Raw genomic sequence first — 274,873 nt, forward strand, 5'->3', positions numbered from 1 at the left:
TGTGGATAATTTGTAAGATACTATTAGAAACTGTTTCTGAACATATAACAATCCTGTCTTTCTGTACTGAACTTATCATTCACTTTGAAATTGTCATTCAAGTCAGAGAAGAGAAGCGCAAATAGTAGAAGCATTGACTTTTGTGAGTAATATTGCACTCGTTCGACACTGAGAAGTGTTTCAGAATTGTTAGACACACACGTACGCAAGATTTTAGATTTAGCCACAGGCTTTCCAGAAATGTATATCAGCCATTGTGTGCTTCTTACAGTTACAAAATTCAAGTGCTGAATTTGCTAGTTTATGTCCACTATGATAGAGTTTTCTAATGAGTCCCAAAAATTGCTTGTGATACATGGCTCCTTAATGACACAATAGACAGTAATTGATCACATTGACTGTCACTAAGTGTTGTTTCTATGATACTGTAGAATGGAAACTAACCATTTATTCATAGAAAGACCAGCAATCCACCACCTAAAAATTGATTCTGACCTTATAATCCTACCTGCTGACAAAGGCTCCACCACTGTGGTTTCGAACTGCAGGGATAGTGTGGTGGAAGGACTCCACCAGCTGTCAGATTTGTCTACTTACAAACCCTAACACACTGACCCCACCCCAATAATCCAACAGGAGCACAAGTCTCTCCTTAAATCCTTAGGCCCATTCCAGAACCTCTCCCCCAAGTCTCTCTCCTCACCCCTATCACTCCCCATACTACCACCTTCTACATGCTTCCTATGTCCATCAACACAGCTAACCACAATGCCCCACTGTGGCTGCTTACTGCGTCCCTATTGAGAGGTTCTCTGGTCTTGTGAACCAATACTTTCAGCCTATTACCTGCAACCCACCCTCCAATATAAAAGACACCAATGATTTCCTCCACTGACTCGCCACAGTTTCTGTTCCTTAACCACACAATCTCCTGCTCATCAGTAATGATGCCACCTCCCTCTACACGAACATCCCCAATGCCCATGGCCATTCTGCTATTGAACATTACCTTTCCTAATGCCTGTCTGACTTCAAAATTACAACCTCCTTCCTGGTCACATGACCAACTATATCCTTACCCACAATTACCTCATCATTGAAGGCATCACCAACAAAAAAAAATTCATGATACAGCAATGGGCACCTGCATGGCACTGCAAAGAAATGTCTCCTCTATGTGGTGAGGAACATTGTTTTTATTCCTTCCTGGACTTTCCTTTGTGATTTTAAGGAAACATTTGTATTTATTTACCACCTTCATTTTCTTTATAAAATATTTATGTTCTATTACTATATCTTGTCACACATACCGAATGACAAGGAACACAAGTGGTAATTATAATAGAATGGTGACTACCAGGAATTTTGGGAAGGAACGGACCAGAGGTTTACAAACCTTCAGTCACCTTTTTATTACACAGTTCTATTGACAGTTAAATTTAATAATTTACTCAGAGATTAAATATCTGTGGAAAAATGGTAAAAAAATAGTTTTACAATATTAATAGATAAGAACAGACATCTTGCATGCTGCAAGTTAAAAAACAATCAGTCAACATGGAATGCACCTAAATCCCAATGAAAACAAACCCAGTTAGTTAACTATAATTATAACATTAATATGAAACTTCCTGGCAGATTAAAACTGTGTGCCTGACCGAGACTCGAACTCGGGACCTTTGCCTTTCGCGGGCAAGTGCTCTACCATCTGAGCTACCGAAGCACGACTCACGCCCGGTACTCACAGCTTTACTTCTGCCAGTACCTCGTCTCCTACCTTCCAAACTTTACAGAAGCTCTCCTGCGAACCTTGCAGAACTAACACTCCTGAAAGAAAGGATACTGCGGGGACACGGCTTAGCCACAGCCTGGGGGATGTTTCCAGAATGAGATTTTCACTCTGCAGCGGAGTGTGCGCTGATATGAAACTTCCTGGCAGATTAAAACTGTGTGCCCGACCGAGACTCGAACTCGGGACCTTTGCCTTTCGTGGGCAAGTGCTCTACCATCTGAGCTACCGAAGCACGACTCACGCCCGGTACTCACAGCTTTACTTCTGCCAGTACCTCGTCTCCTACCTTCCAAACTTTACAGAAGCTCTCCTGCGAACCTTGCAGAACTAACACTCCTGAAAGAAAGGATACTGCAGGGACACGGCTTAGCCACAGCCTGGGGGATGTTTCCAGAATGAGATTTTCACTCTGCAGCAGAGTGTGCGCTGATATGAAACTTCCTGGCGGATTAAAACTGTGTGCCCGACCGAGACTCGAACTCGGGACCTTTGCCTTTTGCGGGCAAGTGCTCTACCATCTGAGCTACCAAAGCATGACTCACGCCCGGTACCCACAGCTTTACTTCTGCCAGTACCTCGTCTCCTACCTTCCAAACTTTACAGAAGCTCTCCTGCAAACCTTGCAGAACTAGCACTCCTGAAAGAAAGGATACTGCAGAGACACAGCTTAGCCACAGCCTGGGGGATGTTTCCAGAATGAGATTTTCACTCTGCAGCGGAGTGTGCGCTGATATGAAACTTCCTGGCAGATTAAAACTGTGTGTCCGACCGAGACTCGAACTCGGGACCTTTGCCTTTCGCAGGCAAGTGCTCTACCCGCTGGGGCGGGGAGGGGGAGGGATAATATAGTGGCGATGGTGGACAGTGAAGTGCTGCTGGTTAGAAAGAGGGTAGCAGACAGGTGGGGAGGGGAGGGGGAGGAGTAATAGTGGAAAAGGGGAGAAATAAAAAAGACTGGGTGTAGTGGTGGAATGGCGGCTGTGTAGTACTGGAATGGGAACAGGGAAGGGGCTGGATGGGTGAGGACAGTGTCTAACGAAGACTGAAGCCAGGAGGGTTATGGAAATGTAGGTTGTATTGCAGGGAAAGTTCCCACCTGCACAATTCAGAAAAGCTAGTTTTGGTGGGAAGGATCCATATGGCACAGGCTGTGAAGCAGTCATTGAAATGAAGGATACCATATTTGGCAGCCTGTTCAGCAACAGTGTGGTCCACTTATTTCTTGTCCCCCCCTTCCCCGCACCAGCCTCCTCCTTACCGCCAACCATTCGCCACTCCCATCATCCACTGGTGCTGTTACTCACAGTGTAGTTTCAGTTGCCTGAGACTGCAGTAGTGCGTGTGAGTTGCATTTGCATGACTGTGTGTCTATTTTTGATGAAAGCCTTAATGGCAAAAGGCTATAATTGTGAGAGTCTTTTTGTTGTTCCTATCTGCAACTCAGCATCTCCGCTGTATGGTGAATAGCAACTTTCCTTCTCATAGTATTGTTACATTCCATCCTGGATTTTCCATTGTTTGATTCATACTTCTTAAAGTAAATATTAAGAACAATCCACTCACCAAAGTCACATAAACATTTTGTTTTTATTTGACAGATTTTCTGCAGATTCTCTCCTTGTGTGACGTATTGTGTGGAATGATATCCAGCTCTTATCCACTGTGCTGCAAGCTGTTCAGAAGGAAAATCATCTAAACAAGGTCCATTAATAATCGCAAACTTAATAGAAGCTATCTGTTTCTGTTTACACTTGATTCCAGAGCTTAGTAAGAGTATTCTTCAAAATACTAAACCCCCTTCCACACTCTGTGGAAAATACTGGTATTATTTGTAAAATTTGCTTCAGCTCCCATAAATCTTCACCAACAAAATTTTTCTTTTTCCCTTGCTCGAACTGACAAAATTCCTTAATAGCTGCAGGATGAATTTTTCACTCTGCAGTGGACTGTGCACCAATACAAAATTTCCTGGCAGATTAAAAGTGTTTGCTGGACCAAGACTCCTTTCTTCCAGGGGTACTGGTCTCACTGGAGTACTTCTGTGAATTTTTGAAGGTAGGAAGTAAGGTACTGATGGAAGTGAAGCTGTTGTGAGTAGTGCTTGGGTAGCTCAGTTGGTAGAGTAGAGTACTTGTCCATGAAAGGCAAACGTTCCAGTTTCAAGTCTCGGTCTGGTACATAATTTTAATATACCAGGAAGTTTCATATCAGTGCACACTTTGTTACAGAGTGAAAAATTCATTGTGGAAATATTCTCCACACTGTGGCTAAGCTGTATCACCAAAGTGTTTCTTCTGCAACTTTAGCAGAAGAACTTGTGTGAAATTTGGTGGGTTGGAAATGAGGTAATGGCAGAAGTAAATCTGTGAGGACAGTGTATAAGTTGTTTTTGGGTAGCTCAGTTGACAGAGCATTTTTCCACGAAAAGCAAAGGTCCCCAGTTTGAGTCTCAGTCCTGCACACAGTGCAGATACAATTCACACCCACATGACCACTGTCTCTGCCTGTATTTTCCATTGTTTGATTTTGCCATTAACTTGTTTGCTTCCAGTGACCACCACATTTTATTTAAAACATCACACTCTTTCAAGAATAAATCTTGCATTATGTTGTCCACAACTCCTTGAAGAAGTTGCTGCTTGAAATTTGTGAATGATTCAATAACTCTGTCTGAAGGTTCAAATACAGCATGACCCTTGAATGTTTTTGTAGCTGAATATTCGACTTGAACAGCCTACAGTTTGACGTGAAGCATGTACACTGACAGAAAGAAAATCACAAAAAAATAATTAATGTGGAGTAATGAAATTTGGGAATATATCTGACTGGGCAACGTATTTAAGTGAATTACATGTAAAAGTGAAATGCTGGTCCATTAACAACCATTGTAACTGAGAGAATGTTGAATGTTGAATGCAAGCATGCAAACATGCATGTGTTGTGTTGTACAGGCACCAGGTCTTAGTTTCTGAGATCGAGTTCCATGCCTGTTGCACTTGGTCAGTCGATACAATGATGGTTAATGATGTTCGTTGATGATGCTGGAGTTGTCATCCGATGATGCCCATGTGTGCTCAATTGGAGAGAGATCTAGTGGTCGAGAAAGCTGAGGCAACATATCGACAATTTGCAGAGCATGTTGGGTTACAAAAGTGGTATGTGGGTGAGCATTACCCTGTTGGAAAACACCCCCTGGAATCTTGTTCATGAATGAGGTACAAATTTACAGTCAGGGCATGTGGGATAACCACAAGAGTGCTCCCACTGTTGAAGAAAATCATACACCAGACTATAACTCATGGTGTAGGCCCAGAGTGTCTAGGCTGCAGATAGGTTGGTTGCAGTCACTCAACTGGTTTCCTCCTAGCCAACACACGGCCATCACTGGCACTGAGGCAGGATTGGCTTTCATCAGAGAACACAACACACCTCCACTCTGCCTTCCAATGAGCTCTTGCCTGACACCGTTGAAGTTGCAAACAGTAGTAGTTTGGGGTCAGTAAAATGCACCCTAAAAGGTGTCTGGCTCGGAGATGTCCTTGAAGTAACCGATTGGTAACAGTTCTTTGTGTCACCGTGGTGCCAACTCCTGCTTGAATTGCTGCTGCAGATGCAGTACAATGCACCAGAGCCATATGCTGAACACGATGGTTTTCCCTCTCGGTAGAGCCATGTGTCTGTCCAGTGCCTGGTCTTCTTGCAGCCATACATTATCATGAATACCACAGCTAGCACCTACAGTGGCTACATTCCTACCAAGTCTTTCTGCAAAATCACAGGAGGTACTTCCAACTTCTCACAGGCCTATTACATGACCTGATTCAAACTCAGTGAGGTGTTGACAATGGTGCCTTTGATGCCTTAATGGCATTCTTGACTAACATCAACTCACCATGTCCAATCTCAAAGTAACTAACACGACCGTTACAGCATCTATTTAAAGCAAACCTGATTTGTATCCTCATAGTGGTGCTACTAGCACCACTCTTATGTGACTGACATGAAATTTGAATACACACCATCTTTCAGATGTAGAAACATGCCTACCAGTTTTCGTTTATGTTGCACAACTATTTGGTGCTGTAATTTTTTTCCATAAATGTATTTCATTGGGGCTAATTTGTCAATACACAATTTTACTTCCAAGTAACATTTACAGCATTGATTTTCTAGACTGCATGTATGAGAAAAATAATTTTATTATTTTTATAAACAGTACTAACTCAATGGCAAAATTCTATGTATTCATTTTCTGGAGGAAGGCACTGTTCTGCCTCATGCTGGCACTGAGGGGTGAGTTTTATCGGTTTGTGAAATACTGGATAAAAGAACCGTAACGTAACATTACAGCTGTCATGGTTTTGCATTAGGGTGCTACCCAGTGACTAGCAAATATTCTTCCTATGCAATGGCAATTTCTGTCAGTTCACTTGGTTTTTGGGGCTTTGAGAAAAACTGAGAATATAGTTAGTTCATGAAAGACTTGAAATGTAGTGGAACAGACATTGTATTTATTACATCATGACCTGCAAGCTCCAGTTTATGATTCAAAGAATGAATAATTACTATAGTAGGGTTGCAATTACCACAAATGTATGTAGCTGGTCCTCTGTAAATTCCTTGCAGATTTGCAGCCACATCTGAAGCAAACCCTATTGACTGAATAGAAAAAATTTCTTCTTCAGAAATTCCACTACTAATGTCTGCTTGTGTCTGTGTATGTGCAGATGGATATGTGTGTGTGTGCGCGAGTGATACCTGTCCTTTTTTCCCCTTAAGGTAAGTCTTTCTGCTCCCGGGATTGGAATGACTCCTTACCTTCTCCCTTAAAACCCACATCCTTTCGTCTTTCCCTCTCCTTCCCTCTTTCCTGACGAAGCAACCATTGGTTGTGAATTTTGTGTGTATGTTTGTGTTTGTTTGTGTGTCTATCGACCTGCCAGCAATTTCGTTCGGTAAGTCACATCATCTTTGTTTTTAGATATATATCATAAAATTAGTTGCATGGCACGTGCCACTGCAGATGAAATGAAAGTAAACAATTAAACATGACTTGTTTGCTTAGTTAGTGCTTTCGTCTACTAAAATCCTGAAAACTCAATCACAATCAGTTATGTGTTTTGGCAGGAGAGATGACATATTGTTGCTAATGAACTGTATTATATTTGCACATGTATGATCTGAGAAAGCATGTACCCTACATTGAGCCCATTCAATGTTTGCAATTCATATTAAGTTTTAAAGTATTAAGTTTTAAAAAGGAAGACTGACTTATTTTGTTTACATACTTATTTTGTTTACATAATGTCTCTAGATTCTCTCCTTCCCACTTTTAGAAACCTTCAGAGATGGATTTGCAGTTACTTCCATTTTCTTTTCATTGTGATTCTGTATTCTGAACAGTACAGGCATATAACTCTTCTGGAGTAATGTGATAAAAGTCAGAGGCAATTTGTTTTCCATTGTTCAAATATAGTTTTGTCTATAGATTGCCTGATTAATGAAATGAACTTTGTCTCACTATTTTCACTAACACAACATTTCCAATCCAGTAGTTTTAAACTGAGAAGCTGTAACAATATTACTGGATGTGAAGCCTGAGATTCGATCTGGAATACATCGCTGTCATTGCTTTCTGTAACTTTCTTGTCACAAATTTATCCATGCTGACCAACAATAGAACACACACTGCAGCAAGAAATTGAACTGAATACCATAAGCTACAATTGTCACTGCTGGTGCAGAACTGCTGGAATTGTGAGCCTGAATTTCACCCCTGCTAATGACCATGAATATGTTTATTGTTTAGCTTACTTGGTATTAACAGTATGACACCTTTGCTTGCTTACAACTTGCACTTATACCATCTACAGTCTGCATTGAAAGTGTCCCATGTCTTCTTGTATTTTCAAAAAGCAATAATAGTACTTACAATAAAAAGAAAAATTACTTTACTGGCAGGGAGGAGTTCTTCTTTGACATGCCAGGGAAATTGTTTAATGAGAGGGAAATCCCATCACCCTCCCTCTCATTCAAAGACTGTATATGATACCGTTAGAGATTATGCCATTTTTTTAAATTCTGTAAATGCCATTTTACCTAGCATACAATTAATACATTGTAAAATTTCACAGTATCCTCCTAGAAACTGTATGCTATTGTATCTGTTGACAGTTCAGATCTACATGATCTTCAACTGCAGTTTATGAGCCTCATTCTTAGGGACTACAGCATTAATACTAGGTTGGAACTTAAATAGTGTCAACACTGCTTGGAGATACTATACAATGGAATCTACTATTGTCGCTAATAGCACACGTTGTTGACATACCTACCTTACCTCCAAGCAAATGGACTCACCCATCCCATGTCACCGGCATGTGCACAACTGAGGGAAACACAGTCACCTGTGATTGAGCGGTCTAATGTAACGGTGTCACTATGTTTTCAAAACAGGAACAATGGAGTTGGATCAAGATTGAATGTGCCAGAGGTCATACAGCACGACAGTGTCTTCTAGGTCTTCAAGAGACATGCAGGGAATCGGCATTGCCGTACAGAACAGTGGCATGTCAGGTAAAAGCCTTCAACGAAGGTTAGCAAACTATGGCAGACATGCATCGGGCAGGTCATCCTAGCGTCTCTGAAGAAAAAGTGCATGCTGTTGCCATGTTGGTGGACAGTGACCGTTGCCATACGATTTATGAGCTCACCCATGAAACCAGATCACCACATTCGACTGTGTTTCGCATCCTGAAGGAACACCTGCGCATGTGAAAAACTGCATCATGATGGGCTCCACATGACTTGATGGAAATGGGTGCATTATGATGCTGCTCAGATGCTCTTGGAGCACTATGAGTGTGAAGGAGAGGCATTCTTATACCATATCATAACACTGGGCCACATTGTAAGAGCCAAAACTGAAATGCCAATCCAACAAATGATGTGATTATGGGTCGCTGTGAAAGTCGAAAGTGCATCAGAGCCCCAGTATGGTGAAAGTTATGGCAATTCTTGTCTACGACTGTGATGGTGTTATCCTAATGCATTATGTTCCTCCATGGCAGACCGTCAATGCACAGTATTACTGTTCATTTTTGGAGCATCACCTGTGACCAGCTTTGTGAAAGAAGCGGTGACACTTTCTGTGCAACCCACCCATCATTTTGCACAACAATGCGCTGGTGCATACAACACAAGCTAAGGCTGCTCTGCTCAGTCAATGGGTCTGGGAAGTACTGTACCATCCACCATACATCCCGCACTTAAGTCCTTGTGACTCTAATTTGATTATGAAGGTGAAGGAACCACTTTGTGGCATTCGCTTCAGAACTGTTCCAGAGATTTGACAGGCAGTAGACCGCTCCATTCGCACCATCAACAGAACAGGCTCTGCTAATGGTATACTACGCCTTCCACTGGTAACGGGTTCTACACAAAGCTGGTGACTACTTTGAAGGACAGTAACAGGTGCAAACATGTAACTCTTTTGTATCGGTTGCGAACAAATTGTTGCCACTATTTAAGTTACAACCCTCATATTTTTATAGCTACAGAGTTGGATTGTTCCAATCCACTAATCAGAACACCACATAAAGGAGAAAACTTCAAAAGATTATTTAAAATTATAGTTCTTTTGAAAAAAAAATTAAATAAATTATCAATGGCTTCAAACTTGCACAATTTGTTTACATAAGTTATTAAATAATAATAAATGTTACACTAAAATTTCATAAAATTAAAGAGACCTCTCACATAAATGTTGGATACCCTGAAAAGTACAGTGTAGCATTTTATTAGGAGCACAATTTTAATCCTGTATGCATACTAGATTGCTGGTAAGAAAATAACCATATTAAACTTAATACATTAAATTTTAGGTATTATCACTCATTCACATGTAGTTCTGGACAGCATAACATAAACAACAACATTTAAGTATATGTAGAAGCTTAAGACACATTAGCATAGAGAAATTGACCTTGTATTACAAATAAGCAACTTCCATTACTGTTAACCACTACACATGTATGGGTATTTCTCATGGCTTTAACTGAACAGTCCAAATTCTTTTAGTGTATTGCTCAGCCTTTGGCCACATAAATAATATGATTATTAGTTTTGACTTCTCAGTAAGTTATCATCAGATGATCTGTTTAAAAAGAAAGAAAACAGGGCTAGTAAAATCTAGGAAAGTAAATTGCAGATCAAACTAATTTCCGTACTCGTAAGCACTTGAATATGATTAACTCAACTGAAGAGACCATGAAATGTGCTCACAAAGTGAATATATTTTTGCTCTCATTGTTGGAATGGAATGCTAAATTTAACTACATAATAACATAAAGTTGGTAACCCTTAAACCACAAATATAAAACAAACACCATCCGAACCGGCGTCGAAGGCCCAATGGTGGCCGCTGTTTCATTCTCAGCACTTAGGCATCCACAGATGCGGATACGGAGGGGCATATGGTCAGCACACTGCTCTTCCAGCTGTTGTAAGGTTTCGTTACCAGTGTCACTACTTCCTATCAAGTAGCTCCTCAATTGGACTCACAGGGGCTGAGTGTGCCTCGCTCGCCAACAGCACTTGGCAGACCTGGTGGTGACCCATCCAAGTGCGAGAAGCCCAACAGTGCTTAACTTTGATGATCTGACAAGAACTGTGCTACCACGCCAGTAAAGCTGTTGGCCAAACCACAAATATAAGGTTTAAAATATGAAAAATGTAATTTTTGGTGAGAAAAAGCCTTCTTAAAGTTAATAAAAGTAAAAAATTATGGTACATACTGGAGTAGGTAATCTAGACATATACTAGTTGCAGATAAATATCTGCAGACATGATCTGCAAGTAGCAAACTGGCATGTTCAATTGATTTGTTACTATTAACACATTCAAGTACATGAAGGTGGGTGTAGAAGTCAACATCAGCCATGATATTATTTATGTGCCCTAAGGCTAAGAAAACCAATGAAATAATTTTATTACAAGATGGTCACAGTGCCCTCATTCAACAGTATGCAAGTCTGTGTGAACAGTATAAATCTTGGGGAATTATTCATTGTCTGTGTGGAAGCAATACCTGCGAGCACAGTTTGATCAGAGGATGGGAAAGGAGAGAGAAAAGAAGAACAAGACTACCACTGGGTGTACCCAGGCTTCATTCAGCCTTAAGGTTTTATTTCAGGCAAATTCATGTTTTTCTTTTGCCAGTGAATTTTATATGTCCCAAAGATTCACAGAAGAATTCACAAAAAATTTGAAAGCAAGCCTTGCCTTTGACTGATATGGAATACAAAATATCACAATAGGAACAGAGAAATATACCGGATTGTTAAGAAAACTGAGATAAATGTGATGGAAGATGATACATTCAAGAAGATTAATATCAGAACATACACCAAAAGCAAGAAAAAGACAGGAGAACTAATTCAAAAGAGGCACATCTACTAACAGCATACACCAGCCAAAGTTGTAGTACATTAAGTCATTACCAGATGCAATAATTGTTTCCATTGATACTCAACTAATTCTAATATACTTTTAGAGAAAAGTTAACGCTTAAAGTTATTTGAAGTAACAGGATGATTCAGCAGCAGTTTTCTTCAAATGAAAACAAAAAATTAATGATCATACATGTCATACATGTCTGACACTAGCTGATGACACAACAAAATGGCGCAGTGTCAAATCTTCATAGCACTAACTGCATTGATGTGACATCTGTTGTCTGAAATCCATATTTCATAATTGTACACCTGGTAAACAGCACAATGGTATCAGATCCCAGCCAACCGCTTATTTGATTACTAATTATCTTGTAGACAACTGCCTCATTGTGGGACTACGCCACTAGCTTGTATTCTGGGTTATTTTCTTGCACAGATCATAAATTTTTTCTCACCTTGCTCACTCTCTTTTATATCACCATTGCTAACTTGGGCGTACGACAGTACAAATTATCACTGCATTTTCTGAAGCAATAACGAAGGAATAGGTTTGGGTGCGCAATTCTAAAACAATAATGGAATGGTGCAAAACAATTTTATTGGTGGCTGGCGCACTTTATACCTAGGTGCATACGCTTGAGGGTTACAGGAAAATCAATAAAATCTGGGCTGGAGTTTCAAGGACTGGATATGTTGTATGGACAGATCGTTATCAAGGTTCGTGCACTACTGCTACCAAAAAAACTGCAAGCACTTTCACTTGCGAGCCATTGTCATTCTTCAGTATGTTAGTGTGTTATTGATTTTGGGGAAGTACTCTTATCAACTGCTTTTTAATAGTTACTTCACAACATTTCTTCTCCTTACTGAAATACATGATAAAAGAATACAAGGTATAGGGATAATAATGCAAAACTGGATCTCAAAATGCCCCCTACTGGGCAGTAAGAAGATGAAAAAAAACTTTGGGGAATCACTGATTTTAGAAATAACAAGTCTAGCATTATAGTACTTGTAAAATTGAATGAAAGTACTGTGGTCACAATAGTGTCCAACTTTGCAACTATAAAGCCACTACACACAGTAAAATGATTTTCACAGAAAGAAAAGGAAAGCGTAGCTCTCAATCAGCCACAAATTATTCATCTTTACAGTGAAACCATGGGTGGAGCCTATCAGGCTAATCAGAAAATAAACCTATACAAAACATCCATTAGAGGGGAAAGAATGGTACTTCAGTTTGATAACGCATTGTGTTGATGCAGCTAAACAAAATGCAAGCAATTACATACGCTAGAATGTAATGAGACACTGGATCGTCAAATTTTTTTGCTATATTGTAACTTCCATCCTGGAAACAAAAGTCTAAAGGAAGGCCATCAAAGACAGGTTAAGACTCAAGATGTGGCAGGACAGAGCACTTAGTGATTGCCTTTGACAAAACTCACTGCAGCCTCTGCCACACAAAAACAATGACAAGGTGTGTAAAATGAGATGTTTGTTTACACGCAAAGTGTTTCACAATGTACCATACAAATTGATTGTTTGAACATGTGTTTGACCCATTGTTAATTGCAATTAACTTTTAAATGTCATAAATTACACTGTGTGTCTCATGAATAACACAATTATATTGTGTTTTAAAATTACTACTTGCAAGACTGATGTCCTAAGTGTAGAATGCCCTATTAACCACATAGTAGTTAGCTTTCAAGCATGAAACAAGTTTTTACAAGTTATATGATGCCTATGTAGCACATTTTAGTGAGAAATACACAAAACTTTACAAAAAATTAATTCATTCTTATATGAGTTAAATGTCTTGGGTAGCTCGTATAAAATACTGACTGATGCTATTCTGTTATTTAATCCCTGTCTGTTATATTATGTATATGTGCAATATTGCATGAATATTTTTGAAGTACAAATAATACTATACAACAATAATGGGAAGTCTTGAATGGAACAATATATAAAATAAGGGAAAGGCAACCATCACCTATAGCAGACTGATGTCTGAAATATAAAAACACATAAGAGGAAATGCTATTCACACAATCTTTCGAATTCTTGTTCAATTTCTAGCAAAAGTACTCCAATGCATACTCCTGTGGCCACAGAAAGACTGATTATTGATTATCAATTATTGAAAGCAGTTGCCTCTGCTGAAAGAGGAAGAGAGGGAATAAGGAAGGACGCAAGGAGGGGTTTGTGGGAAAGAGGCAGGTCTCAGTGGCTGCACAACAAGCCAAGAGGAGTGAGGGGTTTATGGGAAAGAGGCAGGTCTCAGTGGCTGCACAAAAGCCAAAAGGAGTACAAGAGGTAGAGCATAAAAGAGATAAAGGAAGAGAGAGTGTGTAGGAAATGGGAAGGGGAGGAGAGGAAGGTGTTGATGAAGAGGGAGGCATGGAGAGGAGAAAGAAAGGCAGAGGGGTGGAAAAGAAAGAGAGGAAGAGGGAGAATACCTGTGTGGGGTGAAACAGAGTAGCAGTAAAAGGCAATATGTGATCTGGACAGGGAAGGAGTGGTGTAAACAGAATAGAGAAGGGAAAAGGTGAGGCAGTGAGAAACAGGTTAGTAGAGGTTTAGGTTAGTGGAACTGAGAGACTGCAAGATATGCTGAAGAACAATTCCCATCACTAACTGTCATTTTTTTGCGGTCAACTCACTAACCACAACCTGCCCTAATCTAGCACACAACCTTAAATTTCCAGCAATGTGACACCTCTGAGAAAGCAGCCATTCACAGCTTGAAAACCAATCACAGCTCCACATTCTTCCTGCAGACAAAAACTATACCACAGCAATAATGTACTATAGTGGTTACCTCATGCCAGGTTTACCCGCTTCTAGTCTCTAGCTACAAAGATTGTGCACAGCAATCCAAACCAAAATTGTATTGTGATCTACAATATATTCTTAAAACACTTAGACCCATCGCAGTGACACTCTTCACCTATACCAGCCTGGAAGACACTCATATTGTATCCTCAAAATTCACAAAACCAATGGCCAAGAACACGCCACTGTTTACATTTACTTGATTTTTATCACAACAGATCAGCTCCTTCAGCTAATTTCCGACAGCCTAGTCTTTGACATATAAGACAAATAGGAGATGTGTTCAAAAAGAAAGTGAACTTTTGCTATAACTCCTTTATTGACTAATGCACAATTTATTAGGCATTAGCCCCCTCAAAATAGTCCACACTACTGCCAGTACACCATTCCCATCATTTCCTCCACTTTTGGAAAGCCTCCTGGAATGCATTTTCTAGGATGGCACACTGGTCTCACATCACATTTGTCCTGAATCTCCTCTATGTTTTAGAAATGACATCCTTTCAATGCATTTTAAATTTGGGAAGCAGGAAAGACTCTGCTGGGGCTAGTTCTTGAAAATACAGTGGATGTGGCCCAAAAGAAATGTAATTTTGCTAGATAGCTGCAGACATGGAGTGATGCATGAGCCGGTGTATTGTTATGATGCAGCATCCAAGTCTGGTTTTTCTACAATTCAGGTCTCTTCCTGTGCACAGCACCACTCAGGCACACTACAATTCATCAGCAACTTCTCAAACAGTTAAATGATAATTTCTGTGAATCATGATTTCTGCGAATCACAGCATGAACTCTCTCGACATGGTCACCATCTCATGATGTGAAAGATTGTCCACGATTGGGATCATCAGTGACTCACATTCGACCATACTTAAACCATTTATAGCACTGTGTGTGACTCATATGGTCCTCTCCATGTGATTGGCTAAGCAAGTTTGGCCAATTCTGTAGCAAAATTTTACACACACACATGTTGTTCTTCAAGCTCTTTCGTTGTCACTTTGGCACTAATCTGACAAGCAGCTTGTGCATGTGATTAACTCAGCAGCTGCAGTTCATTTCCAAACTGTCAGAGAGTGATGCGGCAAACAGCAGCTTGTTGTCTAAACCTGCCACTATGTGTGCTCAATAGACACAGTGTGTTCCACCTGCTGATTCATGCACTATTTGAAAAGTTCAGTTTGTTTTTGAACACAGCTCATAATTCCATCAATAGCTCTTCAATGTTCTCATTCCGTTACTACCTATCTCCCTGCTTACTGGTTGACACTGTAGAATACACTTTCCTGTCCACCATTGTCCTTTATGCATGGACCTTCTACATTCATGAAATGATATTTTTAAACAATGTGACTTCCCCTATGGATGTCGGGCAAACAAATAAATCTGTGACAGGTATGAAAGCCAGTGTGGTATCTTCCTATGTGAACATATTTATTGGCCATCTAGCAATTATCCACACAAAATTTCAGAACTTCTCCAATTCTGATCCACTGATAACATCTCTATGACATGGGGCTATGGTGCAGATATATTCTTTTCATTCCTACAAAATGTCAACATCTTCTCCAAGCACAACTTCTAGACCTCCTCTTCCAGACCTGAAGAGAGGTAAAATAACAGACTTCAGACTCAATGTGAAGACAACCAGCAAATGACAGCACCAACAGAGCCGTTGAACTTTCAACTTTTTGGAAAAATAGCAGTCATTATTTCAGTAGCTCCTCATAACAAAAAATCATTAGGTTAAAGTAAATATACACTGAAACAACAGTCCAGACAATAGAAACACAGATATGACAACTTAATCTTCTGTTATTCAGCAAAAAGCTGTTTAATCATGAGGCAAAGAGTGATGAAAGCCACTAACTATCTAACTATAATAACAAAACAAAATCGCAGAATTGGCCAATAGCAATACAAAAAGGTTACAAAATCTTCAGGTTTCACAAAGAAAAGTTTTTTAGTACGAGTTACGAGAGAAACTAAATAAAAGGTGCTACAAAAAGCAAACTAAAGTATCTGGCATTTAGGATACTGACATGGGAGCAACACTGTAATATGAAAGACAGAAATATTTAGCTTCGTATAAGTCACCACAACACGAAGTTGTCACTATTTCTTCTGTTTACACTCTATAATATAAAAAAGGCAGTGTTAATACTAGCACTAAATTACAAATATTACACAAATTTTGATCGCAACATATGTTTCACTGCTATACTTCCATTAGCTTCTATGCAAGTTACAGGCCGTCTTTTAGAAGAGATTTTGTCATATCCTTTCATCAGTGTAATGTGCTTTCTTATAGCACGTGTTGTACTTGGACGTGCCCCCATTAAACGTATTTTCACATTTTCAGGATCATTCCCCCTGGACATTACTGACAAATAATGGCGTAATGTTGTTTTAAGCTGTTGATTCTCAATCGTCAAGGCTTCATGATGTAGCTTCAGAGCAGCAGATTCAAGGAAAACATTATTGTACTTCCTCCAAAAGTTTTCAAGCTTCTGGTATGTAAGTATCTCCTGTATAAATGTAAAGCAAATAATATATCAGTAAAGATTTGTTTAAGGCAAGTGCACATACAATGTACAGTATTTTTTCACAGGAAAAGAAACAAAGTAGTAGTAAAATGAACTTGTATGAAGTAACTGTGTGAGAAATAAAACAGAGCTGACAAACACACAAAATTAAAGACAACTGCTGGTTTTTTAAAAAAATATTTATGATTCAGTTAAATGTGGCAGAAAGGAAAACGATAAGTGTAGGTACTGAAAGGAAGGAAAAGCCATGCCAAATTCTGAATCAGGAGAGACCCACACTTCAGTGAATGATTACAAAGTAATAATGGATTTACAGCCATAAATCAAATTACTGAGTAGTCCTAACAAATTAGCTGTTGTGAGATTATGAGTCAAAAATGAGAGCTAAATATAATGGAATAAAAATATAGAAACTAAGAAGACAGAATTGGAAATGGAAAAAGTAAATTGCACAAGAATGAAAAGATTGAGAGACTCTAACAAAAAGGAATAATATTTAAGAAAAGACAAAAAGAAGATATGAAGAAGGGCAACACAATTCAGTAGCCATTTTCAAAATTTGTGAGCATTGGTAGTGAAAGGAAGGATAAAGAAGACACAAAAAATAAAAAAAATTATTGAAGTGCCTGTCATCATGTTCTGCAGTTTCTTGGCAATAGAATGTTGGAAGCTGCCTATTCATTCTGGTATAATTTGTTCATCATAAGAATAAACCCGATGAAAACAAACACAAACGTGATCATTGGTCAGAAGCCATAGCACATGTACATTGGTGTTGTTATGCTCTTAGAAGTAGGTCCTACCTATGTATTAGATATATTATTACTAAGCTACGTTAAATGAAACTTTAAGAAAAATTTTGATGGCTATTAATACATTTGAATATCTTAAAGTTTTAGCTTTAGCGATGCAGTTTTTATTCCAAAAATCGTGCACAGTCACAGCCTCTGCAGCATTGTGCTCTTATTGTTGCACTGTTAATGTACAGTATGAAAATGGCTGAGGCTGCTTTCTGTTCTGTAGTGAAACAAGCATGTGGAATGTGTTTAAAAAGTGCCAAGAAACAGGCTGTTCTTATTGTTTTTCATAAATTTATGGAGATAAGTGGCTTTGGAGTTTTCCAAGAGACTGTATGTAACACAGTTGATTTACAAACCCACATCATATGTGTAGCGCAGTTGGTAGCATAAAGAAATGTTAAACACACACAGATAATGGTTCATCAGTTCAAATCTCCCTGGTATCATTTTTTCTCTCATTCAATTTGAAATACCTACATCTCATAATTACAAAACTCCTCATCATTTTTTATGAATAATGCACATTTTCTTGTTTCTAATTACCCATTGGACGTGAAATTCCTGTTTTCATTTCAAATACAAATTCTTAATTATTGATGTTTTATGAAATACTGTTCATAAAAGTTGCTTAAATTAAGAAAACATAACAATTTAATTTTTAAGGCAAAAATAAAAAACCAAATCCTCTTTTATATCATAGAGGTAGATAAGTATCGTAGTAACATGAAAAACAATTATTTTCACAGCATTGAGCACATTATAGAAATGCTGCATTTTTACATTTGCTACTGTACCATTACAATATGAACCCAACAGAACTGATCTAGAGCCAAGTTGTGGGATTTGGCCCAAGAAGTAACAAGACTGTTAAGCTGCCAGACATACTGGAACTAACGCATGCAGCTTTTTCACATATCACTGCCGAATGCTAATGGGATATAGAACGGCTCATCATAAAAGAAGAAGAGAAAATGCAGTGCCTGGTTGGCTTCAGTGAGTCTGTTGTTGATAAGCTCATTATCGATGTAGCAGGTGACACTTCCAGAACTGAAATGTATTTCTCAGATTCAGATAAGGAAGGAGCTAAGAGATTACCAGACGACTGACTGTAACTAATACCTTCAGTAGCTTCAGTATTCAACAGTAGGGTGAAATCCCTGCAGTATGCTTTTGCATTTTGCATTACACACACTCAGACAAATTACCCTACATTTGAGTTAGAAATTGTCATCACTCTTGTTTGTAATTAGAATACTAATGTCAGGTGAAAACGAGTGCATTTCATGGTTTCCGTCTGGTGCCTAAGAAGCACATGGTAGTGGTGGAGTTCCTTTGAATATTATTTCATTCTCTTTAAAAATTGAATGACATTCCAAGCTATATTGTTTCTTTGCTTGTTTCTTTTTATGCCTGAACTGAAGCTGCTCACATCATTGCAGGTTAGTTGGCCCACTGGCTTGCCAGAGCTGTCCAAGTTTAATGCGCTGGTAAAGCTGTTGTCCCACATTGTCACTCAGTCTATGTGCATGTAATACAGCATAAAACATATCCTTATGATCGTACTTGATTGTACTGGTCACAGTTTGGTTTCCACTCCACATGAAATGAAATCCAATGAGATTCAAGCAAACGCGGAAGAATACATGGTGTAATGTTTGCATCAGGTTTTCTTCTTATAATGAACACAGATAGTCACTAAATTCCAATTTCCAGCTAGTAGTTGTTATGTCAGTATAACATAATGGGGAAAAACTGACAGATCAGTTCATGTATCACATATATGTATATGCTTTTATGAGTTTAGCTTGCCTCGAGAAAGTATGTTTTGCCTGTGGTAGAGTGATGTGCTGCAACATGTGGTGCTTACAAGGTGCTTCAGGCACATCTGAAACTGATACTGCTCAAATAAGTTAAAATCATGGTGTGAAGTCGTGGGCTAATTTTACTAGAGAAGAATTTTAGTTGTTATATTGTCTATGACAGGTTATTTTCATGATGGAAAATTACTTTTGGTAACATTAACATTGTTTCTGGACACAGCTTTAGAATGCCATACACTTGGTGCACCAGCTGATAAACAGATACCATCCATCACAACATTAGGACATAATGGGAATGTTTTCCCTTGTTTTGAAGTGCTACTAGTTTATGTTGATCCAAAATAGCCTGAAAGAAATGCTTGATTTCTGTTTCATCAATGAAATTTCATTATTGAAAAGCATTCTAAATAGCCTACTGCTCATTTTCTTACTGAGAATCTCTGCAGCAGATTAGATCCCTTTCCCACAAAATCCAGAAGTCCATGGCTTTAAGAGAGAAGAATCTTAGCATGTATGTGATCCCAGTTGTTGAAGAGGGGTCACCACTGCTTGAGGGGTTACCATTGTTTGCATATTCACTCACACATTGTGTCCCAAAAATCACATCATGAAGTACAGCCTTAAGAAATGTGGCATGAGTCCAGTTATACAAAAACAGACAACAGTGGGCTTAATGTGGTCAGAAGCATCGTAGCAGCCGTGAGGTAACTGACTGTTAAAATCTAAAAAAGCAGTTTCGAATTTGGAAGATGGAAGGAAAAAGAAAGGAGTGAAGGATGTCAACCATTAATATTTTGTCACTATTGGGACTTAAGGTCCTCCAGACAATAACCATGAAGAGATTTACAATGGTTGCATTGCAGAAGATAGTTTCATCTTCAAAATCAAACAAACAGTTGTTCAAATATCTAAGAATGATAATAAATAATTTTGTGGGCTAGGAAGTCAAGGAAGCGTTCAATAAAATATAGACCATGTAATTTGAAATGCAAATATTGATTGAGATACAATACCTGTTACAAGAAGCAAGTAAAGTGGCCATAAGACAGCCAATAGGTTATTGACAATGGACTATGAATGTTGGTTAACCAGGACAGAATTGTGTTCTGAAAGGAACTTGATACTAAAAACAATAGAATGACTACAATGATCAATCTGTATATCTTAGGAGACATGAAAAGATAATGGTGCAAGATTACATCGGTGACATGTTTAATAAATTCATAATGGTAGACTCACAATGAGCCCAAATGCTTCAGTAGGCCTTAAGAGTTCAGTTCCTGTTGTTAATATATGACTATGGGGTATACTTGTATTTTAAATGTGATACCTCTGAAAAGCTGACAGAAGCTTTTTGATAAATACTCTGTATTATGCCACGCAACTGCAGTAAAGCCATGTCCATTACAAGGTTCAGAATAATATTGCATTTCTGAGGCAGTCAACAGAACAAGATCCACTTGTACATAGATCAGATATGCTGGTTAATGATGTTCAAGTGGTGCATTACTGTCACACTGGGGCATACAACTATTTGAAACAAACACCTTTTAAACACTAATATTCTTAAATTACACTTGGAGACATACAACATAGGGCAAAAACAAGGCAGTAATAACAATTGTATCTCATCTGTGAAACTGCTTACTGGAGACAGGAGGGTTCCTTAGTAGTAGGTAAAGTGAAGGAGTGCAGATTATAATGATGTGCCTACTCAGAGCTAGTTGTGTGATATTTATGTCACAAGAAAATTATATCGAAGCAGAAAACTGAAGAAAATGGCAGGTCTAGTACACATATAGACAATTAATGGGGAGTTACTAAATAGATTAAATTCAACATAGGAGAAATGTACTTAAATGGTTATATCATCCCCCCCCCCCCCCCCCCCCCCCCGGATGCTAAAATGCAACACATCGTTCCAGGAACATTAATAGAGTTATTACTGACAAACATTTGGTTTAAAGATCATGAATTTATTCAATACCTCTAGTAATGGATCACTGATATCTTGTTTCTCCAGTGTCTTGAGATCATCGCCTTCACTAGGTGGTAATAAATCAAACCCAAAGGGAATAACTTTCTCTCTTTCAGTCTCATATTTACTACAGATTCCAAACAAATGAAAGATCTGTTCTGCTTTTTTGATGATTACATTTAGTTCCTGGAAGTAAATAGGCAGCAAGTCAGATGTGAGACATACAATTGCTTTCTACAAAATAAAAAAATTTCTGTATAAACATGTATACAAAACACACACACACACACACACACACACCAGATTCTTCCTCAGTGATAAAGAATATGGCCCAATACAGTGTAAGCCAAAAAGTCTTCACTGAACCAATTACCATATCTTCATTTATACACTGAATGAGCCTCATTAACATCAATAATAACTTTATCTCTAGAGTAACAATGAAGCTTTTCCATTTTATGCTTTAATACAGCAGTTAATCTGCATCTTATCCTATACTCATAAAAGTTCTCTCCCCCCCCCCCCCCCCCTCCCTCACCCCTTTTAAATAAAATAAAAAACAGCAGTTACTTTCCAATTAAACTGTACAAGTTCTATATAAAAGTGAGCTTCTTGACAGCAGAAATAAACATTGACTAAATTTCAGGGTATTTTTCTGCACTGTATTGCAGCATGGAGGTGTTAATGTAGTGTACACACTGCAGTCTCCAACCTTTAGTGCATACGGTAGGCTAAGTCACATGAATTGCGGTAGAAGAATACAGCTAAACATGCCATCACTTCTCTCAGTCTGACTTTTATTGTTTCTAGCAGGATCCTCTCATAAGAACCTTTGGCACTGGATACAGTTTCTATTCAACCGCATTATGTATGTGATTCTGCTGAATTCTGTCCCTGTCTCTGTGAGTTCCAATTGTGTAGTGCTTTATTCACAGTTCTTATGCTTAACAAAACTCTTCCTACTGGAGACATGACAGGGTATGACATGAGTGGGGTGGTATTTATTTATTTATGTTTTTTTTGCATATAGCCATGAAGCTGATGACGTTTGCACACTTCATACTGAGAATAATTCAATAATGTGACTTCAATAAATGAAATAATATGTACTACATACCGTAGTGGTACATACATTTATCTTAATATTCTTAATATGTTACCTGTTGCAACAGAACTCCTTCAGCTTTGAATTCACTGATTGTATACAAACACTTATTGACTAGGAAAGCTTTGCTTCACAAGTTTTCAAAGTATGTGGCAGCTTGTTGATCCATATCTGCCAATTAATGTATGGACTATGGTCAGTTATATTTAATTTTGTCCTCAGCCTGAAACAGTTATCCTTACTTCTGGTGTCATAATTATGACTATCTCTGCGCCTGCATACTTTATTTTGGCTACGCACACAAAATATTAGAGTTTATACAGATATGAGGAAAATATTATCAAATAAATATGTAGGCCAAAGAATTCATGGTAGGATTCATTGGATCTTAGTCCATGAATTAAGCTAACTGCTCTTCTATTCAGGTGTGTGTCTGCAGCACAGCACCACAGTTCAATCCCATAATTAAGTAATGGGTAAATTGTTCTGTAACACACAGCATCTACACAGAGAAACAGTGAGAGCAATAAACACACACATATCTCAGCAAGACCACAATGTGTAACTTATGCCTGGCAGAAAATGGTAGCTTAGAACCAGATGGAAAAGCCAGACACGAATCTACCCATAGAAACAAGTAATGATGAATTAACTGTTTTTCACAATTCTGGAGGAAAGCAGCAATATACTATTCTTGCTGGCTAGTAGCTATTCCCTGGTAGCTGTTTTAGTGTCCAAAGAACTACGTGACATCACAATTTTTGTCAGCTGAATAATGTTATGAGTAAAGAACATTCAAGAAAATTTGTGGGCATAAGGAAAAGCACACAGTGTCACAAATTAACTTCTTCATTCATGGAAATTTGTATAATTAATGAAATTTTAATTGCTGTCCTTGCAGGTGATGTGAGAACACAAAGGCAACACCTTGATATCTGTGCAAGCTAAGCTGAGCTAGCCATTACACATATTTTTTATTTTTATATCTCCTGCAGCTATAGACAAGAAAATGAATATGCTGATGGTCAGACAAACTACACCAGACTCAATTAGTGCCAACAGCAGTGTGAACTATTCTCAATGAGATTACTGTATGCCAATTCCAGTGGATGTGAGGCTGGCAGTACCTCTCACTATTTAAGTACACAACTAGCCACACCAAGGCCACTTCACTGCAAGTTCATCAATGAGTTTACTGTATGCTGTATTGACAACACTACTGTTATCTGGATTTCTCTCTTTCTTGTTGTTTTGGATTGTTTTCAGTAACTCATAATGTCTTGGCTAGTCTCACACTTTGTTGAACCATGAGAGTCATAGTTTGGTTTTCTCACACTTTTTGTGAAAATATGAAAGTGTGAACTTAGTGGCAGCACTTCTGTGCGAAGGACAGTTACCAAGCATGTGAAGACAGAAGCCCCTTTTCCAAGGTGTTATGGGCATATTATTAATAACAGCTGTAAATGTGTACACATATTTTTAGTAAAATTTACCAATGTAAAAAATTATGGTTATTGTTAGCCAGTGCTGGTGTGTTTATGTCTGCAGCAATATTACATGTGTATCATCTGTGAGCAAGTTACTGTGTTAGTGCATTAATCAGTATTAACTGTGAGTTTTTGTTGCTTAATTCCTTAAGTGGGTATTACACATGCATGCAACTCTGTCAGTGGCTAATAGTCCTTAGTGCAGGCTGGCACAGTCACACCACATGCCTTGTTCAATTATGGAAACATTTCTTTGCAGAAGCAAGTAATATCTTATTTTCATAGACCTAAAAAACTGTTAACTGTGTAAAATATTTTAAAACAAGGTGCTTCATACAAATGAACTTCACAATTCTATACACCAATTAAAATGTCTCTTCCAATACTTCCTTTCATATTCCATATGACCTCGTTGGTCTTTTCTTCACTGTGCTTGGCAAAAAAAGTCTAGAAAGTGCCTGGCTTTGAAACAAATTGCTTCTGGTGTTTGAGGTACGTGTTCAACTGATGATCATTGTAATAAAGCTGACATAGCCAACAGTTCACTAAGACTAATCAAGAGTTCCATTCCGAGTTTTCCACCGCCATCTGTTTTTACTCAGAACATGTGCACTGAAACATACAATGTCTGATAAATGATGAAAAGCTTCTAATACAGTATTTCAGTCTGCTCCATGCGATATCTTTGCAACTGGGATTAACTCCTATCCATACTTCCCATATTCTTGATGTAACCCATGACAACACATGGCTTTTGCGTAACTTTATTCTTTAAATGCACCAGCTAAGAATGTGGTGGCCATTAGGCCATTAAAAAGTCTCTCTCATCCTTCCATTTCTTCAAAATCTGCTTGGTGCTGTATGCCATAAGACATTCTCCCCTCTTCAGTCTTTCATTTTTCGTGAAGTCAAGCAAGACCTGTCTGTATTGTTGTATTATGCCAACAACATCAGTATTCTCACTTCCAAGTTTGACAACCAAGCGTTAACTATTATGCTAGTAATTGAAGTAAATACAGTAACACTTTCCAAGCAAGCTCCAAAACAATTTGAGTAATTGTTTTCTCTCCATGATAATGACTAGCATAGTTTGTGTCCTTTCCAGTATACATGTACATGCAGCAGACAGTATCAGACTGCCTTAACACTGTGTAATGGTACTTGAATTATGTAACCATTACGGCACCTCAACTCAACCTCTCGATACCAGCTATATTCTACTGTGTTTCTGTAAAGTAGTTGACATATTTCTGAGACAACATTCAGATTTGATTTCATTAATGTAGAGGCACTTTGATACATCGATATGTTTATGTTGCAATGATATTATTCTTATGTGTATTCTTTCTTTTGTCACAATCTTTGACTTACTTGTAACTCTTGATTTTTGGGCGCGTAAGCGATTATTAGTTACCGTATTTACTCGAATCTAAGCAGCACTTTTTTTCCGGTTTTTGTAATGCAAAAAGCCGCCTGCGGCTTAGAATCGAGTGCAAGGCAAGTGGAAGTTCTGAAAAATGTTGGTAGGTGCCGCCACAACTAACTTCTGCCATCGTAAAGGCACAAAGATAAATACTGGCGCCAAAACCTCCGCGTCAGTAAATAAATTAAAAAAAAAAGGTGGAAGACGAGCTTTTTTTCTCCGCCCCGAGTTTCGACCACTGCATTTTCATACATTATCCAACAAAGTAAATACAAATTCCGTATTGTTGATCTTCGAATGTAGCAGAATTTCAATGTACTAAGAAAATCTGACATGCAAGACTGTTTGGAATGTTTGTCTATATGGCCAACTCTACTTTCTGAATTTTTTCCTACCCGTGAGAAGAGATGGTTGCTAATAGGAACCTGATGAAATGTGAATCACATATGCAGTATTCTCTTCACCATAAGAATAATACGAATATCAACATTTTGTCATGTATTCTTTTGTGTTTGCTGCTATCTCATTTAAATCCTGCCTGCCTAATAAACTACGAAACTAGAGTGAAACAGCAAACGCGGAAGAATATACGTATCGTGTCATGTTTATATTCGTATTATTCTTATGCCTAATAGTGATACAGTGAGAAATGAAGCACGGCAACTGACTAGCTTTGTAATTCTAAGATGACTCTAATTTCTGTGCAGAATTTGATGTACCAAAGAAGCGGCCGCAAAGATTTTCAAACGGAGAAACATTTTCGCCTAACTCTCGTTCAGAACATGTTCTATCATACGCAGTCTATTATTTGGTTCTTGTTGATCATTATCAAAGAAAGCAACAGTGTAAGTAACAACAAATAGCAGTCTCTTGCCATTGTTTCGCTAATGAGACGATTACTCTCTCTTTTTTTTAAATTGTAAGCGGCAGTAGCGCGCACAAAAGCAAGCCATGCCGCGAGCGGCGACAGGCCGTAAACACGCACTATCAATGCGACAAACAATGCGTGACACAGTACAGTAATACATTTTCAGCTTAGAGTGCTGCAAACACCTATAACAAAGAAAACAGCACTTATCTGATCAAAGCAAAATGAGCAATCGATTCAAACCAGATGAAGCACGTGAAAAAGTAAGGGTACCCGTATAAATACGGACGGAGCGCCTGACGCATAGCAATGGCTACCTGGTAAAGCTTAACTGCTAAGCTTACGACTCGAACCAAACTACTGTAGCTGTATCGTCATTCATTCGACCTAAATTGTGTCTCATATTACAATGGACCAAATTTGTTTCGATTTGGAGGTGCGGCCTAAAACTACTCTCCCCTTGAATTTCGAGTCTCAAATTTCCGGTGCGGCTTAGATTCGGGAATTTTTTTTTCCTTTATTTCGAGTCTCATTTTTCAGGTGCGGCTTAGATTCAAGTGTGGCTTAGATTCGAGTAAATACGGTAGTTAGAGTCGGACCTTGAAAAAGTCAAGTCATGTTGGAAAGATGCATATAGTAGCCACTTTATAAAATGTGAACTTTAACAGTGAGGAAGATGTTTTCAAGTATGTTTTGTATTGTGAAGTGATGTTTTGTGTGTTACGTAATATTGGAGCAAAAGTAATAAAAAAGAAGTGTAACTTAAATTCGGAGTGCTGATTACCTTTTTACATCACCATTGTCCTGCAAAAGTGTAATCTTCAAGAATGGTTTCTGAAGCGCATCTATAAAACTTTTGAATATAGCAGAATAAAACCTAGGCCTCTTTGCATCCGAGCTTGGAATCATCACCACCTAGATTTTCGACGACTGAGCCATGATTTTACTACGAGACCAGCATGGGAAACTCGAAAAGATGAGTGTCTAGTTTATTCATTATTACATGAAATGACTTTATTAACTGTGCTCTAATGACACCTGCCACATAATAACTATGTTGTTGCCCGATAATGCAGTATTTAGCAGCGTGAGCAACACCACAATCATTATTAAATTTTCACCTTTGTTGTGGTAGGGTTGTTAGAACTGCCAATACTAAGTGTGAAAAACCTAACAGTCATATGCCTTCCCTAATCATATGCCTTCCCTAACAATAGCTTTTGACAATAGGTTTCTAATCTTCCACCTAAATGTGCTGTCAATCAGAAACAAATTAAATGAAATAGACATCTTCTTAAACACAAACCAGTCACTTATCTCCTGTATAAACGGGCACTGGCTCACACAAGCTATATCTGCCTTGTACATTCCTGAAGGATACAAGCTAGCAAGTACTTTCTGTAGGACTAAAATTAGACATGGAAGAGTGTCTATGTTTGTAAATAAAATGTTTAATATTAGCTAATACATACTGAACACTGAAATGTTATCATAAGTGGAAGTTTTTGAAATTACAGCTGTATCTTTTTCTAGTTTGGAGCTTACACTTGTCTCTGTCTACCGTAACCAGCACCCTGACGTTACTGCATTCATTGAAAATGTATAGAATCTCACAAATTACCTGGAGACGAAAAATGGCAACTTCAAGCCTGTGTTTATTGGAATGTTAATCTTGACATTAGGTGTAAAACTCAAACTATGGTCTGCTTTTTAATCTATTTATAAGCTGCCAATTTTTACTGTGTACATGCAGCAAGATAAGATGCATGCTTGGACAATAGAATTACCAAAATAACCTTGAATTAGATTATGGTGTGATAGGTCCAACGTTATCAAATCACTGGGCCTACAGACGCCTACTGACATTGTTAGTAAAATGTACAGCAACCCTCTTATGTCGAGAAATTGAAAATGTTAAAAGCAGATCACATTATTTACTTGAGGAACAAGTTAGCCAAAGTCAAGTGGCTGTCCACAACCAAGTAAAAGAGTCAAAACTGATTATGCACCAAACAAACAAAATACATCAGACTGGTACACACCTTACATAAAAGAACCCGAGAGATATACTTTTTGCCATGTACACTGAAACAAAAGCTGGCAATCCTGTTATGAGGCAGGTAAAGGGCACAAATATAAATTTACAGGAAGGAAATGCAGGTACCAAAGAAGCCAATAAATGCAAGGCAGCATGGAAGGCAGTAAACTCTGTAGCAGGGAAACACTAAGCAAATGGCTACAGTCTCACCCGAGGTGCTAAAGAACTTCTTCATAAATTGTGCAACACAGGGAAAATCTGCTACCTCAGACACAGATGAAAATAATTCTGATGATATGAGAACACAGTCTTTCGCGACAGCACTGATATGTAAAACATTCTTGGTTTTTTTGCTCGTCAATTTGAGATAAAGTCGTGAGCTTTTGATGATAGCCTCCATTGGCATCGTCATGAGCAACTGACAGTCTTCACTGCTTCTGTGGTAGCCTTATATAGCCCATTGACAGCTTCTGATTGGTCAGCTTCTGGTAGGACGGCGATTACGTACTTCTGTCTGCACTGGTGGTGCTACCGCTACCATGGGAGCGTAAGTACTGCAAGGAATGTCTCCACTGCTTCTCTGCATTGAGCGCTCATTTCCATGCACCGCTCAGATAATATCTGCTATCACAGTTACTGTTCTTCTCGCTCATTCTTATTTCAACAGCCTCCTTAACAACACAATCCCAGTTTGTGGAATCATGGGACAAATTTTTTGTTTTGTCAAACACTATTTTATGTTTCTTTGTGAGGCTGTGCTCCACAATTGCCAATTTCTCTAGTTCTCTATTTTTAATATGCCATTGGTGTTCTGCACAGTGGTCGGAAATTGTACAAATGGTCTGACCTACATAATAGCTTCCACACTCACATGGGATATTATAAATTCCGGGGACTCTGAGACCGAAACTGTCCTCAGCAGGGCTCATCATCTCCTTAATTTTCTTAGGAGGACAAAAAATCGGTCTTATATCCTGCCTACCCAGGACTCTTCCTATTTTACTGGATATAGTGCCACAAAAAGGAAGAACCACAATCTGTGATCATCCTGTGAGTGTGCAGCATTTTCACATTTCCTTTTCTTGGAGAGTGCTGCCTTTATATCTCATGCACCATAGCCATTCTCTTGAAATAGGTACTTCAGATGGTTAATTTTGGACTTCAAGTGCTCCTCATCAGAAACAGTTTATGCTCTATATAGCAATAAACAGGATGATGGAAACACTGTGCATTAAGATATAAATCAGTATGCATTGGCTTGTGGTAAAACAGAGTGGCCGAGACACCTGTCCGTCTGTCATTGTACTAAAATGTCTAAAAATGGCAATCTTCCTTCCTTCTCTGTCCCGACAGTGAACCAGATGTTCAGATGTATGCTGTTCATGCATTCCATGTATTTTTCAAGAGCTTTTGCGCTGTGTGGCTAGACAATAAATGTATCATCAACATAATGATAAAATAATGATGGCTGGAGGGAAGCTGAATTTAATGCACATTCCTCAAAGTTCTCCATAAAAAAATAGCCAGTGATAGAGAAAATGGAGAGCCCATTGCCATACCATCCGTCATTTCATAAAATTTACTGCCATACAAGAAGTAGGTGGTCATCATCACATGACAGAACAACTTCATAGTATCAGGAGGAAAAAGATCTGCCAGCATTTTCAAAGTGTCCTCCACAGGAACTTTTGTGAACAGTGATACCACATCAAGGCTGACTAAAATGTCATTTGGACCAACTCTAATCTGTTTGATTTTCTCAATCAACATATGGGAGTATTTGATGAGATGTTCACAACGGCCGACTATAGGAGTCATCAACTTTGTTAGGTATTTGGCCAGCTTGTAGATGGGAGAACCAATTGCACTGACAATAGGTCTCAAGGGAACATTATCCTTGTGGATCTTTGGTAGTCAGTACAACCTTGGAGGTCCAAGAGCTCAGCCTCTGAGATTTTTCGTAACATCATCTGGTAGACCAGAACTCTTCAGTTGCTTTTTCGCCTCAACTAAGCCTCCCAAATCTAATATCAGTAGAGAAAAGAGAGAGGGGTTCCATTTACTTCAGAGAGATGAAAATTTTGTCATATTACCAGCTGACCAAGGAAATGCCACTGTCATTCTTAATACTACCAAATATCATAACAAAATGGCATCGCTATTGGAGGACAATACATACAAATGTATTAAATGGGACCCAACTTTGATGTACAGCAGAAAAAATATGGAGCTACTGAGGAATTCTGGTCTACCACATGATGTTACAAAAAATCACAGAGTCCAAGCTCCTAGACCTCCCAGGTTGTACGGACTACTGAAGATCCATAAGGATATTGTTCCCTTGAGGCCTATTGTCAGTGCAATTGGTTCTCCTACCTACAAGCTGGCCAAATACCTAACAAAGTTGATGACTCCTATAGTCAGCGGTTGTGAATATCTCATCAAAAACTTCCAGACGTTCATGGAGAAAATCAAACAGATTAGATTTGGTCCAAATGACATTTTAGTCAGCCTGGATGTGATATCGTTGTTCACAAAAGTTCCTGTGGAGGTCACTTTGAAAATGCTGGCAGATCTTCCTCCTCCTGAAACTATCCAGCACTTGATGCGACCACCTTCTTCTTGTATGGTAGCAAATTTTATGAAATGATGGATGGTATGGCAATGGGTTCTCCATTATCTCCATTATTGGCAATTTTTTTTTAAGTATTTTGAAGAAAGTCCGTTAAATTTGGCTCCCCTCTGTCCATCTTTATTTCATCATTATGTTGATGATACATTTATGGTCTGACTACATGGCGCAGAAGCTCTCGAACAATTCATGCAACACATGAACAGCATATAACCAGTTCACTGTCAAGATGGAGAAGGTAGGAAGGTTGACATTCTTAGACATTTTAGTACAATGTCAGGCAGACAGGCATCTCAGCCACTCTGTGTACTGCATTATATCTTAATGCACAGACTTTCCATCATCCTACACAGAAGAGAGCCGTTTTGAGCATGTTGGTATAAAGAGAAAAAACTGTTTCTGACGAAGAGCTTTTGCAGTCCGATGTTAACCATCTGAAGTACATGTTCCGAAAGAATGGCTATGGTGCACAAGATACAAAGGCGGCATTCTCCAAGTAAAGGAAATGTGAAAATGCTGCACACTCACAGGATGAACCAACGATTGTGGTTCTTCCTTTTCGTGGAGCTATATCCAGTTAAATAGGAAGAGTCCTGGGTAGGGGGGATATAAGACCAATTTTTTGTTCTCCTAGGAAATTAAGGAGATGATGCTCCATATTAAGAACCATTTCGGTCTCAGGGTCCCTGGAATTTATAATATCCCCTGTGAGTGTGGAAGCTGTTACATAGGTCAGACCATTCGTACCATTTTCAACCACTGTGCACAACACCAACGCCATATTGAAAATAGAGAACTAGAGAAATCGGCAACAATAGAGCACAGTCTCACTAACAGACATAAAATACTGCTTGACAAAACAAAATTTTTGTCCCATGACTCCACATACTGTGATTGTATTGTTAAGGAGGCTGTTGAAATAAAAATGGGCGAGAACTTTAACCGTGATAGCAGATACTATCTGAGCAGTGCATGGAAATGAGCGCTCAATGCAGAGAAGCAGTGGAAACATTCCTTGAAGTGTTTACATTCCCAAAGAAGCACTGGCACCACCAGCACAGACGGACACTGACACCATCTGTGACAGCAGTACGTAATCGCTGACCAACCACAAGCCAACTAATCAGAAGCTGTCTATGTGCTATATAAGGCCACCACACCAACAGTGAAGACAGTCCTGACAATGGCAATGAAGGCTATCATCGAAAGCTCAAGATTTTATCCCGAATTGATGCAGCAAGAAAACCTAGAATGTTTTACATAATTCTGAAGGTACTTTGAACAATAAAGGCCTATCTGATATGAGATACATTACTTTTAAGTGGATTGAAGTCAGTTGAAAGATTGTACACCAAACTGTATCTAATCCACGTACCGTATTTACTCGAATTTAAGCCGCACTCGAATCTAAGCCACACCTGAAAAATGAGACTCGAAATCGAGGAAAAAAAAAAATTTCCCGAATCTAAGCCGCACTTGAAATCTGAGACTCGAAATTCAAGGGGAGAGAAAAGTTTTAGGCCGCACCTCCAAATCGAAACAAAGTAGGTCCATTATAATATGAGACACAATTTACGCCAAATGAATGACGATACAGCTATAGTAGTTTGGTTCGAGTCGTAAGCTTAGCAGTTAAGCTTTACCAGGTAGCCGTTGCTATGGGTCAGGCGCTCCGACCGTATTTATACGGGTACCCTTCCTTTTTCACGTGCTTCGTCTGGTTTGAATTGATTGCTTATTTATCTTTGATCTGATAAGTGCCGTTCTCTTTGTTATAGGTGTTTACGTCACTCAAAGCTGAAAATGCATTACTGTACTGTGTCATGCATTGTTTGTCGCATTCTGATAATGAGTGTTTACTACCTGTCGCCGCTCGCGGCATGGCTTGCTTTTGTGCGCGCTACCGCCACTTACAATTTTAAGAAAAAGAGAGGAATTGTCTCATTAGCGAAACAATGGAAAGAGACTGCTATTTGTTGTTACTTACACTGCTGCTTTCTTTGATAGTGATCAACAAGAACCAAATAACAGACTGCGTGTGATAGAAGATGTTCTTAACAAGAGTTCAACGAAAATTTTTTTCCGTTTGAAAATCTTTGCAGACGCCTCTTTAGTACATAACTTTCTGCACAGAAATTACAGTCATCTTAGATTTAAAAATCTAATCAATTGCCGTGCTTCATTTCTGACTGTATTACTATTCGGCATAAGAATAATAGGAATATAAACATGACATGATATGTATATTCTTCCGCATTAGCTGTTGTCTCACTCTAGTTTCGTAGTTTATTAGGCAGACAGGATTTAAATGAGATAGCAGCAAACACGAAAGAATACATGGCAAAATGTTTATTATTATGGTGAAAAGAATGCTGCATGTGATTCACAAAAGTTCCTATTCATAAAAGTTCCTATTAGTAACAATCTCTCCTCACAGGTAGGAAAAAATTCAGAACGCAGAGTTGGCCATATTGACAAACATCCCAAACAGTCTTGCCAGTCGGATTTTCGTAGTGCATTGAAATGCTGCTACATTCGAAGTTCAACAATATGGAATTTGTATTTACTTCGTTTGGTAATGTATGAAAATGCAGTGGTCGAAACTCAGGGCAGAGAAAAAAAGCTCATCTTCCACCATTTTTTAAATTTATTTACTGGGGCAGAGGTTTTGGTGCCAGTATTTATCTTTGTGCCTGCGAAGCGCTACATATATTCAACGACAGAAGTTAGTTGTGGCGGCACCTACCAACATTTTTCAGAACTTCCGCTTTGCACTCGATTCTAAGCCGCAGGCGGTTTTTTGGATTACAAAAACCGGAAAAAAAGTGCGGCTTAGATTCGAGTAAATACGGTAACTCACATATTGTATATATTTATGGCTTTTCAAATTACATCCTAAAATACATCTCTGATATTATAGTGTTTTCTCTGATTTTCTTTATAAACTACATGTTTCCAGTTGGAAAATTCCTTAATGCCTTGAAATCCAAAACTGTTGTCCTAGTTTAGAAGAAGGAAGATAAAAACAATCCTGACAGTTACAGGTCAATATTCCTCATTTCCGTAATGTCTAAGTGTCGTAGAACACTGCACAAATGACCAATTATGCAGCTACTATGAGAACAATGAGCTTGTAGCGACGCTGCTGCACGCTAATTCAACCTTACCGGTGTGTGTGTGTGCTGTGCGCATGTGTCAGTGCAGTGGTGTGCGGTCGTAATTACTTTACGCGACGTTTGTGTAGTTCCACGCCCAGCCTCTAGAGGCGCTGTGTTTTCTAGCTTTTATATGCGTTCTGTTTATTATTATTATTATTCCTTGGTTTTTGAGTTAGTGAGTACTTCCGTGCCTCCTGACTTGTGTGGACGAGTACTGTTTTCTCTTCTAACTACGGAAGTTTTCCGAGGATTAAGGATCCTCTGTATAGGCCGGAAGCAAATTTTATAGCTGCGATCTGTCCATGCATGCCGGGTGTCGTCAGATACGCGCTCGCAACAAAGTTATTGTTGCTCAACTGAAGGTCTTCATTCTTCTGAATCACGTTAAGCAAAGGTCGGACAGCCACCAGTTTAGATGAACCCGACAAGTGGTGACCCCGACATGATTCAAGCCGAGACCGACGTGATTAAGAAGAAGCAGCCATGAGCTACGTAAGTAACGAGCACATAATGACCGAACAGCAGGCCGTCTCCAGGATTGCAGTCCATTTGCCGCCGTTCTGGCCTGACAACCCGGTACTCTGGTTCGCGCAGGCAGAGGCAAGTTTTAGCTGCGCTGGAATAACGGTCGAAGCAACTAAATTTGCGCTGATTGTGAGCCAACTCGACCAACATTATGCAGCCGAGGTGCAGGACATAATCACAGCACCGCCTGAGGCTGGAGCTTATGCCAGGCTAAAATCAGAGTTGATTCGACGGGTGGCCGCATCACAAGAGGACCGGATACATCAGGTTCTGACACAGGAAGAAATTGGCGACAGGAAGCCTTCTCAATACCTGCAACATCTATGCAGCAAAGTTGACACCGTTACTGTGCCAGACATTCTGCTCAGAACGCTGTAGAGCAGTAGGTTGCCGCCGCAAATAAAAGCCATAATCGCCTCACAAACGGATATGCCGCTGGATGACGTGGCGCAGCTAGCAGACCAGATTCAGGACGCGATCACACCAGCTCCGGTCAGCGCAGTCGCGGCGTTGGACAACAGTGCAAACAGTACCGCATCTGTAGCACGCTGCCAAGGTTGAGCTTTTGTGCGCCCAGGTCAGTGCGCTGCTGGCACGTGACGATGACAATAATAGAAGAAGCCGATACAGACGGCGGCGTTCGAGAAGCACATCTTCCAGCGGTACTACCACTCCACAAGGCGAGGTACCATTGTGCTGGTACCACCGACGATTCGGCGATCAGGCAAGGAAGTGCACATCACCATGCTCGCACCCAAACGCCACCAGCGGTCGACAATAGGCGCAACCGACTGCCAGTTATCCTCCAAGCGCCTGTTCATTGCCGATAGGAGTTCCGGCGTAAAGTTTTTAATTGACACTGGGTCGGACTTGAATATCATACCACGAACAGCCGTACATCGTTGCCGGCCGCCAACTGCCTTCCGTTTGACGGCTGCCAACAATTCTTCCATCGCAACATATGGCACACAGAGGATGGAGCTTAATCTCGGCCTATGTCGCGCGTACGAGTGGAATTTTACAGTGGCTGACGTCATGGAGGCGATCGTCGGGGCTGATCTCCTCGCGCAGTACCACCTGCTGCCAGACGTCGCGAACGCACGCTTGGTAGACAGCGTCACTGGCTTAGCAGTCATGGGTTTCTGTCACAACACCGCAATGCACAGTGCCAAGTTGGTCCATGCTATGGAGGGTGAGTACACTGAATTACTGCTTAACTATCCGAACTTGACCAGGCCGCCCGGCGCTCCCAGGTGTATACCACATGACACGGTGCATCACATTCAAATGACTGATAGTCCCCCCAGTAGCATGCCGACCTAGGCATCTCGCTCCGGACCGATTGAAGATAGCGAAGGAAGAATTTGATGCCATGATTCGCGAGGGCATACTGCGGCCATCTAAGAGCCCGTGGTCCTCTGCATTACATCTTGTTCCGAAGAAGGGTGGAGCTTGGCGCCCATGCGGTGACTACCGTGCGCTTAACGCGCAAACAGTGCCGGACAGATATCCCGTTCCATTACTGAGGGATTATAATCACGCTTTACATGGTGCCATGGTGTTCACAGTTCTGGACTGCGCTAAAGCGTATACACAGATTCCGGTGGCCAATGAAAACATTCCAAAGACTGCAATAATAACGCCTTTCGGTTTATTTGAAAGCAAATTTATGACTTTCAGTTTACGCAATGCCGCTCAGACCTGGCAAAGGTTTATAGACTCGGTTCTGCAGGGGCTGCCATTCTGTTTCGCCTACCTGGGCGATGTGTTAGTGTTCTCTGCTGACCACGAACAACACCGACAACATCTGCGAGAGATTTTCAGCGATTGGAGTGTTACGGTGTCGTCTTGAACGTGGACAAGTGTGTTTTTGGGCAGTCAGAGGTGACATTTCTTGGCCATAAGATTTCTGCTGAAGGCTCTCTTCCTCTGTCCGAGAAGGTGGACGCTATCTTGCAGCTATCCCGACCAACTACGATCAAAGAGTTACATCGTTTTTTGGGGATGCTCAATTTTTATCGACGACACCTTCCTCACGCTGCGGAGCTGCAGGAACCTTTGACGGCGGCATTATCAGGCCCTAAAGTAAATAGCAAGTCTCTGATACAGTGGACAGAGGACATGTGTTCTGCATTCGAGGCAACAAAGAGGAGCATGGCCGACGCGGCGCTTATCACACACCCACAGCTCGACGCGCCATTAGCAATTATCGTAGATGCGAGCCAGATGGCGATCGGTGCTGCGTTAACACAATGGTCCGACAATGCATGGCAGCCACTGGCGTATTATTCCCACAAGCTTTCGCCTGCACAGAGAAAATGGAGCACATATGACCGTGAGCTCCTGGCAGTATACCAGGCAGTGAAATATTTTCGCCCCCAAGTGGAAGCGTGAACTTTCACGATATATACAGACCACAAGCCACTCACATTCGCCTTCCATCGGAATAGTGTCAACTGCTCTCCCCGTCAATTTCATCACTTTGAGTTCGTGGCCCAGTTTACTACTGACATTAGACATATTTCTGGGATCGACAACATTGTTGTGGATTGCCTTTCACGGATCAGCAGTGTTTCCAGTACCATAGACTTTCCTGCACTGGCACAGGCACAGAGAGACGATGAAGAACTCCTTGCCTATGTTAAAGACACGGCTTCCGCATTGCAACTGAAACACGTTGATGTTCCGGGGGAAGATACACAGCTATACTGCGACGTTTCTCGCGGCCGACCTTGTCCCTTTCTGACACCGGCTTTTAGTACGCCCAACATTCCGCCTAGTATCGCAACGTTTCGTGTGGCCAGGCATGCAAAAAGACTGCCGCGAGTGGGTCCGATCTTGTCTTCAGTGCCAACGCTGCAAGATTAACCGCCATGTACACGCACTGATCAGCGATTTCCCGGATACCACCGCCCACTTTGCCCACGTTCATTTAGATGTAGTCAGACCACTTCCACCTTCGAACGGGCAAAGATATCTGTTTACAATGATTGACTGTTTTACACGTTGGCTGAAGGCAGTACCGGTGGATAATATCACAGCAGACACATTAGCTTCCGCTTTTGCAATGACTTGGTTGGCAAGATTTGGATGCCCACTACATATTACCACTGACCGCGGACGGCAATTTGAATCAGACCTGTTCTCACAGCTGGCCAAGTTTTGTGGTTACACCCACCATAAGACCACAAGTTATCACCCAGCAAGCAACGGAATGATCGAATGCTGGCACCATTGTTTGAAGGCTGCGCAGATGTGCCACGAGAAACCTGGACAACCGCACTACCAGTGGTCTTGTTAGGCTTACGGACTACTTTCAAACGAGACCTGGGGTCGTCAGCGGCAGAACTGGTTTATGGAGAAACACTGCACCTTCCTGGGGTCTTTGTAGGCGCCGATGCCACAGAGACAGTTGCTACTAGCCAGCCGGATTTCTTGCAATTGAGGGACCATGTATCAAAGATTCGCCCTCCGAAAGCCACACGTCATGGCAAGCCGCCCACTTTCATGCACCAGGACCTGGAACAATGTCGTCACGTCATGCTCCGCACTGAGGGCATTAAACCGCCTCTACAAGCTCCTTATTCTGGTCCATATGAAGTGCTACGGCGCAGTGCCCACACCATGGATATCCAAGTGAACGGCAAAACCACGACTGTTGCGTTGAATCGGGTTAAACCTGTGTATGTTTTTCCTGACACCCCACTAGCGGCACCTTGTCATAGGCATCCACCTACCACTGTTCCAGACACTGATGCCACATCTCCGGTGCCGGCTCTTCAACATCCGCCGCCCAACGCAGCACAACATCCGCCTCCTGACGTTGTTCCTCCTCCTCCGACAAGGACGACCCGTTCTGGACGTCAGGTGCACTTTCCGGTGCGGTATCTCGACGCCGACGCTCCACTTCTGCCTGGGGGGCTCATGTAGCGACGCTGCCGCACGCTAATTCAAGCTTGCCGGTGAGTGTGTGTGCTGTGCGCGTGTGTCAGTGCAGTGGTGTGCCGTTGTAATTACTTTACGCGACGTTTGTGTAGTTCCGCGCCCAGCCTCTAGAGGCGCTGTGTTTTCTAGCTTTTATATACGTTCTGTTTATTATTATTATTATTCCTTGTTTTTTGAGTTAGTGAGTAGTTCCGTGCCTCCTGACTTGTGTGGACGAATACTGTTTTCTCTCCTAACTACGGAAGTTTTCCGAGGATTAAGGATCCTCTGTATAGGCCGGAAGCAAATTTTATAGCTCCGATCTGTCCATGCATGCCGGGTGTCGTCAGATATGCGCTCGCAATAAAGTTATTGTTGCTCAACTGAAGGTCTTCATTCTTCTGAATCACGTTAAGCAAAGGTCGGACAGCCACCAGTGTAGCTGAACCCGACAAGCTAATCTGTTCCTTGCTACATGTAGTAAAATCTCTGGTAACAAATGTTCTGGAATGTTTTGAAAGCCATTCTTTGGCCTGTGCTAGGCTTCTCAATCTGAGTAAAGTATCTAACACCATATCATATGATATTCTAATATCTAAATTTGGAAAAATATGAACTTGAGGGTAATGAATTACCACTAATTAATTTATATCTCTCAAATAGGAAACAAGCTGTCAACACAAATAATTGTACATCAAATGCCCTGCCTGTTACTACAGGAGTACTACAAGATTTTGTCCTGGGCCCTTTTCTCCTTGTAATGTATGTGAATGATCAATCTAGTTCTTCGTCCTACAAGATGTAATATATGCTGATGATACAACCCTCATACTGACCAATCCTAATACAGCCAAAGTGAAAAGGTAAACACAGACGATGGTGGATATTTCAATACAGTACCTAAAAAATGAATTAGTAATAAATAAAAACAAAACTGAAATAATATTTGGTACTTCTATCTCCACAAAGCAAGTGAGCACATAGCAGGGACAACAATTAACAGCCTGTTAAGTGAACACAGCAGAATAAGGAGGACACATGCTATCATTATGAACTAAGCTTCATGTCATAGCCTCACATTAGCTCCTTGTAAATACTACAGTATTACAGCTCTCGTCAGCTGATCACTGGGATCGTTGGTATTCACAGTAATAGCACTTGATTCTATGATAACAATACTGTAGTGAGTCTATGGCCTTGATGCTCGAGTCCATGAACCAGCTGAAGATGTGCTTGAGATGAAGGTCTTCATCTGATGTACTCCACACTGTTTGCCACCTACCATCTACTGATGGAGAATCTGACTGTCTTCCAACAACACCGTCGCAGAGTGCTGCCTGCACTGAACTTCAATGCAGAAGCCAGTAATAGGGCCTCTTGGGGTCTATTGCCTGTTCAGCACCCACGTGCCTCCAGGTAAACCCACCAGGCAATAGGGAAGTGATCGACCAAGTACACAGCTACAAACACCAGACACATTGCTAATGGGCCATAGTAGAATTTGGCATAGAACCAAAAACATTCCAACAGCTAATGAGAGATCATATTTTTGTGCTGAGCATGACCACCACTGGCCAGCCAGGAATTCGCTGTGGCGCCGAGCTCACTAGCACTATCGCCTGGGCATGCAGATGCTGAGCTAACTAAACAGACATTAGCTAGAATCTAAATGCAGCAGAATGAAGCATCAGTCAAGGCTGGTGTGGGAGAGTAACTAATTGTAAATACACTCCTGGAAATGGAAAAAAGAACACATTGACACCGGTGTGTCAGACCCACCATACTTGCTCCGGACACTGCGAGAGGGCTGTACAAGCAATGATCACACGCACGGCACAGTGGGCACACCAGGAACCGCGGTGTTGGCCGTCGAATGGCGCTAGCTGCGCAGCATTTGTGCACCGCCGCCGTCAGTGTCAGCCAGTTTGCCGTGGCATACGGAGCTCAATCGCAGTCTTTAACACTGGTAGCATGCCGCGACAGCGTGGACGTGAACCGTATGTGCAGTTGACGGACTTTGAGCGAGGGCATATAGTGGGCATGCGGGAGGCCGGGTGGACATACCGCCGAATTGCTCAACACGTGGGGCGTGAGGTCTCCACAGTACATCGATGTTGTCGCCAGTGGTCGGCGGAAGGTGCACGTGCCCGTCGACCTGGGACCGGACCGCAGCGACGCACGGATGCACGCCAAGACTGTAGGATCCTACGCAGTGCCGTAGGGGACCGCACCGCCACTTCCCAGCAAATTAGGGACACTGTTGCTCCTGGGGTATCGGCGAGGACCATTCGCAACCGTCTCCATGAAGCTGGGCTACGGTCCCGCACACTGTTAGGCCGTCTTCCGCTCACGCCCCAACATCGTGCAGCCCGCCTCCAGTGGTGTCGCGACAGGCGTGAATGGAGGGACGAATGGAGACGTGTCGTCTTCAGTGATGAGAGTCGCTTCTGCCTTGGTGCCAATGATGGTTGTATGCGTGTTTGGCGCCGTGAAGGTGAGCGCCACAATCAGGACTGCATACGACCGAGGCACACAGGGCCAACACCCGGCATCATGGTGTGGGGAGCGATCTCCTACACTGGCCGTACACCACTGGTGATCGTCGAGGGGACACTGAATAGTGCACGGTACATCCAAACCGTCATCGAACCCATCGTTCTACCATTCCTAGACCGGCAAGGGAACTTGCTGTTCCAACAGGACAATGCACGTCCGCATGTATCCCGTGCCACCCAACGTGCTCTAGAAGGTGTAAGTCAACTACCCTGGCCAGCAAGATCTCCGGATCTGTCCCCCATTGAGCATGTTTGGGACTGGGTGAAGCGTCGTCTCACGCGGTCTGCACGTCCAGCACGAACGCTGGTCCAACTGAGGCGCCAGGTGGAAATGGCATGGCAAGCCGTTCCACAGGACTACATCCAGCATCTCTACGATTGTCTCCATGGGAGAATAGCAGCCTGCATTGCTGCGAAAGGTGGATATACACTGTACTAGTGCCGACATTGTGCATGCTCTGTTGCCTGTGTCTATGTGCCTGTGGTTCTGTCAGTGTGATCATGTGACGTATCTGACCCCAGGAATGTGTCAATAAAGTTTCCCCTTCCTGGGACAATGAATTCACGGTGTTCTTATTTCAATTTCCAGGAGTGTATTTTGAGTATATGATTGAACTCTAGTAACATTTTATTGTCATCAAAGGCACTTCATAGTTTCTCAGCTGCCGTCCAGACCTCACAGAGGAGAGTCTCCACTTGGACCCCCTGAACAGCATTCACACTGGATTATGAGTAACAGCTCTTTTTCTAGTGCAAAGTCCACCTGCTTAGCTGAGTGGTAACATGCTTGCCTCCCATGCAGTGGGCCGGGGTTCGATTCCCGGCTGGGTTGGAGATTTCTCCGCTCGTGGACTGGGTCTTGTGTTGTCCTCATCATCATTTCATCCTCATCACCAGCTTGCAAGTCACCCAATGTGGCATTGACTGAAATAAGACTTGTCCTCAGCAGACGAACTTCTCTGGATGGGGCCTCCCAGTCTACAACGCCACACACTGACTTCATTTCTAGTGCAAATATACACATTCCCACAAACAACCACACAGGCACCCAAATACTCACTTTTGTGGTCATTGTAGGACTGATTACTGATACATGTTTATTGAAAGCAATTGCCTGAACTGATGGAGGTGGGAAGAGTATAGGAAAGGACACAAGGAGATGCAATTCACAGTCACATAAGCAACTATCATAATAATAGGGATCGGCTTATATTACATAAGCTTCACATGACTGCATGCAACTCAGTTTTTCAAGGCTGCAATTCATCTCTGCAACTGGGTGATCAGAGTAAAAAATGTAACAAGTTGATTTTGTTGTACTATAGCGCAGTGGGTAGTGTAATTATTAACCTGTCACTGAAGGTCTTAGGTCCGAATCTCAGCAAATGTCATGACCTTTTTTTATTTCTAAATCTAATCCAAAAAGTTTATCATCATTTTTATTCAAGTAATTGGTTTAATTGTATTTTTTATTCCTAATTCTTTGCTTCATCATTTGCATCTTCATACTGACTTTTTTTATATGCTCTTATTTTTCTATCAATCATTCTTTTTCATTTGGAATCTGCCTTTGTCATCTATAATCTGCAACCAAGTGCCAATAAGGACTACTCCTTGGTTTTGACATGATAGCTCATGTAGCCAGTGAGGGGATGGTTTCAGATAACCAATGCTAGCAAGAATTTACAGTTTGCTTTCAATGCTGAAACTGAACTTTTTTCCGCCTCGAGTTTGCTTGTAGAGGTTAGCTTTAATCATGATTTTAGTTCTGTCACAGATTGTTGGCCATGGCTGTCTCCAATACATTACATATCATGATGTTGTTGTTAGCTTGGAACATGAGTTTAAATTTTGGGTTACAAAACACATTTCCTGCCGCAGTTCATTGGTTTCATTGGTTTCTTAAAATCAACTGTCGACAGAGCATCCATTTCCAACATACCTTGCAGCAGCCGCTACAAACATTGCTCCACTTTGCACATTAATAGCTTTTGCGAAGTGACTTGCCATGTTTGTGTGTCGCCTGTAACTGACCGGTAGCTGGCAGCTGATGTGGCAACACAGTGGTGGCAAATGACAGACATCAACTATCAAGTAATTTTAAACTGATTGTAGCACTGCTTTTTCCTATTGCGTATTTCTGTGCACCACACATTCATCCATTATAGGAGAGTCATTGACTTTCCCTTATTTTACGTCTTGCTCCATCCAGGAATTTCCACTGTTGTTAAAGACTGCCGATTCGCCTTTTTCCTCCCATTTCCTTCTATCTTTGTTACTGTCTCTCTTTATGTTTCCTTCCCACAACCTTTTACCTTTGTTACATCTTTCTTTACACATACAGCTCATTGTCCATTCTTTATTCCTTAATATTTCTGTACTCTCCTCTACAGTACCTTCCTTCAGAACACACTCCAGCCACCCTCTGTAGCACAATTTGAATATCCACTGCTGTAATGGCAAACCACACTAAATAGTGCAGTGCTATAGCTCTGCGCTCATGTGGCAATCGAATATTTAATTCCACTGTGGTTTTTCACATAGTCTCCTCTACCGAATCGTGCTACCCACCTTAACCATTAGCCAATTGTGCATGTATATTTACAATCTCATTGTACAATAGCAAAAGTTTATTTACAAATTCATGTGTTTCTTACTCTCATGCATTGCAATTTGTAATCAAATTTATTTATTTATGAGTATGCCCAGTACTTACTGCTCCTTTAAAACATTTTCTGAGCTTTCTGTGTAGCTCTCTATACCTTAAAACACATCGAAAACAAGTTTTTATCTTATTATTTTCAACGATTTTTAATAAATTTTTAATTATTCGTTTTGTTTCCCGACCATCCTACTGTAAATCCTTTCTCATTCTACCTTTACCAATTTCAAAAACCCTCTTTTGCCCTCACAAAACTCCAACAATTACACATCCTCTTTCTAGAATCCTGTCTGGCACATGGTATCCCACCTAATGAGCTTACCCTTAAAATTGGCATCCCAGGCTGTCACCCATCCTACAGCAAGAATCTTCACCTTTTCCAATTCCATGAGTCCTTCACCCTCACCAATCTGGTCCTTTATGATCACACAATCCAGGCTCAAACCATACTTGACAGCCTCAACACTTATTGTAAAATCCTTTTACCCTGTCACCCCAACCACATGAACATGATCGCTGCAACAGAAACTCCTGTCCTTCAACAGCTGGAACAACATTCCCAGCACTATCAGAGGAAGCTGTCCCAGTTACAGCTGTCTCATGCCCACATGGGACTATCTATAGTCAATCTGCATTGCCAAACCTAATTTCCACCATGGCAGGCTTGTAGAGGACCTTCTTTTCTTTACCCCATATAGAACTTTGTTCAAAACAGTTCCAACAGCACTCCACCCATGATCCTCCTCCCCTTTTACCCAGTCATCCCCAGATAGTCTTCAGAAACTCCTCACGTCTAAGCTGCCCTCACCTTTCTTTCATAAATCCCTCCCCATTGAGTCCAATATCACTCCTATGAAGCACTCTGCTATCTGAAACCTGGAAAACAATAAGACCTTATCATCCTTCCTGAGTCATTGTGATAAATGGCTTAGTGTCTCTGCCAACATTCTGACACTTCTCTATACAAACCTTACAACCCTGATCCCCTCCCAGAAGTCCAACATCACCTCAAGCAGCTCCACAAGGCCATAGGTATATCCCAAAACCGACACCTGAGTCCATCTCCCTCCTCATTACAGCAACAATCCCCACCACTCTTGTACATTTTATCTACTCTCCAAACTCCACAAACCCAATGACAGGTCTCCCTAATTGTTGTCCCATTGTGGCTGGGTACAATTATCCCACAGAAAGAACCTCAGCCTTCGTTGACCAACACCTTGAAACTACAGTCTGTAACACCCCATCTATAATCTAGACACTGTTCACTTTCTTCACAACCTCTCCACAGTTCCTGGCCCATTACCACTTGACCCCTTTTTGGTCACTTTGGATCCAACATCCTTGTACACCAACATCGCCCATGCCCATGGCCTTACAGCCATAGAACGCTACCTTTTCCAACATCCTACACTACCAAAACCACTACATCTTCCATGATCCTCCTAACCAACCACATCCTGATGCACAATTATTTCAGTTTTGAAGGCCAAGTCTACAAACAAATATGTGGCATTGCCATTTGTACTTGTATGGTACCATCCTGTGCCAACCTTTTTATGAATGATCTGGATGAATGCTTCCTATCCAGTCAATGTCTAAAACCTCTTGTCTAGTTTACATGCACTGATGAAATTTTCAAGATCTGAACTCACAGCTTTTTCCTCCATAACCTCACATCTCTGGCTCTGTAAATATGTCTGTCCATAACAAGCATACCAACTACCAACAGTACCTCCACTTTGACAGCTGTCATGTGTTCCATGTCAAAAATCTCTTCCTCACATTCTTGCCATCCATGGATGCTGCATCTGCAGTGAAAAGCAGGAGTTGTCGAAATTTACTGATAAGCTAACCAGAGCCTACACACAATATTCTATTTAGCTCATCCATAAACAAATTTCCCACACCATCTACTCCTCTGACACCAGTAAAACTGTTAACCAGCACTCCTCTGATACCCAGTATCATTCTTGCCTTGAAAGCCTCAACCACATCCTCCACCAGGGCTTTGACTAACTCTCATTACATCCTCAGATATGGGATATCCTACCCAAAATCCTATCCACGTTCCACAAAGTAGTGTCCTGCTGCCTACCAAACCTACAGAATATACTTGTGCATCACTCTTCCAAACCTGCTCCCAATCCTGCACCCATGGGTTATTTCCAGGGATCGGCCCAGGTGCAAGACTCACCCCACACATCTGCGATGCACCTCCTGCCACAGCCCAGTCACAGGTGTTTCTTACTCAATTAAAGACGGGGTCACATGTAAAAGCAACCATGTTATATATCAGCTACAATGCAATTACTGTACAGCATTCTATGTGGGCATGATAAGTAACCAACTGTCTATCTGCATAAATACCACCACCAAATTGCAGCAAATGTGACACCACAATATAAATGACTTCAACAGTTGCTTCAGTATGTGACTTTTTGGATACCCCCTTCCAGCACAAGTTCCTCTTAAGCATGCAGATGGAAACTGTCTCTCCATCTCTGTACTCTTTTCCTGCTTTCTCCTCATTACATTCTTTTCTATTCCCTCCCCATCTCCATCAGCTCAGGCAAATGCTTTCTACACTTGTGTATAAATAATCAGTTTAATGGACACTTACACTGAATGGATGATAACAGATTAACTGAGTAGATCTTCACCTTACTTAACAGCTACAAACCCACATGGTTCACTGAAATTAACAAAGATGTGAAAAACACTGGAATTTGAATGGATAAATAGACAACAAAACTTTTCAGAGAAGCAACACAAAAGAAAAGAAAGAGGCCAGTCAATGGAAGGAAGTTGACTCATGAAGAGAAAGAACACCCTCAAAGGATACAGAAAGCCTGAGAGCAAAGAAAATTAAACAAAAAAAGCAAAGCCAAAGTTGTTTTACCATACTTTCCAAAATGGTTATTTGAGTAAATAAATAGATAATGCATGAACAGCATTTTGAAGTATAGTGAAAATTTATTACTAATACAGTGTACTGATTAAGTTTGTGGTTTGATTGTCTTTTGTTAATGTTGATCCTGACTTGTTTCATACCCCTGGAGGTCCTCCTTTTTAATAGGATCTACAGAATGCTATCAACAAATGTACAAATGGACTCAGTGGAAGTTAACATCAAACTTGTCAGTTAGATGCCAAACAAGTACTGTTTGATTCATTTATTTATTCTGCATTAATTCTTGATGTCTGAGTTATGAAGGTGCAAGTAAAAGACATAAAATTGCAAGTAAAAATACGTGAAATTCCATGTTAAACCATTTGTTTGCCTTGTGTAGCTTACACAACAAACCAACAATCACAGTTATGCATAATAAATGAAAGTATTGTACTATTTGATATGTAAGACAGCTGTATTTGAAACACAATAGTACTATTTGGTGAAAATGATGACCAACTTACATTGATGGTATTGTTACTGCAAGTAACCATGAGCAACATTTGTTTTTCATCTAGCTTCTTTTCGTTACTTAATTTAACTCTCATATCCCAAAAAGATTTTTGCCAATGTTCTTGCTCCTCTATTAGATCAGCCTTTTTCTTATTCTGTTCACTTTTTAATGTAGTCAGCTGAAGCTTCAATGCAGCAACTTGTTCCTACATGGAATGTAAACATAGCAACATGAAAGTTTTTAGCCAAATGGTAATATACCTTTGTTTATTAGACAAATGAGAAAGCTATGTACTTATTAAACTTACTGTCAGCAAATTAATCTTCATGTTGCAATCATTAATTGTTTTAGTACTTTCACTGTCTTGGGATTTCAGCATATGGTAATGTGAACGTCTGTTTTCAGTTTCTGAAAAATAATTTCGGAGAACTTGTTGAAAGTCTCTCCATATGTTCTCAATCACAGAGCGCTTTTCATCCTGCATTTGTTCAAAATCGCTCAGCAGCTGGAAGTGAAACATGAACAAATATCATACAACAAACATCAACAAATATGACCTACATCTGTATAAGTGGAAGATACATGGAGATACCAGAATGTTTCAGGCAGATTACATAAAGGTAATGCAGAGATTTTGAATCAGATTTAAAACTACACAACATTTCCCAGTGCAGATGTGGATCCTGTTCATAATCTATTAGTTATGAATTGCAGATTAAAACTGAAGAAATTGCCATAAGGTACAATATTAAGTGAGATTGGAGCTGGATAACGTAAAAGAACCAGAGTTTGCCAAGAGGTTCAAAGGGAGCTTTAGGCAGTTGTCAAATTAAACAGGAAAGGATTACAATAGAAAACAATGAATAGTTTTGAGAGACGAAACTGTGAAGGCAGTAGAGGTCATTCCATGATTTTACCTTGTGAAAACAATCAGTCTGATATTGGACGGGGAAGCTTTCATCATGACAGCACTGGTGCAGCGCATTCACTGATTTGCAGCAGAAGCACATGTGCTCTAACAATGCTTGCATAGTGCCAACTGGGCACACCATATACACTATGTGATCAAAAGTATCCGGACACCTGGCTGAAAATGACACAAGTTCGTGGCGGCTGCCATCGGTAATGCTGGAATTAAATATGGCGTTGGCCCAGCCTTAGCCATGATGACAGCGTCCATTCTCACAGGAATATGTTCAATCAGGTGCTGGAAGGTTTCTTGGGGAATGGCAGCCCATTCTTCATGGAGTGCTGCACTGAGCAGAGCTATCGATGTTGGACAGTGAGGCCTGGCACAAAGTCAGCATTCCAAAACATCCCAAAGGTGTTCTATAGCATTCAGGTCAGGACTCTGTGCAGGCCAGTCCATTACAGGGATGTTATTGTCATGTAACCACTCTGCCACAGGCTGTGCATTATGAACAGTTGTTCAATCATGTTGGAAGATGCAATCGCCATACCCAAATTGTTATTCAACAGTGGGAAGCAAGAAGGTACTTAAAATGTCAATGTAGGCCTGTGCTGTGATAGTGCCACACAAAACAACAAGGGGTGCAAGCCTCCTCCATGAAAAACACGACCACACCATAACACCACCACCTCCGAATTTTACTGTTGGCAATACACATGCTGGTAGATGATGTTCACAGGGCATTTGCCATACCAACACCCTGCCATCGGATAGCCACATTGTGTACTGTGATTTATCACTCCACACAACGGTTTTCCACTGTTAAATCATCCAATGGTTATGCTCCCTGCACCAAACTAGGCCGTGTTTGGCATTTACTGGCGTGATGCGTGGCTCATGAGCAGCTGCTCGACCATGAAATCCAAGTTTTCTCACCTCCCACCTAACTGTCATAGTACTTGCAGTGGATCCTGATGCAGTTTGGAATTCCTGTGTGATGGTCTGCCTATTACACTACAACCCTCTTCAACTGTCGGCAGTCTCTGTCAGTCAACAGACGAGGTCGGTCTGTATGCTTTTGCATTTTACGTGTCCCTTCATGTTTCCACTTTACTATCTCATCAGAAATAGTGGACCATGGGATGTTTAGGAGTGTGGAAATCTCGCATACAGACGTATGACTCAATGGATGCCCAATCACCTGTCCATGCTCGAAGTCCGTGAGTTCTGCAGAGTGCCTCCTTCTGTTCTCTCACAATGTCTAATGACTACTGAGGTCATTGATATGGAGTACCTGGCAGTAGGTGGCAGCACAATGCACCTAAAATGGAAAAAGTATGTTTTTGCGGGTGTCCGGATACTTTTGATCACATAGTATATGTGCCGGCAGGGTCTTCAATAGGGGAACTCAGTATATTTTCGACAATATTCACCTGAAGAAGGCACACTATGGACATCCAGCAGTTCATCCAAAATTTCATGGAGCAATCTGTATGCCAGAAAAGTTTTAACGTTTCACACCAAGCGACAAGAAGACTAGATGACTTGCATGAAATACGAATGAAGTTTTTGAGCTCACTGATATTTTTATTAAGTCATAAGGACATGGGCATTATTCCACATTTTTTGAAAATAGTACATTTCATTAATATAACTGCTGCAAATATCATCAGATACAAAGCGAGCATGCCAGTGATATGAGAAAGGATTCATCTTAGTTAGTGTGAACTGGATTGTGTGTCCAAAGATATGTATCCGTGTTTAGAAGTCACAGCAAAATTATTTTCATTGTCTTGGACTGAGTGGATGGTATGACAGTTTCCAAGGCAACTGGATGCACAATAAGGCTATGACAAGGCATATTGCAAAGATAAGCCACTTGCATCATGGGTGATGCAGTAGGTTCCTGCTCGATGATATGTTATCAACTTGGTGGTGGAAATCTATGAATGATATGACTGTGTCTGTGCTGGCAATAAGTCCTAACTTACATGTTTCACTACCTCTAGTGAAGAACTTCATCAGGCCCACTGTAGGGGCTGTGTGCCATCTTGTAGCTGATGCAGCAAAGGAATGCCATGTGTTGACGAGAGCCACGCCACCAAAGAGCAGATATGATACAGTAGTACTCAAAGACGGTAAGGGTAACACAGCTGTGCTAATGCCACTGGAGGATTAATTAATAAGATCAATGCTTTATTATGTGACTTAACATATCACAAGATTGATAAGTGTCCTACTAACCATGTGAAAATTTTGACCTCCAGTTTCCTATCAAAAGGTGTCATTAAGAGGCTGAGACCACATAGTTCTTTTCCATCTAGGGTGGACAGACCAAGTAAGATCCACAACGAAGGTGCACATCTACAACTTACTGTAAGCAATAATGATTTGGCCAACTGTTTAGCACCTTTACTCAAACCTATTGTAGGCAAATGTCTACATCATATTCTACTGATTTTTATCAGCAGACTTAAACCGCTTAAGCTTGGAAATAATGACTTGTTGGTAACTTTTGATGTCTTTTCACTTTTACCATAAAGGCCTCTGGGAGACTTACTGTAACTCATGTGCAAAAGGTTTAGGATTGAAATTACTGCATTATTCAAGCACAAATTCTCTTTGACATACTCCTTATTTAACGATGACATTTTAGAACAATTTGAGTGTTGCCATTGGCAGTCCATTGTCTCCCCTTTTTTTGGAAGATTTTGAGAAGCAGGCAATCAACTCAAGTGTTGTAAGATGAAGAGTATTTTGGCAATACATTAATGATTATTTTATAGTTCGGCCTCATGGTTAGGACTGTCTCTGTTCCTTCACCATATGACTTCAGACATATAAACATAAAATTCACTATGGAGATGGATCAAAAAGGTTGTTCATTGTTTTTAGATGTCTTGGTACAATGTGAGAGTGATGGCATATTAGGACATTCAGTATTTTGAAAGCTCGATCATACAGAGTTGTATTTCCATGCTACTTTTTGCCAGCATCCAGTACAAACATTGGGCATTCTAAATACCTTGATTTACCGAGTTCATACTATCTCACCTGCCAATAACCTACAAGCAAAACTGGAACAACATCAAACTGTGTTCCTGAACAATGGATATTTGTATAAGTACACAAAGCACTACAGACGTACAAATGTCAGAAGAAGGAAAAGGGCGAGGTCTTCAAGACAACAGCTCACTCCCCAGATAGTGGAAATGTTACTCTGCAAACAGGCAGAATATTAAGAAAACATATGTTGAAGTGATCTTTTTTTCTTTTATCAAAAACCTTCTTGCTTCTAGGAACTATCAAAGATGACTTACAGCTGTGCAACTCTGGAGTCTGTAAGATTCCATGTAACTGTATAGGGTAAATGCTACACACTGTCACAAGTGCATCATGGAACACCAGAGGCATACTTGCCTCCTCCAAAACAGCAAGTCCGCTGTCGCCAAACACTGTATTTCTACTGATCATTTGAGAAAATTCAAAGAAACAAAAGTTGTGGCCCATACATCAAACTTTTAGAAAGCCATCATCAATGAACCACTGAAAAAACAAGTCGGAAGTCCTTATTAGTAGTGGAAATTGTTCTCCAATTTTATTGTTTGAAGATAATCAACCTGATGTTGATGAAATGAGCTTTCACAACGGAGGGCACTCAGCATGAAGCACTGCCTTGCACCAGAAGCAGATGAGCTCTAGCACCATGCACATGTCGGTGGGTCTTAAATTGGGAGTGTATTTTTACCAGTATTTGTCTGAAGATGGGCAGAGGATATTGCACCTAAATATTATAATAGCGAGTTCCAGACATCCAGCAGTTTGCCTGAAATTTCAAGGAACAATCTATGCACTGGGAAAGTTTTAACTTTCACATTATCCGTTTCACTTATGTGCCTACTGATGAGTCACTTCCTATATACTGATTGGTTACCTCTATGCCTTTCATTACACAGCAATTGTAAACTTGGCAGCTGCAAAAAAAGAAACTAGTTGAGTCCATCCAAATTTAAAAACATGGCTGAAATTCTGTTCTCATGAATCAGTTTAAGAAAATGTCCAATTCTCAAGATTCAACTTCACTTTTAAAATAGCATGTCTGTCAATTCGCCACCAGTTGTTTCTTTTTCGGTGGGTGATGTAATGGTGCACATACCTAGGAAAAAAAAAAAAAGTTATTGGTATCCATATATTTTTTACTAGCATTTCATATTCTTTTTTAATTAGAGCCAGCTTGATTGGTGACACTGATTGCTTATGAATGGTTGTTGCCCACAGGGTGGGCAAGGAGAGGAAACAATTGTGGCAACTGGTTAGAAACAATATATGGAGCAAGGAAAAAGTTGAAAAGTGTAGTGAGGCAGGAGATAAGCACTTCTGCTCAGTTCAAAGGATTTTGTTCTTGCTGGAGAACTCAAATAGCACAGGGATTGAAGCGATGTTGAAATCATAAATGTTGTGGTATGTAGCATTGTCAGCATTCTGGAGCAGATTTGTGGATAGACAGCTCATTAGCTGCCATATCTACACAGAACAACGCACATTATGTAAATGAGAAAGCGCAGGTATGTTGATAGACACAATAAAAACACACACACACACACACAACTTTCAAGCTTTTGCAACCCAAGGTTGCTTCATCAGGAAAGAGGGGAGAGGGAAAGACCAAAGGATGTGGGTTTTAAGGGAGAGGGTAAGGAGTCATTCCAATCCCGGGAGCAGAAAGACTTACTTTAGGGGGGAAAAAGGACAGGTATACACTCACACACACACACACACACACACACACACACACATATACACATATCCATCCGCACACATACAGACACAGGCAGACATATGTAAATGCAAAGAGGTTGGGCAGAGATGTCAGTCGAGGCGGAAGCACAGAGGCAAAGATGTTGTTGAATGACAGATGAGGTACGAGGGGCGGCAACTTGAAATTAGCAGAGGTTGAGGCCTGGTGGGTAACAGGAAGAGAGAATATATTGAAGGGCAAGTTCCCATCTCCAGAGTTCTGATAGGTTGGTGTCAGTGGGAAGTATCCAGATAACCCGGACGGTGTAACACTGTGCCAAGATGTGCTGGCCGTGCACATACAATGAATATTTCTGGATTAAGTGCTACACTGAAATTATTAGTGATGACAACCAATGCAAAGAAGCATAAAACATTGTGTCAGAAGCATCAATCCTGGATGGCTGATCAGTGGAAACACGTCATATAGTCATACGAATCAACATTTTCGTTGTTCCCAACATTGGACTTGGTTTACGTCTGGAGAATGCTAAAAGAAGCCTACAATCCTGATTGCTTCATTCAGATGGTTAAGCATGGAGGTGGAAGTGTGATGGTGTGGGCAGCTATATCATGGTGTTCTGCTGATCCCATCATTACTCTCAAAAGTCGTGTTACAGCCAACAATTATGTGAACATTTTAGGTGTTCAGGTGCACCCCATGATTCAAATCTTTCTCCCCAACAATGATGCCATATTTCAGGATGATAATGCACCAATCCACACAGCCAGGACAGAACAGTTGCGGTGTGCAACTGGACTGCAGTATCTTCCCTGGCCACCACAATCCCCGGACTTGAACATTATCGAACCCTTGTGGGGGGTATTGGAGCACAGATTCCGGAGTTGTTTTCTGCCTCCCTCATCACTACAGGAGGTAGAAGAGATTCTGATTGAAGAGTGGCATAACATTCCACTGGAGACTATACAATCATTATATGTCATTATTCCAAGAAGAAGTGCAGCTGTATTACAGGCAAATGGGGGTCCAACCCCTTATTAATAAACCAATCCCACCTAAGTACAGGTTTCACATTATATTGCCATCCCCTGTAAGTCTGTTGCAGAGATATGAGCGATGAGGTAAGAGTAATAACGCTTTTGTGACATAACTGGCATCTATCTACAAGTGTCTGCCAGTTCCAGCTTCTCAGCATTTCTATAACACTCTCCCATGGATCAAACAAAACATCTGATCTTTTGGGCTGCCCTTCTTTGTATACAAGGATCATTTAGTAAGCAATGCAACACATTTTTCTTCTCAAATCTCATTGTTTAACTACACCATATTTTGCCCTGGTTGTTTGGCTATAAAACCCTATTTCCCAACAGAATCTCCCTTCAATTCTGTGGCTTTATGCCACCTCATTGTGAGAGCCTATATGCTGTCATGGAACCACTCTACTTTGCTGCATCTCAGCGTAGTTCTTGCCACATCAATAAATTCCCCATCACTGCCATAGTCCTTCATAGAGAGACCATCCTTTAGTAGGTCAAAGACAAGAAAGACAGAAGGTGTGATAGCCAGGCTGTAGCACAGATGACGAAGAACTGTCCACTGAAGCTTTTTTTATCTTATCTTGGGTGTGCAGACCTGCATGTGGACTTGATTAGATTAGATTAATACTTGTTCCATAGATCATGAATACGACACTTCATAATGATTTGGAACGTGTCAGGTTCATAAAAGATGTCTGTACAAGATATTACATTGCACAAAATATTGCATGACACTAATGTTTAAGTTGGTTTTTTTTCCCTTAATTTATATCTAAAAATTCAGCCAATGATTAGAAGGAGTTGTCATCTAGAAATTCTTTTAATTTATTTTTAAATGCTGGTTGGCTATCTGTCAGGCTTTTGATGCTGTTTGGTAGGTGACCAAAGACTTTTGTGGCAGCATAATTTACCCTTTTCTGTGCCAAAGTCTGATTTAACCCTGCATAGTGAAGATCATCCTTTCTCCTGGTGTTATAGCTATGCACACTGCTATTACTTTTGAACTGGGTTGGATTATTAACAACAAATTTCCTAAGTGAATATATATACTGTGAGGTTACTGTGAGGATCCCTAGATCCTTAAATAGATGTCTCCAGGATGACCGTGGGTGGGCTCCAGCAATTATTCTGATTACACATTTTTGAGCAATGAATACTTTTCTACTCAACGATGAATTACCCCAGAATATGATGCCATACAAAAGCAGTGAATGAAAGTAGGCATAGTAAGCTAATTTACTGAGATTATTATCATCAAAATTTGCAATAACCCTGATAGCATACGTAGATGAACTCAGACGTTTCAGCAGACCATCAATGTGTTGCTTCCAGTTTAATCTCTTATCAATGGACACACCTAAAAATTTTGAAAATTCTACCTTAGCTACAGACTTCTGTTCAAAGTCTATATTTATTACTGGAGTTGTGCCATTTACTCTACGGAACTGTATATACTGTGTTTTATCAAAATTTATAGAGAGTCCGCTTGCTGAGAACCACTTAATAATTTTGTGAAAAACATCATTTACAATTACATCACTTAGTTCCCTATATTGTGTTATCATGGAGCGGGAGAAGTGTGTTCATATTCTTATGGCCATGAACTCTCTGTAATCATTTTTTTCTTTTTTTTCTCCTAAGAATCTCAAATAGTTTTCACTGAACACTTTTTGCCAATGGGGGAAGACAGAGAACAGAATAACCACTTCAGAGACCCAGAAGACTGTAACCATGACTTCACCAGCTAAGAATAATATTTTGAGCTTCTTTTTCAAAGGAGATGTTGCAATTTTGTTTCAGGCTCAAAATAGTGAATCCATGTTTCATTGCCTGTTACAATGTTTGACAAAAATCATCATCATCTGCCCCACAATGAGCAAGCAATGCAGCACAAATGTTCTTTCTTCCCCTGCACTCTCTTCAGTTAGGATTCTTGAATATGCTAAGGTGTACAAGTAGGTCACCACTACCAACAAGGTCAAGTTAAGCACTGAGTTGCTTGATTGTTATTTGTCAATCATTTCAATTTAAATTGTCTACATGTTGTAACATGACAGATGACACAGCTGTGTTCCACTGACCTGCATGTAAGAGGTTAGACAGATTTCCTTCTCCTCGTTTTGTTGGTGGCAGACACTTCAACCAGTAATTTATCATGCTTTTATCCATTGACCGGTGTCCATTGACATTTTACAAATTCCTGTGAATATTTGTGACGGTTCGGTTTTCCATCAAAAGAAATTCAATATCTACTCTTTGCTAAGAACATATCTAGTTGCAGCTGCCATTTTGAAGACTTACAGTGCTGCCATCACCAGGAGTTACTGGAAATATATGCTGCTGGAATGTTTAATGATGGCAAGAAACAAAATTACAATTTTTTTAAACTCAAACTGGCCAAGAGAAAAGGAATTTTTATGCTGTTTACTGAATGCCCTGATACATTCAATACCCTCTATGTGGTAACTTGGTATGTGCTCCACACACTTCAGCAATATTATAAAATGGGATGCATGAGTATTTTGTAAGTAACGGAGTGTTTTGTAAGTAATGGACTGAGGCCTCAGTTAATTGCAATCTGTGCCTGTACAGGTATAAGCAGCCCATAGTGGCTCACCTTCATGCATCCTTTAAAAAAAATTGTGACTAAAGCCCTTCCGGCCTGTTAATCATTTTTTACGTGACATGTAAGTACTGTCTCTGTCTTGCATTGTTAGTCAGTACTTACACTTTTATATAAAAAATTTCTTTTCCCATAAATTTGTAATTATGTTATAGGCCACTTTAAAAATTTAAATTCTGATGAAGGCACTCTTAGAAGTGTTGAAACCTGGTTAATAAGACTAAAAATTGTGACCAAGGGCTCATTTCTTTCAATTTTGGAAGAGAGAGTTCACTACAACCACTCAAAACCTATGGCAGAGAACTGTAGAAGCCTCCCTTCCCAATCATACTTTTTCCCATATCCTCCACTAACATTATTTTTCATTCTTTCTCCTATAAATGATGTTCCAATCACTTAGGACTATCATATTTTCATCTCCTTCACATATTTTATCACTCCTTTATTTCATTATGCATTCTATTTCCTCATCATCAGCCTTAGCTAACTTAGCCTGTTAGGTCTTGTTTCAGTCTTGTTTCCATTTCACTTCACTAATCCCTACAAAATTTAACTTTCTACATCTAAATCTAAATATATAGTCCACAAAGCACCGTATGTTGCATGGTGGAGGGTACCTTGTACCGATACTAGTCATTTACCTTCCTGTTCCACTTGCAAATAAAGTGAAGGGAAAGGCTATCTAAAAGCCTCTGTACGAACCCTAATTTCTTGCATCTTACCTTCATGGTCCTCATGCAAAATGTATGTTTACAGCAGTAGAATAATTCTACAGTTGGCCACAAATGCCAGCTCTCTAAATCTGTGCAACAATTCCCTGTAGAAAGAACATCATCTTACCTCCAGGGATTCCCATTAGAGTTTACGAAGCATATCTGTAATATCTGTGTGCTGATGGAACCTACTGGTAACGAATCTAGCAGCATGCCTGTGAATTGCTTTGACGTCTTCCTTTAATATGACCTGGTGGGGATCACAAACACTCAAACAGTACTCAATAACGGGTCACACTAGCACTCTATATGCCATCTCCTTTATGGATGAGCTACTCTTTCCCAAAATTTTCCCATTAAAATTAAGTCGAGCATTTGCCTTCCCTACTACCAACCTGACATACTCACTCCATTTCGTACTGCTTTGCAACATTATGTCTAGATATTTAATTGAAGAGACTGTGTATAGCTGCAGCCTACTAATTCTGTTTCCAAACATTACAAGACTGTGCTTTCTACTCATCCGCATTAACTTACATATTTCTACATTTGGAGCAAGCTGTTGTTCAACACACCAATTAGGAATCATCTTGTATATTCCTACAGTCACTCAATGATGACACCTTCCCACATACCACACCACTATCAGCAAACAGTTGTAAATTGCTGCTCATCCTGTGTATCGGGTTATTTATGTATAAAGAGAAAAAAGCGGTCCTATCACACTTTCCTGGGACACTCCAAACAATACTCTCGTCTCTGATGAACACTCGTACTAGGTTCTATCACTTAAAAAGTCTTCAAGACACTCACATATTTTGGAATCTAAACTGTATGCTCAGACCTTCATCAACAATCTGTAGTGGGTCATCCAGGTCAAATGCTTTCTGGAAAGCTAGGGATATGGAATCTGCCTGTTGCCTTCTGTCCATGTTTTCTAGGATATCATATGAGAAAAGGGTGAGTTTCTAAATCTGTGCACAGAAGCTTTTCTGTCTCGATGAAATTTATTATATTCGAGCTGAGAATGTGCTCAAGGATTCTGCAGTAAACCGATGTTAAGGATATTGGTGTGTAATTACACAAGTCAGTTCTTTTCCTTTCTTATATACAAATGTCACCTGCACTTTTTTCCATTTGCTTGGAAGTTTTAGCTCAGCAAGAGTTTCTCAATAAATACGGGCCAAGTAAGGGGGCATACCACATAGTACTCTTTGTATAACTGAACTGCGATTCCATCTGGACCATGCAATTTATTTGTTTTCAGCTTTTTCAGTTGCCCTATGTTCTCCATGAAAAGGCTACAGGAGACCAAAACGGTGGTATGTTTGTGTCATCCTCTCATGTGAATGATTTCTGCTGTCTCCTATAGCCACCTCAGACCATAAAAAAAGCGAGGAAGATAGAGTTGAACATCCCATCAACAACAAGGTAATTTGAAATGTAGTACAAGCCCAGATAAGGGAAGGATGGAGAAGGAAATCGGCAATGCCTCTTTGAAGGGAACTATCCTGACGTTCGCCTTCAGTGATCTAGGTAACTCGCAGAAAATGAATGTGGATGGCACGATGGGGATTTGAACCACTGACCTCCTGATTGTGAGTCCAGTTTGCTAATTATTAAGCTCCCCTACAAAACTCAGAATCCTAGCAGTTTATAAATTGTTCATTTCTGGAATACTGCAGATCTTGTACATACATTTTATGTCTTTAATGTGATGCCTTCCTAATGCTGTTGTTTATTCTTGATCCTTCTACCCATAAAGACAGTTTTCCATTACAAGGCCACTGTTAGAAAGAAGATGACCCCTTATATTGACAGTTTTTGGCTGTCAAAGATGATGGTTTTTATTTGGAATCGAAGCACTGGCTGGAATTTGGAGCCCAAGACCTCTGGATCAGTTGTTAAAGACACTATCCTCAGACCGTAGCCTCGCTTTCAACCAAGCTTATCTGTACTATGCCTGACACTCCACATCATACAACTCCCAACATAGTATATTGCTGCATGTGCAATATTAAAAACTGGCTAGGACACATCACTTTCTTCATTCTTATAGCTTCTTCACAACCATCAAATCTAACACTTACTGCACATAAAAGTCCACAAATTAATTTATATATTAATATTTAAATTGATATTCTGTAATGCTACAGGAATTGTCACTTTAATATATGTTTAATAAAAGCATGCAATTCCAATAATCAAGCATACATTATTTTATTAATGTCTTACATTATTCCTGCGTTCATCAACTTTTGCCATCTGGTTAGCTATCCCCTCTTTACTGAATTTATCCATTGATGCTTGTAATCCATAAAGTAGAACACGTAAATATTCTTCTTCAGCATTAGCTGTTTCTTGAATTTTACACCTCTCTTTTTCGGCTGCATGTAGCAGTGACTTACGTTCCTCCAAATAAATGTTATGCAAATGAGATAGCCGTGCTTCATGAATCTCTAAAATATGAAAGAACAAATTATTCAGAAATAATTTAATAATACAAGTATAACTAAAAGCTTTGGTGTCAGACTAAAATATGTAATACAATGGCTGGTAATAAAGACAAAATTGACGATATGACAATAGCTCTGATGTACGATCACAAAGAATACTATTCTCAGCCCTTAATGCACTGTTAAAGGTTAACTTTTTAAAAAAGAACCTCATGGTATATACAGGGAGACAATTATTGAACCATACACAAAAAACATACATTAGTTACGAACTATGGCATGCACATGCTTTATTCAACATGAAAACATCTCTACAGATATTCGGATTTGGGTGATGACATGTTCAATCTGGATGCCATCATTGGCAATGATGTGGCGCAGACAAATAGCAAAATTCTGCATGACTCACTGAAGTGTCAGACCACTGATGCTGTTGATGACCTCCTGAATGGCTGTTTTCAGCTCAGCAATGTTTTCGGGTTTATTGCTGTACACCTTGTCTTTAATACAGCCCCAGAAAAAAGAGCTGCATGTGCTCAGGTCTGGAGAATATGGCAGCCAATCTAGGTGTATGGCAGTGGCCTGTGCATACCCCAGAGCCAGAACGCAGTCCCCAAAGTGCTTCTCCAGGACATCAATCACTCTCCTGCTTCAATAGGGTCAAACTCCGTCTTGTGTGGACCTCATCTTGTTGAAATCAGGGTCACTTTGGATAATGGGGATGACGTCATCTTGCAAAATCTTTATGTACTGTTCGATAATCACCATGCCATCAAGGAATATCTCACCGATTATTCCATGACTGGACATTGTGCACCACACAGTTGCCTGTTGAGGGTGAAGAGACTTCTCGATCACAAAATGAAGATTCTCAGTCCCCCAAATGTGCCAATTTTGCTTATTGACAAACCCATCCAAATGAAAGTGAGCTTCATCGCTAAACCAAACTGTATTCACATCAAATTAATTTCCACCATGCTTTGTGGCCAATCGTGCAGTTTGAACATCCTAATGCAAACCATTCAGAGGTTATGACAATTTTATTTCATACAGTTCAGTAATTACCACCCTGTTTGTCAAGTCTTAGCAGTTTTGAAGACATAAGTTGTTGATAACTATGTGTATTAATGGTTTTGTATTAATGTAGACTGTTTTAGAGTTGCAAACACACAAAAATGCTTGCATAGTTAAAAAGTAGTAAAATTCAAATAAAAACAAAATATTTTGTGAGACTTACGGAGCAATCTGTCTGTTGCTTCTGTATGGCATTGTAATATTCTATTATATTGGTCAGCTGCATCTTCCATATCTTTTAAAAGATTTTCCATAACTTGTGTCTTGTAGCTGGTGACATGTTGAAAAGACTCCCAAAGGGCCTGTAAAATTATTCTGAAAATTATGAAACTTGCTTTTGATTCCACATTACCTGTAATGTGTAGATGGTATACTAAAGTAACCTGCCACAGTATAATAAACATAAATGATGATTAACAACCTGTCATCAATGGCTCCTGTCCAATAACATTGGTTGTGGAGCATCTCTGAGATGCATTTTTTAAAAATTTTTACTTAAACAACAGCTTGTAAATGAAGGTAGTCTGGGATGAGATAAAGCCATGCCTTTATGTATACAAAACTTAATTAATTATTTCCTCTGTGAAACACACAGCAAGGTATACAGCAAATAGGAATTCACAGTAGCACACAGAGTTTCTGCTTATGTAGGTTATTCAAAGAGTCTCTTCCAAGCTTCTCTTTTCTCTCACAGCAAATTGTTCAGCATTTCCTCTCATTGCAGTCACCTTTGGTTCACACCCTCCTCCAGCTAATCTCTCCCTCTTGTTCATGGTCTTCTAATTGGTTTTCTTCCAGGTTCTGTCCATTCTAGAGCCCTCCTTGGAAGTCTTTCTTGTCTCATTCCTTTAATGTGGCCAAACCATTCAAGTCTATTTCTCTCCATAATTTCTTTTAGGGCACTGATCTGAAGGATGTTTCAAATTGTTTCACTTCTTATGCTTTCCCTTCTCATATTATACACGAGCCCTCGTTGAAAGCAAAGCTTTGTCCTTTATATTCTGCTCAGATTTTTCTTTGTCAAAATCCAATAGTCCGATCCATAGGTCAAAATTTGCACATAATATGATTTTTATTTCATGATCTTTGCTTTGGCAGGTATTTTCCATTTTCCAAATTTGTCTCATACACAAGAATAAAATTCTGAACAATTTTCCATTACTACTAGTGTATTCATTTGTATTGTCAGTGCACTTCACAGAAGTAGCCTGCAGTATCCACTTCTGCTTGTTAATTTATAACTCTACTAGTTTTATACCCCTGATGCCTTTCCTTGATGATAGAATTTTCTGGAGAAATTCTGCTCATGCTAGACATATTGTCACTGCTTTGGCAAAACAGTAAGATTCCTATTCTATTCTCCACTCATGGACTGTGAATGAATGGGTGAGCAATTACAGTTGGACATAACACAAGATCTTTTATCTAAGCAGATGATGCTGCCGTAGCTACCCAAGCTTAAACATTTGAACAGTGAAATGAAGCTGTCGATAACACTTGAAAATTCATGTATTATTATGAAGAAAACCATTTAAATCCCCTACTGTGGCTAAATACACAAGTACTTAACAAAATAGACATGTACCCACTACTGGAGAAATAAAAAAGCCAACAAAACATTAAATAAAGCTGAAGTGGATAGCTGTTGTCCCTTTATTACATAGCCAATTACTTCAGAGTAAACTTGAGCATACCCACATATTCAAAGTTCACTGCATGGGTATTTACCCTAAAAGTGAGCAACCTAGATGCATACACCAGCTCTCTTTTGTATTCTTCCTTGAGCAATTGCAGCACTTGTCTGGAAAACTTTTGCCCATGCTAAACATATTGCCACTACTTCGGCAAGACTACCATTCCCAACTCATAAACTGATATACTTTCTAATGGTAAAAGCAACTGCACATATCAGATTACAGACAGCTGCACCATTTGAGAAGATGAAGCAGGAATACGACACCTTGCTTGGCTGTGGATCTTAAATATACTAGCTTCAGATAAAGAAATAGGTTCTTGCAGACAATAATTCATATGCCATTTACTCTTTTCAAAGTCCTACTGAGTACAGCTCTGACAATGTATTATGTAAATCTGAGAATATAAATGGGGAACTGGCTACCAACCACAACACCTTCTTTGTTATGAAAGACACCAAATAGACTGGAACTGAAGTGAAAAAAAGTTCTGATAATCTCTTAGTGGAAAGATGACCAGAGACTATGGTGATCCACAAGACACACACCACCTTTTTGCCTGCAGCCTCAGTATGACCCAGTAAATTGGATAAACTATTCACAGCAAATGGAGCAGTCAATTTGACTTCTTTTGATAGTATATGTGTCCTTGTCTGTAACTGCAAGACATAGTAACATGATTTAATCTCCTGTCAATGACAACTTCATTAGAGGAGATAATAATAGCTTGTGTTGGTATTGGTATTCAAACATTCATATGGGCAAAATCAGTACCCAGATTCTTGCTACTATGTTCAAAGGCTTTATCAGTAACAAAATACTCAATTTAACTGGCGCAGACATATGATGGAGCAGCTATTGTACTTCTTATATATGTCACATTGTTTGCTGTAATTCCTTTATTTATTCAGCATATACTGTAGAGATCATCACATGTCACCAATATTAGTCTGCTCTCCACTTAAAGCTAATGGTTTACTTTCTTTACATGTAAAATTTCTTTGAATGAAGTTGTTACACAGCTGTGATAACTGTTACTTTAAAAAGCTACACCTTCTCTAAGTAAATTGTTTGCCTACTGGGATGTGCATGATATTTATATTAATTTAGGGAACAAATAAAGCAAGACATATTAATACACACTGCCGGAAAAGTGGCTTATTTTTTCTGGAAACAGTGTTGCTTAGAACACTAAAAAAGATCTAAATTATTTTCCGTTCATGCAGGGAACACATAAAGTAAAAACAAATACATATACATGCTGGAAATGTGGCTTTTTTCTACAAATACTGTTCCTCACTACTAAAAGAAATCTAAAATCATAGAATTCACATAGCTGTATAATTTATATGAGGACTGCCTAATAAGACACTATTATATACTTTTTTTGAGCTTCCCAGGATCTAAATTGTCTTCATGGAAGATGTGGACAACTTTTTCATCTGTTATATTCCAAACATCAAATCTCAGATAGAACCTTCAGAGATGTAAATTGAGTATAAATATACGGTAATTAAGTGAAACAACTGCTAGAAACTATATTAATAAATAACTACAAATAAACTATTACAAACTATTTGTTGTTTTTCAGGAAAAAAATAACATACTGAAATTAACAGGGAAGTGTTTATTTGTAAAAATATGTTGTTTCTTCATTTATATTTTCATAGGTGTTGTTTACCTCAAGAAAGGTTTTTCATTTGGTTATTAATGGTATAATAAACACAAAATTTTTACTAACACACCTACTGATTTGAAGATGAACATAAACGATTGAAACTAGTAATCAAATTTTAAAAATCTGTGCCATCAAAGGCTGGTATATATTCTCTACACATAATCACAGGATTGCTGTAACTTTCATTTTTGACCTTTACTCATATTAGTACTAAGCGTAGAACAAAATTTAACTATGCACCATTAGAACAGAATCTCGTTTACGATGAACACTGTTACTTGTCATACAGCAAACAGGAATCTAATAATGATAATTTTTTGAGCTTCCCAGGATCTAAATTGTCTTCATGGAAGATGTGGACAACTTTTTCATCTGTTATATTCCAAACATCAAATCTCAGATAGAACCTTCAGAGATGTAAATTGAGTATAAATATACGGTAATTAAGTGAAACAACTGCTAGAAACTATATTAATAAATAACTACAAATAAACTATTACAAACTATTTGTTGTTTTTCAGGAAAAAAATAACATACTGAAATTAACAGGGAAGTGTTTATTTGTAAAAATATGTTGTTTCTTCATTTATATTTTCATAGGTGTTGTTTACCTCAAGAAAGGTTTTTCATTTGGTTATTAATGGTATAAAAAACACAAAATTTTTACTAACACATCTACTGATTTGAAGATGAACATAAACGATTGAAACTAGTAATCAAATTTTAAAAATCTGTGACATCAAAGGCTGGTATATATTCTCTACACATAATCACAGGATTGCTGTAACTTTCATTTTTGACCTTTACTCATATTAGTACTAAGCGTAGAACAAAATTTAACTATGCGCCATTAGAACAGAATCTTGTTTACGATGAACACTGTTACTTGTCATACAGCAAACAGGAATCTAATAATGATAATTTTTTATTTTAACAATATAAGGAAAAGATATATTGCTATTCACCATAAAAATGGCATGGTGAGTTGCAGACAGGCACAATGAAAAGACAGTTACATACAAGCTTTCAGCCAGCTTTCTTCGGAAAAGCAAACACACACACACACACACACACACACACACACACACACACACACACTCTCTCTCTCTCTCTCTCTCTCTCTTTTTCTCTCTCTCTCTCTCTCTCTTTCATTCACACACATAAGGACACCTCACGCACACATGAGCACCACCTCTGGCAGCTCGTACCAGAATGCAACTGTCATGTAGAATGAAGGCAGCAATCTGGAGGGGGCGAGGAAGAGTAAAGGATGGCAGGGTTGGGGTGTGGAATAGAAGAGTGCTGTCTGGTGGAGCATGCACAAACTGGACTGCCAACAAGCATAGTGTTGAGAGGCTGTGGGGCAGGGAGGTGGGAAGGGGAGGGAGCGTGATGGATGAGAAGCAAAAAAGGAGAGTAGAGGGGAAGGAGAAAGAACAACAGGATAACACACATAGAGGGTGAGGAGATGAGAACAGGGAGGAGGCGATAGGACAGAGAGGGTGGAAACTTTGGATGGAGGGTGTGGGGACAGTAAGTTTCCACAGGCTGAGACCAGGATACTATTGGGAGCGGAAAATGTGTTGTAAGGATAACTCACAGCTGAGCAGTTCAGAAGACCTGGTGGTGGAGTGGAGGATTCGGATGGCTCAAGCAGTGATGCAGCCATTGAAATCAAGCGTGTCATGCTCAGCTGCATGCTGTGCTACAGGGTAGTCCACTTTATTCTGTGCAACAGTTTGGCAGTGGCCATTAATCTTGGTAGACTGCTGGTTGGTAGTCATACTACTATAAAAAGCAGCAGAGCTGGTACATGACATGGCTGCTGTGGCCCAGACTCTGGTGGGATATGGTAAGCCTGTGACAAGACTTAAATAGGAAGTGCTAGGTGGGTGGATTGGGCAGGTTTTGCACCTGGGTCTTCCAGAGGAATATGATCCTTGTGGCAAGGGGTTGCAATTGGGGGCAGCATAGGGATGGACTACGATGTGTGGAGGTTAGGCAGGGGACAGAACACCGCTTTCAGAGGAGTGGAAAGGATCTTGACATAGGATGTCCTTCATTTCAGGGCATTATGATAGGCAATCAATGCATTTGTATCCTGCCCTCCACCACCACCTTTTCTGAACTGCGGTAGGTGGGAGTTATCCTTGCAACACGTTCTCTGATCCCGAAATTATCCTGGCCTCAACCTACAGTACATCCCCATACCCTCCATTCAATAGCTTCTGCCCCCTGTCCTACCACCTTTACCCTATTCACACCCCCTCACCCAATTTTTTTGCTGCCTGTCTTTTCTCCTCTCATCTTGTTTTTTGCTCCCCACTTCCACCCCCTTCCCACTTGCCCATCAGCCTCCCAATGCTGCACCTGATGGCTGTCTAGTCCCTGCATGCTCCACCAGACAGTGTTCTTCTTGTTTCTCACCAATACCTTACTATCCCTTTCCCTTCCCCACCCCCTCCAGATTACTGCTTCCAGTTTACATGACAGTTGCATTCCAGTATGATCTCCCCAGATAGCAGTCGTGTGTGTGTGTGTGTGTGTGTGTGTGTGTGTGTGTGTGTGTGTGTGTGTCTGTGTCTGAGTCTCCTTTTCTGAAGAAGGCTTTGGCCAAAAGCTAATGTGTACACATCGTCTCATTATGTCTGTTTGCAACTCAATGTACTATCTTTACGGTGAGTTGCAATCTATCTTTCCTTTACATTATTTATATTACAACGTGGAATTTCCGTAGCTTTATTTTTAAATTTAATTTGAATTTAAAGGGATTTCCAATATCTTGTTATATGCTGGATGCAATATTGTTCAAAACTTGCACTAAATAATTCAAGAACTCATTCTTAACACTACGTAATGAGACAATGTTTAAAACGAAATTATTTTTGTCATGTACTGCTGTTGTGTAAATCACAGTTCAACTGAAAATGACTCTTATTACTAGTGAAAATTACCATAATTGCAAAAATATGTTGGGAAGTCAGTGGAATAGTTTGCAGATCTATGAAGAGATATCTTAAAGGTTTGCTCTTAACAACTAGTATTCTCACTGTTCTCTTTCACTGAATGAATATTTTCTTTGCCTTACTGCATTGTATCAGGAAACAATCCCACAAAATAACAGGAAATGTAAGTATGCTAAATACAGTAGCGCTCTGGCCTTCCATTCACAACACTGACAGACATCTATAACTGTAAAACATGTCAGAACCTTTTTCTTTTTTTTTTCTTACCTTCAATTTAGATTGTTATCCAGCACGATCCCAACGAAATTTTCACATCATGATCATTTAATACACAACCATTGAAGTGTGTTTCTGATTCTATCATATGATTTTTATGTGTATGACATTGCTCACTAACAATCTTTGTGATATTAAGACCTAGACTATTCACTCTGAACCAGTTGCAGGTCTGTTTAGCTATTGTCAGCAATGTGCCTGGTGTGGTTGAGTTTAGGACCTGATTGATAAGCTTGTGACATGAGCAGACATTAAAGTTTTTGAACAGTACTTCACTGAGCTATTGAACAGTAATTTATACAGATTAGCAACAGGGATGGACCTCTGAACCCTCTGAGAGCCCAGTTTTAATCTCATCCAGTTTAATATTATGACTGCACATTATATGATACCCAGTTTAATAGTATTCCTGTGGTGCACTTTTTCAAATTGACTATCTCCTATTTGCTAAGAAGGCAACACTCCATTCATGCAGGAGGGATTATAGATGTCATAAAAGGTGTCTCTCATATGAGTTATCATGCACATTTCCTCTGATGTTTCCGCAGATATTTGCAATTTTGTTTTTGCACCAAGTATACTGAATTAGTCCAAATATATACAACATTTCATGTGACACCCAGAGCAGCTGACCATGCCTTGATGGCTTGACATGGCATATCTTGTATACTGAACCATTTTGTGTTTTCTGTCTGCCACAGTCTTCAGCAGCCGTACTCATTCACTGCTGAAGTACTGATTATTCATTGTGTTTAGCTGTCCTTTTAAATACATTTCACTAAACTGCATATCCCACTAGAGTAATTTGAGACTGTTCTATTTAATGTTCACTTAAAATTCCACTTATAAAAAGAGTTTGTAATGAGGAAAAAAACCAACATTTCTTGTGGAAAAAACATGATTAATAGTATTTGTTTAGACTCATTCAATCTCCATTATAAGCTGTGTAGTTGTTGTGTACTTGAAACCAAGACCTTTCAGTGCAGGGCTTCCAAAACTGTCACGACACCACAAAGTGTCAAGTAGTAGCATCAAGAGTGTTTTGACACTAGGAAATTCAGATTTTTAACGGTCATCAATTCCACATGAGTAATTTGCTCATAATAGTACTGAAAAGTTTTGTATCGGTGAAAAGTTGTTTGATTCAATTATACTGTACTTGGAAATGAAATGTTGTTGTTGTGGTCTTCAGTCCGGAGACCGGTTTGATGCAGCTCTCCATGCTACTCTATCCCAGTACCTACTGCAGCCTACATCCTTCTGAATCTGCTTGGCGTATTCATCTCTTGGTCTCCCTCTATGATTTTTACGCTCCACGCTGCCCTCCAATATTAAATTGGTGAGCCCTTGATGCCTCAGAACATGTCCTACCAACCGATCCCTTCTTCTAGTCAAGTTGTGCCACAAGCTTCTGTTCTCCCCAATCCTATTCAACACCTCCTCGTTAGTTATGTGATCTACCCATCTAATCTTCAGCATTCTTCTGTAGCACCACATTTCAAAAGCTTCTATTCTCTTCTTGTCTAAACTATTTATCATCCATGTTTCACTTCCATACATGGCTACACTCCATACAAATACTTTCAGAAAACCGAGCGAGGTGGCGCAGTGGTTAGGCACTGGACTCGCATTCGGGAGGACGACGGTTCAATCCCGCGTCCGGCCATCCTGATTTAGGTTTTCCGTGATTTCCCTAAATCGCTCCAGGCAAATGCCGGGATGGTTCCTTTCAAAGGGCACGGCCGACTTCCTTCCCCGTCCTTCCCTAATCCGATGAGACCGATGACCTCGCTGTTTGGTCTCCTTCCCCGAAACAACCAACCAACCAACTTTCAGAAACGACTTCCTGACACTTAAATCTATCCTCGATGTTAACAAATTTCTCTTTTTCAGAAACGCTTTCCTTCCCATTGCTAGTCTACATTTTATATCCTCTCTACTTTGATCATCATCAGTTATTTTGCTCCCCAAATAGCAAAACTCCGTAACTACTTTAAGTGTCTCATTTCCTAATCTAATTCCCTCAACATCACCCGACTTAATTCGACTACATTCCATTATCCTCGTTTTGCTCTTGTTGATGTTCATCTTATATCCTCCCTTCAAGACACTGTCCATTCCGTTCAACTGCTCTTCCAAGTCCTTTGCTGTCTCTGACAGAATTACAATGTCATCAGCGAACCTCAACGTTTTTATTTCCTCTCCATGCATTTTAATACCTACTCCGAATTTTTCTTTTGTTTCCTTCACTGCTTGCTCAATATACAGATTGAATAACATCGGGGATAGGCTACAACCCTGTCTCACTCCCTTCCCAACCACTGCTTCCCTTTCATGCCCCTCAACTCCTATAACTGCCATTTGGTTTCTATACAAATTGTAAATAGCCTTTCGCTCCCTATATTTGACCCCTGCCACCTTCAGAATTTGAAAGAGAGTATTCCAGTCAACATTGTCAAAAGCTTTTTCTAAGTCTACAAATGCTAGAAACGTAGGTTTGCCTTTCCTTAATCTAGCTTCTAAGATAAGCCGTAAGGTCAGTATTGCCTCACATGTTCCAATATTTCTACGGAATCCAAACTGATCATCCCCGAAGTCGGCTTCTACTAGTTTTTCCATTCGTCTGTAAAGAATTCGTGTTAGGGAAATGAAATATAAAAATTAATATTTATTTAACATATTAATTTTTTTCAAATTATGTTCCAAAAACAATTTTTATTAATAAAAAATATCATACAATGAATTACATTTAGACATATAACGTGCATTGGACTTTGACTAAAATAGCCTATGCTGAAACTTAAAGTCACTTTTTAGTTTCTGTGCAGCTATGAAGCCTAACCATGTATTTCGGAACTGTTTCCTGTGAACACAAAGTTTGGAGGAGCTGGCTGGAGCACATTGGATCTATTTATCTCATACCACCGATGAGCAGTTGTCACTCAACTGATGAACTGTCATCACTTTCAATCTCTAATGAAATAACATCACATTCTTCTTCACTTTTTGCGCCACTAAATTCACTGTCAAACCCAGGATCACTATAGTCATCCTTTTTTGAAAGCACTTTGAATAATACAGGAGAGAGGCTGAAAGCATGTGTTTTATTGTCGTGCATCCAAAATTGCACACAGTGGTAGCCACCTCAACCAAAACACAAATGCCAGGCTACAAATGTAAGGCCAGATGCTCTCTACTGGTCGAACACTTCAACATCAGTGTTGAAATGAATATAAGCAGGGTTTTATATTTTTGAATCTCTCTTCTTAAGCTGGTCGAGTATACTCATGATTTTAAGTTTCTGTCAAAATAATAAAAACAAAATAACTTGCAGTATTAACTTAAGGAGTTAAAATCTTATTTGTTGCAATAATATCTCCTTTATTAATATTAGAGAAATAGAGCCTTGTGAATTTTTACGTATTATAAGGATGTCACCATGAGTAAAAGTTTGGAAAGCTCTATTTTCGTGAAATATCCAGAAAAAATTAAAGTACAGTTCAAACCTATAAGTGTGATTACTTGCTATTAGACCCAATTATTTCTGCCAGTGCTAAGAACACTATAAATTTAGTATTTAATTATCTCAGTTATCTTCAAATGCCTTGCATCTACAACCAGGGAAATGAATTTCATTTGCATTATATATAATACTCCAGATTGCTAGTGCTGCATACGTGGAGTTAATATTCTAATGTTTTGATGTGGAAATTATTTAGCTTAGAATAATGTTTGCAACACAATTCCAGTTCATCAGTACAGATTACTGTCAGATTCTTATTCTCTATGAGTTCTCAATCATCATCTTGATATTTTTTATGAGCAATCAAATAAAAAAATCTAACATCTGCAGTGCTGTTGATGCAATAAATCCATAAGCAACTATCACGACAGTAAAATAATAAATAATAAAGAAGTTTGCTTACAGTCAAATTCTGCTTCAGCTCTTTGGTTTTTATGTTACGCAATATCTGACGCCACTCTTGATTGATTTTTGCCATATTAAGTCGTGTGAATGCTTCTTCATGCTTAAGCTTGTTCTGGAAAGATAATAACCCACAACCATGGATTTTTCAAAAATTTACATCACTGAACTGTTGCTTATTACAGAACAAATGCAAATGTACAATGCATTCAGAGGAAGCTGAGAGATTAAAGTAAATCAGAAAAAGAAATTTAAATTTATTAATGAAAATATTCCCCAGAAAAAGATGAATAATCTCAAACTCAAACTCTGAATACTTCAAAATAAGACAAGGACTTAAGCAAGGAAGTATTCTATCTCCTGCACTTTTTAATGTTGTGATGGAGGGAATGACTAGAGCAGTTAAAGATATAGTAAAAGAAAAAGGCAAAAAGATGATTTTTGCAGATGATATGGTAATATGGGGTGATAAAGAGGTAGATGTACAGTTACAGCTTGATGCGTGGAAGGAAATAATGAAAAGGTATGGATTAAAAATAAATAAAGATAAGAGTGAAGTAATGGTATTTGGAAGAGAGAAAGGAATCAACGGAAATATTACCTTGAATGGAGAACCCCTCAAAGTGGTAGAAAGTTTCACTTATTTAGGGAGTGAAATATCTAGGGATGGAAGAATAACTAATTAAATTAATAGGAGGTTACAGAAGGGAGGCAATTTCTACCAAACAATAAAACACCTGATTTGGAATAATGAAGTTTCAGAAAGAGCAAAACTCCTTATGTATAAGAATTATTACATCCCTATTGTCACCTATGGTGGAGAAACATGGATAATGACAGAAAGGGACTGGAGCAGACTGCAAGCAGCAGAAATGAAATTTCTCAGAGCAGTTAAGGGAAAAACAAGAATGGACAGAGTAAGGAATGTAGAGATTAGAAAGGAACTCCAACAAGAAAGTATGAGAGAAGAAATTGAAAGAAAGAGACTAAGATCGTATGGGCATGTTAAGAGGATGCATGGGTAGAGACTCCCCAAAATTATGGAAGAACTAAAGATGGATGGGAAAAGACCTAGAGGGCGCCCAAGAACATGATGGAAAATGGGAGTGAGAATATCTGCAGAAAGGAGAGGTGTGACCTGGCAGCAAGTGGAGGAAGAAAAGTGGTGGGAGGACCGAGCCAAATGGAGAGGACTCATCAGCACCCAGACCTGGCAGTAGCTGGAGCGGGATTCGGATATAGATAGATAAAGAATCTCAAACAGTAGTTAACGAGATCCACAATATTGGCATGTATAGATCCTACGCTCTAGTGATAAGACTCCTTGTCCTAAAGTCTCCACTTAAATAAAAGAGAGAGAGAGAGAGAGAGAGAGAGAGAGAGAGAGAGAGAACCTTTAGCTGAATTCTGATATAATGTAATCATCCACAGTTAACAAATCTATAGCTGTTGGCAAAACACAACTTTCAGAAAATAATAAACAATATGAAATTACCCTGAATATGTTAGGAAATATTATTAATTGTAATATTTTGAGTGCAACAATTTTAAAGTACATGAGAGACTTGCAAAATATCTGGATATGCACCTTCATAAATGTGGCAATAAGTTGTTGTTTACGCCTCCTGGCTTCTTCCTCAATTGCAGCTCTATGCTGTAGATATCGAGCTCTCTCTTCTTCACTCATACGAGACAGTTTATTTCCTTTACCTTTCTTCTTTGGACCCATTTTGCTACTATAACATAAAAGTACAGAAATTAGAAAAGTTGAGCTACAATCTTGAGGGCACAAAAATAAAAAAGTTACTAAAAAGTATGTCATGGTGATTATACGATCAATTACAAAAAATGGAATAGTATATAAGGCGCATTGAGTAATTAAGCACAAACATTTTTCAACATAAAAACAAATCCCTAGGGAAAAAATAAGACATAAGACTGAACACTGCCAAGTTAATGGTATTAATTTGGCAAAACATGTACAAACCAAAATAACAGAAAAGGGAGAAAAATATTAGAGTCCCAATTTAAGAGACACTTAATAATAATCTTCTGGAAGTCTGTATAATTTCATGAAATGGCACCCAACCAGGTGCTCATTTAATGGTCCCAAAGAAATGAAACTCACTTGGTGTGAGAACTGTCCTGTATAGAGTGTGTTCCAAAATAAACCATTGGAAATACTGGACTGAAAAATCAATGCCATATGTGGTCATCACTGTTCTGCAATAATAAGGCATCTTTCAAAAGCAAATCAAGTTGTTTCCTCTGAATCACCTCCTGCAATCATCCCAGCAAGAACTATAACTGGCAGTATTCACAGTCTCTCAAACACCAGCACACCCTTTAAGTCCCAAAAGACGGGAGCCACAATTTTTTTTAGCTGGTACTGTTGTTTTAATGTATTATGCGGGGGAGGCGATATGTATTCCATGATATTGATGCTTTTTTGTCTGAGGTGCCAAATGATGCACCCACAGTGTGTCCTTTTAGACAACATAGTGCAGGAGTGAAACACTATCCACCTGATACTGCATTAAACATTGGAGAGGCAACACAATTCTATTGGCACTGATCTGTCTGAGAGTTACTATGATACTCAGGAAGGGGAAGTCTTCTGATAGTCCAATGTGTTGCACACAACATTCACTACATTGACACCGGAGATGTTGAATTTCCATGTAATCTGCATCACACAAATGCGATGCTTGAGGCAAGGCAACCATTCGACATGAAACATATAGTTGTTGGAGGTGGATGTCCTTGGTCACCTTGACCTTTGTTCACCTCGCACATTGTCTCTGCCTTTATAAAAATCATGACACCAAAACCAACCTGCTTTATCGATATTACACTTGTTCCATAAACTTCCACTAATTCACAATTAATAGAAAATGAAACCATTTTTATCAACCATGAAAACCTTATCAAACTTGGCACTTCAGTCACCAAGTACAATTCCACCAACACCTCTCTATCTCTAAACTGTGTTTCAAAATGCAACAGCACAGCTACCAGTGCCTACAAGTGGCCTTTGAAAACCTTGACTGTCCCTTCAATCTAGATATGGAATTTAATTCATATGGGGTATTTACACACTACTTGGGTATTTATACATTACTGAGAATTCTTTTTATCTCTCCCAATGTCATACTGATTTCAAATCCACTGCATTCTGTAGACAATTGTAATTTTCCTCATAACTCCTCCTCTTTCATGAGAAAGATATACAAAAGAATCCATGGCATATCTTTGGACATTTACAAAGCACTCTCCTATGTATGTAAATATATGCCTGTCTTCCAAGATGCCCAAAATATAACATTTATTGTCTGCTTCAAGCTGACTGATAATATATTTATGATGTGGTTCCAGGGCCAAAATATTCTATTTTCATTCCTCCACACTATCAACACCTTCTCTCCTACATATTTCACTTGATCCTCATCAGGCCAGTGTGTCTCCTTTCTGGGAGTTGACCTCTACCACTGAGATGGCATTCAACTTTCTATCATAATGTCAAGAAATGAGGAAAATCCTTCCTTTGGTCCTTCCTTCCAATCTCATACCAATTTACAATTATCCTGGTACATCCTAACACCAAACCTTCTTCCAATCCTCTGCCACTAGATGACAGAACACACTACTAGACACAACATGCTCAACTTCAATGACTGCTTCACAACCCACGTTTCTTGGATCTCCCTGCCCCCTCCGTCATGACATCTCCCCGAAGATCATCATCTCTGAATTACACAGATGTGAATTATTGTCCTTACAACATATCCCTTGGTCTTGCAATCCTCATGGCCTCAGTTTCCAATAATGTTTGTCCCTTGTTGTTGTTGGTGGTGGTGGTGTGTGTGTGTGTGTGTGTCTGTGTGCATATGTATGCATATGTGTGTGTGTGTGTGTGTGTGTGTGTGTGTGTGTGTGTGTGTGCGTGCATGCGTGCAGGAGTGTGTGCGTGTGTGTTTGTGTGTGTGCGCACGCATTACAGGTCCAGCAACCATACAATGCCCCTCCTCTGCTATACAGCGATGTGCAACCATTACTCCCTCCATTTTTCTATACCACCCAGGGCTTATCATATTACTTTACTTTTCATCTAGGTTTCTGCCCACATTATGCCCTCATAACAGATGCAACTTAGTCTAATTTCAACCAATCCTGTAGTGCTCATTAAATAATGTACAGAAAACATCGTCTTTTGCTTACAACTATTTAGTACTAGTAACCTAATACTTATTTTCCTAAGTAATGTCTACTAAACACATAGTTATGTTTCCTTATGAAATAAGTATCACAAGACATTAATTTATTGAAATGCCATTCTAATGAGTTAGGTTTCCCATTGTTCAGATGTCATCACAGTCTTGCCAATTTCTGGACTAACTACTGTATTGATCACAAACAATGCACATTATAGAATGCTCAGACAAAGATTGTTGTGTATGTGCACCTTTTCAGAGAACACGTTCGTGTTCTCAAAATGAGAATATTTGTTGTTTTTACAGCTGATATTTCATTAGACAGTGCATTAGTAAGTTCTGCTACAGATGAATTAACCAATCAGACATGGTTTTCAAGCATAATCCAACATGACAGAAGTCTGAAGTGAAAGAGAGAGACCATAGAAAACCCAAATAATGAACACTGCACCAGGATATGAACTCCACCAGTCCCACATACAGAAAATGAGTGGTGAGAGTAAACATGGGTCACCCAAATGGCTGCACTGAGCAATGTCGTAATGGAGATGGTTTGTGGCCTATCCTATCAAGTAGCACCAAAATGGCCACCAACTTTAACATTATTATCGGAAGGACAATTCACCATCAACAGTATCACATGTCCTCACTCCATGAGACACAAAAGTGAGAGAGAGTTGGACTTTAATTCAATACTCTGGTGCAAAGTCACCATTTGATAAAATACTGGAGGGAAACTTTGTTCCAGAGACTGGATTTGAAACAGCTGCCTTCAAGTTGAGTGACACCCCACAATCACAAGTTAACAACATTGACTATCAATTTGCTTTCTTTTGAAATGAACTTATCTCAAATATATCACTATGTTAACTGAATATTAACTCACAGATTTTATTCTAGCAATACCATTATAAAAGACTTTCAGAAATGTGAAATGAGTCAAGATATATGTCCTCTGAGTCTTTTGTGGCGACCATGCTTCAATAAAATCTTCTTGGTTTAAAAGACGCATCTTGCAAATGTGAAGATTTTATTGACGTTCACAAATGCATTAGCATACAGAATTAACTATTGCAACAGTGTACGCATGCTATTCCAATACAACCATTGATGGTACTCTACTCATTAATGAAAAAAATCAGTTGTACTGCTTGAAATAACTGTGAATGAATATGTTCATGTTTAGAAAAAGCTACTGTTTTATCATTTTGCCAATTTTATATTCTACACATCATTAGCAATGATTACTAACAAAATGATATCAAACAAGTTCGTTTACAGACTATTTATAATTGAGTGATTTGTATGTCTGTACATGTGGCAACCTACTGATGCCATGCACAGAAGTTAAATAATCACAAGGATGTGTGCATATGTTTACCAAAATGGCCATATTAATCTACTATCCTACAGATGCTACTGGTCAACCATATTTGAATTTCACAGTAAAAGTAAATTTTTTAGTCTTATGGACATTTCCACCAGCTAAGGCACCATCAAAAGTAACAATTTCAGATCAGCACAAAAGTTTCTGTTTTTCTATTGCAAGACATGTTATTTTTCTGCACAAATGAGCAAAGATTTTTGTGGCTGAATACTGAAACAGGCAGTTTCAGCAAAATGTCTACTGCTGTGAACTTAAACTGAAGTAGTATTAATATCTAGCCTTAAATGAAGGTCCTCATTTGCAAATTGAAGTCAACACTGGCAGCAAGTGTGACTAACCAATGCAAGTCGCTATTACAACATGTTTATCATGACTGTAATAAAGCCAACTTAGCACATAAATTAGATGCCCTACTTCCTGGTGATTTTTTGCTACCTACATGTTTGGACTACATGCAATCACTTAGTCAGTCAGCTTCACAGCTAAGATACAAAATGGGAGATCTGTCTTACACTTGCACCACTGCTCACATACTGTCGTTGTTATTGAGGCAGTACTATGTATGAGCAACTTGCCCAACATGCAATTGCTGAACACTTCACACAAAATACCTGTAGCCACAGCTATCATCAATAGGTAAGGATACAGAGAGATTCAAAGGCTGATGCAATTGCTGAACACTTCACACAAAATACCTGTAGCCACAGCTATCATCAATAGGTAAGGATACAGAGAGATTCAAAGGCTGCTCCTTCTGAAAATTCTCCCAAGGGGTCCATCACAAAATGTGCTTTCACTGTCCTTCCACGTTCATTGCTCCCTCCAATGTCAGTTTTAGTCATAAATCTACCTTAACATGTGTCAAACTTTCTTTTCTTTTTCCTGATAAGGGCTTCGTACAGAGCAATATAATATCATTCTCCCTCCCCCTTCCAAAAAAAAATGTATCTTTAAACTTTTCTTATGGCCTACATTTCACTTCCTCACAATGGTCTTCACCAGAAAACCCTTTCTCAGTCCAGTTAACCACTGAAAAATCTCTAACTAAAACAAGCTTTCTGTGGGTGCTCCAATTTGTTCCCAATGTCTTACTTGCTCCAGTCAAATTTCAAATGTTCACTTGCCACATTTTCATATGCCTCAGTTTCTAGTCACCTGTAATTAAGTGTTTCAAATCTGTGTTAAATCTACTGATGTTTATTGATGGAGAATGGTTTTAGACATGCTGTGAGAAAGGACCTTGTTTTACTATGAACTCAGCAATCCATTTTTAAAAGGAAATGTCCTGATTGACACATCATTGCCCAGCTCAAACCACTAAGAACAGAAACTTGGAATTCGAAGAGGGTGTTGGTCTTATGCTGTAGGAATTGTTTAAAAAAATAAGATTTCACCCCTAAGGGGGTGAAATAGGAGATGAACGGTTTTAACGAAAAAGTCACTATTAAGGCAATTTTGAAACTAGAGCTACAAAAATTGGTACTTGGTTTCTCAGAAACAAAGAAATACACGTTTCAACACCATTTTTGGAAATTTTATCCCTATGAGAGTGAAACAGTAGATTAAAGTGGTTTTCTGAAAATACGCGCTTATTAAAGAACTATTAAAGCATTTTTACAGCTACATCAACAAAAATTGGTATGTGACTTCTCAGGTAGAAATTAAAAAATACACATTCCAACTTTTTTTAAATTCCACGCTCAAGGGGATGAATGAAGGGATGTAATGTTTTTAGAAAATATTTCATTATGAAAGCATTTTTAAAGCTATATCTAAGAAATTTTGAATCTGGCCTCTTGGTTGGCAATAAAAAATTACATGCTTCAGTGTTTTTGGAAATTCAACGCCTAAAGGGGTGAAACAGGGCATAAGTGATTCACTGACTCATCATTGCCAATCCAAACCTGTAATTTGAAGAGGGTGTTGATCAGTCATCATTTAGTATAGGACTGTTCGAAATTCCATCTTAAGGAGGTGAAGTACAGGATGAGAGGTTTTTGAAAATATGGTGCTATTAAGGCAATTTTAAAGCTAGAACTATGAAAATTGGTATTTATGAGGGTGAAATAATGGGTGAAAGTGTTTTCTTGAAAATACACCATTATTAAAGAACTGCTAAAGTATTTTTAAATCTTTGTCTTAGCTATAAATAAAAACTTACATGTGCCAGTGTTTTTGGAAATTCAGTCCCAAGGGGGTGAAAGAGGGGATACTGCAGACATCATTTAGTAAGTCATTGCTCGAAATTTCACCTTTAAGGGGATGAAGTAGAGGACAAGAGGTTTTTTGAAAATATGATGCTATTAGAGAAATTTTGAGACTATAACTACGAAAACTGGTATCTAGTTTGTCGGCCAGAAAGACTGAAACACAATGTTCCAGCATTTTTGAAAATTTAACCCTCATGACGGTGAGTGCAACTGTTTCATTATTAGAACAACTGACCTGTGCTTTGTAAATTTAAGTAATTCACAACTAAGTATTTTTCTGTGTGCTAAACATCTATATATGCGTTGAAACTTCCCAGCAGATTAAAACTGTGTGCCAGACCGAGACTCGAATTCGGGACCTTTGCCTTTCGCAGGCAAGTGCTCTACCAACTGAGCTACCCACACACGACTCAGGCCCCGTCCTCACAGCTTTACTTCCGCCAGTACCTCGTCTCCTACCTTCCAAACTTTACAGAAGCTCTTCTGTGAACCTTGCAGAACTAGCACTCCCGAAAGAAAGGATATTGCGGAGACATGGCTTAGCCACAGCCTGGCGGATGTTTCCAGAATGAGATTTTCACTCTGCAGCGGAGTGTGCGCTGATGTGAAACTTCCTGGCAGATTAAAACTGTGTGCCGGACTGAGACTCGAACTCAGGACCTTTGCCTTTCGCGGGCAAGTGCTCTTCCAACTGAGCTACCCAAGCACGACTCACGCCCCGTCCTCACAGCTGTACTTCCGCCAGCATATGCGTTGTTTAAGAAAACAAAGTTTTCTTGTATGATGTGAAACTAACCACACACTAAATAAAAGATGATAATAAAATTCTGACAATTGGTTTTGGGGCTATAAACGTACAGTATTGTCACATAAATTTGTGAACTTCTAAAATTAATCATAGATTTAACGCAGACTTTTGGATTACCATAGTACTGAACTAATACCTAATTTATAAAACAAACAATGAAGACTAACCTCCTTAACAGAGAATCAGTATTTGTTCATGTAAAAGAATGGACTGAAAGTAGAATTTGTATTTAAAAATCCCGTTTTCACCTGAAAACTCGTTTATTACTGCATAAAAGCTACTAAAATTGTGAACTCAAAAATACATAGCAACAGAGTTATTAGATCACTCATTCAGATCATGGTACTGAACACCATTGCTTGTGTTCACAAGGTAGTCTCCATTATTAATTTACCGCAGGTAATGTTGTCAGCACAATCATCATTGTTCGTTTGGTTCATTATACAGCTTAGGAGTATGGTACATTGGAAACATGTACGTCGTCGAATGTTGCAAATTGAAGAATTAGGAAATCAACAATAATCAACGGTTGCACACCTGATAATACAGGATGAAAGAAATTTCGACTACGGTGCTTTTTACATAAGAATATATTCTTATGGAATAGAATAAAGCAGGTGGAAGCGATTTCACAATAAGGTACTACAATTCTCGCTTCATACATTATTTGGCTTTTCATTTGGCAATATAGCTTAGCAGTATGGTACATTGGAAACATGTACGTCGTCGAATGCTGGAACTTGAAGAATGAGGAAATCAACAATAACCTACAAGAGGATGACCGTTCGGTTGCACACCTGGGAGTGCTGATAATACACGATGAAAGAAATTTCGACTACGGTGCTTTTTACATAAGAATATATTCTTATGGAATAGAATTAAGCAGGTGGAAGCGATTTCACAATATGGTACTATAATTCTCGATTCATACATTATTTCGCTTTTCATTTGGCAATTGTGAATCACATGGATGTGCGGTACGAATTTACAACTTTTCTGTTTCGTATGTTGCGTGATATTCATGCCTTACCTTTATTAGTTTCACTGTTATATTGTAGTCCAAACGCTTGCTGCTGTGACGACGGAGGACAGTAAGTTTGATCGAATTCGCCGATTTGAGAGAGGAGCCAAACTTATAGTTGTTGCCTAAGGCTACGCGCCTTAATTGATAAACTCCCTTACGGACTTATAACTTGACGTAAATTAAAAGCGCGGACTGAAAATTAAGTTTGCGTAGACAAGAAAAGAGGCAACGTCGAAAGTATATGAAACCAGTTCATCACTTGAGTAATAGTAAATAAAAGATCTACTGTGAAATTCACAACCACAATACTAGATATGAAAACAGTTTATGTGTGGACTGTGTATCCCCGTTAAGACATCATAAGGAGATTTCTATCTCCAGTTACTGAAATCTCAATTCAAATTTTCTGCGTTGTAGACCACGAGAAATTGTGATGCGAATAGAATCGATGGACAGTTCAAGCTATTTAGGCTAACAGTATACGTAACTGGTCCATAATTTTAGTAACGCGTGCAGCATTTCATGTATCACCTTCAACTTGAGTATCGGTGATCCACGAAAACTGTAGATTTATTAGACAAACTGCTACAAATTCTAGTGAACGGTTTCTCCTAAGCAGAAATGGAATATTACTTCTGCAGAATAAAGTGCACACACTACAAACTGTACAGTGCCTTAAAGATGAAAACGCAGCTTGAAAATGTCAAGCATTTGTACGGTTGCATTTGGCCGAAAAATGTATTAGGTGTTCCAGTTGTATTCTATTTCTAACTGATTCTATTGCTGTCTTTCTCTTTTACAAATAAAATAAATGAATAATACATATTTCATTGGCAATCATTTGCAGAGGTTAAACACTCATGTTGCTGTGTTAATTACAGTAACCGAGAATACTTTATACGGATACACACTACGAAACAAGAAATCAGCATTGCGTTCTGGATAGTCTCGTTTCCTGGGAAGAGAGCAAGGACGTCGCCAAACGAAGGGGACCAAGACGGCAGCTGACCCAGCCCCCATAGCAATTTGAAAATATGTTGGTAAAAAGAACGAAAATGAAATACTACTTTCCGTATCTCAAATCCGAGTGTTGGGACACAACCCATGGCAATGGGTCCATTCGAAAATGACGCTACAAGCTTAGCGCACTGTAAGATTGAGTTGTTCCCTTTATCTTGATTCTTGTGACCATGATTCGGAACCCGCCTACAGAATTCGTACATTTTTGTGCCGCTTGCAACTACTGCCAACGTATGCGATTTAAAACTGCGTAGAATTGTGTCAGTCAGTAGTACGGAGCGCGAATCGTATGTGTTGCCAGCACTGTGGAATAGATTCCCTCCGAGTCATTCCTCACCTGACGTCAAAAATAGCGAACTAGCTTTTTATAATAGAATTAATTTCGCTAAATGAACTTACAGATGTCAACATCTGCATTTCACCAAAAGTAATGGAATAAAGTAAACGATTTATAGCTGGCCTGGGTGGCCGAACGGTTCTAGGCGCTACATTCTGGAACCGCGCGACCGCTACGGTCGCGGGTTCGAATCTTGCCTCGGGCATGGATGTGTGTGATGTCTTTAGGTTTGTTAGGTTTAAGTAGTTCTAAGTTCTAGGAGACTGATGACCTCAGAAGTTAAGTCCCATAGTGCTCAGAGCCATTTGAACCATTTTTTTTTTTTTGTAAACGATTTATGTAATCGTGACTCACGTGATTCATTCCGTCTGAAATTGCAATACAAACGATTTTAAAGTTAAGTAATAGCTATATATAATAGCTTAATAAAGCTTAATACTTCCTGTTTAGAAATTAGGAAGCTCATCAGCAGAGCAAATCATTATGCGAGATAATAATATCGCGGTATTGCGATGAATAATACGTCGTAAGACAAAAGTAATAATTACAATATTAAGAAGTGTAGCTCACTAGAGTTAAAATGTATGACAAGATAGAATCTGATAGTTCTAAAGGCTAACAAAAGCGTTAGAACAATGGAGAGCGTAAAATCGGTCACGCGTCGTAAATTTTAGTAGTAACAGAGATGTTAATGCCGCGCCGATCACAGTAAGCTTGTCATTAACACTCAGTCAGCGCAACATGATCGCTGCAGTTAACGCAAAATATATTTTTCCTTTGACATAAATAATTATTCCTACCGAGTCACGGGAGGCGTTATTTCACAAAAGGCATCCTAGTTTGTAATGTCTCGCTGCAATGGAGTACACTAGAAGAGCTGTCCTCCATGTGGTTCGCTTTCGGGGATGGGAGGCGGGATGGTGGCGCAGAGAGTAATAGAGGGGGCGCACTGCCTCTCTTTGAAATATTTATATTTCATACTATCTAAGAAAAAAAAATCCGATGAATTAATATTCCTAACGTCAGATTCTAATTTCAGTTAACCAAATTAGGAAGCTTCGCCATCGTTAACTGGCTGTCTTATTTCACAGGAACTGACCAGCAGAGCCCAGCTACATACCAAACATTTAACGGCCACTAACGACAATAAGCCGTTTGACAACGTGAGACTATGACTACCACTTCCTTGCAACTCTAACGACAAGAACAGCCTGTTAATAATCACAGCCATTGTCACTGTCCGCTCGATTTCAGCGATGCTTCCGGAGTCAGTTCAGAGGTAGTGAGTTAGCTAGAAGTTGAATTATAGTGCGAGTTTAGTAGAAGTAGTTAACCGGAGTTACAAGTTGCGCTATTCCCACAGATCAGTGGCTGATTCGTAATCGTAACAAGAGATCCCATGAAAGTTCAAATGGCTCTGAGCACTATGGGACTTAACTTCTGAGGTCATCAGTCCCCTAGAACTTAGAACTACTTCAACCTAACTAACCTAAGGACATCACACACATCCAAGCCCGAGGCAGGATTCGAACCTGCCACCGTAGCGGTCGCGCACTTACAGACTGTAGCGCCTAGAAACGCTCGGCCACCCCGGCCAGCCCCATGAAAGTGATTCACGGTATGCGTAAATATCAAGTTGATTATCTGACATTAGGATTTACTTCCATTCACTTGGACAATGGGGAACGACCACAAAGTATTCTTTGTTTGGAGATTTTAGCCAACGATAACTTGATGCATATACAATTAAAGAGACACCTGTAGACAAAACGTCCAAACCATGTAAGTAAACTCGTCGATTTTTTTAAGTGCCGTGACTAACAACAAAAAATTAGTGTCAGATTCCTCAAAAAAAAAAAAATCAGTTCTCAAAAAAGCCCGAAGAGCATCCTTAGAGGCATCCCACATAAATGCAAACACAAATCAGCACACATTATTGAGGAGAAATTACTTCTTCCCACAGCCGTCAAAATGTGCGAAATCATGCATGGAGAGGATTCATGCATGAAGTCGATCGTACTCTCAGATGATAGCGTGGCTCCTCATGTTGATACAACAGCCACTGGCAAGAAAAAACAATTGTTGCAACGTCTTCATGATAGCCCAGGATTCACACTGACTTGATGCCAGTACTGGTATCGGAAATCTTTTCCAGTTCTTGTTTTTGTAAGTCTGTGGAAGAGATGACTTCAGGCGAAGATATTTTCTTTCTTGCGAATTCCTTTATCGTTGACAACAATCTGTTATGAGCAAATTGTGTTGACATTCTGTATGTACCGATGGGTCTGCAGCATTTACTGTAACAAAAAGAGGCATTCATGGGAAAAGCGTGTACTGTTTCTCCTTCTGCAAAATTCATTCATTGCGTGATACACAGGACGGCTTTGGCTTCTAAAGTAGTACAATCGGAAGTCAGTAAAGTGTTGAACGATGCAATCAGTGTTGTAGAATTTGTGAAAGCGTGAGCTTTAAATAGTAGGCTATTTTCCATTTTTTGCGAGGAGACGGGTTCTAACCATGATTCGCTTCTTTTGCACATGGATTTACGTTGGTTCTCTCGTGGTAAATTTATTCGTCCCGTTGTGGATCTGAAGGATGAACCTCGTCTTTTCCTATCGAACAGCAGTCCCACACTCGCGGCACGTTTTCTGGCTGAAAAATGGCATCTGCTATTATGCTATTTGGCCGATGTCTTATAGTAACTGAATGAGCTTGACTGACACATCAAGGCCGAAATAGTCATATCTTCATTCTAAGCGAGATAGTTCTTGTATTTAAGGGAAAACTTGACCTTTGGAAAACCCAGATGGAGAAAGGAAACTGCTATACGTTTTCTTATCTGAATGATTTCATTAATGAAAATGAGTTGGCTGCAGTTAAAATTAGTAGAATTGGCGCAATACATTTCGAAAACTTTCGTCAACAATTCGAGGATAAATTTCCAGAACCTTTATATAAGTATGACTGCTCCATAATAACCTCGATACGATCGATAACAGACCAGCAGAACAGGAGTAGATAAATCGGAATGAATATCCAAACTTACCAAGAAGGGCAATGGACTTGTTGTTACGCTTTGCATCTACTTACTAGTGTGGATCAACATTTTCCACCATGGTATTAATCAAGACATTGGTCTCGACTGCAGCTGGAAGGGGATTTGTGAGTTGCTGTTTCAAAGATTCAACCGAGACTGGAAGCACACACATCACACTAAATTTGCATGTCAGAAAATTTCCGAATTTTGAACCAAGTCCATTTTTGCTCTTGTTTATTTCCTTTTTTTGGTGATCAATTTGAAATAACAGTTTTTAAATTGGCATTTTAAAGTTAACTACTGTTCTATCGTCATTTTTCGTGTAATCTTTCAAATACAAAAACATTCTACATGTACTAAAAGCACTTTAGATGTTAAACTAACCAACTAACTAGTTTCTCAACCAATTTGTAAACAATGTGCAATGAAATACACATATTTTCTTGGTTCTAATACTAGTTATAATTGTTACCTTCCACCACCATTGAATAATGGAAATTTATCATAATTTATAAAAAAAAATGTTTAACTCTGATGTGCTAGAGGGACACTCCCTAACTAATATTATTGTAACTGAGAGTCGCGGTAATTAGACGTGTAAATAGATGTTGTTGTTGTGGTCTTTAGTCCAGAGACTGGTTTGATGCAGCTCTCCATGCTACTCTATCCTGTGCAAGCTCCTTCATCTCCCAGTACCTACTGCAACCTACATCCTTCTTAATCTGCTTAGTGTATTCACCTCTTGTCTCCCTCTACGATTTTTATCCTCCACGCTGCCCTCCAATACTAAATTGGTGATCCCTTGATGCCTCAGAACATGTCCTACCAACCGATCCCTTCTTCTAGTCAAGGTGTCCCACAAATTTCTCTTCTCCCAATTCTATTCAATACTTCCTCATTAGTTATGTGATCTACCCATCTAATCTTCAGCATTATTCTGTAGCACCACATTTCGAAAGCTTCTATTCTCTTCTTGTCCAAACTATTTATCGTCCACGTTACACTTCCATACATGGCTACACTCCATACAAATACTTTCAGAAAGGACTTCCCGACACTTAAATCTATACTCGATGTTAACGAAATGTCTTTTCTTCAGAAACGCTTTCCTTGCCGTTGCCTGTCTACATTTTATATCCTCTCTACTTCGACCATCATCAGTTATTTTGCTCCCCAAATAGCAACACTCATTTACTACTTTAAGCGCCTCATTTCCTAATCTAATACCCTCAGCATCACCCGATTTAATTCGACTACATTCCTTTATCCTCGTTTTGCTTTTGTTGATGTTCATATTATATTCTCCTTTCAAGACACTGTCCATTCCTTCAGCTGCTGTTCCAAGTCCTTTGCTATCTCTGACAATTACAATGTCATCGGCGAACCTCAAAGTTTTTATTTCTTCTCCATGTATTTTAATTCCTACTCCAAGTTTTTCTTTTGTTTCCTTTACTGCTTGCTCAATATACAGACTGAATAACATCGGGGATAGGCTACAAACCTGTCTCACTCCCTTCCCAACCACTGCTTCCCTTTCATGCCACTCGACTCTTATAACTGCCATCTGGCTTCTGTACAAATTGTAAATAGCCTTTCGCTCCCAGTATTTTACCACTGCCACCTTCAGAATTTGAAAGAGAGTATTCCAGTCAACATTGTCGAAAGCTTTCTCTAAGTCTACAAACGCTGGAAACGTAGGTTTGCCTTTCCTTAATCTATTTTCTAAGGTAAGTCGTAGGGTCAGTATTGCCTCACGTGTTCTAACATTTCTACGGAATCCAATCTGATCTTCCCCGATGTCGCCTTCTACCAGTTTTCCCATTCGTCTATAAAGAATTCATGTTAGTATTTTGCAGCTGTGGCTTATTAAACTGATAGTTCGGTGATTTTCACATCTGTCAACGCCTGCTTTCTTTGGGATTGGAATTATTATATATTTTCCTTGAAGTCTGAGGGTAGTTCGCTTGCCTCATACATCTTGCTCACCAGACGGTAGACGGTAGCTATCAGTAGTTCTAATGGAATGTTGTCTACTCCTGGGGCCTTGTTTCGGCTTAGGTCCTTCAGTGCGCAACTCTTCACGCAGTATCACATCTCCCATTTCATCTTCATCTACATCCTCTTCCATTTCCATAATATTGACCACAAGTACATCACCCTTGTACATACCCTCTATATACTCCTCCCACCTTTCTGCTTTCTCTTCTTTGCTTAGAACTGGGTTTCCATCTGAGCTCTTGATGTTCATACAAGTGTATTGGCCGTTTCTTTGTCACATATGAAATGAGCTGAGGAAGAAAAAAAATAGGGGATGGGGGCAAAATAACTTATGTTTCAAGAAGGGGGCGCAAAGGAAAAAGTCTGAGGACCCCTGCTCTAGAATGCGACTCTATACAAGGTGAACATTAAGAAAACCGACAAACTGCAGGGACTGACTTGAAAAGGTCATATGAAGATGTATGCGGAAATGGACGGTGTGCGTGCAACGCAAACAAATCGTTCCAGAACGCAGTACAGAGCTGCATCACATCCACGTCCCAACAGATGTTTAAAGTGGCGGTTGTCTTGCAGGATACACATAAATGATTTTCGGCTTACGCCATGTTGGCGGACCACTTGCCTGGATATTGTACTGGGGTTCGTCTCAATATCCTGTAGAAACTGATCCTCCAAACTTCGTGTACGCACAGTCCTCCGTCTCCCTGCACGTTCGTCTATCTGAGATGACCCATGATCACACTAACGCCAAAAAGGAGCTTGAAATGTTGTGAGATGTGGTTGGTGTGTGTGAGAGTACCTGTTTTCGTATAGCCATGCTGCTTCTCGACCGTTTCCATCTGCTTGGCCGTGCGCAACACCCTCTCGCCTTGTTCCCGACATGAATACCAGACCATTTTGCTGCTTTACAGCACGCTGCATCAATCACACAGCCTACAACTCACGTGGAACACACGTCACGTGGTCAGAGGAACTGTGTCGTTCGTCAGCGCCATCTACCGTCGCAACGAAGCATTTCCGGACACATACGACCTCCTCTTATCCATTTGTATCCGTTACTGTATTCATTAGATGATGTGCATTACAACGATGTGTTGTCTTTTTTCATCGAATTTGAAATGAGTTTCTTAAACCTACAGGCTATCTTTTATGCTAAGCACTCCGTCTTCAGGCCACGAGTGGCCTATCGGGACCATCCGACCGCCGTGCCATCCTCGGTGGAGGATGCGGATAGGTGGGGCGTGGCGTCAGCACACCGCTCTCCCTGTCGTAAGATGGTATTCTTGATCGAAGCCACTACTATTCGATCGAGTGGCTCCTCAATTGGCATCACGAGACTGAGTGCACAACCGAAAAATGGCAACAGCGCATGGCGCCCTGGATGGTCACCCATCCAAGTGCCGACCACGCCCGACAGCGCTTAACTTCGGTGATCTCACGGGAACCGGTGTATCCACTGCGGCAAGGTCGTTGCCCTGTCTTTTATGCTACGTACAGAAATAAATTAATAACGTTTACATGGACGTCTTTTGTTTTATTTATTTTGCTTCACTATGATGTATTTCCTCAGACGACTCAAATCACGTTGCAATAATTGTGGGGAAACAACAGTACTGAATTTGAGGTCCTCTTAACTTCTGCCGGTGGCTAGAAAATCACAATGTAGCTAACAGCCTCTCCTCGCAGCTTACAGTTTCTCTCATGACCATTGTTGTCGTTAAGAATGGTTTCATGATGTTCAGCAGCTCCGAAATCCACGATTCATCCATTCTTAGATTTAGTAACAGAACGTGGGTGGACTTTTTTCCTTGCCTTAGCCACTTCTTTGCCTATACCTTTCCCCCGCCTTTTATTTGGCCTTGTTACGTCTAAAAAAGCCAAAGCAAACACAAGTTTTTGTTTCTGTGTAAAACAAAACTTAAACTCAATCACAACAACGGGGTGGCATTATTAGCGCTGAGTACAGATGGTGGGGACGTGTGAAGTAGGATGCCACGAAATTGGTTGGTCGGTCGGTCGATAGACAAGTGGTGCGTGTACAGGGGCCTTAAAACCGTAATTTATCTCGTAACCAACGAAAATATGACAACGATTAGCGTTATTAAAGAAAATATGCGATGCAAATTGAGCATCAAGAAGTGATGTCAGAGCAACCATTAAGTAATTTATCAAATCCAACGGTTAATATTGCAGATTCCTAACGACGCCGGCCGGAGTGGCCGAGCGGTTCTAGGCGCTACAGTCTCGAACCGCGCGACCGCTACGGTCTCAGGTTCGAATCCTACCTCGGGCATGGATGTGTGTGATGTCCTTAGGATAGTTAGGTTTAAATAGTTCTAAGTTCTAGGGGACTGATGACCTTGGGAGTTAAGTCCCATAGTGCTCAGAGCCATTTGAGCTATTTGAACCTAACGACTTGGAAATCGACTGTATCCATTCAGAGGAACCATCCAAGTATTTTTGCGTCAAACGCGTTAAAGAAGTCATGGAAAAGCTAAATCTAGATGAATGGAGCGGGATTATAACCTCCATCCACCTGAATACGCTATTGCTTGACGCAGGAAGGAAACTTATGGGGATTCAACAGCTTCGGAGAAGATCTATATACAAATAGAATCTTCCGCCGAGAAACATCAATAACTATTTAGCGCGTAACCAACAAAAGAAGTAAGATACTCCCTGAAACACAATAGTTAACCATAATAAGCACATTCCTAATGTGAATTAAACAGCTCCTCTGGAGGCGGGAGCGAAAAATGTTTTGACATCCGCGATGTAAATAAACACACACACAAACACAAAACAAAACATTGCAGGAGGACTTTAATCTTGGACAATGCGTTCAGTGCCTTACAACTGCGCTACAGTTCTCCCAAGTTTCCTTTACTTTTAAGTTCGCTCTTATTGCGAACCTCATTATATCTGAAACTACAGTTTAATTCGTATCTGTAAAAAGCACGTTTACTCTTAGAAAAGACAATACCATTCTCAAAGAAATTATAGCTCTACTTGATTTCCATGGTTACGACGTGTGCGGAAACATATTATTCGTTGCGCACCCCGCGCCGTAATTATGTCCACCACGAAGCGGCAGGAATCGTCTACGGAGAAAGATAACACCAACAATGAAACAGAATTTGCTTTGCAGGTCGAGTTGTCTATAGAGACAGACCGAATACTGAAAGTGTTGGATCGCACTATAGAAAAACTGGAATTGGTTGTGAGTATTTACTGGATAGTTTCCTTGTCGTATGAATATATTATGCCCAAGGATAGCTTAATCAGTTATGCGCAGCTTGAATGAACTCTTACTTCTTTTATGCAGCTGTTACTCGGAAATTACAATTACTGGAAGGTGCACAGTTCATCAGTCTTTCATTGTCGATTAAAATTTCGGTACAATACATCATAGGAATTACCACGAACTCAACATTGTATAGAACATTTATACGACCCATTTATGAGTACTGCTCTAATGTAGGGGGTCCTCAACAGATAGGATTGAAGGGAGACATCGAAGCAATTCAGAAGCGTGTTGCTACATTTATTATCATCATTGTGAAGATAGCAATAGGGCTAAAGGGCACTTATGATGTAGGCGGACTTTCGATTGCGTGATGCTGTTGACAGTTCGTTATCATTGTGCGTACCCAGTCAGCTGATAGTGCACGGTAGCCAATGAGAACCACTCGGTCTTATAACCTTCGTTATCACAAATATGTAGCTGTTTTTTTGGTAATTTCCAAGAATGATTGCCTATCGAAGTCGTGGGATCCAAACGATACATATCGAACGCGCGGTCGTAAATCGATCATGCGATTCCGGTGGCGGGTGTTGTGATCAATTATTTGTGATCGTCATATTTACCTGTTTTTCGTCGTTCCCTTAGTTGCTCTAAATTACATACCTCCACCAATTGTTTGTGAGTTGCTAGGGAAACCCAGACTATTTATGTCGTTAGTGAGTGGGATGTCTGGTGTTCATGACGTTTCTTTGGTGGATTCTCTCACGTGCAACAATCTAATTCTATGTTTATCCAGCGTAGAAAATTGTTCGACTTTTGTCGGAATTATGGAGTACTACCGGACGAAGAAAGAAGGGACTGTGTAGACTGTGGTGGTGTGAAGTGTGTAAAACATCGTAAGAACTGTTTCGATGCTGAAATACCGTTACAATTTCATTGCGGAAAGTGCAAAAAACGAACGAGTATCGGGAAGAATACATAGTTCGACTCTTCCAAATTATCCATCCAGACCACCGTAATGGACTTTAACATGACGACAACACCGACGACGAGTAAGGTAAGGCGTCTCATTTGCAATTACAAGTATTTTTGTAACGCTCTTCTTTTGTCGTTGCTGTAATGACCCACGTAACCATACTCATTACGCCCGCCACCAGAGTCGCATGACGGATTTACGATCGTACGTTCGATATGTATCGTTTGGACGCAGCCACTCCGATAGGCAATCATTCTTGGAAATTACTGACAACTGCTTCTACTCCATGTAATTTTCTTACATGTGCGTAATGAACGTATGTGAGTTCAAAATAAATCACTATGCGTAAAAAAGAATTACTGGTAGCAAAGACTAGTGCAAAAGACTATCGTAAAAATTGTCAGCATATTATCGTATTTTTTATGCCAACAGGCATTGTGAGTTTAAATTAATTCGTTCGACTTTACAGTAGGAGAACGCATATAAGACCCATCGAACAAGCAAACAATTAATCATCTCCTGTGAATAACTCGACGGAATAACGTCGAAAATAACCGATATCTCGACAGGTAACCCTCCCTTTCGCTTTAAGGCAATTTCGAATTTGAGCGTTGAAAATTACTGGGGTTTACTTGTTGAAATATTGTAGCTTTTGAGGAGTTTATCCGGCCGCATTCTCGCGAGTAATTAGAGCATACAACACACTGGGAAAAACTAAACTTCTCCTTGGGCAATGTGTTGAAGATTATAGCTTGAATACTTCCAGGTTACATATTCCTAATCAACACTTCCAGGTTACATATTCCTAATCAACAAAAGCTAGGAATTCCTCACGCACTGTGTATGCAATTGATATGTCGACAAAAACATTGTAAAACCATGAGTTTTTAAAACCAAGAAAGATTATTACATTACTTTGTTTCTAAATCTACATCGTAATAACATCTGCTATCCTGAGTCCATGTCCGAGGCATCTGATTGTAAATTTAGGATGATAAGTTCAACACTTCCGTCCATCTTCGCGTCCCTGTCACTGTTATTTCTGAAACTTTTCAGTGGCCACACTGAAGGTGATGCTGTGTATTGCTTCATGCACAAGCGTTTCAGTGTCTGTTATCTTGAATATTTTTTTTTTTTTTTCATGCAGCTTGTAACCTGTCCGCAAATTAAATATATCGGATTATACTGTCGGCGATACATGGGTAAACGCAAAAATGTGTGGCCTCATTCACCTGCAAAAAAAGTCAAATTTGTACAGTCTGTCGCGTGATTTTTAATGAATTAAGAGCTGCAGGAGTTGAATATTTTTATTTTTCAGCCAGAGCACAATATCCCCTTTCCTGGTGCTCGTACTTCGTCTTATCTCTGTAACAGCTGAATGACAGCAGGCATGGTAATTACAATGACAGACTTCGAAGCAAGGTATGGCAAGAATTGTTTAAGTGACAACGTTTGTTTAAGAATGGTAGTTACTAATTTTTGGCTTACACCTAAATACATGTTTAATCTCACGCACAAAATCAGAAGAGCCAGCAATCAGAATGAGTATCCGAGAACCTTTTCCTACAGGAACTTTAAAACCACCCGTACCATCACTCATTTTCCAGCAGGTATTCATGGAATGATTCTGACTCACCAAATTGTCATCATTGTAATACACAGCAGACCTACCTCCTGCTCTTGCATCGTGCATCTTTATAAGGGCCATGGTTTGTGCTGCTTCTATGGCACTTCTTTCAACGAAAACGTCTCTTAATATTTTTGAAACCAATGTCTTTTAAAATTCTTTGCATTGACGAATCGCTACCTTTGAAGCCAACTTTCTCAGACATAATTGTAACAAGTTTGTGTGACGTCGGGTGTTTCCTTCTTGTATACATTTCAAACACGGGGCGCTTTAAAATACCGTTGTCAAAACAATCTACTTGTATTACAAGTATCTTGCGATTTCGATGCTTTCCAGGGGACACGAAAACAAAATTTTCTGACGTTTCTACGGCTACGACACTTTTGTTTACTATTCTCTGCACAGTTTCTTACCGACACGTGCTTCTGTAGTTCGTTCTTGAGTCTTCAAAATGTCAAAAATGGCGGTCTCACTTTCAGATTCACATTTGAAAAAATTTAAATGCGGGACATAAACCTCCAAAAGTACTTGTGTAGCATTTACATCTACATCTACCAGATTACTCTGCAATCCACAATTTAGTGCCTGGCAGAGGTTTCATCGAACCACCTTCAAACTCTTTCTCTACCGTTCTATTCTCGAAGAGCTTGCGAGAAACACAAACACTTCAATGTTTCTGTGCGCTCTCTAATTCTTCTTATTTTATTGTAATGGTCATTCCTTCCTATGTAGGTGGGCGCCAACAAAGTATTTTCACATTTTGAGAAGAAAGTTGGCGACTGAAATTTCATGAGATCCTGCCACAACGAAAAATGCTTTTGTTTTTATGATTGCCACCCCAATTCGCGTATCGTATCTATGGTAGTCTCTGCTCATTTCGCGATAACACAAAATGAGCTGCTCGTCTTTAAACTCTTCGATCAATCCTATCGGCTGAGGACCCAACAAGGATCCCATACCGGACAGCAGAACTTAAGAAGAGGGCGGAAAAGCGTGATATAAGCAGTCTCTTTAGACCTGTTGCATTTTCTTAGTGTTCTGCCAATAAATCGCGGTCTTTGGTTTGCTTTCCACACAACATTATCCATGTGATCGTTACAATTCAAGTTATTCATAATTGTAACCCGTAAGTATTTAGATGAATTTACAGCCTTTAGATTTGTGTGTTTTATCCTGTAAACTGAAATTTACCATATTCTTTTTAGTACTCATGTGAATGGCTTACGACTTTTCATTAGAGTCAATGGCTATTTTTCTCACCATACAGGTATCTTGCATAAATCGTTTTGTAATTTGTTTTACTCATCTGATTACTTTATGAGACGGTAAATCACAGCATCATCTGCAAACAGATCAGTAACAACAGAAGACTTACAACACTTTCTTGCAAACGCTTCTGTTTTACTCGGTGATTTTCCTTCGATTACTATATACTGTGAGCTTTGTGCAGGAAATGACGAACCCAGTGCACAACTAAGACGATACTCCATAGGCATGCAATTTAATTAAAGTTGCTAGTGAGGAACTTCATTGTCATTGCCGTAATCTGATATTCATTTGGAAATCACAGTAAAACATATACAGATACACGTTCACCGCTATACTGGTACAAGAAAGTAACAGAAATCTGAATGAGTGAGTCGTTTGCTCTGTGAATGAAACTGCATTGTCCCGAAATACGGCAACAGCGCAGCATGCGGGTAACGTCTTCCAGGGGCAGCAAAAATTTGGTTTTTAATAATAAGGCAAGCGTTACAATAAGAAACTGCGTGTTTCTCTTGAGGCAGTGCAACTGACGGCGCACAAACACCCGGACTTTATACATCTATTGTTCGATAATGAGAGCAACAAATTTAACACATAATTTTAAACCTTTCTCAACGACATCCTTCACAAAAAGATGAAAGAAAAAGATTGTAGCGTACTATATTTTCGTTTTTCATCAGTAAAATTTCAGTGTCAAGAAAGACGTATAAATTTATTACCTCTCTACTACTAATTGCACGACTCATTAGTTCAGCAGGTATGACTTCATAAATACTTAGTTGCGTGAAAAATTTGTTTCGTAATGAGACTACTTAGCGACTTCCAACAAACTTGAAGCCTTATTTCAAATCTTTTTAAACCTTTTCTCGTTTACATGCTTGACGTCAAATACTTAACTCGCTAAATCATTTGTAAAGTAATCAAATACTTGAATCTGTTCTTTGCATGGTAGTTCATTCTTTAGAGTATCGGGGTTTATTGGTATATTAGTACTGTATTAGCGTATCGCCTCTCCACATATGGCTATAAAGTATTTTTTGATAGTATGTAGCTACGATTTCTCTACTTTTAATTTCGTTGTAGTTCATACTGCAGCTGTAGCGCTTTTCTCCGGTACTCGATTAGTTTTCTTTTCGATAAATATTTAAAACAAACGATTTATTGCAGCAAAATAGCCATTATAGTTATACATTAGATTACAATCATTTGAGTGTGAATTACAAGGTTGTATTGAGTGTCTGCATAATTCTTAGTAGTAGATTACATTCAGTGCAGGTATTATAACAGATAATCATTTGAACCATTTATTGTATAGTCTCTAATTGATCTGGTCCTCTTGTTGCATATTTCTATATGGTATCTCTCACAAGACTGTCCACATAGTGTACACTTGCAAAGGCTTGACGGTTCGTGGTATGTTGTATTTGCACAAATTTCATGATGGAATCCGTGTACTGCGAGTCTTGTAATTACCTGTCTCATCTCAAAATTTGCTGCTGTCCAAGTGCGGTCGATCCATAGAATTCCGTTGGTACTTCCTCTCTTTTCTTGAGTAGTGATCTTAGTAGGTTCTCCGATGCTGATGTGATGTGTTGGGAAGTAAGAGCCTTGTCCTAGATCCTCTATGAGGAAAGATTCTCGGGCGAGAAGGTAGACTAATCTTGATCTTGTGGTTTTTGCTACCCCTAATGGTCTTTTGATATAGGTTGCTTTTACTCTTTCCAATGTTTCTAAGTTCTTTTCATTTAGGTGTATCCATATGATTTCTATCCCATAAGCCAGTATCGGTATTATTTTTGATTTGAAGAGTGCCTTAGCTGTGTCTAGATTTAGTGTTCTGATGGAACTTATTTAGTTTATCGCTCTGATGGCTTGTGTCGCTTTCTCTGTTGTGTGTTTAGTGAAGCACTTTGCGGACGGCTGGAGTGTTATCCCTATATATTTGTAATCTTTTGTGATAGATATTTGCTTTCCTTGTAGTGCAATTCTTGCCATTTTTGGGATTTGCCCGCCTGGTCTGAATACCATCATTTCCGTCTTGCCGGTGTTGATTACGAACTTGTGTTTTGTGCACCATTTTTCCACGTCTTCTATAGTCTCCTGTTGTTTCTTTAAGTTTTTTGAGCCTATCACAATGTCGTCCGCGTAGGCATATGCTTCGACATCTTCGTCTTGAGCAATTTCCAAAATGTCCTTTGCTGCCAGAATGAACAGGAGCGAGTTTAGTGGGTCTCCTTGGAGTACTCCGTTTGTTTGCCTTATTGGTTCAGACAAGTCGAGGTTGTCCGAGATCCTTATTTCGTTCCATTCATTTATGGAGTTTATGATCCTCGTCCAGACGCTGTCTCTTCTCAGGGTTTCGTCGAGCATCCTTTTTACTAATGATCGATCGAGGAGGTCGAAGGCCTTTGTGAAGTCTATGAATACAGCATAATATTTTTGCTTCTTATTGATGGTTTCCCATATGTTTTTTAAAAAGCAGCTCCACTGCTGTGATAGTGGATCTTTTTTCCCTGAACCCGAATTGAGATTCTGGGAGGTGGTCTTCCAAAGTGTGTCTTATTCTTCCCGTGAATACAGATAAGACTGACGTTCTAGATGTAAGATCCTACGCGTCATTTAGTTTAAAACTCTACTTTGTGACATAACTGTGTGATTGGTACCTACCAACTGAAAGCTCTTGTCAGAAGTTCAAATTGGTGTCAACAATCAAAATCTTGCAGTATTGATTTGTATTCGTGGCTGGAAAGTTGTTTTAATGTTCGTGTGCTCGGAAAAAAAGGCAGAACACTGTCGCATTGCGTATGAAAGTTACGTGTAATGCGCATTATATTTATTTGGAATTTTATTTCTGTTTTATTTTTTATTTATTTTATTTATATTTGTTGTAATGGTCTTATATCTACAACTTGAAAACAAGGTAGTTTGTTATATCATGCTGTAAAACTAAAGTTCTGGTTTCAAAACGTTACGGAAACAGTACCACTGCTCAGAATGACATCAAATTTGAACAGCTCATTATTGACGCACGGCGGAATGACATAGACCAAGGCGTCTTAATGTAAATGCGGTCGGCTACAGATGGCACATGAATGGAAATACGGCGGCTACGGTTTGAGTTGCGCATTACACCACGGCATACGAACTGTTCAGAGTACATGATTGCTGTTCGGCAGTCAACGGTTGGAAATAAGTCTATCCACCACGGCAAGGTCGTACCACACTGGATGGGGAAAAGACCTGGTTTTTTATTGCCCTGTGGGCAAAAACGCATAAAAAGGAAAATAACATGGGTTTTTAATTGTCTTGGGGCCAAAAACCGCATAAAAGGCCAAATGGCATCGGTTTCCAACTGTCGTGAGACTGATGCAAGACATGTTCAGTATACTATGCACAGTTTTTGGCCACAAGTTGAAATTGAGAAACAGCGTGTTCCACGACAGGTCAGAGTGTCTCGGGTGTCGCGTCCAGAATGCATCGTGCAATGTGTGCCTTCAATTCAGCTACGTTGGTGGTTGGAAACTGGATAGAACGTCTTTCAGATAATTCCACAGCCAGAAGTCACACTGATTAAGATCAGGTGATCCATACGGCCAGGCTGTAGGGAAATGACGGGCTGATAATTGTAGCATTTCCGAAATGCCTCTGCAGTAACCTCCTAACCGGCTGTGCAATGTCCGGAGGAGCGCCACCTTTCATAAAAGTTATCCTACCCACACATCTACATTGTTGAAGGGTTGGAATGATGTTGGTGCGCAAAAGACTCATAGCGTTGACCAATAACGGTACAGGTAACAGGAACGCAGGACTCATCTCCTCTTTTTTTTTTTTTTTTTCCCACTCCTCCATCAGACATCGGGCTGTTCTAGGGTTTGCTGTACATCCTTTACAGTTGTACAGCTTATTTTTATTGGATTTATTTATTTTTCGTGCACTTCAGTGCACATTTCACTTGGATATTAAATGTCCTTTATTCATTTTGATATTGTTACAATGGCAATGTTCATCTACATCTGCATCTACATCTACATCCATACTCCGCAAGCCACCTGACGGTGTGTGGCGGAGGGTACTTTGAGTACCTCTATCGATTCTCCCTTCTATTCCAATCCCGTATAGTTCGTGGAAAGAAAGACTGTCGGTATGCCTCTGTGTGGGTTCTAATCTCTCTGATTTTATCCTCATGGTCTCTTTGCAAGATATATGTAGAAGGGAGCAATATACTGCTTGACTCCTCGGTGGCCGTGGGGGTAGCCGAGCCGTTCTAGGCACTACAGTCTGGAACTGCACGACCGCTACGGTTGCAGGTTCGAATCCTGCCTCGGGCATGGATGTGTGTGATGTCCTTAGGTTAGTTAGGTTTAAGTAGTTCTAAGTTCTAGGGGACTGATGACCTCAGAAGTTCAGTCCCATAGTGCTCATAGCCATTTCAACCATTTTTCACTCCTCGGTGAAGGTATGTTCTTGAAACTTAAACAAAAGCCCGTACCGAGCTACTGAGTGTCTCTCCTGCAGTCTTCCACTGGAGTTTATCTATCATCTTAATAACGCTTTCGCGATTACTAAATGATTCTGTAACGAAGCACGCTGCTCTCCATTGGATCTTCTCTATCTCTTCTATCAACCCTATCTGGTACAGATCCCACACTGGTGAGCAATATTCAAGCAGTGGGTGAACAAGTGTACTGCAACCTACTTCCTTTGTTTTCGGATTGCATTTCCTTAGGATTCTTCCAATGAATCAAATTTATATGATCAACGATCAAATTTATATGATCACTCCATTTTAAATCACTCCTAATGCCTACTCCCAGATAATTTATGGAATTAACTGCTTCCAGTTGCTGACCTGCTATATTGTAGCTAAATGATGAAGGATCTTTCTTTCTATGTATTCGCAGCACATTACACTTGTCTACATTGAGATTCAATTGCCATTCCCTGCACCATGCGTCAATTCATTGCAGATCCCACTGCATTCCAGTACAATTTTCCACTGTTACAACCTCTCGATGTACTACAGTATCATCCGCAAAAAGCCTCAGTGAACTTCCGATGTTATCCACAAGGTCATTTATGTATATCGTGAATAGCAACAGTCCTACGACACTCCCCTGCGGCGCACCTGAAATCACTCTTACTGCAAAAGACTTCTCTCCATTGAGAATGACAAGCTGCATTCTGCCATCTAGGAACTCTTCAATCCAATCACACAATTGGTCTGATAGTCCATATGCTCTTACTTTGTTCATTAAACCACTGTGGGGAACTGTATCGAACACCTTGCAGAAGTCAAGAAACACGGCATCTACCAGGGAACCCGTGTCTATGGCCCTCTGAGTCTTGTGGACGAATAGCGTGAGCTGGGTTTCACACGATCGTCTTTTTCGAAACCCATGCTGATTCCTACAGAGTAGATTTCTAGTCTCCAGAAAAGTCATTATACTCGAACATAATATGTGTTCCAAAATTCTACAACTGATCGAAGTTAGAAATATAGGTCTATAGTTCTGCACATCTGTTCGACGTCCCTTCTTGAAAACAAGGATGATCTGTGCCCTTTTCCAGTCCTTTGGAACGCTACACCCTTCTAGAGACCTACGGTACACCGTTGCAAGAAGGGGGGCAATTTCATTCGCATACTCTGTTTAAAACCAAACTGGTATCCCATTAGGTCCAGCGGCCTTTCCTCTTTTGATGGATTTTAAATGTTTATCTATCCCTCTGTCATCTATTTCGGTATTCTGACATAGCATACATCTTATACAATCTCAATATTATAATGTTACATGATACTAAACCATATTAGACAGTAGTGTGGCGTGGAGGAAGAGCGATAGGAAGAGAGAAAGTGGAAGTAAACTTATGGCTTGTGGAGGGGAATGAGAATAGCAGAATGTAATTAATAAGTAAAAGGTACATGTCCATCTCCTCCCCCCCACCACCCCCCACCACCCACCACCCACCCCTACCATGAACCATGGACCTTGCCATTGGTGGGGAGGCCTGCGTGCCTCGGTGATACAGATAGCTGTACCACAGGTTCAATCACAACGGAGAGGTATTTGTTGAGAGGCAAGACAAACGTGTGGTTCCTGAAGAGGTGCAGCAGCCTTTACAGTAATTGCAGGGGCAACAGTCTGGATGATTGACTGATCCATTAACCAAAACGGCCTTGTTGTGCTGGTACTGCGAATGGCTGAAAGTGAGAGGAAACTACATCTGTAATTTTTCCTGAAGGCCTGCAGCTTTACTGTATGGTTAAATAATGATGGCATCCTTGTGGATAAAATAATCTCCGAGCTGGTACTACTCAGGATGATGTCATTATTGGGAGAAACGAAACTGGAGAACAACAGATTGGAGCGTGGAGTGTCAGATCTCTTAATAGATCAGGTAGACTAGAAAGTTCAAAAAGGGAAATGGATATTGAACGTTAGATACAGTGGGAATTAGTGAAGTTTGGTGGCAGGAGGAACAAGACTTCTGGTCAGGTGAATACAGGGTTATAAATACAAAATCAGATAATGGTAATGCAGGATTAGGCTTAATAATGAATAAAAGATAGGAATGTGGATAAGCTGCTATGAACAGCATAGTGAACGCATTTTTGTACCCAAGATAGACATGAAGCTCACACCTACCACAGTAATACAAGTTTACATACCAACTAGCTCCGCAGATGATGAAGAGATTGATCAAATCTGTGATGCAATAAAAGAAATTATTCAAATAGTTACGGGAGACAAAAATTTAATAATCATGGGGGACTGGAAAAGTACTAGGTAAATATGGACTGGGGGTAAGCAATAAAAGAGGAAGCCACCTGGTAGAATTTTGCACAGAGTGTAGCTTAATCATAACTAACACTTGGTTCAAGAATCATGAAAGAAGGTTGTATATGTGGAAGATACCTGGAGACACCGGAAGGTTTCAGATATATTATATAATGGTAAAACAGAGATTTAGGAACCAGGTTTTAAATTGTAAGACATTTCCAGGGGCAGATGAGGACTCTGGCCACAATGTATTGGTTATGAACTGTAAGTTAAAACTGAAGATACTGCAAAGGTAGGAATTTAAGGAGATGGGTCCTGGATAAACTGAAAGAACATGAGGCTGTGGAGAGATTCAGAGAGAGCATTAGGGAATGGTTGACAAGAACAGGGGTAAGAAATACAGTAAATGAAGAATGGGCAGCTTTGAGAGATGAAATAATGAAGGCAGCAGAGGATCAAGAAGGTAAAAAGATGAGGGCTAGTAGAAATCCTTGGGTAACAGAAGAGATTCTGTATTTAATTGATGAAAGAAGAAAATAAAAAAACATGTTGTAAATGAAGCAGGCGAAAAACAATACAAACGTCTCAAAAATGAGATTGACAGGAAGCGCAAAATGGTTAAACAGGGATGCCTAGAGGACAAATGTAAGGATGTAGAAGCATATATCACTAGGGGTAAGAGAGATACTGCCGACAGGAAAGTTAAAGAGACCTTCAGAGAAAAGAGAACCACCTGTATGAATATCAAGAGCTCAGATGGAAAACCAGTCCCAAGCAAAGAAGGGAAAGCAGAGAAGTGTAACGAGTATGTAGAGGGCCTATAAAAGGGCAATGTACTTGATTTCAATATTATGAAAATGAAAGAGAACATAGATGAAGATGAAATGGGAGATATGATACTGCCAGAAGAATTTGACAGAGCACTGAAATCAAGGCCTCAGGAGTAGACAAAATTCCATTAGATCTACTGACAGCCTCGGAAGAGCCAGCCGTGACAAAGCTCTTCCATTTGGTGAGCAAGGTGTATGAGACAGGCGAAATACCTTTAGACTTCAAGAATAATGTAATAATTCCAATCCCAAAGAAAGCAGGTGTTGACAGATGTGAAAATTACCGAATAATGAGTTTAATAAGTCATGGTTGCAAAATACTAACACTAAACCTTTACAGACAAATGGGAAAACTGGTACATGCTGACCTTGGAGAAGATCAGTTTGGACTCCGTAGAAATGTTGGAACATGTGAGGCAATACTGACCCTACGACTTATCTTACAAGATAGGTTAAGGAAAGGCAAACCTACATTTCTAGCATTTGCAGACTTAGAAAGAGCTTTTGACAATGTTGACTGGAATACTCTCCTTCAAATTCTGAAGGTGGTAGGTATAAAATACAGGGAGTAACAGACTATTTACAACTTGTACAGAAACCAGATTGCAGTTATGAGAGACAGGATGAAAGGGAAGCAGTGGTTGAAAAAAAAAAAAAAAAAAAAAAAAAAAAAAAAAAAAAAAAAAAAAAAAAAAAAAAGGAGAAGGAATTAAAATCCATAGAGAGAAAATAAAAAGTTTGCGGTTTGCCAGTGACATTGTAATGCTGTCAGAGACAGCGAAGGACCTGGAAGAGCAGCTGAACAGAATGGACAGTGTCTTGAAGGGAGAATATTAGATGGACATGAACAAAAGAAAAACAAGGATAATGGAATGTAGTCAAATTAAGGCGGGTGATGCTGAGAGAATTAGATTAGGAAATGAGACACTTAAAGTAGTAAATGAGTTTTGCTGTTTAGGGAGCAAAATAACTGATGGTGTTCAAAGTAGAGAAGATATAAAATGTAGACTGGCTATGGCAAGGAAAGGGTTTCTCAAGAAGGGAACTTTGTTAACATCGAGTATGGATTGAAGTGTCAGGAAGTCTCCTCAGAATGCTCCATGTTGGTGACATGTGATGAAAATGGACTTCCCATGGCTACTTCCTCCATCTGTTCATAGAAGCCACCATCAAAGTATGTTGATATCAAGACATGCCTAAATAGGTCAGTCATCTCTATGTTAAATTTCCGGGCCTGAAATAAAGTGATGTTTACTGTATAATTTATTTTATTACTTGATTGAAAATCTATATGGTCTACCTATTATACGAGGGCCTTTGAAAAGTCTGTGCAAAAATAAAAACTACTTGTGTGTTTGGGGTAAACCTTTTTTTATATTTTGACTTAGTCTCCTTTATATGCCAACTAGCTCTGCTGATGATGAAGAAATTGATGAAATGTATGATCAGATAAAACAAATTATTCAGATAGTGAAGGGAGACAGAAATTTAATAGTCATGAGCGACTGGAATTCATTAGTAGGAAAAGAGAGAGAAGAAAACATAGTAGGTGAATATGGACTGGGGGTAAGAAATGAAAGAGGAAGCCGCCTGGTAGAATTTTGCACAGAGCACACTTGGTTCAAGAATCATGAAAGACGGTTGTATACATGGAAGAAGCCTGGAGATACTAGAAGGTATCAGATGGATTATATAACGGTAAGACAGAGATTTAGGAACCAGGTTTTAAATCATAAGACATTTCCAGGGGCAGATGAGGACTCTGACCACAATCTATTGGTTATGAACTGTAGATTAAAACTAAAGAAATTGCAAAAAAACGGGAATTTAAGGAGATGGGACCTGGATAAACTGACTAAACCAGAGGTTGTACAGAGTTTCAGGGAGAGCATAAGGGAACAATTGACAGGAATTTGGGGAAAAAATACAGTAGAGGAAGAATGGATAGCTTTGAGGGATGAAGTGGTGAAGGCAACAGAGGATCAAGTAGGTTAAAAGACGAGGGCTAGTAGAAATCATTGGGTAACAGAAGAAATATTGAATTTAATTGATGAAAGGAGAAAATATAAAAATGCATTAAATGGAGCAGGCAAAAAGGAATACCAACGTCTCAAAAATGAGATTGACAGGAAGTGCAAAATGGCTAAGCAGGGATGACTAGAGGACAAATGTAAGGAACTAGAGGCTTATCTCACTAGGGGTAAGATAGATACTGCCTACAGGAAAGTTAAAGAGACCTTCAGAGAAAAGAGAACCACCTGCATGAATATCAAGAGCTCAGATAGAAAACCAGTCCTAAGCAAAGAAGGGAAAGCAGAAAGGTGGAAGGAGTATGTAGAGGGTCTATACAAGGGCGATATACTTGAGCACAATATTATGGAAATGGAAGAGATTGTAGATGCAGATGAAATGGGAGATATGATACTGCTTGAAGAGTTTGACAGAGCACTGAAAGACATGAGTCTAAACAAGGTCCCGGGAGTAGACAACATACCATTAGAACTACTGACAGCCTTGGAAGTGCCAGTCCTGACAAAACTCTACCATCTGGTGAGCAAGATGTATGAGACAGGCGAAATAATCTCAGACTTCAAAAAGAATATAATAATTCCAATCCCAAAGAAAGCAGATGTTGACAGATGTGAAAATTACCGAACTATCAGTTTAATAAGTCACAGTTGCAAAGTACTAACACGAATTCTTTACAGACAAAGGGGAAAACTGGTACATGATGACCTTGGAAAAGGTCAGTTTGGACTCCGTAGAAATATTGGAACATGTGAGGCAATACTGACCTTATGACTTATCTTAGAAGAAAGATTAAGGAAAGGCAAACCTACGTTTCTAGCATTTGTAGACCTAGAGAAAGGTTTTGACTATGTTGATTGGAATACTCTCTTTCAAATTCTGAAGGTGGCAGGGGTAAAATACAGGGAGCAAAAGACTGTTTACAATTTTGTACAGAAACCAGATGGCAGTTATAAGAGTCGAGGGGTGATAGGGAAGCAGTGGTTGGGAAGGGAGTGACACAGGGTAGCCTCTCCCCGATGTTATTCAATCTGTATATTGAGCAAGCGGTGAAGGAAACAAAAGAAAAATTCGGAATAGGTAATAAAATCCATAGACAAGAAATAAAAACTTTGAGGTTTGCCCATGACATTGTAATTCTGTCAGAGATAGCAAAGGACCTGGAAGAGCAGTTGAATGGAATGGACAGTGTCTTGAAAGGAAGATATAAGATGAACATCAACAAAAGCAAAACGAGGATAATGGAATGTAGTCAAATTAAGGCTGGTGATGCTGAGGAAATTAGATTAGGAAATGAGACACTTAAAGTAGTAAAGGAGTTTTATTATTTGGGGAGCAAAATAACTGATGATGGTTGAAGTAGAGAGGATATAAAATGTAGACTGGCAATGGCAAGGAAAGTGTTTCTGAAGAAGAGAAATATGTTAACATTGTGTATGGATTGAAGTGTCACGAAGTCTTTCCTGAATGTATTTGTATGGAGTGTAGTCATGTATGGAAGTCAAACTTGGATGATAAACGGTGTAGACAGGAAGGGAATAGAAGCTTTTGAGTTGTGGTGCTACTGAAGAATGCTGAGGCTGGATGGGTAGATCGCATAACTAATGAGGAGGAGTTGAATAGGATTGGGGAGAAGAGGAGTTTGTGGCACAACTTGACTAGAAGAAGGGATCAGTTGGTAGGACATGTTCTGAGTCATCAAGGGATCACCAATTTAGTATTGGAGGGCAGTGTGGAGAGTAAAAATCGTAGGGGGAGACCAAGAGATGAATACACTAAGCAGATTCAGAAGGATGTAAGTTGCAGTAGGTACTGGGAAGTGAAGTATCTTGCACAGGATAGAGTAGCATGGGGAGATGCATCAAACAAGTCTCAGGACTGAAGACCAGAACACCAACAACAACAGTCTCCTTTTAGACTTATACACTTCATCCAATGCTGTTCTAATTTGTTGATCCCTTCCGAATAATAGGAATTGCCCAAGTCCTCAAAATAGCTATTAGTTGCTGCAATCATCTCATCTTTTCAATAAAATCTTTGTCGCACCAGCCATTTCTTCAAATTGGGAAACAAATAGTAGTCCAAGGGAGCCAAGTCTGGAGAATAGGGGGGATGTGAAATGAGTTGGAATCCTGTTTCCATTAATTTTGTGACAACAATTGCTGGAGTGTGTGATGGTGCATTTTCATGATGGAAAAGGACTTTTATGCGGTCCAATCACCGGCAGTTTTCTTGTAGCTCAGTTTTCAAACATTCCAATAATGATGAATAATATTCACCTGTAATAGTTTTACCCTTTTTCTAGATAGCTGATGAGAATTATCCCTTGCAAATCCCAAAAGACAGTTGCTGTAACCTTTCCGACCGAAGGAATGGTCTTTTTTGGTGCAGATTGTCCCTTGGTAACCCATTGTTTAGATTGTTGTTTGGTCTCAGGAGTATAGTAATGTATCAGTGTTTCATCCACTGTGACAAAATGATGCTTAAAGTCCTGCAGATTCTTCCTGAACAGCTGCAAACCATCCTTACAACACTTCACACAATTCTGTTTTTGATCGAGCATGAGCAATTGCAGAACCCATCTTGGGTATAGCTTTCTCATGTCCAAATGTTTATGAAAAATATTATATACCCTTTCATTCGAGATTCCCACAGCACTAGCAATCTCACGCATCTTAACTCTTCAGTCATCCATCACCATATCAAGGATTTTATCAAGGATTTCTGGAGTCATAACCTTTACAGGGCATCCAGAATGTTCAGCATAACTTGTGCCCATATGACCACTCCAAAAATTTTGAAACCACTTACAAGCTGTTCTGATCGAAGGTGCAGAGTCACCGTAATGTTTATCAAGCTTCTCTTTAGTCTCCTGAGGCTTTTTGCCTTTCATAAAGTAATGTTTAATCACCACATGAAATTCTTTTTCGTCCATTTTTTGACAATCACTCGATTTCCTTGATTCACACGAATGCCAAACACAAAGAAATAGACCAATATGGCTGAAACTTGGTGTGCAGTCTTTCCAAAGATGCTACTAACTAAACATGACCTCGATACGCACTGGAGGTGCCATATCTCGGACTTTGCACGATCTTTCCAAACACCCCTCATATATACCTGAAAAATATGAAACTAGTTGCATCACCATTGCTTACTCTGTAAGTCATTCAAACTGCACAAATAATTCATATTTATGACACCATACACTTTTCGACAACTCAATATTAAAAAGCATAACAAAATATTTTAAAAAAAAGACATTATTTTCTTTACAGAAAAAAAATGTTTTTTGCCAGAGAAAGTGAATTTGCATGTTATTGATAGTGAAAATATTTTAAATTCATACCTTTTTTCCAGATGTGTCTACCTTTATTTCTGGAAGATAATGGAGATCTGCTTAAGAAATTCTTGCCCGCTGATGAAATTTTAAAGGTGATATGTGCATTTGATCATTATACACAGTACAAGGAGAGTTCATATGATGATGCTCCTGAGAGTATTGAATGTGAGCTGAGAAAGGGTATGTTCACTATTAGAAATAATATTCTGAAACATAGAGATGCAGGTGAGGAAGAATCATCTGATGATGAAGATGAAATTTCAAAAAAGGTACCTAAGCAATGCATTTTACCTGTGAGTGAAGGAAGAACAGATGCAGATGTATGCAGAGCTCTACAGTTCTTGTACATCAAACCAAGAATAAGGAAGTTTTTGACACAGCATTTGATACAGAAGGTAGTACCAATTGGAGAATTTTTATGTAATTTATTCAGTCTCTGTTATGGTTACTCACTGAATTTTACTTATTCCAACCCTTTGAAAAGTAGCATGGTGTGGGTGACTTGCTACAATTCTACTCCTTAAATGCATAATTATTTTGCTCTTTGTTCCATAATGTATGTAATTCATATGCTGTAGTTACGTGAAATAATTAATTTCTTATTCAAACTGAGGTCCACAAAACTTAGTGCTCACAAAGTAATTTCAGGACTTCTAACACTAAAGGTACAATTAGTTTATCTAAAAACAATTTATTTAAAGGATTATTAAGAATTTTCAAGACCTGCAGCACATGTGAAGTTGAGATTTTTAATGAGCAATAAGCTAGTTATTTATGAAACAAGGGTATGTGAGGGTATGATGAATGGAAAGATAGAGGAAATTTCAGAAGTAGTTAAGAATTGTTACAACATGAATGACAGCAAAATTTCTGAAACTGAAACTAAGGTAACTGTAGATCAGTGTGTCCTGTCTAAAGTATGTTCTTTCAGCAGAAGCATCCTTTATTAGTTGTAATAATTGCAACAAATCTGAACAGTGTTGTAGTGTACATCTTACTGATTTCACAAGAAAACTTAATATTTTACCAAATACTTGGTCTGAGCAAGAAAACATTTTATTTATAAGTGGTTATTTGTCGGGTGATGTCTGCGGTGTGGTGTCTGAAACAGGTGATTCTTGTAAAACCTGGGAATAGGTCATAACATTGTTTTTGAGTAAAAATAGGTCAAGGATGAGCAACAGGAAATCATAAGTGATTTTGATGAGGAGAAAAGTATAATTCTAGGAGAGGAACATAAAGGATTTTGTCAGTATTGGATTAACAAAGTAAAATACTTGGATGATAAATTGAACAGTGAATCTGTAATATTGGGTTTAGAAAATAGATTACCATCCAAAGTAAGACAAGTATTGCTTTCTGCTCTGGGGAGCATTTCCAATGACTTCCTGAATTATGCAGGAAGAGTTGAAAGAATTATCAAGAAAGATGTAATGGGAACTAAAAGGAATGTGGGAAATTCATCAACAAGGGAAGTATAAGTGAATAGTAACAGGAAGAGTAGGGCAAAAATAACAATTCATGGTTAAGGAGAAGTAGAAGGGGAAATTAAAATCCCAGAAACCAGGAAAATAGTAAGTCAAAAGAAATGGAAGGGTTGATGGAGACTCTGGATATGTAAATGGTCTGGGGAACTGACAGTTGCTTCAGTGGAGACTCACACAAGGACAAATAAAATTAGAGATCCATCGATACTGAGAAATAAGTCATTCCCAACAAAATACTTAACAGCAATTCAAGTCTGTCACAATAAATTATCAAACAGGTGAATGGCATATAGGCATTAGCAATAATACACAGTGCTATGTTTTATCAGGTAGGATTCAGTGATGGTTTCAAGCTGTCTAAATCAGAAAGGGAAAGAGCTAGTAACGAACTGAAATGCTGAACAACACAGTCTAATAAAGAGGAGATAATGCAACAAGAATTTAAATTACTAAATTATTAGTGGAGTGGTTAGCACACTGGACTCGCATTCGAGAGGACGACAGTTCAAACCCACATTTGGCCATCTTGATTTAGGTTTTTGGTGATTTCCTAAATTGCTTCAGGCAAATGGCAGGATGGTTCTGAGGGAATATGGAATAGTTGTAGGTAAGCAACTAGAATTCACTCAGATACAGATTTATTCACACTTAGCTTCTACACGGATACAAGTCCGGAGGCTAACTCCGTTAGCGTCCAACATCCTGCCCAAAGCCGCCTCCTCAAAGATAGCACACTTACGCACAGAACAAATATCGATATTTATGGCGCTCTACGCCACATAGCCCCCCCCCCCCCCCCCCACACACACACACAGTATGGAGTACGTCCCTGTGAATGGGGGGGGGGGGGGTGAGAAGTTAGGAAGGTAACCTACAGTTCTTCTGTGTCAGGCGGAAGCGGTCGTCTGGTAGGAGACTGGGGCTTGAAACCCGGTACGTCGATGGTGAAGTCAGCAAGCGACGCTGGTGGCTGAAGACGACGTCCCATCCTGGAGTGGATGTGTAGCACTTCATCAGCCGACAGGCGGAGAATCACCATGCCAGAAGGCCTAACAAAGGCATGCAAATTGCCACACGCAGCACTTCAGCTTAATTTAAAGCGGCGCACCACACGAGATTCTGCACTTCCTCCCTCAACATTGTCACATGCGAGTACCACACACACCGTATCGCCATCTACGACAACAGATAATTTATGTATGTCATCAGGGTGCACATGTGTTGTGAATTCTTGGATGGCACCTGTACGAGCAATGGTAGGGAGGCAGGGAGGTGTGGGAAAGCCATGGCAGGGGGAAGCATCTGCTAAGAGGGGGGTGGCAGGTGCACTGGACTGCGCAGGAGACGACCTCGGGCGATCAGCTGACATACGAGGGAGAGTGACCGAAGGTAACGAGGAGCCAGCGTGGATTGAATGGCGTGACAAAGAGGTGTCACACAAAGATGGTAACACAATGGTAGAATCCGAGTGGTTGGCAGTTCGACTGTGAGGGCTGTGAGGAGTGAAGCCCCGAAAAGATTGGCCACTCGAATTAGATGAACGCGGAGAAGGAGCAGTGCTCGGCAGAGAAGCACGCTGTGGGGAATCAATACCCGAATGCATGGTATGGGAAGATGGGTGGCCGCTCGGAGCAGGAGTGGGAGAAGTAGGGGCAGAATCAGGGAGGTTCACCTGAGGCTCAATGAAAGCTGGTTTCACTCGGTTGAGTGAGAGCGTGGTTACAGAGTCTTTTATGAGGAGATCCATGTTATTCTCAGAGAGTTTGACGACTTTGTAAGGACCTGTGTAGGGCGACTGAAGTGGGGCTTTGACTGAGTCGTCTCTGAGAAACACGTACTCACAAGAGTCTAGCGTGCACGGTAAGTACCCGCGCGGAGGTGTATGAGCAGCCGGAGGTGGCGGCTGAATTTTGCTGCAGTGCAAGCGCACCCGCTCGAGAAGTGAAGGAAGTTCATAGGGCCGTGGAAGTGGGGTGGGAATGACTAATTCTCCAGGCAAAACCAGAGGTTGGCCATACACAAACTCGGCTACGGAACCCTGAGGTCTTCCTTGAAAGTCGTATGAAGGCCAAGAAGCATGAAGAGCAGTGCCTCTGTCCAAAGTGAGTCATGGCAACGCAGGGCAGACTTTAAGGTGTGATGCCATCGCTCGACAAGCCCATTGCTTTGGGTGTGGTATGCAGAAGTATGAATTTTGACAATACCACACATTTTACATAAGTCAGAGAAGACTGAAGACTCGAATTGTCGCCCCTGGTCAGTGGTGAGGTAAACAGGTGAGCCAAATCTAGAGATCCATGAATCTAAGAATGCTCAACTTACTGTCTCAGAGGTAATGTTTGGAATAGGCACAGCCTCAGCCCACCGAGTCATCCTGTCGATAGCTGTAAACAAGTAACGGAAACCCTCAGAGGGGGGCAGAGGGCCTACGAGGTCGACATGAACATGGTGAAACCGGCCTGGCGGTTGGGAAAAACAGCCAAGGGGTGGAGAAGTGTGCCTGGAAACTTTGTTCTGTCGACACAACATGCATGCCCTTGCCCAAGACTGACAGTCACGGCGCATGTCTCTCCAGACAAACCGTTCAGCTACCAGACGGGTGGAGCTTTGACACCGGGATGTGATAGTGTGTGTAGTTTGTCAAAGACCTGCCGCTGAAGGGGCTTAGGAATGAATGGCTGCAATGTACCAGTCGATTCATCACACCACACTAAGTCAGATGTGCCAGGGAAAGTAGAGCGTACCAGTTGGAGAGAGGAGCTGTGGTCCGAAATTAACTGCATGGTATCGGGGTCTGCCGATTGCAACCGAGGTAGGTCCGTTAAGTCAATTAAGGTTGTGACAGCACCAACACGCGAGAGAAAATCGGCGACCACATTGTCCGCTCCTCGGATGTAGCGAATGTCATTTGTAAATTGCAAGATATAATCAATGTGACGAAAGCGTCATGGAGGCGGATCAGCTGCAGGATTTTTTATGGCAGAAACCAACAGCTTGTGATCAGTGAGCACATAGAAATCTCGTCCCTCAACATCAGTTCTGAAGTGTCTTATGGCCTCGTAAACTGCAAGTAATTCTCTGTCGAATGCTGAATATTTCTTCTGCGCATTGTTTAGCTTTTTTGAGAAAAACTGCAGGGGGGTCGTAACATCGTTGTATGTCTGACTCAGTACTGTGCCGATAGCATTTTCACTACTGTCGGTAGTGATAAACATTGTGGCGTCCGCGCGTGGGTGAGCAATAGTGACAGCGGAGGCCAACAGCTGTTTGAGTTCGTTAAATGCCTTGTCCATGTCTGGTGTCCATGGTACCTGGCGAGTGCCAGAAGTTTGTGGGCCAGCAAGAGCATCTGTGAGAGGAGCCTGCACCGCAGAAGCGGCTGGCAAATGTTTTTGGTAATAATTAACTGTTCCAATGAACCTGCGTAATTCCCTATAGGTCTGAGGGCGTAGCATCTCGAGAACAGGCTTGATCTTGTCCTGTGGTGGTGTCAGACCGTCCGATGACACAACATAACTTAGGAATGTAATGGATGACTGGTGCAATTGAGTCTTTTTATTGTTCAGTTCAATACCAGTGGCTGCTAAAATATCTGTCACGACTTGAACACGCTCCTCACTCTGTTCTAAAGTAGAAGCAAAAACCAATATGTCATCCATGTATATGAAACAAAAGTCTAGATGGGATAAAGTTTGATTGATGAAACACTGCCACATTTGGGGGGCGTTTTTCAACCCAAACGGCATAAATTTGTATTGGAACAGCCCAAAGGGAGTGGTTATGGCAGTCTTTTCAATATCCTCCGGAGCCATAGGAATCTGATGAAATGCGTGCTTACAGTCCAAAACAGAAAAGTACTTTGCACCTGCGAGCACATGATTGAAGTCTGCAATGTGTGGGACCGGATATTTATCAATGATGGTGCGGGCATTTAAACGCCTATAGTCTCTGACCATACGCCAAGTACCGTCTTTTCTTTTGGTCAAACAGGATAGGACTAGCCCAGCAACCGGAAGAAGGTTCAATTATTCCCTTTTGTAACAGATCATCCAATTGTTCTTTTGCAATTTTAATAAATTCCGGCTTGAGACGGCGTGGGCGTTGCGATATGGGCGGCCCATCGGTTAGATGTAACCGATGAACTGTGCCATTAGTGACTACTGCAATACGTGGCGCGGCACGACAGTCAGATGTCCGTGAAGCGGAGCAGGCAGTGGCGGACGGGCAAAGCTGTGGCGCTGAGGGCACGGAAGTACAGGTGTGCCAACCGCTCGTAGGCTGCGTAAAGGCCGCACACGTGTTAACATGGGCGAGGTTGGTACACTGGTTCTTGGTAGCAGGCCGTCCCGCTACGAGCGCTGTAGGCACGAGTGGGCGTGGCCGAACAGCAGATGGCCATAGTTCATTGCCACGAGCTTGGCAAGTTAATTGTCCATTCGGAACGCAAGGAGCATGAGCACTCGGGCATACACTATCATTACAAAAGGGGGTGGTGACGCAGTTTACAGAGTTCACAACATTGTCGTTAACATGCGCGGGCACGGGAACACCAGATTTGCATGGACTGACCTTGTCTGTAGCTGACGAGTCGTCTGCTTGTAGTGCCGCGAGGCATTGTTGTGTGGAGGCCAACTCGTGGTGTATGTTGCGGAGATGCAGCAGCATTTCCGTACGTTCCATCCGCAACTTCGAAGACTTGGCGCACTCCACTAGCCACTTGTTTGTCCAAGATTGCAGCTCCAAGGGTAGGTTTCCACACTTCTTAGCACAGCACACATGTTTGGTGTTAGCCGAACTGTCACTCGGCGTAGCGAAAGGAATACGTTTGTTAAGGGGGGGGGGGGGGGGGTAAAACACAGTATTTTGCACAAAATCTAGTGACAACTGATAGTGCTTGAGGAAATCAGTTCCGAGAATAGGTTCTTCAATTGTTAACACTATAAACGTCCACTCCAGCTTGCACTCGGGCGAAAGTTTCACTGTATACAAAGTGGAACCCGAACACTGCAGGGTAGACAAGTTCACTGCACGAAGTACTGTTTTGTGTGGTTGCACTTTATTGGTTGCTAGGCGAACCGGCAGCAAAGAGACATCTGCGCCAGTGTCTACCACAAAACATACACCTGATCGTAAATCGCGAACATAGACTCGACCACACTTACTGTTGTTGTCCAAAACGGAGTGCAACGTGGGATGGTGCCCATTGCTTACATCGCAGGAGGTGGCACTGTAGCCTACCTGCGGTTGGAGTTTGGGTAAGAACACGGTGACTGGCATTTGCAAGCTTGCTCCCCAAATCGTGCGTGGAAGAAACAGTAAGGTTGGGCGGGCCTGTGCTCCTGTGGGTAGTTGCTAGGTGACGGAGTATGTGCCCCAGAGTCTTCCACAGATGTCGATGCACTGTCGTTGCAGGGAGTTGAAGGTGCAGGCAGGGCGGCTAGTTTAACAAACTTGTTATTAGCAGGGCCAGACAAGGGCGTGGGATCAGAAAGCGTCTTAGTGCGGTCACGTCCAGAATGCAGTGCACGGAGCTCACGTTGCCTGGCAGAGTATGCTCTGTCGGCGGCGCGTAAACGTTTATTTACTGGCCTTTCTTCATATGCAGAGATTGCAGTCTGGACAGGCAAAGGCTGCTTTTCAGTCCAGATTTCTGCGAGAATGTCATCAGGGATAACTTGCTCATCGACGAGAAGACGGATGCACCGCCACAGCTGGGATGGAGACCTGTCGCCGAGACGCTCTTCGTAGATGAGCTGTCGTAAATTAAATCGACGCGGTCGTGAAGATGGTTCATGAGGCAGGCGAAGCGTGCGTCGTCGCCCAAAGCACAGACATTGAATGTTTGCTCAACCAGGTTAAACCAGAACTCCGGGTGAGCGGGTTTGAAGTCCGGTAATTTCGGCAGATTCGGCACTGCAGTCATTGCGGAGGTGCGCCTATTACTTCGGACAGAAGTAGAGCATGCAGAAGATAGCGAGTCCGAATTATTGGCGTCCCGTAATGCGGGAATCCCGAAATTCACTTGACGCCGGGGGGGGGGCGGCTGAGAGGCGACGGATGCTCGAATGGTGTGAGGATCGTAGTCAAAATGTGCATTCTCATTGACGTGGTAGCTCAGAAAGAAGCCACAAGTGCTTAAGTATGCCGGTGAATGTCCGTTATGCACACAGTATTCACTCGACCATGAGTGGTGGGGCTGGTTGTAGATGTCAGAGTAATTACTGTCCAGCACACAATTGTTGACTTGATTAGAAGCAATACAAGGATCCCACACACATCCACTAGGATGCACACTCAGTGTGATATTTGCTGTTTGGCGAGCACTGAACACCTGTTGACTAGCCGGCACGGAAGGATACACACGTGGCGGGAACTGATTTGAGTTTGAATTTACTATTGGATTTTCCAATGTAGCAAAACCTAGCTTGACGCCACGAACTGTATTGAATTGTGCGTTCGACACAGGAGTAGGAATATTTTGACCAACACTCTGTGGAGAACACATGGGAAGGTCTAGGCTAACAAAGCCAGAGTCCACGACCATTGGCGGTTGGAAGAAACTGGCGGCACTCAATGAATTCCACTGCATGTTCTGGCTGAAGGATTCCGAAGATTCTTGTGGCATGTCCACTATGACAGCAGGAGTGCTGGAGAGATGTTGCTGAAATCCGGGTGGCAGTGAGTGCTGAAAGGCCATTGTCTGGAGCTGAACAAAGGCCCTCACAATCGCGGAGAAACCCGATGCGGTAGGCGCATAAATAACCTTCGGGCGGTAATTCGGACGCGTATTACACAAAAAACGGGGTCACCAGTGAGGGAATATGGAATAGTTGTAGGTAAACAACTAGAATTCACTCAGATACAGATTTATTCACACTTAGCTTCTACACGGATACAAGTCCGGAGGCTAACTCCGTTAGCGTCCAACATCCTGCCTAAAGCCGCCTCCTCAAAGATAGCACACTTACGCACAGAACAAATATCGATATTTATGGCGCTCTACGCCACAGTTCCTTTGGAAGGGTACAGCCAACTTCCTTCCTTAACCAGATGAGACCAATGACCTCACTGTTTGGTCTCCTCTCCCAAATCAACCAACCAACCAACTAAATTATTATTATTTTCATTATAAACAAATTCAAACAGTCCCTCTTACTCTTCTTCACTATACAGATCATCAATTTCAGTATCTTGGAGCTTTTCAGGAAATTAATGGAAGAATTACTTAACAGCAACATTCTACACGATCCATAGTTTTCATTACCATTATATATGTCAACTGACTCTGGTTTTTGTGGTTTAGATGTAGAATAGTCCAAGTTGGCCTATATAGATGATGGGATAAATATAAGACTATAGTACATGTATTTGCTTGCAGAACCTTCCATCTGCATTAAAAATACTTCTGTATTCCAGAGCTTGAAGCATTTGATAATTATTTATGGTTTTAAAAAATTGAAGGATATTTGTTAGGTCACAAAACAATAGTTTTCACAGATCACAAAACTTTGAATTTTTTTTAGACATTTCTATACACAACATTAATGTGTAGGGCCTTATTTTTCCAACATTTTGACATTGAAATTAAGTATGTGAAAGGAAAGAAGAACATTACAACTAATGCTTTGTCTAGAATGTGTATTGGGAAAGTTGGCAGGAATCACAGGTTCAACATGGCAACAAGTAGCAGGTTATTTCACATTACAGGGATAAAGAAGGAAATAGGGAAGGTTTTTAAATATATAGAAGTGAAAAATCTAAGGGTGTTTAAGCAGTATTAAAGGTCAGTGAACCATGAAAAGGTAATCAGTATTATACAATTTATAAGGGAGTATTTTTCAGAAGAAAGTCTTTCAATAAGGAGGAGTGGAAGTTTACCCTAGCATCATATAGATAAGTTAATTGATTATTTACACAACAATTATGGTCACTATGGGGCTAGAAAAATTATTGCCAAATTACAATAAACAGTGTTCGGTGAGAACATGTTGTAATGGTCGCCTGGTCGTAGATATTGCTAATTGCTATAATCGCACTATTTCACCCCCATTTACGGAGCTTGTTAGCACTTGGTGTTAGGTTGGCGCCATTAAAATGCATTGTGTTGTGGTAATCGCTGCTACTTGCTGAATCGCTGCTGTCTCTCGATGCTGATGCTGGCTCTACATCTGGTTGTCTAGGTTTAAAAACATGAGATCCCGTGTTTTCTATATGCTTTTGATGATAAAGAGCGAGCGAAACCAACAAATATGTAAACTTCAAATATTTATTACTCTGGTGGCCATCTTAATTCCACTGTCCACCAAAGACCATGACACAACACAAAGTAGTATTTCCTTTACATGTTCTTTGCATTGTTTATCCACCTCAAACAATAACACACAAACACACTTTACCAAAGTGACATTCCGACTGCCCCCTGACCGTTCTTGCTGCTTGTATTTATAACATTGTCAAAGAACTACTAAAAAGAGATGTAGTTTACAAGTCACATGTACATCTGTTATCATAATTTGTGCAGAAAAGTTATTAATTTGCATCGAGTGACATAATTTAACATGTTTTTAAAATGACAGACAGATTTGTTGACTTGACAGAATAATTCTTTGTTACAAAAAGCCGTTTTTTAGAAGTTTGTCAATTGACTTCTCTAATTTGCATAAATAAGTAAATAACATGAATTATTAAGAATTACATTGGTTTTCGTCTAGAATAGGATTGATTTCGTGAATACTGAGTGAAAACGCTCCTAGTGAACAAATAGGTTTCACTGGGTGATTTTTATTTAAGGAGATCCAAAATACCTAAGTTGGCCACTATTTTTCGTACTTCATATTAATTATTTAAGATGAAATCAGTGTTTTTACATGATGACATTTGCTGTATCAGTGATCAAGTGATATAAACTTTTGTGTGGGTCAGTTATTCAGTATAATTTAATGGGTTGACTGTTTATGGAGACATGTTATTCAATCATTGTTAACATACACAATAACTTTTCTATAATCATAAATACTCGTTAAACTGGTTGAATTTGGAGGGTATCGCATACTTCGCTACAGTAAAGCCTTTAATATGTTCCGTTACAATACCCCCCTCGGGTAATATTATTTACAGAATGTTAATGATATTAGCCGACTAGGACGAATGTGTCAAATGGTTAAAATTTGGAAAAGTACTACTTTAATAATTTTTTTTTTTTTTCTGTTTTCTATGCATAATGTGTATGTATACAAGGACCGTTACAACGTTTCAAAATGACTTTTTCCTGCAAATATTTTAGTTGTGTTGTTTCAAGTGCACTTTGTGTTATGTCATTCAGTATGACAGCATAATAAAAATATTTAGTAATACACTCCTGGAAATTGAAATAAGAACACCGTGAATTCATTGTCCCAGGAAGGGGAAACTTTATTGACACATTCCTGGGGTCAGATACATCACATGATCACACTGTCAGAACCACAGGCACATAGACACAGGCAACAGAGCATGCACAATGTCGGCGCTAGTACAGTGTATATCTACCTTTCGCAGCAATGCAGGCTGCTATTCTCCCATGGAGACGATCGTAGAGATGCTGGATGTAGTCCTGTGGAACGGCTTGCCATGCCATTTCCACCTGGCGCCTCAGTTGGACCAGCGTTCGTGCTGGACGTGCAGACCGCATGAGACGACGCTTCATCCAGTCCCAAACATGCTCAATGGGGGACAGATCCGGAGATCTTGCTGGCCAGGGTAGTTGACTTACACCTTCTAGAGCACGTTGGGTGGCACGGGATACATGCGGACGTGCATTGTCCTGTTGGAACAGCAAGTTCCCTTGCCGGTCTAGGAATGGTAGAACGATGGGTTCGATGACGGTTTGGATGTACCGTGCACTATTCAGTGTCCCCTCGACGATCACCAGTGGTGTACGGCCAGTGTAGGAGATCGCTCCCCACACCATGATGCCGGGTGTTGGCCCTGTGTGCCTCGGTCGTATGCAGTCCTGATTGTGGCGCTCACCTGCACGGCGCCAAACACGCATACGACCATCATTGGCACCAAGGCAGAAGCGACTCTCATCGCTGAAGACGACACGTCTCCATTCGTCCCTCCATTCATGCCTGTCGCGACACCACTGGAGGCGGGCTGCACGATGTTGGGGCGTGAGCGGAAGACGGCCTAACGGTGTGCGGGACCGTAGCCCAGCTTCATGGAGACGGTTGCGAATGGTCCTCGCCGATACCCCAGGAGCAACAGTGTCCCTAATTTGCTGGGAAGTGGCGGTGCGGTCCCCTACGGCACTGCGTAGGATCCTACGGTCTTGGCGTGCATCCGTGCGTCGCTGCGGTCCGGTCCCAGGTCGACGGGCACGTTCACCTTCCGCCGACCACTGGCGACAACATCGATGTACTGTGGAGACCTCACGCCCCACGTGTTGAGCAATTCGGCGGTACGTCCACCCGGCCTCCCGCATGCCCACTATACGCCCTCGCTCAAAGTCCGTCAACTGCACTTACGGTTCACGTCCACGCTGTCGCGGCATGCTACCAGTGTTAAAGACTGCGATGGAGCTCCGTATGCCACGGCAAACTGGCTGACACTGACGGCGGCGGTGCACAAATGTTGCGCAGCTAGCGCCATTCGACGGCCAACACCGCGGTTCATGGTGTGTCCGCTGTGCCGTGCGTGTGATCATTGCTTGTACAGCCCTCTCGCAGTGTCCGGAGCAAGTATGGTGGGTCTGACACACCGGTGTCAATGTGTTCTTTTTTCCATTTCCAGGAGCGTATTTATATCATAAGAAAATCCACATGAATTGTATTCAAAAGCATCATGTCTTACAAATAGTTGTTCTGATTATGGGGAAACTGTGCACCTTGGAAGAGTGAGTGACAGAAATTTTTTGGAGCAAATGTCTGCTTGTGTCTGTGTATATGCGGATGGATATGTGTGTGTGTGCGAATGTATACCTGTCCTTTTTTCCCCCTAAGGTAAGTCTTTCCGCTCCCGGGATTGGAATGACTCCTTACCCTCTCCCTTAAAACCCATATCCTTTTGTCTTTCCTTCTCCTTCCCTCTTTCCTGACGAGGCAACCGTTGGTTGCGAAAGCTAGATTTTTGTGTGTATGTTTGTGTTTGTTTGTGTGTCTATCGACCTGCCAGCGCTTTTGTTTGGTAAGTCTCATCATCTTTCTTTTTAAATATATAATACAAAAGGAAAGTAATAAATGTTTGTCACCTTCTTGCCTGTTGCAAGTAAAGAAGATGTCTCAAAATTTAATATTCAATAGTAACAATAAAAATATAAAAACATTATCTCAGAGATCTGGAACTTTTCCAGGGTCTGTAGGATGAGTGGTAGTTGCTATTTGACACACCCAGTAAAATCTTTGCTGATAACATGCTTTATGGAAAATGGGTAAGTAACTGTATTCAAACAGGGAAATGTGCTTAATCATGTTTATATGGTTTCAATTCAGTGATGTTTCTTAATCCAAATAACCTTCTTGATCTGGGAAAGATAAGTCTATACGCATTAGGATGTGGGCTTTCTTTTATTTCAAATGGACAAATGTCAATGTTTACTTCTAACATATGGACAACCTAGCTCAACATCTTTGTCTATTTCAGTATTTTCAAACACTAGATCATTTTCAATTTCTTTAGTTCCTAAGTCTAATGTCTCTTTCCTACACTTAGACATATCCCTCTCTGTTTGCAAAGCATTGACATTTAAACATAAACCTTTGTTTTCATCTGTTCCTTTTAACACTGTGTTGTCACTTAACAACCTACTGTTTTCACCCCCTTTTTTATAAAGTCCACTACGGATTCTTGTCCACCATGTAGGATACAAGGTTGCACTTACCTTTGCCAATTCTTTCCAAAAGGCATCTTTGTTTATACAGTTTCCATAGTTGTTCCACAAAACTTCTAAAAACTTTTCCCCTTTCTCTTGAAAACACACATTTACATTCCATCCCTTTATATTTTCTTTAATATTATTACTATTACCATTCTCATAGATTAGTGTTTCATAGTTCTCAATAGGCAATAGCTTGTCCTCAGATACGCATTCCCTAGTCTGCATTTCACTTACATTAACCTCATTATTACCCATGTTTGTCACATCACTTACCTTTACCTCATCATCACTTTTCAATTCTACAAATACTTTTATTTCTCCCTCCACACTCTCATCAATAACATCACTTGATTTAGGATCATTATTTAAATGTCCCTCTATTACTTCTTCCTCCTCCACCACAACAACCCCATCTTCAGTTTCCCCCCTATGTATCTGAATCTCAGCAATTGAGTCTTTGGCTCCATTAAACACTTCGTCATCCCCCTTCTTATCAAATAAACCCCCCAAAATAGATTCTATTTGTGGTGTGTCTGACTTGTTATTAACACCAGTATCTTTTTCAGCCCAACTATGGAACTCTGCAATACCTTCAACTTCTGCACTTTCACTAACTACCTGTGCTTGAACACTGTTTTTATTAACTGTATCACTTTTACTCATAGTATCCCAAAACCTTTTATTAAATTCTAATTTATTCATTCTAACAACATCCGTATTTTCATGGTACTTACTCTTTACATTGTATCCTCTCCTTTTCCAGTTTCGGTTATGTGTTGTCCTGTCATAATATTGTCTAGCCCCAAAACTACGGACATCTAGTGGGACTGTCCACCGTTTCCCGGCTGGTTCCCTCGGTCTGTCCGTTTGTAGTTGTCGTTTTGTTCACTAGTTTCAGCAAACCCCCTTCTATCTTGTTCTCTTCCCCAATACCTATTTCTATCATTCCTGTTATCTCTCCTCCATCCTCCCTCCTGTGTATTGTTTCTGAAATCATTTTCATATATCCTATCTCCCCTATTTGGAGCATTATTTCCAGTAAAGCCTTTAATATGTTCCGTTACAATGTCTAGAGGAGTAAGAAAAAGATTGTCTATCTGAGACATTATGCCCACAGGTCATAACATGCACTTTTCCCCTGAAAGATCTGACACACGAAGCATGACCAAATGATTCAAGAGATTTGATGGTAGTGGATTTATTACCACTGTCAATAGGAGGGTTACTCATATGTTTGTGGTGCTTGATACTTTTTGCAAATTTGTAGAATTTTACACTATTAAAAAGCCATTACAAAAACCTTGGTGGAATAATTACACGAAAACTATTTCTCAGAAATGAGGATTCCAATGCAATGTGTAGGTATGTATAAAATTAACCACATCAAAATGTGAAATAATTTTGCACAGAGCACTATGAGTGAAATAGGAATGGAGGAGGTCAATCAGCTGTGTAGAATTTTGTTGTTGTTGTTGTTGTGGTCTTCAGTCCTGAGACTGGTTTGATGCAGCTCTCCATGCTACTCTATCCTGTGCAAGCTTCTTCATCTCCCAGTATCTACTGCAACCTACATCCTTCTGAATCTGCTTAGTGTATTCATCTCTTGGTCTCCCTCTACGATTTTTACCCTCCACACTGCCCTCCAATGCTAAATTTGTGATCCCTTGATGCCTCAAAACATGTCCTACCAACCGATCTCTTCTTCTAGTCAAGTTATGCCACAAACTTCTCTTCTCCCCAATCCTATTCAATACCTCCTCATTAGTTACGTGATCTACCCACCTTATCTTCAGCATTCTTCTGTAGCACCACATTTCGAAAGCTTCTATTCTCTTCTTGTCCAAACTAGTTATCGTCCATGTTTCACTTCCATACATGGCTACACTCCACACAAATACTTTCAGAAACGACTTCCTGACACTTAAATCTATACTCGATGTTAACAAATTCCTCTTCTTGAGAAACGCTTTCCTTGCCATTGCCAGTCTACATTTTATGTCCTCTCTACTTCGACCATCATCGGTTATTTTACTCCCTAAATAGCAAAACTCCTTTACTACTTTAAGTGTCTCATTTCCTAATCTAATTCCCTCAGCATCACCCGACTTAATTTGACTACATTCCATTATCCTCGTTTTGCTTTTGTTGATGTTCATCTTATATCCTCCTTTCAAGACACTGTCCATTCCGTTCAACTGCTCTTCCAAGTCCTTTGCTGTCTCTGACAGAATTACAATGTCATCGGCGAACCTCAAAGTTTTTACTTCTTCTCCATGAATTTTAATACCTACTCCGAATTTTTCTTTTGTTTCCTTTACTGCTTGCTCAATATACAGATTGAATAACATCGGGGAGAGGCTACAACCCTGTCTTACTCCTTTCCCAACCACTGCTTCCCTTTCATGCCCCTCGACTCTTATAACTGCCATCTGGTTTCTGTACAAACTGTAAATAGCCTTTCGCTCCCTGTATTTTACCCCTGCCACCTTCAGAATTTGAAAGAGAGTATTCCAGTTAACATTGTCAAAAGCTTTCTCTAAGTCTACAAATGCTAGAAATGTAGGTTTGCCTTTTCTTAATCTTTCTTCTAAGATAAGTCGTAAGGTCAGTATTGCCTCACGTGTTCCAACATTTCTACGGAATCCAAACTGATCTTCCCCGAGGTCAGCTTCTACCAGTTTTTCCATTCGTCTGTAAAGAATTCGCGTTAGTATTTTGCAGCTGTGACTTATTAAACTGATAGTTCGGTAATTTTCACATCTGTCAACACCTGCTTTCTTTGGGATTGGAATTATTATATTCTTCTTGAAGTCTGAGGGTATTTCGCCTGTCTCATACATCGTGCTCACTAGATGGTAGAGTTTTGTCATGACTGGCTCTCCCGAGGCCATCAGTAGTTCAAATGGAATGTTGTCTACTCCCGGGGCCTTGTTTCGACTCAGGTCTTTCAGTGCTCTGTCAAACTCTTCACGCAGTATCTTATCTCCCATTTCGTCTTCATCTACATCCTCTTCCATTTCCATAATATTGTCCTCAAGTACATCGCCCTTGTATAAACCCTCTATATACTCCTTCCACCTTTCTGCCTTCCCTTCTTTGCTTAGAATTGGGTTGCCATCTGAGCTCTTGATATTCATACAAGTGGTTCTCTTCTCTCCAAAGGTCTCTTTAATTTTCCTGTAGGCAGTATCTATCTTACCCCTAGTGAGACAAGCCTCTACATCCTTACATTTGTCCTCTAGCCATCCCTGCTTAGCCATTTTGCACTTCCTGTCGATATCATTTTTGAGACGTCTGTATTCCTTTTTGCCTGCTTCATTTCCTGCATTTTTGTATTTTCTCCTTTCATCAATTAAATTCAATATTTCTTCTGTTACCCAAGGATTTCTATTAGCCCTCGTCTTTTTACCTACTTGATCCTCTGCTGCCTTCACTACTTCATCCCTCAGAGCTACCCATTCTTCTTCTACTGTATTTCTTTCCCCCATTCCTGTCAATTGTTCCCTTATGCTCTCCCTGAAACTCTCTACAACCTCTGGTTCTTTCAGTTTATCCAGGTCCCATCTCCTTAAATTCCCACCTTTTTGCAGTTTCTTCAGTTTCAATCTGCAGTTCATAACCAATAGATTGTGGTCAGAATCCACATCTGCCCCAGGAAATGTCTTACAATTTAAAACCTGGTTCCTAAATCTCTGTCTTACCATTATATAATCTATTTGATACCTACTAGTATCTCCAGGATTCTTCCAGGTATACAACCTTCTTTTATGATTCTTGAACCAAGTGTTGGCTATGATTAAGTTATGCTCTGTGCAAAATTCTACAAGGCGGCTTCCTCTTTCATTCCTTCCCCCCAATCCATATTCACCTACTATGTTTCCTTCTCTCCCTTTTCCTACTGACGAATTCCAGTCACCCATGACTATTAAATTTTCGTCTCCTTTCACTACCTGAATAATTTCTTTTATCTCGTCATACATTTCATCTATTTCTTCATCATCTGCAGAGGTAGTTGGCATATAAACTTGTACTATTGTAGTCGGCATGGGCTTTGTGTCTATCTTGGCCACAATAATGCGTTCACTATGCTGTTTGTAGTAGCTAACCCGCACTGCTATTTTTTTATTCATTATTAAACCTACTCCTGCATTACCCCTATTTGATTTTGTATTTATAACCCTGTAATCACCTGACCAAAAGTCTTGTTCCTCCTGCCACCGAACTTCACTAATTCCCACTATATCTAACTTTAACCTATCCATTTCCCTTTTTAAATTTTCTAACCTACCTGCCCGATTAAGGGATCTGACATTCCACGCTCCGATCCGTAGAACGCCAGTTTTCTTTCTCCTGATAACGACGTCCTCCTGAGTAGTCCCCGCCCGGAGATCCGAATGGGGGACTATTTTACCTCCGGAATATTTTACCCAAGAGGACGCCATCATCATTTAATCATACAGTAGAGCTGCATGTCCTCGGGAAAAATTACGGCTGTAGTTTCCCCTTGCTTTCAGCCGTTCGCAGTACCAGCACAGCAAGGCCGTTTTGGTTAATGTTACAAGGCCAGATCAGTCAATCATCCAGACTGTTGCCCCTGCAACTACTGAAAAGGCTGCTGCCCCTCTTCAGGAACCACATGTTTGTCTGGCCTCTCAACAGATACCCCTCCGTTGTGGTTGCACCTACGGTACGGCCATCTGTATCGCTGAGGCACGCAAGCCTCCCCACCAGCGGCAAGGTCCATGGTTCATGGAGGAGGGTGTAGAATTTTATGTAGCAAAAATCACACTGCAGGGGCTAAGCATACTGCAACTTTTGAATAAAATATAAATAAATTATGGAATGAGACTACAGGGTTTACCCCCTTGCGAAACAATGTCTGGTGGGAAACCTTGTAATATAATTAGTGAAGAAATAGAATTTCCTACATTAAGTGGTCCTTTGGTCCTGAATCAAGTGGAAGGACTCAACCAGAGACTTCAAAACGTCTGTGAAAAGCTAGGATGTGACTTCCTGGACTTGCGCCATAGGTTTGAAAACTGTAAGGTCCCCCTAAAAAGGTCAGGTGTGCATGACACATCAGAGATGCTGCTCAGGTAGCTGACTGCATGTGGGGTGCACACAAGAGTTTTTTTAGATTAGGTGACTCTTCATCCAATCCAGATAATGATAGTTGCAGGAAATCCAGAAGTATCAGTGTAAGATCAAAAGAAATGCCTCCCAGAAGCATTTGCAACAAAGTGCCATAGTTTGAAGTGCTCAGGAAAAGCAGCAAAGCTCACATAATACTGGGTACAGAAAGCTGGTTTAAACATGAACGCAGAGATTTTGAAGGGAAAATTTAAGTGTACATTGAAAGGATAGGCAAATGGGAAGTGAGTTGGTGTATTTGTCACAGTAGACAAGAAACTCAAATCCACCAAGGTAGATATTGATGCTGCAAGTGAGATTGTTTGGGCAAGACTCAGTATCAGCGATGGGCATAAAATGATAATTGGATCCTTCTGTCGCCCACCAGACTCATCTCCTGATGTAATCAAAAACTTCAGAGAAAACATCAGTTCACTTCTAAGTTCCCCAGTCACACTGTACTCATCAGTGGAGACAGTAATCATCCACTAATTAATTCGGAAAATTACAGTTTTGTTAATAGTGGATGTGATAAGATATCCTATGAAACTTTAGTAAATGCCTTCCCTGGAAATTCCTGATAACAGATAGTTAGGAATCCCACACATGACGGAAATATATTGGATCTTGTGGCAACAAATAAACTTCTACTGAGATGTCCACAGCAAAACTGGTATCAGTGACCATGATGCTGTGGCAACAATGATTACCAAAGTACGAAGAACAACTAAAACTAGCAGGAAGGTATATATTTTCAGTAAAATAGATAAAAAATCAGTAGTGTCATATCTCAGTGAGGAACTTGAAACTTTTCAGCACAGGTCAGCAGCATATAGAGGAACTCTGGCCCAAGTTTAAAAGAATAGTTGACCATGCACTTGAGAGATATGCACCCAGTAGAACATTTCATAATGGGGGGGGGGGGGGGGGGGGGGGGAACATCCTGTCATTGTACAGAAACTTCTAAAGAAACAAAGATTACTGCATAATAAGTGTAAAACAAAGTGTAATGCTATAGATAGAGAGATGCGGAATGAAACATCTTTGGCCATCAAGAGAGCAATGCATGGTGCCTTCAGTGACTACCAAAGCAGAACATTGGCAAGTGATCTTCCACAGATCTCAAAGAAATTCTGGTCATATGTAAAGGCTGTTAGTAGCACCAAAGTGTCCAGTCCTTAGTGAATGAGACAGGAATTGAAACTGAGAGTAGCAAAGCAAAAGCTGAAATGCTTAACTCAGTTTTCAAATGTTCACTTACTAAGGGAAACCCGGAAGAATTGCTCAATTCAATCCACTGGAAATATTTATGAAATGGATGGAAATGGAAATGGATGGTGATCTACCCCATATTGCTAGATGTGTGAAAGATCTCTTGTGCGTGTTGTTTGGTGATGATCGTGTGCTCAGCCACCACTTTCGTCATGTTTGGCCTCCCAGGTGCCCAGACCTCAGTCCGTGCGATTATTGGCTTTGGGGTTACCTGAAGCCACAAGTGTATTGTGATTGACCGACATCTCTAGGGATGCTGAAAGACAACATCCAACATGCTTTACAGTGCTGTTCACAACATTATTCCTCGACTACAGCTATTGTTGAGGAATGATGGTGGACATATTGAGCATTTCCTGTAAAGAACATCATCTTTGCTTTGTCTTACTTTGTTATGCTAATTATTGCTATTCTGATCAGATGAAGCGCCATCTGTTGGACATTTTTTGAACTTTTTTTTTTTTGTTCTAATAAAACCCCATGTCATTCCAAGCATGTGTGTCAATTTTTACCTCTCTATCTACCTTATTCCATGGTTGATTAAGTTTTCAAATTTCTACTGACTTTTTGATCACCCGGTATTTTATTGTCAGTGGTGTTGAGAATTGTACAAATCTCCAGGGCCCAATGGAATACCTATCAGATTTTATACTGAATTTGTGGCTGAGTTAGCATCTCTTCTAACTCTACTGTAGATCTCTCGAACAAAAAACTGTGCCCAGTTCTTGAAAAAAGGCACAGATCACACCTGTCTACAAGAAGAGTAGTAGAAATGATCCACAAAACTACCACCCAATATCCTTGACATTGATTTATTGTAGAATCTTAGAACATGTTCTCACCTCAAACACATTGAGGTATCTTGAATAGAATGATCTCCTCAATGCCAACCAGCATAGACTGAAAACCTTGATTATGTGAAACTGAACTCCATTTTTTCACATGACAAACTGAAAGATTTGGATCGAGGCAGTCGGTAGATGTATTTCTTGATTTCTGAAAAGCATTTGACTCAGTGCTGCACCTGTACTTTTCGTCAAAAGTATGATCATATGTGGTATCAAGTGAAATTTGTGACTGGATTGAGGACTTTTTGGTATATAGGATGCAGCATGTTATCTCGGATGGAGACTCATTGTCAGATGTAGAAGTAAGTTTGGGTGTGCCCCAGGGAACTGTGTTGAGACCTTTGCTGTACATGCTGTATATTAATGACCTTGAAGACAATATTAGTAGTAAAATCAGGCATTTTGCAGGTGATGCATTTATCTATAATGTAAAACTATCTGAAATAAGCCTGCATAAATATTTAGTCAGACCTTGATAAGATTTCAATGTGATGCAGAGACTGGCAACTTGCTTTAAATGATCAGAAATGTAAAATGTTGCACGTTGCAAAGTGAAAAAATGTAGGATCCTATGACTATAATATCAATTAATCACTGTTGTGATTGACCAATTCATACAAATACAGGGGTGTAAAACTTTGTAGGTATATGAAATGGAATGATCACATAGGTTTAGTCGTGGGTAAAGCAGGTGGTAGACTTTGGTTTATTGCTAGAATACTGTTGAAGTGCAATCAGTTTACAAAAGAGATTGCTTACAAATCACTCATGTCACCAGTTCTAGAATATTATTCAAGTGAGTGGGACCCGTACCAAGTAGGACTAACAGGGGATAATGAACATATACAGAGAAGGGCAGCAAGAATGGTCACAGGATTGTTAAATCTGTGGGAGAGTGTCACAGAGATACTGAACTGGAAGACTCTTGAAGATAGATGTAAACTATCCCAAGAAACTCTATTAACAAAGATTCAATAATTGGCTGTAAATATTTACTTTAGGAATATACTAACCCCCTATGTATCACTCACATAGGAATCATGATGGTAAGATTAGAATAATTACTCCATGCCCAGAGACATTCAAACACTAATTCTTCTCACATTCCATACATGAATGGAACAGGAAGAAACCCTAATAATGGTACAATGGGACATAACCTCTGCCATGCATCTCATGGTGGTTTGCAGAGTATATATGTCAATGTAGAAGTGAGATAACCAAAGAAGAAAAGGTCAGATTGGATAAAGAAATGATTAAAAACAAAGAAAATGAAGCCAAAAAGAGACATGGTGGTAAAGGAAAAACTGTAAATTTCAAAGCATTAGATTTGGTTCTTGTAAAAATTAACACCACAAGCGTCAAACAATCGGCATTAAAACTTCGTCTACAGCAAATGTTTCGAGGTTCGAGAATGTAAACAATTTTGATGTACTTTGTTCTAGTAATAGTCTCACTGAAAGTGAAAACAATCGTAAGAAGAGTGTACCGATAAACTATCAGAAAAAGGTTAGGTTTGATCTTCCAAAGCCACAACGTTCAGTTAACAGCAATGAAAGTGGCAGTGGTGTGATCCAGTCTGCTGTAAGTGAAACATCAACAAATCGTTTTCACATTTTCGCTGATAGTCATGGTAGAGGCATGGCAGATAATGAAAAGCAGTTTTAATGCTGCCGATGTTTGTGGAATTGTGAAGCCAGGTGCTAAACTTCAAGAAGTTGTAGCAGGGTGTGATCCTGAAAAAGTAAAAAACGAGTGTGTGATCTTAATAGGTGGCTCAAACAACGTTGGCTGCAATGAAGGGAATGATGCCATACAGTCGCTCAGGAAGAAAATATCGGCACTTCATCAGTCTAAGGTATTTGTTGTGAACATTCCAAAGAGACATGACTTAATTCCACAGTCCTGTGTAAATGAGGCTATCTTACAAACGAACTCTAAGTTAGCAAAGTTTTGTAAGCATTTTAAAAATACTTGTAGATATAAGCAGTTTTGGACGAGAATTATTTACAAGACACGGTATGCACCTGAACAGATCAGGAAAAAAAAGTATTAGGTACCCTCTTAAAAACAAAAATATTGGAAGAAGTCAACAAATGTACCCCAAAGTTGGAACCAATCGCACTTAAATGGCTCCAACCATCAAGTCAGACTCGGTTTCAAACTCAAATGTTTCAGGAAATTGTTAGTAATGAACGTACTGTGTCTGTAGCTACAGATAATTTTTTAGGCAAAAGTTTAGATCTATCTCTAATTCCAAAGAAATGACGATTTTTCACCAAAATGTGGGAGGACTTGGTAATAAAGTAAATGACATTACTGTTCTGTTAGAGGAACCACAAGGAATAAAAGATACTGATGTATTATGTTTTAGTGAACATCATGTGAAAGATATTGAAAGGTTACAGCTAAGTGGTTACTGTCAGGCATTACTCTAGAACCATCATGGAAAAAGGTGGAGTGGTAATTTATGTAAAAAACAACATATCTTACAATGCATTAGATTTAAAGAGCCATTGTATACAGCAACAAATTGAAGTATGTGGTGTTGAGATTACTGTAAATGACTTCATGGCTGTAGTGTTAGCACTGTATAGATCTCCTTCAGGGAATTTGAATGTATTTCTTAAGCACATAGATTCTTTATTATCCATACTGTACTCAAAGTCCAAGAACTTGATAATTACTGGTGACTTTAATGTTGATTTCCTAAATGAGAGCAATAGTAAAGCTGATTTAGTACATTTAATGGAGTCTTATAATCTGATGGCAATAGTAGATTTCCCAACTAGGTTTACTGTTAACAGTAAAAGTCTGATAGATAATATATTTATAGATAAGTCTAAATGCAATGAGATCACTGTACATCCAATCCTTGGCCTTTCTGATCATGGTGGTCAATTGCTTAGGCTCAATTACATCAGTGTGTGCAACAGTTCCGAGCATTCTTGGAAATCTTTTAGGATAATAAATGAACAGGACCTTAAAAAATTCAATGATAGCCTAAAAGAGATAGATTGGAGCCGAGTTTATAGGGAAACAGATGTAAACGAAAAGTACAATTCATTTTTAAATGAATTCCAGTCTGTATTTGAGTCCACCTTTCCCAAAAAAAGTAGTTAGAAATAGTCATATAGGCAATGGCAAGAAGTCTTGGATCACTACAGGGATAATAACATCTTGTAGAACAAAGAGGATGTTATACAGTTCTCTCAGGACTTGTAATGATCCAAAGAAACGACAAGACTACAAACTTTACTGTAGCATTCTTAAGAAGGTTATAAATAAATCTAAAAGTATGTGCATAAAATCAGAAATTGAAAGCTCAGAAAATAAAATTAAAACTATATGGAATGTAATAAAGAGGGAAACTGGCAGGACAACAGGGAACATGTCTCAGGTAGAGATTAAAACAGGGGACAGTATCATAAAGAAACCTGAGGTGGTTGCAGAAATATTTGATAACAACTTTTTGAGAGCAGCAGAGAAGACAGACTGTAATGGTTCTATGGAAGAATCTTTGTCCCTCCTACAGAAAGCTATTAGCAACAGAATCCCACAGTTATCCTTACCGCCTGTTACTGTAAGCAAAGTCATAAGAGTAATTAGATCATTAAAAAATAAAAATTCTGCTGGTGTGGACAATATTTCTAGTAAAATACTGAAACACTGTTATAAATTTGTTAGTCCCGTCTTATGCAACATATACAATGCATCCCTACAAGATGGGATTGTCCCTGACAGACGTACATTGGCTGTAGTGATTCCTCTCTTTAAAAAAAGTGATAAAAGCATTGTTACAAACTATCGCCCAATATCCCTATTAACTACCTTCTCGAAAATTCTAGAAAAACTCATGCACAGGAGGATTGTAGACCATCTCAACTTCCACAGTATCTTAAGCAAAAATCAGTTTGGTTTTCGTGCCGGTCTTTGTACTGAACAGGCAATATTCTTTTTCAGCAACCAAGTTTTGGAAGCCATTAACAAAAAAATGTCTCCAATGGGTATTTTTTGTGATCTTACGAAAGCCTTTGACTGTGTAAACCACCAAATTCTTTGGAAAAAGGCAGAATACTATGGTTTAGGTGGTACTGTTGGCTTGTGGCTACAATCATATCTACAGGATCGGAAGCAGACTGTAATGCTAAATGGCTCTTCTGGAGAACCTGCCTCGTCTGAATGGGGCATGATAACGTGTGGTGTGCCTCAAGGCTCCGTTTTGGGCCCACTGCTTTTCCTCATCTTTATTAATGATCTTCCTCTTTGTTCTGAGACAAACAGCAAATTTACCCTGTTTGCCAATGATACCACAATTCTAATTGACGATTTGATTGATCATGATCTTGAACAAACTACAAATACTGTTTTTAATGACATCTTAAATTCGTTCTCCTCAAATGGTCTCTCACTCAATGCAGATAAAACTCATTATATGAAGTTCCATACATCACAAAGTAATCCCGATGAAATTAACATAAAATGTAGAGATCAACCAATACAGAAAGTTGAAGATACAAAATTCCTGGGTGCTTACATAGACAGTAAATGTAATTGGTCAGTTCACATTCTTCATCTATGTAAAAAAACTTAGCTCAGCAACATTTGCATAATGGGTAATTTCTTCAGTGGCTGAGGTTGACACTATTAAGGTTGCCTACTTTGTCTACTTCCACTCATTGATGTCATATGCTATCATATTCTTGGGGAACCAACCACTTGCAAAAAAAGTTTTTACCATCCGAAAAACAATCAGAATAATGTGTGGGGTCCATCAAAGACACTCTTGCAGGCACTTGTTACGGAAGATAGGTATCCTAACAACTGCCTCACAGTATGTTTTTTCCTTGCTGACCTTTGTGTGCAAAAATTATTACATCTACCAAGACAACAGTAAATTTCATGGTTATAACACCAGAAACAAAAACAATCTACATTTAGAAATGAAACGTCTCACTCTGGTACAAAAAGGAGTTTACTACTCCAGCATTAAGCTGTTCAATGCTCTACCACTACATATCAAATGTGTTCATACAGAACTGCCAAAATTTAAACAAGTTCTCAAAGATTACCTGACAGAGAAATCTTATTATACTGTGGATGAATATCTGAAAGAAAATGTATACCATCACTAAACTTATTGTGTCTAGAAGTAGTTCAATTGATTTTATTGTGCATTTTGGCATTAGCACACTTTTTGTAACAGCAGATTGGCTGTACATGTATTTACTCTTGTAGGCCTAATATCTGATTTAACTTTGTGCTCTTATCTTTAACCTTTATTTGAAACTCCTTTTTCTGTCAAATGGTTGTTATGTTATCTAGCTGACATTGTATCTGTTATTGTATTTATAGTATGTCTTACTTAAACTATGTACAATTTGCCATTGAATTGCCCTTGTATTTATTGTAAGTTTAAATTGAAACCTGTACAATTTGACATGTTCCATATCCTTGTGATTGACTCACTAACTGGATCTATGGAACAAGAAATAAATAAATAAAAATTAACTGAGCAGTCAGGGATAACAGTCGTGTATGTGTGAATTGTGCATGCTTGTGTGAATGTGCATGGGTGTTTCTCTTTTCATGTCTGAAAGCTTAATGTGTAACAATCTTTTTGTTGAGTGTGTCTGCAACTCAATGTGTCATCTTTTGGTGAATAGCATTCTGTTGATGCATTGATTGTACTTGTTCATAATTAGCAAAACTATTATTCTACTCATTATTTTTCATAGTTAGTAATTATTATTTCATTGCCCATCCACATATTATTGTTACAAAGTTATTAATTGTAGCCCACATATACTTTGGAGTCATCAGACCCAGAGCCATTCCATTACAGTTTTATCTTATTCTCTTTTGTAAATTTATTCAACATGACATAAATTCCAAATGAACATCCCTAAAATTGACATCATCATTAACAGTATCCTCACCATCAACATCAGTAACAAATTTATCATTATCATCATAATAACTCAGTGTAACATATACTTCCCAGCAGCTTCAGTTCAACATCACCATTATAGTACATGAAAAAATCTTATCATGACATTATCATTATGTTCAAATAAAACCTCAGTACTACAGCTCAATCTTGAACACACCTAGTATTTTCAACAATCTTTAATTTGTTCACAAAGTAAATTCTCTTACGCAATATAGATCACAAAATTTCATTACTAGTGTGGCCCGATAAGCATCCTCTTACAGAATTTTGTTAGTTGTTTAGTTTGATAAATAACCTCCTTCCCCTAATCAACCTCTGTTTTAAAGTGTTACTGAGATAATACATAAAATGTTCAAAAATTATGGTATCTCAGCTTAAAAATTTCTAATTACAACAAAATTTGTAATGTTTCTGTTTTTCCATATTAATCATATTTTATTTTCTGCCTACAGTCTTATCATATTACAGTAATGAACCAACAAACTTGTGCCCCAGCTGAAAAGTGTATGTGATATCAGGTACCCTTTTTTAGAACCTATCTTAGCTAGAGAGCTAATTTTTTTACAGCTTATGCTCACACGTTTTCTGTCAACACTGAAACAACAATATTGCATAATCTTATTTGATGAATTGGATTTTAATTTTTATCTGTATATGCTACATTTTTGAAAAAAGTCTTCTTTTAATGTCTGTTAACTTTTAATTTTACAAGTAATGGAATAACACTCTTTCAGTACATGCACATTAGCTGTGTCATGACTCTCAGAAAATTTGATGGTTGTGTCTTCATTGGAAGTTGAGAAAAAGTACATTAAACTTGGAAGAAGAAAACATTCAAGTAATAGATGTCATATTTGAAACAACCCTGCTGTATAGCTGTGCCCTTCATATAGCTGTGCCCTTCATCTTCATCATCAAATGCATCCCTAAGTTTTCTCACAATGCCTCTTCTGTTGTGCTTTTTTTTACTAAATGTTTGAGAGAGGATCTGCATTATTGTAGCGCAGGCTGATCTAAGGCCACCAGCCTCTTCATATGCTTTTCATTAGACAGATCAATGGAGATTGGCTTCATTTCTTCCATTACAGTGGCTGGTAAACTGTGATGATGATAGTAATTCTCCAATTGTATTTTCCCTATTATATTTACACCAGCTGTTCTCACCATCCCGGATGTAGCCCATGACTATGACACTCAATTTTAGAGGTCATGTGCAAAAACAGCACCCATACAGCTTTACTCATCACTTCCACATCATCTATATTTGGTCTGATATCTAGAGCAGGGGTCGACAAGTAATATTATATGGGGGTTCGAATACTTTCGAAAATTGTTATCGAGATCAAGAAGGAAAACCCCGTATTGCTTACTAGTTTTTTAATTTTTATTTTCATTCAAAAAAAATATGAAAAACAATAGCTATTTCTTATTTTAATTTTCACTCACAAAATATGAAATATAATAGATAGGCATATTTGTATTAAAAAATCAAATTACATTTGCAGTCTTGAGTCAGTTTCTTCAAGTTAGGTTCACATGGGGAGCAGCATATGCGAATAGTGTCTTCAAGTTGGGGGTCCGCTAACCTTGAGCAATACTTGCTCTTCAAAAAATTCATTTTTAAAAATGAAATTTCACAAATATATGTGGACCCAAACATAGTAGCCCAGTATATGACTATTTTTTTTTTTTTTTCTGGGACATGTTTACTTCAAAATTCTTCAGCAGATGCAGTTTTATACATTTGTAAGGAAATGTCTTCCTGTAAGTCTATTATCTCCATTTGGAGTACAGGCTTTAAAAGGCAGACCAACTTCATAGCCACATCCATCCATTCTGCTGCTGGAGAAACTTCAAAACGTGATTTTAAGAAAGTTTTGGCACCTTGTTGCACATTCCTTCTTAAGAGCTGACATAAATTTTAAGAATACTGAAATGTCTGTTTCAGAATTACTTTTCTATTCAAAAATTGTTGGAAAGTGAAAAAATTCTTGACTTGTAACGACTTTTTCAAAGATACCGAGCTTGCAACGGAAAAAAGAGACACTTTTATCAGATCACATATTAATTTCCCATTTCCTTGCAGCTCAGTACTGAGAGCATTTAAATGTTTCAGAACGTATTTCAAGAAATCCACAGCTAGTATTCTGCATTTGTTTGCTAGGAACTCCAAAGGGTTTCTTGATTCTCATGAATCCAACTTTTCTAAGGACATTATTTCTTCTTTTATTTGCCAAAAACGTTCAGTAACTTGACCTTTACTTATCCAATGAACATTGTTGTGCTGCACTAAGTCAGAATGCACTGAATCACACTCAGGAAGAAACTCTTTGAACTGTTTGTGCTGAAGAGCAGAATGAGATCTCATAAGATTAATCACCTTGATCAACCTGTCCATTATTTCTTTCAGAGTCACACTAAGTTTTCCACAATGAGCTGCTTGGTGAATTATGCACTAATAAGACAATACCCACCACATTCTTATCTCTGATTTTCTTCACTACTCCTTATTCTTTGCTGGTCATCACTGGAGCCCTTCAGTTATAAGAGAGACAATGTTATCACAACTAATGTTTGATTTTGACGCAAACTCATAAAAAGTCTTGAATAAGCCTTCTCCGTGAGTCTTGGTTTCAATAGCAATATTGTTAGCAGTTCTTCCCCTAAATTCTTTACCTCAATATCCAAAAATCACACAAAAATGGAAATTTTTTTCTTCATCAGCAACGTTGCAAGGCACCATCTGCAGAAGTTTGAGAAAACTACATTTATTACCAGCAGCAAAAATTTTGGTTCTTCTTGTAGTAAATTTTGCCAACAATGGAATACCTTGAATTGTGGCAGCAACATCCTTTTTCTCTTCAGAAAGTTCCATGCCCACTTCCAACATACATTTTTTTTTTTGACTCTATTGGAGTCCAAAAACAGCTTCTGTTATTTATTAATCATCCAAGACATACGCATCTCTGCTATTAATCATCCAACACATACGCATCTCTGCTTGTGCAGATTCTTCTTGCTCGCTCATGGAGCGAGCAAGGAAGGCTCTTTTTTTAAGAAGCTACCATGAAAAATAAATACAAACATTAAGTTTCAGAACCTCTATTCTAAGTCACTTCAAAATTATACTGACATGCTTACAACACTGACATACATCTTCCTTAAGCCATTACATGCTTCTTGCACAGAATCTAATAAGACACTGCCCCCAATGCCAACATGGCTGCCCCTTTATATATAAATCTGAACAATCCTCGGTATTATTATAAAGGGTTTTTTAATAAAATTAAAATTTTGCCTTAAAATTAATTACATATTTCAACAGTTGCACTGGCACTTACAGAGCAAATACATTTATTGAATTTTAAGCATTTATCATTTTAGAAGTGTGAGAATACTCAAATATGAAATATTAACAATACTTTTACTATTTTTATAAAATGTAAAAGATACATGGATGGGAAAATGTTTCTACCAATATATATGTTTCCAAGTCTCTCATTGAATGTGGCAAAATAGGTCTTTTATTTATTATTGACAAAATGCCTAAAGAACTACCTTTGTTTACTCACCACTTATAACATTTTCAGTAATTACATTTTAATTTTCTATTCAATTTTGATTCTGTTAGTTGGTTTTTCATTTAAATACAACAGACTTCAATTTAGTTATTGTTTTAACACAAATCCATCTCAGTTTCAAAGAAATGACTTTGACCAATGTACTCGATCATTTATTCCAGATTTCACCTAATTACATTAATTCTAAATATTCCTACCAATTACAGGACTTATATACTTCAGTACAATTATAATTTTATCATTGTATCAATTTTGTAAGTGTAGGTTTAGCCATACCACAGCCTTTTGATTACATCAGTGATTTCTGTTTATTTCAAATTGGATGGAAAAATAAATGTTTCAAATGGGTCTCAGTGGACTGTTACATCTCAACAACCCCCAAAAGGATTTGTGCAACTAAAAGTTGAACAAAACCTTTTCTGGTAGATCCACATAACAGTACACATTTTACAATCAACTGGATGGATTGGTAATTTACGTATGATATCAGATCAGATTTCTGCAACTCTAAACTATGTTTTCAATTAAATATGTAAGATTATCATAAATTACTTTCATCAGTTTCAACTGGATCATACAAAATATTGATTAACAGCATAAAGAAAGAACAAGTTAATTTGCAGGATTGTCTGTAGCTTGTATTTCAGCATGAATAGGAGGTAAATCTATTTCAATCAGAAAAATTATCTAATAGAAGTTAACTGAATTGGTCTTGTTTCTGAATAATTATGTCAGTCATTAGAGCCTCCAGGTTCTCCTGAGTGCAAGGAGACACTGGAGTGTACAACACTTTCTCAGCACTGTCGATGCATTGTGGAACAGGCATTCATAATGGATACTACAATACTCAACATCCATATTAGATTGTACTTGGCAACTCCAAAGGAGTGGAAAAAGGGAGAAATAAAAAGGCATGGGTGTATTGATGGAACAGAAAGCTGTGTAGTACTGGAGTGGGAGCAAGGAAGGAGATAGGTGGGTGAAGGACAGGGACTGGCAAAGTTTGGGAAACAAAGGATACACTGCAAAAGTGTTCAAATCTGCACAATTCAGAAAAGCTGGTGTTGGTAGCAAGCATCCAGATGGCACAAGATATGAAGCAGTCATTGAAGTGAAGCATATTGTGTAGGGCAGCACGTTCAGCAACTGGGTGGTCCAGTTGCTTCTTGGCCACAGTTTGTTAGTGCTCATTCACACAGACAGACAGCTTGTTGGTTGTCATGCGCATGTAGAACACAGCACAGTGGTTGCAGCTTAGCTTGTAGATAAAATGTCTGCTCTCACAGGTAGCCCTGCCTTTGAGGGGATAAGGGATGCTTGAGACTGGACTGGAATAGATGGTGGTGGGAGGATGTAGGGGACAGGTCTTTCATCTAGGTCTATTACAGAGATATGGGCCATGAGCCAAGGTGCTAGGGGCAGGAGTGGAGTAGAGATGTACAAGGATATTGTGCAGGTTGGGCAGGTGGCAGAGTATCACTGTGGGAGGAGTGGGAAGGTTAGTGGGTAGATTTTAATATTTTGGAAGATGACTAGTGACTTGTAAGTAGCCCTGAAAGAGTTCCACTTCAAACACTATTAAAGACTTGTGTAATACCAATTTTTAAATGATTTTCTTGAAAGAAAAACACATGAGTGTACAACGTTTTTCCCTTTCTCTGGTGGCTAGAGGTGAAGGGTGGTGGAAGGCAGGCACAGCCCTTACTTGCACATGGGTATTGGCACCATTGGTGCTGGGTGGTACTGTGTCACAAGAGGAGTGCTCCTTTGTAGCCGGATAATGGGAATGTGGGATTTGGTAAGCGACTAGAGAGACAAGACACAGGAGATCTGTTTCTTTGCAAGGTTGGCAAGGTAGTTTCAGTCCATGAAGCCTTAGTGAGACTCTTGGTATATCTGTAGAGGGACTGTTCATCACTACAAATGTGACTACCATGGGTGGTTAGGCTGTATGGAAGGGACTTCAAAATGGTTCAAATGGGTCTGAGCACTATGGGACTTAACTTCTGAGGTCATCAGTCCCCTGGAACTTAGAACTACTTAAACCTATCTAACCTAAGGACACCACACACATCCATGCCCAAGGCAGGATTCGAACCTACCATAGCAGTCGCGTGAAAGGACTTCTTGTCATGGGATAGGTGACAGCTGTCGAAGTGGAGGTATTGCTGGTGGTTGGCAGGTATGATATGAACTGATTTACTGATATAACCTGATACAGTCATCGAGGTGAAGGTCAACATCAAAGAATGTGGCTTGTTGGGTTGAGGAGGTCCAAGTGAATGAACAGGGAGAAGGTGTGAGGTCCTGGAGTAATGTGGATAGGGTCTCCTCTCTATCAGTCCAGATCATGAAGGTTCATCACTGAATCTGAACAAAGGAGTTTAGGATTCTGAGTACTTAGGAATGATTCTTCTAGATGTCATTGGTGTACCACTATTCACCATCTCTTACAACAACCTCCAAATCTCTCCCACATCCCCTCATGGCTGATAAACCCCACCTCACAGACCTACTACATTTACCACTCCCTCAGAAACTTCCTCCCACCACCATACTGACCACACTGCCCAACACAATGTTCTTCACTTCAATGACAGCTTCACAGCCTGTGCCATCTGGATGCTTGCTACGAACACCAACTTTTCTGAATTACGCAAGTGGGAGCTCACCCTGCAACATATCCTCTGTTCCCGTAACCCCCTGGGTCCAACCTTTGTTAGTCACAGTCCTTCACTCACCTATCACTTCCCTGCTTCCACTCCAGCACTACACAGCCTTCCATTCCATCTAATAACCCACTACCTTTTTATTTCTCCCTTACTCCACTCCATCTCCCCCCCACACTCCTCCCTGTCGAACCTCCTGACATCACCTAGCTGCCCTGTCATGTCCCCACCACATCCATGTATGCTCCCACAAAGAGTACTTTGCTGTTCCCCTTCCCTGCCCCAGTTTCCTACTTACCCTCACCAACCCAATTGTTTTTCCCATCATGTGAAGCACAGTTGCTTGCAATCCAGTCACAGCCAGCAGAACCAGACATGTGTCCGAAATCACCCCAATCCATGGGGTGACTTCAGACACTTTATTTCACTGCCTCAGATAAATATACCTACACATACACTTTCTGGTTCTGGGATATTTTATTCGTTACACATATACCCTACCACTTCCATAACAATCAATTTAATCTAACAATATACACGAAAGTTACAATCAAAATAACGACAAAACCATCAGAAATCACCCCGTTTGATGGCATGTGTTTATCAGTTGAGCTTGTGTGAATGTGTTCTTGTGTTGTCTGCTTTAGATGAAGGCCTTTTGGTCAAAAGCTCACTTGTTTAACAGTCTTTCTGTTGTGCCTGTCTGTGACTCAACATTCCACTGTATCACGTTATACTTACACAAAAATGTATCACAAAGTATATCAAAAGATTGGATTGCCTTCTTCACTAAAGCGACTTTACATCCTATGCTGAATTGATGATTGTGTCACATTAAATAGCAAGGCCTGCTTCCTGGAGCTATTCTCCATTTCATACAACTCCCTTCTCCTTTTCGTTATCTGTTTTTATTAGCAATGTACCGTAAAGACAACATGTTAAGTTGCAGATAGTCACAATTAAAAGACACTTGTGTGCATCTGCAACTTAATATGTCTTCTTCACGTTAACTGCCAATCTGTCTTTTCCTATATTGTTGATGTTCCCATGTGTAGTTTCCATTGTATGTCATTATTATTATTATCATTATTATTTTTGTTTTTCTATTATTCTTATTCATCTTTTTTGTCCTGCCCTTCCTCTCTCTCTTCCCTTGGTTTTCTCCCAATATCACTTTTCTCCTAATTCTTAGTTCCAGTATTGCAGGCATTTCATTTTTCTTCTACTTATATCATTTGTACTTCTCTGTCCATCATCATCTCTGGGTGAAGCTGCCACAGTGTTTTCTATTTCACTATCTTTGATGTCCTACTCTCTCTGATACTACCTCCATTATTTTATTCTTGCGTCATCCTCACATCAGTTGGGCCCCTCTCATCATGGGGTCTGAGTAACCTACCCTTCCTTTTTAGCCTTCCACAGCTTGTATCTCTTTGTTCCTTGATGAAAGAACAAATAGCTCAAAAAGCTAAGAAAATTTTAATTCCAAAAATAAACACAATTTTGCTTCTAAGTAATATTCATCACATTCATCTCATTCAAAAATTTAGTTACCTTATTGATAAATTACATTACAATTAAGCTGAGGAAACTGATACTTATTTTTTCAGATTTCTGAAGCTGGAAGCATATTCATCGAATATATGAGACATCTGCGTCAATGCATTGCAAAAAGACTTGCTGTATCTCCCTGTCAAGAATTAGCAGATGAACAGAATTTACGTCTTACATGGATCCGAAATGCCAAAACTAAAGCAGTTAAGTCAGTATTACTGGATAAACTTGAGATTCAGAGGAATGAAGGTAATGCACAGCTTGCTCAGAGGGATGTTGCAATTAAAAAAAATGAGGAACTGATTGAAAAGATGAAGAAATGTAGCAAAGATGATATCAAGAAAAGAATGTAAGTTTAATTTAGCAGATCATTTTTGGTTCCTTGAAACATACTATTATCAAAACCTTTAAGTAACAATGAAATAGCTCAAAGAATGTTCTACTGTAATTTGAGCTGTGTGTTTGTAGAAGTTAAGTAATTCTTGGCTTCTTAATCTGTTTCTCCTGTGCATAAGGAAATATTATTGAATGGAATGAAAAGTAGACTATGTCACTTTAGAAAATACGTAACTTTTGCTTGTTATACAACTGTATGACCATAAGTAACGAAGAATGACTGAAACTTTCATAATAACAGAAGTTATTCCATGCTAAATTGAACAAGTTGGTTTAAAAAGAGATTTATATTTTTATTAGAAATCTTTATTAAGGAACAAATAATGGGAAGCAATCCCCTGAACAGGGTGCTGGAGGATATTCTAGTTGTATTACACACTTTTGGAATTGGGAACACTTAAGCTTGGCTACATGAGTTACTCAAAAAATGATATTGTATGACATTGTGGCATGAAATTAGGTAAAGTATGCTAACTTTTTTATGTCCTTTACACCTGAAACATACTGTAACATTAAAGAGGTGGGCACGAACACCACACCTGGAAATTGTGGTACAAAATGTGAAATTGTAAGGCTGCATTTAAAGGGCTGATTTTATTTGTGCATGTGAGTGAAATCATGGGGCTTTGTTATAACTGTTCAATGGAGCAGGTAGTTATGAAATGCCAGGAGTTGGTGAAGAACTGAGTTACTGATAGGTTTCCTCCTACAGTAAGTGGTAGATAACAGTAAGAATGAGTTTCTGTCTGCCTTGTGGTTACACAAAGTATGTACTGAATAGCATATTTCAGAAATATGAACCTGATGAACCATTTATGCCATGTTCAATCTATTTAACCCAAAAATGTGTCTCTGAGAGATAAGTAAAGTAATGTAATCCACTTAATTGTTCAACAAAAAATAATTAGAGCTGCATTGTAGACCTACATCACTGCAAGTATTCAGAGGTGAAGAGGCTTGCACATGATAGACTGATGTGAAGAGCTTGTTATGTAAGTATCTTCCTTTGATATATGTATTCTGGATAGCTGGAAGTGCTTGTAGGTGCTTGCCACAAAGTTACTGAACTGTGTGTGTTGTATCATATTCTTAGTTTCAGACATATTGAGATGTTGAAATTGTGCTGTGTAAGAATGATGAGAATAAGATGCTCTATGTGAAAGATAAAAGTGGTGCAACAAGTTATTTCAAGTACATGTCCTGCTACAAACAGAAATATACCATTCTAATTGTTGAGCCAACAAAGACATTGAAATACATCAACTAAAGAAAATAAGTTAAGTAATGAAATTACAAAATTAATTCTTACCACAATATTTATTTTAGAAACAATTCAACCTTTGCTCAATTTGTTCTCAGTTGCAGAACACACTACACAAACAAATGCAAAGAAACAGTTTGTGTGGTTTGTTATAAAATTACAATTTGACAGAGTATGAAATATAATTTGATGGAATATGAATGTGTGGGCATCAGCAGTGATGTAAATAAATATAAATATATACTGAAATGATATGTTGCAGGAACATAATTAATAAAAATAAGAGTACTGTTTCTGGGACTGGAAAATTGAACAAATACATTTGAATAAATATCTTGTTTCCTGGTGATAGCATTAACCAAGGAAATGATTCTGGTGACAGGAGCAATGCATATGGTCTTACTTTATTTATTTTATGGTTAAGTGTGACAAAAAAGTTTAGGAGAATTGGCTCCAATTGGAAGCAGAATGGCTTGAGTGGTTTCAACTGTATGAAGCTCACATCATTGCTCCCAAAGTATCAGGTACCTGAAACTACATTACTTTTTGTCAATGGTAGGGAGTGCAGTCTTTTGCCTTATTCAGAAATTGTTCCCTGATGTACCTCCGAGTGAACTTTACTGTGATCAGATTGTAGCTTCTCTAATTATGTATTATGACCAACAAGTGAATGTGGTGGCAGCTAGGTACCAATTCTTTTGTTGCAAGAAAATGTCAGAACAGTTGCTAACAGATTTGCAGGGTATGATGAGGAAATGCAAATTCAAATGTGCTTGTGGTGCTTTATATTCAGCTGTTAAGTTATGTGATGCAATCGTGTACAATGTAACTGATTTCAAACTTAAAAAACAGATTTCGAAACAGTCAGATCCATAATTTAATCACATATTGCCAATTCTAGATCAGTATGGTGCAGGTGCCAAAGCGGCCGATAAATTTTAGCAGCCACCAATCTGTCAGGTTGAGTCATCCTTGCTCATGACTGGCCCAGTAGGCAGCAACAGTATGCGTGCACCAAGCCACATAAACAGTTCTCTAAACAGGTGGCTACATCACTGAATACAATTAAGTGATGCCCTTGGTGCTATTCATGGTACAAATGCCAAGATTTCCTGTCCACACAAGCACAGTGTTACACTTGTGGCAGGAAAATTCATGTACACTCCATATGTTTGCAATGGAACAAACATAAGGTTTCTGTCCACTCACAAAAATCTAGTCACAAGGCCCATGTAATCAATGCAGTGTATTCAAAGCCTGCTGTGAGCATTCGCAAAACTAGCAATCAAACAGTTTCTTCAGTGATACGCCAGTCCAACAAACTTTTTGTTCATTTGCATCTTAGTGGAAAACCTGTGAAATTTCAGTTGGACATGAGTGCCTCTGTTACATTGCTGAATCGTAACACATTTGAACTGATAGGCTCACCATTCCTGTCTAAAACTAGCACATAGCTGATGGCTTATAATTAACAAGACATACCCATTCTCAGAAAATGTACTTTGACTGCCACTGTGCTACAATGATGATTGTCAGACATATTTGGCCTTGATTCATTTGATTTGTTTGGCTTTCAAATCCAGGACAATGTGTTGTCAGTGACTGAATGCCAAAGACAGTGTAGCTAGATTGCTGAAAGAATCCCTTGAACTCTTTTCTGGAGGTTTAGGTAAAGCTAACAATTTTGTTGCACATATTACTATGAAAGATAGTACCAGCTGAAATTTTGCTGGGCCACAACTGTTCCCATTGCATTATGAGATAATGTACACGCTGAACTTAAAGAATTCCAAGATAGTGGAGCTATTGTGCCCGCTTCCCAAATCGTCAGATCGCATTTGCCTCTGTGTTGACTTTTAAGTCTACTGTCAATCCACAAACTGTGATTGATACTTATCCATTGGCATGCCCAGAGGATGTCATGGACAGATTAGGCAGTGGTTGCTACTTTTCAAAAACTGTTTTGCATGATGAATATCTACAAATACCACTAGATGAAAAACCGTGTGTGTTGTGAACACTCATTTGGGCTTGTTTAAATATTTGTGTTTGCCTTTTGTTTGGCAGTGCTTCTGCACCCTCCATTTTCCAATGGTATTGGGAACAGCTGACGCTCAAGTACCAAACTGTTCAAACTATTTGGGTATTGTTGTATCAGATCACAACCTGAAGAACACATTGCAAATTTGCATGATTTGCTTCAAATGTTATCTGATGCAGGACTAAAGTGTAGACTGGACAAGGGTGATTTTTTAAAATCCGAATTGCAGTATCTTGGTCATGTCATAAACATTCAAGGTGTACGTCTTCTTCCGCCATAGAATTGCAGTCAGTCTTAGGTTCACACCAAATACTACACAATTCGCAGCTCCATTGCATCACTTGCATCACAAGAATGTCCCCTTTGTTTAGACAGATGAGTACCAAGAAGCTTTTCAAAAATTATAGATGCATTGCTCAGTGATCGATGCTTGGTTCACTTCGATCCTGACTAACAAGTTGAGTTGCAAGTTGACACTTCCTCTTATAGAATCAGTGCAGTGCTTTCACACAGATTTGGTGATAAAGACAGGCCAACTGCTTTTGCATTAGAAGTGTTGTCCAAAGCTCAGTGTAACTATTCACAAATAGAGAAAGAGGTGTTGGTTATTGTGTATGGTGTCACCAAACTCCACCACCATTTGTGTAACAGAAAATTCTACTTAGTAACGGATCACAAGCCTTTGCAATCCTTTTTTCATCTGATGAAGTCCATTCCTGTATGAATTGCCCAAAAATTGCAAAGATGGGCTGTGTTGTTGTCTCGGTACCAATTCGTTCGAGCAATCAATCATTCATGATAGGAAACACAGTCATAGCTCAGTCACTCAAAATGATTCTGAAATTTTACTTGTTAGAATGAAATCAGGCGATGATTCTTCTTCTCTGCAGGCTCGTGCTTTGCGGCAGTCTGCTAATCTGTACAAATAAAATGCCTCGTAATTTTGGGAGTGTTGTATAATCAGTCGGGAAACCTCAGATCAAGCGGATATTTGGCTTTGATGAAGTTTAACCTTCCAAAGAAGTAATGGAGCTCTTGGATTATTAAATGGAGGTTCATATCCAGTCTTTCGGAAGTCCCTTCCGATTAACAACTACGCAATATATCGATAAATATCATTAATTCTCAAATTTCAAATACACACCTTTTATTTGAAGGAGCCATCTATATATATTTCCTTTTAATCGTACAGTTCGTATCAGTTATCTTCTGTGATAAATCTCCATAATCAGATTACAGTTGTTCCAAACCAAGCTCAGGCTAATCGGCACAAAGACAATCTCGGAAGCCCCCTTTCTCTTTTTTCTAACAACCACCAGAGAGAGTACTACCAAGAATACTTATGCGCTCATGGCATAGCTATTGTATGAAACTATTTTGCGCATGGATTCTGCGAGTGTGAAGATAGAAAATTTGTAAATGTCATTCAAGGGTAGAATTGTATCAGAATAATTTATCGAATATAAAGAGATATTACAATTGCCCATCGCAGTGAGCAAAGTTAATGATAATACACTTTGCAAGCTAAGAGAAAAAAATTGTTGGGTTGTTTATTCAAAAGAGGAATATTTTGAATTAGTAAAATTTTACTATAGAGAGTATGGGTATCATGTTAAGACAGTAAGTTACGAGAATACCTAAGCTGTAGCTTTTACATGTACCGGGGTATACCCGTATCCCGAGTACATAACCAGGGAAGATGTAGATTGGTGTAATTACGAAAAAGGTCTATCCATTTGGGAACTGGTCTTCACAGGGAAACCCTGGAAAACCCGGAAGAATAGACCCCAGCTCAGGTATTAAAGAAGATAGGAAAGCCTAAATCCAGTAATTTTGAAATATATAGCAGCTCCATAGATTAGATCGAAGGAAAAGTGCCTCATAGCCAAAAAAAAATTTACAATATTACTAAAAAAAAATTTTCAAAATTCTTCTTTCGACGATGTAGCCGGCGATCTCATTGACGAACTAATAGAAGAGTTACTCCTCTTATAAATAAGTCGACATTTTTGCCTTTTGTATTCATTATCGATGCAGTTTCTGTGTTTCATCGTTGATTTGAAAGTCCGAGAGATACAGTAAACCTGCAATGGTGCATCGGAATCTAATACTGCTGTCCCTGAGAGGCTCAAAGCACGAAACTATTAGAAGAGTTAAGGTTCTGACTGAATAAATCCCTGGAAGAGAGTGGATTAAGGCAACGAAGTCCATATTTCATCGTTGAACTCAAAATCGGAGTGGATTCTTATATTCTTCCATCTGTACTAGACTGAAACATCCATCAGTCCTGACAATTGCAAATTTTTTTGTAGTCCTCAATACCAAAGTTGTTTTGCATTACAACTGCTGAATGTCCAAAACATTGCCAAATAGTCTGTGGGCATTTAAATTTTGTTGTAGCTCATATCGAATGTATTCCTCTCAAAAAATTTTTAAATCTTATCTTCGTTTTGTTATAGTGCAGGTGGAAGTAGAGCATTGAATCTGTCCGAGGTTTGCTTTCAATTACGAAATTATGGATAAAATTTAAGTTTACACCTGATGAAAAATTTTAAACATAGGCATATGACACTGTTCCACAAAAGGAATAATTTGAAAAATTTTCATTATTCTCATAATTAATTGATTTATAGATCCACTTGCAAATAAATATCATTAATGATGACGTATGTTCATTTAACAAATCATCCACTCGCAGAATCTTCTTCATCCTCTCATGAACATTTATGGAAATACGTTTCAACATTTATGTCCATAATATGAAACACACAAACTGCTATTCTTAAAATGTTAATAAAAATTCTTAAATTAATTTTCCTGGTAAAGAAGGCATAATGAAAAATCTAAAAATTATAATAATTTTCTCTCGCACAACCAGAGAGTTTCTTCAATTGTTTGCAACAGTGACATTATCGACTGTTGCTTCATTTCACAGTTCATTTGTTATCTTGCGCGAACAGCGCACATCATACACACAGCGTATTTACCTACATATCCCACACTGTTCAAGTTTCACACGCAATTCTCACATAAGTGCCGTGTCTTGAGGAAATGTAGATGCACTTTCATTGTATATCACTGTGGCTTCTGCTCATAGTCCACACTTACAAACACTAGTAATTAACAAATTCTTCTACCTATCTTAAAATTTTTGTGCTAAACTATCAGGTGCCGGCCGCGGTGGTCTAGCGGTTCTGGCGCTGCAGTCCGGAACCGCGGGACTGCTACGGTCGCAGGTTCGAATCCTGCCTCGGGCATGGGTGTGTGATATGTCCTTAGGTTAGTTAGGTTTAAGTAGTTCTAAGTTCTAGGGGACTTATGACCTAAGATGTTGAGTCCCATAGTGCTCAGAGCCATTTGAACCATTTTTGCTAAACTATCACAGGAGTAATCTCACTGTCTCTTAACCTATCACAGGAATAATCTCACTGTTTCTTAACCTACCACAGGAGCAATCTCACTGTCTCTTAACCTCTAGACAACATAAACTTCTTGATATTTATATACACATTCGACTCATAGTCAAATTCCACTCTAAATTCTTCTCCATATTTGGTATCACAGATCTACGATCCTTCAAAAAATTTCTTAACATCATTATGCAGGAATAATCCCTTTATTCTTTTCGATTCGGGATATGCCAACAAGTATGATCCAGGATTTGGTATATTTACAATAACATATGGTCCGGTATAAATAAGATTCCATTTCTTTATGTTCTTCATCAGTTTTGAGGAATGGATGTGTCACCTCAATAAAACCTTTTCTCCAAGATGAAACGTCTGAATCCGGTGAATCCGTTTATCATATGTCAGTTTCCGTTGTATTGCCTTTTTAGTTAAATTGACAAGTGTGAGTCGAATCTTTTCCTCCCATTTTAAATTCTGGTTTTCATACTTTGGCAGATGGTTTATCCAGAAGTTCTTTTCAATCTGACTAAACATAAGCTCAGTTGGAGTAAACTTAGTTGAGGTATGTATCAGATTATTAAATATTTGTTCAAATTCTGACAAATAATCAGCCCATGATGTTTGTTTACTGTGACAGTATGTACGCATAAATCGGCTTAATTCTCGGAAAACTCGTTCTATTGGACTACCTTATGGATGGTAACATGATGTCAAAATTTGTTGAATACCAAGCTGTGTTAATGTTTGCTTCCATTTAAATCCGGTAAAAATTCTGGCGTTATCTGTAATTATGGATTTCGGTAAACCTATATGCGGAAGATAGTCACGCACCAATCTCACTACAACAGCTCTGGCAGTAGCACACTTAAATGGATATAGTTTTACATATTTTGTAAACATGTCAAAGAATCCAACAATGAATTTGACTCCTCCTCTTGATCGTGGGAAAGGGCCGCAGATATCACACGAAATTAACGCCCTTGGCTCTTGTGGAATAACTGAATCCAGAACATGCTTACTACCTCTATTATCTGGTTTTGCCTTTTGACAGAGTAAACAGTTTTGTATTGTTTGGTGCACTTTTCTCCGAATATTCGGAAAATAACAGTATGCTCCTATTTTATTGGCACATTTAATTGCACCAAAATGTCCCCATGATAAGTGGGTAAACCAAATTAATTTTTCCTCATATTCCTTTGGGATACATACACACCACTGTGGATTGTTGTCCTTACCACATCTGAAGAATAATACTCCATTTACTAATTTATAATGATCTAAACTAGCCCTTGTATTTTGTTGTTCCTTTAGCTGAATTATCTTCTTCCATCGAGGGTCTTTTCATTGTAAATTTCCCATATCTCTACAAAGATGTACATAATAAGTCTTGTAGATATTGTCCTGCAACAGTAATACTGGAAAATCCGAAGTATTTACTGATTCTATTTCCGGCGTTAAACCTCCTGGGGATCTTGACAGTGCATCCGCAATGATATTTTCTTTGCCAGACACATGAATAATTTTAAATTGGTACTGTTGTAGTGTCATTGTCCAATGTGACAGTCTAGGATGTAATAATTTACATGTTTGCAAAAAGGTTAGTGATTGATGGTCACAATACACAATCGTTTTCGAACCATATAAACAATAGTTAAACTTCTTGAATGCCCAGATAACCGCAAGTGTTTCAAGTTCTGTGGTCGTATAGGCTCTTTCACAGGGCGATAACACGCGACTAGCAAATGCTATTGGACAGAATGTTGGTACCCCCTTTTATTTTCCTTATTTGGAAGAGACAAGCACCTAATCCAACATCCGATGAATCCGTGGACAGAAAGAACTCACAATTCATATCAGGGTGATATAATAAGGATGCATTAACGAGTTGGTCTTTAATGTCTCGAAAAGCTAGTTCACATTCTTCAGTCCATTGCCATGGCACATCCTTCCGTAGAAGCCGGTTTAATGCCTCAGAATTCATGGCTTGAGTCTTTATGAAACGACGGAAGAACGATACCATACCTATAAATCCCTTCAGCTGTCTTTTATTCCATGGTGATGGAAAATTTCGAATTGTACTTATCTTCTTCTCGGTAGGCAGGATACCTTTCGCATCTATCATATGTCCTAAGAACTTAATTTGTGGTAAAGCAAAATGAGACTTTTGTAAGTTTACTGTAATTCCGGTTTTCTTGAAAACAGCAAAAATCCTTTCCAAAATATGCAAATGCTCTTCCCATGTTTTCGTGGCTATTAATAAGTCGTCAACAAACACAGTTATACGACTACGTAATTCTGGTCCAAGAACATAATACAACGCTGAAATAAATATTCCGGCACTAATATTAAGTCCAAACAGGACAACTCTAAATTGGTAACTTCTCCCAGCATAGATAAATGCGGTATATTTCCTAGATTCTTCATCCATTTGGACCTGCCAGTACGAACTTCTCAAATCAACACTAGTTAAGTACGAAACATCCTGGAAATTTTGAAATAATTCATCTATATTTCCCAGATGAGTTCTTACAGGTACTATTATTTTATTAATCTCTCTCGCATCCAGAACTAATCTTACGTTACCTCCAGGTTTTGGGATGACTAAGAGCGGAGAACAATATGGACTAGTTGATGGCTCAATCAAGTTCCATTCTAACATTCTATTTATCTCCCTTTGAACGGATTGTTTTAAATGCCAGGGGATCGGATAGTGCGTGTAACAGTAAGTCTGATGCGGCTTCACTTGTAGGTGAGAAATATACCCTTTAATAATTCCTGGTTTGTCATCAAAAATCTCTTCATATGCCTCTAATAAATAATGAAGCTGCTGCCTTTGTTCTCTGTTAAGCTGATTTGATTCACTAGCTTTTATCGTTGTTGTTTGGTTAAAGACGTCCTGTTGTATCAAATTCTTTGAAAGCTCCTTCTAACGACCGTCTGTAGTGTCAATTAATTGAATTATGGCACTGCGACAATATTTCTCATGCACCGCTTCCTTTCTATTTAAATCCAGTGCTATCTCTTCTCCATTTAATCTAAATTTAGCTATTCCTTCCAAAAAATCAATCTGACAATCGTACTCCTGCATACTCTCAATACCAAGAATACAGTCCACTAATAACTTCTCCAGTACAAGGAACGTGCATTTTATTGCTACATTTCCCATTTTCATCTCTAATTGTGTTTGTATTTTGACATTGGGAGAGCGCGCTCCAACAGCTCCGATGATTTTGCAGTTCTGTACTGGCAAAATTGGTACCTTCTTCTTCCTAATAATTCTCCGAAAAAGAGCGCCTGAGATGACATTGGCGGAAGCGGCGGTGTCTAATATCACATTCATTGGAACTTCCTCTATTTCAACAAATACTTCCGATACCGGAACACTTGATCTGTCATTATGACACGTTATTAAATCCTTTGTTAACTCTTCAGTCAACAGCTTACCATCATTATATCTTAACAATTGTAATTTTACTGTTTCGCCCCTAACAGATCCCCTGACCGCTCCTCCGGGGCACGATGCGGTCATGTTTAGTTTGACTGATTGTTGGTCCGATTGGTATTTGTCTCTTCAGCTACTTCAATGATTATCGGTTGTTGTGGTGAATTCTGTCTATGGTATTTGTCTCTTCAGCTACTTCAGTGATTATCGGTTGTTGTGGTGAATTCTGTCTATGTTGTCTTGCTTGATTCGTGTAATTATTTTTGTTGTTCTGCTGGTGTTGGTAGAACTGTCTTGTGTTGCCATATATTGGATTATATTGATTGAAATTCCTACTGTTCCTAAAATAGCCCCTCGCTGCACCATTACTAAAGTTTCCATTATGGTAATAATTATTGTTTGCATTTTGTCCATTGCTAAGTCTCCTCGGAGAGTGTAGTTGGTTATGATTATTGTTACTGCTACCATTACTGCCATTCCCATTCGAGTTGCAGCTCGGATTTGCTTCTATTGCTCTTCTTTGATATGACATTTCTCTTGCGCTTTTATTGTCCTCCTCAATTATATCAATATGATCAAGTGTAGTCATAAATGAGTCTATATCCTTATCATTTATATATAACAGCTGATTCCTTATACTGGTGGGTAGTCTGGACTTGAGTATTCTAAGTATATCCGGCAAAGGAATCGGGTACATCCCAATACAAAGATTTATTCATGTATTTCTCAAAATATCTCTTTAGAGATCCTCTAGAAAATGAGAAAGGCTCAGGATATAATACTTCCTGCCTAAGTCTTTCTTGTACTCCAGCAGACCAATATTTTGCTAGAAAAGCCTGCTCAAATTCTTTGTAACATTTACAAGAAATGTTTGTTCGGTTGCCCACAGTGCTCCTGATCCTAGTATATATCCAGATACAAAACTAATCTTTTGCCATTCTGTCCAAGATCATGGAAATGGACCTCTGAAACTTCGAATAAAGACTACAGGATGAACATTCTTTTTGTCAGGGTTAAAGATTTGAAATTGTCTCTGTTTAATCATCTTTTCCTCAATGGTACTACGATTCCAAAAATCATCCTGTTCGTACTTTTCCCTGTGGCTCTCCGTTATATCGAATCTAACTTGTGACGTTCCAGTTGTGTCTACATCGGATCTTGACATGGACGGAATTTCACGCGCAGATTGAGAATGTTGTTTCCTACTTCTCGCTGTTTCTAAATCCTCCTGCGAGAGATTTAGTGATCTTTCGATATTTTCTTTCCAAAGCGAGAATTCTTCGCCAAGTTGTTCTCGAACTTCCTTTAACCCTTCGTTGAAAAAATTCTCCTCGGAACTCTCCGAAATTGACTGTAAAGCTACTTTCACAGTTTCTTCTATAGTTTCCAAAGGAAAATTTTGCCGCTCTAATGTCATTTCTGAAAACTTTCCTGCAAGTACATTCATTCTATGTTCCACTGTCTTCTGTCTTTCCTTCACTTCGTCAAATTGCTTCTTTAGATTATCTTGGGATTCTATAATTTCTGGTATCATAGCTATGGAACACTGTATGTCCTCTTGAGCTCGTATTACTTGAGGAAACAGTTCTCCTTGTTTTTGTATCGTGTCAATTTTGACGGATACATATTCGGTTAGTTCCGCTTTTAATTTACTATTGTTTTCTTGGCATTGTTGGCGGACTTGCTCAATTTGAGCAATAAGATTCTATTCAGTCCTTACTGCCTGTTCTTTTATTTCTTGTGTCTGGGTATTTAATCTCTGATCTAATTCGGTAAAGGTTGCTCTTAACTGATTTTGTAATTGTGTAATTGTGTTTGATTTTCGGCTAATTGATTTTGGAGTTCAAGACAACTGTTGCATAATAACAACTAATGTGTCAACAACAGTCTGATCAGCTGTTGTATGAATGTTTTCTGAACCAGCGGGATTATTTATATTGCTACCGCTAGCCACAACAATTTCAGAATTGCTATCCGTGGCCTCTGCTTCTGCGCAAACAGCTGAAGGCTGTTGCATGTCTCGTTGCTGATTCAATGACATTTTAAATGCCGCTCTAGTCAATACCATTAAATAACAGTCAATATCAGGTTCTAATCACTAAATACAGTTTCAAATTTACTGTTGTAGACACACTTAACTTTCAAATTACTTCACAGATGGCATAAAGTTCAATGTCCAGATACAAAAATCACACAATATACAGTTATACAATCTAACTACTATCTGGAAAAAAGTTCTTTCTAAATTGTTTTCAAACTATTTTAACTACAGGTTAAAAAAATTAGATTTCTCTGGCCTTGTTCTGTAGTCTCGGTGTTGTCCAATAGTTGAAATCGTTTCTTGGTACCAGCAATCTTTTACTATGGGCACCGAATCTCTCTTCAGATTAGTTACCTCTCGTTCTCGTTGGTTTTCATGAAACAAAAAATACATATATTGTATAACAATCCAAGAGAGTCCTGTCACACTGTCACCACTGTAATTTTTCCTCCTATCTACGTGATTCTGTAGCTCTCAATTCGTTCGAGCAATCAATCATTCGTGATAGGAAACATAGTCATAGCTCAGTCACTCAAAATGATTCTGAAATTTTACTTGTTAGAATGAAATCAGGCGATGATTCTTCTTCTCTGCAGGCTCGTGCTTTGTGGCAGTCTGCTAATCTGTACAAATAAAATGCCTCATAATTTTGGGAGCGTTGTATAATCAGTCGGGAAACCTCAGATCAAGCGGATATTTGGCTTTGATGAAGTTTAACCTTCCGCAGAAGTAATTCTGTAGCTCTCAATTCATTCAAGCAGTCAATCATTCGTGATAGGAAACATAGTCATAGCTCAGTCACTCAAAATTATTCTGAAATTTTACTTGTTAGAATGAAATCAGGCGATGATTCTTCTTCTCTGCAGGCTCATGCTTTGTGGCAGTCTGCTAATCTGTACAAATAAAATGCCTCATAATTTTGGGAGCGTTGTATAATCAGTCGGGAAACCTCAGATCAAGCGGATATTTGGCTTTGATGAAGTTTAATCTTCCGAAGAAGTAATGGAGCTCTTGGATTATTAAATGCAGGTTCATATCCAGTCTTTGGAAGTCCCTTCTGATTAACAACTACGCAATATATCGATAAATATCATTAATTCTCAAATTTCAAATACACATCTTTTATTTGAAGGAGCCATCTATATATATTTCCTTTTAATCGTACAGTTCGTATCAGTTATCTTCTGTGATAAATCTCCATAATCAGATTACAGTTGTTCCAAACCAAGCTCAGGCTAATCGGCATGAAGACAATCTCGGAAGCCCCCTTTCTCTTTTTTCTAACAACCACCAGAGACAGTACTACCAAGAATACTTATGCGCTCATGGCATAGCTATTGTATGAAATTATTTTGCGCATGGATTCTGCGAGTATGAAGATAGAAAATTTGTAAACGTCATTCAAGAGTAGAATTGTATCGCTCATTGCATAACATAAAGAACTCTGTAGTGTGCCAATACTTTGTATGTCAGCATAGCTTCACTATGCAGCGAGGTGTGATTCTTGTTCAAAATGACAGTGGACAGTCACGTGTGTTGATCCCCAAAGCGTTACAAAAGGAAGTGTTGCAGTTACTTCACCAACGACTCAGGGGGGAACATTTGTACATAACAGTTAGTGCATCGTCACTGTACCTGGCAGGTTATGGACACTCAAATAGAATAGATGATGTCATGCAGGTGCAGAAAATCAGTCCACTCTGTCACAAAAATTCTCTGCTTGGCCTAAGTTGCTATCACCATGGCAACGTGTGCTCATAGACGTTGTGGGACCTTTTGCTGTGCCAATGAACTCGAAAATGTCACATTGCACAGTTCAGGTGATGTCCTCTTCTTTTTGCCTCGAAGGTTTGCATGAAGTCATAGTGTCAGACAATGGCCCTCAATTCACGTCAAATCAATCTGAAACCCGCCGTGAACACAATGGCATACAGCACGTAACTAGTGCACTGCTTCATCCACAGCCCAACGGTGATACCGAACTTCTTGTCAGGACCTTCAAGCAGCTTATGTCCAAACTTTGCACTGCTCACACCATGGATCAAGCATTGAAGTGTTTCTCACATCCTACCATTTGCATCCACAAGATGGACCATTGCCCGTGGAATTGCCCATGGCTGCTGCCATCAGACACTGCTCCACTTGCTCCACCCTCCTCAGCATCCGTCACCAAAAAAAGGCAGCAAGTATCACTTTGTGCCACATGGTATTGTGTTTTTCAGGGTTTTTAGTGGCATCAGATGATGGGTGTGAGGCGTGATCCGTCGTCGACTTGGCGCATGCATCTACCTCATTTCGAGCCCAGATGGACTGCACAATCAATTTCATCACTGTCATGTGCACAGTGATCCCTCTGCATCTCTTCCCCATATTCATGGATCTCAATGTCGTGGTCACAGAAACTGCCAGATGTTGTCATCACATGACCACATAGAGACTGAGCCTTTGCCTCCTCTCATCCTACTGATGGAGCTGGACCTGCCCATGCCGCAGCAGCTGATGCCTTCTAAATCTTGGTATGTGGCTCAGGAGGTGGACGCATACCCTTATGGGCATTTTTCAGGGGACATTTCCACCAGAGTGAAGACCGGATGGCCTGGTACGATTGGTAGACTGACATCCCATGCAGTCACAGATTCCAGTCCATCAGTGTGTCCACACTCCTGCCTCTCCCTCCCCCCCCCCCCCTCCACCCCCCCCCTCTCCATTGTCATGCTCCATATAGGGTGACAGTGGACGGCTGTGTGAAGAAGTCAGCCAATTGCACACTGACTGACCTCCCTCGAGGACTACAACACAACAGCAGCAGCCCCTAGGTGAAAAGGACGTAAGTGCCATGCCCGACTGGTGGCAGCCCACTTTGTAGCAGTTTCAACATTAGCCACTTTGTTAGCTGACACATCATAGCCTCTATCATTAGCAACACGTTCTTGGCATGAAATTACAAATGTCCTGGAATTTTTGTAAGTGAACAGTGGGTACTGCATCAAAAACTTGGACAGTTGCAGCTGTTTTTGCTATAAAATTTGCCCATCTAAAGTAATAAATTGATTTATTATTAATTTTTAAAGCAGCACCATTGTTTTATAAACACCTTGTAGAATGAAGAAGTGAAAAAATTCTTATTATTTCTGAGAGCAAAACACATAACAGATGGTTAGAGTCCAACGTGCTATGTCTCAAAGTTGTATAAGTTTGGAGTCAGCAGCAGCACATTGAGAGATATAACATTCATTGACTGCAAACCTGTATTTGAAAAGGTAATATCAACACTGACAAGTGGCCACTTCCTCACATCTTCCCTCCATCATTCCTTCAATAAAAGTAGTGAACCATGATGAATGGTGAAGCAGGTGAAGCTAAACAATGTTATTACAACTAGCAGTGACTTTTTTGAGTTTGTTCCTTGTCTCTGTTGTCTGGACTCACATTCAGAAAGATGATGGTTCAATTCCTGTATGACCATCCAGATCTAGGTTTTCCACAACCTCCCTTAAGGTAAATGCCGAGATGATCTACTTTATTTATTTATTTAGCCATCCGTGGACATTTTAAAATGTATGGATGTTGTCAGTTTGTGTACATTCATATATTTGTACAGTTTGTTGTTACATGTAGTTAAACATTGTGACATATAATTTACTTACAATCATGTTTGCTCCTGATCATAACATTACATATAGTTAAATATTGTTAAACAAAAGTTGTACTAAGGAATTCACTTATAGTGTAAAAGCAGTGTTCCTGCAAAAACAATTTAAGATTTTTCCTAAAGTGGTACATGTTATCTGTTTCTTTTATTTTCTGTGGCAGTTAATTATACAGTTTTACACCTTCATATAAGAAGCTATTTTGAGTCTTACGTGTATTCTTCCTGTACTATAGTTATGAAAACTGCTATTTGTGCTATAATTTTCTATATTTTTCTTGATGTACACTATGGTTTGGAATATAAATTCACAAGGAGCAGTTAGAATTTTTAATTTTGAAAAGTTCTCTGCAGTGGGTCCACTTACTGCTTATCGTTATAATTCTTACTGTCTCTTTTGCATTTTAAATACTGTTTGTAAATTCTCAGCACTGTTTCTCCAGAAAATAATACCATAGCTGATTAGTGAACGATCATAACTAAAGTATACAGTTCTCAAACATTCATTACTACATGCAGGTACAAGGATTCTAAGTGCATAACATGTTGTGGATACCTTTTTCGAGAGTTTCACAGCATGTTCATTCCACATCATTTGGCTGTCAATTTGCAACCTTAAGAATTTTATTGTAGGTACATCATCTATGGAGATGTTATCTAGTTTTAAATTTAAGGGACTCTGTTTTCTGTTCATTCTAAAGCATATTGTATTTGTTTTCTTTATGTTGAGAGTTACTTTGTTTTCTGGGGCCATTTGTGAACATCGCTCAGCACTTCAGTAGAATTTTCCATCATTTGTGCTGATGTCTTACTGGTGATTACTATGTTGCTGTCATCAGCAAACAATATTTTCTCTCCATATCTTATATGTTGTCGGAAATCAATTATATACACCAGAAACAATACTGGGCCCAGTACACTTCCTTGAGGGACCCCAATATTGATATATTGTGGATCAGATATATGTTTCTCAATGTACGTTGATCCACAGGAGACGTGTGATCTCTACTGACTGTACTCTGTTTTCTAGATATGAAGGAAACCATTTGAGAACCACTCCCCTTACTCCTAGTGCTTCTAACTTATGTGACAGCTTCTGGTGGTCAATTGTATCAAATGCCTTAGACAGATCTAGTAAAAGGCCAGTTACTTAGCTGTTCTCATCTAGTGCTTCTAAAACAGTTTTTGTAAATTGAGCTATTGCAGATGCTGTACCTCTACCAGGCTTGAAACCATGCTGCTCATTGCAGAGGAGGTTGAATTTACTTAGATAGTTCATAAGCCGGGTTTTTCATTATTGTTTCTATTGCTTTGGAAAAGCATGTCAATAGGGCTGTTGGTCTGTAGTTCTCAACTTTTTCTACACCACCTTTCTTGTGAACTGGTAAAATTTTGGCATGCTTCAGATAGTCAGGGAAGCAACCAGTTTTGAAGGATTCATTTATGATTTCTCTTAGTGGAGCTTTGATACCGTTTATGCATTTTTTCAGCACACACATTGGGATTTCATCTAAACCTGCCAAGTTTTTGTTCTTTAATTGCCTTACAACATTGCATACTTCCTCCTCAGTAGTTGGAAGCAATACCATTGAATTTGCTATGTGCTTCTGTATTGGTTGATTAGCACTTTTTGGAAATTTTTTCTGTAACTTCATTGCAATGCTGCTAAAGTAGGTACTCACATAATTTGCTAATTCTTTTGGGTTACCTTCTAAGTTTCTCTTGTTCTCAATTTGTGTGTTTGTACTTCTCTGCTTCACAGTTCCTGTTTCTTGTTTCACTACAGGCCACGTAGTTTTATTTTTATTATTGGCTAAATTTATGAACCTATTGTTGGCTGATGTTTTTGCAGTGTTGAGTACCTGCCTGTAGATCCTTTTGTAGTTTTTGTAGTAGTGCAAACAAACTGGATCACTATTGTCCTTTTTAATAGAGTTTAGGTCTAATTCCTTTAGTAATCCATTTATTGTTGGTGTGTGTTCCAATAGGAATTAATGCTTTGGAGAATGTTTCTTAAAATTTTAATTTAAACTCAGACATAAAATTAGAGAACTTGCTATTCACTTTAGTTTCTATAGTTACTCCTACCCAACTTTCATGTGTTAACTTTAAGGAAAACTCTTGCAAAGTTGATGGAGCGTAGACTCTTTTATATACATGCAGTTTTGATTCTTCTTTTACACAAGCTTTTACTTTTATAATCTGACATAGATGGTCAGACTTGCAAGGGTAAAGCCAATTTCCTTCCTCATCCTTCCCTAACATGAGCTTGCACTCCATCTCTAATGAGCTCATTGATGGAACATTGAACATTAGTTTTCTGTCCTTCCTTCTTCCCTTTCTCCTGCTCTACTCAACTCTTTTTTGTCAGATTCTGTCAGTCCATAGTGTCTTCAACTTCTCTGCCAACACTACATCTCAGAAGCTTAAAATCTTTCCTTTCTGACTTTCCTCAGCTTCCAACTACACTCCTGGAAATTGAAATAAGAACACCGTGAATTCATTGTCCCAGGAAGGGGAAACTCTATTGACACATTCCTGGGGTCAGATACATCACATGATCACACTGACAGAACCACAGGCACATAGACACAGGCAACAGAGCATGCACAATGTCGGCACTAGTACAGTGTATATCCACCTTTCGCAGCAATGCAGGCTGCTATTCTCCAATGGAGACGATCGTAGAGATGCTGGATGTAGTCCTGTGGAACGGCTTGCCATGCCATTTCCACCTGGCGCCTCAGTTGGACCAGCGTTCGTGCTGGACGTGCAGACCGCGTGAGACGACGCTTCATCCAGTCCCAAACATGCTCAATGGGGGACAGATCCGGAGATCTTGCTGGCCAGGGTAGTTGACTTACACCTTCTAGAGCACGTTGGGTGGCACGAGATACATGCGGACGTGCATTGTCCTGTTGGAACAGCAAGTTCCCTTGCCGGTCTAGGAATGGTAGAACGATGGGTTCGATGACGGTTTGGATGTACCGTGCACTATTCAGTGTCCCCTCGACGATCACCAGTGGTGTACAGCCAGTGTAGGAGATCGCTCCCCACACCATGATGCCGGGTGTTGGCCCTGTGTGCCTTGGTCGTATGCAGTCCTGATTGTGGCACTCACCTGCACGGCGCCAAACACGCATACGACCATCATTGGCACCAAGGCAGAAGCGACTCTCATCGCTGAAGACGACACGTCTCCATTCGTCCCTCCATTCACGCCTGTCACGACACCACTGGAGGCGGGCTGCATGATGTTGGGGCGTGAGCGGAAGACGGCCTATCGGTGTGCGGGACCGTAGCCCAGCTTCATGGAGACGGTTGCGAATGGTCCTCGCCGATACCCCAGGAGCAACAGTGTCCCTATTTTGCTGGGAAGTGGCGGTGCGGTCCCCTACGGCACTGCGTAGGATCCCACGGTCTTGGCGTGCATCTGTGCGTCGCTGCGGTCCGGTCCCAGGTCGACGGGCACGTGCACCTTCCGCCGACCACTGGCGACAACATCGATGTACTGTGGAGACCTCACGCCTCACGTGTTGAGCAATTCGGCGGTACGTCCACCCGGCCTCCCGCATGCCCACTATACGCCCTCGCTCAAAGTCCGTCAACTGCACATACGGTTCACGTCCATGCTGTCGCGGCATGCTACCAGTGTTAAAGACTGCGATGGAGCTCCGTATGCCACGGCAAACTGGCTGACACTGACGGCGGTGATGCACAAATGCTGCGCAGCTAGCGCCATTCGATGGCCAACACCGCGGTTCCTGGTGTGTCCGCTGTGCCGTGCGTGTGATCATTGCTTGTACAGCCCTCTCGCAGTGTCCGGAGCAAGTATGGTGGGTCTGACACACCAGTGTCAATGTGTTCTTTTTTCCATTTCCAGGAGTGTATATGATGACTCATAGATAGGCACATTCACATCAGACCCATGATCATCAACAATACCTCCACACTTACATCCCTTCCACATGAGAATGTTCCATCTACACAGTTTTGTCATCTGTGGATTACACATCTGCAGTTACAAGCAGGTGTTTACCCAGTGTGCTAAAGATGTTATTACAAGGAAAAAATCAATTATTGATAAAATTATTTAATTGGATTGATAAAAAATCTACTCACGAAGCAGCAGCAGAACACACACATAAAAAGACTGTTGTGATTGGCAAGCTTTCGGAGCCAATGGCTCCTTCTTCAGGCAGAAGGCTTGAAGGAGAACGAGGAAGGGTGAAGGAAAAGGACTGGAGAGGTTTAGGATAAGGTGTAGGGCTGAAAGTGAGGCCCTTAGATAATACAAATAATTCAGGAGGAGAGAGTGCTTTAGACGAGAAGTTAAGGACACTGTACTATTGTGACTGGTTCTTGGATTATGGGTTATTCTTGGTCTGGGAGGCAGTGGTGAAGCCAGTGTCTCTGAAAGCCTGCCAGTTGCAACAGTCATTTATGTGTGTTTTCTGCCACTGCTTGGTGAGTATATTTTTATCTATCCAATTAAAAATTTTATTGCAGTTTTTAGCAACAGGAATTACCCTTAAATCTGATCAAAAAAAGATTTCCCTGTACTGTATCCTTCCGTGCTATTAATACACTAACTACATCCTTTAACAACATACAGACAAACAGATTCCTTATTAACCAATATCACCCCAAACTTGAACAGCTGAATCACTTTTCACTTCAGAGCTTTGAAAACCTTTCAATACATCCAACACTGATAAACATCATCCACAAACTCCCTCCACCTCTTGCAAAATTATATTCATCTTACACAACTTAACTGTCTTGCTACAAGGATCATGTGGAGGGACCAGGAGAGACAGCTGTCTCATGTACCTACCCAGCACGTCATGTTCCAGTTTTGTCATAGGCTCATCCTATCCCATTAGGAACAGGGGCACTTGTGAAAGCAGCTGTGGCATATACCAATCCCTATTCACCTCCTGCACCATATTTTATGTGGACGTAACCATTAACTATCAATCCATACAAATAGTCATCATTTAACTTTGTCCTAGGTCAAGGGGGCAAAGCATAATGTGGTTAACTTTCTTTGTTCACAGCCATACTGTCATGATTCCCCACCACAACCCCATGTACATATACACATATTTTCTGAATTGCTTAAGTGGCACCTGCCCATCCAACAACTCATTTGACAATATTAGGAAAAGGGTAGATTGCTAAGATGACACACTGAATTGCAGACAAGCACAATAAAAAGACTGTTACACGTAACTTTCAGCCAAATGCTTCCTTAGAAAAGAAAACACACACACATTCACACAAGCAAACACACACTACACACAATGACTGCCATCTCCAGCAACTCAGACTGGAGTTTGATCCAGTCCAAGCTCCCAGCAATGGCAGTCATCTCCAATACTGACTGTGGTCAAAGAAGATCTGTGAAGGCTTCTAGACTCTACATTAAGTTTTGCATGTCATGGCTATTGGAATAAACTCTGAATAACACAGAAATGCTATGATCAAGGTTAATGTGTTATATGTAAGATCATCTGTTACATATTTTATCAGTTCATGGAAGCCACCAGTTATGATTCTTATAATAATAATAATAATAAATACAAAAAATTTAAAAAAATTAAAAATTAATTTTTGTAAACATTCTTTTAAAATATTTTAATGCTATTAAGTTCTACATCACTGTTCCATATGCTACACTCAGGAGCATTTTTTATGAATTACATCAGTAAATTTACTACAGATAGAGGCACTTTTCAATGCTGTCGGTGTTGCACCAAAAAGGTCTCTTAATAAATTATTTTATAAAGCCACAGCAGACTAGTGTATTGTCCATATTCAGTAATTTACTCTGTAACAAATGGTATCTTGCACAACTGTTTCTTAAGAATTTTGACCATTTCCAAACATATGTATTAAACCATTGTAGTTTGAACCAACTGTAATTTAATTTTTTGTAGTAGATCTTATGATGAGCAACAGGCCCAAAACTGGTCGTATGGAACTAAGCGAATGCGATCTGGAGACCAAATTTGGACAGTTTTATTATTTAACATGAATTGAGAGGTAGTTGGTTGTACCAAATAATGTAACTTTAGCATTGAAGCCTTTGTAAATGGTAGTAATCAAAATAATTAACCAATTTGGATGTATTGGAAACACCTGTTCAAAGTCAAAATTTTACAATTTTTTTTTTCTATATTACTTTAAGAATTACTATCACACTACAGTTTTTGTGGAGGTGTGATTTTTAATTATAATTTCACAAAAGTATTAACACCAATAATGAACTTGTCATCAGGGATTGTTATATTTTTTTAAAAGACTAGCACCAGGCCAAACTGTTAGTTGTTAATATAATAATGTAAAAGTTTGAAGTGTGAAATGTGCTAATTATTTATCCAGACTGTAAAATTTGTGTGAACATATCTTTTAAGATTGGGACAGTACAAAATTACATAGCTTGAAAATACTACCTGGACCTCTCATTTCATTGGATAACAATTATTTTTTAAAAATTTGAATACATTTTTTCATTGTAACAAAAAGTGCATAATGTTATTACTTTATTTGATCTGTAGCACAGTTGCAGCTATATTCATCTTGAGGTTGAAGCTCTTGTGTTGATGTTTGCTGATTAATAAATTTTGTTTTCAGATAGGATCCACCTTGAAAAAACACTTTCTCTTCTTTTACCCAGATACATTTTGATAAAATTACAGCATAATCAGTGTTTTTTTATTTTCTTTCTTGTTACCACAAACTGTTTTTTCATGGTCTGCATTATATGACAAACTGTGAAAGAAAAACAGCTGTTTAACAAAAAATAGAAAGCCATAGAATGTGGTAACAATAAAGAAAATAAAAAAACCGCTGACAATGCAGTAACTTCAGCAAAACACGTCTGGGTAACAGAAGGAAAAAAACTGTTTGCTCAAGGTGGATCCCATCCAAAAACTAGTTGCAGTTACATGTGTGACTGTAAACAAGAGGACATGCATTTGACAACCTAACATTATTAGTATATGAATAAAAATAATTTTTCGGAATAACTAGTAGGAAAGTTGAACCAAAAAGATTGCATTCATGTTCATATCAATGATACAAAAATACACTAATGACATATGGAAACCATTTAGTAGAGAATCAAATCTACCTTTGAAACATTGGATGGCTGCTTACCAGTTGTTTGAGATGCAATATATTTTTTTGTACTCCTTGTCAAATTTAGTTCTTGGATGACAATATGTTACCTATATATTTTTGATAAATGGCAGCATTGGTCATAAAAATTGAAATCTTTTATTTTACAGATCGATTTCAGTCACTGTGCAACCATCTTCAGTGCTAGGATTACATAAGAACCATCAGATGTGAGGATCTTAACACAATTATGGCCCTATTTATAACCACCATAAAAAACCCAGAAACAGACAAACATATACAGGCACACAAATTCTTGTACATACAAATTATTTGAACCTTGTAGGCCCATATCACAAGAGCACAACATTTTCTATGAGGTGTAACATATCCTGTGATGATTACTTCCAACAGATATCTTCACTTTTAATGCACACAATAATTTTTTGAATTTACAGAAGAGCCTCTCTTGTAACCTTAGCAGTTGCTGATTCAACATACAGTGAGCTTATATGTTACACAGCCAACTAGCTAAGCTCAGTATCGCAAAAACAAGCATCACAGCACCCTCTATTTTCCAAAGTATACAGCATGCAGACATGAAATACAACAAATACTATTAAAAGAAAAACTAAAGCTTACATATAAAATAACCTTCAGATATCACATGACAAATTTTTACAATCCAAAGTCATAGCAAAACTTTAAAAACACAATATAGGCATAATAAAAAATACAACAAAGTTACACCTTCTGATGCAAGATTTTACTGGAATATACCTAACATAAGAGCACATAGTAATTTCTTAAAAACAAATACAGAAAGTTAAACATCAGAAACAACCTTTTTACATTTCAAAAATCATCACTTACATGTAAAAACATTAATGCTTTACAATGGGACATTATACCCTCTCTTATCATATTCAAAGATTTGACCAGCCTATGATTAACATTGTCAGCATAAATTCTTAACAGGCATCTATAAAAAGTAATAAAAAGACATTAACAACAATACAGTAATTTCCTCTATGAAATTCTGAACCTGTAATACTGCTATTTTTCATGTGAGCAACTGACGTTAAATTTCAGTAATGACAAAGTGCATGACTGTGGTAATTTTAATGAATAAACAGGCCTATTTGCAATGTAGATTTGGCATATGCCTGTTTATGCAACTGTATTTTTAGCACTGAAGATGATCACACAGTGACCGAAATCAATCTGTAATATAAAGAATTTCTGTTTTTATGACTGATGCTGATATGTACCCAAAATATATTTGTAAATATATTGTGGTGTGCACAATTCCCAATGGAATTATACATTAATATGTTATCCAACTCACTGAATCAGTTATACAACAAATTGTGTCTTTAGAATCTTCATGCCTTTACTACAAATTTCTGCAATAGACAGACCTTTTTTTTCATAATATTGCCCCATATAACTACTTCGTGCTCTCCTGTCTTCAGTCTATCCTTGTAATTCCCAGCTACATTTTAATTACTCTGTAGTATGTCTTCCTGTTGTTCATCTTCTTCTGCCTGCCTCTCTTTGTGCTGTTGCAGGTATTTTGTCAGGCATTCATAACATTTTGTGTACAGTTGAAGAACATCTCATTTCTAGTCAATTGTTTGTCTGCCTATGTAATTAATCCATTCTCATCCACACTTAATATGATTTTATTCTGCTTATGAGTCCTCAAAAAAAGCATTATCACAGATTTTTTTCTGAAATTATATGAGAGGGCATATTATATACAGTAGCAACAAACAAAAGTTGTTTGAATTTTTATCTTTCAGAAATGAATCAGAAAAAAATATGATTAATGACTGGAGAGATAGTGAAAGTAGGCAAGAGATACTTCAGGCACAACTTATTGAAAATGAAGCAAGATTTGAACAATTGCTGTCAGAACACCTGCGCAGTGAGAAGAGCTTAAAAGCAAAGAAGTAAGTACATAGTGTAGTTCATCTTCACACTGTTAACTCTACATGACAAATAAATAAATAAAATCGGTGTCAAAATAATATAACCCCCAATTTAAACTTTTAATTTTATTCATTGTTTTGCCATATTAAGAAGTGAAAAAAGTGTTAAGTAATGATAAGACATATCGCTACTTGCCATAAAGAAGACACATAAAGTTACAGACAGGCACAATTAAAAGACACTCACATACAACTTTCAGCCACAGCCTTCTTCAGTAAAAGAGAAAGACACACACAAGCAATCACACACACACACACACACACACACACACACACACACACACACACACTGACCAACTCCAGCCTCTTGGGCCAGAATCCAGGTAGCAGTCTGGAGGGGGTGGGCAAGGGGAAGAGGAAGGGATAGTAGTGTACGGGTGGGGATTGAGACGAACGTTGTCTGGTGGAGTGTGCAGTGACTAGAGTGACAATAGGTGCAATGTAGAGGGGTTGTGGCACAGGGAGGTGGGGAAGAAAGGAACAAAAAGGGAGAGGGGCAGGGAAAGACAGGCGGATGCATTGGTAGAGGGATGCAAATAAACAGGGTGGGAAATGGGAATGGGGAGGAGATGATAGAGGACAGAGGGGGTGAAAACTGTTGGGTGGTTGGAGGGGGGAGGGGGTTGTTATGTTACTGCAGGTTAAGGCCAGGATAATTATGGGAGTGGAGAATGTGTTGTAAGGATAACTCCCATGTGCACAGTTCAGAAAATCTGGTGGTGGAAGGAAGGATCCAGACGGCTCGGGCAGTGAAGTAGCTATTGAAATCAAGCAGGTTATATTCAGCTGCATATTGTGCCTCATGGTGGTCTACTTTGCTCTTGGCCACAATTTGGCAGTGGCTGTTCATCCTGGTGGACAGATGGTTGGTAGTCATACCAATATAAAAAGCTGTGCAATGATTGCAGCAGAGCTGGTACATGACATGGCTGCTTTCACTGGGGGATAGGATAAATCTGTGACAAGACTGAAATAGGAAGTGCTTGGGCAGGTTTTTCACCTGGGTCATCCACAGGGATATATCATTGTGGCAAGGGTTTAGGGTTGGGAATGGCATGGGGATGGATGAGAATGTTGTGGAGGTTGACTGGGCAATGGCAGGGGTGGGAAGTATTTCAGGTAGTATGTCCCTCATTTGAGGACACAATGTTATGCAAAAGATGTGGTTCAGTTGTTCTAGTCCAGGGTGTTACTGGGTGAAGAAGGGGATTGTGGGAGGATTGAGGCTTGAGGGGAAATGGCACGGGAGATCTATTTGCATTTTTGGTCTGGGGGATAATGCCTGTGTGTGAAGGCCTTGATGAGACCCTCAGCATACTGAGCAACTTTTGGTTTGAGAGAGATGACAGCTATCAAAATGTAGGTACTGTTCGTGGTTGGTAGGTTTAATGTTGACAGAGATGTGGATGGACCATCAGAGAGGAGGAGATCAACATCTGCGAAGATGGCACACTGTGTTGGGGGCGGGGGGGACACATGAAGCAGATGTGAGAGAAGGTGTTGAGGTTGTGAAGGAATGAAAATAGTGTGTCTTGGGTTTAGAACATGAAGATTTCATCAATCAACCTGAACCATACTAGGGATTTGGTGTTTTTGGAGGCTAGGAATGTCTTCTGTAGATGGCCCATGAAACAATTGGCATAGGAGAGCGCCATGCAGGAGCCCAGGAGCCCATGGCTGCTCCGCGGATCTGTTTATATACCTTCCCTACAAATGAGAAGCAGTTGTGGGTTATGACGAAATTATTAAGGTGTATGAGGAATGAGATAGTGGGTTTGGAGTCTGATGGACATTGAGAAAGGTAGTGTGGAATAGCGGGAAAGCCATGGGCATGAGAGATGTTGGTGTATAGGGAAATGGCGTCAACAGTGACGAATAGGGATCCAGGAGGTAAAGGGATGGGGATGGTTGGGAGTCAGTGAAGGAAGTGATTGGTGTCTTCGACGTGGGAGGCTAGATTATGGGCAATTGGTTTTAGGTGTTGGTCAATGAGGGCCAAAATCCTTTCAGTGGGGGCACAGTAAGCAGCCACAATGGTGCATCCAGGATTGTTGGGTTTGTGGATTTTGGGGAGCATGTAGAAGGTGGTTGTGTGGTGTGTCATAGGTTGTGAGGAGAGAAATAGATTCAGGAGAGATGTTCGGGGAAGGGCGTAAGGCTTTAAGCAGGGATGAGTTTGTGTTGGACTTCTTGGATGGGATCACCTATATTAGAGGTGGAGGTGTCAGATAACTGTGCAGTTGAGGGTTTTGGTGGGAAGGTTAAGAACAATGTTACGGGAATGTTTAGGATTTGGATTTGGTAGGGGGTTGGTAGGGAATTTTGGGGGATATGGCAAGCTGAAAAGATCAGCCAGGAGGGAATTACTTGCTATGAGCAGTGGATGAGGAAGAACACTGTGGTTACAATAGGGGTTGGATGGTAGTGCCCAAGGTGGCAATAGGATGTCAACGCATTGGATAACTTACAGAGGTGGTGTCTGGAATACTCCTCTAGGTGCTGGAGAACATGAGATTCAATTTCAGAGATGTGATCAGAGTAGTAGTATCATGCAGTGGGAGCAGAGGTAGTCATCAGATCCCCATGCCATGGAGTTGTGTTTTTACAGTATCAGGTTTGTGAGGGCCAGGGGTTGGCAGAATCTCAAAGGCTGTAAGTGACTGTGAAAGATGGACTGGGATCCAGAGAAAGGACTCTTTACTGTTAGGCCAACCTTTTTGTGGGCCATCTAGAGGAGACATTCCCAGCCTCCCAAAACAACAAACTCCTACTCTGGTTCAGGTACATTCATATCTTCATGCTCTGGACCCATGGCCAAGACACTGTGTCTTCATTCCTTCACAGCCTCAACACCTCTTCCATCATATTCACATGTTCCTCCTCAATCCAGCATGCCACCTTCCTAGATGTTGATCCCCTCCTCTCTGGTGGTTCCATCTACACCTTTGTCAACATTAAACCAACATACACCAACAGTACTTGCAGTTTGCCAGCCAACATCCCTTTCAAACCAAAAACTCCCCCCCCCCCCCCCCCCCTACAGCCTGGCTACCCAGGTACGTCATATCTTCAGTGACAAAAACTCCTTTGCTTAGTATGCTCAGGGTCTCACCAAGACTTTCACAGACAGGCACTTCCCCACAGACCTAGTCTGCAAACAGATCTCCCATGCCACTTCCCCTCACACCCTCTATCTTCCAACCACCCCCAAAAACAATCCACAAAGGAGTGTCCCTTCATCATCCAGTACCTCCCCATACTGGAACAATTGAACCACATCCTTTGCCTGGGCTCTGATTACCTATCATTGTGCCCTCAAATGGAGGACATCCTATCTGTGATACTTCCCACACCTGCTAAAGTGGAGTTCCATCGTCCACCCAACCTCCACAACATCCTAGTCCATCCCTATGACACTCCCAATCCCAACCCCTTGCCATGAGAATCATATCCCTATGGAAGACCCAGGTGCAAAACCTGCCAAATCAACCCATCCACCACTTCCTACTCCAGACCTGTCACAGGTTTACCCTACCCCAACTGGGGCTAAACCACCTGTGAAAGCAGCCATGTCATTTACCAGCTGCACTGCAATCACTGCACAGATTTTTTGTATTGGTATGACTACCAACCACCTGTCCACCAGGATGAATGGCAACTGCCAAACTGTGGGGAAGAGCTGTGGCGCAACATGCAGCTGAACATGACACACTTGATTTCAATGGCTGCTTCACTCCCTGAGCCATGTGGATCCTTCCCTCCACCACCAGCTTTTCTGAACTCTGAAGATGGGAGTTATTCTTAGAACACATTCTTCACTCCCGCAATTATCCTGGCCTCAACCTACAGTAACATAATTTCCCTATATCCTCCACCCGAAAGTTTCCACCCCCTCTGTTCTATCATGTCCTCCCCATCCTTATTTCCCAACCTGTTTATTTACAGCTCACTGCCAATGCAGCCACCCATCTTTCACAGCTCCTCTCCTTTTTTGTGTCTTTTTTTCCCCACCTGCCTGCTCCAAAACCTCCCAACACTGCATCTGTGGGCAGTCTAGTCCCTGCACACTCCACCAGATAGCATTCTCCCCTCTCAACACCTGTACACTACTATCCCTTCCCTTCCCCACCCACCCCAGCCAAGTTCCTAGGGGACCTCAGATGTTACGTCCCATAGTGCTTAGAGCTATTTGAACCATTCTGATTGGTTCAGACCTGTAGGCTGAAGGTTGGGAGGGGTGAAATTTGGACAACTCTTCTGTTGAACAACAAATACGTAACTCCGATCACTTCAAGGAATATGCAAGTGGTTGATGATGACCACTAGTTGCTGCTGCTGCTTACTTCTATAGCTTCACATGTACTCTAAGAAATGTTCCATGATAACACAACCACATAGTGTGGCAATCATCTGATCCAGAGAGGTGAGCAGGTCTTTGTCAGTGGTATCATCAAGAAATGAAAGGGATTCGAGGGACAAAACTCCCATGTGAAAAGTACTTTTCAGAACTGTGCCGATTTGGGTTATATGTTAAGTTTCTATTTTGTCTAGTAAAGTGATCATCTAGATCACAGTTTTTTTGCAGTCTGCAGTCCTTACTCATTAAATTTATTTTAAAGAATAAAAGGGTTTCCATAATGTATACATGTGGTAATGGAGAAATGCCATATTTGTTAAACAGAGGTTTACAAGTCTCTAGGCTTGCACCCAAACAAGATTCTAATGGCCCTTTTTTGTAGTTCAAAAAGTGCTATTATCTGTTTTAGAGTTTCCCCAGAAAGTGACCCCATATCTAAGACAAGAATGAAAGTAGGCATGATATGCATTCATTACTGGTTTGCCAATGATAGAGACCGTTGGGATAAACATTTCCTTGTTAGGAGCATTGTGCAATTTTAGTACAATGGTTTTTTTACTGTTTATTACAAGCTGATTATTCTGTGCCCAGCTGCTAAATTGTTTTTTGACCACCATTACTGACTGCCATAACTGTTCATTGCTGCCTCCTTTTAGTAGGATTGTGGTGTCATCCGCAAATATGATTATTCTATGTGCATCAACATTTAAGTTTAGATCATTTATGTACAGAAGGGCTCCTATTACTGATCCGTAAGGTACACCAAATTTAATTTGTTTATAGTCAGATAAGTGTTGAGGCACTCATAAATAGCAGTTGTCGTTGACCTCTTATTTCTGAATCAATATTGTTCATAACACAGGAAGTTGTTTTTATTAATAAATTTCATAAGTTTGTCATTCATAACTTTTTCTAAAACTTTAGAGATGCAGGAGGAAATTGTGATGTGTCTGTAGTTATTTACATGATCTTGCTCACCTTTTTTATATAGTGGAATAACTTTTGATGTTTTCAATACACCAGGGAAAGTGCCTGCCTGAAGTGAGCAGTCGCATAAGTGTGTGAGTATTTCAATTAGGTCTGATGCATTCTTATTTAATATTGTTGCAGGTATACCATCAATGCCCGCTGAGTTGGCATTTTTTAGTCCTTTCATTGCTTTAGCTACTTCATCTTGTGACACAGAACTGAGGTTCATTGATCCTCTATATGCACTTATTCTTTTTTCATCTCCCTGGGTGCTCTTATGTAAGTTTCATTGTACTATATTAATAGCAACACCTGTGAAAAAATTGGTAAATGTGCTGGATACTTCTAAGGAATTTGTTACTTTTCTGTGATAGTGTCATATTTTTGCAAGATTCTTCAGGTTTTTCTTATAACAGTCTACATCGCCTTTGATTTATTTGCTGGATTATAAATGTATTCATCATTATGTATTATTTTTGCTGCTTATGTTACTTTTCTTAACATTTTGGAGTATTTTTTTAAGTACACATGTACTTCAGGTGAGGAATTTTTTGAGATACATATTTCATTAAGTAATTTTTTCTTCAGTCACGAAACCCTTATTTCCCTTGTGATACAGCTGTTTGTTCTAGAGTTCCCCCATATGGATACAGTTTTAAGCAGGAATGCAATTTGAAAGAAATGGGTTAATGTATCAACGGAGGTGTTGAATTTTTATTTATCTCATTCATTTTGCACACTTCAGACATAATGGTAGCCAAGCAATAGTACATAGTCAAGTACTCCTCCCTTACTGGTTTAATAAGTCCCAAAGCTGCTCATATATATGTCTGGACTTCTTTCAGGCATGTCAACAATTGTACAGGTGGTAGCAGAACTGGCATAAGGTGCCCATGCACAGTCTGCAAATAGTGCTTCTTGCGACACCACAATTTCAGCACACATCAAGCTGTCAGCAAGATGACATAGTAATGCAGCAATCATTAACTATGCATCAGTATTGTCTAAGCGACAACCTGTAACACGTACGTCCCAGCTAATATCTACATCTACATCGACATTCTGCAAATCACATTTAAGTGCCTGGTAGAGGCTTCATCGAACCACCTTCACAATTCTCTATTATTCCAATCTTGTATAGTGCGCAGGAAGAATGAACAGCTAAATATTTCTGTACAAACTCTGATTTCCCTTATTTTATCATGGTGATAGTTTCTTCCTATGTAGGTCAGTGTCAACAAAACATTTTTGCATTTGGAGCAGAAAGTTGGTGATTTGAATTTTGTGAGAAGATTCTGTTGCAATGAAAAATGCCTTACTTTTAATGATGTCGAGCCCAAATCCTGTGTATCATTTCAGTGACACTCTCTCCCATATTTCATGATAATACAAAATGTGCTGCCCTTCTTTGAACTTTTTCAATATACTCCATCAGTCCTATCTGGTAAGGATCCCACACTGTGCAGCAGTATTCTTAAAGAGGACAGACAAGCATAGTGTAAGCAGTCTCCTTAGTAGATCTGTTACATTGTCTAAGTGTCCTGCCAATAAAATGCTGTCTTTGTTAGCCTTCCCCCCACAACATTTTCTATGTGTTCCTTCCAATTTAAGTTGTTCGTAATTGTAATTCCTAGGTATTTAGTTGAATTTATGGCCTTTATATTAGATTGATTTATTGTGTAGTCGAAGTTTAATGGATTCCTTTTAGCACTCATCTGGAAGACCTCACACTTTTCGTCATTTATAGTCAACTGCCAATTTTCACACCATTCAGATATCTTTTCTAAATCGTTTCGCAGTTTGTTTTGATCTTCTGATGACTATATTAGTCAGTAAATGTCAACGTCATCTGCAAACAACCTAAGACAGCTGCCCAGATTCCTAAATCATTTATATAGTTAAGGAACAGCAAAGGGCCTATAACGCTACCTTGGGGAGCACCAGAAATCACTTCTGTTTTACTCGATGTCTTTCCATCAATTACTACAAACTGTGACCTCTCTGACAGGAAGTCACAAATCCAGTCACATAACTAAGATGATAGCACACAATTTCACTACAAGCTGCTTGTGTGTACAGTGCGAACTTCATGCGAATAAAGAGCTAGTTGTGTTTCACAAGAACGATGTTTTCTAAAGTCATGTTGACCATGTCAAAAGACTGTTTTCTTTTAGGTAATTCATAATGTTTGAACACAATATATGTTCCAAAATCCTGCTGCATATTGGCGTTAATGATAAGGATCTGTAATTAAGTGGATTACTCCTATTACCTTTCTTGAATATTGGTGTGACCTGTGCAACTTTCCAGTCTTTGGGTACAGATTTTTCATCAAGCAAATGGTTGTATATGGTTGTTAAGTATGGAGCTAATTCACCTACTCTGAAAGGATCCTAATTCGTATAAAGTCTGGACCAGAAGAATTGCTTTTATTAAGTGATTTAAGTTGTTTCACTACACCAAGGATCTCTACTTCTACATTACTCATGTTGGCAGCTGTTCTTGATTTAAATTCTGGAATATTTACTTTGTTTTCTTTTGTGAAGGCATTTCAGAAGGCTGTGTTTAATAATTATGCTTTGGCAGCACTGTGTTCAATAGTTTCTGCTATCGTGCAGAGAAGGCATTGAATGTGTCTTGCCGCTAACATACTTCACATATGACCATAATTTCTTTGGATTTTCTGCCAGGTTTTGAGACAAAGCTTCATTGTGGAAACTGTTATGAGCATCTTGCATTGAAGTCCACGCTATATTTTGAGCTTCTGTAAAAGATTGCTAATCTTGGGGATTTTGCAACTGTTTAAATTTGGCATGTTTGCTTCGTTGTTCCTGCAACAGTGTTCTGACACGTTTTGTGTACCAAGGAGGATCAGCTTATTGTTTGTTAATTTATTTGGTATAAATCTTTCAATTACTGCTGATACTATTTCTCTGAATTCAAGCCACATTTGATCTACACTTATAATATTAATTTGGAAGGAATGGAGATTGTCTCTCAGGAAGGTGTCAATTGAATTTTTATCTGCCTTTTTGAATAGGTATATTTTTCGTTTATTTTTGGAGGATTTTGGGGTTACAATATTCAGTCTCACTATGACAACCATGTGTTCACTAATCCCTGTATCCATTTTGATGCTCATTACTAAATCAGGATTATTTGTTGCTAAAAGGTCAAGTGTGTTTTCACAACCATTTACTATTTGCGTACACTCATGAACCAATTGCTTGAAATAATTTTCAAAGAATGTGTTTAGCACAATTTCAGATGATGTTTTATGCCTACCTTCACCAACATATTGAGGGTAAATTAAAGTCACCACTAACTATGGTCGTGTGAATGTGGTACATATTTGAAATCAAACTCAAGTTTTCCTTGAACCTTTGAGCAACTGTATCATTTGAATTGGGAGGTCGGTAAATGGATCCAATTATTATTTTATTCCAGTTGCCAACAGTGAGCTTTGCCCATGCTTACTCACAGGAACTACCTATTTCAATTTCGCGATAAGATAAACTACTTCTAACAGCAACAAACACACCACCGCCATCCATGTTTAGCCTGTCCTTTTGGAACACCGTAAGGTTCTTCAAAAAATTGTTGGCTGAGCTTATCTCCAGCTTTAGCCACCTTTCAGTGCCTATAATGGTTTGAGCATCAGTGCTTTCTATTAGCGCTTGGAGCTCTGGTACTTTCCCAACACAGCTACGACAATTCACAACTGTTATACTGATGGTTCCTGTAACTACGTTCTTCCTGTGTTCAGCCTGCACCCTTTGTGACTGAAGCCCTTCTTGTGTTTTCCCGAGATGCTCTAACCTAAAAGGGGTGTGTGGTTCAATGAGCATCAGGATGAGTTCACCATACTCCCCTGGCCACCAGACTCCATGGATTTGAGCCCAACTGAGAACTGTGGAACCACCTTGCTCGGGCTGTTCATGCTTTGGATTCTGAACTAAGAAACCTAATGCATCTGGCCATACACGAGAGTTAGCATGGCTCCACATCCTCATTGACACTCTTGCTGCATGGCAAGCCATGGTTGGTGCTGCAACAGGTGGTTATTCAGGTTTTTGACAAGTAGTATAAGTTTCTGAATGGAATTTCCCTTGTTATACAATTACTAAACTTTTTTACTTAATTAATTCTGTTATTTTTACAATATCCTTTGTGATACAAAAAGCTTTGCTAGTATCTCTGAAACATGCATCCCTTTCTCTCTTCAAAAGTGAGTATTTGGCACTGCAACTAAATCACATATCAAGATGGACAAGCCATTCTGTAATTGCATTACACTCCATGTCTAGCTTTAGCAATAGTTTTCTAAACATGGTAGGCCGTTTTTGAACTATCCAACCCAACCCTCTAATAGATTTTACAACACTAAACATCTTACTGATAACATAGCAAGAAGCTTTTAAAAAATTAATGTTATAAGCACCACTAATGAAAAGTATGGATGACACATTTTGTGCAGCGGGTAAAATCAAAGATTGTCCAATCATGTTATACGAAATCCATTCTTTGTTAAATAATGGACAGTCACAATTTTGCAACCAACATGAAATTGGTAGCTGTCATAATGTGTAGTATAAAAATTTGTAAAGTAACAATTTGCCACAATTCCTCTGATTTAATGTGCATTTTCTTTGTCAGAACTAATACTCAAGTTTGTATCTACTAATCTACTATCACATTACATCATCGACCTGCAGCCCATCCTACACATCACTTTCCTGTCTGACTATGATGTAATTAAGGATGTTGTGCCACATAGTAGTCAATGATTTAATTGTTAAGTGCAACTAATAGCATATAAATCTCTGTTGAACGTAAAAGAATTAATTTACAAGATTTAAACATGATTCCATCTCAAGTATGGCCATATGGTTGTTTCATTCATCATGTAAAAATAGTGAAATAAACAGAACACACCACAGAAGTGATGTGTAATTGTGACACCTACTTGATAAATATGAGAGCTTTACAGAGACCATACCGTGGAGGCTTTTATGACTGGTTGTTTTAATTGCTGCTGAATCTCCTGGGTTGTATGGTCATTGTTGTTGTTGTGGTCTTCAGTCCTGAGACTGGTTTGATGCAGCTCTCCATGCTACTCTATCCTGTGAAAGCTTCTTCATCTCCCAGTACCTACTGCAACCTACATCCTTCTGAATCTGCTTAGTGTGTTCATCTCTTGGTCTCCCTCTACGATTTTTACCCTTCACGCTGCCCTCCAATACTAAATTGGTGATCCCTTGATGCCTCAACACGTCCTACCAACCGATCCCTTCTTCTAGTCAAGTTGTGCCACAAACTTCTCTTCTCCCCAATCCTATTCAATACTTCCTCATTAGTTATGTGATCTACCCATTTAATCTTCAGCATTCTTCTGTAGCACCACATTTCAAAAACTTCTATTTTCTTCTTGTCCAAACTATTTATCGTCCATGTTTCACTTCCATACATGGCTACACTCCATACAAATACCTTCAGAAATGACTTCCTGACACTAAAATCTATACTCAGTGTTAACAAATTTCTCTTCTTCAGAAACGCTTTCGTTGCCATTGCCAGTCTACATTTTATATTGTCTCTACTTCGACCATCATCAGTTATTTTGCTCCCCAAACAGCAAAATTCCTTTACTATTTTAAGTGTCTCATTTCCTAACCTAATTCCCTCAGCATCACCTGACTTAATTCAACTACATTCCATTATCCTTGTTTTGCTTTTGTTGATGTTCATATTATACCCTCCTTTCAAGACACTATCCATTCCATTCAACTGCTCTTCCAAGTCTTTTGCTGTCTCTGACAGAATTACAATGTCATTGGTGAACCTCAAAGTTTTAATTTCTTCTCCATGGATTTTAATACCTATTCCAAATTTTTCTTTCGTTTCCTTCACTGCTTGCTCAATATACAGATTGAATAACATTGGGGAGAGACTACAACTCTGTCTCACTCCCTTCCCAACCACTGCTTCCCTTTCATGCCCCTCGACTCTTATAACTGCCATCTGGTTTCTGTACAAATTGTAAATAGCCTTTCGCTCCCTGTATTTTACCCCAGCCACCTTCAGAATTTGAAAGAGCGTATTCCAGTCAACATTGTCAAAAGCTTTCTGTAAGTCTACAAATGCTAGAAACGTAGGTTTGCCTTTCCTTAATCTAGCTTCCAAGATAAGTCGTAGGGTCAGTATTGCCTCACGTGTCCCAACATTTCTACAGAATCCAAACTGATCTTCCCCGAGGTCGGCTTCCACTAGTTTTTCCATTCTTCTGTAAAGAATCCGTGTTAGTATTTTGCAGCTGTGACTTATTAAACTGACAGTTCGGTAATTTTACATTTGTCAACACCTGCTTTCTTTGGGTTTGGAATTATTATATTCTTCTTGAAGTCTGAGGGAATTTCGCCTGTCTCATACATCTTGCTCATCAGGTGGTAGCGTTTCGTCAGGACTGGCTCTCCCAAGGCTGTCAGTAGCTCTAATGGAATGTTGTCTACTCCCGGGACCTTGTTTCGACTCAGGTCTTTCAGTGCTCTGTCAAACTCTTCACGCAGTATTATATCTCCCATTTCATCTACATCTATATCCTCTTCCATTTCCATAATACTGTCCTCAAGTACATCGCCCTTGTATAGACCCTCTATATACTCCTTCCACCTTTCTGCTTTCCCTTCATTGCTTAGAACTGGGTTTCCACCTGAGCTTTTGATATTCATACAAGGTGGTTCTCTTTTCTCTGAAGGTATCTTTAATTTTCCTGTAGGCTGTATCTATCTTACCCCTAGTGAGATAAGCCTCTACATCCTTACATTTGACCTCTAGCCATCCCTGCTTAGCCATTTTGCACTTCCTGTCGATCTCATTTTTGAGACGTTTGTATTCCTTTTTGCCTGCTCCATTTACTGCATTTTTATATTTTTCTCCTTTCATCAATTAAATTCAGTTTTTCTTCTGTCACCCACGGATTTCTACTAGCCCTCGTATTTTTACCTATTTGATCCTCTGTTGCCTTCACTACTTCATCCCTCAAAGCTACCCATTCTTCTTCTTCTGTATTTCTTTCCCCCATTCCTGTCAATTGTTCCCTTATGCTCTCCCTGAAACTCTGTACAACCTCTGCTTTAGTCAGTTCATCCAGGTCCCATCCCCTTAAATTCCCACCTTTTTGCAGTTTCTTCAGTTTTAATCTACAGGTCATAACCAATAGATTGTGGTCAGAGTCCACATCTGCCCCTGGAAATGTCTTACAATTTAAAACCTGGTTCCTAAATCTCTGTCTTACCATTATATAATCTATCTGAAACCTTTTAGTATCTCCAGGTTTCTTCCATGTATACAACCTTCTTTCATGATTCTTGAACCAGGTGTTAGCTATGATTAAGTTGTGCTCTGTGCAAAATTCTACCAAGTTGTATGGTCATGATCTGTGAAACTTTTTTGGGGTGGTGGGAGGGGGGGGGGGGGCACCACTAAAGATGTTCAATGCAGCTGAAGACAAAGCAACAGAACAAAAATGTTTTGTGGAGTACAACTACGTATCTCAGAAGATAAAAAAAAAAAGAGAAAAAAAAGTGAGCCATGCCGCAAGAATTTTCATTCACGAGTGAAAGAGTCATTGTTAGGATTGTCTTCCATTTCTGCAGACAACAGAGATATTTATAAAACTGTGTGATTAGTCACTTTTCTATGTAATTCCCCTGGGTAGAACAGGGAGAAGGAAAATAAAACAGGTATGAGGTATCTGCTGATATGCACGGCTCAGGAACATGTATGGTATAGATATTACTCATATGGTAGATCATGTATGTTCCTCTGATTGAAAGTAATGTGAAGAAGAAAAGTTAAGCAATGACTAATTTATTTTTTAGAATCAAGGTTGAATCACAGCTACTTACCGTGCTAAGCAAATATGATGCTGACATAGGTGATCTGCAGAATGAATTGGATGAACTTATGGAGGGCTTCAATGAAGAGAAACGACAGATGAGAGAGCTACAGGTAAGATAATTTTATATATTTTTAATTAATTTAAGCTAATTTTGCATGAATTGTGCATAGATTTTTTATATAAATTATGTTGATTTAAACCTCGGACTGCCTAATTATTCAGAAGACCTGTAGCTTAGTCTGTAAATTGTGCTGTATCCCAGAGGTTCAATATTTTTGTGGAACACACTCTTCTATTTTCATAGTGCAATTATTTTTACAAATAGGCTCTGTTCTTTTTCAAATTTTATCATACATTTACTGTAGTTTTTCTGTGAATACTGTAATGCTCCTGACTTTACGTTGGCTAAATGAAATGTATGTTATACCAGAATGTATTTAATGGAGTGAAGGAAAATGAATAAAAGTCTGCAAATGTAAGAACAAATTTCTTACTGAAAGAATAAATCAACATAGCAAGATGAATGAAAACTACAATAAAAATTTGGTAATTTTTTTCCCAAACTAAGTCTTTCACTTTGCAGTGTTTTAAAACTTCCTTGAAGGATTCAGATCTGAACCCTTGCCTTTTAATGGGCAATGTTCTTACTGGTTGAAGTGGCCCTCCCTCACAACTCTACTTCTACTCATCCCTCTCTCTTATCTTCTAAACTTCACAGTGCTCCTGCACCCCTTGCTGGAAGAAAGGATTGTGCAGAGAAATAGCTTAACCACTGCCTAGGTTATTGTTTCCATTAAAAATCTCTCACAGAACAGTGTGTTATGTTTTGAAACTCCCTGCTAGGTTAAAACTGCATGCCAGCCTGGGAAAGGAAAGATTCCAGATTTGAGCTCTGGTCCAGAATACAATTCCTGAAGTCCCTGTCCTACGGTCTTGCTTATGGCATGGTATTCTCTTTGCACTTGTTCCACAAATGTAGAACTGATGACCTCTTCGTTCCATCAGTTAACTTCTACACATCCAACTGAGCATGAGCCCACACCACTGATGTCTCTTATCTTTCCATATACATAGGATACACACATCACTTGGTCCTAATTATTTTTAGTAGACCTTCTCTTTCCTTACAGTAGTGGAAAGAAACTCCAGAGGAGCAGTCATTCATTGAGTTTTGGGGTTCTCGGAAAGGGCTTTTAAAAAGCGTTTGACATGATGTCCACAAAATACTGATATGAAAAGTGGAAAACTATATCATTGAAAGACAACCAGGAGAACAGAGACTATCATATCTTCACAATAAGAAATAGTATGACTCATACCAGTCAGAAACCAAAACCACCATCACATATGGCATGCTAAGGGATTGGTAATGGGGCCATTGCTGTTCTACATCTAAATCTACATACATACTCTGCAAGCCATCATACGGTGCATGGTGGAGGGTACCTGGTACCACTACTAGTCATTTTCCTTCCAGTTCCACTCACACCTGAATAAAGGAAAAATGACTGTCTATATGCCTGCACATGAGCCCCAAATTTCTCGTATCTTATCTTTGTGGTCCTTAAGCAAAATGTAGTTGTTGGCACTAGGATTGTTCTGCATTCAGCATCAAATGCTGGTTCTCTAATTTTTCTCAATAGTGTCCCTTGAAAAGAACATTGCATTCCCTCCAGGAACTCCCTTACGAGTTCCTGAAGCATCTCCATAACATTTCTGTGTTGTTCAAACCTATCAGTAACAAATTTAACAGCCTACCTCTGACACCTTCCCTTAACCCAACCTGGTGCATATCCCAAACACTTGAGCAATACTCAAGAACAGGCTGCACCAGAATCCTATAAGTGGCCCCCCTTTACAGATGAACCACACTCTCCTAAAATTCTCCCAGTAACCAAGTTGACCATTCACCTTTCCTACCACAATCTTCACACGCTTCTTCCATTTCATATCACTTTACAACATTATGGCCAGATATTTAAATAATGCAACTGTGTCAAGCAGGACACTACTAATGCTATACCTAAACATTATGGCTTTGTTTTATCTACCCATCTGCATTAACTTACATTTTTCTACATTTAGATCCGTTTGTGAATGATACAGGTGTGGAAGAGACACAGAAGAAAATATTGTGTGCAGGAGGTGACAATACTGAACAGTGACCAAAATGTGCAAAAGCATATATTTCTGCTAACATTACAGCTCAATGACAATTTCCTGTGACATTCTTGTTGCTATGTTTCCCCTTTCCTTACGTTTTACTTTCTTATGTAGCATTTTCCTTCTTTTCCTGCTTTCTTTGAGTGTGTGCTTTAGTTTTCTTAGGTCTGTCCACATTCGTTCCTTTTAATGTGTGTCAGGGCGCTGATGTCCTCGATGTTGAGCGCCCATAAGCCCCAACACACCACCACCACCACCACCACCGCCTCTTTGAAAACAAACCGATTGTAATCATGAAACAGACTATGTATGTGGTGTTCAGAAAAAAGGGAACTTTGTGCTGCTGGATTTTGCGGTGGATAATACAAAGGTGGAAGAAGTAAAATCCACTAGAATCCTAGGTATTACTGTGGATAAATAGCTGAAATGGAAACAGCATATTAATTCTGTCTGCTAGAAACTCAGATTTATCATATTCATAATGAAGCAGCAATGACAATATGCAGGCAAATAGCTTCTGTGCAGAGTATACCATGGACTGTTCGAACTGCACCTGCAGTATTGAGTGACAGTGTAGGGAAACTAAGACATTCAAAAACCATTGACATGATTGTCTGGATCCATTGTTTACTACATGTCAGGTGAGAAAAGTGAAAGTTGGGTTTTGCATAACCAAAGGTCTTTGGACTCCCATGATGATTGGCATTAGAGATGTCGTATCACAGTGAGAGGACAAAATTATAATCCATGGAACATGCGAACAACTATAGTCAGGCTGCTGAAAGAACATCCATAATAATTCATGCTCATGGAGCACACTGTGTGGAAGGGATACTGCAGTGCCAATCTGAGCTCCAGAATTCTTAACCGTTGACATGATGACAGTGCCTCATTGCCACCCTGACAACTCAAGGTCACACATGGTGTTGTACATAGTGGCTGCAAAGCTTTTGCCACAGATAATGAATCACCAATTCACTTCACATTGGTGTAAAGTGTTAATTTGAAACATATGTGATGTAGCCTCTGTCTCAACCTGCAGGAAAGTAGTCAGGGATGCTACCTTAAAGTTTCGGTCTTGTGAACTTGCACATAATATACAATGATATTTTGATGGAATTCTACAGGAAGCAACTGCTGCTCTTTTGACTTCAGCAGTAATTTTCAAGAAGCTGGATTTGGTGACATACATATGACTATTATGTGTGGAAAGAATATCTCACCAGGAAGAAGCACTTGTCTCACTACGAGACACTGAGTCATTTTTCAGAGGGAAAACCAGACCATCAGTTCTATTAAAGAGGATAGGGTTTCAATGGAAAACATTTTATTGAAGAGTTCTCATGAATGGGAGGATATTGTTGCCTGGAGATGCTGTTCTTTGATGAAAGTATCTAAACCTCTTCTGGTCTGACAAAACTTGGGTGATTGCAGTTTTTGGCCCCAGGACAATAAAATCTTGCTTCTTTATGCAGTCTTAGCCCAGGACAATTTAAAACCAATGGAATTGTGCTTTTCATACGATTTTCAGCCTAAGGACAATTAAAAACTGATTTTTCCATCTGATGTGGTACAAGTTTGCTGTGGTGGAGGGGCAGGGGCTTACCTAACTAACAACACGGCAACTGTTGACTGCGGAATGTGAGCAATCATGTACAGTGAACAGTATGGATGGTATAATGTGCAACTCAAAGCAAAGACATAAAATATTGCAATTTGTCTGTCATTTGTAGCCAACCTCATTTATGTTAAGGCACTTAGAGCGCCATTCATTGGTAAGATATATATATATATTTTTTTTTTTTTTTTTTTTTTTTTTTTTTTTTTTTTTTTTTTTTTTTTTTTTTTTCCCCACACATCAATGATACGCCATTCAGCTTTTACATCAGTCTTTCTACAGCATTTTGAAACTGGAACTTTAATTATGGACACCTGGTATATCTGTTGGCTGGCTGTAGCTCATTTTTGAAATCTGACTCTTCACTTATTTACTTCACTTTTTTACATTTTCATATAAACCACTTCTCTGTATCAATGTACATCAATCACAGGGTGTATCAAAAAGAATCATCTGATTTAAAAAATCATAATTATGATGTTAATTGAGATATGTGCATGAACAACATACTGTTGGAAAGAGCAAACTCTCGAGTTCACATGGTTCCTTCTAGGTAGCAGCAATGTGCACCCACTTCAGTTCTAGTAAAAATGGTGTCAGGACAACAGAAAGCATTTTGTGTTCTATGTTTTGTGCAATGCTGGTCAGTAATAACTGTTCATCATGACTTTCATACTAGGTGTGGCATGGATCCTCCTACAACACAGAGCATTACACAATGGTATGAACAATTCCGAGAAACAGGTTGTTTGTGTAAAGGCAAATCGCTGGATCATCCCCCGAGAGTCTGACACAGACTTGGAATGTATCCACCATATTTTCACAAGCATTCCACAGTAATCCATTCACCGAGCAGCTCGACAACTCAACATGCCCCTGATGTCAATCTCACATTTGCTGCGCCGACGTTTAGACATGAAACCATACAAAATTCAGCTAGTGCAAGCTCTTCATAAAGGTGACATACAACATGTGAAGTGCTGTAATTTCATTCTCAGCAAAATGCAGGATGACAGTTTTCTTCCATGTTTAGTGTTTAGTGATGAGGCAACATTCCATTTAAATGGAAAGCTGCACCATCATAATGTGAGAATAGGTGGTATGGAAAAACCACATGAAGTTGTACAGCATGAGAGGGACTCTCCAAAATGTAATGTGTTTTGTGCAGTTTTATGGGAAAAGGGGTAATGTCCATTTTTCTTTGCCGAGAACACTGTTGCAGGAAGCACACATCTCAGTATGCTTGAGAACTTCCTTTTTCCACAGTTGGAGACTGATTCAGACGACTTCATTTACCAACAGGAGAGGGCACCGTCACGCTGGCATCTGGAAGTGTGTGAATTTTTAAATCAGAGGGTTACTAAATGATGGATTGGTCACACTGGACCAAATGATTCAGCCTTACATTACTGGCCTCCAAGATGACCGATCCTTACAGTATGTGATCATTTCTTGTGGGGGTTTAGAAACGACTCTGTTTCTGTGCCTCCATTTCCAACAACAATGAGACATCACATAACAGCTGTGGAAGCTATAACTCAAGACATGCTTGCTGCAGTGTGGGAACAATTTGAATACTACATTGACATATGCCATGCATCTCAAGGGGAGCACATTGAACATATATGAAAAGGTATGAAAAAAGTCTTTTGAGTTATCTGTTCATCAAAAAAACACAATTCATTGTATATGTTTATTGGTTTCAGAAATATAGACGTGCCAAACCGGATGATTCTTTTTGATACACCCTGTATTTTTTAATTATGTAGAGTGGAATTTGTTTACGAAACAATCTAATAATGAATTTTCAGGAACGATTTGATATACAGGAAGTGGAATATATCAGACTAATGACTCAAAAAGCTGAAGAAGAACGTATTGAACATGAACGAAGAGTAAACTTTTTCACAACAAGTCGAGCAGCACGCATCATTCAACGTGCGTGGAGAAAATACATACGTAGGAAACGTCGACGTAAAGGGAAGAGAAGAAAATAAAAATTGTTAAACAGCACAAAATAATAAACATTTTTTATTGTTTTGTAAAGAAAGATGTATTACAGGAGATAAAAAACATAATACTTATGGTGCTGATTTTTGTTTCTTTTACTTCCATTTCTCTTTCTTTCTTCGTGTATCTCCTCCTCCTATTTCATTATGTAACCTGTTGATTCTCCAACAATTCATAACAAAATAATATTAATTGTGCAATATTTGTCTTTATGGAACACTTAACATTTTATCAAATATATTTTCTGTTTTGTGAATAGATTGTCAGGAGCCTGAAAATTGTTTTTACATTATTTAGTTTTTAGTTTATATACAATATATTTAACTGATAAAAGATGAATATTTAAAAATCCAGCAAATAAAGTAAGCAAAACGGAATACAGATATCTTAAAAATGTGAAGGACAGAAAGCGCAAAATGACTACGCTATAAGACAGACGGAAGGTCGTATGTTTTGGAAGAAAGATAGATGCAGCGCCATATTGGATATGGAATGGTGGTGGACACCATCCCCCCTCCCCATTTTTTTTCCTTGGGGTACATCGTCCGCTTGCTACTTTATATGTAGAACATTGTCTTACTACAACAATTCACTTTCATCATCTCTCTTACATAAATTATTCTCTGTGCTTGATTATGGCTCATAGAACATGTTCTCTGTGTTGTCAGCTGAGTATTGGTAAATAGGCTAGACAAATAATGCAATAAAAAAAGAACAATGAGCTTGTGTTTAGCACAACATATTTTGTAGCAAAAAAGTATCAAATCAAATTTAGACTTTCACAAGATTATGGATTTGCAAATTTAAAATGCTCTCCACATGGACAAAACATTGCATAGTAAACTCAGTTGTGCTAAGATGACAGACTGCATTGTGCACAGTATGAGGAAGAAGCTCTATTCATCCATAATACCAAACGATTCCAAGATATCTGTATCATTGATTACTCTATGTCTGTGGCTTCACAGTCAGTTTTAATAGTATATTTAAGGTCAGAAATTTGTGATGGTAATGTAAAAACCTTCTGCTTGGATATCATTGATGTGGTATCACATATTGATACCAGCTCATGGCATATTGAGGTTGGCAACAGAATGGCAAGTTTCTGTTTGACGATGATAGTGGTTGCACAGTATCTGGTGGACCCAATGGTGTGTGTCCACTGGGCCCGGTGGCTGACAGCAGCCGTTCAGCCCACTTGTGTTTGGAGCCACTTTGCCAGATGATGCCATGCAGACACCGTCATTCACTCTTTTGTGCAGGAGGCCTCTTTCGTGTTCATCTTGATGATCTGGACTCCATTTCTTGCGCAATATTTGTAATGCTTCATTTTCTGGGAGAAATACAAGTTAAGTGAATCTTCTCTTTGTCGTGGTAACCTGTCCAGCTTTCCTGTGATGACAGCTGCCACACCCTCTGTAGCCCACGTCTCCTTACTGCTGTGCACAAAGTCATACACAACAACTGAACTTGAAAAAACAGATACAGTAACAATAGAAACTGAACATTTAAAATGTGTATTGAAGTATGGTTTTTCTTCAAGTTATTTGAATGACAATTTGATTGGAACGTGCAGAGATGGTGCTGGTGTAATGCTAGGTTGAAATCCAGGTATTTTAGGATGGCTTAAGAACAAGTACTACAAACTATTCAAATAGCAATGTTTTGCCACCAAACTGAATTAGGGGTTGCTGATGCAACTGAGGAGGTTCCTGGTGTCAATCATATTACCATTTTTTTTACAAGCTGTGTGCATTGTACCATCAAAAGAATCAACATGGATTGTCAGCTGTTGCACAAGAGATAGGCGCAGAACTTAAGAAGACATTTACAGTAATCTCAGTAGTTTTGGGTGGCCTCAAGCTTTAGAGAAGTGCAAGCATTGTGGAAGTCCTACCAGGCTCACCTTAATAGATGTTCAAATGACATTACTAGAAAACCAGATGTAAGGGAAGAGATCAAGGAATTGCAGAGAAGACAATCAAGCCCCAAGTTCATGTACAACACTCCACTGTTTTCTGATCTTCTAGAGGAGATTAGTATCCTCTATCCTCTCACAGTATTTGGAAAAGGACAGTGCTAATATTCCCTCTTCATACAGACCCATTTATGAGGTCAAAAAGAGCCATCGAACAACTGAAGGAAATGCCAGGTACTTGCAGGAAAGAAGCAGAAAAAGCTATTTAAGAAGTGTGCTACAAAGACATTTCTCTCATCGCTGAAGACGACACGTCTCCATTCGTCCCTCCATTCACGCCTGTCGCGACACCACTGGAGGCGGGCTGCACGATGTTGGGGCGTGAGCGGAAGACGGCCTAACGGTGTGCGGGACCGTAGCCCAGCTTCATGGAGACGGTTGCGAATGGTCCTCGCCGATACCCCATATTTCACTGGTTCCCAGAGGATAATCAAGCAGAATGACTACCCAAATTAATAGAAAACAGTTCTGTCAGAGCCTTAGTGACCTTAGTGACAATTTGAAGCATAGGATAATTTCAAATGACAATGAAAAATTCAAATCCTTAATGAAAGAGATTGATATTTTGGGCAGTGAAAAATGGCCCTATGACAGTGCAAACCCATGGCAACAAGGGAAGTAAACTCTAAGAAAAATGTGATTGGTTCCTTCTTTTGTTTACAAATGGAAGAGAAAGTTTCAGAGGTTATCTAGAGAACTGTTGAGAGAACATTCCTGAAATCAGTTTTTATTTGTGTTGATATGCTCTGGGACATTACAGTTGATTAATTGCTAATGTTCCAAACACTTTCTGACATAACATCTGCTTTTTTAAAAGAAAATCATATCATTAAAAGAAAATGACTTTATGTAAATTGCAACTGTTGAAGCGACAAACTTGCTAAGTACCAAACTTGACAAAATGTGGACGGTCTATATGGTTGGTCCATCTCAGGATACTTAACTTGAAATCTGTCCATTGGTGTGGAGTTCTTCCTAAATGGATTATGGAACAGGTAGGCCTTTATACTTTTCGTTGCATTTTTACTGCATGAAGTGACATACGTGGTGCATCACAAAACCTCTGATCAGCATGGAAGCCCAGCAAGCTGACTTTCATTCTTATATACCTTTATAAACCATTTGTACATTGTTAAAGTTACATATTTGATATTACAATTAAAAGTTGCCACAATAAATTGCTTTAACATGCATACAAAATAGTTCAGATACAATTGTCAGTTTTAGGCATACAATTTGGCCAAATCACAATGTTTCACATGTTATTTCAAGTATTTTAGTCAACATATGAAAATGAGCAACATTGATTACATTATTTCATTACATAAATACAAGAATTTCCAGTGCTCCTACCAGTTGACCAAATTCTATAAATCACATTTGTTGATGTTTCATAGTTATTTATATTTTATATCATCCACAAGGTGGACATTCATTGTTCTAACATTAATTGAAACCTGAGTGATTACATCCCCTAAATGAACTAACAGTAAGTTGTATCGATCAGTGTAATATGCTTCCAAAACTGGTTTGTTGCTTATCAATACCCCCATCCATGAAGAAAGTTTCACATCACAAGGATGTGGAGGACTCTTCCAGGTAGTCCACATACCAGAGAACTAATAAGTACAAAATCAAAATTTGGAAACACAAATGAATACAAAAGATAAAACTTACACAGGTACATAATATTGAACATTTTAGCATTACATGTATTCTGTGAGGAAAAAGTAATTTTAGCCATCCAAGCCTATAACATTTCATAATCTGACTCATTGTTATTTTGCATTTTAGCAGGTAATTATCTCTTCAAACATATCATATGTCATTTAGTCCTCAAAAAAACTACACAAATCACTTTTTCTGTCAAACAAAGCACTTACATTGAACAATATATTTCTTTATAGGTAATTGACAATACAGTAAGAAACATCATGCAGACAACACACAATGAAATACATAAAGATAAAATGAAACCCAGTATCAACTACAGTTATGTATGGAAAAAGACAAGCCTAACCTAGTAATGCTGATGCAATTCTTTATAGACTGAGCATTTATAAAAATATGTACATAACATTTTTATTCAATCATGTATAGTACTTACTTCTGTCGCATACTAAAAATACTTACCATGAAGTGACAAATGTCATGGAATAGCAATATGTACATTTACTGAGAGCAGTAGTATCACATGCACAAGGTACAAAAGGGCAGTGTAATGACTACCACAGTATGTGAAAAGTTTCTCACAAAGTAACTGCGTACAATTTTCATCAAGAAGCAAGTCCACAACGAAAGCTAGTAACACTACTTACTAGCTGTCAATGTGGACTTGCTTCTTGATGAAAATTATTGTACACTGTTATTATTGTGCAAAATTTTTTCATATTATGGTGTGTTTAAAAGAGCAAATTACTTTTGTTCAAATTATGATATAAGTTTCCTGCTGTTTATGCCAGCTAAGCCTGATAATGGTCATTGACTGAAACTAGTAGCGAATTATGCATAATAAATGATCTGAGGGTTTTCACCATTAATTTTATGAACTGATCATTGACTGGAAATGGTTATGTTTGGGTACTTGCACCCAACAATTATGGAATTCTTATGGATGAGAATGCACCATGCCACATGGCCACAGTTGTTTGTGATTGGTTTGAAAAACATTCTAGACAATTCTAGTGAATGGTTTAGCCACCCAGATTGCCCAACAGGAATCCCATCGAACACTTACCAAACATAATCAAGAGAAAATCCTGCACTGGCAACACTTGTCAATGCTATAGATGCACCATGGCTCAATATTTCTGCAGGGAACTTCCAATGACTTGTTGAGTCCATGCCATATGAAGTTAGTGCACTGTGCTTGGCAAAAGAATGTTCAACATGATATTAGGAGGTATCCCATGACTTTCGTCACCTCAGTGTGTCTCTGTTCTGAACCTCTATAATAACTTTCAGACTCATACTTGGTGCACTTACATGTGCTATACTCATTGTCAATGAATCAATGATACATCATTACGCCTTTCTTCCTACAATGTCTTTTCATCAGCAATCATCGCCAATAAGAGTACTAATTATATAACAGTACAGTGTCACATTAGCACTATGATATGGCACATAAGATTGACTGAAAACTTAAAGTGGATTAGGTATATGATAATAACATGCTATGAAGTCTGTTCAAAAAATTATGGAACTTTGACCATAAAATTTTTCTACACTTACCTTTTACTTATTATGCATGGTCTTCTTCGAAATACTCTCCTCCATGATTGATACCCCACTCCCAAATGCCATTTCCACTTTGAGAAGCAGTCTTGGTATGCCTCTTGTTGGATTGCACAAAGCACGTCTCAAGTTTTCTTTCATCTCATCTATTGTTGCAAATCTTCATCATTTCAACAGGGTTTGCAACTTTGCAAATTAAAAAAAGTCTGCAGGAGCCAAGTCTGGAGAGTACAAAGAATGAGGCAGCATTGTGATTTCATTTTATGTGCAATAGTTATGCACCAATGAGGGTAAATGTGTGCTGCAAGAACCATGAATTGTCTCACCACATTTTAGGCCATTTCTTTCTCACATTTTCATGCAGGCTTTGCAACACGTCCCTGTAGTATCATCAATTAACAGATTGTCCCTGTGGCATGAATTCATAGTGAACTAATCCTTCAAAGAAAACTATCAGCACGGCTTTGACATTTGACATGACCTGACAAGCTCTTTTTGGTCTTGGAGAACCTTTGCTGACCCATTGTGAATATTGAACCTTGGTCTCAACATCACAACTGTAGACCCATGTCTCATTGCCAGTTACAATTCTCTTAAGGAATATCTCATTCTCATTTGTGCACTCCAAAAGCTTTTCACAGATTGTGCAGCGAAGGTCTTTCTTGTTTAGAGCTGTGGCACGAACTTGGTGGAAACTTGATGCCCTCCAAGATGCTGTGTCGGGATTTCATGACATGATCCTACTGAAATGTTACATTCTTCTCAATCTCTTGGACAGTCAGACTTCGATTGGCACACACAATTTTGTAAACAGTCATCACATGTTTGCTGCTGGATCACGTTGTGCAAATGCCACAATATTTCCTCAGAGCAACTGTCCGACATCTTCAGGTGGTTCAACCTTGCTCATGGCTGGGTATGACTGATGGTATCCGCACACCAATGCCCCATTTTTAGAACATGTGCGCAAAGAATGTGCAGCTGCAGAAATTGTGCATGTGCAGTGATTTGCCATATTCAAACGCCCTCTGCCAAATATTGCAGAGCAGCTCTCCTGCGCGTGCACTGTACACTGCATTTGTCAACAGTGCAGCCAGACGCTACTCACCAATGGCCATACTAGTCCAGTGTTATGACGGGCCTGTTATCAAAGAATCTTGATTTTCGCATCGTGATTTAACAGCAGCCACTGCCGGGTTCCAGGCTGTGCTTAGTTGAAATCCTGTTTCCTTGTTGATGAGATTATTGGCTGTACAGATATATATTGCAGTCCCAGAAAGATGATGCCGGGGATAAAACTTGCATCTTTACATAAATCATATGATGTCCTGTATTCAGGCAGTGTTCCACAACTGCTGACTTTTCCAGTTGACGAAGGCGTGTATGATGCTTAAGTTCATCGCAGCGTTCTTGTACTGTGTGACATGTCTGGCCTATATACTCTGCACCACACTGACAAGGAATCTTGTACACACCACATTTCCTCAGTCCAAGGTCATCCTTAACTGAACCCAACAGGTTTATCAGGTTTGCAGATGGTTGAAAAACACACTTAAATCCGTTTCTTCTGAGGACTCTTTCCGACTCTTGACGACATGGCACCAAAATACGGCAAAAAGGCCATAGTGGTGGCTGTCTTTGTATCTTCATTCTGCTCCATAGATTGAACTTGCCTGGGCCTGAATGCATTATGTATCTATCTCTCAGAATAACCAGTTTGTCGGAACACTGTCTTCAAATGTTGTATTTCACTTGACAGGCTCTCAGGATCGGATACCACATATGCTCTGTGAACTAATGTACCTAATGCACTACCGCATTGTGCAGGATGATGGCAGCTTGTGGCCTGCAGATATAGATCTGTATGTGTTGGATTGTGGTAGACGCTGTGTCCCAAGGTTCCATCTGCTTTCCTTCATACCAAGAGACCAAGAAAAGGTAAAGTACCATCTTTTTCCACTTACATTGTGAAGTTTATATTCAGATGGAGCGAATTCAGATGCTGAAGAAACGTAGGTAGAGTATCAAGTCCATGTGGCCACACCACATATGTATCATCCACATACCACAGAAAACAGGAGGGCTTGAGAGTGGCTCACTGCAGTGCTTTATCTTTAAATTCCTCCATAAAATAATTGGCCACCACAGGAGACAGATGGCTTCCCATAGCAACACCATCCACTTGTTCAAAATATTGGACTTGAAATAAGAAGTATGTTGAAGTAAGCATGTTTGAATAATGCTACTATGTCCTCCTCAAACTTGTTGCTAATGAGCTCCAAAGAGTCCTGCAAGAGCACCTTTGTAAATAAAGACACAACATCGAAACTTACTAACAGATCCAATGACTGCAATCTAAGGGTTTTCAGGTGACCTATGAAATCTTCAGAGTTTCAAATGTGATGGTCGCACTTGCCTATGAGAGGTCCCAATAGTGATGTCAGGTATTAGGCAACAAAATAAGTAGGTGCTCCTATGTTACATACAATGGGCCGGAGAGGCAACCCATTCTTATGGATCTTGGGTAGGCTGTAGAGTCTAGGAGGAACTGTGCAGCCTGTTGACACAAACCCTTAGCGACTTTCCCTGGAATCAAGCTCTTCCTGATGAGTTCCACAGTTTGTCTCTGGATCCTATTCATTGGATCACTTTTTAATTTGCTATATGCAGGATCATCGAGCTGTTTGTATATCTTGCTGTTACATTCTGTGTGTGAGAGAAGCACAGTAGCATTTCCTTTGCCAGCAGGTAAGATGACGTGTGGGGCAGCATATACAGGCCAGACAGTACAAGAACACTGCGATGAACATCATACATGCCTTCATCAACCGGAAAAGTCAGCAGTTGCGGAACACTGCCTGAATACAGGACATCATATGATTTATGAAAAGACGGAAGTTTTATCCCTGGCATCATCTTTCTGGGATTGAATCATTAAACCTTTCAGTGGAAGTGGTTCCGTTTGAAACCACCTACTATTTTCTCATTTTGTGGCAAAAGGGCAGTGGCTACAATTGGGGACACCAATCAGCAGCCTAGTTGGTGCTGCCCTCTAGCGGCTGTCACTGGAACCCCTTCAAAATCTGTAAATATTAGCAAGTAGTGAGGCGAGTTGGATAGCCATTTTTGTACGCTGTGCGCGAACGTCTTTGTTCTCAAATTGTGATTTTATTCTTCTGTATTACGTAACTTTTATGCATGTATTAAATGCAGAATACTGTTCTGTTTACATTAATACTATATATACTGCAATAATAACCAAAATAATGCATTTATTTCTGTGAATGTTGTGGTGGTTCCATTTGAAACCACTGCTCTTGTAACGGCAGCATTAGTAGGTGTGACGAATTTTTTGCCCCAGTTTCACATGATGTACTCTCACAGAGTAAAGACTGAGGAAATTCTGGACTGCCTTTCACAGATATTCCTGCAGATCCAGACTCACAGATTGACACTAGCAGTGACAGTGAAAATGATGTGCTAGCTGAAGATAGTGATCTGGATTTGTGAATGAAAACACCTGTTTTATCTCAAATTATTTCAGAAAGTGAGAGTGAGGACCATTTTGACAATGACAGTGATCATAGTTTCAGCACAAATGATGATTTGCTACTGTCTTCCATTGCAAATTTTTCATGGAGAAAGGACGTCAGTGCAATGAACTTTGCCGCCAATTTTTCAGAGGAAGCTGGTGTACAAGGAAAACTTAAAAATGACAGTGAAGGTATGCAACCAGTAGATTTTTTTTGTGTCTGTTTTGTGACAATATGTTAGAACATATAGTTTTCCAGTCTAACCTGTACACAACACAGAAAGGTGGCAATTTCAGGCCTGTTTCTAAAGCAGAACTAAAAGTATTTTTGGCTATAAACATTCTAATGGGAATCAAGAAACCCTGTTATTATCGTGATTGCTGGTCATCCCATAAGGAACTTCGATTTTCATATATATACTGGAAAAGTTGAAGGCATAGTGGAAAAATCCTTAGGAGAGAGAATTGTGAGAGATATGTGTAAAGGCTTGGAAGGAAAGGGATACCACATATACTTCGATAGTTTTTTTACCAGTGTCTCACTTTTACAGAAGATAAAAGATGACGGACTTTTTGCCAGTGGAATAATTAGATCACACAGAAAAGGACTTCCTACAGTAAAAACAGACAAAGAGTTGCAAAGAGAAGATTTTAACTGGTCAGTTCATTCTGATGGCATTTCTTGCATCAATGGAAAGACAAATGTGTAGTTACGTTGCTGTCTACAATTGATTCGCCTGTACGTGTTGAAGAAGTCAGCCATAAAGAAAAGGATGGAAAAATCACAAAGGTACCTAGCCCAAAAATAGTGAAATCATATGATGCAAATATGGACTGTGTCGATAAGGCAGATATGATGAACAGTTTTTATGCAATAGACATGAAATCACAAAGGTGGTGGCTAAGATTATTTTGGTATATAGTTGATACTTCTATTGGAAATGAATTTATTCTGTTTCGATTATATAATCCAACAGCGAGCAGTAATGTCTTCAAAGATAGTCCTGGCCATCCCAGTACACCGTCAGAACCATCTGCAAAAAAATTCAAAACTCTTGTTCCCCACGAGAAACGTATATCGGAAGCAAAACATCTGCCAAAACATGGAATCTCAAGGCAGTGTGTGCACTGCAGCACAAAGAAAGAACTCCACAGAAGCAGATGGACATGTAGTCACCGCCAGGTAGCCTTATGCTTATCTGCAGAAAGGAATTGCTTTTTACTGTATCATCAAAAGTGATGACATTTAGTGGGCAGGGCTCCATTTGAAATCACCCAGTATGTGTTCAGTTTATGTATATTTCATTTAATTTTTACATTTTTCTGTCTCACTGTATGAAAATTAATACAATAAAAACAAGGAAAAATTAAAAATTAATTTTTTTTAAAATTTTGCCCCTGAAAGGGTTAAGGAAGCAATACATATCCGTACAGCAGATAATCTCATCAACAAGGATACGGGATTACAACTGAGCACAGCCTGGAACCTTGCATTGGCTACTATTAAATCACAACACAAAGATCAAGATTCTTTGATAACAGGCCCGTCATAACATTGGGTTAGTATAGCCATTGGTGAGTAACATCTGGCCGCACTGTTGACAAATGCAGCATACAGCGCACGTGCAGGAGAGCTGCTCTGCGATTTTTGGCAGAGAGTGTTTGAATATGGCAAATCATTGTGCATGTGCAATTTCCATGGCTGCGCATTCCTCCCACACGTGTTCTAAAAATGGGGTGTTGGTGTGTGAATACCATCAGTCCTACCTAGCCACCAGCAAGGTTGAACCACCTGAAGATGCCGCACAGTTGCTCTGAGGAAATATTGTGGAATTTGCGCAATGTGATCTGGCGGCAAAACCCGTGAAGACTATTTACAACACATCAGCCAGGAAAGCTTGACGAGACACACATAATTTTGTTGACATTCCTGACATGGGCATTATCGGTAGACATCGAAGGACGTCCTGAATGAGGGTCATCTTTAACTTCCATCTGGCCATTTTTAAACCATGTGAACCAACTGTAACACCAAGCATGGCTTAAGCACTCTTCACTGTAGGCTTCCTGAATCATTTGGTGTGTTTCTGTAAAGATTTTCTTGAGTTTCATCCAAAATTTAATGCAGAGGCATTGCTCCTCTAACTCTACCACCTCAAAATTTGCAAATTGTGTGAATTCAATACAGCACTGAACAATAACAGACATACAACAATGAAACTTCTGGCATTTACACATTACACACATGCAGGTGTAGGGATGCCAGCTGCATTTCGCTCCAACACACCATTTGTGTGAAACTATGAGTGTTCTGGGATTTTTTGAACAGACCTCATATTTACACAGAATATGTATGTCTCAGATCTTACTGATGGAGTAAACAGTGTACATTAGTTGAAGTATTGTATCAGTGTCACTCATTGCAGGGAACACATACTATAACTTCACCTATAGGTGACATAGTTTCGAATAATAAATAGACTTACAATATTTTGCAATATTCATTGTACAGGTTAATTTATCAAATGTGAAGCTCATCCATTATAAGAAATTATCTTTTCTGAATGCAGACAATGAATTTAATGCGGGTAACCAGGTAACTAAACTATATCTCAACTGAGTTTTGTTTAGCTGTTTTGTTTTAATGGCTTGTATTAGGCAGTCTCAACAATATCTGGATTACAAGGGGGTATAGGTAGGTACAGACTAGACAGGTGATCATATTTCTAATATATACAATCACATAGATGTACACAAAACAGTATTTTCTCATTTATAAAGTGCAAAGTGGCAATGTAATGGTTAATTCAGGTTTTTACTCTTTAAGCAAGAGATAAGAAATGTGAATAATTTTTCAATTACGCAAACAATTAGACTACAAAGGTCTTGTGTGACTAAGTAAAAAAAAAAAAAAAAAATTGTATAATAAGATACGTCAAGTTGGAGACAGGCACAATTAAAAGACACTCACATTCCGGCCCGAGGTGCTCGAGTTGGTGCTCATATGTGCATGAGATATGATTGCTTGCTTGCTTGTGTGTGTGTGTGTGTGTGTGTGTGTGTGTGTGTGTGTGTGTGTGTGTGTGACAGTGTTTCACTGATGAAGGCTGTGGCTCAAAGCTGTATGTGAGTGTCTTTTAGTTGTGCTTGTCTGCAACTTGACATAATAATTCATTTAGTGCATACTATCATAAGTCAGTAGGCTCATGCTGGCATGAGAATCAAGAAGGTTTATGGAAACTTTGAAGAGCCAATCATCTACTACTCTCTTGCTGTCCACACTTAGTACAGTGATTGCTACATGTGTCATTATTCTGTCTATAAGAAAATGTTTTCTACTCATATGTGAGAACAGGCTCCTTTTAAAATCAGTCATTGTTGCAGTGATGGGGAAACAATTGTAACACCAAAAAATAATTAATTTAGAGTAACAAAATTTTGGGAATATATTTGCCTAGGTAACATAGTTAAGTGATTAATACAGCAAGATCACAGGTTGATGTAAAAGGGAGGTAAGCCATTGCAAATGCAAACTGCTGGTACATTAATAACAGATGTTAACCACCAGATTGTTGAATTCAAGCATGCAAACATGCATGAATTGTGTTGTACAGGTGCTGTATGTTAGTTTGTGGGATAAAGTTCAACTCCTGTTGCACTTGTTCAGTCAATAAAAGGACAGTTAATGCTGTTCATGGATTATGGCCCATATGCACTCAATTGGAGATAGATATGGTGATCAAGCAGACCAGGGGAATACGTCTACACTCTGTAGAGCATGTTGAGTTACAACAGGAGTATGAGGGTGAGGTTTATACCATTGGAAAACACTACCTGGAATGCTGTTCACAAATGGCAGCACAACATGTACAAATTTGCAATCAAGGTGCATAGAATAAACACAACAGTGCTCCTGATATCATATGAAATTGCACCACAGGTGCAGATCCAGTGTGTCTAGCATGCAGACAGGTTGGTTGCAGGCCATCAACTGGTCTTCTAATCAACATACAGACATCACTGGCATGAATACAGAACCATCTTTCATCAGAAAACGCAGCAGACTTCCACCCTGCCCTCCAATGAGAACTCACTGGACGCCACTGAAGTTGCAAATGGTGGTGGTTTGGGGGTCAGTGGAATGCACACTATGGGGCAACTGGCTCAGAGCTGTCCTTGAAGTAAACAATTTCTAACTGTTCACTGTGCCACTGGTGCCAACTACTGTTTAGATTGCAGCTGCAAATGCAGTATGCTGTGACAGATGTACCCATATGTTGAACGCAATGGTCTTCCCTCTCGGTAGTGCCACGTCACCATCCTCAGCCCGGTCTTCTTGCAACCACACATTCTTGTGACCACCATTGCCAGCAATCATGTATAGTGGCTACACTTTTACCAAATCTTTCTGCAATATTGCAGAAGAAACATCCAGCTTCTTGTAGCCCTGTTAGACGTCATACAAACTCTGTGAGGTACTGATTATGATGTCTTTGTAACCTTAAAGGCATTCTTGACTAACATCAACTCACCATAAGCAATTTAAAAGGTGACTAATGCTCATGACCACTACAGCATGTGTTTAAAGTAAACCTGATTTACATCCTCATAATGTAACTGTTGAGAAATTTGAATAGACATTATCCTTCAGATGTGTAAAAACACCTGCCAACTTTTGTTTGTCACACAGCTCCTTCTGGATGTTGCCATTTTTTTCCTTTAGTGTGGTAACAGCAGAGGCAATCACAATATGGGAAGTTCATTCAATGAAGAGTAAGAAAACTATATAGTGTATCCAGTCATAATGTTATGCTCACAAAAGATAAAACACTTAAAAGATTTACATTAAATAACATACAATGGACAGTTATGTTTTCACAGGTATAATGTAACACAGCTAAATTTGATGTTATATGGATGTTCAAAATAGTTTGCCAGACACTAATGCAGAATTCTGTTCCCTACTACATAACTGGTGCTGTGACAATTATCCTGAACATTTATCTGTGTATTACTTTCAGATTTCTTGCTAATTCCGTAGTGTTTCAACTGGCTAATTACCAGCCATCCTTTATAACTACTCAATGAGTGTAAATACCATTTAATTGAAACAGACTTACATGTTAAGAATTTCTCTGTATAACTTTGTGGACTCAAGAAACATTTTTCATTCTCATCTTCTCTAAACGTATCCATGCATTGTGTTATCCCATACAGTACTCTCAATGATTTGTGCACAACTGAAGATAAAAGGTAGGTGGATCCATGGCTGGGCTACGCCTAACATTAAAATAATCCATTATGGGCCTGATGTTGGATGATGTCTGACATATTTCCATTATTATGCTTTCTGTCTGCTCCGTTATTGGGATTCACTAGGTGCATGGCAGCACTTAGTAAAAAGATACGAGGTGCGACAATAAAGTAATAAGACTGATTTTCTTTGCAAGATGTGGCAACCCTACAGGCTTGCGTAGGCACAATATCTTTGACCTTGGTCTATAAGCTGCCTCTAGTCCAAGCGGCTCATGCAACTCCTCAGTTGTGAGTTGTGCTGTAATAAGTTAACATGTGTTTGTGTCTCTTGTCAAAGAAATGGAACCACATATTATTGCGCAACAATATGCCATTTCTTTTTGCGTTAAATTGGGTGAAAACGTGATGACAATGTATGGTAAGCTTCAGAAGTCTTTTGAAGAGGAGGTTATGTCAATAGTTCAAGTTTTTCTTGGCATAAAATGTTTAGTGAAGGCAGAACAAATGTTGAAGATGAAGACTGGTGGACAACCATCAAACCTCATGGACGGATGTCAACTTGCCCAGGTTGCATGAACTTGTACGATCTGATCGAAGATTATCATGAAAATGATTGCAGAAGAACTGAACATCAATCAAGAAACAGTTCATCTAATAATAACTGAAGATCTTGGTATGAGAAAGATTTGTGCAAAAATAGTCTCCAAAAATCTCGTACCACAACAGCAAGAAACATGAAAAAATGTGACAGCCGATCTGTTAGAGCAAACAGAAATCAATCCAGAATTGTTGAGCCATGTTATCACTGGTGATGAAAGTTAGTTTTTTCAGTATGGTCCAGAGACAAAATGCCAAAGTTCACAATGGTGCTCAAAGGGATCACCCAGACCAAACAAAGCTCACATGTCAAAGTCGAAAGTGAAATGAATGCTTGTGTGGTTCTTTAATTCCAAGGGAATTGTTTATAAAGAGTGGGTGCCTCCTGGACAAACAGTTAACCAATCTTACTACAAAGAAATTTTAGAAAGACTTAGTAAAAGAGTTATTCGTGTCCGTGCCAACACTGCTCTGTCAGTACAGCAATTTTTAACCTCAAAACAAATTTCAGTACTACCACAGCCACCTTATTCACCAGATATCACTCCATGCGACTTTTTTTTATTTCTAAGAGTCAAAACAGTGGTCAAGGGACACCATTTTCAAACAACACAAGATGTCCAAAAAGCTGTGACGAGGGCCTTGGAGGATATTACAGAAGATGAGTTCCAGAAATGTTACCATCAATGGCAGAAGCATTGGAAAAAGTGCGTGCAATCAGAAGGGAACTACTTTGAAGGAGGCAACACTAAACTTGACTAAAACAGTAAGCAACTTTTTTTTCACACCAGTCTCATTACTTCGTTGTCGCACCTCGTATAATAACTCTAACATTTTGCATTCACATATTTCTAATAGTATAATGGCCAGTAGGAGACATCTAAGTGATGATGATATTGCTAGGTTGCTTCTCAAAGAAATTGAGTATTAAGGAGATTTAGTGATAAAAGATTGGGAAGAAACTTTTCCTTCATGCAATGATATGTTTTAGTGAATCAGAATCTACTGATGGAGTGGAAACTGATTAAGAGACACAACCTGCAACAAATACCTGGAAGGTTTATCATGATGGAAATGGTGATCTCATGAATTTCCTTCTTCAGTCATGCAACAAGGTTACACCATTCCTCATGATACTTAACCAAACTCCAAACGTGAAATTTCCAACTTTTTTCCACTGACAGTATTATGTGAATGCTACAAATATGTATGCTAAACAAAAGTTACAGAATGGCACTTCATGTGGAACCCATAGATGGACGTTTCATTACAAGAACTGAAGGCTTTTCTTGGTGTGGTATTGAACATGGCTTTGAATTTGAAGGCAGAATTAGTTGACTATTTTACAGAAGACTGGCTGGAATGAACTCTGTTTTACAAGGATGTTCTCTCTCTCTCTCTCTCTCTCTCTCTCTCTCTCTCTCTCTCTCTCCCTCTCTCTCCCTCTATCTCTTTATCTATCTATCTATCTATCTATCTATCTGTCTCTCTCTCTCTCTCTCTCTCTCTCTCTCTCTCTCTCTCTCTCTCTCTCTCTCTTATGCTGCATTTAGTTCCACCTGTCACAACTCAAGAGTCTTCAAGAGGGAGCAAGATAGAGAACATTAGTGATGAGTATGTTGACTGTAAATGCAAAGAACTTTGTGTGCTAAAATACATTTGGCTATAGATGAGAGCACAGTAGGATTCAAAGAAAGGATTCAATTGAAGGAAGGCTACAAAGTGGGATTTATGAGTCTTCTTTGAGATTCAGAAAATGGTTGTGTTTATTCTCACATTCCATATTATGCAAAGACAGCTACAGAAAGTTTGATTAATCCTGACTGACATTTTGCAACCTGAATAGTGGTTCATTTGTCACAGCAATTACTAGCTTCTGCTTGTGGTTCAGGCTGTCACATAATTACTGACAGATCCTACATAAGCCCTCAGACTGCTCACTAATTAGACAAAATGGAATTACATCAAACAGGTACCTTCTAGGAAAGATTTTCCATGTGATTTGAAGAAGTTGAAACTTGCTGAATAAGAATTATGTGCCTATCAAAGATAGTGGCAATGATGAGTACATTCTTTGGTCTTCAGACCCAATTGACCACATTTCATAGGAAGAATAAACCTGTGTTGTTCTTGAAACCCATTATTATTGTGGAATACAGAGAGGTGATAAGTATTATGGTTGCTACTGTTTTACAAGATACAAGTGGCAAAAAAATTATTCTTCTGGCTGTTTTAAGTTGCTGTAGTGAACAGTTATATTCTTTACTCAATAGACACAAATGACTGTTGAGGAAAACTGCAGATTCATCTTTGCAGTATAAGAAATCTAATCAGACAGCTAGTCGGCCAGGTGAGAAATATAAATTCAAAGGCAAGAAGAAGACCATCATTGTCTGACATCGAGGAGGAATTAAATGGGAAGATGCATTTTACAACAGAAAAAAAATCAGCAAATTATTGCAAGGTTTACAGAAAATGAAGGGAGACTGGAGGAAAAAGGGAAACCAGTTCCTACTGGGAAACATGTCAGAGGAAACCTGGACTGCACCTGGACACAGAAAAAGATTATAAACAGTGGTTAACAGAAACATGAAATGTAGTTACAAAAACTAGTGTAAAATAAAATAAAGTTGACAATTTTTATATTGTATTTTATTTAGCAAAAGCATCAGTGTAATCTATGTGAAATAAACAAGAGTTGGTGAGTATGCAGTGAGTATATTTATTGGATTTGAAAGGGTTAAGTTGAAGAGGTTGCATAAGTTAGGCACAATTATCATAATGAGACATTGCGACATCAGAAAAATGAGAAGTGGAAGAAAATGTCACACAGCAGGTGGCCCTTGCACTAGTCACACACATGGTACACATGGTACCACCCTGAGTAACTTTACTAACTCTCCACTTCTTTATCAACTGTAGTTCCGTTCCCAACATTTTTCTTTTGCAAAATGTTACCCCACAGGACTTGATGAAGAATGGGATAATTTATTACTCTCCCTTGTTTTTCATCAAAGATGTCACAATACTCAATAAACGAATATTTAATTCATCTTTTTCCTTTGGAGTCAATTTTCTCAGTTTCCTTTACCTTTCGTGCTATTAACTCACTATGATTCATTTACCATACCATCATCACAAACCCCTCATCTTCCCCATAACAACCCCTTTATCTAACTGTCTATCTTCCTGACTTGGTTACCACTATTGCTGTTATTTATCATTACTGTATCAGCTTCAGAACAAATTCCACTTTTTGGATCTGTTAATAATAATTTCATGTCATCCCAACTGAAACCAACTTTTACAATACAATCCATCCCAAAGTTAAATTTCATTCAGATCTTTCATCACCAAACATCCTTGCACCAACAAAACATTATTTATTTTTAATGATTATAAAACTTGTCTATTCACCAACTTGTTACCTTCCCTGTAGTACCTTTCATTTTAACCCCAGATATTGGAAATTCAACGAAATTTTCTCCACCCCCTTATCCAAGCCCTTAATTTTCTCAAGATTCCACTTATATGCACTTATATAACTTCCAGTGCCAACAAGGCGATTCCTTTTCCAATTATCTGTTTGCACACAAATATATGGGCTTCTTTGCATATTACTGTATCTTTGTTCACATCTTAATCTAACAAATCGCTTTCTATTTCTTTAAATTTTCCAATCCTCTCCCTTCTTAAATTAGCATCTCTTTTAATAATGGATGTAAAGACCCCAAAGGTAAATTACAATTCGTTGCTTCATTATTTATTTTAGAATCTAACCCTCAGTCTGAGTGTAAATCATGACCAACCTTTTTAGAACCCTTGTATTTGATTACTATTTTCTACATCATTATAATGTTCCCATGTCACCTTCAGTATTCTCTCCAATGAGTTTATTTTGCCTTTTTACAACATCACAAATGGACACTATTTCACTGATGTCTACAGGTATGAGCTGTTTATCATGTACTTCCCTAACACTGTCCTGCCCATCATTATCACATACAACAGTGTTCCTAGTATCATTTTCTCCTCCTTCACTTCTAAATAAATCATATCATTTAATTCCTCACAAAGTCAAACATCTTCCCATTCATTCTCAGTATCCTCAGTAGTAACACTACTATCTCTAACACAACTATCTGTCACTGTTTCTTCATCATCCTTAGCACAGATATCACTAATAATCTTAATATTCTCCTCACAACTCTACCTATCCTGTTTATTATGCTCTGTTTCCACACTGTCAATCATAGTAATAACATGTTCACAGCCCCACCCCACCCTACATTTCCATTTTCCATTAATCTCATAGTCCCATATTAATTATAATTATTGTTCTTTTTCTTTATCCAGACAATTGCTTCATCAAAAATGTTTGTCTGTACATCTTCACCCAATTCTGTTTTCCTACTCTGATTCCTGACTTGCTCATCTTTCATTTCACTTAGTACATTTTCCCAGAATTCCCTGTCAAAGGTAGTTCTGTTAACCAGACCTGTTCTCCTACTATTTCCACAATGGAATCTCATTTGTGAATCATTTCTTACCATATTTTTCCTACAACCATTAGCTTGATTTCAATGCATTCTGCTCACCCAAACTGACCCCAATGGGGTTTACCTGATTATTTCCTCTATTTTCCATCCTTTTATCTTCAAATTGTCAATTATTCCCTTCTCATGGCCTCATGTTGCCTACTTTCATTTGTATTTCTATCACTCCAATAGTTTTCCCTCCTATTATTGTAGTTCCAGCTACCATTCCTGTAATTTCCTGGCTCTCTTCTCCTGTATCTTTCTTCATGATACTTTTGAAACCTCCTTGTCGATCTCTCTGTCTTTCATTTCTCTCTCATACTCTAACTTATCTACATACTTCAAAAATTGCTTAATGGAATCATGTCCATACACCAATCACCATTGAACTTTAGTTAGTAATTTTCTCTTTAAGGAATCAGTCTGAATCAACCCATCAAGTTGTTTATCTAAATGTACTAACTTTTTAACTCCTTCTCACAAAAGTCCTTCATTCAATCACTACCTTCCTTGAAATTGTGTCAACTTAGAAATTCACTTTTTATTCTTGCTTACTTACTCTCTAAGCAAAATTTTTTTATAAACCATTGTTCAAAGTCACTGGAAGTCAATTCTGTGCTAATATTTTGGTTGGCCCAAGACAGTGCTTGCCCTGCCTAAAACTTCTATACAAATTTAATGTTTAAGACTTCAAGCATTCCAGGTACAAAATTATCTTTGCATCGATAAATGAAGTCAACAGGGTGCAACTTGTTTTCTCCAGGGAAATTCTTCATATTTACATTATCCAATACCTGCCACAACTACTACCAAAACAGTGACTAAATTATCTTGCAATTGACATAATGTATTATTAACACCTGATATATTATTTTGATGTGCATCAATATTACTACTTACATCTGTGACTTTGCTGTAAATTTTGTATAATTCCCCCTTCTGTTCTCTTGACTATATCTACCAATTCCCTATCAACAGACTCTCTACTTTCAATTAATTTTTGTACAGACATTTCCCTCTTATTTGTGATAATGTTATGCATTATTTTAAAACTTTTGTTGTTCCTTTCTATTTCATTAATTAATTCATTCTCTACGTTACTCACTTTATTCTCTACCAATTTAATACATATGTCAATCACCTGACGCTCATTTTTACAGGGAACTTCAAAGTGCTTAGTTCCTCCTCCGAATTATGAACTTGTGTATGTTTATTGGGTAATTGGTCTTCCACTTCCTGTATGTCCTTCCTTATCCTTTCCTCTTAAGAGGATTGCTGTAATTGTCAGATTACAGTGTTATTATAGGTTTTGTATTAAAATAAAAGTAGATCTGTCCTTCATACTAAAAGTATTTTTGACAATTTTGTTAACATATTTTAGGCTGTATTATTTTGCAAATTATTTTAATTTTAATTACTTTGAAAATTAAAGACTTACATTATGTACATTTATTTGGCATTAGCAGTTCACATTTTATTTCACACGGTTTTTGGTTAACAGACAAAAATGAGTAACATCATATTAATGATTTCATTACATATTAATTACAACAAAATACAATAATTTCTGATATTCCTACCAATTGAACAAATTCCATAAATTAGAAGTGTTGGTATTTCATACTTATTTATATTTTATATCATCTTCCAGGTGGAGGTTCCTGGTTGTAACATTGTTCTGACATTATAGTTTTCCTGTTAATTGAAATATAGGTGATTACTTGCTGTAAATGAAGTTGATCAGTGCAATACACTTCAAACTGTGAAAGAGGCTTCAGCACAATGAACTTAGTTATGACAACATTGCAGAATTCACTTTCTGTTCACCATTTCTCATCTTTAATATTTACTTCAATTGTGGGACCTCCACTACATCTATGGAACCCCAAGCATTGTACAATGTGGCTCAAAACAAATATGCATGATGAACACAAACACAACCAAAACAAGAAGGAATGAACTTGAAGCAATATTATAGATAGGAAAGATGAAGTAAATGTAGATGAGATGTGAAATATGATGCTGCGAAAAGAATTTGACAGAGCACTGAATGACCTACATGGAAACAAGGACCTGAGAGTAGACAACATTCTGTCAGAATTATTGAGAGCCTTGGGAGAGCCAGCTGTAACAGATGTATTCCACTTGGTGTGCAAGGTATACAAGAGAGGGAAAATACCTCCAGACTTCAAGAAGTATGTTATAATTCCAATCTCAAAGGAGGCAGGTGGTGATAAGTGAAAATACGACTGGACCATTACTAAACTGTTCACAGTTGCAAAATATTGACACAAATTATTTACAGAAGAATGGGAAAATGGTAGAACCATTGTTCATATTTGCCATGTTATTAGCAGACAGCATCACCAAGCACATTTCTTCCAATAATCATGTTTATTTCAGTCAAATTCTCATGAAAATTCTTTAATGGTTATGCTGGTTTGACTGACAGTCATTATCAAACAGCACAAAAATACATTTTTATCAATGAAATTTGGTAAATGTCAAAATTCTCATGAGACTTGTACTAGAGTCCACTAGGAGGAGCCTCCACATCAGTATTGACTCCTAGCACATTTTGATGCAGCCACTGGTCAAGAAGTAATTGTGGGCTATTGATAATGTTGCAGTAAAGAATGGTGTAATCTTTAAGGAATTCTGAAATAGTGTTGGATTTCCAATCAACCATCAGTATGGTCACTCAATGATGAAAGGAACAAAATTCTGGAGTTAGTGTGTTCCAACACAAAATGTCTATTAGTGCTTTTTTTCGTCATGCAATGTGGTTTGGAAGTCAAAATTGGTGCATTTCTTCCATTGCTTGTTGTTGTAGAGTGAGTGTCATTGAGGATATACATTAAGCAGCTGTTGTACTGAATATGCAGGGTGAACCAGAAGTTACATAATCCTGAATTAATTTCCCAGCTTTCTGACTTCACTGTTGTATTAGCTGTGTGTGCACAAACATGAGTTTTTCCCACGCTGAACATATATTCATTCTTCAGAGTTACTTCAAGTTGCAGTCTTTCTTAAAATGTCAAGAAGACTTTAGGGTTACTTTTCCTGAAACATGTGTGCCTAAATAACTGATTTCATGTGTAATCACTCATTTCAGGAAAACTGGTAGTGTGAATGAATGTGTGAAGTGATGCCTCACTGGAAAATATCCACACATCCTTGATATGTTCACCACAAAAACACATGCAAAGACTGTGTCAGCAAACTGTAACTATCCTATGGAAGTGCTCACAGAGCCACAAGGAAACTGAAGCTCCACCTGTATTGCATTCATGCCGTGCACTGGCTTTGAGAAACTAGTAGAGAAAACTGAGTACATTACTGTCAATGGTTTTTGCATTTTATTCACAATAATGTTTGGGTGTAGAATTATGTTGCTACCATGATGAAGCATGTTTTCTTCTAAGTGGTATGAAAACAACCACAATGACAGATATTGGGGCTCAGAAAACCCTCACATTTTTCATGAGACCTCATTACAATCAGCAGAATGTTGGAGTTTGGTGTGCAATTGGATGCACCCCTCCCCCCCCCCCCCCCCCAAAAAAAAAAAAAAAAACCTTTTTTTTCTTTTGTGACATCTGAAGGATAATGTCAATAACAACAACCCTCACACAACCAACAACTGAAGCATAATGTTAATGATAAAATATCCAGCATAAGCATAGCAACCATCCAAAAAGATAGCAACTAAAATGAACACACATGTTGAGATATGTGTTGCAGCACATGAAGGACATTGCTGCATCTATTATGAGAAAATATATATTCTGAGTGTGTACATTATAAATGTACTAATAAGGATTGGAATGTTTTGAATTTAGGGTTGCATATTTTCTGACTCACCTTGTATTACTGTGTTTATAATCCCAAGTAAAGTTATAAAAGGAAATAAATAAATTCAGGAACAAAACCTGACAGGAAGAAGCTAAACAGTCAAGGGTAAAAGGTAACACACATACAAGATATACATGAAAATCAGTCCCCCATAAAATCATTAGACCTCCATACTGGTATGTGGAACCATTACTGTTTCTTAATTAAATATTACGTGTTGAACAGAAGAGTTTTGAACAATAGCTATGACTGAAGTTGTTATTAATCAGTGAATGTCTGAGAGCAATTTTATTAAAGTTATCTGTGTGTTTCTTTTGGATTCACAAACAACTGTTTTGATATTCATGAACAAGAGGGGATGCAGATATTTAATACTTTTTTATGATTATGTAATAGAAATGAACAGCATATCCACATGCAGAGACTAATTTAATGGCACTCACAAGCATAGACTAATTTAATGGCACTCTACAAAATATCAACAAAGTACAGCTGTTCCTAAAGATGGAGAACCAACCAAAGTGATGACTGGATGACTGACACACACACACACACACACACACACACACACACACACAGAGGGAGAGGGGGAGAGAGAGACAGAGAGAGAGAGAGAGAGAGAGAGAGAGAGAGAGAGAGAGAGAAATATGAAATATGGAGTGTTTGCAGGGATATAGCAATACATTCATTAATTTACATGAAATGCAGCAGAAACTTTATTCAGGCTTGTTAGCTGTTTTCAAAAGGTGAAAATCCATTGAACAAGAAGAGATGCAGTAAGAAGTTACCTGTTGTCTCACTTGAAATCTGCACAAGAATTAGTGATCACCTACCCAAATTTTCTGTCAAAACATTTCATTATGGAGCTAACAAAGTAAATTACCTGCATGCAGGACAGAAGCTTAAGATAATGCACAATTTACTTTGTGAGGAATATTCTAATCTTGAAGTAAAATACATGTTTTATGTTGATTATTTCAGTAAGAACTTTGGCTATAAATTTGGTAGACTACAAATTGATATATGCAATATCTGCTAAGGGCTTCAAGTCGAAACAGTCTTCACAATCATCACAAAACATCAAGAAAGTACTAACAAATGAACCAAGTATTCACAAGCAATAAAGTCAAAAATATTGTGCTTTACTGAAATTGTGCACAGAAACCCACTGATCAGATGATACCTCTCTGTTGCATTTGACTACATCCAGAATTTACCTCTCCCTCAATAACTGTTCAGGTAATATTCTACCTAACACAGCAATGGTTACACATATTTATACTACACATAACCTCAGCACAAAAATTGCAGATTTAATATGGGTCATATGACAATCAGGCCTATCTCACCAACAAGATTAAACCAGGGATGAAGAAATTACATTTGCACATTGATGTACATCTGGGCTAAAATAGGAACCATTGGCTTATTCTTAACTGATTGGTTTTGGTTGAAGATAAGTGATTTGAGGAAATTATTCACTTCTGCTTGTCTTGTGATAACAATTTTGGTGTTTTCAAGAAAACAAAAAAAAAAAAAAAAGTAAATAAAGCAGTGGTACAGAATCTACTCTCCAAAAGAACACTGTGCAATAATTTGCTAACACAAAAAAAGGATGATGTAAAAATTTTGAAAGGAACTGACATCCCTGATGTGGATGCATGTTGCTCGGAGCATAACAGAAAATCAAGTATGAGTGACGAAATCAACAGTGCGCTTCTAAAAGCACAAAGGTGATGTTACCATCTGAGTCAGTATCATACTGAAGAATGGTCACTCATTGTTTGACTGTTATAATTTGGCTGTTTAGTATTTGTGAATTTAGTGCAAGCAATCTGTACTATGATTAATTTTAGTGTCATAACTAAAATATACTTCATAAAAAATAAGAAACCAGTTCATATTTTCTTTGAAGAAATTGACACATACTCCATGTATATTATCTTTTTTCTTTTCATTCTTTCACATAAATTTGTTCGTTTTGGAACAAATGTAATAAGGCAAAAGAGTTAATTATATGAAGGATTTCATGATGCCTTCCTTCAGGTGCCATTCTCTTTATTTCATGTACGATTGTACAATTTCAGACTTAGGCTATTTTCAAGTATTTTATGGATGATTTTTTAGTAATAAATTATGCCTTGTATGTCGTAGCTACTATGACTCCATATTATGCTCATAAAATAAATCCGAGATGTTTCACTTTAAAATGGTCCAACGCCAAAATTGTACAATAGTAGAGGAAATAGAGAGAATGGCAGCTGAAGGCATCATGAAATCTTTAAAAAAATTCATCTCAGCTACAGACCCTATCACATTGAAAATTATAGTTAACTTTATCTTTGCTTAGAGGTTCTCCTCATTTAATGTTGAAAGGAACTAATTCCCTTTATGTATTTTACCAGTAGAGGTGTAAGTAACATAAAAAAACAGATTAAGTTTACTTCTAAGTTTGCAAAGCAGAAAGAAAGAAAAATGTTTGTATACATATCTTTAAGGTTGTTACTTCAATAAAATTTTTTACATTTTGTTCAAATTTCTGATTTAACTGTTATTATACTAAAATACTACTGTAGTTTTCACAGAAAAGAAATGAGGGTGTCGAAAGAGACGTAAAATCAAAATACAACTAATTGAGTTTTCTTTGTTTTTACATGGATATTCTTTCACCGCTTTGTAACTGATCTCTAGAAAAATGTAAATATTTTGCTGTAACTTGAAACCCCACCAGTGTTATTGTTGTTGTGGTCTTCAGTCCAGAGACAGGTTTGATGCAGCTCTCCATGCTACTCTATCCTGTGCAAGCTTTTTCATCTCCTGTACCTACTGCAACCTACATCCTTCTGCATATGTTTAGTACATTCATCTCTTGGCCTCCCTCTACGATTTTTATCCTCCACACTGCCCTCCAATACCAAATTGGTGATCACTTGATGCCTCAGAACGTGTTCTATCAACCGGTCCCTTCTTCTAGTCAAGTTGTGTCACAAATTTCTCTTCTCCCCAATTCCATTCAATACCTTCTCATTAGTTAAGTGATCTACCCATCTAATCTTCAGCATTCTTCAGCACCACACATTTTGAAAGCTTCTATTCTCTTCTTGTCTAAACTGTTTATCGTCCACGTTTCACTTACATACATGGCCACACTCCATACAAATACTTCCAGAAATGACTTCCTGACACTTAACTCTATACTCGATGTTAACAGATTTCTCTTCTTCAGAAATGCTTTCCTTGCCATTGTCAGTCTACATTTTATATCCTCTCTACTTCAACCATCATCAGTTACTTTGCTCCCCAAAAAGCTAAACTAATTTACTACTTTAAGTGTCTCATTTCCTAATCTAATTCCCTCAGCATCACCCGATTTACTTCAACTACATTCCATTATGCTCGTTTTGCTTTTGTTGATGTTCATCTTATATCCTCCTTTCAAGACCCTGTCCATTCCGTTCAACTGCTCTTCCCGGTCCTTTACTGTCTCTGACAGAATTGCAATGTCATCAGTGAACATCAAAGTTTTTATTTCTTCTCCATGAATTTAATTCCCACCCCGAATTTTTCTTTTGTTTCCTTTACTGTTTGCTCAATATACAGATTGAATAACATCAGGGATATACTACAATCCTGTCTCACACTCTTCCCAACCACTGCCTCCCTTTCATGCCCCTCGACTCTTATAACTGTCATCTGGTTTCTGTGCAAATTGTAAATAGCCTTTCGCTCCCTGTATTTTACGCCTGCCACCTTCAGAATGTGAGGGAACACAAAAGCAGCACTCTCTTCTTCTGGAGTCCTTCCAGGCTTCGCATTTCTCTTGACACAAAACGGTGGGAATTGACACAGAATTCATCAACCGACCACGGCATAACAGCCCGGATAATTATAGTGGACATGATATTTCCGGCCATGAAAGTCTACATTTTAGTATCAGATGCCTCTACGGGGAGGAGATGTCAAGAGAAGTGCAACGCCTGGAAGGACTCCAGAAGAAGAGAGTGCAGCTTTTATGTTCCCTCACAATCCTGTCTCGTTGCAGAGCCGTCGGCGTTATACCAAATTGTTTCTGAAGATAAAGTGACTGTTCTATTCGGGAAAGGCACAATGCATTTTCAAACGGACTGAGAGGCCTTACTACAAGAGCGCATTCAGCAGACCCGACAGGACTTGGCAAGCACACACTGTAAGTTAAGTCTCTCCATATTACTATCAATAATAAACTGGGCAGTGGTGACTGGGATAAAAGTGATAAACTACTGCATGATACCATGAGGAAGCGTATGTTGACAACATCTAGTAGACAGAAGAAGAAGTTTGATAATTTGCTACCTAATCAGACTGTTCGGCATTTAGACGTTTCCCGGACCGTTATCAATTTATCCAAACGTTCATTATCTGACGATGAGACATCTGTGCTTGCCAAGGGAGGAAATTTTGCTGTTAGTCCACGTTTTGTGCCCATGGAAGAAATTATAGCCAGTGTAGAAGCAGGAATTCACAGTGTGGATTCTGTAACAGCTGAAGAAATCTGTATAGAAACAGTGAGAATATTAGCCAACGCAAAACAGCCGAAGAGTAATATAACTGTGGGTGAGAGAAGAGCTTTAAAACTCCTGAATGACGGTGATAGTATTTTGATTCTCCCAGCTGACAAAGGAAGCACAAAAGTGGTTATGGATGTGGCCAACTATCAGAGTAAAATTACTGATCTACTGGATCCTCAAGCATATAGGAAGCTGAATAAGGACCCCACTAACAGTGTTCTGAACTGTTAATAAAGAAGTCCTCCATTGAAGAGAGTGTACAGAAAGGTCTCTGCAATTTGGTTGCACTACCACCGAGGCTTTATGGATTGCCCAAAATTCATAAAGAAAATGTGCCATTAAGACCGATACTAAGTGCCGTTGGTTCGCCCACCTACTAGTTAGACAAGTTTTTGACTACGCTGTTAAAACCACATGTGGGCCATTCAGGCTCTTGTATAAAGAATTCGACACATCCCATCACCAGATTGAATGGCATAGTGGTCCAGCCGGAGGACATACTGGTCAGCTTCGATGTGGTATCACTGTTTACCATGGTTCCACTTAACGATGTATTGGAACAGCTGGACTGAATTTTTCCTGATGATATTTCAGAACTGTTTAAGTGTTGTTTGACAACCACATACTTCAAGTGGAATGAACAGTTTTATGAGCAGATGGATGGCGTGGCTATGGGAAGCCCCCTAAGTCCCGTGATTGCAAACTTCTTTATGGACAAATTCGAAGAACAGGCCTTAGGTACTGCCAGCAAAAAACCAAATGTATGGTTCTGATATGTGGATGACCCATTTGTGTTGTGGAGACATGGCAGGGAGGAACTAAGTCGGTTCCACGAACATCTGAATAGTATAAACTCGAGAATTCAGTTTACAATGGAGGAGGAGGTAGATGGCAAATTATATTTCCTCAGTGTGCTTGTTTTTAGAAATGAAAATGGTAGTTTGGGCCACTCAGTATACTGCAAACCCATGCACACGGACCGTTATTTGCACCGGGATTTGAACCACCACCCACAACAGAAGCGGGGTGTTATCAAGATGTTAGCAGACAGAGCTAGAAATATTTGTGAACCTGAGTTGCTCGACGCTGAGCTGGAACATCTCCACAATGCACTAAAGAAGAACGGATATTCATCCGCTGAAATAAAACGTGCGTTGAGGCAGCCACGCAGAAATCATAGTGACGTACAGGCTACTGCAAAATCTAAGGTTTTCCTGCCGTTTGTTAAAAATGTAACGGAAAGAATAGGGAGGATCTTGATGAAGCAGAATATTACCGTAATTCACAAGCCCACCAGGAAGATACAGGAATACCTTAAGCCTGCCAAGGACGCTTGCAAACCATTGGAAAAAGCTGGAGTGTATAGGATCCCATGCAGCTGAAGAGATGTTTATGTGGGTACCACTAAAAGCACTGTTTCTAAACGTTTGGAAGAGCACAAGTGCAATTGTAGAAGAGGAGAAATGGAACAATCAGCTGTCGTGGAGCTTGCTTTCCAGCCAGGGAACCACAATATTCGTTTCGAGGAAACGCAAGTACTAGCGGCCACAAGCGGATATTACGAAAGGCTCTACAGGGAGGCAATCGAAATTGCTTAACACCCTAACAATTTCAATTGAAAGGAGGAGGGCATGAAATTAAACAGTATATGGATGCCAGTGTTAAAGAAGATGAGTACCACCTGTCCACTACTGGGTGATGGCAACGGTGGTCGACGGCGACGGACAGTGGCCAATTGCACTGACGTTTTCAAAACACATGACATCACGCTGCAGCACGGGAGCGCGCGGACACGGAATTTAGCGGAGTCAGTAGCGAGCCAGTGGGTGTGTTGGACCTTTCATCGAGCTACGGACCACCTTGAAGATGTCTCCCACAGTCGGAGATGAAACATTGGGAATTGACACAGAATTCATCAACCGACCTGGCATAACAGCCCGGATAATTATAGTGGATAGCTATGATTAAGTTATGGTCTGTGCAAAATCTACCATGCAGCTTCCTATTTCATTCCTTACCCCCATTCCATATTCACCTACTACGTTTCCTTCTCTTCCTTTTCCTACTATCGAATTCCAGTCACCCATGACTATTAAATTTTCGTTTCCCTTCACTATCTGAATAATTTATTTTATCTTATCATACATTTCATCAGTATCATTGTCAACTGCAGAGCTCGTTGGCATGTAAACTTGTGCTATCTTGGCCACAATAATGAGTTCATTATGCTGTTTGTAGTAGCTTTCCTGCATTCCTATTTTTTATTGATTATTAAACCTACTCTGGCATTACCTCTATTTGATTTTGTATTTATAGCCCTGTATTCACCTGACCAGAAGTCTTGTTCCTCCTGCCACCAAACTTCACTAATTCCCACTATATCTAACTTGAACCTATCCATTTCCCTTTTTAAATTTTCTAACCTACCTGCCCGATTAATGGATCTGACATTCCATACTCTGACCCGTAGAATGCCAGTTTTCTTTCTCCTGATAACATCCTCCTGGATAGTCCCTGCCCAGAGATCCGAATGGGGGACTATTTTACCTCCAGAATATTTTACCCAAGAGGATGCCATGATCATTTAATGATACAGTAAAGCTGCATGCTCTCGGGAAAAATTACAGCTGTAGTTTCCCCTTGCTTTCAGCTGTTCACAGTACCAGCACAACAAGGCCGTTTTAGTTAGTGTTACAAGGCCAGATCAGTCAATCATCCAGACTGTTGCCCCTGCAACTACTGAAAAGGCTGCTGCCCCTCTTCAGGAACCACAGGTTTGTCTGACCTCTCAACAGATACCCCACCTTTGTGTTGTTAGAGGGTACTTCCTGTACCATAGTCATTTCTTGCTTATCTCTACCTTTTGCAAGTGGTATTGCAGGAAGGACAACTGTTAGATGGTCTCCATGTGAGTTGAAATCGCATGAATTTTACTTCCATAGGGTTTTTGTGAGATATATGCAGGAGAGAACAAAATATTGATTGTCTCTTGTAGGAAAGGACATACTTGTTATTTCAACAGTAAACCACACTGTGTCGCACAACTCCTCTCTTGTAGAGTCTGCTCTTTGAGCTGGATGAGCTACAGGGATGCAACATGCCACTCTTATGAGTCTTCTCAATTTTCTTTATGAGACTCTGTAACACTGTGCTGGTGGTCTTCATTGGTCAGCAGGATGGAGATTCTTCATTGGTGGTAATGTTCAAAACACCACTCATGGCACCCACAGGAATCTTCAAGGTGCCGACTCCAGCAGCATTGATAAGCTACACTACTACACAAACTAGGTACAGCTGATTGCTGGTCTGTGATTGTACCACAGCTATAAAAATACACAACAAGGTGTAAACTACATAAATATAGTGTGATCATTCTCTTCACAAAGTAATGTTTGATAAACATTTTATTTGCATTAACACAATCTTATATGATAATTTCAGATTTGTTGGGTTTGGAAAATTCACCTGAAACTTCTCCAGCCTTCATGCAATATATGAAGAAGGTTAACAGGGTTTAGAGACAGTTTTTTGCTACAAAACTTGCATAAAGTTAAGAACATAAGTGTCATAAAATATGAATTTAACAAATATTTAACCCTGTGCATTTACCTTCAGCTGTTACTTCAGAACTTTATGATTATTAATGTGCTGCCATTAACTGAAGGAACTGTTAGCTTGGCACTTGACTTGTCCACAGTAAAAGTTGGTGCTCAAGTCTCCAAAGATTGTGTGAGATTGAAGCTAATGTGCAAACAGTGGGACAGACGCCAAGGCAAAAAAGATTTATTTGCACATCATATTCAAATTTTAAAGGAGATAAAACATTAATGCAACATAATATTATTATTTAATTAAAAAATAAGTTTTTTGTACAGAAAAGGTGAGGAGGGAATGGAGGCCAGGACCTGTGGTTTTTGCTGTGCCTAGGGCTTTAATCAATCTAAATCCACCACTGGCAACTTAAATTTCAAGAGTTATAAAAGAATTTTTTATGTTTATCTCAAAACTTTAAACATTTGACTTAGTACCTTTCAACAGTAACCAACTCAATTAAAAAGCATATCTTTTTCCAGAAAGTTTGGAAGGTAGGAGACGAGATACTGGCAGAAGTAAAGCTGTGGGACCGAGTGTGAGTCGTGCTTCGGTAGCTCAGTGGTAGAGCACTTGCCCGCGAAAGGCGAAGGTCCCGAGTTCGAGTCTCGGTCGGGCACACAGTTTTAATCTGCCAGGAAGTTTCATATCTTTTTATTTATACAATTTTTAACAGCTAATTCATTATATGTCCCCTTGAAACAGATAGAAAATCTATTTAAATAATTAAAGGTAGCAGCTCTTGAACTTTTACTGCACCACCTAACAAGTAAAATCTAACTATTCTGGCAATATATAAATAATTATTTTTAAAAAATAATTTTGTGCATTTCAATGAAAAATGCATAAGGCTACTGCCACTGATCACATTATAGGTTTTTCACTTTTCTGTACACATGATAGTTGGTGGAATACTATTTGAATGAAAAAAAAAATATATACACACAGGCTGCCTGGAATTTGCAAATAATACTGTAATATTGTCAAAATCATTAGGAGATGTGACTAATCAAATCACCCAACATGCAAGACAAGCAGCTGTAGCACGTTTACAGATTTCTATCTAGAGGACACGGCATATAATAAGCAAAACACAGTTTCTCAATTGATGACATTACAAGGATGGAAAATTCAGAAAATAGAAAGATTTAAATACCTAGGAGTATGGGTAGAAACTCATTTGACAGAAATGTAAGCTAAGAGAGCACAAGTTAACAATATCAATTTAGTATACAAAGTCATTATGAACATGTATAGCAACAAGAATCTTTTGGTCTATGTAAAATTAAGACTTACCAGGAAGAGGTTCATCCTAAAACCTCATAAATTGCAGAAATTCTGAATCTTGTAACAACAGGATACTGAAGAAGGTAAAACTTATGGAATGAATAATTCAGATGATGAGATTTGGGCCTAGAAGAACAGGAGACAGTCTATGTAGAAGACAAGTGAACCAAGAGCTGTATACCCAGCTATAGAGGATCTGACATCATGAAGAAAAGGTCTAGTCCTTTTTGCACATCATTACAGTGGACCAAGGGAGTTTGACACACCATGTATTGAAGTTTCTTGGGAACAGGAGACTCAAAGTACTCTGGATCTAAAGGGTACAGGGGATATGGAAGATAAAGGAATACAGGAAGCAGAGATTTCTGACAGGATAACTTTCAAGTAAAAAGTTGAGGTTGTCATGGGTTTCCAGATCAGAATCAAATCCATGACAAAAATACAATGACCAGAATAGTGAAGAATGTTGTGAAGTATGAGAATTAAAGAATATTGGACAGAGATAAAAATCATAAGAAAAGAAGTTTATCTGAATCAATGGGGTCATCATAAGGTCAAAACAAAAAGAAGAACAAAATGAAGAAGAAGAAATTATCCCTCTGGCAGGTGCACATTTTTTTATTACACAAGCAGTTGCATGACACATTTTGTGTGCCACTTTTGCAGCTCAGTTCTATAGTTATTTTCATATGCTCTCTCACTAGTTTTGATATTAATTAGTTTATTGTTTTTAAGGCTAGATATAATATCACTCAAAATTATATTAATAATATCGAAATAACAAATTTTATTGTGCAATTAATACAAATAATTTATCATGGGCACAATGGAAAATACTATGAAATAATGTAACACATCTAGCCAAAAAATGTCTATACACGTTGCTCACTTATAGTGGGAAAGAATGTTTCATTATTTAACATGGCTGTTAGATTATACTTTATCTAGAAAAGTTGATGTACACCAAAACATATAAATGACATAGTTCTAAAAAACCTATATTCCACTGTCAGTGTTAAAAATTAATATATTTGTAATGTTTACCTACAGAAACCATATTATAACAGCTTACTGACAGGTCATGTTCACTACTTAGTAATTTAAAGAGATGTCAAGATTCAAATCACTAGTCATCTGAGTCTGCAGGTGTAACTTGACACTTTTGACAGGTGTAACTAACACTCGTATGCTTCCTGCAAACAAAACTATTACAAGAATCACACTTAATTGTTGTGTCAATATTCTTGGCCATTCCACAAATAACACAGCATCCCCATTTCGTAGCTGAATGCTTCTCAACTTGCTCAAATGTTGTCTGGTACCTTTGAAGGAACAGCAATATGTCCTTGGGAAGGCTCTGAGTTTTGGCTCTTTCTATTAGATGTGGTTTCATGAATTCATAAGCCAGGTTCTTCAGAAATACTCTTCTCACAACCTTTCTATTTTGTCCATTTGAGTAAAAAAGGATCTGGGTTTTGATACCAGCAATTTCCATTAGAGTGGAAAAGATTACCAAAGGCCACCTTCTTGTTATACAAGCCACAGAATATGTGCCCCACATCTGGTTGACTGTATCAATCTCACCCTTAGTGGCATTGTAATCTAACACAATCTCTTGCTTTTGAGGATCTTCATCGATAGTACCTGAATCATACATAGTTTACAACAACAAAACTGCCTTGTTCTTCTTTGGTACATATGAAACCAACATCAAATCGTTTTTATATCTGAAGAGCAATGAATCTGGTACTCAATTTTTCTTAAGCAGGAATTCCAAGGGAATTTCTCATTTATTCTTTCTGAGTGTACCAATGCATGTAAGTCTTTTACGTAATAGTGACATAGCCAAGAGGCAACTTGTATACTAATTGCCCACAGTTATATTCCTGTTGGATCCCTCTATATGACTCACAAGTCTGTGCACTATTTCCAACACTGAATTTGAGACTGCATAAGGTTGCTCGTAAAAAGTGTTTTTACATCACAAAGTGCAAATATCTTAATGCTGTATTTGGCAGGTTTGTTGGGGATGTAGTGCACAAATCCACAATGACACCAAAAAACTTGAAGTTTCTCATCAATGGTTACAAACTCACTGATGCTGTATGTACTTTTGCTATTGGTTACAAACTCACCCAGAATCAAATGTACTGCAACCAACTTATCAGAGATTCTCCTCTATTCTCTTGTGCTTTTATGACTGAAACGAAAACAATGCAGCAAGAATAGAAACTGCTTGTATCTCATCACAGCTCTTCCAATTTCGATTCCTGATCCATCGGTATTCCACAGTTCCATTATATTCATGTGGTTAGCTTTCTTTATTCTGAAGATATAAAGTAACCCAAAGAGTGCCAGTATTTCACTTCCCGTCATTTCTTTTTTGTCTCTCAGTCTCTAATAATCAGAAAATTCTGGTTTGAGCTGAATATATTTGTTTGTATATTTCACAATAGTATTGACCATTTCCATGTTAATTAACTTAAGGAATCCAGAAATCTTGGTAGTTACATCCCTGGCAATTTTGCCTTATCCCTTTGCTTGTGACAAAGCTAGTGCTTTTCCTCCATTTAGAAGTTTTGCCTCTTCTCACAAACCAATCACCAATAGCACCTGATTGACAATCATTGTCTTCATTTTTGTCTCACTAATAATCTTGTTCACTTTCAGTGTCATGATCACTATGAGTAATTACCTTCACTGTATCATCCGATATAGTGTTTACATCTTTTGTATGGATCTTCATTCATGAGCCATTCAAGTTCCTTATTAGTTAAACACTTTCTTGCCCTAAAATAAAAATTTATGTTGAACATGGGCTGTAGGAGTGTTGCAAGTAAAATAACCTCTACATTCGAAGAAGTAAAAAAAAAGTACTTACATGACCAGTCGCATGGTGCACTGAGTGCCCTAGAAGTGACACCATTACACTAAATTCTCCGTTTAACAAATTCCTTAGCATTGACAATTACTGCACCGCACATAACAGTCGTCAGAACAATAATGAAGGAATACATCAAGTTTCAAAGGTCTCCACTCTTGCCAATATGTTGAATACACCGATTATTTAAATTTGGTGCACTCTATGTATCGGCATACCTGCTAGAGTGTTAAGGTCAACCCTGTCATGGGCAATGCTCATATGGCCCACCTTGAAAGCATCACCTGCAAAAGGCAAAGTTCTCAGTTGAAGTCCTGGTCCATCTATCAGGAAATTTTTAGAACAGTGCAACCCTCCACTGTATTCCAACAGCTGAACTATTTTTCTGTTATATGCTAGCTTCCATAGGTGCTAGTCCAGCAAGAGACATATCAGAGCTTACTTGAAGTTTTCAAAATAGAAGATAGGTGCTGACAAAATCAAAGTTGTGGAGGCAGGTAATGCATCAAGTCTGGTTAGCTCATTAAGAAAGAAAACGCCCTGTGGAAGGCAGGTATTTTTATTCAGATAACACTGACACCAACACCAACATCCTTTCAGGACTGCAGCATGACTGGTATGAGTGTTTGCATTGGCTAACATAGTTTGTCAGGCAACACCTCAGTAGGATATTTAGTGCAAGGAGACATGACACTGTTCTTATGAATACTGATACAAGGAGATGTGATACAAAACCAGTTTCAGCTTACTTTCCTTAAGTGTACACAAGTATGACTTTGTGAAACCACTGCCCTTGTAAGTTGGGATTGCTTAATAACATGTACAATGGTACTTATCTGGCAAATAATTAATAGCAGCACCTGTGTTAGCTAACTGTACATACTGTGAAGGGAGACAGGGGGGAAAAGCCACTTGGTGATAGTTGTAACTACATGCCATATGTATCAAAGGGAACACCAGGATTACTAGATACAACTGAATTTCTATTTACTGCTTGAATTTAAGGCTGTGTATGAAGTTCAGTTAGAATGATTATTAATAAGTGACATATTGGCACTAGCATACTAAGTACCTGTATATTTCAGGCACTGTCCACATTGCTTTGAAACATACTATACCAGCAGCATCCATTCCCATAATTGACCCACTATGTCCATGTCAATCATCATGCCTCTCACTCCACTGTAAAAATTCAACACACAAGGTGCTGTGAACAGGTGAAATTACTTTCATCCAGCCACAACTGCACATCCTTTGCTTACTCTGGAAGAAGGCTCATCATGCTAGAACACGTGAAATATTCCTTTATTACATAAATGAATAAAAGATTTACTTAACTTTGTCACAATTTTTTTGCCACAGGAATGTTGGATAATTTACAGCTGTCACAGACCAGCAAAGTATCACTTGATACACTAATTAAGAACTGTTCTCTTGAGGTACAAAATCCAACATTTACAGAGGACATTTCATCAGAAACTTGAACTATCACATTGGTCCTGTACTAAGATGACTTCTATAGCTGAGGTATTGGATTGGATTGTTTGGGGGAAGAGACCAAACAGCAAGGTCATCGGTCTCATCGAATTAGGGAAGGATGGGGAAGGAAGTCGGCCGTGCCCTTTCAAAGGAACCATCCCAGCATTTGCCTGGAGCGATTTAGGGAAATCACGGAAAACCTAAATCAGGATGGCCGGACACGGGATTGAACTGTCGTCCTCCCGAATGCGAATCCAGTGTGTATAGCTGAGGTCTTGAACTGGTTCGACACTACATTGACTCAGTGTGAAGGCATCGCTATGGTGAGAGGCTGGCGTGGTCTTGTCATGGATTACAGTGAGCCGTCATAAATGTCTGTGTTATCGATTCACATTGGCAACTTTGGTGTGGCAATGTGATCCCTGAATGATGCCACAGAAGCTATACTATGAGTGCTATTATGGAAAATTTTAGAGAACCATTGGAAGAGGCAAGTATCAGAGAAGTAAAATATATATGGAAAACTGAGAGAGAAGATCCAGGAATGCACAAAGTGAAACAAAACAAGCTCTTGAAAACAATCAATGCAGAAAATAAAATTTTACATGGATAGATAAAAACATCTGCTCACCAAGCAGAGCAGGAGAAAACATATATAAAAGATATGGACATGCATAAGCTCTCAGAGCCAGCACCACCTCGCATAAGCTCTCAGAGCCAGCACCACCTCCTTCTGGTGGAAGGGTTGAAGTGAAAGGAAGAGAGATACAGGAAAAGGACTACCGAGTTTTAGGAAATAGGGCATTACAGAAAACTCCTCTAGAACCAACAGTCAGGGGAGACTTAATGGATGAGATGAGACAGATAAACTGAGGTATGGTACCTGCAATGGACAAGATACTGAAAACCTGAGAACTTAAAGCTGGAAGATAGGGTACTAAGCAAAACAGAGATTACTGAAAAATATCATGCAAGAGTTAATAAGAATGGAAAGCTAGGTGCTGTATACATGGTAGAGGAGTGAGGGAGTAGGAAAAAATAGACAGGTTAGAAAACAAAAGTTATAGAAATAATATATAGGAGTGAAGAAAAGGAATAGTTACTGAAAAGAAATGCTGTGACCATTGAAATTAACATAAGTTTAGACCGGATGAGTGGCAAGAACAAAGCACATGTTGCAACATCAGTTCCAACCTGCGGGATTCCGAGGAAATGGTGTGGCATGTGTGGTGAAACAGGCACTGAGGTCACAGCTGGCATGTGTGGTGAAACAGATATGGAGGTCATGAATATCTTGTTGTAGAGCATCCTCTGCAGCAGGATATTGTCTGTTGTCAGTATACAACCTCTGTCTATGCTCTTCCATCCTAACAACAACAGAGTGTGATAAACAGTGTTTACATAAGAGCTGGTACATGACGTTTTGTTTCACAGGTAGTTCTCCCTTTGATAGCACTTATTTTGCCTGTTACAAGGCTGTTGTAGATGGTGGTAAGACAGTGCATCAGGCAAGTCTTACAGCATGGGTGGTCACAGGTAGAGGACCCAGACAAGTGTGATGGGGAAAATGCCAGACAGAACAGACCTCATATCAGGGAGTGATTTTTAGGAAGTATTTTCCGCGAAATTTCTCTATCACAATTTATTGTTGCATTTTTTTCTATCATGTTTTTCAGTTTTCTGATGAGGAAAACTCACCTCGTCTTGCCCACTCATTACCCCTTCTTAACTGTTGTCTGTTCTGAAGATTTTTGTCAAATTTTACTACATTTCTCAACTCTTCTGATTTTTTCCTTGCTTTCCATTCTTTTTTCCCTCTCATTTTCCCCCTTCTGCTTCTTTTTCACCACATCCAGCATCTCTAATACTCCACATCCTCCTCTTATATCATGATGAACTGTGTCACATATTATATTTGGCCTTTCAAAAACCTCTTTTGCTCTGTCTAAACTAAGCTCCTATATTCTGTTCCTTGAAACACACTTGTCCCTGGGAGTTAATCCGAAATGCCTACTTTGAAAGTCCCTTTTTCTGGGTATAATCCCTCTCTTCACCTGACCCTTTTTAAGTTCAAATACAGCAATATCTTGCTCTTATCCAGTGAATACCTATATAGCTGCAAACATGCTGAGTCACGACAGGCACAACAAAATGATTCACACAATTATAGCTTTTGGCCATTAAGGCCTCTGTTAGCAACAGACACATAATTAGTGTGGTTTCAGTTATCTGAGGCTGCAGACATGTGTGCAAGATGGATTTAGGTGAGTGTGTGTGTGTGTATGCATGTGTGTTTGTGCATCTGTTGCTGACAAAGGCCTTAATGGCCGAAAGCTATAATTGTGTGAATCTTTTTGTTGTGCCTGTTGTGACTCAGAATCTCTGCTATATGGTGAGTAGCAACTTTCCTTCTCTAATATTGTTACATTCCATCCTAGATTTCCCAATGTTTGATATATACTTGCAAATTTTCATTTCACCAGTCTTCTCTTCCCCTATAGAGTCCTTCATTTATCTGCCTCTAATATTCCAAGAAAGTTTATCATCCAAATATACCCCCAAAAATTTAACACAACTAGGATCAGCTGATGGAAACTTGTCTTTTAAACTAAATACCATCTGCTGGGTTTTGCTTTCATTAAACCAGAGTGAAGCTTGCTCACTTGTCTCTGTAACACATGTTTTAAAGCTATTAAGATCATTACTGCTGTTCAGAAAAGTTGTATCATCAGCATAGAGTACTGTTCTGGATTTAATAAATGATGGCAGGTCATTTATCTTTATTAGGAAAATGAAAGGGCCCAGCACAGATCCCTGCGGAACACCTACCTTAACTTGTTCTATACTGGACATTTCTTTCCCAACACAGACAGCTTTTTTTTTTTTTTTTTTTTTATCGGTCTACTGGCTGGTTTGGTGCGGCCCGCCACGAATTCATTTCCTGTGCTAACCTCTTCATCTCAGAGTAGCACTTGCAACCTACATCCTCAATTATTTGCTTGACGTATTCCAATCTCTGTCTTCCTCTACAGTTTTTGCCCTCTACAACTCCCTCTAGTACCATGGAAGTCATTCCCTCATGTCTTAGCAGATGTCCTATCATCCTGTCCCTTCTCCTTATCAGTGTTTTCCACATATTCATTTCCTCTCCGATTCTGCGTAGAACCTCCTCATTCCTTACCTTATCAGTCTACTTAATTTTCAACATTCGTCTATGGCACCACATCTCAAATGCTTCGATTCTCTTCTGTTCCGGTTTTCCCACAGTCTATGTTTCACTACCATACAATTCTGTACTCCAGACGTACATCCTCAGAAATTTCTTCCTCAAATTAAGGCCGGTATTTGATATTAGTAGACTTCTCTTGGGCAGAAGTGCCTTTTTTGCCATAGCGAGTCTGCTTTTGATGTCCTCCTTGCTCCGTCCGTCATTGGTTATTTTACTGCCTAGGTAGCAGAATTTCTTGACTTCATTGTCTTCGTGACCATCAATGCTGATGTTAAGTTTCTCGCTGTTCTCATTTCTACTACTTCTCATTACCTTCGTCTTTCTCCGATTTACTCTCAAACCATACTGTGTACTCATTAGACTGTTCATTCCGTTCAGCAGATCATTTAATTCTTCTTCACTTTCACTCAGGATAGCAATGTCATCAGCGAATCGTATCATTGATATCCTTTCACCTTGTATTTTAATTCCACTCCTGAACCTTTCTTTTATTTCCATCATTGCTTCCTCAATGTACAGATTGAAGAGTAGGGGCAAAAGGCTACAGCCTTGTCTCACACCCTTCTTAATATGAGCACTTCGTTCTTGATCGTCCACTCTTATTATTCCCTCTTGGTTGTTGTACATATTGTATATGACCCGTCTCTCCCTATAGCTTACCCCTACTTTTTTCAGAATCTCAAACAGCTTGCACCATTTTATATTGTCGAATGCTTTTTCCAGGTTGACAAATCCTATGAAAGTGTCTTGATTTTTCTTTAGCCTTGCTTCCATTATTAGCCGTAACATCAGAATTACCTCTCTCGTCCCTTTACTTTTCCTAAAGCCAAACTGATCGTCACCTAGCGCATTCTCAATTTTCTTTTCCATTCTTCTGTACATTACTCTTGTAAGCAGCTTCGATGCATGAGCTGTTAAGCTGATTGTGCGATAATTCTCGCACTTGTCAATTCTTGCCGTCTTGGGAATTGTGTGGATGATTCTTTTCCGAAAGTCAGATGGTATATCGCCAGACTCATATATTCTACACACCAACGTGAATAGTCGTTTTGTTGCCACTTCCCCCAATGATTTTAAAAAATCTGATGGAATGTTATCTATCCCTTCCGCCTTATTTGACCGTAAGTCCTCCAAAGCTCTTTTAAATTCCAATTCTAATACTGGATCCCCTATCTCTTCTAAATCGACTCCTGTTTCTTCTTCTATCACATCAGATAAATCTTCACCCTCATAGAGGCTTTTAATGTATTCTTTCCACCTATCTGCTCTCTCCTCTGCATTTAACAGTGGAATTCCCATTGCACTCTTAATGTTACCACCGTTGCTTTTAATGTCACCAAAGGTTGTTTTGACTTTCCTGTATGCTGAGTCTGTCCTTCCGACAATCATATCTTTTTCGATGTCTTCACATTTTTCCTGCAGCCATTTCATCTTAGCTTCCCTGCACTACCTATTTATTTCATTCCTCAGCGACTTGTATTTCTGTATACCTGATTTTCCCGGAACATGTTTGTACTTCCTCCTTTCATCAATCAACTGAAGTATTTCTTCTGTTACCCATGGTTTCTTCGCAGCTACCTTCTTTGTAACTATGTTTTCCTTCCCAACTTCTGTGATGGCCCTTTTTAGAGATGTCCATTCCTCTTCAACTGTACTGCTTACGGTTTTGTAAATATGACCTTAATAGCTCAAGGCTGTTGCCTTTAACACCATAAAAGTCCATTTTTTCGGGTAGTAGTGTGTGTTCTACACAAAGGCTTTGCTTAGGTCACAAAAAGTCACTTGAGCAAAGCATTTGTCTTCAAATACTTGATGGATGTATTTAACAACATTGTCTATGGCATCAATCCTATGTTATCAAAGTAAACAGATAATTGTTGGTAAATTATGCATTCTAGAACTTTTGAAAAAACTGGGAGTATGTATATTGGCCTGTAACTTGAGACAGAATTTTTATCTCCTTTTTATGTACTGGAACTACCATAGACAGTTTAAGCTCATCAGGGAAAAAACCCTCCAGTATACACTTGTTTATACAACATGTTAGGGGGTAAACTATACAGTCTATTACTTTCTTCAGCATGTTGCAAGACAGGTCATATATGTCTACACTGTCTGATGATTTTAACTGCTTCACTATTCTTAACACAAAACCAGATGAAACCTCAGAAAAATTGAAAGTACTTATGTTTGTTGATGACCTAGCAAACATTTTTTGATAGTAACTGTGATGAGCTGATTTCAGGTTTAATTATAGCACTTCCTACTTCCTCAACTGATTTAATAAAAAAGTCATTAGATTCCTGGTGAGAGATACTAATTTTGTCACTTCTTTTATCTTTGGCGACACTATTTATTAGTGTCCATGCTGCTTTGCACTTATTGGTGGATTTCTCAATACTTCTGAGATTGTGTGCTTGTTTGGCTTCCACAATTGCTTTTTTGTACTCATTCCTAGATCTAACATAGGCTAATTTAGCATGGTTGGTTTTCAGATTTCTATAAATATTGTACAATAACATAACTTGATTTTTGATAGTAAGCTGTTTTGTATACCATGTATTTTGTCTATTTGGAACTTTTGCTTTTAGGACTCTGACAGTTACTTTGCATTTCTTTATTGGAATGCAGTCATTAATGTATCCCAAAAATACTTTAAGAAACCTATCAAATAGCACCTTTGCTAGCAGATAATTGCTTAGAGTATAATGTGTGTCATCATAACACAGGCCAAACCAATCTCTGTTAGAAAGGGACGTACAAAACCTGTCAATTTTCTCATCTGTGACTGGTCTAGTGGCCACAACTTCTGGGACAGGCTTATTTACATTACTCTTATCAAGAGGGAACCTACTTGTATAATTTAAAGATACTGAATCATGATCAGAATATGGAAATACTGTCACACAACATGATTCTCCTGTTGTTTTAAAATTTACAAAAATATTGTCAAGACATGCATGTTCTCTTGTAGGCTTGTTATTGACTGAATGTAAGTTGCACTGTCTTAGTAGGTTTTGGAGTTCAGTGCCACCCATCTCCCTCTAGACCAACAATCCCCACGTATATGGTCTGTTTGTTGCTGAACATTATTTCAACCAGTGTGCACCTGATTCCAAACCTATGACATCCTTCCTGCTCACCTTGACAAACTTTATGCTAACAAATGACTACTTTAACTCTGAGGGGCAGACATTCTGGTTTGGTTTAGAATAGAATATAATAGAAGTTTATTATCTTGTAACATACAATTTCGAGCCACTGACTTAACACTTTGCCATTCGCATGTCTCGTACAAATTTATTTGCTTGGGGCCGGCAGCACTAATTCAGAGTACTTGGCTTGTGACCAGCCATGCTTGACATTATCAAGAGATTATAAATAGGTAAGTTTTACTAATTGTGTTGTTAGTTCTCAACCCTGTTCCCCTACTTTCATGAAATTTCAAAGATGTACATACGTAAATAAATACAAAATTTGTTTGTTTCATATATTTGCTTATTTGCATTGTCTTTGGTACTAAATTGATTAGGACAACACAACACCCAGTCTCTGAGCCCCAGGCTCTTAGGATTGACATTCTGTCATGTCGACCACTTTTTTTTTTTTTTTTTTTTTTTTTTTTAAATCTCATTTTGTTCGTTGCATCTGCTCAGGGCGAATGTCACAAGACATCCATTTCAGTTCATCGTTGATCCATTAACTCAGTTTTTTTATTACACAGGGCAGCTAACCCTCTGACCGAACATGCTGAGTTACCATGCCGGCAGACCACTCAGCTACTGAGGGCAGACATCTTTGGTACTTAGTATTTCTCTTTCATATGATATGCAGCAAAACAGTCTCCAAGGTATAAAAGTCTCAAAGGTATAATGCAACTTCACAAGACTTGCAAATTAAGTTTGTTGTTCTTCTTTTTTTGTTTTTGGAACATACATGGCAGCTTCTTCATTTTTGTTTATTCATTTTGGAAATAAGTATTAGTTGGTGTTGCTTTATGTGACCGGAAAGTGTGTCCACCAGATCATGGTGGGACACATGCGATGTAGTGGCAACCTCCAAGTTTTGCTCAGAAGCAGGTACATGGTCTTTTAACCATGAACCAGACACTTTCAATAAAAAAATCGTGAAATCAGGGACTCTTTGTGTTCTGTATTGATATATTAAGATGTACAGAGTGCATTAAATAATGTGCAATTAAAGAGGTACATGCAAACCTTTTTTTGACCATTTTATAGTTTTTCTGTATATAGGATAATATTGGTCTGCCTGATCCACTCCTTTCTTGTATTTGTTGAATACACTTTCAGGTATTTTTATTGTTAAATTGATTTTTCTACATTTTCTCTGATTGTCAGTGAAAGTGGCATTATGTACTCTAGAGATCATTTGTATCATTTTAGTTTACAAAGCTCTCCATACCTGTGTGAGTACTTCACCTTTCTGTTGATGACAAGCTTCAAACATGTTGACTTTTGCGTGCTTTAATTTTTCTGGAAATGCTCTTTTTTCCACAAACTCAAATTTCTTTTCAAGTAACTTCTCTGCAAGTTCTACACTTTTATTAAAACTATCCATGTAGAGGTGATGTCACTTTCCATAAGGAGGTGTCAGTAGTTCCATCACTGTTTCTGCTAAAGGCTATCCAGCACCAGAATATATCTTAAATGAGGAAATGTATCCCGTACTCGAATCACACAGCATCGGAATGAGTATGCCATATTTCATAATTTTCAGTGGATTGTAAACTTTAAAATTTAACCACCCATGTGACGGTATCATTCCTTCATCATCTGAGATGTTTTGACTTAGGTTAAAAGTTTCTTTGAAGTTTCTGGAAAACTTATCAATTACAAATTGCACTTTGAAAAGTGTTAGCATTGTCTGATTTATAGTTGTTGTCAGAAAAATGTAAAAATGATAATATTTGCCTTAATTAGTTGCGGGTCATCATTTGGAAAATATCAGTGTGTCTATCAATGAATTCCTTGACCAATAATCATTGATATTCACTTTCTTTGCAGTTCCCATACGGATAGCAAACCCAAACCATTTTCTAAGTTCGGGCCCCGTAACGTCGACAAATTTGGCATTTCTTTTTTTTTTTCATCTACTTTCCCTCTATTGCAATTTTGACTATAGTACTGTTGGTTTCATTGCTAATATATTCAAATAAATTGTTCATTTAAAAAGAAAGATGATGAGACTTAACCAAACAAAAGCGCTGGCAGGTCGATAGACACACAAACAAACACAAACATACACACAAAATTCTAGCTTTCGCAACCAACGGTTGCCTCGTCAGGAAAGAGGGAAGGAGAGGGAAAGACAAAAGGATATGGGTTTTAAGGGAGAGGGTAAGGAGTCATTCCAATCCTGGGAGCGGAAAGACTTACCTTAGGGGGAAAAAAGGACAGGTATACACTCGCACACACACACATATCCATCCGCATATACACAGACACAAGCAGACATAAGTCTTTCCGCTCCCAGGATTGGAATGACTCCTTACCCTCTCCCTTAAAACCCATATCCTTTTGTCTTTCCCTCTCCTTCCCTCTTTCCTGACGAGGCAACTGTTGGTTGCGAAAGCTAGAATTTTGTGTGTATGTTTGTGTTTGTTTGTGTGTCTATCGACCTGCCAGCGCTTTTGTTTGGTAAGTCTCATCATCTTTCTTTTTAAATATATTTTTCCCACGTGGAATGTTTCCCTCTATTATATTCAAATAAATTGTTCGCAATATATAATTCTATGGTATCCTCAATGCTCTGTGTATCTTTGGGAAATATCCTTCAGATTTATTATTGGTCCTCAGTAATCAAAGTCTGACCACTGTTCACTGTCTTCTTCTTCTGATTCATCCACAACATCTGGCAACTGTAGCATTCACTTAATTCTTCTTCGACGTATTTCACTATCTTCCAACAATTCTGTTTCACTTTCAGTTTTTGGATATCCAATGTCTTCTTCCCAATCGCCCAAGTCATCCAGAATGTCAGACAAGACGTCTGCACATTCATCACAAATAATCGTATCGTCTCTTTCGCCTGCCATGATGAAAGGCCACAAGTACCTACAAAAACAAAAAACTTGTTGATGTGTGGAAATTGTTGTTACCTAAACTAAGTGCCAACAGAATGCAAAAGTCACTAAAGTGCTGTCACCAGCCACTGCACGATACTCTACTCACAACACCACTGTGGTGTCACCGGCCACTGAGCGATACTATGCACACAACACCACTGTGGTGTCACTGGCCGTTGACCACTATTTCGCACACGACACCACTGTGGTGTCGCCGGACAGCATAGTGTTAACGTACAGGAGACTTCTCAAAACACAAAAACTGGTTTACAATTTTCCATATAATACCAGTAATATAATATATGATACTGAATAATTAATTAATTAAGCAAATAATAATTTTTCTTCAAAAGTAACAAACTTTTAAAAATTAACAGTCCTAAGTACTTGCTCTCTCATGCTCAAATTTTCAGGTTCTCATTTATGAATTCTTCTATTAAATTGTAACATTTCTGCACTAGTTTCCCATGTAAGATTTTTTTTTCAGTGTTTCTAAATTTATGTTGAGGAATTCTCTTCCTTTCACTTTTTTATAAATTCTCATACCCATATAATGTGGAGTTTGAGTATACAGTTTTAAACGGTGTGTGGGCAGCATAAAATTATTTTGATTCCTGATGTTGTAATCATGTTGAAAATGATTTGCTACAAATAAATCAGGGTTACTTTGTACAAAGATAATCAGCTCATACAGGAGTACACTTAATATACTTAGATTTTTCAAGAGTGAGAGATACGATTTTCTTAACCATGCATTGTGCATGGTTTCCTGAAGTTTTAGTGTTTGACACACATGGTTTGAGTTAGCACAAAATACAATTTCATACCTTATTACTGACTCAAAGTAGTGGTGATATACTACTTTTCTTATGCCCATACTGGTAGAATTGTTCAATATCCTAATTGCTAATGCTAAGCTATTTAAGTTATTTGCAAGGTACTGAAGAAACTGCAAAAAGGTGGGAATTTAAGGAGATGGGACCTGGATAAACTGAAAGAACCAGAGGATGTACAGAGTTTCAGGGAGAGCATAAGGGAACAATTGACAGGAATGGGGGAAAGAAATACAGTAGAAGAAGAATGGGTAGCTTTGAGGGATGAAGTAGTGAAGGCAGCAGAGGATCAAGTAGGTAAAAAGATGAAGGCTAGTAGAAATCCTTGGGTAACAGAAGAAATATTGAATTTAATTGATGAAAGGAGAAAATATAAAAATGCAGTAAATGAAGCAGGCAAAAAGGAATACAAATGTCTCAAAAATGAGATCGACAGGAAGTGCAAAATGGCTAAGCAGGGATGGCTAGAGGACAAATGTAAAGATGTAGAGGCGTATCTCACTAGGAGTAAGATAGATACTGCCTACAGGAAAATTAAAGAGACTTTTGGAGATAAGAGAACCACTTGTATGAACATCAAGAGCTCAGATGGAAACCCAGTTCTAAGCAAAGAAGGGAAAGCAGAAAGGTGGAAGGAGTACATAGAGGGTCTATACAAGGGCGATGCACTTGAGGGCAATATTATGGAAATGGAAGAGGATGTAGATGAAGATGAAATGGGAGATACGATACTGCGTGAAGAGTTTGACAGAGCACTGAAAGCCCTGGGTCGAAACAAGGCCTCCGGAGTAGACAACATTCCATTGGAACTACTGACGGCCTTGGGAGAGCCAGTCCTGACAAAACTCTACCATCTGGTGAGCAAGATGTATGAAACAGGCGAAATACCCACAGACTTCAAGAAGAATATAATAATTCCAATTCCAAAGAAAGCAGGTGTTGACAGATGTGAAAAATACCGAACAATCAGTTTAATAAGCCACAGCTGCAAAATACTAACACAAATTCTTTACAGACGAATGGAAAAACTAGTAGAAGCCGACCTCGGGGAAGATCAATTTGGATTCCGTAGAAATACTGGAACACGTGAGGCAATACTGACCTTACGACTTATCTTAGAAGAAAGATTAAGGAAAGGCAAACCTACGTTTCTAGCATTTGTAGACTTAGAGAAAGCTTTTGACAATGTTGACAGGAATACTCTCTTTCAAATTCTAAAGGTGGCAGGGGTAAAATACAGGGAGTGAAAGGCTATTTACAATTTGTACAGAAACCAGATGGCAGTTATAAGAGTCGAGGGACATGAAAGGGAAGCAGTGGTTGGGAAGGGAGTAAGACAGGGTTGTAGCCTCTCCCCAATGTTATTCAATCTGTATATTGAGCAAGCAGTAAAGGAAACAAAAGAAAAATTCAGGGTAGGTATTAAAATCCATGGAGAAGAAATAAAAACTTTGAGGTTCGCCGATGACATTGTAATTCTATTAGAGACAGCAAAGGATTTGGAAGAGCAGTTGAACGGAATGGATGGTGTCTTGAAGGGAGGATATAAGATGAACATCAACAAAAACAAAACGAGAATAATGGAATGTAGTCGAATTAAGTCGGGTGATGTTGAGGGTATTAGATTAGGAAATGAGACACTTAAAGTAGTAAAGGAGTTTTGCTATTTGGGGAGCAAAATAACTGATGATGGTAGAAGTAGAGAGGATATAAAATGTAGACTGGCAATGGCAAGGAAAGCGTTTCTGAAGAAGAGAAATTTGTTAACATCGAGTATAGATTTAAGTGTCAGGAAGTCATTTCTGAAAGTATTTGTATGGAGTGTAGCCATGTATGGAAGTGAAACATGGACGGTAAATAGTTTGGACAAGAAGAGAATGGAAGCTTTCGAAATGTGGTGCTACAGAAGAATGCTGAAGATTAGATGGGTAGATCACATAACTAATGAGGAAGTATTGAACAGGATTGGGGAGAAGAGAAGTTTGTGGCACAACTTGACCAGAAGAAGGGATCGGTTGGTAGGACATGTTCTGAGGCATCAAGGGATCACCAATTTAGTATTGGAGGGCAGCGTGGAGGGTAAAAATCGTAGGGGGAGACCAAGAGATGAATACACTAAGCAGATTCAGAAGGATGTAGGTTGCAGTAGGTACTGGGAGATGAAGAAGCTTGCACAGGATAGAGTAGCATGGAGAGCTGCATCAAACCAGTCTCAGGACTGAAGACCACAACAAACAACAACTGTATATGTGATACCCATGATAGATTTTTATCTAGTTGCATTCCTAAGAATTTCACATAGATAGCTTACTGCAAATCCTGGTTCCTGTGACTGACCTGAATATCATCTAATTTTGCTTGTTTTGTTTTAAAATACAATAATTGAGTCTTCTCCATGTTTAATTTTGTCCTGTTTAAATGAAACCATGTGTCTAATTTTTCTAAAGTATTTAATACAGTTCGTGGAATTTGTCAGAACCATTATTTTCAATTATTACAGATATGTCATCTGCAAAAAATAAAGCTGGGTGATGCTCAGTATTAAGTGGCAGATCATTTATGTACAATAGAAACAGAATGGGATCTAAGACAGAACCCTGAGGTACTCCATGTGAAATGGTTTTCCATTTTGAAGTATAAGTTCCTCTCTCTGACGATATACCACTACTCATCTTCAGTTGACTAGATAGGACTTCAAATTATTCTAATACTGTGCCCCCAATTCCATACTTTTCCATTTTTCAGAGTATCAAGGAGTGATTCACACAATCAAAGCCCATTGATAGGTCACAAAAAAATTCCTGTGGCATGCCGTCAGTTGTCTAGAGAGCAGCTAATTTTATCAACAATTTATAGCAGATACTGTGGTTTTGCCTTTTTGAAGTCCATACAGAATTTTTGAGATTATTTTAAATTTTTCTATGAAATTTTGAATTTGTGTGGTGACTACTTTTTCAAACATTTTTTATAGTGATGGATGGAGAGAGACTGGGTGATAGTTTCCCATATGTTATTTTGTGATTTTTTTGAATAATGTCTTAACTAGTGCATACTTCAGTGTGTCTGGAAAATAACTTTCTTGAAGGGACTGCTTAACTATTGTAGTTAGTGGCTGTGCAATTATTTTAGACAGTATTTTTAACAATTTTTTTTGGTATCCCATCCCATCCTGCTGATGCTTTACTTTTTAGCTATAGTATCACATTTTCTATATCTTTTAAATGTATTGAAAAGTTCACCTGCAAATTGCTCACTGTTGAAGAAACTTTCATTGCCAGGGTAACCTTCTACATTGGTGTGTTTGGATGTATTGATGGCATCTTTGCCATATGAACTCATAGTAAGGCTAGCATGTTGAAATTTTTGGAGTCTCTACATATGTTCTCACAATTAAATGTTGTGTACTAGCTGTAGTGTAAATACTGTACACCCTTCTAGACTGGCATGACTACCACCAAGTTATCAGGTAGGATGAATAGGCATAAACAGAGGGTGTATATTGGTAGCACACAATATGCTGTTGCAGAGCATGCTCTATGGCATGACAGCTGTGACCTGTCATGTACCATCTGAATTCTCCCTCCTGACAGCAGTTTCTTAGAACTCCACTACTGGGAAAAGGCGCTCTGTTCTCACCACCCACCCAGTCTAAATTTAGATTAATTCTCCAGCCTGTCTATTTTTGCCTTCCCCCTCACCTGTCTACCATGTATAGATGCATTTAGCTTCCACACTTATTGACTCTTGCACAATGTTTTTTCAGCATTCTCTGTCTTCCATATTACCCTATCTTCCATATTTAAGCTCTCGTATTTTCAAATCTTGTTTGGCAGTCCCCAACAATCAGTTTTTACTTCTCACCCTGTCCGGTATGCCTCGTCTGGCCCAGGGTTCTGCATCATTTTTTCTGTAACTCTTTCCATTTCCTAAACCTTGCCAGTCCTTTTCCTTCATCCATCTTCTCTTCCCTTCAGCTCTTCTGCAGGAGCCACTGGCCCTGATAGCTTGTGCATTTCCATATCTTTTATATGTGCTTACCCCTGCTACAACTTGATGAGCAGATTTTTTTCGATCCACATTATATTATATTTTCGATACAGGTTCTTGAATATTCAGAGAGTGCACAGCACCTAAGAGATAAGGGAGAATGGAAGAGAGGAAAGAGTCAGAAAAACTGGTAGATTATTGGAGGAGTATAAGGTCAGTTTAGAATAATTGTGTGTAAAGAATGGTAAGCACCTACAGGAAAATAATTTTATTTTTGTGAAATAATGCAACTAGCACCACGAACCTGTTATGCTGTCGTAACAGGCGGAAAGGTGCTACTCTGACATGGCTCGTCCCCATGTGGCGAATATGGGAGGGGGGGTCCTCACTGGCTTGCCAGTGGACTTGAGTGAAATAAAATAGCTCTCGGGGACCAAACACAAACCCTCTGGACTAACACTCCAGTTGTATCTCGAGCAATCTTCAGGAAGCTCCACCACTCCAACCTTGCAAATTTTATGGATTATGAGTGGAAAAGAAAACAAATTACCCCAGGGAATAAAATCTCTTGACCTCAGGTTGCAAGCAGGCATTTCGGATTCGGGGGAGCCTGCACTCTCTGCTCTTGTTTAATAGAAAGAACCTGAAAAACTCAAATTCAAGAAGAAATATAATATAGGAACACTGAACATTAACTCACTGATCAAAACAGGAAAACATCAAGAACTGACTCATGCATCTGAACACCATAATGTCCAAATTCTGGCACTACAAGAAACTCGCTATACTGATGAAAATTTGTTTGAAACAGGCAATTATAGAATTTATAAAGGAAAACCAGCAGAGTATATCTATGGAAAATGCCCTCTACTGGGTACAGCCTTTATTGTTAGAAGAAATATAATGAGGTCCATAACAAACTTCAGCTCTACGTCCAACAGGCTCTCAACATTGACCATCAAATGTAAAAACAAAAGGTATACACTAGTGAAAACTCATGCTCCAATAAATATTGACAATAAAAAAAATCCGAACGGAGTACAGATTTTCTGGGAAGAACTACAAGACACGATTCAGAAGATTCCAAAGGAAAAGTCATCATTCTGCTCAGAGACTTTAATGCACAGCTCGGCAAGGAAAATAAATACAAAAACATCATTGGACGTTACCCAGCACATAAGAGGATAAACAACAATGGAATAAGACTTGTGGAACTCTGCCAAATCTCCTACCTCAAAATTATGACTAAACACTTCAAGAAACATCCCAAGAAGATGAAGACTTGGAAAGCACCATATAAACTCCTTGTAGAGTTCCAAATTGACCACATAGCCATTTCTAGAAGATAATTTAAAACAATTCAAAATATTAAGGAATAGAAAGGAGCCAAAATAGATACGGATCCCTATCTTGTTAAGTCTAAAATTAAATTCATCCCAAATTCAGGAAGAAATAATAATAAACCTATGAGAAAGCATTTTCAAACCAAGAATATTGAGGCAGATATACAAAATTATTTCAAATCAAAACTGCAAGGTGAGACATGGGATGAAATGAAGTCTCAGATGATGAAAGTGGCAGAAGAATCTCTTCCAACCAAAACTAAACACAAGAATATCTGGTAGAATGAAAAGTGCAATGAAGCTTTGGAAAACAGATGAGAACTATGGCAAAAATTTAAATCGAAGCCAACACAAAACAACCTGGAAAGGTTCAGAGAGGGTAGAAAAATAGCCTCGTACACAGTCAGAAGTGAAAAGAGACTGTATGAAAGACTATCCCTTCAACAAATACAGCTGTACTTCACTCAAAACAAATCCAGAGACTATTACTGATCTTTCAAATGACACCTGAAAGGTTACAAACAACCCAGTTTAAATTTTCGTGACAAATCAGGGAAATTAAGTACAAATGACCAAGAAAACTGCATCATTTTAGCATACTATTTTGGAGACCTTCTCAACTGTAAAGAGCCTCCAGAGAAACTGGAATTCAAAACTTCAGAAGAAATCCCTACAGAATCACATCCACCAACTCTAAATGAAGTCCGGCAACCTATAAAATCCCTCAAGAACAACAAATATTCAGGTGAAGATGGAATCACAGCTGAACTTTTGAAACTAGGTGAGGAAAAAGTAGCACTACACCTCGGTACAATTATTAAGGAAATTTGGAGAACTGAGAAGATCCCAGAAGATTGGAGGACAGCACTTACACATCCACTTCACAAAAAGAGTGACAGATCAGATGTGAACAATTACAGGGGGATTTCCCTTCTATCTGTTCCATACAAGATCCTTTCCAAGATATTAATAAATAGGATTGAACCAGTTCTTGATGCACAGATAGGAGAATACCAAGGTGGATTAGAAAAGGGAGGAGCTGTTTGGAGCAAATTATTAACCTTAAAAACATAATTAGAACACACGCTGGTCAACCACATGTTACGACATTTATTGATTTTAGAAAAGCATATGACTCCGTAGACATAGAAAGCATCATTAGAGCTCTGCAGGAATTTTGAATTGACAGAAAAACTAGAGAGATAGTATGGCAAACACTGACAGATACCAAGTCCAAAGCCAAATTTCGAGGCAATATTTCTGAACCTTTTAAAATCCAAACGGGTTTGAGAAAAGTGGATGGACTCTCCCCAATTCTATTCAACATCACTCTGGAAAAGATTATGAGAGAGACATTGGAGGAACACACACAACAAAAAGTAAAGGGAATTTATTTTGGAGGATCAGTTAAAGGCCTTATGATATATACACTGGATTTTGCAGATGGCATTGCTCTCCTATCCACAAATATAGCAGATGCAATTAAACAAATAGAAATCTTAGCAAAGCATGCAGCTAAATTTGATTTACAGATATCACAAGAAAATACTAAATTCATGTCTAACAAATATAAGGAAATCAAAGAAATGCACACAATTATTGGATGCATTGAAAGGGTCAAACACTTTAAATATTTGGGAGAAACAATAACGGATACTGGCACAGATAAAGAAGCTGTCAAACTTCATGTAGCTAAACTTAGGAGGGCACACATTTTCAGAAGCTGTACAACAAAAAATGCCTATCTTGAAATGCAAAGTTATTACCCTGCAATACAGTGACGAGAACACACGTTCAGTATGCAGCAGAAACACTCTCCCTCAAGAACAAAGAACTAATAGACGAGCTCAAGAAGAAGGAAACAGTAATTCTGAGGAAGATTCTTGGTGAAAAAAAAAAAAAAGGTGAAAAATGGGTTAAGATGAGCAATCAGAAGATCTACCAATTTATTACACCAGTCAGAATGGAAACGATAAAGAGAAGGCTGATGTTCTTTGGTCATCTGATGAGAATGGATGATGGTAGATTAACAAAGAAAATCTTCAATATAATTCAACAGAAGAAAAGACCCAACTCTTGGTTGCAAGGAATAAAGAAAGGCCTCGGTGAACTTGGACTTACAGAAATGGATGCAATGAATAGGGGCAAATACAGAAAGGCAATAACCGAATTTGAGGTTTTTCAGGAGGCTCCAAAACCAAAGACCAACAGGAAACTAACAGCTGAACATCTGGAAAAAATGGCAGCAGGCAGAAGAGCAGCATGAGAGCAGAGAAAGAAAAAAGTGAACATGAAATAAAATTTGTAAGGTGGTCCTTAGTTGACCAATTCGTGTAAATAAATAAATAAATAAATAAATAAAGCAATTAGCAAGTGATAAAAAGATACAACCATGTTCCTCCATTTCAAATACCTGTATCTTGAATTTGGAAAGTACAAAACAGAATGTTGTTGTTGTTGTGGTCTTCAGTCCAGAGACTGGTTTGATGCAGCTCTCCATGCTACTCTATCCTGTGCAAGCTTCTTCATCTCCCAGTACCTACTGCAACCTACATCCTTCTGAATCTGCTTAGTGTATTCAGCTCTTGGTCTCCCTCTACGATTTTTACCCTCCACGCTGCCCTCCAATACTAAATTGGTGATCCCTTGATGCCTCAGAACATGTCCTACCAACCGGTCCCTTCCTCTAGTCAAGTTGTGCCACAAACTCCTCTTCTCCCCAATCCTATTCAATACCTCCTCATTAGTTATGTGATCTACCCATCTAATTTTCAGCATTCTTCTGTAGCACCACATTTCAAAAGCTTCTATTCTCTTCTTGTCCAAACTATTTATCGTCCACGTTTCACTTCCATACATGGCTACACTTCATACAAATACTTTCAGAAATGACTTCCTGACACTTAAATCTGTACTCGATGTTAACAAATTCCTCTTCTTCAGAAATGCTTTCCTTGCCATTGCCAGTCTACATTTTATATCCTCTCTACTTTGACCATCATCAGTTACTTTTTTTTCCCACAAATAGCAAAACTCCTTTACTAGTTTAAGTGTCTCATTCAGCATCACCCAACTTAATTTGGCTACATTCCATTATCCTCGTTTAGCTTTTGTTGAAGTTCATCTTATATCCTCCTTTCAAGACACTGTCCATTCCATGCAACTGCTCTTCCAAGTCCTTTGCTGTCTCTGACAGAATTACAATGTCATCGGCAAACCTCAAAATTTTCATTTCTTCTCCAATGATTTTAATACCTACTCTGAATTTTTCTTTTGTTTCCTTTACTGCTTGCTCAATATACAGGTTGAATAACATCAGGGAGAGGCTACAACCCTGTCCCACTCCCTTCCCAACCACTGCTTCCCTTTCATGTCCCCCGACTCTTACAACTGCCATCTTGTTTCTGTACAAATTGTAAATAGCCTTTCACTCCCTGTATTTTACCCCTGCCACCTTTAGAATTTGAAAGAGAGTATTCCAGTCAACATTGTCAAAAGCTTTCTCTAATTCCACAAATGCTAGGAACGTAGGTTTGCCTATCCTTAATCATTCTTCTAAGGTGAGTCGTAAGGTCAGTATTGCCTCACGTGATCCAATATTTCTACAGAATCCAAACAGATCTTCCCCGAGGTCGGCTTCTACCAGTTTTTCCATTTGTCTCTAAAGAATTCATGTTAGTATTTTGCAGCTGTGACATATTAAACTGAAAGTTCGGTAATTTTCACATCTGTCAACACCTGCTTTCTTAGGGATTGGAATTATTATATTCTTCTTGAAGTCTGATGGTATAACCCGTGTCTCATACATTTTGCTCACCATATGGTAGAACTTTGTCAGGACTGGCTCTCCCAAGGCTGTCAGTAGTTCTAATTGGAATGTTGTCTACCCCCAGGGCCTTGTTTCAACTCAGGTCTTTCAGTGCTCCTTCGAACTCTTCACACAGTATCATATCTCCTATATCATCTTCATCTACATTCTCTTTCATTTCTATAATATTGTTCTCAAGAACATTGAACTTGTATAGACCCTCTATATACTCCTCCCACCTTTCTGCTTTCCCTTCTTTGCTTAGAACTGGGTTTCCATCTGAGCTCTTAATATTCATACAAATGGTTCTCTTTTCTCCAAAGGTCACTTTAATTTTCCTGTAGGCAGTATCTATCTTACCCCTAGTGAGATAAGCCTCTACATCCTTACATTTGTCCTCTAGCCAACCCTGCTTAGCCATTTTGCACTTACTGTCCATCTCATTTTTAAGATGTTTGTATTCCGTTTTGCCTGCTTCATTTATTGCATTTTTATATTTTCTCCTTTCATCAGTTAAATTCAATATTTCTTCTGTTACCCAAGGATTACTACTAGCCCTTGTCTTTATACCCACTTGCTCCTCTGCTGCCTTCACTACTTCATCCCTCAAAGCTACCCATTCTTCTTCTACTGTATTTATTTCCCCCATTCCTGTCAATTGTTCCCTTATGCTCTCCCTGAAACTCTTTACAACCTATGGTTCTTTCAGTTTATCCAGGCCCCATCTCCTTAAATTCCCACTTTTTTGCAGTTTCTTCAGTTTTAATCTACAGTTCATAACCAATAGATTGTGGTCAGAGTCCACATATGCCCCTGGAAATGTCTTACAATTTAAAACCTGGTTCCTAAATCTCTGTCTTACCATTATATAATCCATCTGAAACCTGTCAGTATCTGCAGGCTTCTTCCATGTATACAACCTTATTTTATGATTCTTGAACCAAGTATTAGCTATGATTAAGTTATGCTCTGTGCAAATTTATACCAGGCGGCTTCCTCTTTCATTTCTTACCCCCAATCCATATTCACCTACTACATTTCCTTCTCTTCCTTTCCCTACTATCGAATTCCAGTCACCCATGACTATTAAATTTTCATCTCCCTTCACTACCTGAATAATTTCTTTTATCTCATCATACATTTCTTCAATTTCTTTGTCATCTCCAGAACTAGTTGGTATATAAACCTGCACTACTGTATTAGGCGTGAGCTTCGCATCTATCTTGGGCACAATAATGTGTTCACTATGCTGTTTGTAGTAGCTTACCCTCAATCCTATTTTTTTATTCATTATTAAACCTACTCCTGCATTACCCCTATTTGATTTTGTATTTATAACCCTGTATTCATCTGACTAAAAGTCTTGTTCCTCCTGCCACCAAACTTCACTAATTCCCACTATATCTAACTTTAACCTATCCATTTCCTTTTTTAAATTTTCTAACCTACCTGCCCAATTAAGGCATCTGACATTCCAAGCTCCGATCCGTAGAACGCCAGTTTTCTTTCTCCTGATAACGACGTCCTCTTGAGTAGTCCCCACCCGGAGATGTGGGACTATTTTACCTCCGGAATGTTTTACCCAAGAGGACGCCATCATCATTTAATCATACAGTAAAGGTGCATGCCCTCAGGAAAAATTACGGCTGTAGTTTCCCCTTGCTTTCAGCCGTTCGCAGTACCAGCACAGCAAGGCCATTTTGGTTAGTGTTATAAGGCCAGATCAGTCAATCATCCAGACTGTTGCCCCTGCAACTACTGCAAAGGTTGCTGTCCCTCTTCAGGAACCACACATTTGTCTGGCCTCTTAACAGACACCCCTCTGTTGTGGTTGCACCTACGGTGCGGCTATCTGTATCGCTGAGGCACGCAAGCCTCCTCACCAACGACAAGGTCCATGGTTCATGGGGGGACAAAACAGAATATCATATGGAACTGTTGGCTGGGAGAGCTCAAGGTGTAGTTTCAGCCAGCTAACTAGAATGGATTTTCTCCTCAGCACACAGTGGCCGCTTTCCTAGCAATATATGAGAGTTGCATCTTACGTGTAGCTGTTGATTGTATGTATGTATAGTGCGGTGTCATATTTGTGCTGCATAATGATGAGAGAATGGAATGCATTAGGGATATGCACTCCTTTCCAAGGGGGCTGCAGAGTTCTAATGTTTCCATTTGATGAAAAAGATCACCATCAACTATGTCACAGGACCTCTCTCCTTGAGACACTGCCAAATTTTTGGAATTTAATTCAGGGCTTTGATGCAAATTCTGATGATCAAGAACTAGACATCACCGACTCTACACCTCTAGCTGGCCAAATACAGGTGGCAACAAATTCTTGCACCACCAGGAGTCAAACTTGCTACCTCCAGTTTGAATGCCACTGCACAGGTGTGCTTCAGTGATCTGGTCTATGGAGGTGGGATGGTATGTACAAAACATCCACGAGCCTTTTTATTCATATGAAAAGCCTTGAGCCAATGACATCAACACGAAATACTTTTCTGATTCTTATGTATGTCAATAAACAATAATTTTAATTTATCACCTTTATTTTTTTCTCAAAAGTTGCATGTCAGGGAAAATATTTTGTTAGTGTTGGTCTGCTTTTTTGACACAACAAAACAGCTACAGTTTATTGTGTCATAGATTTCAAACTTCCATAGTACAACAATGGCAATAAATAATATTACAAGCATACATACAGGTTACGGAAAAATTTTGTAGAGTGTAAGTCGGGTTATGGGCTATGAGATGGTATTCAACAAAATTCCATATTGGTTGGATAGAACTGATAACTGCAACTCTGAGAACAATGATCTTAACTGGAATTAATTACCATGATTCTCAAATACTGTAATGGCATTCTGATTTTGTTCTTAGAACTGATTTTATTATAATAATTGTTATATCCTGCGTTAAACACATAGTTAATATTGAGGGAATCTTCTATAACATTGATGAAAAGAAGTATGATGTAAATACTAAATTTTTGTTCTTCCTCGTAACTTTCACACAAACTGTTATGAAAAAACTCATAGCCAGAGCTCCCAAGTTTCCCCACCAAGCACAGTGACTCACTCATTACAACACTGGACTCTCATTCAGAAGGAACAGGTTCCAAATCTTTGTCCAGCCATCCATATTTAGTTTCTTCTGGTACCCCTCAATCAATTAAGGCAAATGCTATGATCTGTCCTTTGACACAAACCCGTCCCAGTTCCTTCCCCATCCTTGGCAACTGTGACCTTGTGCTCATCTCTACTGATCTTGTTATTACAGTGATTTAAACTGTAGACTTATTTCTTTTATGTGTGTTCATCCAACCAACCATCCCTATTTCATATCTTTAGAATTTGTTCAGATCATAACGCTCTTTTTACACTGCTTTATCTATTCTCTTATCTCCATTTTTCATAAATTTGATATTCTGACCAAACACTACATTAAATGAATTGCTAGATTGTGAAGTGACCCAAACAACAACAACAACAACAACAACAACAACAACAACCATCACCATGTTCTGCAGGATCTATGAATCCAAAGGGAGTGCATATCCATTCATTCGTAAAATATTACTTACACAACAGTCTTGTGTATATCTGTGATGCATGTTATGCAAAATAAAGGAACGAATGTAATTGAAGTGTAACGTTGTTTTAAGATTGAGGTCATTAATGATAAGCTCGATGTTGATGAGGATGAGTAAGAACAGCCTGTCATTGTTTTAAATTAAACATATACTACTCAAAAAATTAGGGCAACATTTTAAACATCTGCATTATTTTTTCAGGAATATTTGATGTGAAACGGACTTGTTCTAGAAAATCAAACCTTTATTTAACAGAAATGTACATATCTTGTTCTCTTGTCATCACACGTGGTGGTGCTATGAGAAGAAACTCAGCACAGTGTCATAAATTAAAGTGGCAACTCTTTCACTTAAGTCACAAAAAAGAAACATTTCAGTACCTGATAGGCCCTCCAAGTGTCCATACTACTGCCACACACCTATGAGACATTCTCCTGACAAGTCAACAAACATTTTCAGTAAGAACCTCTGCAAGCTGCTGAAGTGTCTTGAACTGTTGCAGGATGAGCCTGAAATTGTATGTCTAACGTATCCCATAAATGCTCAGTAAGACTGAGGTCAGGACTCAGTAGGCCAGTCAGATGTTTGAATTGCATGGTCCTGTAATGTTTCCATGGTGACTGTTGCTGAAAGCACTCTTGCATTGTCTTAAACTGGAGACCCATTACAACAACAGTCTCATATATGTAATTCTGAGTATTAAGTCACCTCTGAGTATTTGAAGGTCCAATTAGCCATCAACTGTGATGCTACCTCACATTCTGACTGAGCCGCAGCAAAATCTCTCCATTTCCTGGACCACTGCTTCATAACAACATCCAGCACACTAACAATATACATGAATACAAATGTCGCACTGCATTAGATGAAAGTGAGATTCATCTCTTAATAAAACATTGTGCCAGTGCCTGTGTTCTTCAGAAAATCAAAGTCAGTCACTCATGTGCTGAGCAGTTAATAGAGGGACATGGCAGCTGCCAGTGTGTGTGTTCCGCAGAAAATCAAAGTCAGTTTCTCATGTGCTGAGCAGTTAATAAAGAGCCATGGTGATGTCTTCTTGGTTTTAAACTGGCCTCTCACAGTCTGCTGTACATTGTTTGGTCACTGAGACTGCAATCAGTTGCTGCTATTACACATCAATTATACTTTGAATAATTTAGTCACTATATGCAGAGAGGATATGGTGAATTCTGCAGATGATATGATATTGAGTATTAATGTAAGTGATAAGGATTGAGTATTTCATGACTGCCCAAGGCTTATGGTAAGCAAAGACGTAGGGTACAGATCAATAGTTTGTGCTTCTCGTGGGTATGGTAAGCATAGGGACTCTCCTACAATATATAAAGTATTAAGTACAATAACTTTAGTACAACAAATGCTAAAAAGTAGCAGAACAAATCATTATATACACTCATTAAATACTATCAGTTCTGTGTGCAAGGGTTAACTGATTGTCTTTATTATTTTGTAATAAGAACACATGGGTAAAATTAGAGAAACCATGCTATGTACTGAAAATGTGCAATAAAATGCTGACAGTGATAGCAAACAAATTTAAATATGTAGTAAAACATATACTTAAGATATATTACAGAACAATCAGAGAAAAAGGGAGCTGAGTTTAGTGCATAAAAGTAAAGCACGTTTTGCATTTTTATGACAAATGCTCAATTCAGATGTGATAAGCAATGTAAAGATATCTGGTTTACAAATATGGTTAAATTTTGCAATATTTAAACATTGTAATATGTTTTACAGTTGTTGAATGGGTAAGGGAAGAACAGAGGCACTAAAAAAATGGTTTTAGTGTAAACATAACAAAGCAGCTAATGAGATGTAGTGCACACTAACCCACTTAAAGAGTGTGAGTTGGCAGTATGGTTGATAAGCACATGTAGAAAGTAAAAAGACCAAGTAAGGAAGAGTTACAGAGGAGTAGCACTATGAGGTGTGGTCTGCCATGGTATAGGTGACTTATGCACTGCTGCTGGAAAATGGGAATTACTGCTCTTCTTCCAAAAAATAATGTTATAATTATAACCCTCCAATGACCTGAGTTAGGAAATAAAGATAAAACTATACTACTGTTAATAATGAGACATTATTTTGACATGTAAATCTTGTCAGTATTGATAAGGTTTATGTGGAATCAATCAAAAGGCCTTATTCAAAGGCAAGAATCTGATATCATAATGGAATATCTCTTTGAAAGGGCTATAAATACTGAGAGGTTATAATTGAAGTGTAGCTATGCATACAGGTCCAGTGTGGGCTATAGATAGATATTCTTATGTGGGAATATGGAACTGATTCAGGCAGGAGAAAGAATAGTTCCAGTTTCGGTCACCAGATGAAAATCTGGCATTCTATACTGTTTGTATAACATCCACATTGTCACTTGACAAGCCATGACCTGAGTGAACTGTATGGCTATTGAGAAGACAGACTGTGCACTGTTAGTGAAACTGTTTTATGTGAACAACAGCAGTTACAGTGCTGCGTTGAGAGAGTATTGCCAAGGAAATCTGAGGAGAGTCCCAATGTCATAATGGTTTATAGAAGATGATAATGAACACGAGTGAACTTGGTGTGACACCTGGGAGAGGAAGGGGACCTAGCCTGGTGGCAGTTAATGACGAAGTTGCTGTTGCTGGTATTTGTAGCCATGCAGCATGTGTCCTGAGTAGTGCTAATGCTCCTGCAGCCTCACAAGAATTGTCCATCCCATGGTCAACAGTACAAAAAGATTTGCAGTCTATTTTACAATGGTCCCTGTACAAGTCAAGACGAAACTGAAACTTCATGATCAGCAGCAATGTTCTGAATTTGCTCTTCTGTTTCTGGCACAGATCGATGTTGGTGACATGTGCCTGGGCAATATTCTATGGAGTGATGGGGCATCAGGCGGAGTACTGTTAAACCACGTGTTGCGCGCGAAGAGCCATTGCACTCGCCATATGCGACTGTCTGGTATGGATTCTCAAGCACCTTTATTTTTGGCCACTCTTCTTTGAAAAGAATACACCCAGAGGGCATGTTAAGTGTACTGTGATGTCTACATGTTATCAAGATGACCTTGTACAGCATGTGATCCCCTCTTTGAAAGAGCGAAACTAAGTGGATACCCCTGTTTACATGCAAGATGGGGGGGGGGGGGGGGGGAATATCTCATGTTGCTTGCTTAGTGAAAGATCTGCTTAATGCAACCTCTCATGAACATGTTACCTCCAGTGATTTTCCAGAAGTATGACCTGCAAGATAAACTGATCTGAATTCATGTAACTTTTGGCTCTGGGGACATCTGAAAGACTGTATGTACCAGGGACAGGTTTGGCCTCTACCTGATCTGAAGGCAAGTATACATGAACACATTGCTCAGATTCCACTGGAACTGCAATGAGCAACTGTTATTCACTTCATTTTATGGATGCAGCATCTCACTGACATCTCTGTTGTCCATATTGATCAAATTGTGTGAGTGGTGGTTTATAATAAAATCAACACCTTTCTCACTTGTTCAGCCTTTTATGCCCACATCTCACTCCTAATCAGTTACTTATGGAAACATTTATGTATATCTTTCTTGCATTCACAGTGCCAGATCTGCTTCTGGTGGCTATAATTGGAACTAATTTTTTTTCTAGCGAAAATTGTTTCCACAGTAACACACTAGGATGTCTACCAAGTTTCACTGCCATACTATAATCACAGCTCACACTGGTCCTCTGTGAGTACCTGCACCTTAATTATAACCACTCTGTGTCTGTCAATATGAATAATGTTTGTCTGGTGTGCAATAACAACTTGAGTGGAGCATAAGGAGTGAATTTGATCTCCTGAGCTGTGTACTACAGCTCCACCAGATGGAACAGAAGGTATTCCTCGAAAGGGCACATCTTGGCACACTTTAATGACCCCACAGGAACCCCTTGAGTATCCTCGTGCAGCATTACTGAGACCTAAAAAAAGCACAATAAGGACCATAAATCTGACAAGTGTGAGGTTGTGTTTATCTTAATGAGAAAAAGTGTGTAATGGATGGACTGGTAGCCAATATGAGGTACACTACCCTCCATAAGTCTGAAAACACTATGCTGCATATTACAATGGACCACAATGAGAGTGATCTATATGAGTTATTAGTTATAATACAGAAAAGTATGCTCAAATAACGTTAATAATGAAACTTGCAGTATTGTATAGATAATTGTAATTAATAATTAGAGCCAAAGACACTTGTACACCTGCCTAATATCGTGTAGGGCCCCCGTGAGCACACAGAAGTGTCACAACACAACATGGGTTCGACTAATGTCTGAAGTAGTGCTGGAGAGAGCTGACACCTTGAATCCTGCAGGGCTGTCCATGAATCCCTATGAGTACAAGGGGGGATGGAGATCTCTTCTGAACAGCACGTTGCAAGGCATCCCAGGTATGCTCAATAATGTTCATGCCGGTGGAGTCTGGTGGGCAGCAGAAGTGTTTAAACTCATAAGAGTGCTGTTGGAGCCACTCTGCAGCAATTCTGGACATGTGGGGTGTCACACTGTCCTGCTGGAATTGCCCAAGTCCATCCGAATGTGCAATGGAGATGAATGAATGCAAGTTATCAGACAGGATGCTCATGTAAGTGCCACCTGTCACAGTCGTATCTAGATGTATCAGGGTCCCATATCATTCCAATTGCACATGCCCCACACCATTACAGAGCCTACACCAGCTTGAACAGTCTTCTGCCAACATGCAGGATCCATGTTTCATCCGGTTGTCTCCATACCCGTACAAGTCCATCTGCACGATATAATTTGAAATGAGACTCGTCCAACCAGGCAACATGTTTCCACTCATCAACAGCCCAATGCCAGTGTTGATGGGCCTGGGTGAGGCATAAGGAGGAGGAGGAGATTAGTGTTTAACGTCCCGTCGACAACGAGGTCATTAGAGACGGAGCGCAAGCTCGGGTGAGGGAAGGATGGGGAAGGAAAGTGGCCGTGCCCTTTCAAAGGAACCATCCCAGCATTTGCCTGAAGCGATTTAGGGAAATCACGGAAAACCTAAATCAGGATGGCCGGAGACGGGATTGAACCGTCGTCCTCCCGAATGCGAGTCCAGTGTGCTAACCACTGCGCCACCTCGCTCGGTCTGGGTGAGGCATAAAGCTTTGTGTTGTGCAGTCATCAAGGGTAAATGAGTGAAGTGGAGTGGAGACATGGCTTAGCCACAGCCTGGTGATGTTTCCAGACTGAAATTTTCACTCTGCAGCAGAGTGTGCACTGATACGAAACTTCCTGACAGATTAAAATAGTTTTAATCTGGCAGGAAGTTTCATATCAGCACACACTCTGCTATAGAGTGAAAATTTCATTAAGGAAACCATTGTTGCACCCCATTAACACTAAGAAAAGGCTTCAACGGACTATGGTACACCAACATTGGGCAGCAGGGAACTGGAAGAGTCCAAGTTTGAAATATATGGAAGTAAAACCATCAATTTGTACACCATTTACCACATGAACATTTGAATTCTCAGTGCATAATTCCAACCGTAAAGCATGGAAGGGGCTCTGTGATTGTATGGGGAATTTTTGGAGGGAATAATGTTGATAAGGTGAAAGTAGATGGAAAAATGAACCAACGTGATGATCTTGCCGTTCTCCAACACGCCAAGATATCTAGTTTGTGTATGACAGTGAAAGGGTTTGTCTTGCAGCAATACAACGGCCCAAAACACACATCCTGCTTGTGACAGGACTGTGTTAAGTCTCTAGAGGTTCAGAAAATTTTAAAAAGCATGGAAAGGCTGCCCCAGTCCCCTGATTGTAACCCAGTCAAGCTACTATGGGAGGAGTTGGGCATAAGGATCTAAAAATGGGGAATCATGAGGGGAGGGGGGGACATTTATGGGAGGAACTGCAGCAAAAATGGTGAATAATTACAACTGAAAACCTGGCAAAATTGAACCATCATATGTCGAGATTATGCAAGGCAGTGGTTAAAGTAAAGTGTGGCTATTTAAAGGAATCTAAAATTTAATAGTTGCATTTACTTGTGTATTATTTGAGTTTAATAAACATTCAGAATACAATAAAATGCTATTTTGAATGTATTTCCTTTCCGCTGCCCATAATCACTTGGTGTTTCCAAACTTGTGGAGGATAGTGTACATGTTGAGCAAAATGGTATCTTACGTAATGTTTATTTACTACAGATTTTTTCTTACCATATGTTTGCATTTTTTGAATTAATTGGTGTATGAAGTCTCATGTTTTACAGAATAAGACATGGACATCTGCTGGAGTGAGTAGGAGGGGGATATTTGTACCCACCTAGAATTTTGAGTACCAATGTTTTATTCATTTCAGAACTCTCATACTCCTAGATATGATTGCCTATGCTTCTGCTAAATTGCAGAATTAGATAATTCTAACATTAAGTTGGTGACCACAATGAGAAATGGATTTATCCATCACTGCATAACTTATACACTGATGGGAATAAATCACAACACCAAGAAGGAGCAGTGGGACATGAAAAAAGTTGTTTGGTGTGTTTCTACATCTGAGAGATGATGTCTGTTCAAACTTCTCACCAGTTACATGAGAGTGGTGCTAGTAACCACTATGAGGATGTAAATCAGGTTTGTTTTAAATACATGCTGTAATGGCCATGAGTGTTAGTTACCTTTGAGATTGGATGTGATGAGTTGATTTTGATCAAGAATGGCTTTAAGGTGACAAAGATGCCATTATCAATATCTCACTGAGTTTGAACGATGTCATGTAATAGGGACACAAGAAGCTTGACGTTTCTTCTGCAATATTGTAGAAAGATATGGCAGAAATGTAAATACTGTATATGACTACTCACAGTGGTGGTCACGAAAATGTACAGTTGCAAGATGACAGGGCTCTGGGCGACCATGTGGCTCTAAGGAGAGGGAGGAGCATTGTGTTCAGCGTATGTCTCTAGCACAATGGACTGCATCTGCAGCAGCAATCTGAGCAGTAGTTGGCACCACAGTAACACAATGAACTGTTACAAATTGATTACTTCAAGGACAGCCCCAAGCCAGAAGCCCTGTAGTGTGCATTCCACTGACCCCAAACCACCACCATTTGCGACTTCAGTGGCATCAATCAAGAGCTCTTCGTAGGGCAGGGTGGAGGTCTGTTGTGTTTTGCAGTGGAAGCTGGTTCTGCCTCGGTGCCAGTGGTGACCATGTGTTGGTTAAAGAAGATGACAGTTGAGGGCTTAGACACACTGGACCAACACCTGGCATTATTGTCTGGGGTGCAATTTTGTATGACAGTAGGAGCACTCTTATGGTTATCGTATACACTCTGACTGCAATTTTGTGTGTCAATATGGTGATTTGACCTGCTGTGCTGCCATTTTTAAAGGCACATTTGCATGATGAGCTTTTAAATAGCAGAAAACCTAATTACAAGTAATGAAATAAAGAAATAATTTGAGCCATAGATATAGTCCACATCTGTATAAATATTGTACGTAGCCGCTGGAAACATTTGAAGGTTTTTGATCATCATATTATTGGCAAAAGAAGAAGAGTCACCTTTTGTTTTCTAGGTCTTGTCCAGATTGGACACATTTTGCCACACTGCCATTAATACTACATTATTTCATTCATGAGTTGCAGCCAAACGACATTCATTCATAATTGCATAACTCATTGTAAGATTGTTGGGTGACTTGGCATGGCAAAAGGGTCCGAACTTTTAAGCAAAAAGTCATCCAACTCGATCCACCAGCATCTTCAGGTGCTGTTTTTTCACGAAGTCTGATTAACCACAGAGAAAAGAAACAAACACAGTTAAGAAATACATGAACAGACCTTTAACAACAACAAAAAAAGGTCATTCTCAAGTGCCGAGAGTTTGTATGAATTTTTTTTATATTCATTACTATAATTCATTTTATTGTCTCAATCCAGGAACGAAAAAAAAAAAAAAAAAAAAAACCATGAACAGCATTCCAGGAATGTTTCCCAACAGGATACTGCTCACTCACATACTGTTGCTGTAACCCAACATGCACCACAGTCAGTCAACATTTTGTCTTGGGTTGCTAGATCACCAGATCTGTCTCCAATCGAACACATATAGGGCATCATAGGATGACAACTCTAGCATCATTCACAAACAGCATTAACCATCCCTGTATTAACTGACCAAATACAACAGGCATGGAACTCCATCCCACAAGCTGACATCTGGCAACTGTACAACACAATGCATGCATGTTTGCATGCAACATTCTGGTGGTTACACCAATTATTAATGTAGCAGCAGGTCACATTTGCGATGGCTTATCTTGTGCTTACCTGTGATCTTGCAATATTAATCACTTAAATATGTTACATAAAAAACACATTCCCAAAATTTTATTACTCCATATTAATTATTTTTTGGTGTTTCTTCTGTCAGTGTATTTGTTTTGCCATCACACTGTTCATGGTAAATTATGCCATTTCCTTATGTGAAGATGTGTTTTTGCACTGGCCTAAACTACAGTCAGAGGGTAACCATTGTGCAAAAGTGTTGAAACAGAACATCCACTCTTTTTTTCTGTTGATTTCCCATTCCTGATGCTGTTAGGTCAAGACCTGGGAAATGGGAACTATTCAGTTTTGTTTTGCAGATCGCTGGACTGGCCCCAGAAGAATGTGGTCATATGAAACGGTAGGTCTGCTTGCTTATTTACAGAAAGGCCTTCATGCCTTCTTACTGTTAAAACGTTAATACACATATTTTTATAAGTCTCGCAGTCATAGTACGTTCTACATTGCCAGTTGGTTTTAGGTTTTTTCAGAAAAAAAAAAAATCATGTAAAACTTACTGTAAACTATTTATTATAATTTTCTAGATGTTTTGGAAAGAGAATAATCAACTGGTTTTATGCTCTATGTAGCCATTTATACAAGTCAGCGACAGCCAGGACTGACCTTAAGGAAGGTCTCATTGTCTCCAGAGTTGACTACAGTAAGTACTTCAGTCTTCCTTAACATTACAGTCTTTATTAATTTTTTTACATGCTTGTAAGTTATATTTAAACAATAATTTTGACAAAAGCTTTATTTTATTTATGTCATTTGAGTATAACAGTAGTATGAACCTCTCAGCAAGGCAACTGATGGTAGCTGGCGCAAGGATTGAAACTAAATGCCGGTAATCAGTATTGACTCCTTCCTGATTACCACCACCTATAGATTCCATACATGACTGTGTTTAATGTGTCTATGTGTCAACAAATTACATGATATAAGATGATTCCAAATCAATTAAATATAAAATTTCTTTGATCACTGACTCAGTATTTCACTTCTGCTCTCATGGATGTAGATACACTAACCAAGGCTGGTTGCCAGTTCATGTCAGCAACAAGCTAATCTCAGCTGAATTGACAGAAATCAAATTACATCAGTAGTCCCATCAGCCACCTCCCTCGAGTCCCGCATCATGCAGATACACTGTGGTGGCAAAAGTCATGAAGTAAAGATATGCGCATATACAGATGGTGTTAGTATCGCATTTACAAGGTATAAAAGGGCAGTGCATTGGCAGAGCTATCATTTGTACTCACATGATTTATATGAAAAGGTTTCCAGTGCGATTATGGCCATGCAATGGGAATTAACAGACTTTGAACACGGAATGGTAGTTGGGGCTAGATGCACCAGACATTACTTTTCGGAAATCATTAGGGAATTCAGTATTCTAAGATCCACAGTGCCAAGTCTACATCTACATCTACATTTATACTCCGCAAGCCACCCAACGGTGTGTGGCGGAGGGCACTTTACGTGCCACTGTCATTATCTCCCTTTCCTGTTCCAGTCGCGTATGGTTCGCGGGAAGAACGACTGTCTGAAAGCCTCTGTGCGCGCTCTAATCTCTCTAATTTTACATTCGTGATCTCCTCGGGAGGTATAAGTAGGGGGAAGCAATATATTCGATACCTCATCCAGAAACGCACCCTCTCGAAACCTGGCGAGCAAGCTACACCGTGATGCAGAGCGCCTCTCTTGCAGGGTCTGCCACTTGAGTTTGTTAAACATCTCCGTAACGCTATCACGGTTACCAAATAACCCTGTGACGAAACGCGCCGCTCTTCTTTGGATCTTCTCTATCTCCTCCGTCAACCTGATCTGGTACGGATCCCACACTGATGAGCAATACTCAAGTATAGGTCGAACGAGTGTTTTGTAAGCCACCTCCTTTGTTGATGGACTACATTTTCTAAGGACTCTCCCAATGAATCTCAACCTGGTACCCGCCTTACCAACAATTAATTTTATATGATCATTCCACTTCAAATCGTTCCGCACGCATACTCCCAGATATTTTACAGAAGTAACTGCTACCAGTGTTTGTTCCGCTATCATATAATCATACAATAAAGGATCCTTCTTTCTATGTATTCGCAATACATTACATTTGTCTATGTTAAGGGTCAGTTGCCACTCCCTGCACCAAGTGCCTATCCGCTGCAGATCTTCCTGCATTTCGCTACAATTTTCTAATGCTGCAACTTCTCTGTATACTACAGCATCATCCGCGAAAAGCCGCATGGAACTTCCGACACTATCTACTAGGTCATTTATATATATTGTGAAAAGCAATGGTCCCATAACACTCCCCTGTGGCACGCCAGAGGTTACTTTAACGTCTGTAGATGTCTCTCCATTGAGAACAACATGCTGTGTTCTGTTTGCTAAAAACTCTTCAATCCAGCCACACAGCTGGTCTGATATTCCGTAGGCTCTTACTTTGTTTATCAGGCGACAGTGCGGAACTGTATCGAACGCCTTCCGGAAGTCAAGGAAAATGGCATCTACCTGGGAGCCTGTATCTAATATTTTCTGGGTCTCATGAACAAGTAAAGCGAGTTTGGTTTCACACGATCGCTGGCCATGAATGCCAAATTTCAGGCATTACCTCCCACCAAGGACAACACATTGGCTGGGCCAATGCCCTTCACTTAACGACCAAAAGCAGTGGCGTTTTCATGTAGCTGTCAGTGCTACGGCACCAGATGATGATGATGCGAGTGCCTTTGCTAACAGCACAACATCGCCTGCAGTGCCTCTCTTGGACTTATGACAATAACATTTGGAACCTAGTTAAATGGAAAACTGTGGCCTGGTCAGGTGAGTCCCAATTTCAGTTGGTAAGAGCCAATTGTAGGGTTTGGCGCACATCCCACGAAGCCGTGGACCCAAGTTGTCAACAGTACACTGTGTAAGATGGTGGCCCCATAATGGTGTAGGCTGTGTTTACATGGAATGAACCAATCATTCACTGGAAATTGTTATGTTCTGCTGCTTGGGAGACCATTTGCAGCCATTCGTGGACTTCACGTTCCCAAACAATGAAGGAATTTTTATGGATGACAATTTGCCATGTCACCAGGGCACAGTTGCTCGCCTTTTGTTTGAAGAACATTCTGGACAATTCAAATGAATAACATGGGCACCAGATCACCTGACATGAATCCCATGGAACACTTATGGGACACAGTGCAAAAAATCCTGCACCCACATTAATTCCACAATTACAGATGGCTATAGAGGCAGCATGGGTCAATATTTCTGTAGGGGACATCCAACAACTTGTTGGGTCCACACTATGTCAAGTTGCTGCGCTATGCTGGGCAAAAGAAGGTCTGACACGATATTAGGAGGCACCCCATGACTTTTGTCACCTCAGTGTATAACATTTGACCTGTGAACTCACAAAAGTAAGATGTAGGGCCTACACTAAATTCCATAGTATGATTTATCTGTGAACACTATGATGAATCTGTTTAACCCAACAGTTGGGCTATGCCTCATAGTCAACTTGACAACTATACGTTGAAGACGATATAATGGAAGTCGATATGGAATAAAATGCTGGCTTATTTTAGAAAACAAAAAAAAATAGGGTAAGTAACAAAGTACAGCCATTTTTAGAACAAATTTTTTATTGGGCAAATAACATTGTAAGTAATAAAGTAATGTCATTTCTCTACATAACCTCCCTCAACCTCTACGCACTTGGTCCAACTTTCAACTAGCCACATAGTTCTCTCTTGGGAGAAGTTTTGTGGCATCCACTTGGATTACCTTCACAACCTTGTGTGTTTAAAGTTATTTAACCATTCATAAATTTTTCATTCACTGAGACACCTATTACCACATTGCAGCCACACACTGTGAATAATCTCCATGGCTTTGGTTCCTTCATAATACAGTAAATTAATCACTCCATTTCATCCTTGAGGCATTCGAAGATGGGGTACTCTTAATAAAATGCTCTGAAATCACTAAGAATAGAGCTATTCACTGAACCAAAACACAAACACCCAAGTAACCAGTACTTCCTCTTTAATCTCCACATTCTATCCTTCCCTTCTCCCTAAGCAATGAACTAGTAGTTTCAAAAGCTATAATAGTGTTTTGTACAACTGTGTTTGTGTGTGTCAGTCAGACTACACAATATTTTGCCTCCAGACAATAAGTACTGGCCAGCAATTTTGGGTCATAAGTGTCATTAAAACTGCAGCACCATGGAGACAGCTTGCTACAAACTTCAAATTGTCATGAAGTGTACTACAGGATGTCCCACATAATCATATCTAATCAAAATGCTTGTGAAGTGGGATGGATTCCCATGGCCACCACTTCCAGCATCTCTTATAAACAGGTATCTACATGTTTTTTAACATTACTATTATCTATTCTTTTTCAGTTAGTTCATTGTTACTTGAATCTCAGTCATGAGGCATACCAGTTTTATGCGAGATGCTTGATTATGCAAATGATTAGCATTTCAGTGTAACTATACAAAGGTAATACTAGTAATTTCATCTACACCCTAAAATGAGGAAAGATTTTGCATTGGGTTTCTCATCTGTTTGTTGGTGCCATGTGCAAGAAGGAAAAACATCTACCTGCAAGTGTAGATGACAGCAGCAGGATTGTAACTTATCGACACTGTGGTTTATCATTCCACGGTACCCTGCTTGCATTGGTCAGTATCTCACAACTGTCATGTGATACACATTCGATAGGTTCAGGAGGGCTATACTCAATGCCATCCAGGTTCTCCATGAACCCACATGTTTAGTATAAAGACATCAGACAAATTGTTTACTCTGTCATGGAAGATCATGCAGCCATGTCATGTACCTTAAGACAGGACAGTGTTTGCTAGTACCAAGGTATGTACCCACATTGACGATCAATGATGTCTGGAGCATCACCAAGTCTATGCATTGTGACCATTGCGGCAGCTTCCTTCGAAATGGCAGCAAAGAGGCACCATCAGTGCTGTGTCCAACAAGAAAAACTGGATACAGGAGTGGCACCATGTAATATTTTCAGGAGTCCCAGTTGTAGTTACAGTATTCAAATAGACATGTCAGTTGTGAAGTGTGCATTGTTGTGTGCATACAGTATCACAAGAGACATACCAGTTGTGGAGGCTCTGAGAGAAACAAATGTTCACAGATTACATTCATCATCGTACGGGCCAAGCATCAAGTGTGATGGTATGGGATGCCATTGAGTAAACAAAATGATCACCTCTGGTTTGCATAGGCAGTAATTTGGGTGGCAGGCATCACATTTCTGACATGCTAAATCAGGTGGACATCGGCAATCTTTGGTGTCTCCAGAGACATTTTTCAACAAGGTGATGCAATCATACACACATTTTGCCTTTGCTTTTCTGAGCTACCTCAGTACAGAGGATATTTGGTTGCCAACTCAGCCAATACATTCTCCATATCTCTAAGCCTTTGAAAACATTTGGTTAGGAGTTGCTGAGAGACTGGCATGCCACCACTCACCAGCCACTGTGACGACTTCTGGCTTGGAGCTGAAGGAGCACACAATGACATACCCATATTTGTCATCCAAGCCCAGTTTGACTAGATTCTCTCAAGAGAGTGATATTTTCCCATGTAGGTATGAATACATCAGTATGTCTTATTGATTATAAAACTTATCTGGTGCTTCATTAATCAGTGTTCTAGCACAATTTAGTGGCCAAATGTTGCTCATAAGAGAAAAAAATTAACATGGACATTAGATATTAATTAGTTGTGAGGAGACTGCCCTTTTTTGTAGTTATTCGCTAGAAGCACAAACATATTCAGTTATATGCATTCTGTATACATAGTTTCCACATTGGTGAAAAAGTGAACTGTATTTCTACTGTGACACCATTCAAAGAGGTGGGTGAATTTTGTGAACAATTTTCAACATTGTTTAACTAGGATTTGAATGTGCAAACAACATAAGATGTTTATATTCAGCTTCAACTTCTCCTACACTAAGAGCTGAATGTGCCTAATACCCCATTTACCTTGTGAGTTAGTAAAACAAGAACTGGATTAGCTTGGAAGTGAGATATTGATGGCACCATAGTTTCCAGCACACAAGCATCCAGGTTCCATAAATCAAACACTTTTCTATGGTTACGAGAATATTTCAAAGCAATGAATGCACGAGTTATCATCGACACCCATCCCATTTTGTGCTTACAAGATTCTACAATTTGTAAACAGGCAATTTGGCTGTACAAACCAACATTTCAAATATACCTGTCATCTTCCAAACACTATTTTCAACAGTTGTTTCAGAAAATCTCAAGGTGTTGCAGACTTTTGGAGATATTATTGTCACAGGAATTGATACATCCAAACACCTTCAAAAATCTCTGATTGTTATTCTAAACTCTCCAGGACACTGGCCTAAACATGCAACTGCAATGATATAAAATCTCTGACAAATCAGTTGAATATTTAGGCTCCAGTATCAGTAAATCTAGCTTTCTTCCAAGCAATTGTCTAAATGCCATCATGAAATAACTTAAAAGAGCTGCAGTTCTTCACAAGGAAAGTAGATAACTACTCCTAGTTTTGCTATTTCCTAAGTCTCACATTCCATTATCATGCTCCAAAAAAGGGAGCAAAATTTTAATGTTAAGCAGAGTGCAAACAAGCTTTTAGGCAATTAAAAGAATCACTTCTGGCAGCACCCTGTTTTGTCCTGTATGCTGTTAGTAAGCCATTAATGCATCACAATAGAGGTGTGACACAGTGCTTTCACACTATAGATTATTTTCAGAAGACTGCATGTCCCTTAGACACAGTTAATGCTTTTTAATTAAGTGACTTCGTTGCCTTCTGAATCCTAAAACTGTTGATACTGCTGATTTCTGCCTTTAGGGCACATTTCACACCCCAAAGACAAGAATATATCTGAAACTTCTATTCACTCCACTGTCCTCCTTTGACAAGGTTGTGGACTGGGTATGACTCCTTAGATCTGCAGCTGTCATAGTTATTTTTTATTCAAAAAGTAAACATTGGCTGGGATTGAAACCAGAACCTTTGTATCCCTAGTCAAAAGATGTTACTCCTAGATTGTGGGCTCCTGTCAGCTTCATAGTGTACAATTATCAGGTATCATACATGCTGAGCAATGTGCATGCCAACACACTATTTATGCTGTCAGCATACCAAATTTTGAACTTGGTTGGCAAGAAGTGGTATGTTTCAAACTACATTCAAAGTTTGTCACATTTTCAATGAATTCTTTCCTACAGCCTGAATCCCAAATTAATGGAAGTTTCAAAATGGACAAAAATTGGTTGACCACGGCACCTACCCTCACACATTGACCGTATCCTAAAAGGATACTTCATAACGAGGCAATGCTTGTCACTGCAGAACCGAGTTCTATTATTAGAAACAGAGAAAAGGTTCTACTGGGAGATAGCCCCACATGGTTTATACAAGAGGTACTCGCAAATCTACATACAAAACACTGGGGCATTTTAGAAATGAAAAGTCTGGTCCACCATCCTATGGGCCAGCAATAGACAAGGATACTAAACATTTAACCTGGCCAAGAACCCATCAGCATTCTTTTTATCATAATCCATGTTGATTTTGCTGGTCCATTTTTCTGTTCCAAGTGGCTCATATGAGTGCCTCCATGTCAAAGTACTACTGTGCACTTGGGACAAATATTTGGCACAGAGTGCCTCCAAAGCACAAAATTATTCTCCTATAACAACACAACTTCATCTCAGAGTTGCACTTACAATCAACATCCTCTATTATTTTGTTCTTCTTCAAGCTTTGAAACAACTTATCAGTTGCAACTGACTCTTCAATGGCTGGATGAATGGGCGGAGAGGAGGGGGTTCTTCTGAACAGTTCACATTCATGTGAATCTTCAAGTTTTCGCGGCGCAAAGACTGCTCCATTAAGTTTCGGGAATGCAGCCGCATGAATTCTGCTTCTTCTTCTAATATTTCGGCTGTATACCTTTCAGCCATCTTCAGAGAGAGCCGTACGACTCTCTCTGAAGATGGCTGAAAGGTATACAGCCGAAATATTAGAAGAAGAAGCAGAATTCATGCGGCTGCATTCCTGAAACTTAATGGAGCAGTTCACATTCAGTTCTAAACTTTCTGAGCTGAGGATGAAGTACACTGTGTTTAGTTTATTACACCAAGGTTTCTGGGCCTTACATTTGACTCAAAATTTACATGGTTGCCACACATTAGGACCTAAAAAGATTGTCCCTAAAAGTAATCAGTATGTTAAAGTGCCCTAGCCATAATTCATGTCTGCTCCAGTTTCATACAGTCTTGAGTGACCTCACCTTGATTATCGGTGCATGGTGAATGGGTCTACATGACACCCTTATTTAAAAATGTTGAACATGGAAGGAATTTGGCTAGATATTGGGGCTTCTCGGACCAGCCCCATATTGAGTCTTTGTGCTGAGGCCAGTGAGCTGCTGCTTCACATCAAGTGATGACTCCTCATGGTGTGCTAGGCCTACAAAACCCTGTCTACACCATACAAACCTGTGCAACATACCATTACCTGACCACCTATGGGAAGGCTCATTCATACTCTACACTGAGCAATGAGGCTGTATGGATTTGTATATGAAGGACTGCCTTTTGGAAATGGGTGTGTCTGGTTTTACACCAAGGCTGGAGCAAGTCTTCACTTTGGCTGCTACAGAGGTGGAGAATTATTTGAGACTTGATGAATTTTAAGAAAGGGTGCACTCCAGATTTTACATTTCAATCTCAAAATTTTAAACATGGCTGGAGCGGCAACTGTTGAAAATCTTCACGTTAAATGATAACAGCTAAACAGTTGCAGGATAAAGATTTATTGAAGTCCTTGAACACGGTTTCGGTATATCTAAATATACCTTCATCAGAAGTATTACTAAAATCACAACCTGCAGTGGAGGTGCATAAAACAATCATGCCAAAGATGTCGTCAGTAGTTGAAATTAAAATATCACCTCCATCTGTACAGCATATTTATGAAGAGAAGATGTAATTTTGCTTCTGATGAAGGTATATTTAGATATACCAAAACTGGCCAAGGATTTCAATAAATCTTCATCCTGCAACTGTTTGGCTGTTATCATTTACCGTGAACATTTCAATCTCTTTTTAACATTATAGACAGGCACCACAGATTTAAAGTTGTCTACGCTGATGGTTCCCAACATGGAAAATCTCTTGGATGTTCAGTCGACCATCCTGATTGTGTCGTCAGGATTCACTTTCCCCATCACTATCTTGTACTTTCTACAGAGCTCCATGTGATCCTGAATGCATTGGAGCATACGAGGCATCTTCAGGGCAAACAGTTTCTCACTGCTTTGATCCCCTTCATGTAGCACATGTACCCAGCAGAGAAAATGGTCCATTTCATGCATTACAAACTGTACATGTCTCAGTGGCAGGGGAAGGAGTGTCATTCAAATGGGCAGCAGGTCATATGGCAATTTCAGAAAATTAAAGGGCAGACTTGCAAGGAATGTAATGTTACAAAATGAGCCAGTCCCCTGCAGGCAGCCATCTCACTGATGAGTCATAGATCCCCACAATTGTGGGAGGAGTGGCTGGCAGTGACAGACAATAAACTGCAGTTGGTGATGCAAATTGTCTGGCCGTAGAGTTCCTCAAGCTGGTTGCTTTGATGGAATAAAATGGCATTGACCCACCTCTGGACTCTGCATGGCCCTTTAATGCAAGGCTTTTTACTCCAGCAAGAGAAGACTCCCAGTATGTGGTGTGCAAATCACTTTACTTAACATTTTAACTGAGGACATTTTTTGTGATAAGCAGGTAGATGCAAATTTGGGTAGGTATCTGCTCTCAATTTTCACTGATGATGAGAGAAATGTGATCAAGCTTCTAAAATTTTGTGACATGTCTGGATTCTGGCTTAAGCTTTTACACTGGAGATTTTAGTACGTTAAAGAGCAACTGGCTCTTCCCTTTTAATCTAGTGACCAGCCAGCCACAGGTATATGCTATATTCTTTTCATTATTGATTTTTCCCTTATTACTGTGTAATACATCTGATGATGTGACATTCATTTTTTGTGTATGTGTGTGTGTGTGTGTGTGTGTGTGTGTGTGTGTGTGTGTGTGTGGGCGCAATGTGTGCACATGTATGAATATGTGTGAGCATGCATATTTTTGGGATTTTCATGTTTCTATTTTTGGTTCCTATTTTAATAATTCTGCAATATATATTCACACTCACCTCATCAAACTTTAGTACGGGCACTAAGGATTTTGCTGTTGTGGCCCACATCACCACCACCCTCACCTATTTGATGTATATATTCAAGTATATATCTACCTCTAAATGGTTTTGTACCTCTGTGACTACCAATATTGTTTTAATCGCTGGTTCTCCAGGAAAGCTCATTTCTCACTGCATCAGTAACGTACTCTCAATTTTTTTTGACATTCTGTTATATCATATCTCTTTCTCTTCCTCTCCAGTTTTCCCACATTATTTTCACCACCATACGATGCTGTGCTCCAAATGTATATTCTCAGAAATTTAAGACCTATATTTGAGACAATTTCTTCATTTTGTCTACTAAATGGTCCCCAGTTTTGATGTTAACTGCATTGTTACCTCCTTCCTGTTACTCCACATTACTTTTGTCTCCATTCATTTTACCCTCAATTCATATTTAGTACTCATTACACTGTTCATTTCATTCAACATGTCCTGTAATTCTCCTAACTTTCCTTGAGAAAGTAACATCAATAGCAAAACTTACCATCAATATCCTTTCACCCCAAATTTTAATCCCACTGCTAAATCTTTTATTTATTACTGGTGTACAGTATTAATAGTAGGGGCACCTTGTCTTATGTCCCTTTTAAACTGAGCTCTTTTCTCTAAGTCTTCTATTCTCGTTGTACAGTATGACCTGCCAGATGGGGGATACAGGGCCTATGTGCATGGGAACTGTGAGACCAGCATCGTGCTACCTTTTCCCTGCTGTTTGCTGACTACCTATGCTGCTGTGTTTAGTCGATAGGAAACGTAAGAAATGAGTCACTTGCCTGGCTGCTGTAGCACCTTGGAGGGCAGGGTGCGGCAGACTCTCTCTTGGACTTCAGCCTTCAAACAGAGGGACAGCTTTTGCAGTGTGCCTCTGGCCTTGTTCGCCAGGACCAACCACCAGCTACATGAAAATGAACCACACTCTTTCTCTCTCTCTCTCTCTCCCCTCCTATTCTGTTTAGCTTCGTTCAAACCTTTTAGACTGGCAGACAACCTCTAGTACATCCTCACCCCGAGGAGGAAGTAAAGTCCAAGAACCTTCCTTCCGATGTCACCCTGCTCCCTTCTGACCAGGCTGCACCTCTTTTATGTCTACACATTTGACATCAAAAGTTTGGATACCCGACCATTCAGTCTGAAGAGAGAGTGCAACTTTTGGTTCATGTTAGAGACTGTCTTGTTGGTTAGAAAGTGTCACTGCTGTTAGTTTGCTGTGAGCCTACATGCAGCAGCACGTCAACACTGCTGCTGAGAACATGCTGTATTGGTGCATTTCACTGCATCTGGAGTAAAGTATGACGTACAGCACGCTGCCTGTCTGCTAGACCAGCTGGAGAAAGTCACACCATGCATACACTGTGTACTGTGTCGAGACAGCACAGCTCGAGCCCATTTCAGTGAAGCAGATAGCCAGCTGGTGCCAGTGCAGCTTCTCCGTCGCTATGCATCAACGCTGAGCATAGCATCATCTTCTACCTATCACATGCATTTGGCATACAAATTGTGCCCTAGATAGGGCTAAATTGCCTGGGAACGATGTCTATGACACTCACGGCACACAGCCCACGAACTGATTGCCTGCTGAGAGTGTCACAGGGTCTTCATAACTCTGTGTGCCATCTTGTTTGCTGCCATCCAGTTGGGCAGCACTGTCTCACTGTTACCTGTGGCCAACCTACTGCCCTTACTGGAGGCGTACCATCTTGACACAAACCTACAACTGCAGTCCATCTGCTACCCATTTGTCAGTGCAGACCACCTGTGGCTTCCCATCCACTAGTCCAAATTCATCACTGGAGGCCACACCATGCCTCATTGCAACTTCAGGCACTAGTTGCTGCCAGGTTCATACTGCTCACGTGTATCACTGCTGCTGTCAGTAAGCACTGGGTGGTAATGATTAAGATGACGGTGTTCCAAATGCTACAGTGTGGGCTGTATACATCACAGGATGTTGAAACACTGTAGGTGTGTGCTGAAAGAAACAATAGTTCCACTTCCTGCCGCCAGGTGAAAATATGGCCCTGTAAGCAGTCAGAATGTGAAAAGTTTCCTCTTTTGACGTCAGTACGCTGTTTGTCGATTGGTGACAGTGTTGATTTCTCTTGCAAAGTGAATGTTGCTATAAAGGGTTGAGAAGGTGATCTCTGAATGTAGCACAATGGCTAATGAGAAGAAATACCCTGCACTGCTGGTACAGTTGTTTAATCAGAATGGCAGCAATAGCAGTGCTACACTGAAGCAATATCACTGACAGAAACAGCTGCAAAGATGACCCATGTCAATAAATCGGCTAAAGAATATGATCAAGAAATTTGAAGAAACCGGTGAATTAGATGGTGTCGCAGGGAGAGGGAGGCGACCCATTCCAAAGGCAGTTGTTGAAGTTACTGTAGCTATAGCTGACTATGCAGCACATGCCTCAAATTCCGCAGCTAGAGAGTGAGCTGTGTCACGGGAATTCTCTCTCCTCTGGTCAGCAGATCAAAAGATTTTACAGTGCATCCCTACAAGACTCAGAATGTGCACAAAATGAACTCCCCAAGATATGCTACTATACTATGACTTAGTCCTTCATTTTTTTTGCACATGTGGTAATGGATGACATGTGGCCAGACAATGTTCTTTGGATGGACGAGCCACATTTTACTCTGCACGGTGCCATGAATGCAAAGAACTGTTGCATACGAGATTCTATTCTGCCACATGTTGTGCAGGAAAGCCAATGCACTCTGCATATGTGACTGTATGGTATGATTTCACAAGCTCCTCTGTTCTCCATCCATTTTTCTTTGAGGAGATGACACCTCGTTAGGTGTACTATGGCATCTGTTAGTTATAAGGCCCACCTTGTGCAACACGTGATTCCAGCTTTGCAAGAACACTGTGTCCACACCACTATTTTCATGCAAGTTGAGACTACGTCACATGTCATTTGCCAATAGGAAGTTCAAGAAATCTTTGGTAATGACCGCACCATCTCTAGCAATTTCAAGATATGTGGCCTTCCAAATTCTCCAACCAAAATCCATATGACTTCTGGCTGTGGGGATATATGAAAGATCATGTCTACCAGGGATGTATCCAGACTCTTCCTCATCTGAAGGACAGCATGTGACAACATGTGACTCTGACAAGTAACTGTTGACCACGTCGTTTTACAGATGCAACGTGTTGCTGAGTAGGGAGACAATAATGAACACATGTAATTTGTTACCACATCCTAACAAATGTGCCAGAATTGCTGTTGTCATGTGTTCAATCACCTCAACTTCTCCTGCACCCACACCACGTTCTGACTACTTACAGTCCCATATTTTCACCTGATGGCAGAAAGGGAAATATTATTTTTTCAACATATTTTGGAAACACACTGATTAATGAACAGACCCACAATGTTTCAGTGTCCTGTGATGTATACAGCCTACACTGCAGCACTTGGAACACTGCCAGTTTAACTAGAAACACGTAGTACAATTGAACCTAGTTACTAGTGAGATTAAAAGTAACTAGGAAGTGGTCAAGGGCATAGGGTGCCATATTTGTGTGTTAGAAGTCACGTTCTGAACTGAAAGGTACTCGTCGAGTACACAGCATCCTCCAAATCATATAGTTTATTGTTAGGTTTCCCTGTTTGTGTATTGCTAATTAGTGTCTCATTTTGGGACACATTGTCATACAGATGTCATAGTTGTGAAATGACAATATTCAGTGGCGACTTGGATCACTGTTTTAGTGGTAATTTCTAGAGATAGTTTAAGTGTGACCTGCGATAAATATGCAGTCTGCTTAAGAACTGGAAATTTGCTTCTTATCATATTTGAGATTTTATCATATCAAAATGGCAACTACACATGCACAGTTAAAGAATGGGGTTGAAGATGGTAGTGAAGATCCTTGCAAGGGTCTGCAAGAATAGCTGCATAAACTCATGCTTAAAAATAAGGATTTTGAGGGGAAGTTAGAACAGGCACTGAGACAATTGTCTGTGCCAGAGAAAGATTCAGAAGTTCAGGTTACCTTTGAGGGGCCTAGGGAAGCTGAGGTATGGCTGCCTCACAGCCTAGCACTGTGATCAGTTTCCCTGCAGTTACCGCCTGAAAATATGGACATGTTCTTACAACATTTTAGTGATGTTGGTCAAATGTGTTCATAGTCAGATGACTTTCAGTTAAATGTGGCACACCTAAAATTATCAAGGAATGTGCGTACCTCAATGGAATTTGTGGGTTGAAAACTGTGGAAATGTTAAGAAGTTCTGCAAACAGATTGGCAGAGAAAAGACATGGGTAAGAGATTGAAATGTTCATGGATAGGATGTGTACAATTTCAAGCTGCTTGTATACCTTAGGATTAAGCAAAACAAGAAATGACACATTACAAAAGTAAAATTTGCTTATCAGAGTATCAATCCACAAATTGGAGGTGAGAGCAAAGTGGCATCACCTTCAACTTTGCATGAGGCAGGTCAGATTGTGCAATTATGTGAGGAAGCTGGAGATTTCTTTCAACCTCATAATGTCGTAATGATCTGCGCTGTGCGTTTTCAAATGAGTTAAGCTTCAATGGTTGCAAGCAACTGGGACATAGAGCCAACACATTCTGCATCCCTTTTCACATCCACTGCAAAGAAATTAAGTCACCATAGTGTTGATTGTTGCTGGCTGTGAGGTAGACCAAGTCGAGGCATGGGAAGATTTGAATGTGGATTGGTGTCCGCAGTAAGTCTGAGCTGGAAATGGTATTTCTTTAGTTTCATGTTATGCTCTCTCTTTTATCTTTCCTATCATCGTCCCCTCATGAACCATGGACCTTGCCGTTGGTGGGGAGGCTTGCATGCCTCAACGATACAGATAGCCGTACTGTAGGTGCAACCACAACAGAAGTGTATCTGTTGAAAGGCCAGACAAACGTGTGGTTCCTGAAGAGGGGCAGCAGCCTTTGCAGTAGTTGCAGGGGCAACAGTCTGGATGATTGACTGATCTGGCCCTGTAACACTAACCAAAACGGCCTTGCTGTTTTGGTACTGCGAACAGCCGAAAGCAAGGGGAAACTACAGCCGTAATTTTTCCCGAGGGCATGCAGCTTAACTGCATGCTTAAATGATGATGGCGTCCTCTTGGGTAAAATATTCCGGAGGTAAAATAGTCCCCCATTCGGATCTCCGGGCAGGGACTACTCAAGAGGACGTCGTTGTCAGGAAAAAGAAAACTGGCGTTCTATGGATCGGAGCGTGGAATGTCAGATCCCTTAATCGGGCAGGTAGGTTACAAAATTTAAAAAGGGAAATGGATAGGTTAAAGTTAGATATTGTGGGAATTAGTGAAGTTCGGTGGCAGGAGGAACAAGACTTTTGGTCAGGTGAATACAGGGTTATAAATACAAAATCAAATAGGGGTAATGCAGGAGTAGGTTTAATAATAAATAAAAAAAATAGGAGTGCGGGTAAGCTACTACAAACAGCATATTGTGGTCAAGACAGACACGGAGCCCACGCCTACTATAGTAGTACAAATTTATATGCCAACTAGCTCTGCAGATGGTGAAGACATTGATGAAATGTATGATGTGAGAAAAGAAATTGTTCAGGTAGTAAAGGGAGATGAAAATTTAATAGTCATGGGTGACTGGAATTCGACAGTAGGAAAAGGAAGAGAAGGAAACGTATTAGGTTGGGGCTAAGAAATGAAAGAGGAAGCTGCCTGATAGAATTTTGCACAGAGCATAACTTAATCATAGCTAACACTTGGTTCAAGAATCATGAAAGAGGGTTGTATACATGGAAGAACCCTGCAGATACTGACAGGTTTCAGATGGATAATACAATAGTAAGACAGAGATTTAGGAACCAGATTTTAAATTGTAAGACATTTCCAGGGGCAGATGTGGACTCTGACCACAATCTATTGGTTATGAACTGTAGATTAAAACTGAAGAAACTGCAAAAAAGTGGGAATTTAAGGAGATGGGACCTGGATAAACTGAAAGAACCATAGGTTGTACAGAGTTTCAGGGAGAGCATAAGGGAACAATTGACAGGAATGGGGGAAAGAAATACAGTAGAAGAAGAATGGGTAGCTTTGAGGGATGAAATAGTGAAGGCAGCAGAGGATCAAATAGGTAAAAAGACGAGGGCTAGTAGAAACCCTTGGGTAACAGAAGAAATATTGAATTTAACTGACGAAAGGAAAAAATATAAAAATGCAATAAATGAAGCAGGCAAAACGGAATACAAACATCTCAAAAATGAGATGGTCAGGAAGTGCAAAATGGCAGGAAGTGCAAAATGGCTAAGAGATAGATACTGCCTACAGGAAAATTAAAGAGACCTTTGGAGAAAAGAGAACCACTTGCATGAATATCAAGGGCTCAGATGGAAACCCAGTTCTAAGCAAAAAAGGGAAAGCAGAAAGGTGGAAGGAGTATATAGAGGGTCTATACAGGGGCGATGTTCTTGAGGACAATATTATGGAAATGGAAGAGGAGGTAGATGAAGATGAAATGGAGGATATGATACTGCGTGAAGAGGTTGACAGAGCAAAGAAAGACCTAAGTCGAAACAAGGCCCTGGGAGTAGACAACATTCCATTAGAACTACTGGCAGCCTTGGGAGAGCCAGTCCTGACAAAACTCTACCATCTGGTGAGCGAGATGTACGAGACAGGCGAAATTTCCTCAGACTTCAAAAGAATATAATAATTCCAATCCCTAAGAAATCAGGTGTTGACAGATGTGAAAATTACCGAACTATCAGTTTAATAAGTCACAGCTGCAAAATACTAAAGCGAATTCTTTACAGATGAATGGAAAAACCGACAGATGCCGACCTCGGGGAAGATCAGTTTGGATTCCGTAGAAATGTTGGGACACGTGAGCCAATATTGACCCTACGACTTATCTTAGAAGCTAGATTGTTGTTGTTGTTGTTGTTGTTGTTGTGGTCTTCAGTCCTGAGACTGGTTTGATGCAGCTCTCCATGCTACTCTATCCTGTGCAAGCTTCTTCATCTCCCAGTACCTACTGCAACCTACATCCTTCTGAATCTGCTTAGTGTATTCATCTCTTGGTCTCCCCCTATGATTTTTACCCTCCACGCTGCCCTCCAATACTAAATTTGTGATCCCTTGATGCCTCAGAACATGTCCTATCAACCAATCCCTTCTTCTGGTCAAGTTGTGCCACAAACTTCTCTTCTCCCCAATCCTATTCAATACTTCCTCATTAGTTATGTGATCTACCCATCTAATCTTCAGCATTCTTCTGTAGCACCACATTTCAAAAGCTTCTATTCTCTTCTTGTCCAAACTATTTACCGTCCATGTTTCACTTCCATACATGGCTACACTCCATACAAATACTTTCAGAAATGACTTCCTGACACTTAAATCTATACTCGATGTTAACAAATTTCTCTTCTTCAGAAACGCTTTCCTTGCCATTGCCAGTCTACATTTTATATCCTCTCTACTTCGACCATCATCAGTTATTTTGCTCCCCAAATAGCAAAACTCCTTTACTACTTTAAGTGTCTCATTTCCTAATCTAATACCCTCAGCATCACCCGACTTAATTCGACTACATTCCATTATCCGCGTTTTGCTTTTGTTGATGTTCATCTTATATCCTCCCTTCAAGACACCATCCATTCCGTTCAACTGCTCTTCCAAGTCCTTTGCTGTCTCTGACAGAATTACAATGTCATCGGCGAACCTCAAAGTATTTATTTCTTCTCCATGGATTTTAATACCTACTCCAAATTTTTCTTTTGTTTCCTTTACTGCTTGCTCAATATAGAGATTGAATAACATCGGGGAGAGGCTACAACCCTCTCTTACTCCCTTCCCAACCACTGCTTCCCTTTCATGCCCCTCGACTCTTATAACTGCCATCTGGTTTCTGTACAAATTATAAATAACCATTCGCTCCCTGCATTTTACCCCCGATACATTTAGAATTTAAAACAGAGTATTCCAGTCAACATCGTCAAAAGCTTTCTACAAATGTTAGAAACGTAGGTTTGCCTTTCCTTAATCTTTCTTCTAAGATAACTCGTAAGGTCAGTATTGCCTCATGTGTTCCAGTATTTCTACGGAATCCAAACTGATCTTCCCCGAGGTCGGCTTCTACTAGTTTTTCCATTCGTCTGTAAAGAATTCGTGTTAGTACTTTGCAGCTGTGGCTTATTAAACTGATTGTTCGGTAATTTTCACATCTGTCAACACCTGCTTTCTTTGGGATTGGAATTACTATATTCTTCTTGAAGACTGAGGGTATTTCGCCTGTTTCATACATCTTGCTCACCAGATGGTAGAGTTTTGTCAGGACTGGCTCTCCCAAGGCCGTCAGTAGTTCCAATGGAATGTTGTCTACTCCGGGGGCCTTGTTTCGACTCAGGTCTTTCAGTGCTCTGTCAAACTCTTCACGCAGTATCGTATCTCCCATTTCATCTTCATCTACATCCTCTTCCATTTCCATAATATTGTCCTCAAGTGCATCGCCCTTGTATAGACCCTCTATATACTCCTTCCACCTTTCTGCTTTCCCTTCTTTGCTTAGAACTGGTTTCCATCTGAGCTCTTGATGTTCATACAAGTGGTTCTCTTATCTCCAAAAGTCTCTAATTTTCCTGTTGGCAGTATCTATCTTACCCCTAGTGAGATAAGCCTCTACATCCTTACATTTGTCCTCTAGCCATCCCTGCTTAGCCATTTTGCACTTCCTGTCGATCTCATTTTTGAGACGTTTGTATCCCTTTTTGCCTGCTTCATTTACTGCATTTTTATATTTTCTCCTTTCATCAATTAAATTCTGTTACCCAAGGATTTCTACTAGCCCTCGTCTTTTTACCTACTTGATCCTCTGCTGCCTTCACTACTTAATCCCTCAAAGCTACCCATTCTTCTTCTACTGTATTTCTTTCCCCCATTCCTGTCAATTGTTCCCTTATGTTCTCCCTGAAACTCTGTACAACTCTGTACAACCTCTGGTTCTTTCAGTTTATCCAGGTCCCATCTCCTTAAATTCCCAGCTTTTTGCAGTTTCTTCAGTTTTAATCTACAGGTCATAACCAAGATTGTAGTCAGAGTCCACATCTGCCCCTGGAAATGTCTTACAATTTAAAACCTGGTTCCTAAATCTATGTCTTACCATTATATAATATATATGATACCTTTTAGTATCTCCAGGGTTCTTCCATGTATACAACCTTCTATCATGATTCTTAAACCAAGTGTTAGCTATGATTAAGTTGTGCTCTGTGCAAAATTCTATCAGGCGGCTTACTCTTTCATTTCTTAGCCCCAATCCATATTCACCTACTACGTTTCCTTCTCTCCCTTTTCCTACACTCGAATTCCAGTCACCCATGACTATTAAATTTTCGTCTCCCTTCACAATCTGAATAATTTCTTTTATTTCATCATACATTTCTTCAATTTCTTCGTCATCTGCAGAGCTAGTTGGCATATAAACTTGTACTACTGTAGTAGGTGTGGGCTTCGTATCTATCTTGGCCACAATAATGCGTTCACTATGCTGTTTGTAGTAGCTTACCTGCATTCCTATTTTCCTATTCATTATTAAACCTACTCCTGCATTACCCCTATTTGACTTTGTGTTTATAACTCTGTAGTCACCTGACCAGAAGTCTTGTTCCTCCTGCCACCGAACTTCACTAATTCCCACTATATCTAACTTTAACCTATCCATTTCCCTTTTTAAATTTTCTAACCTACCTGGCCGATTAAGGGATCTGACATTCCACGCTCCGATCCGTAGAACGCCAGTTTTCTTTCTCCTGATAAAGACATCCTCTTGAGTAGTCCCCGCCCGGAGACCCGAATGGGGGACTATTTTACCTCTGGAATATTTTACCCAAGAGGACGCCATCATCATTTAATCATACAGTAAAGCTGCATGCCCTCGGGAAAAATTACGGCCGTAGTTTCCCCTTGCTTTCAGCCGTTCGCAGTACCAGCACAGCAAGGCCGTTTTGGTTATTGTTACAAGGCCAGATCAGTCAATCATCCAGACTGTTGCCCTTGCAACTACTGAAAAGGCTGCTGCCCCTCTTCAGGAACTACACGTTTGTCTGGCCTCTCAACAGATACCCCTCCGTTGTGGTTGTACCTACGGTACGGCTATCTGTATCGCTGAGGCACGCAAGCCTCCCCACCAACGGCAAGGTCCACGGTTCATGGGGGGGAGAAGCTAGATTAAGAAAAGGCAAACCTACGTTTCTAGCATTTGTAGACTTAGAGAAAGCTTTTGACAATGTTGATTGGAATACACTTTTTCAAATTCTGAAGGTGGCAGGGGTAAAATACAGGGAGCGAAAGGCTATTTACAATTTTTACAGAAAGCAGATGGCAGTTATAAGAGTCGAGGGACAGGAAAGGGAAGCAGTGATTGGGAAGGGAGTGAGACAGGGTTGTAGCCTCTCCCCGTTGCTATTCAATCTGTATATTGAGCAAGCAGTAAAGGAAACGAAAGAAAAGTTCAGAATAGGTATCATAAAATCCATGGAGTAGAAATAAAAACTTTGAGGTTCGTCAATGACATTGTAATTCTGTCAGCGACAGCAAAGGACTTG

General features: G+C 39.3%; 2 protein-coding genes and 1 pseudogene across 2 annotated transcripts; 1 reads left to right on the forward strand and 2 right to left on the reverse strand.

The window, feature by feature from the left end:
• Nucleotides 1-16,271: 16,271 nt before the first annotated feature.
• On the reverse strand, nucleotides 16,272-80,828 carry LOC126163402 (dynein regulatory complex subunit 2). The gene is made up of 9 exons (XM_049920177.1): nucleotides 80,774-80,828; nucleotides 72,716-72,863; nucleotides 71,129-71,242; nucleotides 60,752-60,890; nucleotides 59,294-59,517; nucleotides 47,324-47,521; nucleotides 47,027-47,221; nucleotides 21,242-21,418; nucleotides 16,272-16,616 (listed from the first exon to the last, which is right to left on the reverse strand). Exons 2-9 carry the CDS (start codon nucleotides 72,854-72,856, stop codon nucleotides 16,272-16,274), a joined length of 1,533 nt encoding a protein of 510 aa, XP_049776134.1. The 5' UTR covers nucleotides 72,857-72,863; nucleotides 80,774-80,828.
• Nucleotides 80,829-88,516: 7,688 nt separating this feature from the next.
• LOC126104755 (5S ribosomal RNA) lies at nucleotides 88,517-88,634 on the reverse strand (annotated as a pseudogene).
• A 2,410-nt stretch (nucleotides 88,635-91,044) lies between these two features.
• LOC126163560 (uncharacterized) lies at nucleotides 91,045-185,963 on the forward strand. The gene is made up of 6 exons (XM_049920181.1): nucleotides 91,045-91,460; nucleotides 107,270-107,344; nucleotides 141,657-141,949; nucleotides 166,771-166,920; nucleotides 180,166-180,295; nucleotides 185,778-185,963. Exons 1-6 carry the CDS (start codon nucleotides 91,422-91,424, stop codon nucleotides 185,961-185,963), a joined length of 873 nt encoding a protein of 290 aa, XP_049776138.1. The 5' UTR covers nucleotides 91,045-91,421.
• Nucleotides 185,964-274,873: the final 88,910 nt, after the last annotated feature.

The sequence above is a fragment of the Schistocerca cancellata genome, chromosome 1 (genome assembly GCF_023864275.1).
Source record: "Schistocerca cancellata isolate TAMUIC-IGC-003103 chromosome 1, iqSchCanc2.1, whole genome shotgun sequence".
In the NCBI taxonomy this organism is placed as follows: Eukaryota; Metazoa; Arthropoda; class Insecta; order Orthoptera; family Acrididae; genus Schistocerca; species Schistocerca cancellata.

What these genes read in the sequence shown, in the direction of transcription:
- LOC126163402 (XM_049920177.1), bottom strand. Translation starts at nt 72,856, where the DNA reads ATGGGTCCAAAGAAGAAAGGTAAAGGAAATAAACTGTCTCGTATGAGT. An exon ending in AGCTGAAGCAGAATTTGACT is followed by an intron (nt 60,891 to 71,128) that starts GTAAGCAAACTT and finishes ATAATTTTACAG; the next exon opens with GCCCTTTGGGAGTCTTTTCA. An exon ending in AGCAACAGACAGATTGCTCC is followed by an intron (nt 59,518 to 60,751) that starts GTAAGTCTCACA and finishes TTCATATTTTAG; the next exon opens with AGATTCATGAAGCACGGCTA.
- LOC126163560 (XM_049920181.1), top strand. Translation starts at nt 91,422, where the DNA reads ATGGACTTTAACATGACGACAACACCGACGACGAGTAAG. An exon ending in CAACACCGACGACGAGTAAG is followed by an intron (nt 91,461 to 107,269) that starts GTAAGGCGTCTC and finishes CCTTTTTTCCAG; the next exon opens with ATGTGTCTACCTTTATTTCT. An exon ending in GATGATATCAAGAAAAGAAT is followed by an intron (nt 141,950 to 166,770) that starts GTAAGTTTAATT and finishes TTTATCTTTCAG; the next exon opens with AAATGAATCAGAAAAAAATA.